Genomic DNA, 272,500 nt, shown 5'->3' on the forward strand with positions numbered 1-272,500 from the left:
GAAACGCCCTCAGGAAGGAAGTGTTGCTTTAAAACATGGCTAGCTAGCTCGCAGCTAACGTCCTGCCGTAGTCGGCAATGTTTTAGCTACTTCTAAATCACTAATCCTAGCCTCCATGGCGGCAAATAAAGTAAGTTTCTTACAAGTATCATCCCTGCAGGACAAGGAATAGCTTAACATGCTTCACTACACACCATAGCTCACGGGCGTCACAATCTAAACACGCCATGGGTGGATCTACACCCGACATCCACCGTAATGATACCAAGTACAGGAACATATCTACTTGATACGATAAAAAATATTGATGTAATCATAGTAGTAACACAATATCTTTTCCTTTTTGAAATTCCCATTTGTTTATAAACTCAGGAAATATGTCCCTGGACACATGAGGACTTTGAATATGATCAATGTATGATCCTCTAACTACTTGGCATCGGATAGACACCCAAATTTGTGGTATCATGCAAAACTAATGTTAAGTATCAAACAACAAAAGAATAAGTTATTATTACATTTTAACAGAAGAGTAGATAGAACATAAACAGACATTAACATTAAATGAACAAGTGGATTAATAATACATTTTTACAATTTGTCCTTCATAATTTTGACAAAATAATAGAATGATAAATGACACAATGTGTTACTGCATATGTCAGCAACTAAATTAGGAGCCCTTTGTTTGTTTACTTACTAATCAAAGACAAGTTGTCTTGTATGTTCACTATTTTATTTAAAGTCAAAATTGCAATAACATCTGTTCAATGTACCATAAGATTTTTTGTTAAAATAAAGCCAATAATGGCATTTTTTTGTGGTCCCCTTTTATTTAAAAAAGTATCGAAATACATTTTGGTGGCAGTACAAAAATATTGGTATCGGGAGAACATTAATCCGAAGATTGCTTCATATGTGATATAATGCAGTGGTTCTCAACCTTTTTTCAGTGATGTACCCCCTGTGATTTTTTTTTTAATTCAAGTACCCCCTAATCAGAGCAAAGCATTTTTGGTTGAAAAAAAGACATAAAGAAGTAAAATACAGCACTATGTCATCAGTTTCTGATTTATTAAATTGTATAACAGTGCAAAATATTGCTAATTTGTAGTGGTCTTTCTTGAACTATTTGGAAAAAAAGATGTAAAAAACACTAAAAACGTGTTAAAAAAATAAACAAGTGATTCAATTATAAATACAGATTTCTACACATACAGTAGAAGTAATCATCAACTTAAAGTGCCCTCTTTGGGGATTGTAATAGAAGTTCATCTGGATTCATGAACTTAATTCTAAATATTTCTTCACAAAAAAAGAAATCTTTAACATCAATATTTATGGAACATGTCCACAAAAAATCTAGCTGTCAACACTGAATATTGCATTGTTGCATTACTTTTCACAGTTTATGAACTTGCATTAATATTTTGTTGAAGTATTATTCAATAAATATATTTATAAAGGGTTTTTGAATTGTTGCTATTTTTAGAATATTTTTTAAAAATCTCACAGACCCCTTGGCATACCTTCAAGTACCCCCAGGGGTACGCGTACCCCCATTTGAAAACCACTGATATAATGGATCCAACTACAATTTTAGTGCACCTTGGTTTGACAAGAGCGTCTCTCAGCATTCTAATTTAATTTCTGTCAAAAAATGTACACTTGATGGACCTATTTAGCCATGTTCTGTAGTCCTGTCTCCTTCTACCCTTTGGATCTGGTTTATGATGTTTACTACAGGAATGCTGTGACATACAAACTATGATTTGTAGCAGATCCAGGCTGTCATCCTTTGCTCACCCTGTCGAAGGTTCCCCCTATACCTCTCATTTCTATGCCCCGCTGGCAGCATAGAAATACAACAGATCTCTCTCTGTCTCTCTCTCTCTCTCAGCATTTGAATAATGTTCTCTTTTTTATCTCCCCTATTCATGGTTTTTGCCCTTTCTTCCCCCTTTGTCCTTATTTTCCCCCTTCCCCCTCCATCTCATTTACCCACTGTCACGACCACGTGGCCCCCCGGCCCCTCAGTGGTCGCATCCATTACACCGACATGTATGAGATGCTGACAAACATGTCACCACCTCTAGGCCTGGGCAAGAAATGCCCCTCCAAGGTGGCTTATAAGGTAGACACAACCTGAGTTGCAGTTGTGTTCTTGCATCTGGGAGGATGTTTTATTTGCAAATGAATTAGCACTTCCTGTCAACTGTACGACTCGGTATTGTTCATTTTGAAACCCTTTAAGTTGTTTTCATTGGCACTGATTTAACGCTACAATAGCCTGATTTGCTTTGCTCCTCAGGAGACAAGATTCCATTTACCGTATTTTCAGAACTATAAGCCGCTGGAAAATAAACATGTTTGCATGTATTAGCTGCACCGGAATACAAGCCACAGATTTATACCGGTACGTGAAATTAGATATATGTGAATTTGAATTATATTTATATAGCGCTTTTCTCTAGAAACTCAATGTGCGTTACACAGTGAAACCCATTATCTAAATCTTTAAACTACATTTTAAACCACTGTGGGTGGCACTGGGAGCAGGTGGGTAAAGTGTCTTGCCCAGTGACCAGGATGGCAGAAGCAGAGATCGAACCCGGAACCCTGAAGTTGCTCTCCCATTCACGCCATGCTGCCCCTGCACTGCAAAAACTGTAATCTAAGTAAGATTAAATACCGTATTTTTCTTACTATAAGTCACAGTTTTTTTCATAGTTTGGCCGGTGCGACATATACTCCGGAGCGACTTATGTGTGAAATTATTAACACATTACCGTAAAATATCAAATAATATTATTTATCTCATTCGCGGAAGAGACAAAGAAAATGTCAGCAATCGTCACACACACGTCAGCAATCGTCACATACACGTCAACCAATGAGAATTCGGCGGGGTAGGGTCATGGCAAAGTGCATTGGGGGTCATGGAATGCTAACTGCTCTATGCTATATCCTACTGCCGTAGCTATTAAAATGGATAATTTCATCGTTGGCGGTAACTTATAAAAACTGAGAAGGCCTCAACAAAAGAGGCACCGAAAGGGAAATCATGTACTGCAGATTACACAATATCAAATAATATTATTTATCTCATTGGCGGAAGAGACAAAGAAAATGTCAGCAATCGTCACATACACGTCAACCAATAAGAATTCGGCGTGGTAGGGTCATGGCAGAAGTGCATTGTGGGACATGGAATGCTAACTGCTATATGCTATATGCTACTGCCATAGCTATTAAAATGGATCATTTCATTGTTGGCGGTAACTTAAAAAAACTGAAAAGGGCTGAACAAAAATTGGACCGAAAAGGAAATCATGTACTGCAGATTACAAGCTGGACGTAGTGAAATATGCAGCAGAAAACGACAAGAAGAAGCGGCGCATACCTTTGGAGTTGGCAGAGTTGTTTAGAACCGACATCGAGGAAGAAGATTTCATCGGATTTATCGATTAGTAGTGACAGATTGTTTGGTAAACGTATAGCATGTTCTATATGTTATAGTTATTTGAATGACTCTTCCCATAATATGTTACGTTAACATACCAGGCACCTTCTCAGTTGGTTATTTATGCATCATATAACATACTCTTATTCAGCCTGTTGTTCACTATTCTTTATTTATTTTAAATTGACTTTCAAATGTCTATTCTTGATGTTGGATTTTATCAAATTCATTTCCCCCCAAAATATGACTTGTACTCCAGTGCGACTTATATATGTTTTTTCCTTCTTTATTATGCATTTTCGATTTTCGGCCGGTGCGACGTTTACTCCGGAGCGATTTATAATCCGAAAAATACGGTACCTCAAATAAGGGTGATATTTGCGTATTTTCTGTCTGATAAGAACATTTTTCTCACTAAGCAGATTTTATGTTAAAGTGTTTTGCTTGTTTTTAAGGGTTTTGGTCTCAGGAAGATATTACAGCTTGTTGCTGAGATTTTATGACCTATATTGAGTAAAACATGATTGAAAATAGAATATCAGTTGATGCAAAGCTGTGTCATTAACACTCACAAGTATAAAACTACTTTTTTGAAGTAATAATTTCTTACTTCAAGCATGAAAAAAATATCATGATGCCGAGCGCATATCATTATGTCAAGATAATGGCACTAGCATTTACTTAGTTTAAGAATATTTTTCAACATATTGAGCAAAAAGGTCTCTTTTTTTCTACCAAGAAAATTGCACTTGGTATTAGTGAGAATATACTTATTTTAAGGTATTTTTGGGTTCATTGAAGTTATTTTACTTCTTTTGGAAAGTCTTGACAAGCCGAATTTTCTTGTTCTATTGGCAGGTAATTTTTGCTTAGTTCAAATAAAATACTGCTCATTTTTGTATTTTTTTCTTGTTTTTGAACACTGACAATTTTGCAGTGTGTGGCTTGAATCTATTCTATTCTATTTACATAAATAGATTATGTAAATTTTTATTTACAAACCTTAATTGTTTCCAAATGGTGCCTGTAACACGGCAGTAAAACGGCTGATGAAACAAAATACAAAAGTCAATAACGTCTTCATTCATCAATAACTGTCAATAGATGGAATTGATATTGAAATGATTTCTGAACTTAGATTTTTAGGAGTGATACTGGATGACAGTCTGACTTGGAAATCTCATATTGCACATGTACGGAAAAAGATGTCCATGGGTATTTTTATATTAAATAAGGTAAAATATGTGTTAGATTATAGGGCAATGTGTATATTGTTTTGTGCACTTATATTGCCACATGTCAGCTACTGTGTGGAAGTGTGGAGGAACACATATAAGAGTAACATAAAGGCATTGTATCAACTACAGAAAAAAGCTATAAGGATTATTCATAAAGTAAGTTATCTAGAACACACTAACATATTATTTATTATTCTGTTTTATTGAAACTACAGGAGCTAGTAAAGTTACATTGCAAACAGTCAGTGTTCAAACACAAGAAGAAAACAAACAAAAATGAGGGGTATTTTATTTGAACTAAGCAAAATTATCTGCCAATACAACAAGAAAATTCGGCTTGTCAAGACTTTCCAAAACAAGTAAAATGAGCTAACCTCAATGAACCCAAAAATAACAAGTGCACTTTTCTTGGTAGAAAAAAAGAATTTGACCTTTTTGCTAAATATGTTGAAAAATATTCTTAAATTAAGTAAGTGCTAGAGCCCTTATCCTGACATAATGATATGTGCTCGGCATCATGATTTTTTTTTCATGCTTGGAGTAAGAAATTATTACTAGTTTTATACTTGCGAGTGTTAATGACACAGCTTTGCAACAGTTGATATTCTAGTTTCAAGCATGTTTTATTCAATATATGTCATAAAATCTCAGCTAAAAGCTGTAATATATTACTGAGATAATTTAGAACCAAAACCCTTGAAACAAGTAAAACACTCTCACAAAAAATATGCTTAGTGAGAAGATATTTGCTTATTTTCTGTCTTATCAGACAGAAAATAAGCAAATATCACCATTATTTGAGATATTTAATCTTACTGAGATTTCAGTTTTTGCATCGTACAGACATTGTGTTATGTTCAAGGCAAAAAGTAAAACATTACCAGCAAATTAAAAAAAAAAAGTTTGTCATAACTTCTGAGAATGAAGCATAGAATAAAAGGTATTTTCAAACGTCAGTATTCGAGGACCAATTTAAAACAAATGTGTGGGGGGGTTAAACTAGGCTTACGGCCATACTACCCTGAGCATGCCCGATCTCGTCAGATCTCGGAAGCTAAGCCTGGTCTGACATGGTTAGTACTTGAATGGGAGACTACCTGGAAATACCAGGTGCTATAAGCTTTAGGAAGAGATAGCACCAAACGGGCTTCACGGATGCAGAGGGGTTAGTGCATCTGCCTCACAATATGAAGGTCCTGAGCAGTCTTGGGTTCAATCCCAGGCTCAGGATTTTTCTGTGTGGAGTTTGCATGTTCTCCCCGTGAATGCGTGGGTTCCCTCTGGGTAATCCGGCTTCCTCCCACTTCCAAAGACATGCACCTGGGGATAGGTTGATTGGCAACACTAAATTGGCCCTAGTGTGTGAATGTGAGTGTGAATGTTGTCTGTCTATCTGTGTTGGCCCTGCGATTAGGTGGCGACTTGTCCAGGGTGTACGCCACCTTCCACCAAAATGCAGCTGAGATAGGCTCCAGCGAACCCAAAAGGAACAAGCGGTAGAAAAGGGATGGATGGATGGATGGATGGATATTCCTTCTCAGGCATTGGTGTTTAAATGTGTGTTTAGTTGCTGAGGGCTAATTTTCTATTGATCAAAGATGCACATCAATGAAGGGGATGAATAAAAAAATTAATGAATGAATGAATTATTTCATTCATCCATTATAAATAAGAAGGGTCAACATCTGTATCAGGATTCTTCCTCCTTGTACTTTGTAAAAATCATTGAGTTTGCACAGTTTCTTAAAGTGAATTATTTCAGTAAGTTTTTTTTATATTTCCTTGCTTAATCCATTAGCGAAGAAAATTCCATAAATTAGCCACTCCTTTGTATAAACCGCAGAGTACAAAGAGCTGGGGGAAAAAAAACGTGGCGGCTTTTAGTCCGGAAAATACGGTACGTATTAGCTGTTAGCAGCTGAGAAAGATTTTCAGTTACGACATGCTGAACCGACGTGCATCTTGTCATCACACTCCTTTTATTTACATATACCTATGTATATGTGCATGTGTCTCCTGCCACAGCCCAGCATTGCATCAGCGTGCCTGAATACATGCGACAGACATATAGCATCTGCATGTTTGTGTGTGTGTGTGAGCAAGCCTGCAAGCATGTTTGTACCAGCAATTCTGCTGAATACACATGAAACAAATACAAATGTAATATCGTGCAAAACACCTTTCATTTCAGCAATTCAACGTCAAATTTGAATCTGGTATAAACTCATTCCATGCAAAATGAGATATGTCACACCTTATTTTTTTTAAAATAATTTTCATGATCATGGCTTACGGTTACTCAAGTCCGAGTCCATGGTTCTCACCCAGAAAAGAGTGGAGTGCCATATCCGGGTTGGGGATGAGACCCTGCCCCAAGTGGAGGAGTTCAAGTCTTGTTCACGAGTGGGGGAAGAGTGGATAGTGAGATCGACAGGCGGATCGGTGCGGCGTCTGCGGTAATGCGGATGCTGTATCGATCCGTAGTGGTGAAGAAAGAGCTGAGCCGGAAGGCAAAGCTCTCAATTTACCAGTCGATCGACATTCCCATCCTCACCTATGGTCATGAGCTTTGGGTTATGACCGAAAGTACGACATCACGGGTAAAAGCGGCCAAAATAGGTTTCCTCCGCCGGGTGGCGGGGCTCTCCCTTAGAGATAGGGTGAGAAGGTCTGCAATCCGGTAGGAGCTCAAAGTAAAAAGCCGCTGCTCCTCCACATCAAGAGGAGCCAGGTTCGGGCATCTGGTCAGGATGCCCCCCGGACGCCTCCCTAGGGAGGTGTTTAGGGCACCTCGTACCGGTAGGAGGCCACGGGGAAGACCCAGGACACGTTGGGAAGAATATGTCTCCCGGCTGGCCTGGGAACGCCTCAGGATTCCCCGGGAAGAGGTGGACGAAGTGGCTGGGGAGAGGAGAGTCTGGGCTTCCCTGCTTAGGCTGCTGCCCCCACGACCCAACTTCGGATAAGCGGAAGAAGATGGATGGATGGAAGGCTTACGGTTTTTGAAAACACAGCACTTTCTGACATTTTCAATTCAAAGTTTGCATAAGCTGTGAGCCATGATCATCAAAATCATATTAAAAGAAGACTTAAAATATCTTAAGTTCCATGTTATGTGCCTAGGTCCTGTGTTAGTTTCACCTTGTAAATCTAATTGTTAGGGGGAAGAAAAAAAATGGAACAATTTCCCTTGTGGATCATTAAAGTTTGTCTAAGTCTAAACAAACTTTGCACGATATGCATTTTTTTCATTAATTCCATCTGTATATGCAAGATTCTACTTACAAAAGCTCAGAGATGCCATGGGAATGTAAACTGTATTACCAGCTGTACACTTAACTACTGCCTGGAGTTGGCAGTTTTCACTTACTGATTGACTTCAGAAAAGATAACTGTAGTAAAAAAAAAAATGTTGCTAAAATGTGAGCTATGTACTCACAATTGTTGATTTGTCATGTCAACATGATAAACATAGTTGAATTTGTCCATCAACAATAAATGCATTCACAACTGGAGGAGAATTAACGGCCTGATTTACTAAAGGTTTGCATGCACTAAAACACGTGCAAATTTAATAGCACTACTAAATGGGTGCAAAGTGGATTGTGCCTCTTAAGTGAGCAGAATAAGGCCTACAATCCATTTTGCGTCTTTGTCTTCATTATTATGCAGAATATATGGGGATCAGCAAAACGTCCATAATACCGGGAGGAGAAAATGCAAATATATCCAACTGCACGTGCAATGTGATTTATCAACATTCATCACTGATCTGGGAGCTCTATTTTGCATTCTATATAGCACGTGTGGAAAAAAAAGGCACTAAATGACCATTGGCATCCTCCATCCTATGTGTTTGTTTCAAGTTATTTGGACAATCATAAATAAAAAATATTGGGCACATCATCTAATCAGCATCATCATTTTCTAATTTCATAACTCCTAGATGACTTAAAAGGCTGAGAAAAGTAATTTAATTGACTGTCCTTTAGAGTTTTTTTCGTTAATGACGTTCGTTTCACATACAATTATTAACATACACCCTCTATGAAAAGCACTTCTTAAAGTATGCCGTAGAAGTTGCCTCCTAGCAGTTCTACTGCACACACGGCACAGGAGCCAAGCGTGCAGTTTTAACAAAGTTTTATTCTGCAAAGATTTTTGTCAAAGTCTTTCTCCAGCAAAACGAGACTTTTCATTCACGTCCGTATCCTCTCTCTCCTCTTGCTCTCGGCCGCCTAGCGTCAGCTGTGTTTCACCATCAGCACATGCCCCGCCCCATCCAATGGTGCACGTCCTCAGTAGCACAGACAGAGGCGGTGACCTTTGCTCCTGCAGGTGCAATGGCCACACCTCCCTCCACATATGCATTTTCTGTGTAGTGGGCACAATAGTGCAGACTCCCTCCCATGCACTTTCATCGGTTAAAATAAAAAAAAGTGTGGTGTAAATGTATACCACAGGTGTCAAACTCAAGGCCCGGGGGTCAGTTCTGGCTCCCCACATCATTTTAGGCAAAAACCTGAAAAAAAGGGTTTCAATAAAGTACCTATTTATTTATATTTTTTTTACTAAATGCATTTTTTCTTTCAATTTTGACAAAAAAAAAAAAGCGTATTTCAAAGTGTAATATTTTTGGATCATGCCAATTACATTATTGCATACTGTATTGCAAAACAATTTTTGTACATTAAAAACAAACAGTTAAATATCTGCGTGTCACCTATATTTTTTATTTTAAAGCAAGTTATGCATAAAAAATCAAATGCATTTGCATTTCAATTAATCATGATTAATCACTGGCTAATACCCACATTATTATGCCATATGTGTTATGTGGCGCAGTGGGAGAGTGGCCGTGCGCAACCCGAGGGTCACTGGTTCAAATCCCACCTAGAACCAACCTTGTCACGTCCGTTGTGTCCTGAGCAAGACACTTCACCCTTGCTCCTGATGGGTGCCGGTTGGCGCCTTGCATGGCAGCTCCCTCCATCAGTGTGTGAATGTGTGTGTGAATGGGTAAATGTGGAAGTAGTGTCAAAGCGCTTTGAGTACCTTGAAGGTAGAAAAGCGCTATACAAGTACAACCCATTTATCATTTATTTATTTATATGACTGTCAGGTTCAAACACTGATGACATCTATTAAACAAGACAAGAAGCAAAGAATTAAACACAGACAGAATTAAATTTGGCTCAAATTGAGGACAGACGCCTGGACAGTACACCCCTGTACAGTGTCTCAGCACCGCTCTGGCGAAAGATTGTACGCTACATCTTTTTATTTGGACTTTCCCCGATTATATGGCAACAGCTGTTTCCAAGGTACGAGGGTCGTGAACAGTTCACAGGAAAGGTTGTAAACGGTTCACAGAAAAGGTCGTAAAACAGTTCAAAGAAGCGGTGCCTGGAAGGGAGTCTGGTCCTGCTTCCTCTTTGGTTTTGTTGTTCTTGGGTCAAGACAATATATTTCTGTTGATTATAATACATGAAAGAAACAGAACACCTTCATGTTGCTTCCCCCCCTACACAGTGGAGTTTTACAAGCCCTCTTCTTGGTAGGTTCAAAGACATGTTTTTGTTTTCTTGCCGGGAAATCAATGTAACACAAAGTTTTTGTGATAACTTAGATACAATTATTCTAATGAGAACTTTAATCATATTTTTTTTTTTCATTTATTAGGTATTATATTTTATTTTTCTACAGTGTGCTTGTATACTGGATGTTTAAAATGTTTTTATGTTTTATATAATTTGTGTTTGCTTGTTTCATTCTGTCTTGAATCACAAATGTCTGCACAACTATTTTACCTCTGGGTACCATTAAAGAAACCTTGACCTTGATCTAGACCTTGCATGCATAATTTAAATTAATTTTTAAAAAGCGGGCCTTTGAAAGCAGCCATTACTGCGATCTGGCCCTCAATTAAAATGAGTTTGACACCCCTTATGTAGATACACCGCCATCCATCCATCCATCCATCCATCATCTTCCGCTTATCCGAGGTCGGGTCGCGGGGGCAACAGCCTAAGCAGGGAAACCAAGACTTCCCTCTCCCCAGCCACTTCGTCTAGCTCTTCCCGGGGGATCCCGAGGCGTTCCCAGGCCAGCCGGGAGACATAGTCTTCCCAACGTGTCCTGGGTCTTCCCCGTGGCCTCCTACCGGTTGGACGTGCCCTAAACACCTCCCTAGGGAGGCGTTCGGGTGGCATCCTGACCAGATGCCCGAACCACCTCATCTGGCTCCTCTCGATGTGGAGGAGCAGCGGCTTTACTTTGAGTTCCTCCCGGATGGCAGAGCTTCTCACCCTATCTCTAAGGGAGAGCCCCGCCACACGGCGGAGGAAACTCATTTCGGCCGCCTGTACCCGTGATCTTATCCTTTCGGTCATGACCCAAAGCTCATGACCATAGGTGAGGATGGGAACGTAGATCGACCGGTAAATTGAGAGATTTGCCTTCCGGCTCAGCTCCTTCTTCACCACAACGGATCGGTACAACGTCCGCATTACTGAAGACGCCGCACCGATCCGCCTGTCGATCTCACGATCCACTCTTCCCTCACTCGTGAACAAGACTCCTAGGTACTTGAACTCCTCCACTTGGGGCAGGGTCTCCTCCCCAACCCGGAGATGGCACTCCACCCTTTTCCGGGCGAGAACCATGGACTCGGACTTGGAGGTGCTGATTCTCATTCCGGTCGCTTCACACTCGGCTGCGAACCGATCCAGCGAGAGCTGAAGATCCCGGTCAGATGAAGCCATCAGGACCACATCATCTGCAAAAAGCAGAGACCTAATCCTGCGGTTACCAAACCGGAACCCCTCAACGCCTTGACTGCGCCTAGAAATTCTGTCCATAAAAGTTATGAACAGAATCGGTGACAAAGGACAGCCTTGGCGGAGTCCAACCCTCACTGGAAATGTGTTCGACTTACTGCCGGCAATGCAAACCAAGCTCTGACACTGATCGTACAGGGAGCGGACCGCCACAATAAGACAGTCCGATACCCCATACTCTCTGAGCACTCCCCACAGGACTTCCCGAGGGACACGGTCGAATGCCTTCTCCAAGTCCACAAAGCACATGTAGACTGGTTGGGCAAACTCCCATGCACCCTCAAGAACCCTGCAGAGAGTATAGAGCTGGTCCACAGTTCCACGACCAGGACGAAAACCACACTGTTCCTCCTGAATCCGAGGTTCGACTATCCGACGTAGCCTCCTCTCCAGTACACCTGAATAAACCTTACCGGGAAGGCTGAGGAGTGTGATCCCACGATAGTTGGAACACACCCTCCGGTCCCCCTTCTTAAAGAGAGGAACCACCACCCCGGTCTGCCAATCCAGAGGTACCGCCCCCTTCTGTAGCCGAGGATCGGACCGCCAAGTGCCCTGCCTTCGGCTGTCGCCCAGCTCACAATGCACCCGACCTCTATGGCCCCTGCTATGGGTGGTGAGCCCATTGGAGGGGTGACCCACGTTGCCTCTTCGGGCTGTGCCCGGCCGGGCCCCATGGGAACAGGCCCGGCCACCAGGCGCTCGCCATCGTGCCCCACCTCCGGGCCTGGCTCCAGAGGGGGGCCCCGGTGACCCGCGTCCGGGCGAGGGAAATCTGGGTCCATGGTTTTTCATCTTCATAAAGGTCTTCGAGCTGCTCTTTGTCTGATCCCTCACCTAGATACACCGCCGTGCTTCTAAAAATGTCCAAAAAAAGTGGTAGATGTCTGCTGCTTGTTTGAAAAAATAGCAAAACTCCAGAGGTAAGAGCATGATAATATAGGAATGTGCAGTAAATGAGAGGTTATTTTAGTCTTTATTTGAAGGGATAATGCACAGAGACATTAAGCTCAAACACAGATGTGTTCTGCACCAGATTATAGCTAAACATCTGCAGTCCCTGGTTACTTAAATTAAAAGTGATACAAAAAATATGCAATAGAATTCTAACAATACAATTATACTATAGCATATAATCCACGTAAGAAAAGTCATAAAAGGCCCTTTCATTGACACATATTATATAATACAACCACACCATATTTACATTATAACACATAGACAATACATGCTCTTGTTCACATCTGTCATCATTTGTAAAAACAACCATGATCTAAACAGACACACCTCACATCTGACAACACTTTGTCATACGTAAATGTAATGCCCATTAAATTGACATAACATAGTGCCCACCTTAGTGACCGTGTGAGCAGCTTTGATTGCTCCAAACCCACTAATTAACTTCAATTGTGAATAAACAGTAATCTGTTAGACTGTTCAAGTTCATTATGAGGCTGTTCCATTTCTTTATCGCTTTATATGAAAAGGCCGGTGGGACATGGGTGAGTGCATGTGCCTCACAATACGAAGGTCCTGAGTAGTCCTGAGTTCAATCCCGGGCTCGGGATCTTTCTGTATGGAGTTTGCATGTTCTCCCCGTGACCGTGTGGGTTCCCTCCGGGTACTCCGGCTTCCTCCCACCGCCAAAGACATGCACCTGGGGATAGGTGGATTGGCAACTCTAAATTGGCCTTAGTGTATGAATGTTGTCTGTCTATCTGTGTTGGCCCTGCGATGAGGTGGTGACTTGTCCAGGGTGTACACCGCCTTCCGCCCGAATCCAGCTGAGATAGGCTCCAGCACCCCCCGCAACCCTAAAAGGGACAAGCGGAAGGAAATGGATGGACGGATGGATGAAAAGGCTGAATGTGCAAAATCAATAAATCAATGTTTATTTATATAGCCCTAAATCACAAGTGTCTCAAAGGGCTGCACAAGCCACAACGACATCCCCGGTTCAGATCCTACTTAAAAACTCACAACCCAGTGGGATGTCAATTTGAATGACTATGAGAAACCTTGAAGAGGACCGCAGATGTGGGTGACCCTCCCGCCCCCCCAGGGAGGACCAAATGCAATGGACGTCAAGTGAGTCAAGCATTACAAGTACATTGTGAAAGTCCAGTCCATAGTGGATCTAACATAATAGTAAAAGAGGTTTTTGATCTGGGTACGCTACACTGCCCCCTGAGGCTTGTGTGTTTCAAGTCGTCACAGCCAATGTAAACTGGACAAAGTGATTGAGTGACGCTGGTGCAATTATTTAGGATTTGAAGGGCAATTTGTATTGATGTTGATGTTAGCAAAATGTAACAATTTATATTATTGGAGAAGTAAACAGTAATGGTGGTGTTGTGGTTTTCGGCCAAGGATTTTGAGTTATTGTGTCGTTCGGGGGATGTAGTACACGCAAAATCCTCATTTAAAAAGGCGGTCCGTGCCACTTTTCAATTGCACATGCAGTGTTAATAGATCACACCATGAATTGATTGACATGGACCCCGACTTAAACAAGTTACCATTTAGTGGTCAATTGTACGAAATATGTACTGAACTGTGCAATCTACGACTAAAAGTTTCAATCAATCAATCACATGCAACACAAATTCACAATTGTATAGATTGCACACTTGTAGCACGTGGTATTTGGATCTTAGTAAATCAGGCCCTACATTCTTATCGGCACTTCTGAGCTTTAAAACAAAGTTTTCTATGTTGCCTGTCTTGCTAATTACAATGACACATGTTTGACAGAGACTAGTCCTGATGAACATGCCTGTGGATGAGGATATGTCCGTGCACTTCACGTCCACCCTCATGGCCCTCATCCGCACCGCCTTGGAGGTCAAGATAGCCGGAGGTTAGACGAACGATCCATAAATTCACACTTGCATCAAGCTGATCAGTCCCTGCTCTGTATAACATATCAAAATGCATTTGCAGAAGAAGAAAATAAATGTGCCATCTGCTACCTGGAATTTGTGTTGCTTTAATTTCCAGGAGGGGAGGATCGCAATCAGATGGACTTGGACCTTCAGAAGGAAATTAGTGTCATCTGGCCTCACCTCTCTCAGAAGATGCTGGACCTGCTGGTTCCCATTAACAAAGGTGACGCTCAGACAAAAACATATGTATTATATAACAGTGACAGTAAAATGTTTTAGTTTTTTTCGTCTCGTGTTCCACCTTTTTTTCTCAGCGAGTGACATGACCATTGGCAAGATCTACGCCGCAATGATGATCATGGACTACTACAAGCAAAGCAAGGCCAAAAAGCTTCGGCAGCAGCTGGAGGAGCAGGTATAGTACAGGCCAAACGTTTGGACACACCTTCTCATGCCTATGCATGTTCTTTATTTTCATGACTATTTACATTGTAGATTGTCACTGAAGGCATCAAAACCATATTCATTTTATTTTTCTATAAATTGTGTAAGCGTCCTGGTGGCCATGGTCTGATGACCTCCTGGTGCAGATGGCTTCTGTGATAGTGCTTACTCACATGTGTCCTCTGTACTCAGCCATGCAATCATTTGTCCATAAAGATAGATTTGGGCGGGTGGCGGTTAAACCATCCGGAAATATTTGATATACATGGTTCTGGGATCGGTATCCTTTACCCTTCAAAGAGACATTTAAGACCCGTGTCACAAAGCGAAGAAGACAATAGGAGACGCTAGTATTCTCTAGAATGACTGCCGGTGTCAAGCGAAATAAAAGCCCAAGTGTGTCGGGGCATGTATTTAGCGCTTTAAGAGGGAAATATATGCCCACCCTATTGTATATAGTGTGTATGGGACGGCTTGCCAAATAATTGCCCCTGTGGATTTGCTGATATTGTTAGCTAAAAGAAAAACAGTACCATACCAAAGTTACTGTGATATATATGGTCTTAGGCTATTAAATATGGAGAAACAGCAGGATGAAACAACTAAGATCAGATGTTTTAATTTTGGTGAGTTAAGCTTTTAAAAATAGAGAACGGTTTCCCTCTCGCTACACACACGTTGGTTTGTCAATGACGCCTCCCTGCCAAAAACTGCCCGGCGCACCTGTGGATTGCACAGGTGCGCGCATGCGTACACCCCCCATGAGCACCTATTTCGACTGGGCACACATTTCGCTTGACACTGGCAGTCACCCAGATAATAAGTATTAATCCGTGCTATGAAGCCATTCGCTTTGTCGCCTTCTACAGCATGTACGCTCTGCTTGTCAGTCCAGCAACATGTTGTGTGTGGCTTCCGCAGCAACACGCACACGACTGCAAGGCATACTGGGTGACACAGAGTACACTAATGGTTGTGATATAAACAATTTTAACACTCTTAGTAATATGCGCCACGCTGTGAAGCCACACCAAACAAGATTGACAAACACATTTCGGGAGAACATCCTCCCAGTAACACAACATAAACGCAACACAACAAATACCCAGAATCCTTTGTATCCATGAAAAACCTGACTATTTTATACACCCCACTAGCAGCAAACCCCTGTTTAATGCCTCGCTGGATGCATTAAACAATGTAACAAGGTTTTCCAAAATAAATCAACTCAAGTTAGGGAAAAAAAATGCCAACATGGCACTGACATATTTATTATTGAAGTCACAAAGTGCATTATTTTTTTTAACATGCCTCAAAACCGCAGCTTGGAATTCGGGACATGCTTTCGCTGAGAGAGAATTAGGAGGTTGAGCTGGGCGGGATTGGGAGGGCGGGGTTGAGGTGGGGGGTGGGAAAGGGGATGGCAGGGTGTGTATATTGTAGCATCCCAAAAGAGTTAGTGCTGCAAGGGGTTCTGCATATTTGTTCTGTTATGTTCATGTTGTGTTGCGGTGCTGATGTTCTCCAGAAATGTGTTTGTCATTCTTGTTTAGTGTGGGTTCAAAGTGTGGCGCATATTTGTAACAGTGTTAAAGTGTGACCTGTATGGCTGTTGACCAAGTATGCCTTGCATTCACTTGTGTGGGTCAAAAGCTGTAGATATTATGTGATTGGGCTGGCACGCAAAGGCAGTGCCTTAAGGTTTATTGGTGCTCTGTACTTCTCGCTACGTCCATGTACACAGTGGCATTTTAAAAAGTCATACATTTTCCTTTTTGGAACCGATACCGATAATTTTGAAACCGATAATTTTCGATATTACATTTTAAAGCATTTATCGACCGATAATATCGGCAGTCCAATATTATTGGACATCTCTAGTACTTAACAAAAAAAAGCTGAAATAACTAAAAACTTGTTTTATATTCTAGTTTCTTCAAAATATCAATCAATCAATGATTATTTATATAGCCCTATATCCCCAGTGCCTCAAAGGGCTGCACAAACCACAACACAAACCACCCTTTGCTATGATTGCTCTGATCTTTATACGAAGTAAAACTTTGGAACAAACCGGACTTACAACACAAGCAATGCCAAACTATTAATCGATTTAAACTGTTATACAAACATCGGGTCTGGTTCTATTATAAAGATGAGGGTCTTTAATTTGACCTGCTGTTGTACTCTGTTTTAACGTGTACTCAATGTTTCCCTACCATCATTGCTATGTTGTCCATTACCATTAATGGTATTTTGTCTATTACCATTGTTGGTATGTTTATTCTTCCTACATGGTAATGCCACCATGATAAAACATTTGTATAATCCTTAAACAAAGTAACAGTGAAACTCAATGTATTAATCACTGAATGGAGAACTGGGGGTGGGATTAAATAGGTTATCTTCTTCCCCACTCCCTTTCAGGCCAAACTGGACCATCATGCTTCACGCTCACATACTGTACATTACCTTTTGCATTATATTAATTTATATTATTACCTGTTGTCCACCTTGTACTTTTTGTTTCATGTCATTGCCTGAAATAAATTAAAAATTAATTACGGCTTTGCACACTCTTGGCATTCTCTCGATGAGCTTCAAGAGGTAGTCAAGAGAAAGGGTTTTCACTTCACAGGTGTCATAGTTTTGATGCCTTCAGTGAGAATATATAGTCGTGAAAATAAAGAAAACACATTGAATGAGAAGGTGTGTCCAAACCTTTGGCCTGTACTCTATATACACATTTTATTCTTCTTTTAACATTTCCATTTCCTTACTGTCATAGTTGGGCATTCAAGCTCATAATATACCATAAGAAAAGATTTGAGCACTAAGAAAAGTGATATAGAAAATGAATTATGGATGCTCTGTACATTAGCTGTAAAGTCATCAGTTTGCTTTTAGACTGATTTTATCTTTTAATTTCCTTTTTCCTCTTCTCCATTTTACTCCACAGAAACATGCTCCCATGTTCCAGCGTATGGACGCCTCCTCTTTGCCGCAGGAGATTATCTGTAATGCCAAATCACTGTCCTTCCTCAGACACAGTGCAGGATCAGCTCTGTAAATATGCTGCCGCCATTTCTTATGCAAATGTACGTGCATCTGATGTTGCTCCGTCCTTCTCCAGCACCAAAGGAGGCTTCGTGGCCCTGAGCCCCATTTCCCCCCAAGAGATGATCTCGCAGCAGCGGCCTTGCTCCAAGGCGGGAGAGGAGGAGAGTGATGATTACTACTCACCGTATCACCCTTATCACTTCCCTTATCATCACCATCACCACCATTTAAACACACTGGTAGTGTACACTTTTTGCTTTAGTAGCGCCACATTTACTATGAATTGATTAACGTGGACCCCGACTTAAACAAGTTGAAAAACTTATTTGGGTGTTACCATTTAGTGGTCAATTGTATGGAATATGAACTGTACTGTACAATCTACTAAATAAAGTTTCAATCAATCAATCAATTAATCAGCACAATATACCGTATTGACCCATATACAGAACCTTTTATTTTCTTGGAAAAAAGTCTGGAAAAAAAAGAATATCCATCCATCCAATTTCTATAGAGCAGGCCTGGGCAATTATTTTGATTCGGGGGGCCAAATTTAGAGAAAACAATGTTTCTCGGGGCCGGTATATCTACTTTTAGGAACACTAATACAAAACCTCACAATAATGTTTGATTGAATGCTAAAAACGTTAGGACAGACCCCCTTAAAAAACGGAATTAAATTCAGTTAAAAATGGTAAATGAGTTATACTTGTATAGCGCTTTTCTACCTTCAAAGTACTCAAAGCGCTTTAACGCTATTTCCACATTTACCCATTCACACACACATTCACACACTGATCGCGGGAGCTGCCATGCAAGGCCCTAACCACGACCCATCAGGAGCACGGGTGAAGTGTCTTTCTGTAGGACACAAAGTACGTGACAATGTTGGTAGAAGGTGGGGATCGAACCAGGAACTCTCAGGTTGCTGGCACGGGCACTCTCCCAACAGCGCCGCGCCGACCCCAAAGATTTAATAATTTTTTTTAATACTGAATGAGACACCCAGAATGTACATGAAAATAAAGAATGTGGGATTTACAATATTAACTATGAACGATAAAACACTGAATATTGACAACATATGAACGTCACACCCCTTCTCCATTGATATATTTTACAATCAAGTGAAACACAACAAAAATGCAACAAACACAGCGAAATATGTACGCGTAGGGTAAAAAAAAAACCCACCTACAATCTTATATATCACAAAGCTTTAGAACTTTGTTGTAAAAATCTCCTTCCGCGTCTGTCCCTGACACCGGCATTTAAGGCAGGCCGTGGAAACACTCTGTGGAAATGCTCCCCACCCACACTGCTTGGAGCCTCGACTGAGCTGCTGTGACTCAGATTACCATAGTAACTAATTCGATTACCACAGTAACTAATTACATTATCATCCATCCATCAATTTCCTACCGCATGTTCCTTTCGGGATCGCGGGGGGAGCTGGAGCCTATCCCAGGTGCATTCGGGCGGAAGGCGGAGTACACCCTGGACAAGTCGCCACCTCATCACAGAGCCAACATAGATAGACAGACAACATTCACACTCACATTCACACACTAGGGCCAATTTTAGTGTTGCCAATCAACCTATCCCCAGGTGCATGTCTTTGGAGGTGGGAGGAAGTCGGAGTACCCGGAGGGAACCCACGCAGAACATGCAAACTCCACACAGAAAGATCCCAAGCCCGGACTTGAACTCAGGACCTTCGTAGTGTGAGACACATGCACTAACACCTGTGCCACCGTCATAGTAACTAATTAGGTTACCATAGTAACTAGTACATCATGCAAAAACGCAGATTCCAACCATCGAAATACTCTGTATAGTTCAAGACTTACTGTAATTTGAAAACATCCCTGCACATCATAATGGCAACTACTGTCACGACGGGGTTTTTTTAGCAGCTTACTGCGGGGTCGTTCTCCCAGGAATGCAGACGGACTACTTTGAACAAGGCATGCAGGTAAAAACATGAGTTATTCCTCACGAAATCAAAGGAGTACAAACCAGAAAGCAAGACGACAGAAAAACGTGCCTGATCGCACTCGAAGCCAAACTAACACTGACCATAGACTATGGACAAGGAAAACTTATTAACTGTGGCATGAACAAACAAAACTTACGTGACAGGTGCATGTAGCAAACACTTAGTACAAACTCGAAACAAGACATGAACCTACGTGACCGTTGCTTACAGCAAACAATGACGCCAGGCCGACTGACCGGCAAAGGCAGGCTTAATAAATGCCTCTGATTAGTGCTCGGGGAGCAGGTGAGCGGGCAAACCCTAATCAGAGACAGGTGAACATAACGAGCAACCATGACAACCCAAACAAACTCAGAGGTGCACAAACAGGAACTAAATGAGTCCAAAACTAACAGAAAACACAAAACATGATCCGGACCACGGATCATGACAGCTACAGTTTACATCTTAAAGATCTAAAAAAATGTTGGGGGGAATGTCCGGCGGGCCAGATTGAAAAGCTTATTGGGCTGCATGAGCTCCCGGGCCATAATTTGCCAAGATCTTGTCATGTTCTGTGGTCTGTATTCTGTTTACTTATGTTCTGTTTTGTTTTTGACTCCATTAGTTCCTGTTTTTGCGCACCCTGGTTTGTTTTAGTTTCCATGACAACTATTAGTTTCACGTGCGTCATTTGTTTGAACTCACCCACCTGTTGTTAATCATGTCACTATTACTTAAGCCTGTAGTTGCCAGGTAGTCGACCTAGCGACATTACTCTAATGACATTATTCATCTCTTGCTCTGCCCATGTTGGATCTCTTGTGTTTGTTCGGTCCATGCCATAGTTCTCATCACCGTAAGTATTTTAGTTTAATGTTCATAGTTCTGCCTTTGTGTTAGTTTTGTTCCCTGCATTAAATTTTGTGCCTCCACTGTGAGCGCACAAAACCACGCAGCAAGTTGCACCAAAGTCCACGTTCCTACAGATCTGGCCTATCATAACATTTAGTTAGAACACATCCTCATGCGTTCCAGGCTGGCTGCTCTGAAAACAAACCCTGCCCACTCTGCTATGTTCCTCGTCCGAGCTGCTGTGACGTAGATTACCTTAATAACTCAAAACATTCAAAAACGCAGATTTCAACCAATGAAATACTTTCTATAGTTAAAGACTTACGGTCATTTAAAAACAGCACTGCACACATACTTGCCAAACTTGAGACCTCCGAATTCGGGAGATGGGGGGTAGGCTATATTGTAGCCCAGTAGAGTTATTGCTGGAAGGGGTTCTGGGTATTTGTTCTGTTGTGTTTTTGTTGTGTTACGGTGCGGATGTTCTCCCGAAATGTGTTTGTCATTCTTGTTTGGTGTGGGTTCACAGTGTGGCGCATATTTGTAAGAGTGTTGAAGTTGTTTATGTGTGACCTGTATGGCTGTTGATCAATTATGCATTGCATTCGCTCAAGTTTTTGCGGTTAAATATGTGGCTGGGCCCACACTCTGTTAGTATAGAGGTAAAGTGGAGGTGACGACAGGTTGTAGGGGCACCTAAAGGCAGTGTTTTTAAGGCACACCCCCAATATGATGTCTGGGTGGAAAACAGGAGAAATTCGGGAGAATGGTTGCGCCGGGAGATTTTCGGGAGGGTCACTGAAATTCGGGGGTCTCCCGGAAAAATCGGGAGGGTTGGCAAGTACGACTGCACATCATAATGGCGGCTACAGTTTTGATGTTAAAGGTCTAAAAAAATTATGTTTAACGTCCGGCGGGTCGGATTGAAAATCTTAATGGGCCGCATGTGGCCAGCGGGCCGTATTCTGCCCAGGTCTGCTCTAAAAAATGTTCACAAAATTGTTTTTTTTTTTTAAAGAGCAATGATTTCCCAAAAGAACAGGATTTCTACTCTAGGGCCCACTTACAGTAAATCAACCATAAGACAAGCTTACATAACCAAAGACAGCATAGCACTTGATGGTATTACTTACAAGATTGTATATTTGTATAGGTGCCTGACGTAGTGGAGTACAACCAAGTGAAGCAGCAGTCTACGCCGGACCCAACAGCCGCCAAATCACCTCAACACATGTCTTCCATCAGAGCGTCCTCTATGCCCAGACTGGCTATGGAACCTCAGGTAAGAAAGATTGATAGTCTTAGGGGGGTCTAGCTTTTGGCTCTTAGGGAGTTTGCATGTTTTGCCCGCACCAGTGTTAATTACTCTAACTCCCCTATTTTCCTCCCTCTGTCCAAAAACATGCAAGTTAGGCTATCTGTAGACTTTAAATTGAACACAACCCAAAACCAGTGAAGTTGGTACGTTGTGTAAATGGTAAATAAAAACACAATACAATGATTTGCAAATCCTTTTCAACCTATATTCAATTGAATAGACTGCAAAGACAATATATTTAACGTTCAAACTGGTAAACTTTGTTATTTTTTGCCAATATTAGCTCATTTGGAATTAGATGCCTGCAACATGTTTCATAAAGGCTGGCACAAGTGGCAAAAAAGACTGAGAAAGTTGAGGAATGCTCATCAAACACTTATTTGGAGCATCCCACAGGTGAACAGGCAAATTGGGAACAGGTGAGTGCCATGATTGGGTATGAAAGCAGCTTCCGTGAAATGTTCAGTCATTCACAAACAAGAATGGGCTAGGGTCACCACTTTGTGAACAAATGTGTGAGCAAATTGTCAAACAGTTTAAGAACAACATTTCTCAACGAGCTATTGCAAGGAATTTTGGGATTTCACCATCTACAGTCCGTAATATCATCAAAAGATTCAGAGAATCTGGAGAAATCACTAAACGTAACATTGAATGCCGGTGACCTTGAATCCCTCAGGTGGTACTGCATCAAAAAGCATCATCGGTGTGTAAAGGATATCACCACATGGGCTCAGGAACACTTCAGAAAAACCACTTTCAGTAACTACAGTTGGTTGCTACATCTGTAAGAGCAAGTTAAAACTCCACTATGCGAAGCAAAAGCCATTTATCAACAACACCCAAAAAAGCCGCCGGTTTTGCCGGTCCAGAGCTCATCTAAGATGAAGTAATGCAAAATGGAAAAGTGTTCTGTGTTTTTGAAAACTGTAGCTGTTGTGTCGTCAGGACCAAAGAGAAAAATAACCATCCGGATTGTTATAGGCGCAAAGTTGAAAAGCCAGCATCTGTGATGGTATGGGGGTCTATTTGTGCCCAAGGCATGGGTAACTTACACATCTGTGAAGGCACCATTAATGCTGAAAGGTACATACAAGTTTTGGAGCAACATATGTTACCATCTAAGCAACGTTTTTTTAATGGACGCCCCTGCTTATTTCAGCAAGACAATGCCAAGCCTCATTCTGCAGGTGTTACAACAACGTGGTTTCGTCGTTAAGGAGTGCAGGTACTCGACGGGCCTGCCTGTAGTCCAGACCTGTCTCCTATTGAAAATATTTGGCGCAATATGCAGCCTAAAATACGACAACGGGGACCCCGGACTGTTAAACAACTTAAGCTGTACATCAAGCAAGAATGGGAAAGAATTCCACCTGAAAAGCTTCAAAAATTGGTCTCCTCAGTTCCCAAACGTTTACTGAGTGTTGTTAAAAGGAAAGGCCATGTAACACAGTGTTAAAAATGCCCCTGTGCCAACTTTTTGCAATGTGTTGCTGCCATTAAATTTTAAGTTAATGATTATTTGCAAAAAAAATAATACGTTCCTCAGTTCGAACAATAAATATCTTGTCTTTGCAGTCTATTCAATTGAATATAAGTTAAATATTGGTATTGGTATTTGTATTGCTCCAGTTGTAGTGTAAAAATGCTCAATGTCAATTCTATATTATTATTTACTTCACTAACTGCTTATTTGCTATCACTTTTACGATCATATTTGTACATATCGTATGTGCTGGTGTTGTTCTATTGTTGTTGTTGTTTTTGTTGTGTTTGCTGTTGTTTTTGTCTCTCTGTCTAATCCCCCTCTTATCCCCACAATTTCCCCCTCTGTCTTCCTTTTTTCTCTTTCTATCCCCTCCTGCTCCGGCCCGGCTGCACCAAATGATAATATAAATACATTTAATAAAGTCAAATTCAGATAAAGCAACAAGAGAAGCATTCTACACTTCTCTTTTGTATAGTAAATCTGAACAGCCGATATGGGCATCTACATCAACTATATGATTTGCCTGAGAAGCTGGACAGGAAAAAAAAAAAAAGAATATAAGTTAAATGATTTGCAAATCATTGTATTCTGATTTTATTTACGATTTACACAACGTGCTAACTTCACTGGTTTTGGGTTTTGTACATTGGTGTAAATGGAAGTGTGAATTGTTTGTCTATATGCGTCTTTATGATTGAATGGTGACCAGTCCAGGGTGCACACCTCTCTTTACCTAAATGATGGTGACTTTTAACCTTTGAGCATTTTTTTGAACAGCCTGGAATGTCAGCAGACAGAAAGCTCATGAAGCGCTCCTTTTCCACTATCGGAGACCAGTGTGTGAACCACCTGTGGCAAGAACAACATTCCCTGGAGAGAGTCAGCCCTGACAGCACGTACATGCTTCATCAGAAGAGTTACAGAGGTTTTTCCATTTTGAGCGCACACCACCCAACAGATATACAGGCGCCCCTCGTTTATTACCGTTAAAAGGGTCCTGACATGACCGCGATAAACAGATTTCATTAGGATTAACGATTAATTAGATATTGTTCGGGAATTAAAAACACTGTTTACAACCTTATAAATACGTGTTTTAACATTATCAGAGTCTTATAAACATGAATTAACACTTATATAGTCACATTTACACTCATTTTACCCAATATTCCAGTTTCTTCAAAATAGCCACAATTTGCTCTGATTTCTGGTTTGCACACTTTTGGCATTCTCTTGATCACTTCACAGGTGTGCTTGAAGCTCATCGAGACAATGCCAAAAGGGTGCAAAGCAGTAATCAGAGCAAAGGTTGGCTATTTTGATGAAACAAGAATATAAAACGTGTTCAGTTATTTCACCTTTTTTTGTTAAGTAGATAACTCCACGTGTTCATTCATAGTTTTGATGCCGTCAGTGGCATTTTGTTCCAGCCCTATCCCAGCTATAAGTCGTCTGCTTTAATCGCATAATTACACAGTATTCTGGACGTCTGTGTTACTGAATCTTTTGCAATTTGTTCAATTAATAATGGAGACGTCAAATAACAATGATGTAGGTGGGAAGCGGTGTATTGCGGCTGCCTTTAGCAACACAAACACAGCCGGTGTTTCCTTGTTTACATTCACGAAGGTGAAGCTTTACTATGGAACAGAGCTGTCAAGCGAACATGGTTCTCTACCAGATGTCAACCGGCAGGTTTCGGTGAGAAATTTGTGGTAATAAGTCGGCTCTTACCGTAGACATGAGCGGAGCTTGCGTCGTTCCTTGTGCACCTGTCAAAGAGGCAGCTGCGACTCTCTTGCCTCCTCCGACCGGCGGCCCCCGAACGTGGGATGCTTCCACCGTGGAGGAGGGGGAAAAAAAGCTCAGCCCGTCCCGACCGGCTGCCTTCGTCTCGCCTCGTCGAGAAACGTGGCTTTCCTCAGAGACACTGGCGGCAACCACACCCGTGGCCACACCCCTCCGACTTTCAGGTACGACTATATAATCTCACTAAAACACTAGTAAACCAATAAGCAGACAAGGGATTTTTCAGAATTATCCTAGTAAATGTGTCTAATAACATCTGAATCGCTCCTACTGCCCTGTTTTTTTGTTTTTTTTTTCTAGTCCTTCACTCTCACTATCCTCATCCACGAATCTTTCATCCTTGCTCAAATTAATGGGTAAATCGTCGCTTTCTCGGTCCGAATTGTTCTCGCTGCTGGTGGCCATGATTGTAAACAATATGAGGATGGGAGGAGCTCCACAACTCGTGATGTCACGCGCACATCATCTGCTACTTCCGGTACAGGCAAGGCTTTTTTATTAGCGACCAAAAGTTGCGAACTTTATCGTCGATGTTCTCTACTAAATCCTTCCAGCAAAAATATGGCAATATCGCGAAATGATCAAGTATGACACATAGAATGGACGTGCTATCCCCGTTTAAATAAAAAACATCTCATTTCAGTAGGCCTTTAAAGTACTGTTATTGCACTGGAGAATAATACAATCTGTTGATCAACTTGACAAGCATTTGCATCACTGAACTTTGCTAAGCAATGTGGTCTACATACAAAACACAAAGACAAAGATATGTTTCAAAGGGCCAATTTATTTCAGGCCAAAACAAATTGACGAAACTACTTTAAATAGCTGCAACATAACATACATAAGTAACAAACAGCATAATAACAACATAGCTGTAAACCTGGCTTCACCTAAGGAAAGCACACATGACATACACAAAGCCTAACCAGGCATGTTTTTCTCTCAAGGAATTTTGAAATAAAATCATGTCTTCAGGAGATCCACACTGCACTGAAGCCCAGAACACTCTTTGCATTTCCCCAGTTTTAGTTTAGAGAAAAGGAAAAATTGCCCTGGCCCACTAGGATGCCTCTTTATGTTTGTGAACTTTATAGTTTATCCATTTAAAGTGATGTGATAATCAAACACTCGAGAAGTCTAGAATGAAAGAGTATATAAGAGAATTGTCAGAGTGTGTGTACCTTAAGTGCTGAATGATGAGCAGAGGAAGAGTTTGGAGTGTCTTTTTAGCTCGCTTTCCACTTTTATGTCCACTGTGTCTAGGTATGTGGAAAATGTTTTCGTGCCATTTGCTGTTTGATGCCGGTATCATGCTAATTAGCTGCCTGAAAGCAGATGACTCCACTGTAGAAATAGCCTGCAATGGCTCTATCAATGTTGTCCTGGCGAGCAGTCCCGCCATTAAAATCCTCAGGTGGAGGTGGAGGTGGAGGTGAGGTGGCATCGGAGTCTGTGTCTCTCGTTACTAGCTTCGTCGAATCATGTTGCTTTTGTAGCTGTTTCAGCAGATTTTAATTGCTGTTCTGGGCAGTAGATAAGATCTTTGATCCAAGACGCAACATTTGACTAAAATGTTCTTTTCTTTTTGCTCAACAAAAGAAAAGTTGTGAGAATATCTCCACGTTAAGAAACACGACTTTGGCTCCGCAATGATGTCTTGTTGTTAGTAAACACAGACACGCCCACTCCACCACACACACACACAAACACACACACACACACCCCCTCTTTTCTTCTCCCGCTTTTGACAAAGGAAGATTCAGAAGGATGACACTGCAGCTTTCCAATAAAACACACTCTGGCCTTCTGTTTTTAGCCAATACTACATAAACAATAATGTAAAATAACGCAGTAAACGGTAACTGAGTCACTAAATATAAAAAATAACGCTTTTGGACTACTAGTTTGTAATGCAATAGTCCCAACACTGCTGATTAGTGCCCGGCAGCAGGTGAGCATCCCGGACACTAATCAGAGGCAGGTGAAAATAATTTGCACCCAACTAAAACAAACCCAGGGGTGCACAAAACAGGAACTAAGGGAGTCCAAAACTCAACAGAACATGACTAAACAAAACATGATCCGAGCCACGGATCATGACAGTAAAACTTAATTTTATTACTTAATTTATGCCAAAAACATTTAGAATATGCTTTAAAAAAGTAAAACAATTAATTGAAATTATTTGAATTTGTGAGGCTACAAGATTTGAAGCGGGATGTAGCAAGGGACGACTGTATACAGCAATCTTCAGTGTTTGACAGCTAAGTTTGCATTTTGTTTTTATGTTTAAACTGCATGATTGGACTTCTCGTCTAGGCCTAAGAACCAATCAAAACAGTCATGAGCGAGGGCGCTCTAAAGAACGTCGCCACCTGCTGTCTCCAGACGTGTCCCGCTGCAACTCTGAAGAGTGCAGCCGAGACCCGTCCTGCGAAAGGAGACGCTCCCTCTCGCCTAAAGAAGGACACCCTCGCTCTTTGCAGAGACAGGTCAGAGCAACACGATGATTGACACTGATTGGTAAATGTGACAGGTTTATGATACAGGTGACATAGCGAATGAGTGCAAAACAGTATATTGCGCTAATTTCGACGAGCTGACTGACGTTGACATAAGTCGTTATGGTTATTTCCGCCTAAGTTTGCCAACGATCTGTTGAAAAAATGGAATTGTATTGAGCTTCCAAAGGCTGCAGTTTGTCCTGTTTTACTGTGTGAATCGAAATAGTTTTGCCAAATTTCAATGGAATAAAAAATGACGGGGCGATTTATATGAAATTTTACGGCCCACATATTCCTCGTTTTTTTTTGTTTTTTTTTGGCAGCAATGAGGCAACACATTGTAAATGTGCCAGTGTGTACATTGGAGAAGCCAGTGGCGGGCCGTGCGTTACAATGGGAGCAACATTGATCACATTGTTATAACAGTGTGGCTTCGTAGTAAAACGGTGTGGGTACTAGACTGGCCTGCTTGTAGTCCAGACCTGTCCCCCATTGAAAATGTGTGACGCATTATGAAGCCTAAAATACCACAACTTAAGTTGTACATCAAGCAAGAATGGGAAAGAATTCTACCTGAAAATAGGTCTCGTAAGTTCCCAAACATTTGCTGAGTGTTGTTAAAAGGAAAGGCCATGTAACACAGTGTTAAAAATGCCCCTGTGCCAATTTTATTGCAACGTGTTGCTGACAATAAATTCCAAGTTCATGATTATTTGTAAAAAAAAAAAAAAATAATAATACATTTGTCAGTTTAAACTTTAAATATCTTGTCTTTGCGGTCTATTCAATTGAATCTAAGTTGAAAAGGATTGGCAAATCATTGTATTTTGTTTTTATTTACGATTTACACAATGTGCCAACTTCACTGGTTTTGGGTTTTGTACTATTAGACATTTTTTAATAATGCCCACATAGTTAAGTGGGCAAGTTGGGTGTTTTTGTATCACATATTTTAAAGTTCTGTGTTGGCTTTTGATTTATTGAACCATAAATGGATAAGGTTGTCCAAATTAAAATCTATTCAATGAGTCTGTGCAAACAACTCTTGTGTAATGCACATGTTCAATATTAATTGCTATGGACTTCACCCTTCAGGGAGCATGTCAAAATTAAATATCTCTTAAGTCATGTTTTAAAAATACATTTGGGACAATCCGCGGGCTGTAGTTTGGGGACCCTTGAGTTAAGAAATTCTACTATACCCTCTGTGAAAACTTTTTTTAATTCAAGTAACTCATAAACAGAGCAAAGCATTTTTGGTTGAAAATAAGAGATAAAGAAGTAAAATACAGCACTATGTCATCAGTTTCTGCTAAATATTGCTCATTTGCAGTGGTCTTTCTTGAACTATTTGGAAAGAACTATATAAAAATAACTAAAAACTTGTTGTACAATAAACAAGTGATTCAATTATAAATAAAGTTTTCTACAACTAGAAGTAATCATCAACTTAAAGTGCCCTCTTTGGGAATTGTAATAGAGAACCATCTGGATTCATGAACTTAATTCTAAACATTTCTTTACAAAAAAAGACATCTTTAACATCAATATTTATGGACCATGTCCACAAAAAATCTACCGTAATTTCCGGACTATAAGGCGCACCTGACTATAAGCCGCACCAGCTAAATTTAGGGGAAAATACAGATTGCTCCATATATAAGCCGCACCCGACTATAAGCCGCAGGCGTTTTGATGTGTAATTACCGTAGTATATAGGGGTTCCTGCTACCACGGAGGGGATTGTCGGGACAGAGATGACTGTTTGGGAACGCAAAGCGTCCCATTTATTAACAATAAATCTTTCAATCATTCAATCAAACTTTCACATCTTTGACATGGCGAACAGCATTAATGCTGAGTACAAATAATACAACGGTGCAAAGTAATACAAAGTGCTCGCCTGTAACACGGCAGTAAAAGTGCAGTCCCGCGGCCGTTTACGTTATCAAAATAACCAGCCTACTACCAGTATATGAAAAGTCAATCAATCAATTAATCAATGTTTATTTGTTTGATTGATTGATTGATGACACAATGATTAAAGTCAGTCTTTAATCATTGTGTCATCGTCTTCCTCCTGCGTACTAAAACCACCAAAATCCTCTTCGTCGGTGTCGGAGAAGAACAGGTCCAAAATGGCGTCGTCAGCCACTCTCTTTCCTTTGTTCTCGCTCTCAAAACCTTCCTCTTCGTCAGTGGAATCAACGGCTCCGGCATCGTCAGCCGTTACGCCGTCCTCTTCATCATCACGACGCGGCAGTCCAGCTTTTCGAAAGCCGTTGATGATCGTGGATGTTTTCACACTTTTCCATGCCGTCAGGATCCACTGGCAGACTTGAGCAAAAGTTGATTTTCGCATGCGACCAGTTTTGGTGAATGACTTCTCACCGTTAGTCATCCATGCATCCCACTGAACTCGTAGTGCCACTTTAAAAGCACGATTCACACTGATGTCCAGTGGCTGCAAATGCTTTGTTGTGCCCCCAGGAATCACAGCTGGAATAGAGTTTGTGCTCTTGATGGCTGCTTTCACAGAATCTGTTATATGGGCCCTCATGCTGTCCAAAACGAGCAGTGCTTTTTTTTTTTGCGAAAAAATCCCCCAGGTCGCTTGCTATAGCACTCATTCAGCCATTCTTTCATAACGCTTTCCATCATCCACCCTTTCTGGTTTACTTTTACGGAGATGTCTTTCGGGAATTATCCATTTGGCATAGTAATCTGTTTAAAAATCACCATTGGTGGAAGCTTTAGTCCAGATGCTGTGCAGCCCAGAACACAAGTGAAATGTGTTCTCTCATGGCCAGTTGTTCTCAGTGTGATGGACGATTCACCTTTTTTGTTAACAGTCCTTGTGAGAGGCAAGTCAAAGGACAGAGGCAGTTCATCCATGTTTGTTATCTCGTCCGGTCCAATGCAGTATTCGTCTATCTTTCTTTGTGTGAATTCGCGGACGTTTGTTATTTTCTCCTTGTGATCGGGAGGGAGTTGCTGACTCAAGAGTCGTCCGTGCCCTAATGGACAGTCCTTTTCGTCTCATAAATCTGAGACACCATGATGGTCCACCTCTAAAATCTTCAATATTACGGTTGTAATTTGGCGGTTGTTTGGGCTTTCAGTCGGATCTGCACGGTGGAAACACCCCGGCCGTCTGCTCTCTGTGTGTTCACCCAGTCCTCAAGAAAGTTTTCAAGTTCCGGCCATCTGCTTTAATTACCTCTGAAGGATTTTCTTTGTCTTTTTGCATTGAATCAGTTTTTCATGCTGCCGTTTCCAACGTCTCATCATTGATTCATTGATGTCAAGGGTATGTGCAGCAGCTCTATTTCCTTCTTTGACAGCCGGATCGATTGCCTTTAACTTAAAAGCAGCATCATATGGAACATTTGGCAGAAATACCGGACAATTCTGCAAACTTCATGGCTGGCTCACATCGCGGTCACTCCCTGATCACGTACGACCGCCAGACACTTCTGGATGTGGACATATCGGGCCATTTTGGACTGATAGACGCGTGCTTGCTAGACGTGCTAACTAGCATGGGAATACTTCGGCGGCTACATCCAGCGGCCTGTGAAGCAGGGGAGTATAGTAGCAGCGGGGGCCGTCTACGGAGCAGACGCCAGCGGTGTGATCGTAAACGCGGATGTCGAGCGGGGCTAAAAACAAAGCAGAAGGCTAATCCCCACAGAACACCACTTCCCTCCATCCTGAAGCCGGATTTAAATGGAAGATGCGAGACTACTGGTCTGGGTAAGGAGTCAGTTAAATTAGAACAAGTTTTTTCTGCTTTGATTGTTTCAGAGTTGGACATGTGTTCTACTGAGGTGGCAAACTATGATGCGTGCAGTTTATCAAAGCAACAAACAAACAATCGGAACATGCGTTCTACTGAGTTGGCAAACTATGATGCGTGCAGTTTATCAAAGCAACAATCAAACAATCGGAAAATTTCCGTCGTATCAATTCCTAGATATGGTCGTAATTATACTAAATGCACTTGGCATAATACACACAACATTATTAATATTGCTACTACGGATAATTTGATAAAAAATTCCCTAAAACAGCCCACTACCTATAATATAGGTTTTTTAAACATAAGATCATTGTCTCCCAAAACGTTGTAAGTTAATGATATCATCAGAGACAACAATCTTAACGTCATCGGTCTCAGCGAAACCTGGCTTAAACCAAACGACTTTTTTGCGCTAAATGAGGCATGTCCTCCTAACTTTACACATGCGCATATTGCCCGTCCTCTTAAAAGGTGTGGGGTTATCGCACTAATATACAACGAAAACTTTAACCTTAGTCCTAACATAAATAATAGATATAAATCATTTGAGGTGCTTACTATGAGGTCTGTCACACCGCTGCCTCTACACCTGGCTGTTATCTACCGTCCCCCAGGGCCCTATTCGGACTTTATCAATGAATTCTCAGAGTTCGTTGCTGATCTAGTGACACACGCCGATAATATAATCATAATGGGGGAGTTTAATATCCATATGAATACCCCATCGGACCCACCGTGCGTAGCGCTCCAGACTGTAATTGATAACTGTGGTCTCACACAAATAATAAATGAACCCACGCATCGCAACGGTAATACGATAGACCTAGTGCACGACTAAACTTGAGGTGCACCATCAAGCATGGAGTGATGGTTTAATAACTTATAAACACATGCTTACCTTAGCCAAAGCTAAATATTACTCAAATCTCATCCACCGTAATAAAAACGATCCTAAATTTTTGTTTAGTACGGTAGCATCGCTAACCTAACAAGGGACGCCTTCCAGTAGCTCCACCCACTCAGCTGATGACTTTATGCAATTCTTTAGTAAGAAATTGAAGTCATTAGAAAGGAGATTAAAGATAATGCGTCCCAGCTACAACTGGGTTCTATTAACACTGATATGATTGTATATACGGCGGATACTGCCCTCCAAAATAGTTTCTCTCATTTTGAGGAAATAACATTAGAGGAATTGTTACAACGTGTAAATGGAATAAAACAAACAACATGTTTACTTGACCCTCTTCCTGGGAAACTGATCAAGGAGCTCTTTGTATTATTAGGTCCATCAGTGATAAATATTATAAACTTATCACTTTCCTCGGGCACTGTTCCCCTAGCATTCAAAAAAGCGGTTATTCATCCTCTTCTTAAAAGACCTAACCTTGATCCTGACCTCATGGTAAACTACCGACCGGTGTCTCACCTTCCATTTATTTCAAAAATCCTCGAAAAAATTGTTGCGGTGCAGTTAAATGAACACTTAGCGTCTAACAATCTATGTGAAACCTTTCAATCCGGTTTCAGGGCAAATCACTCCACGGAGACAGCCCTCGCAAAAATGACTAAGGATCTATTGCTAATGATGGATTCTGATGCGTCATCTATGTTGCTGCTCCTCGATCTTAGCGCTGCTTTCGATACTGTCGATCATAATATTTTATTAGAACGTATCAAAACACGAATTGGTATGTCAGATTTAGCCCTGTCTTGGTTTAACTCTTATCTTACTCATAGGATGCAGTGTGTCTCCCATAACAATGTGACCTCGGACTACGTTAAGGTAACGTGTGGAGTTCACCAGGGTTCTGTCCTTGGCCCTGCACTCTTCAGCATCTACATGCTGCCGCTAGGTGACATCATACGCAAATACGGTGTTAGCTTTCACTGTTATGCTGATGACACCCAACTCTACATGCCCCTAAAGCTGACCAACACACCGGATTGTAGTCAGCTGGAGGCGTTTCTTAATGAAATCAAACAATGGATATCCGCTAACTTTTTGCAACTCAACGCCAAAAAAACGGAAATGCTGATTATCGGTCCTGCTAGACACCGACCTCTATTTAATAATACAACTCTAACATTTGACAACCAAACAATTAAACAAGGCGACACAGTAAAGAATCTGGGTATTATCTTCGACCCAACTCTCTCTTTTGAGGCACACATTAAAAGCGTTACTAAAACGGCCTTCTTTCATCTCCGTAATATCGCTAAAATTCGCTCCATTCTGTCCACTAAAGACGCTGAAATCGTTATCCATGCGTTTGTTACGTCTCGCCTTGACTACTGTAACGTATTATTTTCGGGTCTCCCCATGTCTAGCATTAAAAGATTACAATTGGTACAAAATGCGGCTGCTAGACTTTTGACAAGAACAAGAAAGTTTGATCGCATTACTCCTGTACTGGCTCACCTGCACTGGCTTCCTGTGCACTTAAGATGTGACTTTAAGGTTTTACTACTTACGTATAAAATACTACACCGTCTAGCTCCATCCTATCTTGCCGATTTATTGTACCATATGTCCCGGCAAGAAATCTGCGTTCAAAGGACTCCGGCTTATTAGTGATTCCCAAAGCCCAAAAAAAGTCTGCGGGCTATAGAGCTTTTTCATTTCGGGCTCCAGTACTCTGGAATGCCCTCCCGGTAAAAGTTTGAGATGCCACCACAGTAGAAGCATTTAAGTCTCACCTTAAAACTCATTTGTATACTCTAGCCTTTAAATAGACTCCCTTTTTAGACCAGTTGATCTGCCGTTTCTTTTCTTTTTCTCCTATGTCCCACTCTCCCTTGTGGAGGGGGTCCGGTCCGATCCGGTGGCCATGTACTGCTTGCCTGTGTATCGGCTGGGGACATCTCTGCGCTGCTCATCCGCCTCCGCTTGGGATGGTTTCCTGCTGGCTCCGCTGTGAACGGGACTCTCGCTGCTGTGTTGGATCCGCTTTGGACTGGACTCTCGCGACTGTGTTGGATCCATTATGGATTGAACTTTCACAGTATCATGTTAGACCCGCTCGACATCCATTGCTTTCCTCCTCTCCAAGGTTCTCATAGTCATCATTGTCACCGACGTCCCACTGGGTGTGAGTTTTCCTTGCCATTATGTGGGCCTACCGAGGATGTCGTAGTGGTTCGTGCAGCCCTTTGAGACACTAGTGATTTAGGGCTATATAAGTAAACATTGATTGATTGATTGATATACCCTTTACCGTTTGTTTTCCATTTTGAGGGTGTTTGCATGAACACTTTCTTCGCGCAAACTGTCGCTGACGCTCTCCTACTCTTTGTTTTGCTCTCGTTACCTGGCGCCAGATGTCTGCCTCGGTCTCACGCATCCTCGGTAGTGTGCGGCCCTGGTCACCGAAAGCCGCACCATTGTATAAGCCGCAGGAACCACAACAAGGGAAAAAAGTAGCGGCTTATAGTCCGGAAATTACGGTAGCTGTCAACACTGAATATTGCATTGTTGCATTTATTTTCACAGTTTATGAACTTACATTCATATTTTGTTGAAGTATTATTTAGTAAATATATTTATAAAGGAATTTTGAATTGTTGCTATTTTTAGAATATTTAAAAAAAATCTCACGTACCTCTTGCCATAAATTCAAATACCCCCAGGGGTACGCGTACAACCATTTGAGAACCACTGTCTTATGTCATGTTTTAAAAATAAACTTGGGACAATCCGCAGCCTGTAGTTTGGGGACCAAAACTAGTGGCAACTAGTGGCAATACCACCATAGAACCCGAGTGGAACACGTGCCACAATTTGAAGAACATTGCTTCAAATTGGGTGACCCCTGGGGTGGCCTATCAGATTGTAGGGGCCACCCCTTCGACGCGCCACTGCTGTATGTCGGAACTGCAATGAGAAATCTTTTGTACAGGGGCAAATATTTTAGTGGCTAAGAAAAAATAGTAAATAGAATAGAATAGAAAGTACTTTATTGATCCCTGGGGGAAATTCAACACCACAGTTCGCACACAATAGACAATATTAATAATAAATAATATAATATATCTGATATATTATATGTGTCAGTGGTTCTAAACTTTTTTTAGTGATGTACCCCCTGTGAAAATTTTTTTTTAATTCAAGTACCCCCTAATCAGAGCAAAGCATTTTTGGTTGAAAAAAAGAGATAAAGAAGTAAAATACAGCACTATGTCATCAGTTTCTGATTTATTAAATTGTATAACAGTGCAAAATATTGATCATTTGTAGTGGTCTTTCTTGAACTATTTTGAGAAAAAGATATAAAAATAACAAAAAACTTGTTGAAAAATAAACAAGTGATTCAATTATAAATAAAGATTTCTACACATAGAAGTAATCATCAACTTAAAGTGCCCTCTTTGGGGATTGTAATAGAGATCCATCTGGATTCATCAACTTCATTCTAAACATCTCTTCACAAAAAAGAAATCTTTAACATCAATATTTATGGAACATGTCCACAAAAAATCTAGCCGTCAACACTGAATATTGCAATGTTGGATTTCTTTTAACAGTTTTTGAATTTACATTCATATTTTGTTGAAGTATATTCAGTAAATATATTTAAAAATGATTTTTGAATTGCTGCTATTTATAGAATATTTTTTTTTAAATCTTACGTTCCCCTTGGCATACCTTCAAGTACCCCCAGGGGTAAGCGTACCCCCATTTGAGAATTACTGATATATATAATATATGAATAATATAAATACATTCTACATTGGATTAGATAGTACTTTATTTATTCCGTCAGGAGAGTTCCTTCAGGAAAATTACAATTTTCAGCACATTTAAGTGCAGTCAAGAAGGAACATATGCATTATACGGTCTGATGGCTGTCGGTATGAAGGACCTCCTGTGTCGTTCCGTGTTGCATTTTGGGAGTCTGAGCCTTCCACTGAATGTGCTCATTCCCTCCGCATATGAGTGAATTGTGTTAGTTGACGTGGTAGAATACAGGTCAATACTGCCATCCTTTTATTTTTTAAGCTTGGTTTGCACGAACATTAAGGATTCTACAACCCATCCAAACATACGGAACAGTTTTTCATACAAATGACCCGAGTGTCTTAGATTTATGTTGATCAACCACATATGTCAACGTCATATAGCGACCCAAGTGTGACTTTATCTTATTCCAGTCTAATAATAATATTTTTAGAATGAAAAAAATATATTTCTATTGTCTATTCTATGTGTCCAGTTCAACACCACAAGCAGTCATGCCCATTCAGCTCCGGAGTCCAATACCACTCGTAACCGGCGTCAGCTTCCACAAACCCCCTCCCGCCCCCGTCCTCACATATCTTACTCCCCTTTGGTGTGCCAGGAACAACCCCCCAGCACGCCGGCGCCCCCCTCTGCAGGACCAAGCCCCCACCGGGTCCAGCAAGGCCCCTTGAAGGAGTCGTCCTCGTCCAATCCGAGTCATCCTTCTCCCCACCGTTACATATCTGAGCCATATCTTCCATTCCATGAGAACCTGAGGGGCGGCCAGGCAGGTGAGAAGCAACAGGATACCCTGACATTCGAGACCGCCGTGGCTACGAGTTTGGGTCGGGCCAACGCTATTAGCTCCGCCCCTCAGCTGAGACACTCCTGGCAGGTCCCTAATGGGCATTTCCAGAAGAACTTAGCGCAGGGTTTCCCGGCCAACACTGGTGAATGGGTGAGTGACACAGATGAGGACGACCGCTGCTAAAATTGGAACTGGAATCTGGAAAAAAAAAAACGGATTGGCTGTTATCAGTAAAAGTAGCATCACAAGCAGAACTAAACACCACTGCCATTTATCAGCATTGTTTGCTGTTGTGTATTTGTGCTGTGCCTGGAAGGACTCAACAAATGGATGGATGTGTGCTACATTAAGCCTTTGTTCTGCTTTGTTGTTTACTTGAACAAAACTTGTTAGATGTGAGCTGAAATATTGATAAGGACTTTCTTAAAAGAGTGTTTTTGTGATAAAGTCAAAGGTTATGTATAGTAGATGAGAGGGCCTAGCTTGCAGGTGTCTGATGGCGTCAATATCTTCCACACTAAATTCATCAAAGGATGTCTGAATAGACCTTGCTTTGTGCACTGGGGAACAGAATCAATCCATCAATCAAAGTTTATTCATGTGGCCGTAAATCCCAAGTGTCTCAAAGGGCTGCAGAAGCCACAACTACATCCTCGGCTCAGATCCCACTTCAGAACTGATAACATTTGCTACTGGTAAAATTTGTGCTTGACTAATTACACTATTGACCAGAACATAAGAGTGTATTTTTTTCCGTTGAAAAAAGTCTGATAAAGACATAACCATCTTCCATTCAGAGTCTAGATAATCATTCATTTAAACCAGGGGTCGGCAACCCAAAACTTCGAAAGAGCCATATTGGACCAAAAATACAAAAAAGAAATCGGTCAGGAACTGCAAAAAATTAAAAGCTGTATGTAAGTCTTATAATGAAGGCAACACATGAGGTAACTGTCTATATTAGCTATAAAAGCCTACTATCAAAATGACATAGTGGTTAGAGTGTCTGCCCTGAGATCAGTAGGCTGTGAGTTCAAACCCCGGCTGAGTCATACCAAAGACTAAAAAAATGGGACCCATTACCTCCCTGCTTGGCACTCGGCATCAAGGGTTGGAATTGGGGGTTAAATCACCCAAAATTATTCCCGGGTGCGGCTACTGCTCCTGCCCACTGCTCCCTTCACCTCCCAGGGGGTGAAAAGGGGATGGGTCAAATGCAGAGGACAGATTTCACCACACCTAGTGTGTGTGTGTGACAATCAATGGTACTTTAACTTTACCTTAACTTGACTATGTGTCGCAGGCTAAAGCAAATCTTCGTTGACAGAAATGTTGAAATGTATCATTTATTCTACACATTTTTACAAAATTAGAAACCATTAGTAAATCAGAAGGTGAGATAACTCCCGGAAACTACTGGCTTTTAATGACCAAAGGTATAAGTGTGTGTGTCCAAGTTAAAGGAAACGGCAGGCTATTTTCTTTTAGTAGATTTATTACAATCTTTGGCAAGCTAGGTAACATTTGCTGTGGTCTGGAACAACATGTCACACACACATATCAGGCAAAAAATGATTGTAAATGCAGCCAATATTACATACAGATAATGTGTCATGCGACATGCAAAACTAAATTATATCCAAAGAGGATAAAAGTAAAGGAAATTAAATGATCTCAAATATACCACAAATTAGGCATAATGATGCATTATGTACATACAGCTAGTCTGATTAGCACTCCAACAAGTCAATAACATCAACAAAGCTCACCTTTGTGCATTCCCGCACAGCATGAACATTTTGGTGGACTAAATGAGACAAAGAAGGAGTTGAAGATTTTACATGTAAACAAACAGTCCACACGATGGTGAGTTCAAGAACCGCCGTAATTAGTAGAACAAAACGATGTTCACCAAATACTCTCATCAGTGACGCGTACACACAAACATATTCAACAGTGGGCGTTCTAACAATTGGGAAGTTTTGTGTCACGTTTGTCCTCAAACAAAAAACATACTAAAACAAAAACAAAAAATGTTCCCCATCTTTTTCCATTTTCAATCTTTTTTTTAAAAATGCTCCAGGGAGCCACTAGGGTGTGCGATAAAGAGCCACGGGTTGCTGACCCACGATTTAAACCAACAGATGGCACCAAGTGACCTATTCTCCCATTAGCCAGAGCTTTTCTTCCTGTCACTCAAAAGAGTTTAAAATCTTGGAAAGTTAACAAATAACAGGGAATTAAAATTCAATAACTAAGAAATATGGTAGTAGGGGTGTTCCAATACAAATGTTTCACTTCCAATACTATACTCATATTGGTTTTTTAGTGGATACTGTCTAATACGCTCCTGCTTTGATGACTTTGGGCCTGATTTACTAAGATCCAAATTCCATGCGCTTGAAGTGTAATTCTGATCTTGTCGTCTTTGTCCGAACAGAGGTCTGGTTTTAAATAGACGTCGGAGACACTTTACTGAACCAAAAGTTGCTTTATTACAAGCGAGCGTCATTAAACATGTCTGAAGTACCCGGAGGAACATAGGTAAAAAAAATTAATGATTCCTGAACTGGAGAAGCCAAACCATCCGTTATATATTCCTTCTTTCTCTGTCTGGGTGTGTGTTAAGTCAGGATAGCACAACCTGACCATGTGACTGGAAAACAACACATGTATAACATAACTTGTTGGTTTGATATTTAAGATAAACATGGAATCTCTCCGCCAGGATAGAGCTAGAACTTTTGCATTCCGAAGCCTGGTTGTATTGCTCCTTCTTGTGAGAGAGCTAATTCCAGTCCACATGCCAATGTCCAACTAAGGTGCCTTATCTTATCATGTGCTCAAACTGAAATACCACTGCTTACTCAAACTTGGTGATATGCTTTCTCCAACATGAATATGAACATTCACCATATGTAGAACATAATATGAGTTAATTGATACACTTCACGCTAAAAAGCGTGCGCAAAAAATAAAATAGCATGCGTGGGTGTGTGGTGTGCATACTTGCCAACCTTGAGACCTCCGAATTCGGGAGATTGGGAGTGGGGGGTAGCGGTGGGGCGGGGTTTGGTGGTAGCGGTGGGGGGAATTGAGGTGGGGGGGTGGGGTGTATTTTGTTGTGTCCTGGAAGAGTTAGTACTGCAAGGGGTTCTGGGAAGTTGTTGTGTTGTGTTTATGTTGTGTTACGGTGCGGATGTTCTGCCGAACTGTGTTTGTCATTCTTGTTTGGTGTGGGTTCACAGCGTGGCACATATTTGTAACAGTGTTAAAGTTGTTTATACGGTGACCCTCAGTGTGACCTGTATGGCTGTTGATCAAGTATGCCTTGCATTCACTCGTGTGTGTATAAGTCGCGTACATTATGAGACTTTGCCGGCACGCTGTTTGAATGGAGGAAAAGTTGACGTGACGACAGGTTGTCGAGGACGCGAAAGGGAGGGCCCTTAAGGCACGCCCCCGATATTTTTGTCAGGTTGGAAATCGGGAGAAATTCGGGCGAATGGTTGCCCCGGGAGATTTTCGTGAGGGGCAGTGAAATTCGAGAATCTCCCGGGAAAATTGGGAGGGTTGGCAGGTATGGTGGTGTGTAATCGACTAAGACTGCGTGTGCAACTTAAAATTGGTGCAGATCGCTTTGTTTAAATGAGGATTTTGCATGCATACGAGGTCTTTACCATGGAGGCGATCGTTTTTGGAGCATTAATGTTATCATGTTCCGACGTGTTGAACCGGCAGCACACATGTATAATGCGTAAAAACTTATCTGAATCGCGACCAGTCTTCCTCTCAGGGAATAAAACACATTGGTCAATCCCAAATTATTTTAGACGACATATATGTTGAGCAAGAAGGACCACCAAGACAGAACAGCACTTGGCCAAGTTTTACTGAAGCCATAGGAGACCAGCCCTTACAATGCAACAATAGCATCACCAAGATTAGGTCTAAATTCAAACAGAAAGAGTCAGCTTATGTAGAAGCAAAACAGTTACTCCCGCCCAGAAAGGGAGTATGCTATACTTAAAGCAGGTAGTACGGCGCATTCAAGGTGAAACAAAGAGTTTACCAGCGGACATAAGATAAGGACCCAAAGTGTTCACATGGGAAAATATTAGCTGCTTCAAACATGACTCTGGATTAAGAAAGAACACTTAACTCAGGGGCGGTATAGCTCGGTTGGTAGTGTGGCCGTGCCAGCAACTTGAGGGTTCCAGGTTCGATCCCCACTTCCGCCATCCTAGTCACTGCCCCCGTGTCTTTGGGCAAGACACTTTACCCACCTGCTCGCAGTGCCACCCACACTGGATTAAATGTATTTTAGATATTGGGTTTCACCATGTAAAAGCACTTTTAGTCACTAGAGAAAAGCGCTATATAAATATGATTCACTTCACTTCACACTTAAGAAATATCTCATTCTCACACCATCTAGACAACAGAAACATATGCACACTGCATCACCAGCACATTCGTGTTTCTGGAATGATTCAAGCGCAAGAAAATGCACAATGAAATATGTCTTTCCATGTGGAAATATATATATTAATAATATATTCACAAAAAAAATGTCAGCATACACTAAAAGGCATCAATTGAATATATTTTAATCAGCCCCATACGTCATCCAGCAGCTATAAAGTTATAAAAGGAAATTGCTGAATATTCGATGCATCAAACAATGTTTTCCTGATCGTCCAAATATTGGCACACACATGTCGGATGGAGGGTTTGAAATCTGTCAATCGATCCTGCAGCCGTGTGTGGAGCTGTCAGTTTCACAAATCCTTCTGACACGTGCTAAATAAAACGCAAAATCACGCTCGCAAAATGGTGATATGTGTTACTAGAACACATTGGGATTGCTTAATCAATTATATTTGCATCTTCTCCCAGTATTGTGGGCGTTTTGATGACCAACTAATGTTTGGCATATTAATAAAGACAGAGACGCGAAATGGATTCTGCTCACTTAACAGACCCAATCCACTTTGCACACGTTTAGTAAATCAGCATTGCGTTTGGTATCAGATTTGCACGTGTTTGACACGCAAACTTTTAGTAAACCAGGCCCTTTGTGTATGTAAGTTATATGCAACCATATTGATTTGGTACTTGTTTATATTGACAAATGTCACGTTTTTCAATTATTATTCCATTAAAACTAACGGCTCGCTTGTTTACAGCCATGTTTACCTTTAATAAAAAACTAAAATAATGTACAAGCACAGATAACACTTGAGTTCTTATTGGACAATATTACAAGTGAAAGTCCTGCTTATATCGAATTTTATTTTGGAGATTTCAGATGCAGGCCGATATCGTCCGATGCTTGTTTTTTTGCTGAAATCAAGTCAATATGAGACATCTATAACAGATCCGGACACCCCTACTTTTTTATTGCAAGCCAACAATATGAATATATCTGATACTGAAAACGTAATTAAAATAAAATAAAAATAAAAATTCATTGCCTTTTTTTTTTGTTTGTTTCTTAAAAAAGAGAAGTTGTCTGCTATTCAGCGATGTCTTATATTCAGGTCAATACGTTATTTCTACATTTGTTTTGTCTGAAAAAAACGTTTTCCCATGCAGGACATCAGTTCCTTTTATATTCAGGGTCCATAAGGTAATTGATTTTTTTAAATCCCAAAATTTTGTCAGTAAAGTATACCCAGTGAATTTACAGTTCATTTTGTAAATATAGAGATAGCATGTAAAAAAAGTATCACGCAGAATGTAATTTATTAGCTTCTAATGTTCAGGGAAATTGGGAAAGTCACTGTTGGTCTTCAGTGTGTTCATTTAGGACCATTTTTTGCCAGATGTTGCCATGACAAACCTGTTTACACAAAGTAGAATATGTGCATTATAAAGGCATTATTACATGACTCATTATTACAGGTTTGCTCTGATGTGATATTTTTTTGGGGTGAAGGGGGATTATTTCTTATGAATTCTTAAATCCACATCGGCTACTGCCGTAATGGTAGAAAAGCAGCCTTTCGTTTCATTCTATACATTCCTGTTCTGGAATTCTCTGCATCAGATGTGACTAAAGCCATTTCCTTCCTTCCCAAGGATGTGTTTTTCCTTAAGGACGTGTTTGCTTTCTTCCACCACGTGACCATGAAGATGTGCTTTTTAGAGGACTTAGAATGTGGCATTATGTCTTTAATCCGTCAGTATTTTAATTTCACTTCCCACATGGTGAATATGACGTGCAGTGTGTGTAAGTGACTTTATAAATGTATTCATCTTTTGAATGATGGTGAACATCTCTGTGTCCGACCCATTTCCTTTCCCTCCACATGACTGTATTTTGAAGTAGTGCATACCATGTGTTGTTGGTGTCAAAATAACATGTCTAAAATGTGAAGACATGGTCGACATGCAGGTTAAAGAAAGGATGCTGCAGCCCCACACTGAATGTCCTCAGCTGATAATTGTACATTAATACCACACTGAGCTTAATCCTGGGGCCATGAACACATCAATGTGGGTATTTTTAGAAATCTACAATATATCCATACTTGCCTACCCTCCCGATTTTCCCTGGAGACTCCCGAATTTCAGTGCCCCTCCCAAAAATCTCCCAGGGCAACCATTCTCCCAAATTTCTCCCGATTTCCACCTGGACAACAATATTGGGGGCGTGCCTTAAAGGCACTGCCTTTAGCGTTCTCTACAACCTGCAGCTTTTCCTCCATACGAACAGCGTGCCGGCCCAGTCCCATAATATATACGTCTTTTACACACACATGAGTGAACGCATACATACTTGGTCAACAGCCATACAGGTCACACTGAGGGTGGTCATGTAAACAACTATTTACACTGTTACAAATATGCGCCACACTGTGAACCCACACCAAACAAGAATGACAAACACGTTTCGGGAGAACATCCGCACCGTAACACAACATAAACACAACAAAACAAATTCCCAGACCCCCTTGCAGCACTAACTCTTCCAGGATGCTACAATATACACCCCCGCTACCACCAAACCCCGCCCCCAAACCCGCCCGACTCAACTACGCCCCCATCCCCATCTCCCGAATTCTTAGGTCTCAAGGTTTGGCAAGTATGAATATATCACTGTGATTGTTTTTGCATTTTGTCCACACCATGTGCTTTTTTGCTAAACTAGTCATCTTCCGAAATAAATGTACATGCTCTAAAACAGGGGTGCCCATTACGTCGATCGTGAGCTACCGGTCAATCGCCAATAATTAATTAATAAAATAAACCTACAAATTTGCGATCATCAATCTTCACCAAGACGTCACGTTAGTCACTTGATTGACATTCTCGGCGCTCGAGAGTCTTGTGAGATGACGCTGGCTGCTGCCAGATCATTATTAAGGAAAAAATGACCGACAGGAAGGCGAGAGGCACTTTTTAATTTTAATTCTTGAAAGTCTGCACTGGCTCCCTGTTCATTTTAGAATTGATTTTAAAAGATTGCTGTTTGTTTTTAAAGCTTTACATGGACTGGCACCTCATCATATCTCGGACCTCATCCAAATTTACACTCCTGCGCGCGTTCTGAGGTCCGAGAGTCAGCTCCAGCTCATGGTGCCCAAGACCAGACCTAAAACCAGGAGAGACAGGTGGTCGGCCCTAAGCTCTGTAACACTCTGCCCCTCCATGTTAGAACTGCTCCCACAGTGGAGTGTTTTAAGTCGGATCTTAAGACTCACTTTTATTCTTTGGCTTTTAACACTACGTGAGCTGTGTGGTCCTCTGTTTTTTGTTTTTGTTTTTTTTAATTTTGAATTCTATTTATTGTTTTAATTGGTTTTACCCTTTAAAATTGTTTTTAATCATATTTATTTTTTATTTTTGAAAATATTTTTATTTTGTTTTTATTTTTTATTCAGTCATTGGTGGAGCTAAGGATATTTGAATATTGTTTTTAATATTGTTGCGCAGCACTTTGAAAACATTTATGTTGTTTAAATGTGCTTTACAAATAAAGTGGATTGGATTGATTGATTGATTGATTGATTTAATTTCAATAAACTCTCGCGCCGTACCTGCCGTCAACTGCACAGTTCCTGTCTTCACAGTAAAAGCCCTGTTTTATCCTGCCCTGCCCTTATAAAGTAAGAGTCTCGGAAAGCTGGCATGCACGGAGCGATGGAGTTTGCCGCCAATGTATTTTTTGTAAAGTGTATAAAAACTAGTATGGCAGTTGAACAAATAGGATGCCAAAAACCAACCACTTCATGTGGTATTGGACAGAAAGGAGGACTTTTTTTTTCCTCCATTCAAAAATGTGGAAGTTATCAGCACTACTGTCTGATTCCAATCAATGCAAGTCATCAGAATCAGGTAATACACCAACTTATATTCTTGTCTTCGTGAAAGAAAGGAATCTATATATGTTAAACATGTTTGTATTATCATTAAACCCCATCAACGTATTAACAAAAAACGTCTCCTTCATAAATAAATAAAAATAAATGATATATATGAATGGGGGCAGCATGGTGGAACAGGGGTAAGTACATGTGCCTCACAATACGAAGGTCCTGAGTAGTCCTAAATTCAATCCCGGGCTCGAGATCTTTCTGTGTGGAGTTTGCATGGTCTCCCCATGACTGCGTGGGTTCCCTCTAGGAACTCCGGCTTCCTCCCACCTCCAAAGACATGCACCTGGGGATAGGTTAATTGGCAACACTAAATTGGCCCTAGTGTGTGAGTGCGAATGTTGTCTGGTTATCTGTGTTGGCCCTGCAATGAGGTGGCGACTTGTCCAGGCTGTACCCCACCTTCCGCCCGAATGCAGCTGAGATAGACTCCAGCACCCACCGCGAGCCCACGAGGGACAAGTGGTAGAAAATGGATGGATGTTGTCTGTCTATATGTGTTGGCCCTGCGATGAGGTGGCCACTTGTCCTGGGTGTACACCTCCTTCCGCCCGAATGCAGCTGAGATAGGCTCCAGCACCCACCGCGAGCCCACGAGGGACAAGTCGTGGAAAATGGATGGATATTGTCTGTCTATATGTGTTGGCCCTGCGATGAGGTGGCGACTTGTCCAGGGTATACACCGCCTTCCGCTCAAATGCAGCTGAGATAGGCTCCAATACCCCCCGTGACCCCAAAAGGGACAAGCAGTAGAAAATGGATGGATGGATGTTGACTGTCTGTATGTGTTGGCCCTTTGAAGGTGGCGACTTGTCCAGGGTGTACCCCGCCTTCCGCCTGAATGCAGCTGAGATAGGCTCCAGCACCCTCCCGCGACCCCAAAAGGGACAAGCGGTAGAAAATGGATGGATGTTGTCTGTCTCTATGTGTTGGCCCTGCGATGAGGTGGCGACTTGTCCAGGGTGTACACCACCTTCCGGCCCAATGCAGCTGAGATAGGCTCCAGCACCCCCCCGCGACCCCAAAAGGGACAAGCGGTAGAAAATGGTAGGATGGATGTTGACTGTCCGTATGTGTTGGCCCTGTGATGAGGTGGCAACTTGTCCAGGGTGTACACCACCTTCCGGCCCAATGAGGCTGAGATAGGCTCCAGCACCCCCCCGCGACCCCAAAAGGGACAAGCGGTAGAAAATGGTAGGATGGATGTTGACTGTCCGTATGTGTTGGCCCTGTGATGAGGTGGCGACTTGTCCAGGGTGTACACCACCTTCCGCCCGAATGCAGCTGAGATCGGCTCCAGCACCCTCACGCGACCCCAAAAGGAACAAGCGGTAGAAAATGGATGGATGTTGTCTGTCTCTGTGTTGGCCCTGTGATGAGGTAGCGACTTGTCCAGGGTGTACACCACCTTCCGCCCGAATGCAGCTGAGATAGGCTCCAGCACCCTCATGCGACCCCAAAAGGAACAAGCGGTAAAAAATGGATGGATGTTGTCTGTCTCTGTGTTGGCCCTGTGATGAGGTGGCCACTTGTCCAGGGTGTACACCGCCTTCCGCCCGAATGCAGCTGAGATAGGCTCCAACACCCCCCCACGACTCCAAAAGGGACAAGCGGTAGAAAAATGGATGGATGGATGTTGACTGTCTGTATGTGTTGGCCCTTTGAAGGTGGCGACTTGTCCAGGGTGTACCCCGCCTTCCGCCTGAATGCAGCTGAGATAGGCTCCAGCACCCTCCCGCGACCCCAAAAGGGACAAGCGGTAAAAAATGGATGGATGTTGTCTGTCTCTATGTGTTGGCCCTGCGATGAGGTGGCGACTTGTCCAGGGTGTACACCACCTTCCGGCCCAATGCAGCTGAGATAGGCTCCAGCACCCCCCCGCGACCCCAAAAGGGACAAGCGGTAGGAAATGGTAGGATGGATGTTGACTGTCCGTATGTGTTGGCCCTGTGATGAGGTGGCGACTTGTCCAGGGTGTACACCACCTTCCGCCCGAATGCAGCTGAGATAGGCTCCAGCACCCTCACGCGACCCCAAAAGGAACAAGCGGTAGAAAATGGATGGATGTTGTCTGTCTCTGTGTTGGCCCTGTGATGAGGTGGCGACTTGTCCAGGGTGTACACCCCCTTCCGCCCGAATGCAGCTGAGATAGGCTCCAGCACCCTCACGCGACCCCAAAAGGAACAAGCGGTAGAAAATGGATGGATGTTGTCTGTCTCTGTGTTGGCCCTGTGATGAGGTGGCCACTTGTCCAGGGTGTACACCGCCTTCCGCCCGAATGCAGCTGAGATAGGCTCCAACACCCCCCCACGACTCCAAAAGGGACAAGCGGTAGAAAAATGGATGGATGGATGTTGACTGACTGTATGTGTTGGCCCTGTGATGAGGTGGCGACTTGTCCAGGGTGTACTCCGCCTTCCGCCCGAATGACAGGCTCCAGCACCCCCCGATACCCCCAAAAGGGAAAAGTGGTAGACAATGGATGGATGGACGGATGGATGGATATATGAATGAGGTAGATCCTCTTGACTTGGTCAATTGAAAAGTAGCTCGCCTGCAGAAAAAGTGTGAGCACCCCTGCTCTAAACCTCTTATTTAGATAGAAAAATAAATGTTTTTTACATTTTTTGGAAGTATAATTTCCCAACAAAAGTGTGATTTTATATTTAGAAGTTACAGCGCCACCTGTTGTTTTGGTATGCTTTTGACAGCCTTTTTCCATAATGACTGTCTAATAATCTATTATTTATTTTACCATCTTCCTAAAATAATTTTCTTCAAGTTCCTAATTGGCTCAAATAACATTATAATTAGAGGTTGTACTGTATGTATACCACGTATTGTACTGTATTGTACTGTATGTATACCACGTATTGCTTTGTCATGCCTTCAATAATCTGCAAATGTATTGTTTTTTGGACAAATACTTTCCCCAAAATTTTCCTGAAATTACTTTCTTCAGGCTTCCATGGCTTAAATGGTTTTATAGTTTGATGTTATAATGCCATATATCGCATTTGCATTTGCATATGCATATGTATGTTTCCTTGGATTATTGCAGTTTTATATTATTTTTGGTGTGGCAAGTATTTCCGGAAAAATACCTGCAGACCATGAGGCCATCATCTGTGCCTGGGAACATTCACCAAAGAGTTCCCTCTCAAGCCAGGATTATCCTACATATTCAGAAAAGGTTTTCTCTTGAGTATCTTGTACAAAGTGTACACAATAAATCCATTGCTCTGTTCAGATTTGACTTCAGGCATTAAGCCAAAAAGATGTGTTTACATGAACATTAAAGAAACATGGCGTGTCTTATACTGCTGGTGACTAGTGATTTTCTTTTAATGGGTATATGGTCCCATACACCATCTTAGGCGGTAGAAATACATGGTCAACCACAATGTGACCTCCATTTGTTTTTAATAATGTTTGTATTATAGTTTCAATAATGTCACTTTTTTCCATGCGTGTTTGGTATAATTGGATCCATTTGATTTTTTTTAGCTGTGAGAAGAACCAGATAACATGTTTTATTGGGAATTAAGAGAGAAACTCAACATGGACCAACATTTCTATCCCTTTGGTCAGGGACTGATGTCGGTCTTGAACCCCAAGATGCAGAGATGGCAGGCGTAGTGCAGGAAAACATGACTTTAATGTCAAAAAAACAACTGCTATGGGCACACGCAGGGAAAACAGGAACCAGGAAACAGCCAACAGGAACCAGGATAACAGGTTACAGGAAACAAGCAACAGGAACCAGGGTTACAGGAAACAGGCAACAAGATATAGGGAACAGCCAACAGGAACCAGGATAACAGGTTACAGGAAACAGCCAACAGGAACCAGGATAACAGGTTACAGGAAACAAGCAACAGGATAACAGGAAACAGGCAACAGGAACCAGGGTTACAGGAAACAGGCAACAAGATATAGGGAATAGCCAACAGGAACCAGAATAACATGTTACAGGAAACAGGCAATAAGATACAGGAAACAGCCAACAGTAACCAGGATAATAGATTATAGGAAACAAGCAACAGGAACCAGGATAACAGGTTACAGGAAACAGGCAACAGGATACAGAAACAGCCGACAGGAACCAGGATAACAGGTTACAGGAAACAGGCAACAGGATACAGAAACAGCCAACAGGAACCAGAATAATAGGTTACAGGAAACAAGCAACAGGAACCAGGACAACAGGTTACAGGAAACAGGCAACCAGAATCAGGGTTACAGGAAACAGGCAACAAGATATAGGGAGGAGCCAACAGGAACCAGAATAACAGGTTACAAGGAACAGGGAAGAGCCAACAAGAACCAGGAAGACAGGTTACAGGAAACAGGCAACAGGTTACAGGAAACAAGCAACAGGAACCAGGATAATAGGTTACAGGAAACAAGCAACAGGATAACAGGAAACAGGCAACAGGAACCAGGGTTACAGGAAACAGGCAACAAGATATAGGGAATAGCCAACAGGAACCAGAATAACATGTTACAGGAAACAGGCAATAGGATACAGGAAACAGCCAACAGTAACCAGGATAATAGGTTACAGGAAACAAGCAACAGGAACCAGGATAATAGGTTACAGGAAGCAGGCAACAGGATACAGAAACAGCCAACAGGAACCAGGATAACAGGTTACAGGAAACAGGCAACAGGATACAGAAACAGCCAACAGGAACCAGAATAATAGGTTACAGGAAACAAGCAACAGGAACCAGGACAACAGGTTACAGGAAACAGGCAACCGGAATCAGGGTTACAGGAAACAGGCAACAAGATATAGGGAGGAGCCAACAGGAACCAGAATAACAGGTTACAAGGAACAGGGAAGAGCCAACAAGAACCAGGAAGACAGGTTACAGGAAACAGGCAACAGGTTACAGGAAACAAGCAACAGGAACCAGGATAATAGGTTACAGGAAACAAGCAACAGGATAACAGGAAACAGGCAACAGGAACCAGGGTTACAGGAAACAGGCAACAAGATATAGGGAATAGCCAACAGGAACCAGAATAATATGTTACAGGAAACAGGCAATAGGATACAGGAAACAGCCAACAGTAACCAGGATAATAGGTTACAGGAAACAAGCAACAGGAACCAGGATAATAGGTTACAGGAAACAGGCAACAGGATACAGAAACAGCCAACAGGAACCAGAATAATAGGTTACAGGAAACAAGCAACAGGAACCAGGATAACAGGTTACAGAACAGGGAACAGGAACCAGGATAACAGGTTACAGGAAACAGGATGCAATCATCGAGCTCTGACTGGAGGGCGAGGCAGGAATAAATTGTAGCCTGATTGGCAACTGGAAAATTTGCCCGGAAAAGGGTGGAGGAGACCCTTCCCCAAGTGGAGGAGTTCAAGTACCTCGGAGTCTTGTTCACGAGTGGGGTAAGAGTGGATCGTGAGATCGACAGGCGAATCGGTGCGGCGTCTTCAGTAATGCGGACGCTGTATCAATTCGTTTTGAGTGATACTTTTATTAGTAGATTGCACAGTTCAGTACATATTCCGTACAATTGACCACTAAATGGTAACACCCGAATAAGTTTTTCAACTTGTTTAAGTCGCAGGGCCAACACAGATAGACAGACAACATTCACACACTAGGGCCAGGGTGTACCCTGCCTTCCGCCCGATTGTAGCTGAGATAGGCGCCAGCGCCCCCCGCGACCCCGAAAGGGAATAAGCGGTAGAAAATGGATGGATGGATGGAACTTGTTTAAGTCGGGGTCCACGTTAATTAATTCGTTGTGGTGAAGAAGGAGCTGAGCCGGAAGGCAAAGCTCTCAATTTACCGGTTGATCTACATTCCCATCCTCACCTATGGTCATGAGTTTTGGGTTATGACCGAAAGGACAAGATCAAAAGTAAAAGCGGCCGAAATGAGTTTCCTCCACCGGGTGGCAGGGCTCTCCCTTAGAGATAGGGTGAGAAGCTCTGCCATCCAGGGGGAGCTCAATCTAAAGCCGCTGTTCCTCCACATCGAAAGGAGCCAGATGAGGTGATTCGGGCATCTGGTCAGGATGCCACCCGAACGCCTCCCTAGGGAGGTGTTTAGGGCACTTTCAACTGGTAGGAGGCCATGGGGAAGACCCAGGACAAGTTGGGTAGACTATGTCTCCTGGCTGGCCTGGGAACGCCTCAGGATCCCCGGGTTGAGCTAGACTAAGTGGCTGGGGAGAGGAAAGTCTGGGCTTCCCTGCTTAGGCTGCTGCCCCCGCGACCCGACCTCGGCTAAGTGGAAGAAGATGGATGGCTGGATGGATGAAAGGAAACTGCAACCTGGTGTGCCAGGCTGCCAATCAGGGACAGGCGAGGGAAAAGAGCGCTCAGGGAGACATGCAGGAAATGGAACCAAAATAAGAGCGCTGACAGGAAATAAACAGAGGAAAATCCAAACTGTCAGGAGAAAGCCTGACACCTTCGTCCAATTTAATGGCATCTACATTGATTACATATCATTAAACTATTTTATTAATTTTTTTAGGGCCAATTGAAATTTTTGTGTTTTCTCCTCTATGTGTTTGGACGCCTTCTTGAGGCCCGTTAACTTGCATGAAAAGTCCCTATATTTTGCAGGTGCGTCCGTTATGGCGAAAAATTTTATATTTTTAAAATGAAATGATATTTCAAAATTGGCTCTCCGGTCCCACTTTAAAATTAGCCCCTCCTACGAGTTTCCCTTATTGACACAAAAATCGACATATGTCAGGATGGGACGCACACAAAAGTCTTGGAACCCACACCTGAAAACGAACAGGAAGTCATACTTTAACGAACTCCACTTAGGCACTTTGACCAAATGAGTGGCGGCTAAGATTGCAGATACTATGCATGTTGGCGATGAGGAATTGCAAACACATTTTTCCGACACCACATCGTCAAACTTTGATCTGGCAAAACACGAAATGTAAATAACTCTGGAACACAAGTTCAGATTTTGATCCTTATTCTTAGAAGAGATGTTGATGACGCCCAGAAGTGCTAATTAGGCTCATAGTTCATAGCCACTCGAAAAGGGCGCAGCCTGGCGGCGAAATCTGCCCCACACCATTACCAATAAAACTGTCATCATTGCATTGTTGATGATCGGATCTTCTTCCAAACTGATCGGCTTCAAAGGGGGATTGCACTTTTTTTCATTTTGCCTGTCATTCACAATTATTATGAAAGACATGACGACAAATAAATGATAAATGGGTTGTACTTGTATAGCGCTTTTCTACCTTCAAGGTACTCAAAGCGCTTTGACACTACTTCCACATTTACCCATTCACACACACATCCACACACTGATGGAGGGAGCTGCCATGCAAGGCGCTAAATGTATTTTTTGTCAATGCCTTTTAACTTGTGTATGAATGTAAATAAAAATACACTTACAACAAATCCAACAGGAGGTCCTCTATTCCAGTGGTTCTCAACCTTTTTTCAGTGATGTACCCCCTGTGAAATTTTTTTTAATTCAAGTACCCCCTAATCCGAGCAAAGCATTTTTGGTTGAAAAAAAGAGATAAAGAAGTAAAATACAGCACTATGTCATCAGTTTCTGATTTATTAAATTGTACAACAGTGCAAAATATTGCTCATTTGTAGTGGTCTTTCATGAACTATTTGGAAAAAAAGATATACAAATAACTAAAAACTTGTGAAAACAAGTGATTCAATTAATAATAAAGATTTCTTCACATAGAAGTAATCATCAACTTAAAGTGCCCTCTTTGGGGATTGTAAAAGAGATCCATCTGGATTCATGAACTTAATTCTAGACATTTCTTAAAAAAAAAAAGAAATCTTTAACATCAATATTTATGGAACATGTCCACAAAAAACCTAGCTGTAGACTTAGACTTAGACTTCCTTTTTATTGTCATTCAAATTTGAACTTTACAGTACAAATAACAATGACATTTCGTTGCATTAGCTCTTGGTAGTGCAGGATAAAAAATAACAATAATAATTTTAAAAAAAGCAATAAGGTGCAGATATAAATAAATAGATTACTGCACAGATAAATACATTGCACTTTTCCACATGCGTCCATGTTTATGGATGTATGTTATATTGTCTTTTTTATTCCAGCGAGTTAATCCATTTTGGGGGGAGTTGAGGGGACAATTTAATTATGATGCCTTCAAGAGTCTTACGGCCTGAGGGAAGAAGCTGTTACAGAACCTGGAGGTTCTGTTACGGAGGCTGCGGAACCTCTTCCTTGAGTTCAGCAGTGAAAACAGTCCTTGGTGGGGGTGGGAGGAGTCTTTGCAAATTTTCTGAGCCCTGGTCAGGCAGCGGCTTTTTGCGATCTCCTGGATAGGAGGAAGAGGAGTCCTGATAATCTTTTCCGCCGTCCTCACCACTCTCTGGCTAGACTTCCAGTCTGAGGCATTGCAGGCTCCATTCCAGACAGAGATGCTGTTGGTCAGCAGGCTCTCTATAGTGCCTCTGTAGAATGGGGGGAGGGTGCTTTGCAACACATTCAGTAAACACTGAATATTGCATTGTTGCATTTCTTTTCACAGTTAATGAAATTATATTCATATTTTGTTATTCAATAAATACATCTATAAAGGATTTTTGAATTGTTGCTATTTTTAGAATATTTAAAAAAAAATCTCACGTACCCCTTGGCATACTTTCAAGTACCCCCAGGGGTACGTGTACCCCCTTTTGAAAACCCCTGCTCTATTCTGACCTTAAACCCAATATCAACATTCAAAAGCAATGCTCCATTCACATATTGTTACTTGACTGTTAACCAAGTAGTAGTGATATTGTTATTACAAGCGCTAACGCAGACAAACTATTTAGAGCAGCGCCGTGATCGCAAACGTACGTGCCAGTGTTGACATGATCGACTAGTGAGCTGCGTCCTCACTTGCCCATGGAAGTTTAGTCTATGTTCATGTGAAAGTGTCCTCCTCTTACCTGGATAGTAGAAGGATGAGGACCTTTTCCGACAAGTTGGTCAACTTTGGCATTCAATTTAGAACCGGGATGGCGTGTACAACACAAAAAGACAATTGGTTTTGAAGTGAATTTCTGGTCTTGTTGCCTTCTAGAATAGAATAGAATATAATTTAATAGAATAGAATAGAATAGAATAGAATGGACTTTATTTTCATTATATTGGCATATAACGAGATTTAGGACTCCAATTTAAGGTGCGGTAGTGGGAACAAATATGGGCACAAGAGGTAATAAAGGAAAAACTAAGAATTGAAATAAACAGACTACTATCCAATAAAAAATAATAAGCAATCCTGTACAATATACAAAACACTATAGAAATACAAAATACTGCACAATATACAGAACAAGATGAGAGTACCGAAGTAATAAATAACAATCAGTGCCAGGTGAAGGGTAGTATTGCACAGTAGGGTATTAGGGTAGGATATTGAACATGGGTGAATTATTATTATAAGTTAGAGTTCAAGATGGTGACCGCTCTGGGAAAAGAGCTGTCTCCGAGCCTGTTTGTTCTGGCTCTAATGCACCTGTAGCGCCTGAACCGATGGTAGCAGGTCGAACAGGTGGAAGCCAGTGTGTGTGCATCTGGATCAAAAGAGACATCGAAGACGGTTATCTGAACAGAAAGTTGCTTTATTACAAGCGAGTGTCATTATACAGGACTGCAGTACCCGTAGGAGGTCAAGTAAAAACAATTACCCTCTCTAAACCTGGAGAAGCCGAACCACAGTCTTAACATTTAAAGTAGCAATGATTGTCACACACACACGCACGCACACACACACACACACACACACACACACACACACACACACACACACACACACACATGTGGTGAAATGTGTCCTCTGCATTTGACCCATCCCCTTGTTCACCCCCTGGGAGGTGAGGGGAGCAGTGGGCAGCAGCGGTGCCGCGTCCGGGAATCATTTTTGGGGATTTAACCCCCCAATTCCAACCCTTGATGCTGAGTGCCAAGCAGGGAGGTAATCTGTCCCATTTATATAGTTTTTGGTATGACTCGGCCGGGGTTTGAACTCACAACCTACCAATCTCAGGGCGGACACTCTAACCACTAGGCCACTGAGTCCTGATTGTTATATTGTTACCACAAGCGCAAACGCAGAGATACTATTTATAGCAGCGCAATGTTGACATATATTCCTTCTTCCTGCGTCTGGGTGTGGGTTAATTCAGAAGAACACAACCTGACCATGTAAGGAGATGTTCATGTGAAAGTGTCTTCAAAATAACCGCTCGTGTGTGCATCGGTTGGGGACATCTCTGCGCTGCTGGCCCGTTTATGCTCGGGATGGTCTCCTGCTGGCCCCACCATGGACTGGACTCTCACTATTGTTAGTTCTACTATGGACTGGACTTTCACAATATTATGTTAGACCCACTCGATAGACCCACTCGACGTCCATTGCATCCGCTCTCCCCTGGTGGGGACCACATCTGCGGTCCTCTTATAATCATTCACATTGACATCCCACTGGGTTGTTAGTTTTTCCTTGCCCTTTTGTTCGCTCTGAACCGAGGATGTCGTTGTGGCTTGTGCAGACCTTTGAGACACTTGTGATTTAGGGCTATAAAAATAAACATTGATTGATTGATTGATTGACATGCGCCAATCTTCCTGAAATTTTTGAAGGTTGGGTGGAACGCAACTGCATGACTACTCTGCACCCTCATCGCCTTTTTCTGGTGAAAGTATATAACAATTATGACTTCCTTACCTTTGCTCCGGTCTTCCTGAAATTTTTGATGGTGGGTCAGAGTATTGGGTGAAATGCAACTGCATTACTAAAGTGGCACCATTATCGCCCCCATTGTGGTGAAAAATAATACCAGCCTTACACATGCTCCGATTTTCCCGTAATTTTTGATGGTCGGACTATTGGGTAGGCTGCAACTGCATTACCATTATCAAACCGTGGTAGTGGACAATTATACCATTCATATCGTCCTTACACATGCTCTGAGTTTGCTAAAAGTTTTGATGGTGGGTTGGGGTTTGTGGTGGGACGCAACTGCATGAAAACTACGATGGCATTATCGCCTTCTTGTGGTGGGATACTGTAACTGTCATAAGTGTGCGAATGTGTGTGTGAATGGGCAAATGTGGAAATACTGTCAAAGCTACACTTGCCAACCTTGAGACCTCCGATTTCTGGAGGTGGGGCAAGGGGCGTGGTTAAGAGGGGAGGAGTATATTTACAGCTACAATTCACCAAGTCAAGTATTTTCTGGTGAAAATATATAACAGTCATGACTTCCTTACCTTTGCTCAGGTCTTTCTGAAAATGTTTCTGGTCGGTCTGAGAATTGAGTGAAATGCAACTGCATTATTATAGTGGCACCTAATCAGTGGCCTAGTGCTTAGAGTGTCTACTCTGAGATCGGTAGGTTGTGAGTTAAAACCCCGGCCGAGTCATACCAAAGACTTTAAAAATGGGATCCATTACCTCCCTGCTTGGCACTCAGCATCAAGGGTTGGAATTGAGGGTTAAATCAACGAATATTATTCCTGGGCATGGCCACTACTGCTGCCCACTGTTCCCCTTACCTTCCAGGGGGTGATCAAGGGTGATGGGTCAAATCCAGAGAATAATTTTGCCACAATAGTGTGTGTGTGACAATCATTGGTACTTTTTAACTTTAACTTAATTATCGCCTCCTTGCGCTGAAAAATAATACAAGCCTTACACATGCTCCAATTTTCACGTAATTTTTGATGGTGGGTCGGACTATTGGGTAGGCTGCAACTGGATTACTGCAGTGGCGCCATTATCAACCCGTTGTAGTGGAAAATCATACCAATTTTAATTTCCTTAATATGCTCTGAGTTTTCAAAAAATGTTGATGGTGGGTCGGTGTATTAGGTAGAATGCCATCCATCCATCCATTTTCTACCGCTTATTCCCTTGTGGGGTGGCAGGGGACGCTGGCGCCTATCTCAGCTACAATCGGGCGGAAGGCGTCGTACACCCTGGACAAGTCCCCATGGAATGCAACTGCATTATTAAAGTGGCACCATTATCGCCCCCTTGTGCTGAAAAATAATACCAGCCTTACACATGCTCCAATTTTCACGCAATTTTTGATGGTGGGTCGGACTATTGGGTAGGACTATTGGGTAGGCTGCAACTGGATTACTGCAGTGGCGCCATTATCGACCCGTTGTAGTGGAAAATCATACCATTTATAACTTCCTTAAACATGCTCTGAGTTTTCTAAAAGTTTTGATGGTGGGTCGGGAGTATTGGCTGGAATGCAACTACATCCGATTACCATTTAGTGGTCAATTGTACGGAATATGTACTGTACTGTACAATCTACGAATAAAAGTTTCAATCAATCAATAAATTGATGGTGGGTTGGGGTTTTGGGTGGGACGCAACTGCATGAAAACTGCGATGCCATTATTGCTCCCTTGTGGTGGGATAGTATAACTGTAATAACTTTATCACACATGCTCCAATCTTCCTGAAATTGTTGAGGGTTGGTCAGGGTGTTGGGTAGGACACAACTGCATGACTACTGCTGCACCTTCATCGCCTTTTTCTGGTGAAAATATATAACAGTAATAACTTCCTTACCTTTGCTCCGGTCTTTCTCAAATGTTTGATGGCGGGTCGTATTATTGGGTGGAATGCAACTGCATTGCTATAGTGGCACCGATATCGCCCCCTTGTGGTGAAAAATAATACCAGCCTTACACATGCTCCGATTATCCTGTCATTTCTGATGGTCGGACTATTGGGTAGGCTGCAACTGCATTAGCATGATCGACCCGTGGTAGTGGACAATTATACCATTCATATCGTCCTTACACATGCTCTGAGTTTGCAAAAAGTTTTGATGGTGGGTTGGGGTTTGGGTTGGGACGCAACTGCACGAAAACTGCAATGACAATATCGCCCCCTTGTGGTGGGATACTATAACTGTCATAATTTCATCACACATCTACCAAGCTTCCTAAAATTTTTGATGGTGGGTCGGGGTGTTGGATGGGACACAACTGCATCGCTTGCTTTGCTTCTTGTGCTTAAAAAGTATAACAGTACTAACTTCCTCACACATGCACCAATCTTCCTGAAATTTTTGATGGCGGGTCGAAGTATTTGGAAGGACTTTGCATGCGTCATACTCGTATGAGCGGCGTGGTGCAAGGGGGCCAAAGGCCCCGTAACGCTGCTTGCAGCTTTACTTCTTTTAATTGCTATTGTAGTGAAGTGAAGTAAAGTGAATTATATTTATATAGCGCTTTTTCCTCAAGTGACTCAAAGCGCTTTACATAGTGAAACCCAATATCTAAGTTATATTTAAACCAGTGTGGATGGCACTGGAAGCAGGTGGGTAAAGTGTCTTGCCCACGGACACAACGGCATTGACTAGGGTGGCGGAAGCAAGGATCGAACCTGCAACCCTCAAGTTGCTGGCACAGCTGCTCTACCAACCGAGCTATATGTATATGTATATGTATATGTATATGTATATGTATATGTATATATATGTGTTTAAATGCATATATATATCTATATATATACTCTACCTAATACAAGTTGCGTAAATAACTGCTGACTTGTTTTTTTTGTTGTTGTTGACCTATTTCCTGCTACTGCTAAAGATGACATCAAGTGTTTTTTTCATGACTTGAAAGACCTTACCTCGAGACTTAGGTGTGAACTTTGACCTTCAATGTTTCCATGCAGTGCTCTAATGCCGCCAGAATGTGTCAGCTTTGTGACAAAGTTTGCAATGATGTGTGAAACAGCTCTTAACGTGGAAAGTCTTTAGTCTCCGTGACACACTAAAACAAATGTTACTGTCTTTAGTAGTGCACAACTAATGGATGATGAAAGCACAGGTATTGTTGACTTAAAGTACCTTTAAAATCATATAGAAAATATAAAAGTGTAAATGATGTGAAAACAAAACACCAACGGTTGCTGAGTCATATTTAATAATCAATCATTACAGTTTCTTGTCATTCACAATGAATAAAAAATATATATGTTAAGAAATGTAAAAACCTTATTTAAAGTTATTTTTGAATTAAAAAAAAATAAAAAAATAATACTTGTATATTGTAGCAAATGAGGTCCAATTTAATACAAAATCATAAAGTGATTAAACTAATGATATACGGGGTTTACCCCCCGTATATCATTATTGGTAAATAACAATCATGATAATAAAATAAATTACTTTTTCGGTTTTTACTTCTACTAATTAACAATAATAAAAAAATAGAAGTAAATTGTTGTATAGGCTCCTGTAGTATAATTTAATGTTTGAATCGTAGCTCTACTAAACAATAAACATTAAAATATTTGATATTTTTATTATTGTATATATATATATATATATATATATATATATATATATATATATATGTGTGTATGCATGTATATATATATACATATACATATATATATATATATATATATATATATATATATATATATATATATATATATATATATATGTGTGTGTATATGTATATATATGTATGTATATATATATATATCTATTTACGTATATATATATACATATATATATATAGATATAGATATATACATATATATACGTAAATAGATATATATACATACATACATATGTATACATATATATATATATATATATATATATATATATATATATATATATATATATATATATATATATATATATATGTATATTAGGGGTGTGGGAAAAATCGATTCAAATACGAATCAAATCGTTTATGTTGTGCGATTCAGAATCAATTCAAATTTTTTATATATACATATATATATAGATATAGCTATATACATATATATATGTAAATAGATATATATACATACATACATATGTATACATATATATATATATATATATATATATATATATATATATATATATATATATATATATATATATATATATACATATATAAATATGATCACGTACGACCGCCAGACACTTCTGGATGTGGACATATCGGGCCGTTTTGGACTGATAGACGCGTGCGTGCTAAACGTGCTAACTAGCATGGGAATAATTCGGCGGCTACATCCAGCGGCCCGTGAAGCAGGGGACTCTAGTAGCAGCGGGGGCCGTCTACGGAGCAGACGCCAGCGGTGTGATCGGAAACGCGGATGCCGAGCGGGGCTTAAAACAAAGCAGAAGGGTAATCCCCACAGAACACCACTTCCCTCCATCCTGAAGACGGATTTAAATGGAAAATGCGAGACTACTGGTCTGGGTAAGTAGTCAGTTAAATTAGAACAAGTTTTTTCTGCTTTGAGTGTTTCAGAGTTGGACATATGTTTTACCGAGGTGGCTAACTATGATGCGTGCAGTTTATCAAAGCAACAAACAAACAATCGGAAAATCCCCGTTACTGAGGTGGCTAACCATGATGCGTGCAGTTTATCAAAGCAACAATCAAACAATCGGAAAATTCCTGTCGTATCAATTCCTAGATATGGTCGTAACTATACTAAACGCACTGGGCATAATAAACACAACATTATTAATATTGCTACTACGGATAATTTGATCAAAAACTCCCTAAAACAGCCCACTACCTATAATATAGGTTTTTTAAATATAAGATCATTGTCTCCCAAAACGTTATTAGTTAATGATATTATCAGAGACAACAATCTTAACGTCATCAGTCTCAGAGAAACCTGGCTTAAACCAAACAACTTTTTTGCGCTAAATGAGGCATGTCCTCCTAACTTTACACATGCGCATATTGCCCGTCCGCTTAAAAGGGGTGGGGGGGTCGCACTAATATACAACGAAAACTTTAACCTTAGTCCTAACATAAATAATAAATATAAATCGTTTGAGGCGCTTACTATGAGGTCTGTCACACCGCTGCCTCTACACCTGGTTGTTATCTACCGCCCCCCAGGGCCCTATTCGGACTTTATCAATGAATTCTCAGAGTTCGTTGCTGATTTAGTGACGCACGCCGATAATATAATCTTAATGGGGGACTTTAATATCCATATGAATACCCCATCGGACCCACCGTGCGTAGCGCTCCAGACTGTAATTGATAGCTGTGGTCTCACACAAATAATAAATGAACCCATGCATCGCAACGGTAATACGATAGACCTAGTGCTTGTCAGGGGTATCACCGTTTCCAAAGTTACGATACTCCCGTATACTAAAATATTGTCCGATCATTACCTTATAAAATTCTAGGTTCAGACGCATGTTCGTCAAACTAATAATAATAATAACTGCTATAGCAGCCGCAACATTAATACAGCCACAACGACAACTCCTGCTAACCTACTACCCTCGGTAATGGCACCATTCCCAAAGTATGTGGGCTCTATTGATAACCTCACTAACAACTTTAACGACGCCCTGCGCGAAACCATTGATAACATAGCACCGCTAAAGTTAAAAAAGGCTCCAAAAAAGCGCACCCCGTGGTTTACAGAAGAAACTAGAGCTCAGAAATTATTATGTAGAAAGCTGGAACGCAAATGGCGCACGACTAAACTTGAGGTGCACCATCAAGCATGGAGTGATGGTTTAATAACTTATAAACGCATGCTTACCTTAGCTAAAGCTAAATATGACTCAAATCTCATCCACCGTAATAAAAACGATCCTAAATTTTTGTTTAGTACGGTAGCATCGCTAACCCAACAAGGGGCCCCTTCCAGTAGCTCAACCCACTCAGCTGATGACTTTATGCAATTCTTTAGTAAGAAAATTGAAGTCATTAGAAAGGAGATTAAAGACAATGCGTCCCAGCTACAACGGGGTTCTATTAACACTGATACGATGGTATATACGGCGGATACTGCCCTCCAAAATAGTTTCTCTCGTTTTGAGGAAATAACATTAGAGGAATTGTTACAATGTGTAAATGGAATAAAACAGACAACATGCTTTACTTGACCCTCTCCCTGGGAAACTGATCAAGGAGGTCTTTGTATTATTAGGTCCATCAGTGCTAAATATTATAAACTTATCACTCTCCTCGGGCACTGTTCCCCTAGCATTCAAAAAAGCGGTTATTCATCCTCTTCTTAAAAGATCTAACCTCGATCCTGACCTCATGGTAAACTACCGACCGGTGTCTCACCTTCCCTTTATTTCAAAAATCCTTGAAAAAATTGTTGCGGAGCAGTTAAATGCACACTTAGCGTCTAACAATCTATGTGAAACCTTTCAATCCGGTTTCAGGGCAAATCACTCCACGGAGACAGCCCTCGCAAAAATGACTAATGATCTATTGCTAACGATGGATTCTGATGCGTCATCTATGTTGCTGCTCCTCGATCTAAGCGCTGCTTTCGATACCGTCGATCATAATGTTTTATTAGAACGTATCAAAACACGAATTGGTATGTCAGACTTAGCACTGTCTTGGTTTAACTCTTATCTTACTGATAGGATGCAGTGTGTCTCCCATAACAATGTGACCTCGGACTACGTAAAGGTAACGTGTGGAGTTCCCCAGGGTTCGGTCCTTGGCCCTGCACTCTTCAGCATCTACATGCTGCCCCTAGGTGACATCATACACAAATACGGTGTTAGCTTTCACTGTTATGCTGATGACACCCAACTCTACATGCCCCTAAAGCTGACCAACACGCCGGATTGTAGTCAGCTGGAGGCGTGTCTTAATGAAATTAAACAATGGATGTCCGCTAACTTTTTACAACTCAACGCCAAAAAAACGGAAATGCTGATTATCGGTCCTGCTAGACACCGAACTCTATTTAATAATACAACTCTAACATTTGACAACCAAACAATTAAACAAGGTGACTCTGTAAAGAATCTGGGTTTTATCTTCGACCCAACTCTCTCCTTTGAGGCACACATTAAAAGCGTTACTAAAACGGCCTTCTTTCATCTCCGTAATATCACTATAATTCGCTCCATTCTGTCCACTAAAGACGCTGAGATCATTATCCATGCGTTTGTTACGCCTCATCTCGATTACTGTAACGTATTATTTTCGGATCCCCCCATGTCTAGCATTAAAAGATTACAGTTGGTACAAAATGCGGCTGCTAGACTTTTGACAAGAACAAGAAAGTTTGATCACATTACGCCTATACTGCCTCACCTGCACTGGCTTCCTGTGCACTTAAGATGTGACTTTAAGGTTTTACTACTTACGTATAAAATACTACACGGTCTAGCTCCATCCTATCTTGCCGATTGTATTGTACCATATGTCCCGGCAAGAAATCTGCGTTCAAAGGACTCCGGCTTGTTAGTGATTCCCAAAGCCCAAAAAAAGTCTGCGGGCTATAGAGCGTTTTCCGTTCGGGCTCCAGTACTCTGGAATGCCCTCCCAGTAACAGTTCGAGATGCCACCTCAGTAGAAGCATTTGAGTCTCACCTTAAAACTCATTTGTATAGTCTAGCCTTTAAATAGACTCCCTTTTTAGACCAGTTGATCTGCCGTTTCTTTTCTTTTTCTCCTATGTCCCACTCTCCCTTGTGGAGGGGGTCCGGTCCGATCCGGTGGCCATGTACTGCTTGCCTGTGTATCGGCTGGGGACATCTCTGCGTAGCTGATCCGCCTCCGCTTGGCATGGTTTCCTGCTGGCTCCGCTGTGAACGGGACTCTCGCTGCTGTGTTGGATCCGCTTTGGACTGGACTCTCGCGACTGTGTTGGATCCATTGTGGATTGAACTTTCACAGTATCATGTTAGACCCGCCCGACATCCATTGCTTTCCTCCTCTCTAAGGTTCTCATAGTCATCATTGTCACCGACGTCCCACTGGGTCATTATTGTCACCGACGTCCCACTGGGTCATTATTGTCACCGATGTCCCACTGGGTGTGAGTTTTATTTGCCCTTATGTGGGCCTACCGAGGATGTCGTGGTGGTTTATGGAGCCCTTTGAGACACTAGTGATTTAGGGCTATATAAGTAAACATTGATTGATTGATTGATTGATATATATATATGTATATTAGGGGTGTGGGAAAAATCGATTCAAATACGAATCAAATCGTTTATGTTGTGCGATTCAGAATCAATTCAAATTTTTAAAAAATCGATTTTTATTTTTTTTTATTTCCAAAAAATTGTTTTTTTACTTTTTTAATCAATCCAACAAACCACTACACAGCAATACCCTAACAACGCAATCCAATTCCAAAAGCAAACCTGATCCAGCAACACTCAGAACTGCAATAAACAGAGCAATTGAGAGGAGACACAAACACGACACAGAACAAACCAAAAGTAGTGAAACAAAAATGAACATTATCAACAACAGTATCAATATTAGTTATAATTTCAGCATAGCAGTGGTTAAAAATCCCTCATTGACATTATCATTAGACATTTATAAAAATTTTAAAAAAGTGTCACAGTGGCTTACACTTGCATTGCATCTCATAAGCTTGACAATACACTGTGTCCAATGTTTTCACAAAGATAAAATAAGTCATATTTTTGGTTCATTTTATAGTTAAAACAAATTTACATTATTGCAATCAGTTGATAAAACATTGTCCTTTACAATTATAAAAGCTTTTTTTTTTAAATCTACTACTCTGCTAGCATGTCAGCAGACTGGGGTATATCCTGCTGAAATCTTATGTACTGAATGAATACAGAATTATTTTAAATCAGGAAAAAAAAATCATTTTTGAATCGAGAATCGAATTGAATCGAAAAAATCGATATACAGTATATTATCGAATTTAGATCTTGGGACACCCAAAGATTCACAACCCTAATATATATATATATATATATATATATATATATATATATATATATATATATATATATATACATATATATATATATATATATATATATATATATATATATATATATATATATATATATATATATATATATCAAACACTTATTTGGAACATCCCACAGGTGAACAGGCTAATTGGGAACAGGTGGGTTCCACGAATGGTTATGAAAGCAGCTTCCACTAAATTCTCAGTCATTCACAAATAAGGATGGGTCGAGGGTCACCACTTTGTGAACAAATGCGTGAGCAAATTGTCCAACAGGTAAAGAACAACATTTCTCAACCAAATATTGTAAGGAATTCAGGGATTTCACCATCTACGGTCCGTAATATCATCAAAAGATTCAGAGAATCTGAAGAAATCACTATACGTATGAGGCAAGGCCGAAAACCAACACTGAATGCCTGTGACCTTCGGTCCCTCAGGCGAAATTGCATCAAAAAGCGACATCAGTGTGTAAAGGATATCACCACATGTGCTCATGAACACTTCAGAAAACCACTGTCAGTAAATACAATTTGTCACCACATCTGTAAGTGCAAGTTAAAACTCTACTATGTAAAGCGAAAGACATTCATCAACAACACCCAGAAACACTGAGGTCAAGCTCATCTGAGATAGACTGATGAAAAGTAGAAAAGTGTTCTGTGGTCGTTGTGTCCTCCTGACCAAAGAGGAAAAGAACCAACCGAAATGTTACAGCCGCCAAGTTCAAAAGCCAATATCTGTGATGGTATGGGGGTGTATTAGTGCCCAAGGCATGTGTAACTTACACATCTGTGAAGGCACCATTATTGCTGAAAGGTATTTAGAGGTTTTGGAGGATAATATGTTGCCATCCAATCAAGGTTATCATGGACGCCCCTGCTTATATCAGCAACACAATGCCAAGCCACGTCTTACAACAACGTGGCTTTTTAGTAAAAGAGTGTAGGTCCTAGACTGGCCTGCCTTTAGTCCATACCTGTCTCCTATTAAAAATGTGTGACGCATTCTGAAACCTAAAATACCGCAACGGACACTCTGGACTGTTGAACAACTTAAGCTGCACGTCACGCAAGAATAGGAAATATTTCCACCTGAAAAACTTCAAAAATTGGTCTCCTCAGATCCCAAACGTTTACTGAGTGTTGTAAAAGGAAACGCCATGTAACACAATGGTAAAAATGCCCCTCTGCCAACTTTCTTGCAATGTGTAGTTGCCATAAAATTCTAAGTTAATGATTATTTGCAAAAAAAACAAAAAATAAAGTTTTTCAGTTCGAACATTAAATATATCTTGTCTTTGCAGTCTATTCAATTGAATGTAAGTTAAAAAGGATTTGCAAATCATTGTATTAAGTTTTTATTTATGGTTTACACAACGTGCTAACTTCACCTGGTTTGGGTTTTGTACATATATGGAAACGTAATAAGAATTTTACAGTTTACACAAAAATGTTCAGGGTGACTCTACTTCTAAAAAGTTTTGCATTGGCCACTACATTAGGCACACCTTCACAAACTAGTTGAATGGAATAAAAACATCTATTTTTTTTCTAAGCTAGTTTGACCCTTTTAGAGTTTAGACCAGGGGTTACCAACGCGGTGCCCGTGGGCACCAGGTAGCCCGCTGGCCTGTTCTAAAAATAGCTCAAATAGCAGCTCTTACCATTGAGCTGCCTCTATTTTTTAAATTGTATTTATTTACTAGCAAACTGGTCTCGCTTTGCTCGACATTTTTAAATCTAAGAGAGACAAAACTCAAATAGAATTTGAAAATCCAAGAAAATATTTTAAAGACTTGGTCTTCACTTGTTTGAATAAATTCAATTTATTTTTTTACTTTGCTTCTTATAACTTTCAAAAGACAATTTTAGAGGAAAAAATACAACCTTAAAAATTATTTTAGGATTTTTAAACACATATAGTGTTTTACCTTTTAAATTCCTTCCTCTGCTTTCCTGACAATTTAAATCAATGTTCAAGTAAATTTATTTTTTTATTGTAAAGAATAATAAATACATTTTAATTTAATTCTTCATTATAGCTTCTGTTTTTTCGACGAAGAATATTTGTGAAATCTTTCTTCAAACTTATGATTAAAATTCAAAAAAATTATTCTGGCAAATCTACAAAATCTTTAGAATCAAATTTAATTTAATTTAAGTCTTTTAAATTTCTTTTGAAATTTTTGTTCTGGAAAATGTAAAAGAAATAATGATTTGTCTTTGTTAGAAATATAGCTTGGTCCAATTTGTTATATATTCTAACAAAATGCAGATTGGATTTTAACTTATTTAAAACATGTCATCAAAATTCTAAAATTAATCTTAATCAGGAAAAATTACTAATGATGTTCCATAAATTATTTGTTTTATTTTTTCAAAAAGATTCGAATTAGCTAGTTTTTGTCTTCTTTTTTTTCGGTTGAATTTTGAATTTTAAAGAGTTGAAATTGAAGATGAACTGTTACAAAATGTAATTTTTATTTTTTTCCCTGTTTTCTTTTCTTTTAAACCGTTCAATTAAGTGTTTTTTCACCATTTATTCTCTACAAAAAACCTTCGGTAAAAGGAAAAAAAAATGTACGACGGAATGACAGACAGAAATACCCATTTATATATATATATATATATATATATATATATATATTCACACTGTGTGTGAATGTGAGTGTGAATGTTGTCTGTCTATCTGTGTTGGCCCTGCGATGAGGTGGCGACTTGTCCAGGGTGTACCCCGCCTTCCGCCCGATTGTAGCTGAGATAGGCGCCAGCGCCCCCCGCGACCCCGAAAGGGAATAAGCGGTAGAAAATGGATGGATGGATGGATGGATATATATATATATATATATATTAAAAGTAAATTGAGCAAATTGTCTCTTTCTGGCAATTTTTTTAAGTGTGTATCAAACTGGTAGCCCTTCACATTAATCAGTACCCAAGAAGTAGCTCTTGGTTTCAAAAAGGTTGGTGACCCCTGGCTTAGACCATCAAGCGCCCTCTAGTGTACCGTAGAGCTCACAGTTTCTTTTAAGAGAGAGGCCTCCAAACACCCCTCCACCCCTAAATTTACCGTAAGTTGTATCCATCTTGAGCCGACAGTAAGGCTGCAGCCGTGCACTCTTTGGAACCCCATGCCACATTCCTCACCTGGTTCACAGTCCTCGCCCTCCGACCTTCCTGTCAAAACCAAAGATGAATGAGGGCAGGCTCATGGTGCACTTAAATGGCGAGAAAGGCATTGATGCAATAAAACAAAAATAAAAACTCATGTTAAATTTAATGGCAAGCAAAGCATTGATGCAAAAAAATGAAAAATAAAAGAGTCATTTGCGTGGCTTTGATGAAATAAGGTTAACTACAGATGAAAGTTAAACTCTAAAGCAAATATGACGAAAACGGGTATTATATCACACGGACTTGGAAGTCTGCTTTCTGATGTTTTGTGTGATTTCTCTCAGAGTTTTTCAGAGGTTGTATCAGAAAATATAGTTCCCAATTCTGACTTTATGAAGTCAGACCATTACTGTTGTGTGGGCCTAAGGTCAGAATGGGAATTGGGGCTTGTATGAAGTCCAAACTAATGACAAAAATAAGGCAGAGCTTTGTATCTGTAAAGGTGTAATTTGGTTATTGTCAGGTAATTTTAGCCTTTGTGGAGGTTTGTGATATTATGAATGCCATTGTAGTTTGAATCATGTTATTGTGAGGCACAACCTTCTGTTGCACCTTTAGGGGGTTCATCTTTATTTGGGTCCAGTCCAACAGTGCTGAAGGCTCCAGGAAGGCGGGGGTGTTCCCAAAATTCTGCATTGCATATGTGTGTGCGTGTGTGCGCGTGTAGGTCAGAGCCAGGACTTTCAGACTCCACCAGAGCCAACCTGAGTCTGAAGTGGTCCATGAGGGTGCTTTGATCAGAAGACATGCAGGGGTTGCTGCTGTTGCTGCTCTTCAGCTGTGTAAGTCTTCCTACCACTCATCTAAAACTTGTTAGAATAATGTTGTCGTAAGGTGCACTTCGGTGAACTGTATCATTTGTTTTTGTTATATTGCATCACAATATATTATTGCAACTTGTAAATTTGCTTAAGGACGGCAGACATTGGTATCAGCTGGTCTTCAACACATCACACTTATATATACATCACCGGAGAAATGACACAGAAATTGTTATAAGGATGACATTGTTCGAATAATTTAATTCTTGGTTGTGCTTTAAATGATATCCAATTAAAGCTTTTCTACTAACACATATACATTGTTAAGATGTCAGACAATACAAGTACATAATTGAATATGGTAATACTTATATATATATATATATATATATATAGTTTATTTTTTTTTTAATCTATGTTACTTTAGTATTTTGTGTGGAAGACAACAAAAAAGTTTTCTTAAGTTTTCAAAGTATTGAAATATTTAAACAATCAACATTATTATAATATCAATATCTTTTAAATGTTAACATCACATTGCAGTGGTATGTTTGTTTATATTTTCACTGGTCACTTAATATGGTGCACATGAAATATAATTAGAGAGAAAATATTACAAGTGTTTTGTTTTTTTTTGTTTTTTTTTGGTAAAAAAAAAACAAAAAACTATTTTGACATTTCAGTGGGTGTTCAAAGAAGACAGAGTAAAACTAACTGTCCACTAACTAAAAAACCCTACGAATAAAATAAATAATTATACAAAAATACAAAATTATAAATAAATACAGATATAATGTTATCAAAATTGTCTCAAGTCATAAAACTGAAAAAGAAAGTTAGGAACTTAACACATTTTAGAGAGTGTTCTAAAGTCGTCATATTTTATACCCGTCCGTGTATGAGCTATACTCCATCATGCTGAGCAGCTGCTAAAATTTTGATTACCTATTTGCTAGAGTGATGGCATTTTTGAAACATCTCCAAGCTTGATGCTGAAGTGGATTAACTAAGTTATTTTATGTTTTGCATACGGTGAATGTTTATATTCATCTTAGAGAAAGGAAACCACCAAGTTTAATTAAATAGTGGTATTTCAGGTTGAGCACGTAATAAGATAAGGCCCCTTAGTTTGATATTCGCAGGCGAATCGGATCTTTCTCGAAGGAAAGAGGCCCTAATTTGGACTTTCAAATGCAAAAGCGATAGCTCTATCCTTGAGAAGAGACTACATGTTCAGTTCAATGGCAACATTTAAGTTATGACTTATCCTCTTAGGGCCCAAGCTGTTTGTTGTCATGCTTTTTTTTTTTTCTCTCTTTGCTATTTGGGCTTATTGGACCCTAATTAGAATAAAAACTAAGAATCATTTTTTGATCAAATGTACTTAGTCCATAAGTACACAAACGTATACTTCTTGTTTAGTGACATGCTAATTCTTATTTTTACTCTTTTTTTTCCAAATTCCATTGTATGTTAGACTCTTCTAACACCACCAGATAGCAGTGTAAGTGTCCACATAAGCGGCCACAAGACCCCAATTCAGAAGTGTACACCATTTTGGAAATAAGAGCTAAAAGGTGCTGTCCAGTTATGTGGCCACTAAGCCTTATAACCTACTGAGTGGCCTAGTGGTTAGAGTGTCCGCCCTGAAATCGGTAGGTTGGGAGTTCAGACCCCGGCCGAGTCATACCAAAGACTATATAAAAAATGGGACCCATTACCTCCCTGCTCACTCAGCATCAAGGGTTGGAATTGGGGGCTAAATCACCATAAATGATTCCCGGGCACGGCACCGCTGCTGCCCACTGCTCCCCTTACTTCCCAGGGGGTGATCAAGGGGATGGGTCAAATGCAGAGGACAAATTTCACCAGACCTAGTGTGTGTGTGACAATCATTGGTACTTTAACTTTAACTTTTTTAAGCAGTTGTTTTTCAGGTACTTTCACACAAACTTCTCCTTTTTTGGTCAGGATGCACTCTCCTGACTTACCACACACCCAAAGACAGAAAGGAGGAATATAAAAACTGATGGTTTGGTTTCTCCAAGGTATGAGTGCCTCATTTTGTTGATGTGACCTCCTCCAGGAACTGCAGTCCTGTATAATGACGCTTGCTTGTATTAAAGCAAGTTTTGGTTGAGTAAAACGTCTCAGACGTCTCTTTAGATCCAGCCGCACTGCCGTTTCGCCCTTCTGTCCGGACGAAGATGACAAGACCTGAAATACAAATCAATACATAGTACAAAAACAATAATAAATATATTGTTAAATAAATACATTAAAATGAACATAATATTTGTGGCCTCATTTAAAACACAAATATACATACAAATATAAATTGTGTATCGGATTCCAAATGTTTAGGCCAGTGGGTGTATAATTAAAGTAATATTTCTATAGTCACACAACTCTATATCAAATAAACTATTCTTACATGATTGATTTTACTTGTAATTAATCGATGTATTTGTGTGTTTAGTGGCGCGTTCAGGGGAACATTCAGCCGATGATACATGCGCTGGGAGAGAAGACATCGATTAAACAGTCCTGTCTCCATGGTGACGAAAGATGTTCTGCTGTGACAGGCACACAGGTAGGAAAAATACACCTTTGTGAGGCATAAAACTATCCAAAACCACTGGGAGAAAGACTAAAACAGGTAGTCTACCCCAGGGCAGCTGTGGCTACAAATGTAGCTTACCACCACCAGGTGTGAATGAATGATGGGTTCCCACTTCTCTGTAAGCGCCTTGAGTATCTAATAATAGAAAAGCGTGATATAAAATCTGATCCATTATTATTATTATTTATTTGAACACAATGTAATTGTCTAATTAAAGAAGGCTGGATTGGTTACTGTGAGCTACCTAATCGCAGCTTATTTTAACACCGCCTATAGCACATTCTAAAAAAATATTCATTTGAAAAAATGGGAAACCAAATCTGAACAGCAATTAGTTGTTTTTTGTTGTTTTTGTTATTGTTATTGTTGTTTTTATCTATACATATTGCACCGGTTTTGCAAGTGAAAAAATATCAAAATGGCCCCAGCATCTTTAAATTTTTCAGGCTGTGACCCTCATTTAAAAAAGTCTGGTGACTTCGTAATATTCACTCTGCAAGTGTTTGTTATGGCAGGCCTCTAGTCTGTCCGTGAAGTGTCAAACTGTATTGAAAAAAAATGTAAAAGTTAGTCTTGGACTTTTGGCTGCAAGCCCGTCAGAGGGTTTTTTTCTCTCTTTTCATGAAAATTTCCCCAAGTTTCTCTCTGCAACAGTCAAGTCAATTTAAAAGGTGTCCTATTCTGCAAAAACCTATTGGTACCTGCTGTTGTGTTTTTGGGATCTACATAAATCCCGAAAATTTGAATCGTGGAGGCATTGCGGAGATATATTTATAAACAATCTTGCCTTCTTTTATGCTTCCTCCAAAGGAGCCAAATTTGACCCCGGTGTGACATTTTTTTCTCCGGTGTGACATCAGCCGATTATCCATCTATGGTAGAAGCTTACTTCAAGGGCTTTGCGCGGTCTGCTATTGTAGTTTGACGCTGTAGTCAATATTTCCCTTATTTTTCTCAAACCTCGTGCTCTTGTTGTGGGGCAGACTGGCTCGTTCATGCACATGTATCTGTCTCGTTGCCATTTCTAAAAAAACCAAAACCAGTAAAGTTGGCATGTTGTGTAAATCACAAATAAAAACAGAATACAATGATTTACAACATATATTCAATTGAATAGACTACAAAGACAAGATATTTAATGTTTGAACTGAGAAACTTTTTTTTTGTGCAAAATTTAATGGCTGCAACACATTGCAAAAAAGTTGTCACAGCGGCATTTTTACCACTGTGTTACATGGCCTTTCCTTTGAACACCACTCAGTAAACGTTTGGGAACTGAGGAGACCAGTTTTGGAAGCTTTTCAGGTGGAATTTTTACCCATTCTTACTTGATTTTAAGTTGCTCAACAGTCGGGGGTCTACGTTGTGGTATTTTAGGCTTCAACGAACGGGACAAGCAGTAAAAAATGGATGGTTTAATATTGCGCCAAACATTTTCAATGGGAGATAGGTCTGGATTACCGGCAGGCAAGTCTATTACCCGTACTCTTTTACTATGAAGCCACGCTGTGGTAACATTGAAATAAGCAGGGGCGTCCATGAAAAAGATAGCTTGGATGGCAACATATGTTGCTCCAAAACCCGTATGAACCTCTCAGCATTAATGGTGCCTTCACAGATGTGTAAGTTACCCATGCCTTGGGGACTAATACACCCCCATAACATCACAGATGCTGGCTTTTGAACTTTGCGCCTATAACAATGCGGATGTTTTTTTTCCTCTTCGTCCGGAAGACACGACATCCACAGTTTTCAAAAACAGTTTGAAATGTGGACCACAGAACACTTTCCCACTTTATACTAGTCCATCTTAGATGAGTTCGGGCCCAGCGAAGTCGGCAGTGTTTCTGGGTGTTGTTGATAAATGACTTTCGCTTTGCATAGTAGAGTTTTAACTTGCACTTACTGAGCGACCAACTGTAGTTACTGACTGTGGTTTTTTTCATCTTTCCTGAGCCCATGTGGTGATATCCTTTACACACTGATGTTGCTTTTTGATGCAATACCGCCTGGGGGATCGAAGGTCCGTAATATAATCGCTTATGTGCAGTGATTTTTCCAGATTCTCTGAACCCATCCATCCATCCATCCATCTTCTTTCACTTATCCAAGGTCGGGTTGCAGGGGCAGCAGCCTAAGCAGGGAAGCCCAGACTTCCCTCTCCCCAGCCACTTCGTCCAGCTCTTCCCGGGGGATCCCGAGGCGTTCCCAGGCCAGCCGGAAGACATAGTCTTCCCAGCGTGTCCTGGGTCTTCCCCGTGGCCTCCTACTGGTCAGACGTGCCCCGAGGGAGGTGTTCGGGTGGCATCCTGACCAGATGCCCGAACCACCTCATCTAGCTCCTCTTGATGTGGAGGAGCAGCGGCTTTACTTTGAGCTCCTCCCGGATGGCAGGGCTTCTCACCCTATCTCTAAGAGAGAGCCCCGTCACACGGCGGAGGAAACCAATTTTGGCCGCTTGTACCCGTGATCCTATCATTTCGGTCATGACCCAAAGCTCATGACCATAGGTGAGGATGGGAACATAGATTGACCGGTAAATTGAGAGCTTTGCCTTCCGGCTCAGCTCCTTCTTCACCACAACGGATCGGTACAACGTCCGCATTACTGAAGATGCCGCACCAATCCGCCTGTCGATTTCACGATCCAATCTTCCCCCACTCGTGAACAAGACTCCTATGTACTTGAACTCCTCCACTTGGGGCAGGGTCTCCTCCCCAACCCGGAGATGGCACTCCACCCTTTTCCGGGAGAGACTCGGACTTGGAGGTGCTGATTCTCATTCCGGTCGCTTCACACAAAAGCTGTGAACCGATCCAGCGAGAGCTGAAGATCCCGGCCAGATGAAGCCATCATCTGCAAAAAGCAGAGACCTAATCCCGCGGCCACCAAACCGGAACCCCTCAACGCCTTGACTGCGCCTAGACATTCTGTCCATAAAAGTTATGAACAGAATCGGTGACAAAGGGCAGCCTTGGCGGAGTCCAACCCTCACTGAATTCTCTGAACCTTTTGATGATATTATAGACCTTAGATGGTGAAATCCCTAAAATCCTTACAATAGCTCTTTCAGCGTTCATGAATTGCTCACACATTTGTTCACAAAGTGGTGACCCTCCACCCATCCTTGTTTGTGAATGACTGAGCATTTCATGAAAGCTGCTTTTATACCCAATCCTGGCACCCACGTGTTCCCAATTAGCCTGTTCACCTGTGGGATGTTTCAAAGCAATCAATCAATCAGTCAAAGTTTATTGATATAGCCCTTAATCACACATGTTTCAAAGGGCTGCACAAACCACAACGACATCCTCGGCTCAGATCCCACATCATGGCAAGAAAAAACTCAACCCAATGGTACATGGGAATTTTGAATATGGGTCAGAACTTCAAATGTTATAAGGTAATGATCGGACATTACTTTTGTGTACGGGAGTATCATAACTTTAAAGGTGGTGACACCGCGGACAAACACTAGATCTATCGTATTACCTTTGCGATGTGTGGGTTCATTTATTATTTGTGTAAGACCAAAGCTATCTATTATAGTTTGGACCGCCAGGCACAGTGTTTGACGGGGTATTCATATGGATATTAAAATCTTCCATCAAAATTATATTGTTGGCGTGCGTCACTAGATCAGTGACAAACTCTGAAAATTCACTGATAAAGTCTGAATAGGGTCCAGGGGCTAGTAGATAACGGCCAGATAGAGAAGAAGCAGACAGACCTCATAGTAAGCACCTCAAATGATTCATTATTTATTACTTAGGTTGATTTCTATTCTATACTTAGGTTAGGGGTAAATTTAACGTTTTCATTGTATATTAATGCGACCCTCCCACACCTTTAAGGGGACGGGCAATATGTGCATTCATATAGTTAGGAGGAGAAGCCTCGTTAAGCGGGAAAAAATTGTCTGGTTAGAGCCAGGTTTCGCTGAACCAATGATGTTAAGATTGTTGTCTGTAATGACGTCGTTAACTAATTTTGAGAGACAATGAGACTATGTTTAAAAAGCCCATATTATAGGTAGTGGGCTGTTTTGAGGCAAGTTTGTTGATGTTATCCATGGTAGTGATAATAACGTTTATTTTGTGTAGTGTGCCTTAAATAATTTCGACCATATCTAGAAATTGATATGATGGGAATCCTCAGATTGTTTGCTTGGTGCTGCGATAAATTGAACGCGTCATAATGTGCCACCTCAGTAAAATGCATGTTCACATCTGGCACAGTCACTATAGAAAAAACTTTATGTGAGTTGTGTATTATTCTAGGAAAAATGATATGTGTGTAGGAATTTTCCAGCCTGGCTAGTTCTAATTTAACCCACTCCTCACCCGGACTAACAGACATTGTTATTGCCTGTGACCGGGCTTGCTCTAGTGTAGTTAGTTAAGTGTAATTTAACCAATAATCTGTTTCTAGACAGAATGATGGCGCCTTCTTGGTTAGGGTGAAGGCCGTCCCTCATCAGCAAGGCTGGTTTGCCCCAGAAAGCGGGCCAATTATCAATAAACATTAGTCCCTGTTGTGTAGAAAACCTAGCCGGCCACTTGTTAAGCGAGATTAATCTGCTGTATCTCTCATCATTGCCTCTCGCAGGCAGGAGGCCAGAGACATGTACTCAATGCCTGGATATCTTTCTGGCGAGATTACAAGTCCTAGCTATGTTGCTCTTTGAAATCTCTGACTACTGTCAGATATTTCATCCTATTGTCATTGGAGCCAACGTGTACAACTATATTTACATAGCTAGTGGTATGATTAGTCTGTCGTATGTGTTTTCTAGGCCTGTTGTGAGTAAGCTCCCTAAAATTAGCTTCAATGTCAGGTGCTCTGGCCCCGTCAATACACTTAATTATGGCTGGTTTGCTAAGCTGTATGTTTTGGGTGATGGAGTCCCTTATGACTAAGTTGTGGTGCACGGTAGACTGGGGTGTAGGAATGGCTAAAGGGCTAAATATATTATGCGACTCAACCGGTTCATCGTTGCTTGTAGGCCGCTTAGGGCTGCCACGAGCTGGGCTAGTTAGCTCACTACAGCTAACACTAGATCAACTTTTAATGTTACAAGATTACTCTGCTCTAGTTGGCGGACACGGTCCTCTAGTAGGGCCAACCTATCCGTGAGAATGATGCACGAAGAGCAGGGAGCCATATTCACGTTATTTCTTTCACCGAGATGGGGGTTACTGCTGTCTTCAGAGAAGTGGTCGCAAATTGCGGAGGCAGATTCCTTCAGGCAATCTCCGCCTTCGCCGCGTTAAGCTTCGTTAGCTGAACAGTTAGCTAGCTGAGAGAGGGGCGGTGAGACAGAGAGCAGGTGGTTTGCAAGTTAGATAAGATTATTAAGTATGTTTGGGAAGGAATAAAGAAAGCTGTAAAACAATTAGAAGCACACAGAAGGAAAGATAATACTTAGTTTTTTTTGCAACAGCAAGCAGTCACTCACGGCAAACAGGAAACAGGAAACCGGTACTCGAAAAGTTTGATGAGCATTCCTTTCTTGCCACTTGGGCCAGGTTTTTTGAAACATGTTGCAGGCATCAAATTCCAAATGAGCGAATATTTGCAAAAAAATAAGTTTTCCAGTTCGAATGTTAGGTATATTGTCTTTGCAGTGTATTCGATTGAATATAGGTTAAAAAGGATTTGCAAATCATTGTATTCTGTTTTTATTTACAATTTACACAACATGGCAACTTCACTGGTTTTGTGGTTTGTACATTCTGAGTAACAGCTTGGTTGGAAACAGACTACAAGCTGCCACTATAAAATAACTGTTTCTCAGCCGTCATCCATATGGGCCGCAGTTGTAACACACTTTTCCACCACTTGTGGCAGTAATGACAATATCAAACAAAAACAAGAAGTCTGGAGCAAAAGTCAAAAATAAGTTTTTAAGCGCAAAAAATATGCCTAAAGATGTGACGGCACTGTGTTCAATGGCCGGATTTTTGGTGAGTACATTTATTAATTAATTCATTTAGCATGTAATCTCGGGAACACTTACTCATCATGACAGACGAATATGAACTAGGAAGGTCATGTCACGGAAGCGAGGTTTAGTTCTTTCACTTCGGTGGCGCCACAATCCTTTCTGTTACATAGCACTTTAAAATAAGAGCATATAATACAGGTAAAAGTTGCAATCCCATTACAATGTTCAACGGCAATTGTCCTAATATTGAACATTAAGTATGTGCCCCCACAATTCTATGGGTCGTCTTTACAGCATCATTAGGAGTAAGTGGTTAAGGTTAGTGAGTTGCTGTTTATTACTGATCATGCATTCAATTAAATTATTTTCCATCATACTTATTGTCTTTTGGTTTTTTGATTGTACAGAGAGGGGAATCTCAAATACATTGATCATTTAAATCTGATATGACATTTAAATACTAGCATGTTGCTGGCCATGCGAACATATGTGCTTAATTCCACAATGATTGGGATGTACAAAGGAACACTTTCATGCATCTGGATACTTTTGTGCATTTTCTGAATTTAACGTACGCCACGTTTCAGAGGACAATCAAGTCAAGTCTTTGTACACCTTAACACATATCTAGGACAGTAGATTGCAAGTGGATAGTTGTCAACCAAAACATGTATAATGAAGGATCGAAGACGCCAAAAAAAGAGTGTCCCAATCACGGGACACCTCATTACTCTCAAAAGGTGTAGAGAATTTGGAGATAAATATTTTGAAAACATGCGGCCTACCAGAAACAGTATGAAGTATCTCTACAGTACTGTCTGTCTGGTGGTCATCAAAACTGCAAGGTAGTGATTTACTGTGCGGAATATATGAGTCATTCACACATCCCAGCTCTCCACTCTTGTGCCACATCATGTAAAAAAGGCTTTGCTGCAGAACCTATCACTATATGGTGGGGAAGGAGCATCATCCCCCATATGCAAGCAACTGTGTAGAGATAAGGATGCCTTGTTAATTTCTACCCAAAGAATTGTCATGACACGAAACTTGGAATTTATACAACTTTTGATGATCAAAGCAAGACGTCTTTCGCCAGAACTGTCTTTTTTGGGCCCGTTGCCATCACCAAAAACTATTTTCCATATATTCTTAGAGCCTTTACAGGAGTTTTAACGATGACTGAAGAAAATCAAGCCATTTCGTTGTTGAATCACTTGATGGAGAATTAAGGCTAGGTTATACTAAGGTTATACAGGGTATATCCCACCTAACCTTATCCTTGTCCGCACACACACACACAATGCCATTGTTTAAGACCCCCTCCCCCCGCTGGCGCAACGTGACCTTGTATGCATGTGCGTAAAAGGCGCAAGTCATAGTAACTAGTCTGCTGTGCTTTTTGTGCCCTTCACAATTGTTTGCAGTGTTGCTTTGTGTGCAATGTCTAAATTAAATTAAACATATCTGAACAGTATCCGGTGTTGTGGTATTTCAATTAACTGGAATCCAGTGTGCTGTGGGGCTGTATTGTAATGAATCACACCTGAGCCATCATAAAATAATCAAATCTTTAATGGACATGTGAAAGTAAACAACGTGATAAAGAACATTTTACAACAATCAATCTAGGGATCTAGATATCTGTTCAGGACACTCCTCACTCTTTTTCCTTCACCTTCATTGTCCATCCGTTTTTGTTGACTTTATATCCTCTGGACCTAGACGTTGAGTAATCACTCCACATACATGGCGGACAATAACTGATATAGTCAGCCTTGTCAGTCCAAATGCATTCGCTGTTTTCTGTAGTCTTCCCTCGTCACCCAACTAATACAAAGCACACGTTACCTTTTTTAATCACATCAACGGGAGCCTGTATTCTCCTTGTCTTTCCTTCGACTAATTGAAAAAGTTTTCGGTAAGTACAATCACAGCTGACCTGGACATTCAAAAGTTATCTTGCCATTCCTCTGGCAAAACACACTGGTTGACAAATATACTGTGGTGGAAATGTCAGGGTTTTAACCCGGGGCCTCATCCCGCTCATGGCAGCCAATTTTATTTGGTCGAAAAGTCCGAATCTTAAACAGGACAAATAGAGAGTTTGTCACAACGGTTTTAATTACTCACAATCACATAGTACAAAGTTGGATTGAATCAATATGAAAACAGACAGTGTCTCCGGAGACGAAAAATGGTGCCTCTCATGAAGGAATTAAGTAAAAGAGCACCATGGTTGGTCTTCCCTTCTTATTTATAGGTTCCACGATGACCTAATTTCTATCATAACAACTTATGGAACTGTCCAATGTTCAGATGTCACTTGACCTCTCATTTCATGCCACCCCCCAACTTGGTCAGTGTGACTTGACCTCTTATGTTGTGTCCAGACCAATGTATCTGGGTGAAAGTTACCCAAAACAGGTTAAGGACAGAAATTAGCCACTACAATACCCACCAAGCTGCCGTTCTTTCAGGCCTTATCCAAAACTTAACATTGGCATGTTGCAGTCTGAGATGTGTTGTATCCTAAATAGCTGCAATCACGCGTTTCCTTCTCTTAAGGTATTCATGTGTGATTTCCACAAGTGTCTGTACATGTACAATAAGGAGAAACACGGGCATATTTGGATGACTCGCCTCCATCTTTTTAGTGGTTACCTCTAAGTTACGAAACCGGTTGTTATGAAGCTGGCTGTGTAGCGTTCTTTCTGACTTCACTTCCCGTGTGGGGCATGGTCTTTCTGACGTCACTTCCTCTCCCAACTCCGTTTTTGAACGTCCGCACAGAGCTAATACACAACGCAGTTACCCGTGTAAAAAAATTATCCAAGAATAAACAATGGGTTAATGTTGCTGATACGGGGTGTAGGCTAAATAATTATTTAAGGAGTTTTCCGGCTTAATGTAGACATGGCCTTTTTAAATGTGACATGCTCCCTGGCAATCAAACTGAAATCCCAAACTCCCAGGCAGCTCTCTACCATTCTCACCTCAGAGCCATTACTACACAGATTCCAGCTCTTGATCTCCGTGGGTGATACGGGGTAGACGTCATCCAGGCCTACTAGGCACTTGAACAGCGACATTTGCTCTATTTGTCCAGAAGTCTAGGATGGGTTATTGTGGGTGACTTGTCTCAACAAGGAACATAAATCTATAGTGTGTCGTTTTATCAAGACAAATATTTTGGGCAACAGCTGATCAACATAGCTACCTCTTCCCATTCCAAGACAGCATCCATGTAAGGGAAAACTTAGCTCCCAGGTTCATCACAAGACTGTGTCCAAAAATGGGGACTTTAGAGTTTGGCTTAAATAGACTGATTTCAGTCTTTGAAAACAAAAACACAGATTGAGAAACCTGTATAATTCTATCAAAGAACAAGTCTTTCAAAAAACAACGGAGAAACACGTCACTAATGAGAATTGTCCAACCTTGAAATTTTACCTTTTATTTGTTCAAAGCATTCCTACACGTCACCATCAGTCTCGTCGAAGGATGCTAAAAAAAGGTTTGGAGGCAGATGGCACTTGAACCACTTTTGGCTGTCCAAAATTATTCTTCCACTCACAGAAATTTTAAGACAGAAACAGAAATGGGTTCAGGAGAGTAGGAACATTTTGTGAAAAGATTCCAAGATGATCTGGCATCAGATGAATGAGCTTGAATATTCGGATGACTAATTGCTGATCCAGAGCAGGTGGGAGAGGAGGTCTGATTGAGAGAGGGCAGATAGGCAGACAGCAGAGAGTGGAAACATCAGTCATGACAATTTCTCTCTGTCTGTCTCTGTCTCTATCTTCTATTTCCATATCCTTGCCAGCCATAACCTTGCTTTACCATGGCCTCTTTCCCAGAAAGGTATCTTAACTTGGGAGGCCTTGTTATGTTCCCCTTTTCAGTTGCTGGACTCCCTGTCTCTATTTTTAAAAGGAATATGGAGGGTGTTTTTTTTGGTTTGTATGTTTGTTTGTTTTATAAAACAAACTTTTCTTTGAACAAGTTGTCCATTGTGTTAGTCTCTTATGTGTTGCATACATTTTGATATTAGACAAAAATAACAGTCACCGTAACACCCATGACTATGCGTAGCAGTAACTGGCCAGGAAGAATAAACTGTCTCTCCGTTACAAACTGCACGATGTCATTTTTAAATGTTTCTCTTTGCGACTCCAGGAGGTTGGCATTCCAAACCAAGAGACCATCTCCCAGCCATCATCCGGACCCCTCAACTCTAAAGATGTGAACGCAAAGATCAAACCCACAGAGATAACACCAAGAATGCATTCGGGAAACAAAATTTACCCTTTGACCTTTAAAGAAGAAGCTGCAGTGGGAAACAAAGATAAAAGTTACATCAATGTACCAGAAACTTTACTTTTAGATCCTACGCCTGATACTAAATCTGAGAGGGACCTGTGGACAGAATCCCCCCTTGCATCTTTGGCTGTTAAAAAGGGCACATCACTCTCCGAAAATCTTGAGTCAGCTATTTCTAGTCTGCACTTTCAGCCCACAGCTCAAAGTCTTCCATCAGGATCTCAATCGGCAATTTTAGAGAGCACTGAGATATCACCCTCAGTGGAAAGTCACATTTTTAGAGCAAAAGGAGACAATGTGTACACTGAAAGAAGAACAGAGGAACACGTTGATGTACCAGTTCCAAACATTGGTGTTTCCACTCCAATTCTCAGCAAAGAAGCAAGGAGTAATCTTGAAGCACTGACTGAGAAAGATCACATTAAGAAAGAAGGAGACATATTGGAAACAGAACCAAATCCAACAGTCAAAGGCAAAGATGGTATTGACGATGAGGAGGTAGAAAAAAGACAGATTACAAGCACCGGTTCCAATTACAACACAGATCTGCCCAAGAAATATGATTTGCCATCAGTAGAAAGAACTCCAGAGGAAGCCATCCAATCGTCAATAAATACTCCTGAAAAAGTCAACCAGCATCTTGATCACACACCTTCTGGACGAGTACTAAGGCCAGGGCGCCAGGGTCAAATGGTGAGATTATATTTTGTAATAACTTTATTTTAAAGCTGTATTGTAGTTGGTTTTAATGTAACAACTTTGAATAAAAAAATGTGGGCGTGTATGCTGTGTTAAATGTCTCCCAAGTCGGGCTAATTTTTACTTAAAAATTACTAAAATATAAATAAACAATTTTTGAGTTGAATTTGATTAGAATTAATAAGGTTGGCAATAAGGTCCATGGTTAGCATGGATATCCTTCACCTGGAATCAGCTGGAATGAGAACAGAATGCATCTAAAATATGAGACAAGAACACGGATCTTTCTCTTTTTTTGTGAAGTCTAAATCGTGAAAAAAATAAGCAAATGCTAGTAAGAGGCGGCTAGTAATGTAACGAATAGGATTTCTCTATTCCGCCTATGAAGCAAACCCAAAAAGCTTTAAAAAAAAAAAAGCCAACAATGCTCTATTTATGTCATGTCTGTTGATCATGTTTTTGTTTGGCCATGTGCTGTTTGTTTTTTGGACACTCAGTTCCTGCTTTTTCACTCTTGTTTTGTCACCATAGTAACCATTAGTTTCACCTGTGTCACATTTGGAGTCCGCACCTGTTTTCACTAATCATGTCTATTATTTAAACCGAAAGTCAGCCTGGCGACTTTACCTCTACTTACTTCATGCCATGCTACCTCTGTTAATCACATTGTCCATAGTTTCCCTCCTGCCCATGCCACGTAAGTTGTTTTTTTTTAATGCCACAGTTAGTGTCTTTTGTTTTTTGTCCATAGTTCTGCCTTTGTGCTAGTTTTGTTTTATAACCAAGTTTTGTACTTCCGCCCTTGTGCACGCCTTTTGTTTATTCCTTATATGAGTAAAATCAAATATGTCTTTACCTTCACGCCTTTCCCGCTCCAACTTTCTTTTGCATTTCGTAAAAACAAACCCCAAAGTCTACGTTCTGACAGAACACGACGCAGTTACCCGTGTAACTGACAGAACGTGAAGGTAAAGACATATTTGATTTTACTCATAAAAGAAATAAACAAAAGGCACGCACAAGGGCAAAAGTACAAAATTTGGCTATAAAAACAAAACTAGCACAAAGGCAGAACTATGGACAAAAAAAAAAAGACACTAACTGTGGCATTAATGAACCCAAAAACTTACGTGGCATGGGCAGGAGGGAAGCTTGGCATGGCATGAAATGAGTAGAGGTAAAGTCGCCAGGCCGACTTCCTGGCAATTTTCAGTTTAAATAATAGACATGATTAGTGAAACCAGGAGCCGACTCCAAATGTGACACAGGTGAAACTAATGGTTGCTATGGTGACAAAACAAGAGTGAAAAAGCAGGAACTGAGGGTCCAAAAAACAAACAGCCCATGGCCTAACAAAAACATGATCAGCAGACATGACAATGTACTTGCGGCGGCCAGTAAATACTCCAAGCAATAACGACATTGTTGTAAGAACAAAAAGCCAAGAAATAACGTTTAGCCTTGCCCACAAAGGCATAAGCCGGGGCTATTCAACAGGCGGCCTGAGGGCCAGGAAGACACCATACCAGCCTCCGAGTTTAGTTAAAAAAATTGTGGGACCAGCATTTTGCAGTACAATTCCTAAAAACAAAGAGTGCTCCTGTTTTATTGAGAAACTTGGACCACTGTAAACCTATTAGCAGATCCTTGCATTGACATTTTAACCTCTCTGGCTAACATAGAACATTAGGGTCCAAATTTGTGATTTATATAACTTGAGCATTCTTTAAGACACCTCTTATTGGCAGTTACACATTATTTTTCGTAATGCAATTTATGTAACTAACTAGGTGTTGCCGTATCTTATTTCCTTCAAATGCAGTCAGTACAATAGCCATTTGGGGACGGCGTGGCGCAGTGGAAGAGTGGCCGTGCGCAACCCGAGGGTCCCGGTTCAATCCCCACCTAGTACCAACCTCGTCATGTCCATTGTGTCCTGAGCAAGACACTTCACCCTTGCTCATGTGGGTGTTGGTTAGCGCCTTGCATGGCAGCTCCCTCCATCAGTGTGTGAATGTGTGTGTGAATGGGTAAATGTGGAAGTAGTGTCAAAGCGCTTTGAGTACCTTGAAGGTAGAAAAACGCTATTCAAGTACAACCCATTTATCATTTATCAATGTTCAACTTCTTTAGTTATAGTAGTGGTGTTCCTCAAGGTCACATTTAAGGTCGTCTCTTTTTCATCATTTGGCTTATTCAAATGGTGGCCCGGTGAGATACTTTTATATATGCAGCCGATTTTTAAAAACATATAGCGTTGTTATAGAGAGGATCTGGGCAGCACGGTGGAAAGGGGTTAGTCCGTCTGCCTCACAATACGAAGGTCCTGAGTAGTCCTGGGTTCAATCCCAGGCTCGGAATCTTTCTGTGTGGAGTTTGCACGTACTCTCCGTGACTGTGTGGATTCCCTCCGGGTACTCCGGCTTCCTCCCACTTCCAAAGACATGCACCTGGGGATAGGTTGATTGGCAACACAAAATTGGCCCTAGTGTGTGAATGTGAGTGTGAATGTTTTTCTATCTGTGTTGGCCCTGTGATGAGATGGCGACTTTTCCAGGGTGTACGACGCCTTCCGCGCGATTGTAGCTGAGATAAGCACCAGCGCCCCACGTGACCCCAAAGGGAATAAGCGGTAGGAAAAGGATGGATGGATAGAGAGGATCTTTGACTAACTTTTAACAGAAGGTCCTTAAAAACAGCAGAGCGCTCTTTTAACAAACCAAAAATTAGTGTCTAATGTAAAGGATTCTGGTTCTCCAGAATAAACAAAAAAAAAAAAAAAGGACTGATAGTGAAGGGAGAAGTCTGGCCCCCTGGTCCTGAGCTTTCTGTAAATGTAGTCCACAAAATTTAGTTAAACATTCCTGGCAGCTACTACTGCTGCTGTTCCTCTGCTAAATCGCAAAAACTTTGTTAAAGTTAACAATAGACTATAAATAATGCCTCGCATCTGTATATTAGAAGGTTTTGGCCATAAGTCGAGAAGTTGGTCAACTTGAAATTCAACTAAGATCCGAAGACATCAATAGGAAGACGCCGCAAGATACTTCTTTCATCCAATAATTTTTACCTGAGGAGTCAGGATTATGCTGAATTCATCATATAAACGGGGAGTACAAACCTTGCGCTATAATATCTAGTACAGTCCAAAGGTTTGGACACACCTTCTCATTCAATGCGTTTTCTTTATTTTCATTACTATTTACATTGTGGATTGTCACTGAAGACATCAAAATCTGAATGAACACGTGGAGTTACAGTAGGGTAAAAAAGTATTTAGTCAGCCACTGATTGTGCAAGTTCTCCCACTTAAAATGATGACAGAGGTCTGTCATTTTAATCTAAGGTGCACTTCAACTGTGAGAGACAGAATGTGAAAAAAAATCCAGGAATTCACATTGTAGCAATCTTAAAGAATTTATTTGTAAATTATGGTGGAAAATAAGTATTTGGTCAACCGTTCAAAGCTCTCACTGATGGAAGGAGGTTTTGGCTCAAAATCTCTCGATGCATGGCCCCATTCATTCTTTCCTTAAGACGGATCAATCGTCCTGTCCCCTTAGCAGAAAAACAGCCCCAAAGCATGATGTTTCCACCCCCATGCTTCACAGTAGGTGTGGTGTTCTTGGGATGCAACTCAGTATTCTTCTTCCTCCAAACACGATGAGTTGAGTTTATACCAAAATGGATACATGGATGATACAGCAGAGGATTGGGAGAATGTCATGTGGTCAGATAAAACCAAAATAGAACTTTTTGGTAAAAACTCAACTCGTCGTGTTTGGAGGAAGAAGAATACTGAGTTGCATCCCAAGAACACCACACCTACCATGAAGCATGGGAGTGGAAACATCATGCTTTGGGGCTGTTTTTCTTCTGAGGGGACAGGACGATTGATCCCTGTTAAGGAAAGAATGAATGGGGCCATGTATCGTGAGATTTTGAGCCAAAACCTCCTTCCATCAGTAAGAGCTTTGAATGGTTGACCAAATACTTATTTTCCACCATAATTTACAAATAAATTCTTTAAAATTGCTACAATGTGAATTCCTGGATTTTTTTTCACATTCTGTCTCTCACAGTTGAAGTGTACCTATGATGAAAATTACAGACCTTTTTCATCATTTTAAGTGGGGAGAACTTGCACAATCGGTGGCTGACTAAATACTTTTTGCCCCACTTTATGTACTTAACAAAAAAAGGTGAAATAACAGAAAACCCGTTTTCTATTTTAGTTTAATTCAAAATAGCCACCCTTTGCGCTGATTACTGCTTTGCACACTCCTGGCATTCTCTCGAGCTTCAAGAGGTAGTGACCTGAAATGGTTTTCCCTTCACAGGTGTGCCTTGTCATGGTTGATTAGTGGAATGGATTGCTTTATCAATGGGGTTGGGACCATTAGTTGTGTTATGAATGAGAAGGTTTGTCCAAACTTTTGGCCTGTACTGTATAGATCCATCCTATCAGTCAGCATGCCAGTGAGAGCAGACGTTGTAAGGGACGGTTTGGTTATTTTACTATTTTGTGTTTCTACTTTAGCAGTGGTGCTGCATGACGTTTTTAGTGTTTTACTAAAAATGGATCTGTTTAGCACTCAGCTTCCAAAAATTGTAGCTCATCCTGCTTATATTCATTCCCAAAAATATAAGGTTCTGGAGGTTCATTTGTCCCAAAGTAGTCATTTTTAGCTCTTACAATGTGTGCCACACTTAGTAATTGTTATCAGAAATAGTGACAGTTGCTCTGCGCTCTGAGAGATTACTGTGTTCTTGACTCACACAGGGATTGTGAATGATGGGCTTAATTCGCAAAAAAATGCAGTTCTCCTTTAAAGATACACCTTATTACACAAAGAGTATGAGTAATTTATTGTATCATGAATTAATTGGTATTAATTGTATCATGAATTAATTGGTATTAATTGATTTAAAAGGGAATAAGCGGTAGAAAATGGATGGATGGATATATGGTTTAATAATACTGATGTTATATTTGTTAATTATGTTGTTGATACATTGGATAATTTCACAAAGTGCAATTACAAAATATTTTGAATCCAACTTTCTCCAGGGCTTACAAGGTCCACCAGGTCTAACAGGGCTTCCAGGACCAAAAGGGGACAAAGTAAGTGTTGTTAATAGAACATCGGTTTATATCAGACCTGGGCAAATTAAGGCCTGAGGGCCGCATGTAGCCCGTTAAGCTTTTCAATCAGGCCTACTGGACATTCCCAAATATTTTTTTTAGATCTTTAAGATGGAAACTGTAGCTTCCATTATGATGTGCAGAGATGTTTTCAAATGACTGTAAGTCTTGAACTATACAAAGTATTTCAATGGTTGGAATCTGCCCTTTTACATGATATACTAGTTACTATGGTAATCTAAATCACAGCAGCTCAGATGAGGCACCAAGCAGTGTGGGCGCGGTTTGTTTCCACAGAGTGTTTCCACAGAGTGTTTCCAGAGCGTCCAGCCTGAAAGGCGGATGTCACGGACAGACAGGGACGGAGATTTTTACAACAAAGTTATGCAAGTAAAGTGATATATCAGATTATAGGTGGGGTTTTTTTCCCCTTCGCGAATGCCGTGTTTATTGCATTGTTGTTGCGTTTTGCTTGTTTGTAAATAATGTCGATCGAGATGGGGTGTGAGCTTCATATTTTCTCAATATTCTGTGTTTTATTGTTCATAATTAATATCGTAATTCCCACATTATTGTCATGTACCTTCTGGGTGTCTCACTCAATTGAAAATGTAAATTTCCTTTCCGTTTTTTGAGGCGGTTTGTCATAACCTCTTTAGCTTTCAATCAGACATTATTGTGAGTTTTTGTATTAGTGTTCCTAAAAATAGGACCCAGACACACGCATATTGTACAGCAGATTGACACAGTTTACATATATTGACGTTATTTTGCGGCCCCCACCTTAATGTGAAAGTTTAATGTTAGTGCGGCCCGCAAGTTTTATATGAATGGCGCTTGACAGCGTTGTGTTATTTGGGTCCAAAAGGGCTCTTTCAACGTTCCGGGTTGCCTACCCCTGCGTTACTGGAAAAGCGGCAAATGAGTGAAAGGGAGAGAGACGTTGCCATGGAGACTAGGGTTTTCTTACGTGCCTGGCTGCTGTCACACCGCGACACCTGTCCGCCAGTAATAACAGTCCCCGATAACCTTGACCAATTCAAACCGCTATTTTTTTTTTTTTTTTATTGTTTAATTTGCATTGCCTCACACAATGAACACTACATAGTATATCTCTATATGACAACGGAAAACACTCCGGGAGCCTTCCCTTTTTTTTGCGCTCGCTATCCCGGTACTTTCCCGGCTATTATCTTTCGACCACCGTGTTGCTGTAGGGAGGAAAAGTGGAACGACACACATAAAAACAATATTCTCCGTGCGTCGGCTGAATACAAAATATATTCCACAACCCCAAACATGTCTTTTTCAAAGCCTGCAGTGAAGAGAAGGGTTAGTGATATTCAAGGACAATTCCAGGAAAAGTGTTTTTTAGTACGACTTTAGTAAGCTATGAAGCCGCACCATTTAATGGATTGTCGGCGCATTAAAAATATGAGTATTATTATAAGGACGTGGCACCTATTAGCAGAACTATTACCTAATGCAAAACCAACTTTTTTTACCTTCCAGTACCTGCAAATCTGTATTTGAGACCTGCATAAATACTGAAAATTTGCGCGCATCTGCCATTGTGGTCAGTGGGGACGTCGTAGTCGATAAGCTTCTTCTTTTTTTCTACGTTCTTATGTGGCATTCATTCTCTGCTGTTGTCATTTCTAATATAAAGTAGCGTAAAGTTCTTACCTATATCTGTCATTAAACTAGCTATCAATGCGCTAAAAACTGTCGTGGGTTTACATGATTCACCCAAGGAACTTTAGTTATTAGAGGGTTCCAGTCGGACGTTTTTTCACGAGACACATTTCCGGTGTTGATGTGACATTATTGAGCCACGGATGAGAAGATGCTGCTTTGTTATTGATATAAGTAAAGTCTGAATGTCATTAAAACAGTTAGCTCCATCTTTTGAGATGCATTATTTCTTTGTTGAGCACAGGGGTACCCCGACGTGTCTTATTTGCACAGAGAAAGTTGCGGTGCACAAGGAATACAATTTGAAACGTCATTATACATGCTGAGGGAGTATGCAACATCTTTTTAAGAAATCTTTTCTTGCGGCCTCACCCAGACTCTACGTCTGGGTGAGGCTGGAGTTTGAGACCCCTGATCTAAATAGAAAACCAACTACCCCCTGTGAGTTGGTATGATCTGATGTCATCTATAACAGTGGTTCTCAACATTTTTTCAGTGATGTACCCCCTGTGAACATTTTTTTAATTCAAATACCCCTTAGTCAGAGCAAAGCATTTTTGGTTAAAAAAAAGAAATAAAGAAGTAAAATACAGCACTATGTCATCGGTTTCTGATTTATTAAATTGTATAACAGTGCAAAATATTGCTAATTTTTAGTGGTCTTTTTTTAACTATTTGGAAAAAATATATATAAAAATAACTAAAAGCTTGTTGAAAAATAAACAAGTGATTCAATTATGAATAAAGATTTCTACACATAGAAGTAATCATCAACTTAAAGTGCCCTCTTTGGGGATTGTAATAGAGATCCATCTGGAGTCATGAACTTAATTCTAAACATTTCTTCACAAAAAAATAAATCTTTAACATCAATATTTATGGAACATGTCCACAAAAAAATATAGCTGTCAACACTGAATCGTTGCATTTCTTTTCACAATTTATGAACTTACATTCATATTTTGTTGAAGTATTATTCAATAAATATATTTATAAAGGATTTTTGAATTGTTGCTATTTTAAGAATATTTAAAAAAAATCTCACTTACCCCTTGCCATGCGTACGCGTATCCCCATTTGAGAACCACTAGTCTGTGATGACATCATCAACCTCGCAACACCAGGAAATACCTGGCAACATTTCTAAAGATGAGGTGCCACCACATGTAAGTAACTTGCAACAGTTAAATTAATACATCTATCTGATATAAAATGAAACCAGTGACATGAACATTAATGAAATGGGTGGGAGTGCAGTGGAAGCCAAAATGGAAGCAAATTGAGTGCCATATCATGCCCATGGACGTGGAGTTCTTGATAAAGGCGTAGCGCGATATCACATGGCAGTAATTAGAGATCTGTCTGGGCATTAGCTCGAGCATGCTAACCCTCTGCTCCTTAGAGCAGTGTTTTCAACCTTTTTTTGAGCCAAAGCCCCTTTTTTTGCGTTGAAAAAATCCGGAGGCACACAACCAGCAGACATTAAAAAAACAAACTCAGTTGACAGTAAAAAGTCGTTGTCGCAATTGTTGGATATGACTTTAAACCAGGCCTGGGCAAATGTTTTGACTCAGGGGTCAAATTTAGAGAAAAAAATGTGTCTGGGGGCCGGTATATGTTCCATCCATCCATCCATTTTCTACCGCTTATTCCCTTTCGGGGTCGCGGGGGGTGCTGGCGCCTATCTCAGCTACAATCGGGCGGAAGGCAGGGTATGTTATTTTAGGAAAACTAATTCAAAACCTTACAATAAAGTCTAATTGAATGCTAAAAATGTTATGACAGACTGCTTTAAAAACAGAATGGAATTTAAATGTTTTCTATGAAAGATAAAACCCTGAATATTGAGAACATATGAACGTCACCCCCCCCCCCTCTCAATTAACATATTTTATAATCAAGCCAAATGCAACAAACACAGCGAAATATGAACGCAAAGGGTAAAACATAAACCCACCTGCAATCTGATTAATCACTAAGCTTTATAACTCTTGTAAAAATCTCCTTCCGCGTCTGTCCCTGTCAAAACGCTTCCCACCCACACTGCTTGGTGCCTCGTCTGACCTGCTGTGACGTATATTACCATAGTAACTTGTAGGGTTGTACAGTATACAAGTATTGGTATAGTACCGCAATACTAATGAATCATATTCAGTACCATACCGCCTCTGAAAAGTACTGTTCCGCCACACCATAAGATTTTTGTTAAAAATAAAGACAATAATGCAATTTTTTTCATTTTCATGTTTTCCTTTGAGCGATATTTCTCGCATCTACTTTGTTTTACCAATCAAGAAGATTTGAGTTGTTTTTATCCTTCTTTGTGGAGACATTGTTGATTCGTCATGTTATGTTCGGATGTACATTGTGGACGCAGTCTTTGCTCCACAGTAAGTCTTTGCTGTCGTCCAGCATTCTGTTTTAGTTTACTTAGCAGCCAGTTCAGTTTTAGTTTCATTCTGCATAGCCTTCCCTAAGTTTCAATTACTTTTCTTAGGGGCACTCACCTTTTGTTTACTTTTGTTTTAAAAATTAGGTACCTTTTTACCTACATGCAGCCTCCCGATGTTTCCGACATCTACAAAGCAATTAGCTACCGGCTGCCACCTACTGATATGGAAGAGTATTACACTGTTACTCTGCCGAGCTCTAGACAGCGCCGACACTCAAAACAGCACATCATTTGCAGACTATAATTACTGGTTTCCGAAAAATATTTTTAACCCCCATATAGGTGAAATTACATAATCTCCCACGGCACACGAGACATCAGGCTCTCTTGCAGACGCGCGCACACAACAGGTTTTCCACCCTGCGCAGCGTGAAGATTGTAATTGATTAAATAATTGGGATAACAACATATTGTACACTTCACTTGTATATTATTTTACATCAATGATGTTGAAGTAATGCCTCTACTTACATCCTGAAAACGGCAGTTGTAACTTTGTTGATGTATCTCGCTTGCCAATGTGGCCTTTAGTTCATCTTTATGGTTTAGGAATGTGACGCTCATGAACGTACATGTTTTTGAACATCTAGCTAAGTCAGGCCAGGGCAATTATTTTGACTTGGGGGCCAAATTTAGAGAAAAAAATGTGTCTGGGGGCCAGTATGTCAGATTTTTAATACAAAGCCTCACAATAATGTCTGATTGAATGCGAAAACGTTATGACAGACCACCTGAAAAAATGGAATGGAATTGAAAAAAAATTACTGAATGAGAATGTACTAGAGCTTGAAAATAAAGAATGTGGGATTTACAATATTAACTATGAACGATAAAACACTAAATATTTAAAACATATAAACGTCACATCCCCCTCTCGATCGACATATTTTACATATACAACAAAAATGCAAAAAACACAGCAAAATTTAAACGAGAAGGGTAAAAGAAAACACCTACAATCTGATACAGCTGCTGAATCACTAAACTTTAGAAATTTCTTGTAAATATCTCCTTCCGCGTCTGTCCCTGACACCCGCATTTCAGGCTGACCGCTTTGGAAACACTCTGTGGAAACGCTCCCAACCCACACTGCTTGGTGCCTCATCTGAGCTGCTGTGACTTACATTACCAGAGTAACTAATTAAATTACCATAGTAACTAGTATATCATGTAAAAACGCAAGTTCCAACCATTGAAATACTTTGTGTAGTTCAAGACTTACAGTCGTTTGAAAATATCACTGCACATCAGAATGGCAGCTACAGTTTCCATCTTAATGATCTAAAAAAAATATTTGGTAATGTCAGGCGGGCCAGATTGAAAAGTTTAAGGCCTTAATATACCCAGATCTGAACTTTAAGAACCGATTCCCAGTCTCAATTGTATACTACTGTGCAAATTTTATAATTTTTAATTTTTCAACTTAAAGAGCCATTCAAAAGACTCGATCCTTCGGCGAGCATAAAGTAGCTGTTTTAGATAGCGATGCATAACAATGCGTCACAATTCTAGGACTGGAGACCTACTGGTAGCTAGAGAGCGACGGGTTAGAGAGCCCTGATCTAGATTAAGGAAAAATCTTATCAAGGTCTCCGTAGATGAACCTGCGAAAGGATCATTACCTTTGCCAGAGGGTAGCTGTAAGGAAGGCCTTCTGCCTGAGCAAACTGGTAACTGCTACATACTATCGCAGTTCAGCAGTAGTACGTCCCAAAGGGCTCCATGTCCCCATCTCGGAACATCTTCCTAAAACATCCGCTGTATGCTAGAGGCATTAGGTACTTGACACTTATCGCTCTCGCAAAGATAGGAGGGAGGTTCAATGTCCAGCGTTTGGACTGCAAAGTTGATTGTCAAATCAGCTCCTCTGAAATCAAATCATCAAATATATACATCATACATATCATATACAGTGTACAACTTTTGTATTTGCTCATAACAGGAAACATTTGTCAGAGGCAAAAAATTATGTTTTGTTCCTCTCAGGGCTACCCGGGTGTGATGGGAAGAACTGGACAGACTGGATACATCGGCCCCTTTGGTCCACCTGGGATGCCTGCTATTATTGTATTTAAAACATCTGATGAAGAGTGGGAGGCGTTCAAGGTTTGACTACTGGCCTGTTAGAGCCTGATCTACTAAGATCCCAAGTAACAAGCACTAAATAGAGTGTGCAAACTGTAAAATTGCAGGTTCTATGAGTGACCTACCGTGACTGCGTGCGCAATTGATAACAAGTGCAAAAGCAAAATTATAGCGATGTTCTGCGTAATTTGTAGAGTTGAGCAAAATAAATGTATGAAGGGTGTTTTGTGGAATTGATTGTGTCCTGTGTGTGCGGGAATTAAATGCACCGTACTTACCGTATTTTTCCGACTGTAAGGCGCAATTAAAATCCTTAAATGTTCTCAAACATTGACAGTGCGCCTAATGTACAGCATAATTCTGGTTGTGGTCCATTATATTTGGTACATGGTGTAATAAGTGTGACCAGTAGATGGCAGTCACACATAAGAGATATGCTATTAAACAACACCAAAACTTTATATGCGGCGCTCAAAAATCTGTCAAAATGTTTTTTAGTATGACTTTGCTAAGTTATGAAACCGCACCGTTATGAAACCGCACCGTTTAATGCATTGTCGGCGCATTAAAAATATGAGTATTATTATAAGGACGTGGAACCCATTAGCAGAAATACTACCTTGTGTTTTCTTTCGCAATGCTATGCAAAACCAACTTTTTTTACCATCTGGTACCTGCAAATCTGTATATGGGATCTGCATAAATACTGAAAATTTGCGCACGTCCGCCATTGTAGTCCGTGTGGACACTGTAGTCGATAAGCTTCTTCTTTTTTTCTACGTACTTATGTGGCATTCATCCTCCGCTATTGCCATTTCTAATATAAAGTAGCGTAAAGTTCTTACTTATATCTGTCAGTACACTAGCTATTAAAGCGCTAAAAACTGTCGTGGGTTCACATGATTCACCCAAGGAACTTTAGTTATTAGAGGGTTCCAGTCGGTTGTTTTTTCACGGGACGCATTTGATGTTGCATTATTGAGCCACGGATGAGAAGATGCTACTTCGTTATTGATATAAGTAAAGTCTGAATGTCATTAAAACAGTTAGCTCCATCTTTTGACACTTTTTCCACTCCTGTCGAAGATGAACCACGTAAACAAGACCACCCACATAACAGTGCATCCTGAAGCGACTGTCGGAAAGCGACTTGAAGATGATCTGTAAAACATAATCTATACGACATTTTGAGAAAATAACCACCTTTACATGTTATGTTATGTAGACCACAAGATAGTGTTTTAAATTCAGTAAAATACCATGTGCCCACCTCCAAAGAAATGCAACTGGGGATAGTTTGATTGGCAACACTAAATTGGCCCTGGTGTGTGAATGTGAGTGTGAATGTTGTCTGTCTATCTGTGTTGGCCCTGTGATGAGGTAGCGACTTGTCCAGGGTGTACCCCGCCTTCCACCCGATTGTAGCTGAGATTGGCTCCGGCAACCCCCGCGACTCCGAAGGGAATAAGCGGTAGAAAATGGATGGGTGTATGGATGGATGGATGGATCATAATATGACCCCTTTAATGCGCCTTTTAATAAGCGGTAGAAAATGGATGGGTGTATGGATGGATGGATGGATCATAATATGACCCCTTTAATGCGCCTTTTAATCTGGTGCGCCTTTTGTATGAAAAGAGACCTGATTAGACCCACTCATCGGCAATGCGCCTGCGTGACGTAGCATTCAACATTTGGGACAGCCCTTAAGTCATCCAGCATCTCCACTTGCTTTTCTGGATAGATGATGTCTCTAAAATTTCAGAAAGTCCAAATATGTTGACAAACCGTATTTCCTTGAATAGCCGCTGGGCAAGTAATATGCGCCTGCCTTGATTTACTGCCAGGTAAACCTCGCTCCCCAAATTCATAAGCGCATGCTTACTTTTACCGCTGGGTCAAATTCGTGACGTCACGAGTGACACTTTCCTTGCCATCATTTTCAAAATGGCGGAATACATTTTTTTTTTTGCTTTTACTATGTGTAAACCAGGGGTCTTGTTCCACAGCCATACAGATCACACTAATGGTTGTGATATAAAACAATTTTAACACTCTTACTAATATGCGCCACACTCTGTGAACCCACACCAAACACATTTCTGGAGAACATTGGCTCTGTAACACATTATAAACGCAACATAAGAATTACCCAGAATTCCAATGCATCCATGACTCTTGGCTATATTATACACCCGCTAGCACCATACCCCCCCACCCCCCACCCCCACCCCCACCCGCCCTCCGTGCGTCGGTTTGAGGTGGGCGGGGTTGGGGCGTGTGTATAATATAGCCAAGAGTCATGGATGCATTGGAATGTTACAGAGCCAATATTCTCCAGAAATGTGTTTGGTCTGGGTTCACAGAGTGTGGCACATATTAGTAAGAGTGTTAAAGTTGTTTATATCACAAGCATCAGTGTGAACCGTATGGCTGTTGACCAAGTATGCATTGCAATCTCGTATGAGAAGCATTGAAATGCATGCGTCCTACTGGCACGCAGATAGCATGGTGCAAAGGTGGGCGCAATGACATGTTGTAGAACAGTGGACCCCAACCACCGGGCTGCGGCCGCTGAAGAATTTTAATTATATTTTCTTTATCACACTCAATTTTTGTACAGCATGCCATTGGTAAGCGCAGGGGTGAGAAGAGGTTTTACAATTATTAGCGCCTGCTTACTATTACCGCATGCCTTGAATAAGTGCAGGAGTGAGAAAAGGTTTAGAATTAATTAGCGCCCCGTTGGCTATTTAGGGAAATACGGTATGTAAGAATCTTCTCTCTCTCATTTAGACTTAGACTAAGACGAACTATATTGATCCCCTAGGGAAATTGTTCTACACAGGCGCTCGGTTACAAAAGATGGAAAGGATAATGCACACAAGAGCACCAAAAGAGGGCAAAAACAAAAGGAAGAAAGTAGACTAAAAATGTACCATGGTAGCAATATATGATATAACATATATATAATATTTACATATTATATATACAGTATGTAATACATTCAAATATATTATATTATTATATAATATATACAATATATAACAAATCCCAATTATCATGTCCAATATTATAGTATATGGAACAGCTGCAGCAGCAAAGAAAATAAAAATTGCATGTGATTAAACTAATCACTTCCTTCTCGTCACAATGACCACAGCCATTTGTGCGTAAAACTGTGCCAGTTTTTAAAAAATGCTAAATATCCACGAACAAAAACACCGTCCATTAAGAGTTTCAGCTTTTATTAACCACATTTTGAGCACGATATGCACAATTTGCATCTTGTCCTCCCAGTATTTTGCACATTCTAAGAATATGCATAGAGAATGCATGAAGGCAATCACACTAAATGGATTGTGCTTTGCACTTGCTATTTTGCTAATTTAACTGACGCAATCCTTGCTGCACCCAGTTAATAGATTAACTTTGTGTGCGCTTTCCGGTTTGCACGTTTTACTGTAATACACACAAACCTTTAGTGTGAATGTGACCCGAGCTGGCAGACTAATAAAACACTTATTGCTCTTTTTTTCTTACAGAAGAAGAAATTCTACATCAAGTTAATTTCTTCCTGGCCGGTAGTAAATTTATTTGAAAAAAAAACTTGAACTTTGTTGAAAGTTTACCCACTTGTGTTTACCTGCATATCTTTTGTTTATTTGATTAATATCAGAAGGTAAAGGGGCCTCCAGGATCTCGTGGACCTCCTGGAAACGCAGGACCATCTGTAAGTAGAAATTGTCTAAGAGTATATTAAATATTAATCTGTTTACATTGATGAATAATTATTTGTGTATTGTACTAAATCAACAACAAAGTAACACATCTAATCTATCAAATACTCTATTAAAACAGTATGACAAAGGCCACTTTCTGCCTTGAAATGATATGCCCCAGAACACAGAGGTCTAGACCTCGGGTGTCCAAACTAAGGCCAGCTGGCCAAGTACAGCCCACCGATGTCGTCAGTGCGGCCCAAGAGACATCACAAGTTTAACAAGAAGAACAGCCTGCGGGTAACCTGACTATCGCCAGACCTTTGTAGTTTGCTGAGCTAAACACAAGGCATTGCAAACTCCTTCCATATGGCAAAAAATTATTAACCAATCAGTATCGCCGGTTGGGATTTCATAAAAGTGACGTAGCGCAGAAAGGACTGTTTGATTCAAACAACAATGGTGGCACGGAGCGAGGAGTCGTGTGCTGACATTAATTTTGCTATTTCAACTGTTTTGCGACATCGATTTAATATTAATTATTTAAAAGACGAACTGTGAACGTTTTTGAAGGCATTTATTGGTGGCAAAGATGTTTTGGCTCTTCTTCCGACCGGGTTTGGATTTCCCATCGCCCTTCTCATCATCGTCACGGGTTGATTTCGATGTGAGTGGTTGAAGTAGAACGTCATTCAAGATAACAAGCAAGTGGTTTATCCAATCACATACAATGACTTTTTTGCAAGGCCCCGCCTTCTGAAATACATCTCCTATTAAAAACTCCCAAATCCTTGTGTGGAGCTCAGCGAACGACAAGGATCTGGCGAGAGTCAGTTTAGCCTGCGGAGTGAAGCCAGACAAAATTTACTATACTGCAACTTGCAATCATATGTTATTGAGATGAGTTTGCTGATCATTTGCGTACAAGTTTAAGATTGGTAATTAGCAGAGCATCAATATATATAACCCAATCTAAACAACATTCCCCACTCATGGTGTTAATGAAATAAAACCGACAAATAAAGTCAAAACACGGTCCCACATAATTAACCTCCTGCTCATTGAATTTTGTGGACATTATAAAACACGTTGATGTTATTTCAAATTAAACCTTTATGAATCCATTTTAGTGCATGATGGGTAATATGCAAAACACTCTCTCCACACTTCCCCATGTTTGGTGCATTTATGCTTTTAGTTGCTTGATATTTCTGATTGGTCAGGGAAGTAAACAAGGTAGAGTCGAGGTTTCACACAGTCTTAATATTCAACAATTTATCGTTATACTTCATATTGCATTGTTGCCAGGGTCTGATGTGTGTTGGGTTGAGGGAGTGTTAAAGTTGAAGTAGTTGAAGTTATGTGTTGTTGTTCAGTCTGTTATAACTTGTTCTCATCAATGCAAGCTGAAATGCTATAGTTGTACAAAATATTGTTGTTATGTCACAATCAAAATTGCGGTGTGGCAAAAAAAAAGTGTCATAATGTGTCTAATTCTGTACATGTGTGCGTTCATCCATATAACAGCGTATTGCCGATTACCCACGAAAATATGGCTTTACCACAGTGTGTACTGTAATTGTACATGTTTGTCGAACATCCCTCTTCAATTTGGTATGAAATTAATATACAAACCTAGAGCATTGCCATCGCAGAACATTTGGTAACATTTAAAGAACGTAACATGTAACTTTTGGGAAGCAAAAAGATGTTTGCGGTATACACCAATATGCAACCGAAAAGCTACCCAAATGCACCCTTCAGGTAACATTATTTCCCAACAGGTTAACAGAATCACAACGTTTTGGGAACCAAAATTATTAGCTGGGTTAGGTGTAAAAACATCTGTTTAAACGTGATCACTCTGAGACAGCACACATAATTGTAATAAATGATGTTTAAAAAACTACTGAAGTTAGTGAAGTGATTTCGATATGAAATTTATTTACGTGCATATTCAATTACATTACACATATTTATAAATATACAAGTACACATACTTCAGAGCTGTTTAAATATAAATATTGCATATACATTGTGTGTGTGTGTGTGTGTGTGTGTGTGTGTGTGCGTGTGTGTGTGTGTGCGTGTGTGTGTGTGTATACACACACACACACATATATACATATATACTATATATAATATAAATATTCATATTAAATGTATATAAATATATACACATACATATATATATACACATCAATTTTCTACCACTATGTGTGTGTGTGTATATATATATATATATATATATATATCTATCTATCTATCTATCTATCTATCTATCTATCTATCTATCTATCTATCTATCTATCTATCTATCTATCTATCTATCTATCTATCTATATATATACATATATATATATATATATATATATGTGTGTGTATGTATATGTCTGTGTGTGTGTGTGTGTATATATAAATATATATACATGTATATGTAGGTGTGGGAAAAATCACAGGACTACTTCATCTCTACAGAACTGTTTCATGAGGGGTTCCCTCAATCATCAGGAGATTTTAATGGAAGCATTCACATACAATGGTTTATATAGGGCACAGAGTGGGTGGGTACAGGCAGGCGTAGGGTTTGGTGATTGGCTCATGAGTTACCTAGGAGGTGTTTCCGTCTGTGGCGGCATGTTGAAATGATTTCACTGCGCTTGTTGACGGATGATAGATCTGGATGATATATAATAAACAGTTTCTCTTTTAAGCATAGGTTGCATCTTTTATTACCACTGTTGTAAGGTGTGCTGGATGCAAGGATTTGCCATGTTATTGAATATTCAACATTATTGTCTTTGAGGTTCGAAATGTGCTTGCTGAGTTCTGTAGAATTCCGCAAAGTCTGGTTTCTAAAGGAGGCCTTGTCATTATTCCATTGGGTTTTAAACGCTCCTTCGGTTAATCCTACGTACGTGTGTTAATGTCCTTGCGTGTTACCTTTGCTTGGTAAACGACTGATGTTTGTAAGCACCCTCCGTTGAGAGGGCAATCAGGTTTCTTGCGACAGTTACATTCCTTATTGGTTTCAGAGTCGTTTAGTCTGGGGGTAGGCAGTCCTTTTGCAATTGCTTTGTTGTGGTTTGAAATGATTTGTTGTATGTTATTCATACAGATGTAGCCCAATTTAATGTTGTTCTTGTTGAATATTTTTCTTAGGGTGTTGCCTTTGGGGAAGTGTTTGCTGATCAGAGTGAGGAACTTGTGGCAGATATTGTTTGAGACGTTTTTGCTGAATGGTGGATTGTACCAGATGATGTTGTTTCGTTTTCTGCTCTTTTTTGGTTGGTTTCCTGGCGTGGGTTCATAGGTGAGGGTGAAGTTGTATCCGCTTTCATCAAGTGCTTTCTGGTACGGAGGGGTTGCTTGGTCGAATTCGGCTTTGCTAGATGACAGCATCGATAGCCTTTTATCAATTCCGGTAGGTATTCTTTTCGTGGTGGTGGGTGGGTGGTTGCTGTCATGGTGCACGTATTGGAGTGTTGTGTTGGGTTTCGTGAATGGTTGGTAGCTGTTATTTCTCAGGTTGAAAGTGACGTCGAGGAAGTTGACGGTTTGCTTGTTGGCTTCAATCGTGATCCGTAGGCCGTTCTCTTTGAAGATTTGGCATATGCGCTTCTTGGTATTCTCGCTGCTCCTTGGCGAGGCACGGCACACTGCCAGTCCGTCATCACGGTAAATACCAAGGTTCAGGTTGAGGCTAGCAAGCTGGGAGAGGAGGAAACTCCCAACGAGTTCACACGTTTCTGCTCCATCAAAACTCCCCATAGTAACGTCAAATGTTGAATAGTCTTTTTTTGCCATGGTGTACCGTTGCGGATGAGTATGGAGTTCTTTGCGTGGATGATGATGTTTCTTTCGTTGCCTGTGATTGAGTCGTAGTCCGAGGCGAAGTCTAGTTCTTGGGTCAGTAGGTCTTGCGTGATGGAAGGGTAAAATTCTTCGATCTCGAAGGAGATAAAGTTGTGTTGTTGTTTGTCTTGGATGTTGTTAAACCATTTGATTACTGCTGCTGTATTTCTCCATTGGTTGAGTGGTGTTTTGTCCTTGATTTTTGTGTTGATTCTGTCCAGGATTATTTTGCTGATTTTTCCTATTTCAGATTTAGTTGGGTTTATTAGTCGGCATGTTGGGTTATTTGCGAAGTTGGGTTTGTGGTCCTTCAGTGTGATGAAGGCTTCCTTGTTGGCTGTGGCGTCCACCCTGTCCTCAATATTCAGTTCGGTTGCGATCCGCTTGTTTTCCAGGTGGATGTTCTGTAAAGTGTAGGGTTGTGCTTTTTTGTATGAATTGGTAATGCTTTTCTCCAGTAAAGTGTTATGTTCTGGTATGTCCATTCTGTAGAAGTTTGTGGTTTTATCGGCGGCTATGATGAGGTTGCTTACTTTCTTGATGCGCTCCGTGTCATTTTTCAGCTTGGTGAGAAATGGGTTGCGGGCTGGCTTGAATTTGACTGATTGTATTATCTTGAGCATGTCGTTCTCAAAGTCCTTTAATTCCTTGACTGTGGGTGGGTTCTTGGTAGATTTGAATCCGTAACTTTCCTTTTGCGTTCCTTTTGTTTCAGGGTGGAGGAAAAAGTGTGCTTTCCACCGCATCCTTCTTAGGAAGTGTTCCGCATATATATATATATATATATATATATATATATATATATGTATATATATATATATATATATATATATGTATGTGTGGGAAAAATCACAAGACTACTTCATCTCTACAGAACTGTTTCATGAAGGGTTCCCTCAATCATCAGGAGATTTCAGAGATATATATGTATATATACATACACTTTATACACGCATATTTATATATGTATCATTAATTTATATGATGTATTAATACATAGTTACTTTACATGAAGTCGGCTTTTAGCCCTCGGCCAGAAATTTTTAGCCCAATGCTGCCCTCGAGTCAATAAATTTGGACACCCTTGGTCTAGACCCAAAAGGCTTCCTTTGCAAGGCACTTGGAAGAAATGTTTTCAAAGATATGTGACAGCCAGTATTGGAATAATGTTTCCCAATGAATCAGCTGCAGCTCCACAGTGTGGGTAGCACTTATGTTGCCCTAGCCCAGTTGGGGTAGCTGGGTGTATAATGTAGCCCGGAAGAGTCAGGGATAAATGGGATTCTGGGTATTTGTTCTGTCGTGTTTATGTTGTGTTATACTGCGGATGTTCTCCTGAAATGTGTTTGTCATTCTTGTTTGGTGTGGGTTCACAGTGTGGCGCATATTAGTAAGAGGGCTAAAGTTGTTTAAACGGCCACCCTCAGTGTGTCCTGTATTGCTGTTGAATAAGGATGCCTTGCAGTCTCTTACGTATGTGTGCAATAGCCTTGTCAAACAATTCTTTAGGCTGGCAAGCTATTTGTACAAGCTGTAGAGGGCGCTAGCGGTAGTGTTGTCATTGTACGCCCTTATTATTGTTCATTGGGTGAACACCAGCGTATATTCGAGAGAATAATTACTCTGAAATTCGGGAGTCTCCCGGTAAAATTGGGAGGCTTGGCAGGTGTGACGCTGTCAAGCGGCATTCATATAAAACTTGCGGGCTGCACTAACATTACATTTTCATATTAAGGTGCGGGCCACATGTCTGAGACCCCTGGTTTATACATAGCACAAAGCATAAAAAAAACTCTGTATGCAGTTATATTTAATTATAAATTTCAAATGAGTTATGTGGCTCCCATTGTTTTCTTTACTTTGTGAAACGGGTCAAAATGGCTATTTGAGTGGTAAAGGTTGCCGACCCCTGCCCTAGCCCATAACACTACCACCACAATGCTTCACTGCCGACAAGACACAAATATCTTGCTACTCATCTGCGTTGTCATTCAAACAACATTAATATGCTTAGCTGTTTTCAGTGAATAGTATATCTACAATCTATTTTGCATACTGACTACTGTGTATCCAATAATAAAAAACATTTAAGTGTTGATTAATGTGATTAATCATGTTGTACATTTTTCTCCTAAAGGGGGTGCCCGGGATTATTGGAAAGCAGGGTCGCAAAGGAGATCAAGGAAAAATGGTAGGCCTCTTCTGCATTACCTTACCATTGCATGTTGCTTTTGAGATCTGAAATCAAGGCTATTCAACTAAGTTAAAGTTAAGTTAAAGTACCAATGATTGTCACACACACCCACCAGGTGTGGTGAAATTTGTCCTCTGCATTTGACCCATCCCCTTGATCACCCCCTTGGAAGTCAGGGAAGCAGTGGGCAGCAGTGGTGCCGCGCTCGGGAATCATTTATGGTGATTTAACCCCCAATTCCAACTCTTGATGCTGAGTGCCAAGCAGGGAGGTAATGGGTCCCATTTTTTTATAGTCTTTGGGATGACTCGGCCGGAGTTTGAACGCCCAACCTACCAATCTCAGGGCGGACACTCTAACCACTAGGCCACTGAATAGGTTAACTAAATTGTTCTGGGGGTCACAGTTTCATAACGCTTAAGACCAGGAGCTGGACTCCTCCCTTCACTATGGTGAGAACCAACACCCAGTATGTAGTCAAAATTGAAGCTATTTATTTTATCCAAGTTACAAATTTCAGTTGTGTAAAACGCAAGGGATGCTGCCCTTTAGATGGTTAAAATGCCAATTCAAGGATCTTCCACTGTTCAAAGTTCCTCTAAACAATAGAAGCGCGCTCGTGTTTTTAGAAATTTACTGCAAAAAAAAGTATCTGTGACTGCTGGGCCGAATTTGACACTGGGTCGCCAGTTGAATAGCCTAAGTCCACTAGCAAGTAGTTACTTTGTACATTTGTACACATCACTACCTGATACCTTAAGAGTTCTTGCTAGAAATACAGTTAATAGTAATAATTGGTGCCCTATACCTAGCGCTCTCATTTGATGTGTCCAGGTTTGTGCCCCAGCCAGGAAAACAGGTACTGGGCCAAGTGGGTTACACTTACGCTTGTAGTTTTTGACTAAATCACATTGTTAAACGGTGTTTACTGAAAGATCTTTCTCAGAAATTGAATAAAATAGTCTCAGACTTGTCCTAGTTTTGCGTTAGATTATCTCATTTCTCAAATGAAGTCTAGAGTTATAAGGTCTCAATCAAAACTTAGCTAAACCCTGTCAAGACACAGATTCAATTTAAGAGTTAAGGCAATCTTCAGCCATTTAAAATTAATAAGAAAACACTCCACACGCTAAATTCCTTATTAAGCCAAGTTAAAGACGCCGGCAGGCAACGCGGGCCAAAGATTGGACACCACTGATTTAGAGTATTCTCTTTGGTTGCATTTTTTATAAATATATTTCAACAAACAATAAGGCCAGTTTTTGCATTAGGTGCATAAATAAAGCCAGACTTAAAATAATCTAGTTAAAATTTTCCCACACTCAACTAAAATTTCTGGGATGTCACTTAACGTCATATTTACTAGTTATAGTTTAAGACTATCAGACTAAAGTACAAAACCCAAAAGTTGGCACATTGTGTAAATCTTAAATATAGACAAAATACAAGGATTTGCTATTTCTTTTCAACTTACCGTATTTTTAGGACTATTTGTCGCAGTTTTTTTCATAGTTTGGCCCGGGTTGCAACTTATACTCAGAAACGACTTATGTGTGAAATTATTAACACATTACCGTAAAATATCAAATAATATTATTTAGCTCATTCACGTAAGAGACTAGACGTATAATATTTCATGGGATTTAGCAATTAGGAGTGACAGATTGTTTGGTAAACCTATAGCATGTTCTATATGTTATAGTTATTTGAATGACTCTTACCATAATATGTTACGTTAACATACCAGGCACCTTCTCAGTTAGTTATTTATGCGTTATATAACGTACACTTATTCAGCCTGTTGTTCACTATTTTTTATTTATTTTAAATTGCCTTTCAAATGTTTATCCTTGGTGTTGGGTTTTATCAAATAAATTTCCCCCAAAAATTTGACTTATACTCCAGTGCGACTTATATATGTTTTTTCCCTTCTTTTTTATGCATTTTCAGCAGGTCCGACTTATACTCCGAAAAATACGGTATATTGAATTGAATAGACTGCAAAGACTATTATTAACATTTTGATTGATTGATTGATTGATTGATCGATTGAAGTGTGACATTTTAAAGAATTGAATCCATGTAATGCTTTAAAAAGGCAAATGGATGGCACAAAAAGCCAAAAGGCTTGTTTCCATTGTGGTCCATTAAATATTCATCACTGATACATTGATACATTCAATATTAAGATATACAATCTGTAACATGTATATAAAAAATTATGTTAAAAAATTGATAAATTATGTACATATACACAGTATACATGTCAGGTGATTTGAAAAACCATATATACAAAAAATGTGTGTGTAGGGGGGGGGGTATATACACTATGTACATGACACCATGCACACACATGTTGACTCCAAGAGTGTGCAAAACAGAATGAGAAAATATATATATACACTATTTTTTCAAGATAATTTTTATTGTCAATTCGTTAACATGCACAAGACACATAAGAACTGAAAATTACATTTTCGGCACAGTCCAACTAAGAGCAGACATACGTTACAGGCAGACAAGACGGGACCGCCATTTTTACAGAGCTCCTAAAAAAGCCCGAAGGGGAATTAAGCGGTGGTGAAGATGTTGGGTGGGGGTGGGTGGTGTGTTTGTATATATGCCCATAGTCTTTGGGTGAAGTGAAGTAGTGTTCATAAGCCCAGGGTCGTTCTGCATGCAATGCAAGCAAAGTTCCACTTCCGGGTGTCGTTTAGGAGGGAGAGAGGTCAAAAGTGTCCATCTTTGAGATTCCTCAGGGGATGATTACAGAACAGCCTGTTCTTGTCCTCAAGTCTATTCGGGGGAGTCAAGTCGTAGATAAGGATTTTAGTTTTTTCTCGAGCAGGCATTACAATGGCTTGCCTGTTCTATTCGTCCATGCTGGTTGCTCTCATATCCAATCTTTCCTTTTCAAGCTTCTCCATGATGTGATCCATCTTGCGATTCAGTACAGAAATCGCCCCAGACTGTGATCCCACAGCCCGACCCAATCCGTCCATTGCGACAAACAGCCTTTGGGCTCCTTGAGTAGCTACCATTGTCTTATGAATTTTACGATACACCAGAGCAATGCCCAGCCCAATCAGCAGGTGCCCGCGATCATGGTTCCAAATAGGTAGATGTCTTCCACGTCCTCGATGTAAAGGACTGAGAGGCACATGATTCTCCATTTGTCCCAGGAATCTCTCATGTACCCCGCCGCAATGGTTCCATCAGGACAGCCCGGCTCCCCAGAACCTCTTTTTCTCGTCAAAAAGATTTTGTCAATAGAGTCGAGAGTCCAGCTAATCAATTCAATGTCTGATGTTTAGATTTGGAGGACAGCGCAAAGAAAGAAGCTTCAAAAAAGTTTAGACAAGACAAAAGAGAGCAAGCATGGAAACGACGGGAGGAGAAAAAAATGTGTGACCGCCCTCACCAGAGGCAAGACAGAAAAACAAAACAACAAAAAAACACTATAACCACAAATAAACCTGTTTAATGCTTTGTAAAGTTGCTGGGGATCAATTTTGGTTCAGATCAGGTAGAGGTTGAGCTGAGGCATGATTTTATGGCAGTTTTAAAATTTAGTCGGGAAGTTTTGAATTTTAAAGTCTGTTAGTAGTGCATTTCACTGTGTGGTGGCAAAATAGTAGAATGCATTTTTTCCCATGAGAGTTTTGAATCTGGGGGGACGAGGTCTGAGGACCTCCCTCTCGTGTCGTACCTGTGAGTATCACTTACTCTAGTAAAATAGTTGGACAGGTACTCGGAGACAGTTTCTCTGAGTATTTTGAATACCAGGCACACATTGCAATGTGGTGTACTCTTTCCTCAACTCTAAGACATTCCAAATTGGTAAAGTGGACTTGAGTTAGGTGAGTCCTGTATGGGAGTTTGAGCAGGAGTCTTACCAGCTTGTTTTGGGAAGTTTGCAGTTTTGTTTTCAATGGCTTGGGTACTGGTGAACCATGAGGAGCAGGCATAGTCAAAATGACACTGTATGAGGGCACTGGCAAGGGTCTTAAGTGTATCCCTGTTGATAAACGCAGAAATCCCACCCAATAATCTAGTTTAGTTATTGGTCTTGGTGTTTGCTTTTAATTCAATTTTTTCACCTGAAAGAATGTTGTCCAATATACAACCAGGGTAAATTACCTTGTCTTTGCTGGTGATTATGGTATTACTGCTTTAATCGTAAAGCCTAGGGATTTACCTAGGTTTTGCTTGGACCCAAATAGGATAGACTTTACCCAGGTGTAGTGACAATTTATTGGAAAGCCAGAGACAAGAGATTAGTTAGTTTTGTGCTGAGTGCAATTTCAACATTCAATTTGTCCCTGTCCGAGGCTAGGATCGCAGAATCGTCCGCTAACAGGAACAAATAGATGTTACATGCTAATTTAATGTCCTCAATGTAAATCAAGAATAACAATTGTCCCTCTATGCTCCCCTGTGGGACACCACAGCTCACTTTGAGGGGAGAGGACAGTGATCCGTTCACCACAAACACCTGTTCTCTATCCTCAAGGTATCAAAACCGATTGCCCTCAACTTGTTTGACAGTATTGAGTGGTTAACTGTTTCGATTGCCCTGTGAATGTCAGGCATAACAGTTCCATAGTACTTTCCAGTGTCTCTCTCGCCTGATGTAGTCAGTTAAGTACAGTAGGCATGTATGGGTGGAATGTGGTTTTCTGAATCCTGATTGAAATTCGAATAGGAGCTCGCGATTTGCTATATAATTATCTATTTGCTCATATATTAACCTCTCTATAACCCTTGAGACAGCCCAAAGGATAGAAACAGGGCGCTAGTTGCCGGGGTATAATTTGCTTCCTTTTTTATACAGAGGGGGCTTCACGGTGGCAGAAGGGTTAGTGTGTCTGCCTCACAATAAGAAGGTCCTGAGTAGTCCTAGGTTCAATCCCGAGCTCGGGATCTTTCTGTGTGGAGTTTTCATATCCTCCCTGTGAATCTGTGAGTTCCCTCTGGGTTCTCCGGCTTCCTCCCACTTCCAAAGACATGCACCTGGGGATAGGTTGATTGGCAACACTAAATTGGCCCTAGTGTGTGAATGTGAGTGTGAATGTTGTGTGTCGATCTGTGTTGGCCCTGTGATGAGGGGCGAATTGTCCAGGGTGTACGCCGCCTTCCGCCCGATTGTAGCTGAGATAGGCAACCCCCCCCCCCCATCCCCCCATAACCCCAAAGGGAATAAGCGGTAGAAAATGGATGGATGGATTTATACAGAGGTGATATTCTTGCGAGCTTGAATTCCTGTGGGACATGACACTGATTGACGGACAAGTTAGTGATATGAGCAACCATTAGGGCTATCGTGACAGTTGCGTCTCTGAGAAATCTGGGAATATTATAATTTCCTGTGGCCTGAGTTTCTTTAACACATCATCAGTTTTAACTTTGACAAACTTGAAGTCATCCTTGCGTACCCCTTTGTTTTTATAAAAGTCTTGGATGTGCTGTTCACCATAGAGGCCTGAATGTGAGGGCAATTTGCTTACCAACGTGGAAGTGATGGTTGAGTAAAATCTGTTAAAGCAATTTGCCACTGTTTTTCAGTGATGAGTGAGCCGTTTATTTTCAAATTGAGGTTGGTAGTTATTGTTTTGAGACTGCTGTAGCCCAATTGTTTCAGCGTCTTCCAGAGTTTTTGCGGGTTATTTTTCCATCCATCCATTCATCCATTTTCTACCGCTTATTTCCTTTGGGGTCGTGGGGGGTGCTGTGCCTATCTCAGCTACAATCGGGCGGAAGGCGGGGTACACCCTGGACAAGTCGCCACCTCATCGCAGCGGGTTATTTCTATTTTCCGCTATTTTTTCGTTGAAGTATCTGGATTTGGCCTTCCTGATCATATTTGTTACTTTGTTTCTTAGCTTTTTGTATTCTTTAAGGAGCTGTTCTGTCTTGTTTTTAGTGAACTTAGCGTGTTTGTCATTTCTGAGTTTCATGACTTCTATTATGTCTACATTGATCCAGGGTTCTGTTCTGGATTTTACCCTGGAAGCTTTCATGGATGCTAGCTGGTCAGATACATGCAGGAAGTTTGATTTGAAGCATGCCGTGCTTTTTCAACCGATGAGCAATTTAGTACATTTGACCAGTCCAGTCTTTCCAGGGCTGCTGTTAGAGCTTCACTGGTGTACTTTTTCATCGATCTGAATCTTATTGTGTTGTGACAATCTGATACAGATTTCTGAATTTTTCGTGTGCAGAAAATTATGACATGATCACCTCTTATTCCGCACTCAATTACACCGCTCCTGGAGATCTTGGTCCGGTCTGATGTCAAAATCAAATCAATGACGGTTTGAGAAGCAGGGCACACCCTTGTGAGTTGAGTGATGCGCTGTTTCAGGCTATGTAGCTTACAGTAATTACTTAAGGATTTGTAGATAGGAGGATCTGTTTTCAGGGTGTTGGTGTTCAAATCACCAATCAGTATCACTTCAGAAATGCCTAAATCAGCTGATCCCTCGTTTAGCTGTTAATAAAATGAGTTTTGAGTTGGGGGTCTGCACAGGGTGCCAATTAACAGTTTTTGACAATTTCTATCTGAGTCCTCAATAGAACTATCAAGCCTAGTCTCAGAAAAGGAGATAATTCCCACCTTACTATTTCCAAAGATCAGTCTGAGTTTGTCAATGTTACGGAGAAGAGACTGCTTACATTCATGTGAATTATATGCAGAGAAAATGTTTTCCATGTCTTGTGACAAAGATGTTTCTTTTCCAACGGTTGTGTGGTTCGATGCCGCCGAAGAAGTTATTCCATTATTGTCTTTTGCGCCATTTTTCGTGTCATTGTTGTCCCTGTAGTAGCTTGTCATAGCCGGCGAGGCCACTGTTGTTGTGGGGAGTCTCCATGATGACGGTGTTCATCTGGTTCTTGTTTCGTTAGCCTGTAGCCTGTTGCAAGATGCAGCCGGTGTTCTGGGTGACCCTCGGGGCAGCGCCCTTGGGTTGTTTTATGACGATTTCTACGATGGTGTCTCGGTACCAGGGGTCGTGTCTTTTTTTGATGGTCGTTCTGGTCTCCTCCACTCTGGGTGTTGGGGTGCTCTTATGTTATCCAGTGGGATCCCTTCTCCCACTACTGTGCTAGAATTTTATAGTATTAGCTTTGCTGAGTCATGCCCAGTCCAACAAACCTGGGCGTAGGCACGGATGTATGTCTCCCGAGAGTAGCAGGCAGATTGAGATAACAATTCGAACATCCATTCGACTCGCCATCCGCTTCTTCCTGCTCTCCCTTCGATCCCTCAGGCGGCCCTGTATCAAAAACCGACATCAATCTCTAAAGGATATCTCTACATGGGCTCAGGAACACTTCAGAAAACCACTGTCACTTAATACAGTTTGTCGCTACATCTGTAAGTGCAAGTTAAAACTCTACTATGCAAAGCGAAAGCCATTCATCAACAACACCCAGAAACCCTACCGGCTTCGCTGGGCTCGAGCTCATGTAAGATGGACTGATGCAAAGTGGAAAAGTGTAAATTCACAGACAATATGAAAATAGCCAAAGTCGCACCAACTTATAAAACTGGAGAAAAACACCAGTTTACAAACTACAGACCTGTTTCTCTAATTACCCAATTTTCTAAAATTATTGAAAAACTGTTTAACAACAGATTGGACAAATTCATTAAGTAAGATTAAATGCTAATAGATGTCACGGACTCGTATGGCTGCGTTAGACAGGAGGACAACATACAGTCTTTTAGTGTCCACAAAAAGGCATGAAGTGCAGCACGGAAGCAATAAAACAGCATCCAAGGAGAGCCAGACAATATGTGACATTTACTCCGCAATAATCCTCAAGCCCTGACAAAACGGCGAAGCAGGCATTTATAGAAGCCTGCTGATTGACAACTACTACCAAGTGTGGCCAGGCTGCCAATCAGCGCCAGATGAGGGGAAAGAGCGCTCAGGGAGACACACAGGAAAAGTACCCAAAAATAACAGTGCTACACAGGAAATAAACACAAACTAATAAAGCATTACAAGACGAGATTTTGCAGATCGCCACAATACACAACCAGTACGGATACATTAATCCATCCATCCATCCATTTTATACCGCTTATTCCCTTTCGGGGTCGCGGGGGGCGCTGGCGCCTATCTCAGCTACAATCGGGCGCACAATACGAAGGTCCTGCAGTCCTGGGTTCAACTCCAGGCTGAGGATCTTTCTGTGTGGAGTTTGCATGTTCTCCCCGTGAATGCGTGGGTTCCCTCCGGGTACTCCGGCTTCCTCCCACCTCCAAAGACATGCACCTGGGGATAGGTTGATTGGATACATTAATCGTAATATTGAAATAAATCTCGAAAGTATGGGTGTAATCTTTCTTAGCACCATTTTTAATGATGCTATTTAGCCCCATGTGGCTTTTAGGTTTTTTCTGTTGTTGTTTTAGAATTGACTGTAGTATTCTTGCCTAAATGTTCATAGTACAAACCCAGTTTCCATATGAGTTTGGAAATTATGTTAGATGTAAATATAAACGGAATACAATGATTTGCAAATCCTTTCCAACCCATATTCAATTGAATGCACTACAAATACAAGATATTTGATTGTCAAACTCATAAACTTTATTTTTTATTTTTTTGCAAATAATAATTAACTTAGAATTTCATGGCTGCGACATGTGCCAAAGTAGTTGGAAAAGGGCATGTTCACCACTATGTTACATCACCTTTTCTATTAACAACACTCAATAAACGTTTGGCAACTGAGGAAACTAATTGTTGAAGCTTTGAAAGTGGAATTCTTTCCCATTCTTGATTTATGTAGAGCTTCAGTCGTTCAACAGTCAGGGGTCGTATTTTATGCTTCATAATGCGCCACACATTTTCGATGGTAGACAGGTCTGGACTGCAGGCGGGCGAGGAAAGTACCCGCACTCTTTTTATGAAGCCACGCTGTTGTAACATGTGCTGAATGTGGCTTAGCATTGTCTTGCTGAAATAAGCAAGGGCGTCCATGAAAAAAGATGGCGCTTAGATGGCAGCATATGTTGTTCAAAAACCTGTATGTACCTTTCAGCATTAATGGTGCTTTCACGGATGTGTAAGTTACCCATGCCTTGGGCACTAATGCACTCCTATACCATCACAGATGCTGGCGTTTGAACTTTGCGTCAATAACAGTCTGGATGGTTCGCTTCCCCTTTGGTCCGGATGACACAATGTCGAATATTTCCAAAAACAATTTGAAATGTGGACTCAGACCACAGAACTTTTTTCCACCTTGTATCAGTCCATCTTAGATGATCTCGGGCCCAGAGAAGCCGGCTGCGTTTCTGGATGTTGTTGATAAATGGCTTTCGCTTTGCATAGTAGAGCTTTAACTTGCACTTACAGATGTAGCGACAAACTGTAGTTACTGACAGTGGTTTTCTCAAGTGTTCCTGAGCCCATGTGGTAATATCCTTTAGAGATTGATGTCGGTTTTTGGAACAGTGCCGTCTGAGAGATCGAAGGTCACGGTCATTCAATGTTGGTTTCCGGCCATGCCGCTTACGGGGAGTGATTTCTCCAGATTCTCTGAATATTTTGATGATATTATGGACCGTAGATGTTGAAATCCCTAAATTTCTTGCAATTGCACTTTGAGAAATGTTGTTCTTAAACTGTTTGACTATTTGCTCACGCAGTTGTGGGCAACTGCTCAGTCTTTCTTGTGAAAGACTGAGCATTTTTTAGGAAGCTGCTTTTATACCCTATCATGGCACCTACCTGTTCCCAATTAGCCTGCACACCTGTGGGATGTTCCAAATAAGTGTTTGATGAGCATTCCTCAACTTTATCAGTATTTATTGCCACAATTGCTGGCATCAAATTCAAAAGGTAATGATTATTTGCACAAAAAAAATGTTTATCATTTTGAACATCAAATATGATTTCTTTGTAGCATATTCAACTGAATATTGGTTGAAAATGATTTGCAAATCATTGTATTCCGTTTATATTTACATCTAAAACAATTTCCCAACTCATATGGAAACGGGGTTTGAATGCTAATTAGCTTGGTTTTATATTTCTTAGGTATTTCTGCTTCTATAGATCTGTTAAAACTATTCGATATAATGTATTTTATTATTGTTTTTTTGTTCCAAGCATTTTTTCATTCCTTTTTTCATCCACGGTTGGTTGTTTTTCTTTTGCTTCTTATTTTATTCTTCCCATGAACAATGTTTATCATAAATTGCTAGAACAGTGTCAGATCATTCTTAAAAGAAATCATTACTTCCTCCGTGCATAGTCTTTGACATTTATTTTTGTCAATTTTCTTCTTCCTGTAGTTCCCATCATAGATAGTGAAAACTGGCAGATGGTAGCTGGTGTTGGTTGTCAGCAGTCCACTTGTTGTATTGTTATCAAATACATTAGTAAAGATATTGTCATTAAGCGTAGCACTGTGACTTGGTCTTTTTGTAAATAATACATAATGTTAGCTATAGAAAACATACAAACCCTTTATTTGTTGAATCAAAAATATAGAAAAATTTAATGACCTAGTGCATTTGCAAACAGCTAAAATTATGTGTAAAACCACCTATAACCTGCCACCTAAGAATCTACATCACATCTCAACAAAATATTAGAAATATAACCTTAGAGGAAAATCAAATTTAAAACATTTGTAAGCATGTACAAGACCTTTAGCATATCAGTATGCGGAATTAAATTATGGAATGGATTAAGCGAATGAATCCAACAAAGCACCAATATGATACAGTTCAAGAGACTGTTCAAACTACAAGTGTTCACAAAGTACAAAGAGGAGCAGTTATCATAAATATCTTGAACCCTTTAAAAAAGAGAGAGAATGATTATATATGTATTTGTTTGTTTATTTAATTATGGTATATTTATTAATTTATTATATATTTATTCACTCTTCTGTTACAAACAGAGAACAAAGAAATGGGATAAGACTGCTATCATATGAAAGGGGGTAGGAATAAATAAGATATTCTTCCTACTCCTTTTTGGACATGCTGTAATGAAGCAACTGGAAATTTGTGATGCATTAAATTGGAATTGTATTATATGCATTTTCGAAATAAATTGAAACTAACTGGACTGAACATTTTAGCTGTTTGTATGCGTGTGGAACAAGGATTTGACTTCTAATCGAGAATAGATAAAAATAAAAAATACATAGTTTTAAACAACTCCATTGAAGTATGAGGTATGGCGGAGATATTTAAAAAACAATCTTGCCTTCCTTCATACTTGCTCCAAACGAGCCGTTTGGAATTGGAGAAGCTAGTTTCGTATTTGTTGCTAGTTACGTCAGCGGATATCTCCAGTCACAAAATGGCACATCCTGAAGAGATGTCAGTAAGCGATTTGAAGATAGTCTGCAAAACATAATATATGCAAAATTTTAATCATACAACATACATTTCATGTTAGGTAGGCTGCAAGAAAAAGTTTAAAATGTAAAAAAAAAAATCACAATATGACCCCCTTTTTTATTTTTATTTTTATTTTTTTAATTAATCAATCCAAAAAAACAATACACAACAATACGATAACAATACAAATCTAATTTCAAAACCAAACCCGGCCCAGCAACATTCAGAATAGCAATTGACTGAGCAATTGAGAGGACACAAACATGACACAAAACAATCCAAAAGTCGTCAAACAAGAATGAATAATAACAACAACAGTATCAATTTTAACAAGAATTACAACATAGCAGTGATTAGAAATCCCTCATTGACATTATCATCACAACCATTTATAAAAATTAAAAACATTGAAAAAATTAACAATAGTGATGTGACCCATTTTAATGTTTACAATCCTACTCTGGCTCAGTCACACTGGCAAGCCAATGTTACATAAATGAATGTTAAATGGGTTATACTTGTATAGCGCTTTTCTACCTTCAAGGTACTCCAAAGCGCTTTGACACTATTTCCACATTCACCCATTCACACACACATTCACACACTGATGGCAGGAGCTGCCATGCAAGACCCTAACCACGACCCACGAGGAGCAAGAGTGAAGTGTCTTGCTCTAGGACAGGGGTGCCCACACTTTTTCTGCAGGCGAGCTACTTTTCAATTGACCAACTCGAGGGGGTCTACCTCATTTATATATATCATTTATATTTATTTATTTATGAAAGAGACATTTTTGTAAACAAGTTAATTGTGTTTAATGATAATACAAGCATGTGTAACACATATAGATGTCTTTCTTTCACAAAGACAAGAATATAAGTTGGTGTATTACCTGATTCTGATGACTTGCATTGATTGGAATCAGACAGTAATGATGCCAACGCCCACATTTTCAAATGGAGGAGAAAAAAAGTTGTCCTTTCTGTCCAATACCACATGAAAGTGGTTGGTTTTTGGCATCTAATTCATTCAGCTTCCATACACTTTACAAGAAAAACATTGGCGGCAAATTCCGTAGCTTGCTTGATTGACATTCACGGCACCCGAGGGTCTTGTGAGATGACGCTGGCTGCTGCCAGTTCATTATTATGAAAAAATGACAGAGAGGAAGGCGAGAAACACTTTTTATTTCAACAGACTTTCGCGCCGTCCCTTCCGTCAAAACTCTAAAGGCCGACTGCACATTTCCTATCTTCACAATAAAAGCCCTGCTTCAAGCTGCCTGCGCTAACAAAATAAGAGTCTCGGAAAGATGGCGTGCACAAGTGATGTGCAAGCCAGCTTTCTGAGGGATCGCTTGTGCACGCCAGTTTTCCGAGACTCTGTATTTAGTTAGCGCAGGCAGCATGAAGCAGGGCTTTTATTGTGAAGATAGGAAATGTGCAGTCGGCCTTTAGAGTTTTGACGGAAGGGACGGCGCGAGAGTCTGTTGAAATAAAAATTGTTTCTCGCCTTCCTCTCGGTCATATTTTCATTATAATGATCTTGCAGCAGCCAGCGTCATCTCACAAGACCCTCCGGTACCGTGAATGTCATTTAAGTGACGTCTTGGTGAAAATTGATGATCACTAATTTTTAGGTCTATTTTTTTTAAAAGCCTGGCTGGAGATCGACTGACACACCCCCCGCGGTCGACTGGTAGCTCGCGATCGACGTAATGGGCACCCCTGCTCTAGGACAACACGGACAGGACGAGGTTGGTAGTAGGTGGGGATCGAACCAGGAACCCCTCAGGTTGCTTGCACGGCCACTCTCCCAACCGCGCCACGCCGTACATAAGAACTTAATAGTTGCTGTATGGGTTAATATCTGTATATACAAATCCATCCATCCATCCGTTTTCTGCCGCTTGTCCCTCTCAGGGTCGTGGGGGGTGCTGGAGCCTATCTCAGTTGCATTCGGGCGGAAGGCGGTATACACCCTGGACAAGTCTCCACCTCATCACAGGGTCAACACAGACAGACAACATGCACACTCACATTTACACACTAGGGCGAATTTAGTGTTGCCAATCAACTTATCCCCAGGTGCATGTCTTTGGAGGTGGGAGGAAGCCGGAGTATCTGAAGGGAACCCACGCAGTCACAGGGTGAACATGCAAACTCCACAAAGATCTTTATGTATAAATTGTACAGTACAGTTCCTACCCACTCTTAATTTTCATGAATAGTCACGTAATCAAATAAAGTAATGCAACTCTCTCACTGATGTATCTGAAAATAATTTTTAGTTACGAATAACATTATAATTTTTCTTCACCTACAAAATCTGTGTCACCTGTGCTCGTACCTTAAGGGTGTCCGTGGACCACCAGGCATGCCCGGGCCCCAGGGCCGACCTGGGAATGATGGGACACCGGGGGACTATGGAGAACCAGGACCACCAGGTTTACCTGGAGAACAGGTGAATCCCCGGACACATCATGTGGGATATTTGTTGTCAAAGTTGTCTCTCAATTATAATTTCAACTGTATTATAATGAAAATGTTGTTTTGCGCTAATTTAGTAATTTATTGCGATGCTAACACAATTTCAGTAGTATTGTAACAAACTAAATAAGGTGACCAAAAAGACTACTACCGACAAGGAGTTGGATTTGGTAGCCAAGTCCCCTGGTTTTCCCCCTGGTTTTCATCCCTCACTGAAAAATTGAGGGATGAAAACCCAGACCCAAGACCGTTTTGATAATCACCACAAGCCTGTGGCAGTTTAGGGTTCTTCCGCTTGGTCTTTACAACGCACCTGTCACATTTGAGGGTCTTATGGACAAGGTGCTCACTGGCATTTCTCTCCAGGAGTGTGTTGTGGACCTAGATGACATCTCGGTCCATGATGGTTCATTCGAGGCAGCCTTTGCGTGTCTCAAGTGTGTGCTGGAGAGGGTGAATGCACCAGGCTTGAAACTAAACCTGCAGAAATGCTGCTTTTTGAGACGGGAGATCACGTTCCTGGGACATAGAAATGAAGGAGGCGCTGTGGTACATGAGAAAGTTTGAGCAGTGAAGGAGTGGTCCAGTCCTAGATTGGTGCAGGAGCTGGAGAGTTTCCTTGGCCCTAGGTCATATTGCAGGCGGTTTGGGAAAATATTCTCCTGTGTCGCTGCAAGCCTGTTCAAATTGCTGCTAAAGAGCAAGCTAGGTACTCTGATGGAAGAGTGTCAGACGGCATTCACTTCACTGCAGAGAGCCTTTTCAGAGGCCCCCATCCTCACCCCGCCTAACTCCAGCCTTCCCTTTGTTTTGGAAACCGATGCTAGCAGTATTAGCTCCGAAGCAATGCTGTCACAGGTGACACCTAAAGACGAGAAAGTGATTGCATACCATAGCAGGCTGAACGCCGCTACTGTGTGACACGGCGGGAGCTACTTTCTGTGGTCTCTGCTGTTCACAATTTCAATTATCACCTAGGTGGACTTCATTTCACAGTCAGAGCCATGTTGCTTTGCAGTGGCTAATGTCCTTCAAAGAGCCAGAAGGCCAGCTGATACACTGGATTGAAGAGCTACAGGCATACGACTTCAACTGGCCTACAGGCCATTGGCATAACATGACAATGCTGATGCACTCTCTCGCCGGTCCTGCTATTTGAATAACTGCCAATATTTTGAGAAAAGCGAGACGCTGGAGGGACCCAATCTAGAGGTGTCGTGTGCAATGGTAGATGCGTTGGGGCCACCCGATGGACAGCTAAAGACACCCATCGCTGCAATGGAGTAGCAGCTTAGACCAGAGGACAGTGACATCAGTCCTGTGCATGCATGGGTGGCTGAACAGCGGCGACCACAGCTGAAGGAGATTGCCATACTCTCTTGCGCTACATTGGGCTTCTGGTTAATGTTCGACACCTTGCGCCTGTCATATTGTGTGCTGCAAAGAGACTGGAGAGAACCAGCCACAGGGAGATATGTTGGCAAGAGGTGGTGCCGAAAGCTTTAAGAGAGTACAGGTGGTACACGGAGCCTCTATTGTGGGCATTGTGCAGTTTCATGACAGAAGGGCCCCACAGACAGATTTCATGCTCAGCTTCAACAGTTACCAGCAGACTGTCCGATGGAGATCCACGGACTATTTTACAAAGTGGCCTGAAGCAAACACCCTGCTTGACAAGGAAGATGAAACTACTGCAAACGCGCTGTTGGAAAGAATGTCCAGCAGGTTCGGTGCTTCAAAGATCATCCACAACGATCAAGGCAGGAACTTCGAGTCAAGGCTCTTTGCAACAGTGTCCGGAAAACTTGGCTTTAAGAAGACCCAGAACACACCTTTCTAGCCAAATGTTGAAAATTTGTTTTTGTTAATATAAGGCCTGTGTCAGTATACATTTGACAAGAAAAGTTAAAAAGTACTTTGGACTTTGTGTGCAATTCTTTTGGGCACTACAATATACACGTTACATTTATTTCTGATACGTCCACTTTTTGCCACCTATATAAAGCAAACTGCCTGGATTTCAAAATCTTCCGCATTTCCAACAAGTCAGCAGATAAAACTCCTCTTGCTGTGACTTGTGTGGTTTTCGTTTAAACCATGTTTTCCTGCACTGTAATTGGCAGGCCTTTCAGAAGCTATTTATAAAACATTGTTCAACTAAAAAAATTTAGAAATATTAAAAAATATCAATAAAAGTTACCTTTTCTGCAAAGGTTCAAAAGAATGCAGGGCTGTTAAGATACATGTCAATTAAGTTAAGATATATGTGTCATTTGTAATCTGTTATTCTGGTGTGTCAAAAGTATGTTAAAGTTAAGTTTAAGTCCCATTGATAGCCACACACACATTAGGTGTGGTGAAATTAACCTCTGAATTTGACCCATCCCAATGTTCACCCCCTGGGAGGTGAGGGGAGCAGTGAGCAGCAGCGTTGGCCGCACTCAAGAATCATTTGGTGATTTAACCCCCAATTCCAACCCTTGATGCTGTGTGCCAAGCAGGGAGACAATGGGTCTCATTTTTATAGTCTTTGGTATAAGTCTGTTTGAACTCACAACCTTCCAATTCCAGGGCGGACACTCTAACCACAAGGCCACTGAGCAGGTCTTATTCCCAAATTACATTTTGTTTTAGTGAAAGTAACTACAAAGTAATAAAGTTTAATTCACAGACAGTAATCCACCACATGTATTTGTCGCCATTAGTTAGTTGGCAACATAACTCGATAAAGCTATGGGCTGTTTTTGATTAAACTTTCAGGCATTGTCAGAAATTGGATAAGATTTTAAGATTTTAGGGGTTATCCAGATCATTTCCACTGCGTTACCTTACGTTTTTGCCATGAGGCTTAACTTCTGTGTGTGTATGCTAGCTGCCTTGTGCCCAACCACAGATACAAAAAGAGTAGATGACAAGAGGGCTCACTCTGTTTATTTCATTCCACTCAAACAACAGCAACACAGCTCAAAAGGTTATTGGTTTAATTTTATCAAACTTTGAGGAAATGTCAAACATGAGATAAGGAACAAGTAATTAGATGAACTGCTTTTTTAAAAATGCATCTTGTGCTTGGTTCATTAGGGACCCCAAGGCTACATTGGAGAGAAGGGCAGCAAAGGGGAGCCGGGTGAGTGGGTAAGAATGTTTAGAACCTTCAAAGTTCAAGGAGGCCTTATATCTAACTCTAAATGTATCAGTCTATTTATGTGCTCACTGGTGAGGTAATTGCGAGCAATGATGACCTGGATTAAAGCATTGATTAATGCCTCTTCAGGGTTATGAAGGGGAGCCTGGACAACAAGGCGATAGGGGTCCAAAAGGACACAAGGTTTAAGAGACCATCCTCTGCTAAAGACTAAATGCACTCATCTTTAAAACAAATCATCTTTATTGCTTTACTTTCTCCAGGGGAAGAAAGGTATCCGAGGCTTTGTTGGACATCCAGGGTACATGGTAAGATGTAATGTACTCTGTTTCTCGTACACTGTAAATCATACAACCTTTGCACCACGACATCTCTATGGTATTGTCTTACAGGGAGTACTTGGAGTAAGGGGTCTTCCAGGTTTCCCCGGACCATCAGGACCACGGGTCAGAGCCTAATATTTAGTTAACTAGCCCATGTGTCATATACATACTTTGTGTTTGCTTTGCTTCTGACTTTTTCCAGGGAACAAGTGGAGCACAAAGCTTTGGTGGACCACCAGGCCCACATGTAAGTATGAGGTTGTACTGTTATGTTTTTTAATCAGAGTTTAAGTATGTTACATATTGTGTCCCACAATAATATAACCTACTCAGTTGCCTGGTGGTTAGAGTGTCCGCCCTGAGATCGGTAGGTTGTGAGTTCAAACTCCGGCTGACTCATACCAAAGACTATAAAAAAAATGGGACCCATTGCCTCCCTGCTTGGCACTCAGCATCAAGGGTTGGAATTGTGGGTTAAATCACCATAAATGATTCCCGGGCGCGGCACCACTGCTGCCCACTGCTTCCCTCACTTCCCAGAGGGTGATCAAGGAGATGGGTCAAATGCAGGGGACACATTTCACCACACCTAGTGTGTGTGACAATCATTGGTACTTTAACTTTAACTAATTCAGTATTTTGGAAATTGGCCCAAAAAAGGCAGAATAATTATTAATATTCATAAACATTGATAAGAACCCTACGTTAAGTTTTTAACACTGTCATTTGATTTGAAAGATTATGCCAAATAGATGCAAAAAATATATATTAACCTTCCCTCTGATTAAAATTCAAAGGCCCACTGTATGTGTCAGTAACATCAATTAATGTGATTTCCCAGGGCAAAATAGGTCCAAAAGGAGCAAAAGGTGTCCCAGGAGTGAAAGGACCTCCTGTGAGTAAACACCCAACTCATTTCATTTAGATATCACCAAACACTTGTGTCAAGATCTTGTTTGTCGTCAGGGTCAACAAGGTGAAATTGGACTGAGAGGATCAAATGGACCACAGGTAACAAACCAAAAATATATTTTAAAAGAATGGGAAAATACAAAACATGGTACTCACCTGGAACTAATTGTTTCATTTTAGGGAGAACCCGGTCCCAATGGAACAGTTGGCTTTCCGGGGATACGAGGTCCTCAGGTACAACAAAGCAGCAAACATTTATGTTCAAGAAGCTCATTTGTACTCCACATGCCGTTTAGATACTGTATTTTTTGGACCATAGGGTGCACCAGATTATAACGTGCACTGCCAATGAGCGGGTCTATTCAGGTCTATTTTCATACAAAATTCAGCACGGTGGAACAGGGGTTAGTGCATCTTCCTCACAATACGAAGGTCCTGAGTAATCCTGGGATCATAATTGCCAACCTTGAGACCTCCGAATTCAGGAGACTAGGGGTTTGGTGGTAGCGGGGGGTGTATATTGTCACGTCCCGGAAGAGTTAGTGCTGCAAGGGGTTCTGGGTATTTGTTCTGTTGTGTTTATGTTGTGTTACGGTGCGGATGTTCTCCCGGAATGTGTTTGTCATTCTTGTTTGGTGTGGGTTCACAGTGTGGCGCATTTTTGTAACAGTGTTAAAGTTGTTTCTCCGGCCACCCTCAGTGTGTGTGTGTGTGTGTGTGTGTGTGTGTGTGTGTGTGTGTGTGTGTGTGTGTGTGTGTGTGTGTGTGTGTGCGTGTGCGTGTGTGTGTGTGTGTGTGTGTCAAAGCTGTATATATTTTGAGACTGGGCCAGCACACTGTTTGTATGGAGGAAAAGCAGATGTGACGACAGGTTATAGAGGACGCTTAAATACTTTAAGGCACGCCCCCAATATTATTGTCCGGGTGGAAATCGGGAGAAATTCGGGAGAACGGTTGCCCCGAGAGATTTTCGGGAGGGGCACTGAAATTCGGGAGTCTCCCGGGAATATCGGGAGGGTTGGAAAGTATGTTGTAGATGCACTTTGGACTTTGCCAAAAATTTCCATTAAGTGATACATGTCTTCTGCATGTTTGAAAACATAGTATAACGTCACAGGTTGGAGCATGATGACATGACAGTAAATGAGAGTGTTATAAACCAATGCAACCGAATACCCAGTTTGAGGAGTTGCAGGTACAGCTGCGCCGGTTACAGCCCCCTCAATCGATAAGCTTCACTTGTGAATCTTTAGTTTAATTGAGACAGGTTATCGCGCTGCGCTGAACTAGAAATCAGTTAACAGTTTTTGTCTTTAAAACGACACGAGTGGCAGGGTTGTCCGAGAAATGGTCACATACTTTTTACTTTATTTACGTAACTGGAACGAGAATGGACGTAAATACTTGTACCGGGTGTCGCGCGAGAATAGCAATTAGAAGACAGTTTATCTTTCAAACAACGTGACAGTCATTGCTGCCCGCAAAATAATAACACACAAAATAGATAACACCACCACCCCGGACCGTCTCTGTGCTGTCCGTCAATATCGTAACATCCCAAATGGTGGAACAGACAGGTTCCCAGTTTGTCTTTCTTTATTTTACAAAATGCAACATTCTTGCACAAAGGGCTCAATCTCTGTGACTTGCTCTCTTTTTCTCTCCCCTTTGAAATCCACAACACATTTCACTTCCCATCCTTGTGCCGGAGGTCCCGCACCCCAGTTAAGCCATTGGCTAGAACCCAGAGGTGTCAGTAACACTGACTTGACTCTTGGAAAAGAAATGTATTTGACATTCGACATGTGTTTGCCTTTTTACTTTATTTAACATTGTTGGAGATATATGCTGTGTTTTAGAAAAAAATTAAGTACTGGAAGCATATCATATTTATAGAATGTGCTTTTTTGAAGATAAATGTGCCTATGGCTGTTCTCTTATATCAGGTTATTGTTATTCTCACAGCACTCAACTGATCAGTGGTCTTAGAGCAGGGGTCGGCGACCCAAAATGTTGAAAGAGCCATATTGGACCAAAGATACAAAAACAAATATGTCTGGAGCCGCAAAAAAATAAAAGCCATTTTACATACAAATAGTGTGTCATGAGATATAAATTCAATTAAGAGGACTTAAAGGAAACTAAATTAGCTCAAATATAGCTACAAATGAGGCAGAATGATGCAATATGTACATATAGCTAGCCTAAATAGCATGTTAGCATCGATTAGCTTGCAGTCATGCAGGGACCAAATATGTCTTATTAGCACTCCACACTAGACAATAACATCAACAAATACCACCTTTGTGCATTCACGCACAATGTTAAAAGTTTGGTGGACAAAATGAGACGGAAAAAGAAGTGGCATAAAACACGTCCGAGAAAGTCGGAGAAAGTTGTACATGAAACAAACCACGGTGAGTTCAAGCACCGCCAAAATTAGTAGGACAAAACGGCGCTCGGCAAATACTCGAATCATTAAAGCATGTTTAATACAAACCGTGTGCTTTATAACAATTAGGAAGGTTTGTGTCAGGTTTGTGTCATGTTTGTCCTCCTGCAGAAACAATTTTTTTCCATTTTTCATACATTTTTGAAAAAGCTCCAGAGAGCCACTAGGGCGGCGCTAAAGAGCCGCAGGTTGCCGACCCCTGTCTCAGAAGAAATTATTTGCCAGTTTTGTTAACGATTCTTTTACCAATTCGCACGTTGGACAAACACTGCAGAATTATTCACGAGAAAGGATGATAACAGGGCAACTTCCAATACTTGCAAAAATTGCAAAGTAAATAGTTCATCAAGGTGAGGAAATGATATCAAAAACATTAGCACACATAGCATGTGATAACTTTGAATTAATATTGTGTACAATGATGTCTATTCTAAAGCAAGGGACTCAATCTCGCAGGTCATTTGCGGGCCACAGGACCATTTTTTGTGGCCGTCTAACTTAGTTAGCTAACTCTGGGCAGCTATTAGTTTAACCTCTGGCGGGCCGTGCGTTTCCCACTTAAGGCTTTCAATGATGTTCTACTTAGTCCGACTTCAAAAAACAGCTCTGAAAATACAATAATTTATGTCACCACATGTCCATGGTTTGAAAAATACTATACACACTTAAGCACTACTGGGAATTGAATCACCTCGATTTGTCCCTACAAAATGGGCAATTTTTTTGACGTATTTAAATTAAATTTGAACTAAAATAATTGTTAAAAAACATATTGAATGTGAAAAAATATATTTGAACTCACAATTTGTAAAGCCATTGGTACTGCTCGTAGTTGGTTGATTCGAGTGGAAGTGACGGGCAATTAATTTCACCGCCAGGACAGCTTAACTCGTTTCCGTAGTTGACCGACCTCGTTTCACAAGATTGAGTTTCTCTTTAAATATCCTTCTTTTAATTTCCCTTGCAAATGAATATCTGCCATCGAATCAAGGTTTTGCTCTGCTTCTTTGTTGGGTAAAAAAGTGAGTACCACTGATCTCTCCGCTGGCCGGGTATGGCTCCGGTGCCGCTTTCTGCTTTCGTAAATCACAACTTTTGATTGGATACTTGGGAGTGACTAGTGAGTATCCAATCACAGTCATGTTAAACGTAAGGCTACCTAGGTGGGCTACTGTCAAAAAACTTGTGATCTGATTGGCCATCGCAACTGTCTGTTAACTGATTGTCCTCTGTTCGTTAAACTGCACAGCCGCCACTAATGTTGGTTCAGAAGGCCTCTGGCAGAATTCACACAGGGCTGGTAACAAGCTAACAAAATTCTGATTGGATAAAAGCTGTAACTTAAAACAGCTACTCTGTATCCTATAATGAAATGAAGAGAATATGATGAATAATTTTATATATTTATGAAAAGTAAATTTAAAATAAAATTAACTTTTATTAATTTATGATCATGATTTATGGTAGGCCAGCAGCGAAAGCCTTGATGGCCCTGATGGCCCACCACTGAGTTTAACTAATCTATTTTGGCAATCTTGAATTCAACTAAACACTACAATGACAGTGCAACCACATAAATTGACCACACAACAAACACATTTGGCAACACAAAGAGCGATTTTCTTTTAGCAAGCGGAATTATCTCTGAACTTCTCCTGTGGAACTCAACAGTGTGAAATATACAAAATTGTTAGGTTACGCCCAAGCGGGACCCCAGGAGTGAAGAGGAGATGACAGCTCTGAGTACAAGAAGCTTTGATCCTGAGCTTGGGAGGAGATACAAAAAACAATGATACATACATGAGGGAGTAGCTGTGCCACAAAAAAAAACAGTAAAAAAGTAAATGCAAAACAAAGGTGCCTAGAGAGAGCCAAGGAAGAGACTGAGCATAAAAAGTCATTTTCTAATACTCAATAGAAAGAAGTGGCGAGCCGTACATTTACCACCGAGGCCTTCATTGATGTTCAACTTCAATGATTACCTCTCAAAATACCCTAATTGATGTCCCCACATGACCATTGCTGGAGAAATACTAAACAGAAACACATTTATGCACTACTGGCCATTGAATCATCTCAATAGTGTACAAAATGGGTTATTTTCTGGCGCATTTAAAAATCAATAAACCCGCATCAGCAATTAAAACATGTCTAATGTGGTACTGTCAAAATTAAAATAGCAAAAAACACATTCAAAGTGATAAAATAAAATATTTGAACTCACAATTTGCCAGTGGTACAGCTGATTCGAGTGGAAATGGCGGGCATTTCCCCATTTCATCACCACAATAGCTGAGCTAGCTTCCGGGGTTGGCTGACATTGTCCCACAAGAGGTACCGTATTTCCTTGAATTGCCGCCGGGGCACTAATTAATTTAAAACCTCTTCTCACTCCTACGCTTAAAAAAGGCATGCGGTAAAAGTAAGCATGCGCTAATTATTTTAAAACCTCTTCTCACTCCGGCACTTACCAAAGGCATGCAGTAAAACAATTATTTTGATGTAAGCTTGGAACTTAAATCCTACTGAATAGCTCTTAATCTTCTTCCCTTTGTGCGATTTCCAATTACAGGTATTGAAATCAGCCTCCTTCATTTTGAAAATGATCACAGGGGAAGTGTCACTCGTGACGTCAGGAGTTTGAACAGGCGGTAATACTAAGCATGCGCTAATTATTTTGTCAAGTGAGTTTGACCCGGCAGTTATTCAAGGCAGGCGCACAATATATGCCCTGCTGCAATTCAAGGAAATACGGTAGTTTCTCTTAAAATATCCTTCTTTAAAATGGCCTTGCAATTAAAAATCTGCCGCCTAATCCACATTTTGTTCTCCTGCTCTGCTTGCCTGGTATGGCGACGGCGCAACACTTCCTGCTTCCTGCAAAATTGAAACTTGTGAATGGATATTAACATAAGGCTACTTAGAGAGGCTACTGTCAACAACTTGTGGTCTGATTGGCTATCGCAAATGTCTATCAACTGTATGTGTTCTCAAATTAATCCGCTAACAGTCCCAATGAATATCCAATCACAGGACATGTAAATGTCACGTTCAACGTGAGGCCATCTTGAAGGCCTTACTGACAACAACTTGTGATCGGATTGGCTATCGCAATTGTCTATCACCTGTATGTCCCCGCTCACTTACAGTGCGCGGACGTCCGCATTGTTGATTCTGAAGGCCTCGGGCAGATTATGACAGCATGGCAACATAAGATATCTGAATTTGATTGGATACAAACTCTAAACTAAAAACAACTTGCACTGGAAGGAGCATAAAATACAAAGTAACATGAAGACAATATGAATACTTTGAGATATTAAGGGAAAGTAAAATATAAAATATATTTTTTATTAAGATCATGATTTCTGGTTATGTTAGACCAGCAGAGAAGGCCTTGCTGGCTCTCATGGCCCACCACCAGTCAAAATACACTGTACTAAATTAATTGCATTAATTACCTCCCCCAGGACGTTAGATAATCACTAGGGTTAGTCGGTTGCTTAGTCACTTGCTAAGTTGGTTGGTTACTCGTTTGGTTAGTAGTTGGTTGGTTAGTAGTAACGTAGCTCAAAACTATGTGACAATTTTCGATTTAACTTTTAGAAAATGTCAGAAATTGGATAAGCAACAAGTGATTAGGTCACCGTTTGGATTCAGTTGGGAGATAGCCATATTGTACTGAGCAGCCAGTATGGAATCATGTGTACGGCCACGTTGCAAGTTCCAATCTGATTGTATGGCCAATACCACATTTTTCCTTTTTGCCAAAACTGGTACACGACAATTATGCAACAAGTCAAAGAAGAAGCAGAGCAGGCTAGTGGAGTTAATCTTCTGAAGCAGGGGTTTTGAATATTTTCCAGGCCAAGGACCCCCAAATTCTGCATTTGAATTGGAAGGTCAGCACCACTTTTGCACACCTTATCATCTGTCATCATCGGCGGTCACTCGAACGAGTATGACGATCATCCTGGTAGGGGTGTATCCCCTTATGGTGGATGCCTGTGCGTGACTTAGTTTAACGTGGGGAGACTGGTGCACAGACAGTCACCACACGATCCTTGACAGAATCAGGTCAGGGTCCAGTGGCATGGAGTCCAAGACGACTGGGGACCCTTTTCTGCTGCAGCCTGCTTCCACCATGGCAGCCGTTGTGGTAGTTCTACCATCTTCCGCCATTGAGGTCTTCACCGTATCCCTGGCTCGGGGGCAGTCAGGTACTAGGCCTTTGCCATGGGCCACCTGGGGCAACAGTAATAAAAGGGTTAACCTCCTACTGCCCCAAGACCCAATAGAGGAGCCACTGTTTTAGTAGATCATACGCAACAGGCCCACTCATAGTACACACAATTTTTCAATTTTCACTAATATTTTTGCAAGTGTTTTTTGGATCACAGAGGCATAGTAAAAAAAAAAAAAAGGAACAAATTGAAGCTAAAATGGGTGTAATTTTATTCTCTTTCAAATATGGCATTAATTTTGACTTCCATCTCACACTGCTGCATGGAAGACATTAAGTCGTTGTGTCAGGTGTAGTTGTAGTCGTGAGCAATCTAACTCGAAGCAGTAATCACAGAGCATCAGCCTCACGCACACAAGCTGTGTGGCGTACACAGTCAACTGTCAACGACTTCTTTGTGTCAGATTGATGCTAATATATTGTGGTGTCTCACTCAAGAACCGCCTGACAGGTAAGCACCTCACAGGGGAGGAGCCAGGGCATGGAGGCAGAGTGAAACCTGGAAGACAACGCCCCAGCCTTGGCCGCATCATCGAGGGGCGGTACATCCCACTCTACCTTCTCAATCAGCCTGAAGTGCGACCAGCTGTGCGGCCAGGCGGGGCCCAGCGACAAACCTTTAACTCTGCCTCATTCAGGTCTGGCTCTCCTCTGTGTCAAGGCAGGTGCATCAGGCGGTGAGTTGAGACATCCACTATTTTGGACAACACTGGTGTAATGTTTTACTGATGTTGTGTCTCTATTGTTTTGTAGGCAATCACCTATGACATTTAAAAACGTGTGCTGTGTGAAGAACTGGGAGCCCCGGACGGGAGATATTTATGTTTGACCACTTTAAGTTTGATTCTTCCACATCCTGCCCTTCCTAAAAAGACTTTATATAATAAATACCCTGTTTTTGGCTTGCTGCAAAACCGATCCTGTGTCTTGGTAATAGTCAGGGTACCATGTACGGTGGAGAATGCAGGTACTCTGATTCTCGTCAACCTCAGATAATGTCACACACAGAAGCCCTAAGTGGTTTGTCAAAAAGCCAAGCTGAACTGCAAGGTGCAGTACAAGAGCTAGTAAAAAAAAATGCTAAAGATGTGGCCATTACACTGGCACCCGCTGAGGTGCCAACTAAATTATCCGGAGAGGATGATGTGGAAGCCTACTTGGAGCTGTTCGAGCGCACCGTGACCCGGGAGAAGGGGCCGGTAGAAAAATGGGGATCAATACTGGCACCTTTCCTCACTGGAGAAGCCCAACGTGTGTGCAGCGACATGGCATTGGCGATTGCTCGAGACTTCAGGAGACTAAAGAAAGCCATTTTCGCCAGCCAAGGGTGCAGTCTACCTGCCAGGGCCCAACGATTTCACAACTGGACCTTCCAGCCCACCAAACTGTCACAAACCCAGGTAGCCGCACTCCTCCGCATAACACACAGCTGGCTAACGAGCGAAGGCAAGCCCCCATCCATAAACCGACTGGTGATAGACCGCTGTATCCGAGCCTTGCCGCCCGATTCACGAAAAAATGCCGCACAAGTCCACCAACTGTGGAGCAGTTGGTGGCCTTATTAGAGAACCACCAAGTGAGCATGGAAATGCTGAGAGCCACCCGGATGGAAACGGCCAAAGCCCCCGGGGAAGAAAGGCTAGGCCGCGACCGTCGAAGAGCGCCACCGTCAATGCCACCGTTGGCGCCGTCCTTACCCCGACCTTGGGGTACTGCCCCCGAGAGACCCAGTCGGCCCCCACAGCAGAAATGTTATGTGTGTGGACACCCGGACCACATGTCTTGGGCGTGCCCGGAACACAACCGTGATGTCTCAATGGCCACGGCACCCAGCTCAGATGCAGGCAAACCATGCCTCCACATGGGGAGTGAACTATGACAACATGCCAGCTTTCCGGTAAAGATTGGGGGGACCGATGCACAAGCATTGCTGGACAGTGGGAGCGCTGTGACCCTGGTATACGCTGACTTGGCCGCACCTCTCAGCAAGGACACTGTCCCATTGACGTGTGTACATGGAGATGTCCGCCAGCATCCGGTAAGCCACATACACATTCAGACACCCCGAGGTGATGCACTGGTACCAGCTGGAGTAGTACCAAACCTTCCTGTTTCACTACTCATCGGGTTCGACTGCGTACTTTTATGCCGCCGGAACAATAGACTCAAAAGTATGAGACCGCTTGCAGCCTGCCCCGCGTCTATGCCCTCGTCAGAGTCCCCACGGAGGTGACAGCTCGGCTGAAGAGGAGCGACGGGAGAGCAGGAAGGAGGAGAAGGCAGAAGAGGAAGGGGACCCCTTTGTGGAGTTCCCCGTACTAGAAGAGAGCGTCAACCCACTGCCCATTGGAATGATCAGAACCTCAGCTGGGCCCGACAGCAAGTCGTCGAAATTGACGGACAGAAATGTCACCATATTTTCTGGTTAAAAATGGCCTTCTGTATATAGGGGTGCTAACTAAGGGCGGGGACATAATGGAGCAACTGCTAGTGCCAAAGTCTCATATCTCCCGAGTGCTTTATCTTGCCCATTCTCACCAGCTGGGAGCTCACCTAGGTGTAAAAAAGACGTATGACAGCACAATAACCCGCTTCTATTGGCCCGGTGTGAAACGAGCCATAGAAGACTTTTGCAAGGGCTGTCCCGAATGCCAAAAGAATGCACCTCGACCCACCTATCGAAACACCTTGGTACCGCTCCCCATCATCGGCACCCCGTTCTCACGTCTGCAATGGACATCGTTGGACCACTCCCAAAGTCAGCCAGAGGACATTGCTACATACTCGTAATACTAGACTATGCCAACCGATATCCTGCGGCTGTACCATTACGCACAGCCTCAGCCAAAGCTATCGCACACAAACTGTTTATGATGTTTAGCCGAGTGGGAATTGCAGATGAGATTTTAACGGACCAGGGCACATGTTTCATGTCACAAGTGCTAACCATGCTCTACAAATGGTTAAAAGTAAAACGCATACGAACCTCTGTATATCATTCTCAGACAGATGGCCTGGTGGAACATTTCAAATCTACGTTGAAAAAGATGCTAAAAAAAAGTAGCCGACAAAGACGGGAAAGACTGGGATCACCTCATTCCATATGTCCTCTTTGCCATCAGAGAGGTGCCACAGGCGTACACTGGCTTCTCTCCCTTTGAGCTAGCTTATGGCCGACGTCCCCGAAGCGTGCTGGACATTGCAAAAGAAACCTGGGAGAACCAACCCTCGCCACACTGCAGTGTGATCGACCATATCGCCCAACTACAAGCCCGAGCTCGCAAAATCTGGCCCATGGTAAGGGAACACATGGAAAAAGCCCAAAGAGAAGAGGCAAGAACGTACAACCGAGGTACCACACTCCGAGAGTTCCTAGTGGGGGGAAAAGTGCTGGTATTAGTACCGTCCAGTGAATGCAAGCTCTTGGCCAGATGGCAGGGGCCGTAGTAGATAATTGAGAGGATGGGGCCAGTCAACTACAAGGTAAACCAGCCAGAAAGGTCACCAAATTTACCATGTCAATATTTTGGAAAAAATGGCACGCGGCCGAGCCGCTGCCACCTGCTTCTTTTTTAACTGCACCCTCTTCCCAGACTATTCCCCAGGTACCTATAGGAGAGGACCTCTCCCCGTCACAAAAGCTGGAGGTGAAAGAACTTCTGGGACGGAAACAGGATCACCTCTCGGAACTGCCAGGAAGGACCAAGATGATCTACCATGACATTGAAACCAAACCAGGAAAAGTGATACGACAAAGGCCCTACCGAATTCCAGAAACCAAACGGGCGGCTATAAAAGAGGAGGTAAAGAAAATGTTGGACATTGGAGTAACAGAGGAATCCCATAGTCCATGGTCAAGCCCAATTGTCATTGTCCCTAAAGCAGACGGGTCCCTAAGGTTCTGTAATGACTTTCGTAAATTGAATGCGGTATCACTGCGTGATGCTTATCCCATGCCCAGAGTAGATGAGATGCTAGAGCGACTGCGCCCTGCTCGCTTCGTCAGTACCCTGGACCTGACCAAAGGCTACTGGAAGGTGCCGTTGACGGAAAGGGAAAAACCAAAAACGGCTTTCTCCACACCCGAGGGGCTATTCCAATATACTGTCTTGCCGTTCGGAATTCTTGGGGCCCCGGCAACATTCCAGAGGATGATGGACAGAATACGCAGCCGCCTACCTGGATGACATTGTAATTCGTAGCACCAGCTGGTCTCTCCATCTCCAGCATCTCGACGCAGTCCTAAGAGCCCTCAGACGTGCAGGACTGACTGTCAAAGCCAAGACGTGCCGAGTGGGTCTGACTGAGACGGATTACCTCGGCTACACAATAGGAAGAGGCTGCGTGAAACCCCAGCCCTGCAAAGTGGAGCGCATCAAGGAATGGCTCTGCCTCTTGACGAAAAAGCAAGTTAAATAATTTATTGGCCTGGTATCATATTATCAAAAGTTTATTAAAAATTTCTCTACGATTGCAACACCGCTGTATGAACTGTCAAGGAACAAGCTGCCCCATCATGTCATCTGGATGGCTGAGGCCGAGACCGCCTTCCAGATGTTGAAGAAAGCCCTGTGTGAAGAACCAGTGTTGAAAGCCCCCGACTTCAGTCAACCGTTCATCCTCCACACTGACGCCTCAGGCACAGGCATTGGAGCCGTGCTCCCCCAGCTCGTGGACGGAGAAGAGCACCCAGTGACATTTATTAGTACGAAGCTCCTTGAACCATGAGCGAAATTATGCCACAGTAGAAAAGGAGTGCTTAGCAGTCAAGTGGGCCATACACCACCTCCGCTACTACCTATGGGGTAGGACCTTCACCTTAGTGACAGACCACACCCCCTTGAAGTGGATGTCCACAAATAAGGACCGAAACGCTCGTGTCACACGCTGGTTCCTAGAACTCCAAAATTATAATTTCAAAGTGGAATATCGGCCTGGGAAAGCAATACCACATGCAGACGCCATATCCCGGCTCTACGAAGAGGACAAAAAAGCTCCCGGACCAACCGGCAAGCTTAGGGGGGGGGGATATGTGGTGTCTCACTCAAGGACCGCCTGACAGGTAAGCACCTCACAGGGGAGGAGCCAGGGCATGGAGGCAGAGTGAAACCTGGAAGACAACGCCCCAGCTTTGGCCGCATCATCGAGGGGCGGTACATCTCACTCTACCTGTTCAATCAGCCTGAAGTTCTACCAGCTGTGCGGCCAGGCGGGGCCCAGCGACAAACCTTTAACTCTGCCTCATTCAGGTCTGGCTCTCCTCTGTGTCAAGGCAGGTGCATCAGGCGGTGAGTTGAGACATCCACTATTTTGGACAATACTGGTGTAATGTTTTACTGATGTTGTGTCTCTATTGTTTTATAGGCAATTACCTATGACATTTAAAGACGTATGCTGTGTGAAGAACTGAGAGCCCCGGACGGGAGATATTTATTTTTGATTACTTTAAGTTTGATTCTTCCACACCCTGCCCTTCCTAAAAAGACTTTATATAATAAATACCCTGTTTTTTGCTTGCTGCAAAACCAATCTTGTGTCTTGGTGAGAGTCAGGGTACCACAATATATTTACAGACATTTAAATCTGTGAATAATATAAATACATACAATTATTTAAAAAAATATTGTTTTAAAGTGTCTTAAGCCAAAAATGTTACGACCCCCTTGCAGTACCTTCAATCCACTAACATAGACCACGGTTGAAGACCACGGTTTGACAGCAGGCTTTTCAACTGGTGTCCCATGGGACAAATGATACCGATGTGTATTTCTGGTCTTGTCACCCTCCCCCGAGCAGAAGGGCGACACGGCAGTGCGGCTGGGTCAAAAGAGACATCGGGGACGCTTTGCTGAACAAAAAGTTGTTATACAGGACTGCAGTATATGGAGGAGGTCAAGTCAAAAAATGAGGCACCCCTAACTTGGAGGAGGCGAACCACAGTCTTATTTTCCTTCTTTCTCTGTCTGGGTGTGTGTTAATTCAGGAGAGTACAGGGGACGGCGTGACGAAGTTGGGAGATTGGCCGTGCCGGCAACCTGAGGGTTCCTGGTTCAATCCCCACCTTATACCATCCTAGTCACGTCCGTTGTGTCCTTGGGCAAGACACTTCACCCTTGCTTCTGATGGGCCCTGGTTAGCGCCTTGCATGGCAGCTCCCGCCATCAGTGTGTGAATGGGTGAATTTGTAAATACTGTCAAAGCACTTTGGGCTCCTTAAAAAGGGGTAGAAAAGCGCTATACAAGTAAAACCATTTACCATTTACAACCTGACCATGTAAGGAGATGTTCCTGTGTAAGTGACTGGGAAGGCAACAAATGTATACCATAACTTGTAGGTTAACCTTTAGGATAAAGATGGAGTCTCTCCTCCAGGATAGAGCTATCACTTTTGCATTCCGAAGTCTGAATGTATTGCCTCTTCTCGTGAGAGTTAACTCAGAGTTAACATACAAATGTCCAACTAAGGCTCCTTAATTTATTATGGGCTCAACTATTATTTCCTTAACCTGGTGGTTCGTTTCACCATATGTAGAACATAATATGAGTGAATTAATTCACTTCAATACCAAACTTTGGACAAACCAAATCAGATTGCTAAAAACAAAGATGATCTTTATGCAGTGGGACCTTAGGAACAGCATAGTGCTCCAGTGGTTTAGAGGAACTTGGACCATAACATATTGCTTGTGTTTTAATTTATGGCAAGCCATTTTGTGAAGTAAAACTTTAAAGTTATGACAGATCCTTGCATTAACATTTTAGTGTTGTTGCTCCCAGACACAGATTCAATCTGCAAGGGAAAATAATATATCCTGCTCCTGTTCTCCTTTCCAGTTTCTCATGAACTCCAAAATGTAAAAGTTTTAAACAAGTGTCTATACATTTCTGAAATAACCACCTCTGTAATTATCCCCTGCCGTTAAAACCCCAGCTGTCATTACAAAATCAGCGCGGTACACACAGAATTGTCTTTTTTTTTTCTTTTTCACTTAGGGTAACCCCGGATCTTTCGGACCCCCAGGTCCCAAAGGAGAACCTGTGAGTATAATAAAAAAAACAGCAAAAAAGCAGAACATTTAATTGCTGTCGTCCCCTGTGGGTCACTGTGCCTTCATTAGGGTGGTGCAGGGGATGAAGGAGACATAGGTGAACCTGGACCCATTGGTCTTTATGTAAGTCAACAAGGCGTACAATATATACTTTACATATTAGAGATTGACCGTTTATTGACCGGGCCCTTCATTGGTATCAGTTTCTTTTTATTGTTATTTGTTTTTTCTTTGCAACAAAACTACATGCTGGTGTAGTTGACAACGGAAACATTCTTTCTGCCAAAATTCCCAAATTAGTGTAAATATATGTACAAACATACACATATTATATAAGTAACGAAAATTCAGAAAGATATTGTGTCAGCCAGCTTGAAAAACGATAAGCTATGTGAAGAAGCCCAGAATTGTTTTTATTCAAATGTTTGCAATATTACTGTGATGTAGAGAAATCCCATATTTTTAAAAAAATTTCCCTTGAGATTTCCAATATTTTAATATTGATGCTCCTCTGACCCTAGTATTAAACACATGTAATGAAGGTGTTTGTCATACCCCTGATTAAATTAACCACAACATTAGCATTGCATTAAACATTTAATTATAATTTTTACTGCAAGTGAATATGGGCTCCAAAAATCGTTATTAGCCTAATAATCAGCAAGAAAACATATTGGTCAATCTCTAGTACATACATTATCAAATGTCTCACTACAGATTTTTACTTTGATATTTCAGGGAGCCAATGGGAATCCAGGAATGCATGGACCCTCAGGTGATCCCGTAAGATTATTTAAAGCACTACTGGCTTCAGCTAAAATGCTTTCCTCTACATTACATATCATTTTGAAGTTTTGTTAATTGGCTATTTAACCTCATTTCTAAAGCTATGGTGTGGTTTCTCTTGTACTTGTGTCTAACGCAGGGAGCTAAAGCAAAAAAGGGTGAAAAAGGTGATGCAGGTTTTAAGGGAGACCTGGTAGGTCCTCGTTTAACAATGGAAACTTGACAATGATAAAGATTCGATATCCTTTGTTGATCACATGTTATGTGCAGGGACCCCAGGGGCCTCCTGGTAAGTCAGGCTTGAAGGGACGTCGTGGCCCATCAGGATTCGATGGACTTGAAGGGCCACCAGGACCAGCAGGACTTGCAGGACCTAGTGTGGGTACACGTTGATGAAGAAATCAAGAAAATGAAGATGTAAAGAAAAATTTCCTCCAACATTTCAGGGAATCGATGGAAGCATGGGGGAGCAGGGAAAACGAGGCAAAGATGGACTGAAGGTAGGTGCGACCATGATTTAAGTGGTATGCTTTTGCGTGACCTATGACCTATGTGTCTTTATAGGGAGACCGAGGGCAAACAGGGATTCGAGGATTACCTGGACCTCGAGGAGACAAGGTAAGTAATTTAACTGCAGTATCGAACATTTACTGTTAAAATAAAGTAGGTTTCTTAGTCGGAATTAGTCCTTCTGGGGTTTTTTTTTTTTTCATTCGTTTGACAGTTAGGCAACCCACGCAGATGATATGCTTTAAATAAAAAACACATTCTGTGAAGTGTCATTAGTTCATCATATATTCACATCCTGTTTCACAAAAAAGGGTCGCGAAGGTCGATTGGGATTTTCAGGGATGCCCGGACTTTTTGTGAGTATATGAAAAAGACCTGTGAAGTCTTTAATGTCAAATGTAAACTCTTTTCAGTGACTTTGCTTCTGTTTGCTTTATGCAGGGAGAAATGGGAAAATCTGGTGGATCAGGACCAGTAGGAGATCCCGGTATTAAGGTTCCTATCTGTCTAAGCTTATTGTGTTTTCTCCAGATTTAATTTAAAATATAATGTAGCACTTGTTTTACTTAGTATTTTTACTTACATACACATACAACTTATCTATTGAAACATATTCTAACTTTACTACCGTATTTTCCAGACTATAAGTTCCTCCAGAGTTTAAGCCGCATCAGTCAAAAATGTGTCATGAAGAGCAAAAATCTTACATTGAATCTCAACGGATTGAAAGTCCCGTTTATGAGACAGAGTCAACAACGACTACTTTGGGACAAAAAAATGATCCAGAGCCTTAAGTTTTTTAACCGAACATAAGGACTACGAGCTACAAGTTTTAGAAGCTGAGTGATAAGCAGATCCAGTAAGTAGCACTACTGCTAAGTGCTAAACGAGATAAAGACTATGAACATAATAAAACAATCACTTACTGTACAATGTCTGCTCTCAGTGGGATGCAGACTAATAGGAGGTTTGTATTTTCTTTAGGTAAAGAATTCACGTATTTTCTGGACTATATGGCGCACAGATTATAAGGCGCACTGCTAATGACTCTAGTCAGGTCTATTTTCATACAAAAGGCGCATTTGATTAAAAGGCGCATTAAAGAGGTCATATAATTATTTTTTTTCTAAATATAAAACACTTCATTGTGGTCTACATAACATGTAATGGTGGTTCTTTGGTCAAAATGTTGCATAGATTGTTTTACAGATCATCTTCAAGTCGCTCTCTGACAGTCGCTTGAAGATGCGCCGTTTTGTGGTCGGTCTTATTTACGCGGCTCACCTTCGACAGCGTCTTCTCCCCGTTATCTTTGTTGTAGCTGTGTAGCATTAGCGTGCAAGGATGGGAGTGGAAGAAGTGTCAATAGATGGAGCTAACTGTTTTAATGGCATTCAATCTTTACGTAAAAGGGAACATTATCACCAGAACTATGTAAGCATCAATATATACCTTGATTTTGCAGAAAAATTACTATGTTTTTTTCACCGATTTTCGAACTCTAAAAGGGTGAATTTGGCGATTTAAACGCCTTTCAATTGTTCGCTGTCGGAGCAATGACCTTTCACCCGTGACGTTACAATGGGAAGCAATCCACCATTTTCTCAAACACATTACACACACAAATCAAATCAGCTCCGTTATTTTACGTTTTTTCGACTGTTTTCCGTACCTTGGAGACATCATGCCTCGTCGGTGTGTTGTCGGAGGGTGTAACAACACGATCAGGGACGGATTTAAGTTGACTTACGTGGAGTGTGCTAATCAGACATATCAATGGTCACAGCATGCTAATTGATGCTAACATGCTATTTAGGCTAGCTGTATGTACATATTGCATCGTTGTGCCTCATTTGTAGCTATATTTGCATCCAGCCTTTCCCTCCACCCACATTTAATGCCAAACAAACACATACCAATCGACGGATTCAAGTACACCAGTGGTCAAAAGATTCGAAAGTCCCTCGTTTGTTCTGCACATTTTACCGACGATAGCGATGGCACAGAGATGTGTGGATATCCTGCGACACTCAAAGCAGATGCATTTCCAACGATAAAATCAACAAAATCACAAAAGTGAGTTTTGTTGATGTTATTGACTTATGTGCTAATCAGACATATTTGGTCACAGCATGACTGCCAGCTAATCGATGCTAACATGCTATTTAGGCTAGCTGTATGTAAATTTTTAGCTATATTTGCATCCAGCCTTTCCCTCCACCCACATTTAATGCCAAACAAACACTTACCAATCGACTGATTTAAGTTGGTCCAGTGGTCAAAAGATGCAATCGTTGGTTAGAAGGCGATCACCGAATAGCTTCAATAGCTATTCGCTCCATAGCTTCAGTTTCTTCTTCAATTTCGTTTTCGCTATCTGCCTCCACACTCCAACCATCCGTTTCAATATATGCGTAATCTGTTGAATCGCTTAAACCGGTGAAATCCGAGTCCGAATCCGAGCTAATGTTGCTATATCTTGCTGTTCTATCCGCTATGTTTGTTTGCAGAGGTGTGGACTCGAGTCAGACTCGAGTCATGAATTTGATGACTTTAGACTCGACTTGACAAAATGTAAAAAGACTTGCAACTCGACTTTGACTTTAACATCAATGACTTGGGACTCGACTTAGACTTGAGCCTTTTGACTTGACATGACTTGCAACTTTCCCCAAAACCCAACGATTAAAAAGTTATTCAGGAGGGCTCCGTATCTTCCATTGTGTATGCGTGTTTGTCAGCGTGTGTGCGATGACAGCCTGTGCGCTACCTGTCAGAACAACAGCCAATCAAATTACATCCACGTTATTTTCGTCACACAGCATTCATCCAATCAAATTGCAGGAAAACCAAGCAGAGCTGCTCTCAAACAACAGAAGAATAAGTGAGGAAAATTATGCCATAAAGTGTTTCGCTCGGGTATTAAAACTACGACTTGGTCAACAAAACAGGAAGTGCCGTATGCAAATCATGCGGTTTGAAGATTACAGACGGAGACGCAACAACTTCCAACTTCGTTCGACATTTGAAGGTGCACAAAGAAGGGTACGTTTTGAATGTAAGCTAACGTTTATTGGCTGAGTAACGTAACTTTTATTTGTTGTGTAGTTAAATCAGTGAGGCTGTAAACTCACTGCTAACGTTATAACCATAGACATCTTATAAGTAGACGCAGCATCGAGCGCTACTGCCTGTTGCCGCTGACGTGACGCGCGGCCGCCATCTGGGAGTGGTGATCCGCTCCACTCAGGGCAATTCCTTTGGCAGGAGCAATTAACTGTCAGCACATTTAATTCATATTACCTCACTGAATACCACTGATATTCACGCACTTTTTTGTCATACGTGTAATTATGACAAAGGACACATGTCTTGGCGTGTTCATAATTTGCTTAACAGTAATAGAATATTCTTATATGATATAAGTGACCAGACGTCTGAGATCAAAACTGGGAATATAACCCCAGAGAAGGGGGGAAAAAAACAGTCAGCTATTTTTAAATTAAAGAAACAATATGATTAGGTTATATATACATGCGTATATCCTACATAAACAATGTATGAATACATTAGATATCTATATATCTTACGGACCTATAGACCAGTGGTTCTCAAATGGGGGTACTTCAGGGTATGCCAAGGGGTATATACATGACATATTTTTTAAATATTCTAAAAATAGCAACAATTCAAAATCCTTTATAAATATATTTACTGAATAATACTTCAACAAAATATGAATGTAAGTTCATAAACTGTAAAAAGAAATGCAACAATGCAATATTCAGTGTTGACAGCTAGAATTTTTTGTAGACATGTTCCATAAATATTGATGTTAAAGATTTCTTTTTTGTGAAGAAATGTTTAGAATTAAGTTCATGAATCCAGATGGATCTCTATTACAATCCCCAGAGAGGGCACTTTAAGTTGATTACTTTTATGTGTAGAAATCTTTATTTAAAATTGAATCACTTGTTTATTTTTCAACAAGTTTTTAGTTATTTTTACATCTTTTTTTTTTTTCAAATAGTTCAAGAAAGACCACTACAAATGAGCAATATTTTGCACTGTTATACAATTTAATAAATCAGAAACTGATGACATAGTGCTGTATTTTACTTCTTTATCTCTTTTTTCAACCAAAAATGCTTTGCTCTGATTAATGGGTACTTGAATTCAAAAAATGTTCACAGGGGGTACATCACTTAAAAAAGGTTGACAACCACTGTTATAGACTTATACTCTGTTGCTGCAACAGCAGAGAGTTTATTCTGTCTTGACACTTTGTATTTATATTTTCTATTACATTCTTCCCTTAAATGATCATCTTTACAGTGATTGTTTTGTATGTATTTTTCATGTATGTTGCTTTGGATAAAAGTGTCTGCCAAATACTTAAACATATATAAACACCTGAAATTCTTTATCTCAGCTAAAACCACTAATCTGTTGCACTGGATTCAGAATAAAACCAAATTCTGTCTTACCCAACAAAGTTAGTATTTGAATATTGTTACTTGAAGACTTTTCTGTGGTTACAATAAAATGAAAATGCATCATAATTAGTGGCAGCTGGTGAATTTTGTTTTAGGTGGGTCTGTAAGTTTGTAAACCACATACCTGTAGGGGTCATCCTCCCCCAGAAGATTTCTTTGTGATTTTCACATACAAATATTGTAGTTCTTTGCTCCTGCTTAACTCTGTGGTAATATTATTTTCACAAAATACAACCAATAGTATGTTAATGTTAAATCTTACTTGTGAAAAGTAATCCCCCAATTCCTATTTTCAACAGTCCGCTCATTTGAGCAGGAAAACGCTGAATACCAGCCCAGCATGTTTGTTTTATACCTGTGAACTGTCAGTTTAGGCTGCTTGCCGGCTCCTCATCACCACTTCAAGATGGCGGCCAAATTGCTTGCGTCACAGCAGCCAATTCTGCGTCTACTTATGAGATGTCTATGGTTATAACGTCATTGCAAACACGGCAATCTGTTGCGTCCACTGCAGTTCGCTACCTTATTCATACTTTTTGTCAAGTGATTTTTTTTTGAGCAGGGTTGCATGAGGTACCTACACATAACGTCACGTTAGTGAATGTATCACAAACAGTAACGTAACGTTAGACGGCGGTCAGCAGCACCGCATATTTTAGCCACCTACAAAAAGCCAAACATAGTCAAATAAAGGTCAGTTAAAATGTATACTATACTAAGAATATGTGTACATATTCCATAGAGCCCTGACATCTAAAAAGTACAGCACTGTTCATTGTTATGTTCATGTATTTGTTATGTTTTTTATGTGTACGCACACATAAACACATATATTGTGTGAGGTGAGATCAATGAGATAAGGTAAGAACTGGATAGAAACTGCTGTGGAACTAGTTACAATGCAATATTCCATGGAAATACAATGTTAACACTTTTGTGCAAATAAGTACAGTTGCACTTGTTTTTTTAAATGTGTTTATACTGTAAAGGAATGAGTTAGATGTTTAGAATAACTGGTTAATAGTGCTATTATGAAGTGCAGTGTAAGCACAGTTTTTTTTAATAATAAATACATGCAGCGTTTTAAAAGCATACACAATCTGTGTACATATATTAGTCTGTGGTTAAAAAGACTTGAAATGACTCGAAACTCAAAATGCAGGACTTGGGACTTGACTTGAGACTTCCCAGTATTGACTTTGGACTTGACTCGGGACTTGCCTGTCTTGACTCGGGACTTGACTCGAGACTTGAGGGCAAAGACTTGAGACTTACTTGTGACTTGCAAAACAATGACTTGGTCCCACCTCTGTTTGTTTGCATTGGTGTCACTATGTGACGTCACAGGAAAATGGACGGGTGGATTTACAGATAGCAAAAATCAGGCACTTTTAAAGCCTTTTTTCGGGATATTCCATGATGGGTAAAATTTTGAAAAAAACTTCGAAAAATAAAATATGCCACTGGGAACTGATTTTTATTGGTTTTAACCCTTTTGAAATTGTGATAATGTTCCCCTTTAAATCAGCGACGGAGCAGCATCTCCTCATCCATCTGACCGGAACTCTAATAACTAAAGTTCTTTGGGTGAAATTTGTAAACCCACTTAACTGGTAGTTATTAGCGCTTCCATAGAGAGATATGTTAGCAATTTACACTACTTTATATTAGAAATGGCAACAACAGAGGGTGAATGCCCCATAACAAGAACATAGTGGAAAAGAAGAAGCTTATCGACTACGGAATTGGCACGGACTACGGTGGCGGACATGCGCACATTTTCAGGACTTATGCAGATCTCCAATACATATCAGCAGGTACCAAAAGGTTAGAAAAGTTGTTTTTGCATAATATTGTGAAACAAAATGCCGGATAATATGTATGCTAATGGGTGCCATTTTGGGTCCTTATACACACACACCATAGAAATACTTGTATCTCTGACTACGGTAACCGTATTGGGCTGACAATCCATCAAGCAGTGCGGATTCAAAGTCGTACTAAAACATTTTGACAGATTTTTGAGTGCCGTGTGTAATTTTCTTTATTTTCAACGGAACATTTAAAGTTTTGGTGTTGTTTACTGGCATCATATTGCAGTCTACAACATATTTCTTATGTGTCACTGTCATTTACTGGTTACACTTATCATTACACCATTTACCAAATAAAATTGCTATGAGGTCGGTAAGCACAACCAGAAATATTCTGTATATTAGGCGCACTGTGTTATAAGGCGCACTGTCGATTTTTAAGAAAATGAAAGGATTTTAAGTGCGCCTTATAACCTGAAGAATACGGTAATCAAAATCCTCATGCAGGTTAGAAAAAGACAAAAAAAAAACAGCTAGTTTGGAGGAAGACAAAATTGTTTTATAAATATCCTCACCATGCCTCCATGGTTTGATTACAAATTTGCAGGATTTATGCAGATTAGAATGCATAAGAACAGGTAAGGTAAGAAAAGTTGGTTTTGCATAATAGGTCCCCTTTAAATAAGAGTTGTTTCCTTACGTTGGCCAACTCTATTTGCCCGCGTGTCTCCTTCTGACATATGCCAAGCTAGTACTTTGCAGTGGAAAAGCAGCGTTATGCTTGATTATGCATCAAAGGCTGCGGTGGTATTGACTTTTGCATTACATAACAGTATTCTACATAGATTACATTACATAAATATTTAGTTGCATATTATTAATTTTGTATTTTTAAAATCAATGTAATAAGCAAAGATGATTGTTGGTTAACTTTACCATACAGGGCAGCCCAGCAGTTCCAGGAAAAATTGGACCAAAAGGCTTTAAGGTAAGGTTGATGTGACCATTGATAAGTATTCTGATTTAGAATTAAGAATGCTTTTGATTTTAGGATTCACTTTTGTAACCGTGTAAAGAAGCCCACATGGTTTTTTTTTCTTTATTGACTCTGTAAGTGAATTTGACTTTGAATAGGCCTACAAATGTTTTCTATTTCTGTAGGGTATCCAAGGGCATTCAGGAGAAAGAGGACAAAATGGAATCCGTGGAGCCGCGGTAAGCCCAATCACGCTCATTTTAATTGATCATGTTTTCCATTTTGTATCATACTGCCCATGATTTGAACTTGGAGATTGTTTTTCTATACTGAAACAAATAACACATTGTTTTGGAACAGTGGAGTCACCTGCAATACATGCATTACAGTTAATGTTTTAAGCAAATCAATCAAATCAGTTAGTTTTGAAACTGGTGTCCAACCTTCGTTGGCAATTTATTTCTCAGATTATTTTGGTTAAAGTTACAAGAAATATCTTTTCAATAGGGTCGAACTGGAACAATTGGAATGACTGGGGAAACTGGACTTCCAGGTCCAAAAGTGAGTTTACTCTATAGAAATTAACATTGTAATAAATATCCACATAAAAAGATGTATTGACAACAATCTTCGCTTTAAGGGGAAGGTTCCTTTTTTGGATTTTTTTCTATCTTTATAAGAGACAACAAAACATATGTTTTTCCTTTTTTAATGCTTTCTAATTCTTAAATAAATGAATATAACAGTCTGCTTACAATGGAGTCAATAGCAGGCCCTTTATTCTGCCCATAAAGCCCTTTAAACAATCATTAAAAAACCGCCAACAAGACTCCATTTACATGTTGTCACCTGCATATCAACCAAGTATTACTGATTTTGTTATAATAAGCGCTAATGCAAAAAAACTATTTATAGTAGCGCTGTGATCACAGGAAGCTAACTAACCTGTGCTGCTATAAAACCTTCATCATCCTGGTGAGTACAAGAATGAGGGCATAATCCGAGAAGTTGGTCAACTTTGACCACCAATTTAGATCTGGAGATAGCGAGAAAGACATGTAAAGACGCCTGGTTCCACTACCTTTTTTCTCTGTGAGAATTATATGTCATTCTTCGTCGGGACGGGAGTATGTCAACATCTTAACAGTCAGCATGAGAGTAGACATTGTACAGTAAGTGATGTTTAATTATGTTTGTTGGCATTCATGAAGTCTGCAGTGAGTAGTGAGCCGTAATGTTGAAGGAAACTAAAGGCCTACTGAAACTCACTACTACCCACCACGCAGTCTGATAGTTTATATATCAATGATGAAATATTAACATTGCAACACATGCCAATACGGCCTTTTTAGATTGCTAAATTACAATTTTTAATTTCCTGGGATTTTCGTCTTGAAAACGTCGTGTAATGATGACGTGTACGCAAGACGTCACAGCCATCCATCCATGCACACACACACAGCTAAAAGTCGTCTGCTTTAACGGCATAATTACACAGTATTTTGGAGATCTGTGTTGCTGAATCTTTTGCAATTTGTTCAATTAATATTGGAGAAGTCACAGTAGAAAAAGGGAGTTTGGAAGCTTTAGCCTTTAGCCACACAAACACACGGTGATTCCTTGTTTAAAATTCCTGGAGGTGAAACTTTATTATGGATCACAGCGCGGTCAAGCCAACATGGATCCCTACCAAATGTCAACCAGCAGGTTTCCGTGAGAAAATTGTGGTTAAAAAGTCCGTTCTTACCGGAGAAAAGCTGAGCTTGTGCCGTCTATAGCTGCCGTCGACTCCCCTGAGACACTGCGCGTCAAGACACCCGTGGAGACACCCTTCCGACTATCAGGTACTATTTAATTCACTAAAACACTACCAACACAATAGAAAGATAAGGGATTTCCCTGAATTATCCTAGTAAATATCTCTAAAAACATCGGAATCCATCCCAATGCAATCACGTTTTTCTTTTTTACTTGTTTTTTTTAAATCTTTTTTGTTTTTAAGTCCGTCGTTATCAATATCCACAAACACGAATATTTCATCCTCGCTCAAATTAATGGGGAAATTGTCGTTTTCTCGGTCCGAATAGCACTTTTTGTTGGAGGCTCCTATTAAAAATAATGTAAATATGTGAGGAGCCCCCACACGGGTGACGTCATCGTCTGCGACTTCCGGTAGAGGCAGGGCACTTCTCTTAACACCGAAAGTTGCGAACTTTATCGTGGATGTTTTCTACTAAATCCTTTCAGCAAAAATATGGCAATATTGTGAAATGATCAAGTACGACACATAGAATGGATCTGCTATCCCTGTTTAAATAAGAACATCTCATTTCAGTAGGCCTTTAATGTGCCACTGTATGCTTAAAATGAGCAAAATGCTTAAATATCAAATGTTATTATAAATGTGCCTGTTACTACAGCATGTATATACAACCTAATGGAAATGTTTGGATGTTTTTTAATCGCTTTATAGACAGAATAGAGCAACTCGCAAAGGCTCCATTTTGCTAGCATTTATTTACTATTTAGGGTGCATAAAAACCAAAAATAATGTGTGTGCATGTCTTACATAAGCATTGTGAATGATCAACAAAATTCCAAATAAGTGCAATTTCCATTTTTGGCATTTTAAACACATTCACATTCCATTTCATTATTTTGTTCAGATATTTCATATACAATGGTGCATATTTCAATTGCATAATTACTCCATTTCATTAATAAATTTTTTTAGTGACAGTGCCGAAAAAAGAAAAGTCTTTGTTTAAATGCGAATAGGACATTGAAATAGAACGCACTGAAAAAATAAATGCACCAATGTCACTGAAAAAAAATGGATATGAAGGGAAAACTAAGGACTGATACTGAACAATAAATATCATAATACATCCAAATACCGAAATGCAATTAAAAAATAACAATAATAAGATTATATAGATTTAAAAATAAAATATATGTATTTTAGTGACAACACATCTTTTGGTCTCGATACATCTTTTTTTGTTACCAAGCCAACATTTATTATCTACGCCAAAACTTAATGGCAGTGTTGATGAACCTACTTCACTATACAAAGATTCAAATGGTCTGTTTGACAGGGTTTTTCAGGAAAGACGGGTATAAGTGGCTTCCAGGGACCTGTAGGCAAAAGTGTAAGTCTTTTGAGTCAATAACATTTCAGATAAGTCCTGTCCGGTAAGAAATAATGTGGTGCTTCTTTCCAGGGAGATGCTGGAAGTACAGGAATGAAAGGAACACCTGGAAAGCTGGGGGAAAGAGTGAGAAGCAACACAATACGATATTGCAAGTTGCTTTAATAAATAAAAAACCCATCAAAATACAAATTGTAGTAAATACTGAATTGTATTTTGATCGTATCCATGATAGTAAAAATAACAAAACCAGTGAAGTTGGCACGTTGTGCAAATCGTAAATAAAAACAAAATACAATGATTTGCAAATCCTTTGGAATTTGATGCCTGCAACATGTTTCAAAAAAGCTGGCACAAGTGGCAAAAAAGACTTAGAAAGTTGAGGAATGCTAATCAAACACTTATTTGGAACATCCCACAGGTGAACAGGCTGATTGGGAACAGGGGGGTGCCATGATTGGTTATAAAAGCAGCTTCCATGAAATGCTCAGTCATTCACAAATAAGGATGGGGCGAGGGTCACCACTTTGTGAACAAATGCGTGAGCAAATTGTCGAACAGTTTAAGAACAACATTTCTCAATGAGCTATTGCGAGGAATTTAAGGATTTCACCATCTACGGTCTGTAATATCATTAAAAGGTTCAGAGAATCTGAAGAAATCAATGCATGTAGGCGGCAAGAGGGAAAACCAACATTGAATGCCCATGACCTTCAATCCCTCAGGTGGTACTGCATCAAGAAGCAACATCAGTGTGTAAAGGATGTCACCACATGGGCTCAGGAACATTTCAGAAAACCACTGTCAGTAACTCCAGTTGGTCAATACATCGGTAAGTGCAAGTTAAATTGCAAAGTGAAAGTCATTAATCAACAACGCCTGGAATCGCCGCCAGCTTCGCTGGGCGCGAGCTCATTTAAGATGGACTGATGCAAAGTGGAAAAATGTTCTGTGGTCCGACGAATTCACATTTCAAATTGTTTTTGGAAACTATGGACGTTGTGTCTTCCAGACCAAAGGAAAAGAAACATTATAGGAGAAAAGTTTGAAAGCCAGCATCTGTGATGGTATGAGGGCACTTTTATTAGATTGCACAGTACAGTACATATTCTGTACAATTGACCACTAGATGGTAACACCCGGATAAGTTTTTCAACTTGTTTAAGTTGGGGTCCACGTAAATCAATTCATGGCAAAAGGTACATACTGGTTTTGGAGCAACATCCTGTATGTTGCCATCCAAGCAACATCTGCTTATTTCGGCAAGACAATGCCAAGCCATGTGTTACCGTAGCCGTGTGGCTTTGTAGTAAAAGAGTGCGGGTACTCGACTGGCCTGCCTGTAGTCCAAACTTGTCTCCCATTGAAAATGTGTGGCACATTATAAAGCGTCAATTACGACAACAGAGACCCAGGACTGTTGAACAACTTAAGCTGTACATCAAGCAAAAATGGGAAATAATTCCTCCTGAAAAGCTTCAAAAATTGGTTTCCTCAGTTCCCAAACGTTTACTGAGTGTTGTTAAAAAGAAAGACCATGTAACACGGTGGTAAAAATCCCCTGTGCCAACTTTTTTACACTTTGTTGCTGCCATTAAATTTTAGGCAAATGATTATTTGCAAAAAAAAATCTTTCTCAGTTCAAACATTAAATAACATGTCTTTGCAGTCTTTTTTATTGAATATAATTTGAAAAGGATTTGCAAATCATAGTATTCTGTTTTTATTTACGAATTACACATGGTGCCAACTTCACTGGTTTTGGGTTTTGTAGAAATGTATCGGTTCTTTTTAGGGGACAAAAGGGAAGCAAGGTGCTGGTGGACGATCAGGGATGGAAGGAGACATGGTACAAGAGTTGCTTTATCCAATTATGTATATTGTTGCATGATATTACATTGTTAGTTAAATTTTACTGTTTGTTTCTTGGGAAGGGCAAGAAAGGAGATGAAGGGTCAAGTGGAAAACCAGGTCCCCCAGTAAGTAATTTACATTTTAAAAAGTGTGACGATTTTATAAATTTTTAATACATGTCTGTAAAAAACATGTAAGCCAATGATTGTTTAGGGCTACATAAGTAAAAATTGATTGATTGATTGATTGTTTGATAATTTTTTTGTTGATATCATGTCCCCTTTAGGGCAACATGGGCATGCCTGGACCACGTGGACACATGGGACCTCCTGTAAGACAACTCATTTACACACCATTTTACGCATTTGAGTGTATTGCTGAAATATTGAACCTGCTAAATTGGGCCCTGAGCAGAAAAACTAAAGAATATTCACACTTTTTTATTCATGTGGAATATTCTTAACACTTTTTTAATTTGACATTAATTTAGTCTTATGTATGTTTCAAACCCAAAAAAAATATGAGAAATGCATTTTTTAATAATTAATTTTTTTGTGCATAAATGTGTGAACCGTATTTTTCGGACTATAAGGGGCACTCTCAAAACTCGACAGTGTGCCTTATAACCTGGTGTGCCTAATGTACAGAATAATTTTGGTTGTGCTTACCGACCTCGAAGCTATTTTATTTGGAACTTGGTGAAATAATCAGTTAATGTTAAAGTACCAATGATTGTCACACGCACATGAAGTGTGGCGAAATTATTCTCTGCATTTGACCCATCACACTTGATCACACCCTGGGAGGTGAGGGGAGCAGGGGGCGGGAGCAGGGGGCAGCAGCAGTGGCCGCGCTCGGGAATCATTTTTGGTTATTTAACCCCCAATTCCGACCCTTGATGCTGAGTGTCAAGCAAGGCGGTAATGGGTCCCATTTCTATAGTCTTTGGTATGACTCGGCCGGGGTTTGAACTCATGACCTACCGATCTCGGGGCGGACACTCTTGTGACCAGTAGATGGGAGTCACACATAAGAGATATGTGTAGACTGCAATATGATTCAAGTAAACAACACCAAAATTGTATATGTTCCATTAAAAATATAGAACATTACACACAGCGCTCAAAAATCTATCAAAATGTTTTAGTACGACCTTGGTAAGATATGAAGCCGCACCGCTTGATCGATTGTACTGTGCTTCAATATACAAGTAGTATTATAGTGTGTATATAAGGTAAGACATATTACATGGCGTTTGGTTTCGCAACATTATGCAAAATAAACTTTTCTTACTTACTGGTACTTGCTGATCTGTGTTGGGTATCTGCATGAGTCCTGAAAATGTGTGCGCATCCGCCTTTGTAGTTTGCGCCAACCTCGTAGTCGAAAAGCTTCTTCTTTTTCTCTATCTTCTTTTTATGGGACATTCATCCTCCGCTGTTGCCATTTGAAATATAAAGAAATGTAAACTTCTTACTTATATCTGTAAACTCGCCATGAAAGCGTAGTGTAGTGAGTTTACATTTTTCACTCAAGGAACTTTAATTATTAGAGAGTTCCAGTCGGACGTTTTTTTACGGGACACATTTCCGGCATTGTTGTTGCACTAGTGAGTCAAGAATGAGGAGATGCTGCTCTGTTATTGATTTAAGTCAAGTCTGAATGTCATTAAAAATAGTTTGCGCCATCTTTTGACACTTCTCCCATTCCCGTTCTTGCACGCTACACCACTACAAGAAAGATGACGGGGAGAAGACGCTATAGAAGGTGAGCCACGTAGGTAAGACCGCCCACCAAACGGCACATCCTGAAGCAACTGTCAGAAAGAGGTCTGAAGATGATCTGTAAAACATAATCCATGCAACATTTTGACCAAAGAACCACCATTACATGTTATGTAGACCACAAGGAAGTGTTTTACATTTACAGAAAAATAATAATAATATGACCCTTATATACTTATCAGTCACAGAGTAGGAGGAGGCTAGGAATCCGGTTGCCGTAACATTTCATATTAAATGCCAATTATTTCATTAATTTACATTCGACATGTGCTTCTTCATGCAAAATCGTGAGCCCCCACACACAGCATAATAGGAAGAGCAAAGAAAGAAGAACAATAAGATCCCAAATAACACTGTCTATATAGGGTGTGCAATATATAAAATTGTGTGTACTATTAGTGAACGTGTTGTGGGTGAGCTACTAATAATGCCCACAACCTATAACAACCTACATGTGCGAAAGTGTTACAGACCGGCATATCTAAATGAGAAATTAGCATTTACCGTATTTATTGGACCATAGGGCGCACCAGATTAAAAGACCCCCTGTCGATGAGCAGGTTTAATCAGGTATTTTCTCATACAAAAGGCGCAGCGGATTATAAGGCACGTTAAAGGGGTCATATTATGATTTTCTTCTAAATTTAAAACACTATATTGTGGTCCACATAACATGTGATGGCGGTTCCTTGGTCGAGTGGCTTTCTGAGCATCTCTTCAGGATATGTCATTTTCTAGGCGGTCTTATTTACGAGTCTCACCTTCAACAGCGTCTTCTCCCCGTCATCTTTGTTGTAGCGGTGTAGCGTGCAAGGACGGGAGAGGAATGGTAGAAGTGTCATAAGATGGAACTAACTGTTTTAATGACATTCAGACTTTACTTAAATCAATAACAGCGCAGCATCTTATGAAAATAAATGATACTTTTCTACCTTCAGGGTACTCAAAGCGATTTGACACGATTTCCACATTCACCCATTCACAGGGAGCTGCCATGAAGTGAAGTGAAATGAATTATGGTTATATAGAGCTTTTTCGTCAAGTGACTCGAAGCGCTTTACATAGTGAAACCCAAAATCTAAGTTACATTAAACCAGTGTGGGTGACACTGGGAGCAGGTGGATAAAATGTCTTTCCAAGGACACAACAGTATTGATTATGATGGCGGGAGCGGGGATCGAACCTGCAACCCTCAAGTTGCTGACACGGCCGCTCTACCACCCGAGCTATACCAATGCCCTAAACACAACCCATCAGGAGCAAGTATTAAGTGTCTTGCTCAAGGACACAACGGAGGTTGGTAGAAGGTGGGGATCGAACCAGGAACCCTCAAGTTGCTGGCACGGTCACTCTCCTTGCTGCGCCACTCCCCTCATCTTTTTCATCCATGGCTCAATAATGCAACATCAACACCGGAAATGTGTCCCGTGAAAAAACGACCGACCTGTATCCTCTAATGATTAAAGTTCCGTAGGTGGGTTATGTAAACCCACTACAGTTTTAGCGCTTTGATAGCTAGTCTACTAACATAAATAAGTAAGAATTTTACGCTACTTTATATTAGAAATGGCAACAGCAGAAGATGAATGCCAAATAAGAAGGTAGAGAAAATGAAGAAGCTTATGACTACAGGCGCACATTTTCAGGACTTATGCAGATCCCAAATAAACATCAGCAGGTACCAGAAGGTAAGAAAAGTTGTTTTTTTTGATAATATTGCCAAACAAAAGGCCATTTTGCAGTCCTTATACACGCACCATAATAATACTCGTATGTTTAATGTGCCGACAATCCATCAAGCAGTGCGGCTTCATTGCTTACCGAAGTCGTACTAAAAACATTTTTACAGATTTTTGAGCGCTGTGTGTAATGTTCTATATTCTCAATGGAACATTTAAAGTTTTGGTGTTGTTTACTGCCATTATATTCCAGTCTACACACATCTCTTATTTATGACTGCCATCTCTTGGTCACACTTATTATTACAGCATGTACCAAATAAAATGGCTCTGAGGTCAGTAAGCACAAACAGAATTAAGCCGTGCATTAGGTTCACCGGGTTATAAGGCTTGCAGTCGATATTTGAGAAAATGAAAGGATTTTAAGTGCACCTTAAAGTCCGAAAAATGCGGTAGTAAGTTTTTATAGGGATGTACCATAGGAGACAGGCATTTGCACAGATAGACGCCAAGTGGTGCTTAAGCGCATGTCCTTTTGCCCTGTGTTTTTTTTTCATTCATTACTAGAAGAGAAATTACACATAAATGAATTCCCCCGAACATGTTTTGATATCTGACGAGGCATCGATTTAAGTTCTTGTGAGAATTATTTCCCAAACTCCTTTACGACGCTCACGGGCCTCTGATGCACGCCACCCCTTATCCTCCTTCTCATGTAGTGCTGAGTGCCAGCATCAACAGCTGCAGCCTACAATACGTCTCCTCTGACACGCAGCATCAGACAAACTGATAACACTGTTCGTCCAATCTCTTGACATTGTTTGGTGCAAAATTAACCACAGCATTATCACCGCTGACATTACGTTACTACTGGTCTGACATTTCCTAAAAAATATAGAAAAACAGAAAAACAACTTGACTTTGTTTAGCTGTGTACTGATGTTTGTCAAATGTTTGTACAAACCCCGTTTTCATATGAGTTGGGAAATTGTGTTAGATGTAAATATAAACTGAAAACAATGATTTGCAAATAATTTTCAACTCATATTCAATTGAATGCACTACAAAGACAAGATTTTTGATGTTCAAACTCATATTTTTTTTATTTTTTTTTGCAAATAACAATTAACTTAGAATTTCGTGGCTGCAACACGTGCCAAAGTAGTTGGGAAAGGGCATGTTCACCACTCTGTTACATCACCTTTTCTTTTAACAACACTCAACACTTGGGAACCGAGGAAACTAATTGTTGAAGCTTTGAAAGTGGAATGCTTTCCCATTCTTGTTTAATGTAGAGCAGGTGTGGGCATTACGTCGATCGCGAGCTACCGGTCGATCGCGGAAGGTGTGTCAGTCGATCACAAGCCAGGCATTAAAAAACTAAGCATAAAAATGAGCAATCAATCTTCACCAAGACTTCACTTTCGTCAGTTGTTTGACATTCTCGGCACCCGAGGATCTTGTGAGATGATGCTGGCTGCTGCAAGCTCATTATTAAGAAAAAAATCACTGACAGGACGGACGGAGAGAAACACTTTTTATTTCAACCGACTCTTGGGCCGTACCTGCTGTCAAAACTCTAAAGACCGACTGCACAGCTCCTGTCTTCACCATAAAAGACCTGCTGCATCCTGCCTCTGCTAACAAAATAAGAGTCTCAGAAAGGTAGCGTGCACAAGCTAGCAAGCTACGGCGTTTGATGCCAATGTATTTCTCCCCCGCCCTCACCGACTGCTTCCTCTCCTCGCTCGCCCACACACTCACTGACGTCACTCACCTGCTGTCAACACATTAAAGGGCCACACACACATTTTACTTTTTACCTTTTACTTTCCTACTCAGTGGCCTTATGGTTAGTGTCCACCCTGAGATCGGTAGGTTGTGAGTTCAAACCCCAACCGAGTCGTACCAGGGACTATAAAAATGGGACTCATTCCCTCCCTGCTTGGCACTCAGCATCAAGGGTTGGAATTGGGGGTTAAGTCACCAAAAATGATTCCCGGGCGCTACACCGTTGCTGCCCACTGCTCCCCCTCACCTCCCAGGGGTTGAACAAGGGGATGGGTCAAATGCAGAGGACAATTTTCACCACACCTAGTGTGTGTGTGACAATCATTGGTACTTTAACTTTTTATACTATTAATTTGTACTTTCTGGAAGTTTTGCCTGAAAACAGTTTTGCCAGATAATTTAATTTACAATCAGAAAAATTACCACACACTTGATTAAAACAAATGCTTTGTTGACATGAATATGTTTTTGTGATAATATTATTACTTATTACAGGGCATACCTGGCAACATTGGAAAGTGGGGTGAGATTGGACTCCCAGGTCCTCCAGGTAAAAAGGGGCCACAAGGGCCAGATGGTGCCAGTGGAGTCAGAGGTTATCCTGTAAGTATGTTTTTACATCCAGAATATTACAATTGAACAAACGATTTCGAAAAGTATAACTAAAGTATTTATCAAAAGATGTGTGTTTCACTGCTTGTTGTTTATGTTTCTGCCTGACACAAAAATATACCGAAAATGTATTGAAATGTTCAAGCAATTTTCAATAAAAGTACAGTAACCAACATTTTAACAGCAGATTTACGTACAAAATAAAGTTCCCTGTCCTGTCCGTACAGTATCTGTCCTCCGCCCTCACGTCGTTGGTGATGGACAGCGTCCCAGGTGTGCCTGTTGATGGTGTAGGTCCGTCAAAGCATTCCAGATTACTGGAGAACAAATAGAAAATGATCGATAGCCCACAGACTTTGTTTAGGTTCTGGGAATCACTAATAAGACAGAATAATTTGAACATAGGTTTTCTGGATGCAACGTAATATAATCGGCAAGATAGGATGGCGCTAGTTCGTTAAGTATTGTGATAATTATGGCTTACAACTACTGAACATTTTGAATTGAACATTTCAGAAAATTTGGCGTTTTCAAAAACTGTTAGCCGTGATGTTCAAAATTTTGCCAAAATAAGACTTCACTTATCTCACTTAGCACATGAGTTTATGTCACATATTAGTTTCATTAGGAACGGTTCGCAGCCGAGTGTGAAGCGACTGGGATGAGAATTAGCACCTCTAAGTCCAAGTCCATGGTTCTCGCCCGGAAAAGGGTGGAGTGCCATCTCCGGGTTGGGGAGTAGACCCTGCCCCAAGTGGAGGATTTCTAGTACCTAGGAGTCTTGTTAGCGAGTGAGGGAAGAGTGGATCGTGAGATCAACAGGCGGATCGGTGCGGCGTCTTCAGTAATGCGGACGCTGTATTGATCCATTGTGGTGAAGAAGTAGCTGAACCAAAAGGCAAAGCTCTCAATTTACCGGTCGATCTACATTACCATCTTCACCTACGGTCATGAGTTTTGGGTTATGACCGAAAGGACAAGATCACGGGTACAAGCGGCCGAAATGAGCCTCCTTCACCAGGTGGCTGGGCTCTCCCTTAGAGAAAGGGTGAGAAACTCTGCCATCCGGGAGGAGCTAAAAGTAAAGCCGCTGCTCCTCCACATCGAGAGGAGCCAGATGGGGTGGTTCGGGCATCTGGTCAGGATGCCTCCCGAACGCCTCCCTTGGGAGGTGTTTAGGGCATGGGGGCCACGAGGAAGACACAGGACCCGTTGGGAAGACTATGCCTCCCGGCTGGCCTGGGAACACCTCGGACGAAGAGGCCGGGGAGAGGAAAGTCTGGGCTTCCCTGCTTAGGCTGCTGCCCTTGCGACCTGACCTTGGATAAGCGGACGAAGATGGATGGATGGATGGATTAATTTCACATTTTAAGTTCGATTGCTGACTTGATATAACCTTTACACAATATTAAAACATTTTGAGCTTCACCTACATACTCATAGCCCATATCCAGTTATTATAATTACTACAAAATGTCATTAACTTGGCCTTACTGTTTATTGTTTGATTGTTGGGAAATAGCTTTTAGCAGTCCAATGCAATTGATTATTCAGAATATTTTTTTGTTGTGATAATAAAAAAATATATTTTCTTGTGAAATCTTACATTATTGTTGCGATGTTTGAAAAAAAAACAAAAAAACTTTTCAACATTTTTTAGATAATTTCGTATGGGCTAATATTCTCTTTTATAAAAATGCTTACTCCTTCTTTCCGTGTTTAGGGAAACAATGGACTTCAAGGACCAACTGGCCCACCTGGTGTAAAAGGGGGCAAGGTGACTTTTTCTGCCTAAAGTTGCTTATCATTTGCATAAAATACTCTATATTGATTAATTGTGCTTTTGTTTAATTTCACATACATATAATATTTCTCTAGGGATCCAAAGGGCCTCCAGGAGATGGGGGATCTGCAGGGCTCGATGGTGAGGAGGTAGATAGATTTGTGTTGATTTCAAGCATGTCTATTTTTAATTACTAAGGGCCTAATTTACTAAGATCCAAATACCACACAGTAATCGGCGTGTGCAATCTATAAAATTGTGTGTACTATTAGGGCGTGTTGCGTGTGATTTACTAAGACTGCGTGTGCAACTGAAAAGTGGTGAAGACGGCCTTATTTCAATGAGGATTTTGCATGCAGTATACGAGTGTCAGGCTTGGAATAAGGATGGAGCTCAGATGCAGAAATTAGGTTCTAATAAAGCTTTTATTTTGAAAAACTTTTAAACCTCCAGAGCCAGAATAATATGCATTTAATATTTAAACGAAAAACGTCAGCGGTAAATATTCCAAAAAGGGACAAACCGAAAATCACTCCTACAAAGGAGGAATATACTAACAAAAAGGACGAACTACAATTAGTTTCGTATCTGCTATGAACAATTTAACATAAAGCACTCCAACAGGAGGAAGCACAAAAATGGCTATAAATATTTCTACTCTAATACAGATAAACAAAAATTCACCCAATCTTTGAGGAAGAAAAGGTATGTTGAAAAATAAAAAACTGACCACATTAGTTGGACAAAAGCTAGATCAACAAAGGTCTCTCTAAGGAGGAGAACAAGTGAAATTCTAAATTACAGCATGGGGTCTTTGTTCCAAGGATGTAGACGTGGGAAGAAGCAAGGCATGGATACGAACATGAACATGGACATGGACTTGGACGCTAGATTGACACGAAAGCTCGAGACAATCCAGCACAGAACAAGGGGAGGCATGACCTTAAATGGAACATGAGAGTAATGGGAAACAGGTGGAAACAATCAAGGGTCTGGGATGACGTCAGACTGGTGACATAAGAGGAAGGGCCCGTGATCTGAAACAAGAGGAATTGCTTTTCAGGCATGTAAATCACAAGACAGAAAAACCAAGACAAGACATCCCTCACCGCGGTGTGACAACGAGGGATCACCACTGCTCATTCATGTTATCATGCTCCTACTGTGGTGTTTCGCTATGTTTTGAAACATGTAGGAGATAGCTACCTCTTTTTTGGGGGCATTTTAGAAGAAGTCATGCAGTGTATCTACATTGACACCACTTTCTTTACCGCAAAAGGTGCTTGTGCATGGGAGGGAGACTGCACTTACGGAGTTTTTTTCATATAAGAAATATACAAACCCCGTTTCCATTGGAGTTGGGAAACTGTGTTAGATGTAAATATAAACGTAATACAATGATTTGCAAATAATTTTCAACCCATATTCAGTTGAATATACTACAAAGACAACATATTTGATGTTCAAACTGATAGACATTTTCTTTTTTTGCAAGTAATCATTAACTTTAGAATTTGATGCCAGCAACACGTGACAATGAAGTTGGGAAGGGTGGCAATAAATACTGATAAAGTTGAGGAATGCTCATCAAACACTTATATGGAACATCCCACAGGTGTGCAGGCTAATTGGGAACATGTGGGGGTGCCATGATTGGGTATAAAAACAGCTTCCATGAAATGCTAAGTAATTCAAAAACAAGGATGGGGTGAGGGTCACCACTTTGTAAGCAAATTGTCGAACAGTTTTAGAACAACATTTCTCAACGAGCTGTGGCAAGGAATTTAGGGATTTTATCATCTATGGTCTGTAAAATCATCAAAAGGTTAAGAGAATCTGGAGAAATCACTGCACATAAGCGATGATATTACGGACCTTTGACCCCTCAGGCGGTACTGCATCCAAAACCGACATCAGTGTGTAAAGGATATCACCACATTGGCTCAGGAACACTTCATAAAACCACTGTCAGTAACCACAGTTGGTCGCTACATCTGTAAGTGCAAGTTATAACTCTACCATGCAAAGCCAAACCCATTTATCAACACCCAGAAACGCTGCCGGCTTCGCTGGGCCCGAGCTCATCTGAGATGGACTGATGCAAAGTGGAAAAGTGTTCTGTGGTCTGACGAGTCCACATTTCCAATTATATTTGGAAGCAGAGGATGTGGTGTTCTCCAGAACAAAGAGGAAAATAACCGTTCGGATTGTTATAGGCGCAAAGTTCAAAAGCCACCATCTGTGATGGTATGGGGGTGTATTGGTGCCCAAGGCATGGGTAACTTACACATCTGTGAAGGCACCATTAATGCTGAAAGGTCCATACAGGTTTTGGAACAACATATGTTGTCATCCAAGCAACGTTATCATGGGCACCCCTGCTTATTTCAGCAAAACAATGCAAGGCGACATGTTACAACAGTCTATTCAATTGAATATAAGTTGAAAAGGATTTGCAAATCATTGTATTCTGTTTTTATTTACAATTTAGACAACGTGCCAACTTCACTGGTTTTGGGGTTTGTAAATAAATCGCAAAACATTGCCTGCAAAATGGTGCTGAGTGATGATAAATCACAATGCACAAGCTAAATAAATATAATTGCATCTTCTCCCATATCGTGGGAGCGTTTTGATGATGAGCAAATATTTTGCCAAAAATAATGGAGACAGAGACGCAAAATGGATTGCACGCCTCATTCAGCTCACTTATCAGACACGACCCATTTTCCATAAGTTTAGCTGATCAGTTTTGCTTGTGCTGTCAAGTTTGCACATGTTTTAGTACACCCAAACTTAATAAATTCAGCCCTAAATGTAAGCTTAATAACTTTTCTGTAGCCTCGGCCGACGATACAGTAATACCTACCAGTGAATTTAAAAATTAGATATTGGGTTTCACTATGTAAAGTGCTTTGAGTCACTAGAGAAAAAGCGCTATATAAATATAATTCACTTCACTTCACTTCACCTACTGTATTCTCTGTGAATCCTCATCTGTAGGGTCCAGTCGGACTCAGGGGGGCTGAGGGACCACCCGGACTAAAAGGCATACCAGTGAGTAAATAGTCACTTTTGTGTCTAAATTAAACATAAGCACGCAAACACACCAACCATGCATTTTATTTCAGGGTGATAAAGGCGGCAAAGGACCTCCAGGTCAGAGAGGATCGAAGGGAACTGAAGGTGACCGTGGTGTCAGAGGTCCCCAGGGAGTGAAGGGTGCTCCAGGGAAACAGGTTTGTTTCATACATTTTATTTTGAATACAACAATATCAAAAATGATCTCCATCAAGATTATGTCAAACCAAATAGTACTACAGTATTAAAGAAAAGGAGCTACCCGCGAAGAAAACATGTCATATGTCTTGAAAAGGAGCAAGAAGAAGCTCATGGTATCCCCACTGAAATTCACTGAATGTGCATGACATTCTCCTCTTTACTTACAGGGTGATACTGGTGTACAAGGGGGCAGAGGTGGGCAGGGATCGTCTGGACTCAAAGTTAGCTACTTTCTTTCAATGTTTGATTGAAAATGTAAAATGAGTAATTATTAGAATACATTTAACAGGGTCAACCAGGCCAGAGGGGTCTCCAAGGAATACTTGGACAGTTTGGACAAGCAGGAGAAACTGGAAAACATGGAGCAAAAGGACACAAAGGTCTTATAGGACAAAAAGTTAGTATGTTTATCCTCTTGAGACCCTCCTTCTGAGACCAAGCAATATGTTTTTTCCATCTATAAGTGACAAGTATGTCATGGCCTTTTTTAAAATGCAAAACACTCAAGGATATAAACAGTTGTGCTATGAAGAGGACATCACATGCTCTACAATAATATGTGGTCTGTTAAAGTTGTTCTATTGAAATAGAAGATATGTCTTAAAATGGGTGACATACTGACTAGCATGTTTTTAAGTTTATTGTTTCAGTTTATGTGTTTTGAAAGGTTAAAATTGAGTATTTAATCCAGGCCTGGGCAATTATTTTGACTCGGTTGTGTACACTAGTAAAAAACCTCACAATTATGTCTGATTGAATGCTAAAAACTTTGAAAGACCGCCTGAAAAAACGTAATGGAATTTTAAAATGTTTTACCCCGCCTTCCGCCCGAAAGCAGCTGAGATTGGCTCCAGCACCCTCCGCGACCCCGAACGGAACAAGCGGTAGAAAATGGATGGATGGATGAATGGATGGAATGCACAACAAAGGAAAAGACATATGTGTTCTTGTCACACGTAGGGATTGTGAATAATAGGCAAAATTACCCCCAAAAAGTGCCATTCCCCTGTAACAATCAATCAATCCATGTTTACTTATAAAGCCCTAAATCACTAGTGTCTCAAAGGGCTGCACAAATCACAACACAAACCACTATGACATCCTCGGTAGGCCCACATGACAATGATGACTATGAGAACCTTGGAGAGGACGAAAGCAATGGATGTCGAGCGGGTCTAACATGATACTGTGAAAGTTCAATCCATAATAGATCCAACACAGCCGCGAGAGTCCAGTCCAAAGCGGATCCAACACAGCAGTGACTAGGGATGATGTTCGTTAAGAAATTATCGAGTTCTAGCCCATTATCGAATCCTCGTATCGAACCGATTCCTTATCGAATCCAGATAGGTTGTTGTGTGTGCACTGAGTTCCAAAAGCCATAGATGACTGGGCTGGCACGCTGTTTATATTGTAGCGTCCAGAAGAATTTCACACCACGTCTGACGCTCTTTTTAAACTTTTATTGAGCAACCTATACGAACACAGCTCAACTTACCTCGTTCCTTCCACACGCACGTCTATCCTCACTCCTCATTTCGGCAACAACGCTTCCTCCTTCGCCAATTGCTTTACAGGCGTGCAACGTTCAAAACAATGGGAATTCTTAATATATCACACATTAAAGAACACAATATCAACCTCAGCAGGTTGTTAGACTATGGAGGAAAAGCGGACATAACTGAGGACAGACAGCATGCGGCCGTTATAGGGTGAAGGTTTCAGGTGAGAGAGGATGCTAAAGGCACTGGTGAAGCACACTATGGAGAAGAATGGGACTAGCAGGGTACAGAATCCATACGCACAACGGGGCAAGAGAAGTCGACTTTTACTGTTGTTCTAGCTTGCTATGCTAATGGTCGACAAGACTGACTTTGAAACTAAGGAGAGGGAATCTGGTGTGCTTGATGGAGAACTTGCCCCGCTGTTCATTTCGGACACAGAAGATGAAGACTTTGATGGATTTGATGATGAGGATTGATCAAAAAAATAATGTGAGTACATTGATAAATACTTCAATAAAGTACAACCCAACTCAGCTTTGCTCCTGCTGCCTTTTTAAAACAGCGTCCATGCATGCCAGCGTATGCCCAAAAATACGCTTCGCCTTATTTATGCGTTAAATACAGAAATAGTAAGCGTAACTGACACTACGCCTTTTAATACGGTGCGCCATAGGGTCACGAAAATACGGTATAGTGGCTTCGATAACGGGAGCCGGTTCTCAAAAAGAAATTCGAATCCATGGAATCGTTTTATTTTCTTAATGATCAATCGGGAGAACCGGTTTCAAACATCATGCCTACCTGTAACTGTACAGGCAAAGTTACATTTTAACATTTGTAACTGACAGGTCAGTATAAAATTAGGGGAAACACTGCATCATATCATCCAACTAAAAGTATAAATCATATACAACAGTATATAAATCAACAAAATGATTCCGGAACGGTGCTTCACGGTGGCAGAGGGGTTAGTTCGTCTGTATCACAATACGAAGGTCCTGCAGTTTTGGGTTCAATCCCAGGCTCGGGATCTTTCAGTGTGGAGTTTGCATGTCCTCCCCGTGAATGCGCGGGTTCCCTCCGGGTTCTCCGGCTTCCTCCCAAGACATGCACCTGGGGATAGGTTCATTGGCAACACTAAAATTGGCCTTAGTGCGTGAATGTGAGTGTGAATGTTGTCTGTCTATGTGTGTTGGCCCTGCGATGAGGTGGGGACTTGTCCAGGGTGTACCCCACCTTCCGCCCAGTTGTAGCTGAGATAGGCGCCAGCGCCCCCCGCGATCCCTAAAGGGAATAAGCGGTAGGAAATGGATGGATGGATGGATTCCGGAATGCTGCCACCGCTGCTGCTCACTGCTCCCCTCACCTCCCAGGAGGTGGAACATGGGGATGGGTCAAATGCGGGGAGTAATTTCACCACACTTAGTGTGTGTGACTATCAGTGGTACTTTACTTTACTTTATATAATGTGGAATTAAATGCATGTCCCATTTGGGGCTGTTACTATACTTTGCCTTTTTTAATTACTGGTAACCTTCAGTGGTAACATAAAAACTGTCTCATTAGATCACGGACATCTCACCTGAAACAAATGATGATTTAACTCAAGTTTTGTTTGCCCTATTTTTTTATATATAATGTTCATAATTGTTCCTATGTTGCATTAACCTCTCCAATAATTTCAGGGGCCCCTTGGCCGCATGGGTACCCCTGGACTTATTGGGCCATTCACACCAGTAAGTATCAACACCACTTTGGGTAAAATGGAAAATAGCAATAAGGCTTAATTTGACATTTTTTTATGATTTTTTTTTTTTTAGGGTTTACCAGGCAAAGCAGGTCCTGACGGAAAGTCTGGGAATACTGGCCTAAAGGTGAAAAACGAAATATAGGGAGATGTTATACTCTTTTTAGGACAAGCAATATTTGATTCTTTCTGTGTTTGATTTTTCATGTTAAACAGGGCAATGAAGGAAAGAAAGGTCATTTCGGTCCTCCAGGCATCAAAGGAGACATGGTGAGGTCTCATGAATTGCCCTATGGGAAACATTAATTAGGAAATACTCTTATTGGTTAGTTATTCAAATACAAACCCCAAAACCAGTGAAGTTGGCATGTTGTGTAAATCGTAAATAAAAACAGAATACAATGATTTGGAAAACATTTTCAACATATATTCAATACACTGCGAAGACAAGATACTTAAAGTTCAAACTGGAAAACTTTATTTTTTGCAAATATTAGCTCATTTGGAATTTGATGGTACAAGTGGCAAAGAAGACTGAGAAAGTTGAGGAAGGCTCATCAAAAACTTATTTGAAACACCCCACAGGTGAACAGGCTAATTGGGAACAGGTGAGTGCCATGATTGGGTATAAAAGCAGCTTCAATGAAATGCTCAGTCATTCACAAACAAGGATGGGGCGAGGGTCACCACTTTGTGAACAAATGCGTGAGCAAATTGTTCAGGAACAACATTTCTCAACGAGCTATTGCAAGGAATTTAAGGGTTCAGAGAATCTGGAGAAATCACTGCACGTAAGCAATGATATTAAGGACCTTCGATCCCTCAGGCGGTACTGCATCAAAAAGAGACATCAGTGAGTAAAAGATATCCCCACATGGGCTCAGGAACACTTCATAAAACCACTATAGCTACATCTGTAAGTTAAAACTATGCAAAGCGAAAGCCATTTATTAACAACACCCGATCTCATCTAAGATGGACTGATGCAAAGTAGAAAAGTTTTCTGTGGTCTGACGAGTCCACATTTCAAATTGTTTTTGGAAACTGTGGACGTCGTGTCCTCCGGACCAGAGAGGAAAAGAACCATCCGGATTGTTATAGGCGCAAAGTTCAAAAGCCAGCATCTGTGATGGTATGGGGGTGTATTAGTGCCCAAGGCATGGGTAACTTACACATCTGTGAAGGCACCATTAATGTGAAAGTTACATACAGGTTTTGGAGCAACATATGTTGCCATCAAAGCAACATATTTTTCATGGACGCCCCTGCATATTTCAGCAAAATAAGCCAAGCCACATTTTTCACGTGTTACAACAGCGTGGCTTCGTAGTAAAAGAGTGCGTGTACTAGACTGACCTGCCTGTAGTCCAGACCTGTCTCCCATTGAAAATGTGAGACACATTTTACGTATTATGAAGCGTAAAACACGACAACGGAGACTGTTGAACAACTTAAGCTGTGCATCAAGCAAGAATGGGAAATAATGCCACCTGAAAAGCTTAAACAATTGGTCTCCTCAGTTCCCAAATGTTTACTAAATGTTTTCAAAAGGAAAAGCCATGTACCACAGTCGTAAAAATGCCCCTGTGCCAACTTTTTTGCAATGTGTTGCTGCCATTAAATTGTAAGTTAATGATTATTTGTAAAAAAAAAAGTTTCTCAGTTTGAAAATTTAATATCTTGTCTTTGCAGTCTATTCGAATGAATGTGTGAATAAATGTAAGTTGAAAAGTATTTGCAAATCATTGTATTCATTTTTTATTTACAATTTACACAACGTGCCAATTTCACTGGTTTTGGGTTTTGTACTACCACATTGACACACTGTGCTTTTGGTAAACAAACTTGTGAATTTCCCCAGGGAATAATGGGTGAAAAAGGGGCAAAAGGATATTCTGGAATACAGGGAACAACGGTGAGGGTTTTTTTGTTTTGTTTTTTAATCAATAAATATAAAGTGATCACAAAGTACTTTTTAACTGTGCATTGAGATTTTTACATTTAAAAAGTGGAAATTTTCTGTCAGGGAAAAATGGGACGTCTGGGCTTCATTGGGCCACCTGGTTCCAAAGGTCAACCTGGACCTGGTGGTCCTCCTGGTACGCATGGAAATAAAGGGATTCAAGGAACAACAGTAAGAAAATACTAGTGCCCATCATACATCATACTGCAAAAAAAAATAATAATAATTGTTTAAATAAGGTATATGATAATGTAGATGTTGTCTTTTTAAAGGGATGGTCAGGTCAGCCTGGAAACAAAGGAAACAAAGGAGCCCCTGGTGAAACTGTGAGTTAGAAACTATATAATGCTGTGTGATGAAATTGTATGTACTATGTAATCCTAACCCATTGTTAATAAGGACAAACAGTATAAAAATAAATGGATTAGTCCTACAATGTACATTACTTTAATACAATGTAATGTAATGTGATTTAATATAATGTTTTGCTATACTATGCTATGCTGTGGTATGCAATGTTATATGCTATGCAATTGAGTTAAGGCAAACCTTGGAAAGCAAAGGCTGAGACAACCATTTTGAATGTTCACTTTTTCACACAAAAAGACAAACAGCAATGGGGGAAAAAGGAACCAAAAGAGCACCGCAACATGCAGTATAAAAATAGTGATGTGTATTTCTGGTTTGTCATCCTCGTCCGGACAGAAAGGCGACATGGCAGTGCGGTTGGGTAAAAAGAGACATCAAAGACGCTTTACTGAACCGAAAGTTGCTTTATTACAAGCAAGTGTCATTATACAGGACTGCAGTTCCTGGAGGAGGTCAGGTAAAAAAATGAGTCACTCCTAACTTGGAGGAGCCGAACCACAGTCTCATATTCCTTCTTTCTATGTCTGGGTGTGTGTTAATTCAGGAGAGTACAACCTGACCATGTAGGGAGGTGTTTGTGTGTAAGTGACTGGGAAGACAACAGATATATACCATAACTTAAAAGCATAGAATCTTTCCTCCAGGATAGAGCTATAACTTTTGTATTTCGAAGCCTGGTGTCATTGCTTCTTCTCGTAAGAGAGCTAATTCCAGTCTACATGCGAATGTCCAAATAAGGACCCTTATTTTATTATGGGCTCAAACATTATTTGCTTAAACCTGGTGGTTCGCTTTCTTCAAGTTGAATATAAATATTCACCATATGTAGAACATAATATGAGTTAATTAATTCACTTCAATAGTTGAGAGCGGCGGTTAAAGCACTGGCAAATGAAATAACAATGGGCGCTTAAAGCACTAGAAAATGAAATGACATCAATGAGGGATGTCTACATAAAAGATCGGAACAAGAAAAAAAGTGCAGAATACACAGAGAGAAACAGTGAAGACAAATATACAAAAATAAATAAAAACAATTCACATCATTCTGGTGCTGCTTAGCCACTAAATAGTTACATGGCTAATCACTAAGTTGTGACATCTGCTGCATGTAGCTCCTTGCAGCGTAGTCTGAACCAAAACCAACACAACAGTAGTTTGTTGTATATTTTATGGTCATGTGGTGGGTGATGAGCCGAGGAGACGTCAACACGGAATCGTCGAACAAAAAGATTTATTTGTTTCAGCGAGTCTTGGACTGGAGCTGCAGTCTCCAGGAGAAGCAGTGGGTCGAATCTCTTCTCCGACTCTTTGTGGTTCCAGCCTTGGTGCCGATCAGACTGGCCTGTCTATCTTTCCTTGACATTATTCCTGTGATCAGTTTGAGTCGGGTGACCACCAACCCCTATCCTCTACCGCTATCTGTGGGGCTTTCTGCCTGATGTTGCTAATGTTTTTTAGTATGTCTCCTAAAATCCAACTGCTGCTGTCCTTTAAATTCCCCAATGTCCTTTCTGGAGTGCTTGTGATAGACATGCATGCCTTAATAGAAGAATCCTTTAAAGGATTCTGTGACCAAATACAAACACATGCTAGTTAACAATCATATAAGAAAATTGTACATAGTATAATTCACCTCAAGGTCAAAAGCATCGATATCAAAACTGGATTATAGAACCCAACAGTAAGACAGACCTAATAGTAACTCCATCGCACGCACAATGGGCACCACCTGGCATATTACCTGGCTTGTAGGAGAAGTGAATGAAAGTTTCGACAGAAAATAAGGATCTGCAATAAGAGAGTCAGAAATCCATGACCTTTCCTTAGGACTCTCCATAACTCTCCCAGTCGACTATGTACTACTGGAGTAAACCCCTTCCCTTTTTCCTGAAGTCCAAAACAGTCTTGACCGTGTAGGCAGGGTGACCGTTGACGAGCTTCGGAGGAGGAACGACTGGAATTAAGAGGATGAGTGGAGACTGGTTTAGGACGGTACCAATAAGGGAGGGTGAACCTCAGCAGTGTCACTAGGTGTAAAAAGAAGGGCCCCTAGATGGTTCCTGTGATGAGACTGTGCACAGCATGCGAACAAAAATTTTGTGCACTTTTGCAAGATATTTTTGCTCACAACTTTTTGTGTATTAGTATTTTCTGTATTAGAATTACACAACAAACACTGAATGAGTGAAAGTGAAAGCGTAAGAATACTTTAATCATCTTTTGGGGACGGCGTGTCGAAGTTGGGAGAGTGGCCGTGCCAGCAATCTGAGGGTTACTGGTTCAATTCCCACCTTCTACCATCCTAATCACGTCTGTTGTGTCCTTGGGCAAGACACTTCACACCTGCTCCTGGTGGGTCCTGGTTAGCGCCTTGCATGGCAGCTCCTGCCATCAGTGTGTGAAATACTGTCAAAGCACTTTGGGCTCCTTAAAAAGGGGTAAAAAAGCGCTATACAAGTACAACCATTTACCATTTTATAGGCATGATATGGCCCAAACACATAAGGACAATGTTGTTGCATGGATAAGTTAGCAGGCAACTTGCAAACAGGGGAAACGTTGCACAGATGATAGCAGTGTAAACCGGCTTGCACAGCACTACAGAGTTGAACAGAAAACAGAGGAGGTTCTGGTGGAAAAAAACTTTCCTGGCTGGAAAACAGGGCTGGATGTCCACCCAAAGAGATGTTAGTCTGTGCATAGCCTCTTTGATTCAGAATGATTGCACTTGCAATATTTTTTGCTTACAACTTGTTGTTACTGTATTAGAATTACACGGTAAATACTGAAGAAATCGAAATGATTGAAAAGCAATATTGTTAGTTTTCTGTTATTACTGTAATGATAATTTAAGGCATTTAGACCACAGGATGGAATGGAAGTAAGCTAGGAAAAGTAAGTCTTTGTCAACAACTCCAGTCAGCAACCTCATCCTGTATGGCCAGTGACTTGAAGAAGAGGAACCCTTCAAGTACTCTGGGTCCACACTATGCAAGGATGGCAGTTCTGCAAGGGAAATTAGAACAAGATTTGGCCAGGCCTCATCTGCCATGATAAGACTGAATGTGACCTGGAAGAGCAACTTCAACAGCCTCACTGTACAGGTTCTTGGTCGTTTCGATCCTTCTATAAGGATGTGAGTGCTGGACACTCACTGCTGTCACTGAGTGAAAAATTCAAACGTTTGAACACAAGTGTTTCAGGAGGCCTCTACGCATTTCATACAAAGAGCACAAGACCAATGACTATGTTAGGCAGCAAGTTGACACCCATACTAACAGGCAAGGGCCCCTACTTTTAACAGTCAGGAGCCGCAAGCTTGCCTGGTTTGGCCATATTTCTTGGAACGACTTCTTACCCAGGTCCATCCTCCATGGTGAAGTCGAGGGTAAACTTCACAGAGGCGGACAACACAAGGCCAGCCTAGACAACATCAAAGAGTGGAATGTCGTTTGTGCACGGACATCATATCTTTGGGTGACATCCAGCCCCTCTTTTCCAAGCAAGAAAGTTACTTTCCACCAAAACGTCCACTGTTTTCAGGTCAAATCTGTAGTGCTGCGCTAGTTCGTTTACACTGCTATCATCCGTGTAATGTTTCTCTGTTTGCAAGTTGCATGCTAGCTTAATCATGCAACAACATTGTCCGTATGTGTTTGGGCCATCTCATGCTTACTAAAGATGACAAAGCTTTCTTACACTTACACTTTCAACCATTTAGACCAGGGGTGTCAAACTCATTTTAGCTCAGGGGCCACATGGAGGAAAATCCATTCCCAAGTGAATTGATTAACATGGACCCCGACTTAAACGAGTTGAAAAACTTATTATGGTGTTACCATTTAGTGGTCAATTGTACGGAATATGTACTAAACTGTGCAATCTACTAATAAAAGTTTCAATGAATCAATCAAAGTGGGCCGGACTAGAAAATTAATGACATGATAACTTTAAAACAAAGACAACTTCAGATTTTCTTTCTTTTACTTTGGCCAAAAATAGAACAAGCACATTGTAAAAAAGTACAAATCCCAAATAATGTTCTTGACAAAACATTTCAAGTTAGTTGAAAATTCTGAGGCAAAAAATGGTGCAGTTACAAAACACAATGATAACACAATGACCTTAGACTGTCACGTGTGGGTCGCATTTTACTTCGGGATCGTTCCTCCAGTGCAAACATGGACACTCCGGACAACAACGTAAAGGTAAGATGATTTAATAACAAAAACACTGGTACAAAAACAGACAAAATACACAAAAGAAACGCGTGCCGAACGCACGGAAGCTAATGCTAACACTAGCACAGGTTCGGGAAACAAGAATAGCATACGTGATTGTTGTTTACCGCAAACAAGGGACCAAGACCGTCTGACGGGACAAGGCAGGTTTAAATAAGAAAGTAATTAACAAAAACAGGTGTGCGTCTGGAACCCGCAGCAGGTGAACTTAATACGTTACCATGGTGACCAAACCAACTCACAAGGTGCACAAACAACAGAGGGAGTCCAAACCAACAGAAAATAACTAAACTAAACGTGATCCAGACCACGGATCATGACATAGACTGTCTCAGTATATCTACAAAGCCACCAAATAAATAATAAATAGATAAAATGTCTTCTAATCTAGGTATCAAATCCCTAATTTGTTGTTTCCACATATTAATCCTGTGCTAACTCAACAAACCATACAAATGGCATTAGAAACTATTCAGAGACTTGAGTTACTCTTTGCGTTCACTTTTGTCATTTTTGTCTGAGACATTTTGGGGCAATGATTGCGCCAAATAACGATGTGTTCAAAGCAGGTTTTACATTTCATTTAGGTCGAGGGGGAGGAGCCGTAGCCACGCTTTATTATGTACCTTTTGCTTGGTCTGTTTGCTTGCCTACCAGAATTGCTATTGTGACATCCAGTGGACACATTTTGAAAAACAGTTTTTTTCATTGAAAATCTTCAGCTCATTTTTATACTGCGCAAACTCAACTCGCGGGCCAGATAAAATCTGTTTGCGGGCTGTACGTTTGACACCCATGATTTAGATGTATTCATTGTTATGTAATTCTTATAAAGTGTCAAAGTTGTGGGCGAAAAGATCTTGCAAGTGCAGAAAATCACACGATCCTTTTGTGGTGCTAAGCCCCCTGTGTTCCTCAAACCGAGTGACACGTCTTCAGGTAGCCTAATCAATAGTGGGGTTGACAAAGCCAAGTCTGACCGAGAACTATCGGTATGGTAAAAACATGGAAAATGTTTACAAAAAGAGTTAAGTTGAGTAAAAACACAACAAGCAGGAAAGTGCAGTATCAAAACTCTGCAAAGAAACGGCAAAGGCAAAAAACATTTTTTAATGCACATCCTGCTGCTGCCGAGCGTCTAAACCAGGCCAGTTGCCAAATTGCGAAAGCTGGTGATTATAGCTCTCCCCAGTGACAGATTCCTAAAGAATCTGAACATTTGGAGACACAAAACAAAGTCAAAAGCATTAATGCCAAATTGAGAAAGCTGGTGCTTATAGCTCTCCCCAGTGACGGATTCCTAATGAATCTGAACATTTGGAGACACAAAACAAAGTCAAAAGCATTAATGCTAAATTGCGAAAGCTGGTGCTTATAGCTCTCCCCAGTGACAGATTCCTAAAGAATCTGAACATTTGGAGACACAAAACAAAGTCAAAAGCATTAATGCCAGATTAAGAGTACATACTTTCCCAGGAAGTTGTCTTGTGTTATGTGCTGTACTGCGCAACAGTATGTTTTGTTTTCCTGTGTATTTTATATTATGAGGACTCAGTAATAGGGTGTCTTTTATAGGGACTTGAAGGCCTACGAGGGAAGCCTGGACCTGCAGGGAAACCTGGAATACCAGCAAGTATCCCAATTGACACATATTTAGAATTTTTTTTTAAAAACTATTTTGGCTTGTAGAAATTTTGGGTAATTAGCATCTGTTTCATCTTCAGGGTCTGAATGGTTTGGACGGTTTACATGGAGTTCAGGGTAATGAAGGATATCCAGTAAGAAAAATATGTCATGATAAATGTATCTGTTCTTTTTATATTTTCTTCAACTGAATCTTCTTTTTTCTTGAACCAAAGGGTCAAATTGGGTACACAGGAAGTCCTGGAGCACCGGGGAGGCCCGGCAAAAAGGTTGAATACACTTCGATAGCATGGATGCTTTGAACTTCTTACCATCTATTTTTTTGGTTTGGAGAGCCGTATTAGTATACGATATAATATTTCACTATATAATGTCATAGGGTACCCCTGGACCACCTGGGATCATAGGGAACATTGGAGCACAAGGCTTGAGGGTAAGTTTCACTACAAAACGCAACTATATCACATGTGCATAATAGGCAGAAGAAAATAAAATCATAATAAAAAAGGAATGTGTATAAAATGCGCATAAAACAAAAGCTCATGTTTTCCTGCACATCACTCTGATGACCTTTTTCCTAACCCTTTAAAACAACAATTGACAATATACAGATAAATTTATACAAAAATATAATACATCCTCACATGGTTACAAAAATAAATCCACTGAGCATTTCATTAATTGTAGAAAATGTAAATAAATTATTTAGTTTCCTTACCATTGTTTTTCTTTAAAGCTTTTAAGGCCAATTTAGAGTCACCAATTTTCATTTTCTTAATGAATGTTTAAATGTGTCACATGTTTTAAAAATTATTAAATATTCCTACTACATATTTGTATTATCTGTGAAGGATGCCAACTCGTCTACTCACTCCATTAATGTTTTGAATGTTGATCTGCTTGATCAGAAGTTTGGAAGGTCTGTCCATTAGAAAGTGCATTTGAGCTGTCCATCTTCGCATTATTAAAATGGTGGAGGTACCGTCTTTATATATTTGAACAACTTTATACATTTTCATTATAATACATCACATATTTTACATTGGTTTTTTTTTCTTTACACCATGTCTGAAAAGAAGTAGGAAGAAGCAAATGTGGAGTGTAACAGTTATGATTGATAAATAACAAGCGTACTTTATTTAAATGGACCTATAATTTACAATAAATCCTTACCTTCTTTACCGTGGTCATAGAGGCGACGGGCGGGGTTTGATGTACTTGTTGCCCCACGGCTCAGCGCCTGTACTTTGGAGTTGAACCCGGTGGACGTGAGGGTAGTGAAGTGTGAAGTGAATTACATTTACATAGCGCTTTTCTCTAGGATAGCCGAAGTGGTGATCAAACCTGGAACCCTCAAGTTCCTGGCACGGCTGCTCTACCTACCGAGCTTCGCTGCCCCATAGCTACCCCGGTGGTAGCTTACCTCCACCTATGGGTCGGGGAACTGGTCCTGACTGTTGTTTGTTGTTACGCACCAAAACTTATTTCAGAGTACCCACACTTTTTGGAGTCCCCATAGGGAGAAATGGAAAGGGCTCCCTCAGGGACTTCAACGCTCACCTTGGCAAAAACAGTGAGACCTGGAGAGGCGTCATTGGGAGAAATGGCCAAGTGGATCTGAACCATAGTGTTTTTTGTGATTGGACTTTTGTGCTTGTCACAGATTGTCCATAAGAAACAACATATTCAAACATAGGGGTGATCATATGTGCAATTGGCACCAGGATACCCTAGGCCACAGTTCAATGAGCGACTTTGTGGTTCTATGATCAGATTTGCGGTCTCATATTTTGTACACTGGGGTGAAGAGAGGGGCGGAGCTTTCTACCAATCACCATGTGGTGGTGAGTCGGCTCTAAAGGTGAGGGAGTATGCCGGACAGACCTGGTAGGCCTAAATGCATAATAAGGGTCTGCTGGGAAAGTCTGGCAAAGTCTCCTGTCAGAGAGAGTTTCAATTTCCCTCTGTGGAAGAAATTTGAACATGGTACGAGGGAGGCGCTCGACATTAAATTCGATTGGATCATGTTCTGTGCCTCTATTGTTAAGGCAGCCGATCATAGCTGTGGGCGCAAGATGGTCGGTGCTTGCCAAGGCGGTAATACCAGAACCCTGTGGTGGACACCAATGGTAAGCTAAAGAAGGAATCGTAACGGGTCCTTTATGGCTCATGGCAGCAGATCGGTACCGACTTAAAGGACCTCCTCAATCCGACCTACACGTCTTCCAATAATGAAGCAGTGCCTGGGGACTCTGTTCTGGGGCTGAGGTTTTTTTTTGTGTGTTTTTTTGTCATGAAAAAGGGAGTTTTTTTGGGGTTGGTGCACTAATTGTAAGTGTATCTTGTGTTTTTTATGTTGATTTAATAAAAAATATATAAAAAATTATTCTGCGGGCCGGTACTAATCGACCCGTGGCCCGGTAGTTGGGGACCACTGGTGTAACAGACCGCCTGATTGTGGTGATCTGATCCCTTTATGATCAGCGTCAGATCTTTATCTGCATTACCGGCAGTAAGTCAGACCCGTTTCCAGGGAGGGTTGGACTCCAAAAGGGCTGCCCTCTGTCTACTGGGTGGGGCGCCATCGCTTGGTTGGGGAAGTGATCCTGCTCCAAGTGGAGGAGTATAAGTATCCACGAGTGAGGGAAGAGTGGATTGTGAGATCAATAGACGGATCGGTGCAGCATCTGCAGTGATTCAGACCCTGCATTGGTCCGTCATGGTAAAAAAAAGATCTGAGCTGGAAGGCAAAGCTCTCATTTTACCGGTCTATCTTCGTTCCTATTCTCACCTACGGTCAAGACCTCTGGGTTATCACCAAATGGACGAGATCACGGTGCGAAGCGGCAGAAATATGTTTTCTCCGTCGGGTGGTCTGTCATTTGGGGGGAGCTCAGAGAAAAGGCGCTGCTCCTCCACATCGATAGGTGCTGGATGAAGTGGTTCGGGCATCCAGTCAGAGTGCTCCAAGCCCCGAACACCCCCTTGTGGAGGTGTTTAGGGCACGTCTGACCAGTTGGAGACCACAGGGAAGACTCCGAACACGGTGGAGAGACTATGTCTCCCAGCTGGCCTGGGAACGCCTCGGGATCCCCCCGGAAAGAGCTGGACGAAGCAGCTGTGGAGAGGGAAATTTGTATTTATAATTTCTCCGTCCTGCACTAACAAAATAATTTATCAAATCCATCAACAGCATTATCATATGTACTGTGCATACTATTATATTATTGTTACTCCTGACAGCATGTTTGAGTGACCAGTTGTTGAGAGGCAGAATTACCAGGCTGTAATTGTAACTGACCAAAATTGTAAAAAAGTTTAACATACTTTTTTTTTTTTAACAATTTCATGAAGAACATGTTAATTAACAAAAAATGTAGGTGGTCAGACTAATATACACTACCGTATTTTTCGGGCTATAAGTCGCAGTTTTTTCATAGTTTGGCCGGGGGTGCGACTTATATTCAGGAGCGACTTATGTGTGAAATTATTAACACATTACCGTAAAATATCAAATAATATTATTTAGCTCATTCACGTAAGACACTAGACGTATAAGATTTCCTCTGATTTAGCGATTAGGAGTGACAGATTGTTTGGTAAACGTATACGTAAACGCATGTTCTATATGTTATAGTTATTTGAATGACTCTTACCATAATATAATACGTTAACATACCAGGCACGTTTTCAGTTGGTTATTTATGCGTCGTATAACGTATACTTATTCAGCCTGTTGTTGTGAAGTGAAGTGAATTATATTTATATAGCGCTTTTTCTCTAGTGACTCAAAGCGCTTTACATAGTGAAACCCAATTTCTAAGTTACATTCAAACCAGTGTGGGTGGCACTGGGAGCAGGTGGGTAAAGTGTCTTGCCCAAGGACACAACGGCAGTGACTAAGATGGCAGAAGCGGGAATCGAACCTGCAACCCTCAAGTTGCTGGCACGGCCACTCTACCAACCGAGCTAAACCGCCCCGTTCACCTTTCTTTATTTATTTTAAAATGCCTTTCAAATGTCTATTCTTGGTGTTGGGTTTTATCAAATAAATTTCCCCCAAAAATGCAACTTATATGTTTTTTTACTTCTTAATTGTGCATTTTCGGCAGGTGCGACTTATACTCCGGAGCGACTTATACTCTGAAAAATACGGTACATACTCCAAAATTAGCACAACAAGGATTTCATACCACATCCCAATTGAATTACTGCTATGTGTTAAATATAGAATACATACAAAACAACATCTTTACCATTTGTATAATTCACTTTGCAGTTTGTTTTGATCTTATAGGGTGAAACTGGACCACCAGGAGAGACAAATGGACCTCCTGGACCAATAGGGCCACTGGTATAATACTCTTTAATTGGTATTGTAAAGACAATTTTAACTTTGCATATAATGGCTCTGCTCTTGAATCAGGGTATCCCGGACTGATAGGACAGAAGGGTGATGCAGGAAAAAGTGGTCACAAGGTTCACTTCTCCAGACATGAAGTACAATATGTTAACATGTAAAGGGCTTTCAAGCCTTTCTTCCTCTTTATTCTTGTTGTACAGGGTTTTCCAGGTGAAAGAGGGATGCAAGGGCCAATTGGTCCAACAGGAATAAAGGTGCTCCAAATAATTGCATTACAACAATTAACATTTACAGGGAATAGAATCTTGACCTTGACTGATATGTTATGATTTTAGGGGAATGCTGGCCGTCAGGGTGCAAAAGGTGTAACAGGTCTTACTGGGAAGGAGGTACTTTTAAATTTACCTCGAATGTCTTGTTTCCAAACATGGAGTTAACCAACATTCTGTTGACTTAACAGGGAGATACTGGTCCTCGTGGTCCACCCGGACTAAAAGGCTCCCCTGGACAATCTGTAAGTTTCTCTCAAGATGTTTTCCAGTAGCAGTTTGGAATAAGAGTACCCTTAAATACAATACATGTCGTTTTCAAATGGTAATATATAATGACAATAAATAGGCAAAGCAGTCTAAAATATTAAATGAACATAAACAAGGATCATTAAAACTGCTTTTATTATTAAAAGTGATTCATGTATGCAGTATACAATATGTACATCGATATGTTTAATTACCAAAGCAGTAGAGCTAGTGGAATAATTATTTCATATTCCTCAATACTCTTGCTGATTGTCTTGTGATTAAGGCAGATTATTAACACAATATGTTTAGTTTTCTTATTACCATATTTTCCGGACTATAAGGTGCACTTAAAATCCTTTTTTTTTTCTCATAACTCCACAGCGCGCCTTATAACCCCGTGCGCCAATGTACAGATTAATTCTGGTTATGCTTACTGACCTCAAAGCAACCTTATTTGGTACATGGGGTAATGATAAGTGCGACCAATAGATGGCAGTCACACATAAGAGATACATGTCGACTGCCATATGACTCAAGTAAACAACACCAACATTTTATATGTTCCATTGAAAATATAGAACATTACACACGGTGCTCAACAATCTATCAAAATGTTTTAGTACGACTTTGGTAAGCTATGAAGCCGCACGGCTTGATTTGTTTCAGCATATGAGTTACCGTATTTTTCGGACTGTAAGTCACAGATTTTTTCATAGTTTGGCCGTGGGTGCGACATATACCCCGGAGTGACTTATGTGTGAAATTATTAACACGTTACCTTAAAATATCAAATAATAATATTTATCTCATTCGCGGAAGAGATGAAAAAAACGTCAGCAATCGTCACACACACGTCAACCAATAAGAATTCGGCGGGGGAGGGGATCATGGCAGAAGTACATTGTGGGTCATGGAATGCTGCCGTACTTATTAAAACGGATTATTTCATCATTGGCGGTAATTTATAAAAACTGAAAAGGGTTGAACAAAAATTGGACCGAAAAGGAAATCATGTACTGCAGATTACAAGCTGGACATAGTGAAATATGCAGCAGAAAACGACAAGAAGAAGCGGCGCATACCTTTGGAGTTGGCAGAGTTGTTTAGAAGTGACATCGAGGAAGATGATTTCATCGGATTTATCGATTAGGAGTGACAGATTGTTTGGTAAACGTATAGCATGTTCTATATGTTATAGTTATTTGAATGACTCTTACCATAATATGTTACGTTAACATACCAGGCACGTTCTCAGTTGGTTATTTATGCGTCATATAACATACTCTTATTCAGCCTGTTGTTCACTATTCTTTATTTATTTTAAATTGCCTTTCAAATGTCTATTCTTGGTGTTGGATTTTATAAAATAAATTCCCCCCAAAAATGAGACTTATACTCCAGTGCGATGTATACCGTATTTTTCGGACTAAAAATCGCTCCGGAGTATACGTCGCACCGGCCGAAAATGCACAATAAAGAAGGAAAAAAACATATAAGTTGCACTGGAGTATAAGTCGCATTTTTTGGGGAAATTTATTTGATAATACCCAACACCAAGACTAGACATTTGAAAGGCAATTTAAAATAAATAAAGAATAGTGAACAACAGGCTGAATAGGTGTATGCCATATGACGCACAAATAACCAACTGAGAACGTGCCTGGTATGTTAACGCAACACATTATGGCAAGAGTCATTCAAATAACTATAACATATAGAACATGCTATACGTTTACCAAGCAATCTGTCACTCCAGGGCCCTAAATCCAATGTGTCGCCTCTGGTATGTGCCCTGCTAGTGTCCTTTCTTTCTGCTGCTCGTTTGCTGTTCTCTGCAGCATATTTCACTACGTCCAGCTTGCAATCTGCAGTATATGATTTCCTTATCGGTGCCATTTTAGTTCAGTCCTTCTCAGTTTTTATAAGTTACCGCCAACGATGAAATGATCCATTTTAATAGCTACGACAGTAGCATATAGCAGTTAGCATATCATGACCCACTATGCACTTCTGCCATGACCCGCCCCAGCCGAATTCTTATTGGTTGGCGTGTGGAGTGACGATTGCTGACGTGTGTGTAACGATTGCAGACAATTTCTTCGTCGCTCACACGAATGAGATAAATAACATTGTTTGATATTTTACGGTAATGTGTTAATAATTTCACACATAAGTTGTTCCGGAATATACGTCGCACCAACGGCCAAACTATGAAAAAAACGTTCACTTATAGTCTGAAGAATACTGTATATGTTTTTTTCCTTCTTTGTTATGCATTTTTGGCTCGTGTGACGTATACTCCGGAGCGATTTATAATCCGAAAAATATGGTACTATTGTGTGTGTATAAGGTATGACGTATTATCTGGTGTTTTGTTTCGCAATATTATGCAGAAGCAATTTTTCTTACATTCTGGCACCTGCTGATCTGTATTTGGGAACTGCATAAGTCCTGAAAAATTGCGCGAGTCTGCCTTTGTAGTCAGTGTCTACACTGTAGTCGATAAGATTCTTCTTTTTCTCAATCATCTTGTTATGGGACATTCATTTTCCGCTGTTACCATTTCTAATTTAAAGTAGTGTAAAGTTGTTACTTATATCTGTCAGTAAAGGTTGCCATAAAAGCACTAAAACACACCGGTGTAGTGGGTTTACATTATTCACCCAAGAAACTTTAGTTATTAGAAGGTTCCGGTCAGACGGTTTTTCACGGGAGACAGTTCCTTCCTGCCTTGTTGTTGCGCTAGTGAGCCATGGATGAGAAGATGCTTCTCCGTTTTTGATTTACGTAAAGTCTGAATGTCATTAAAACATATTTTGACACTTCTTCCACTCCCATTCTTACACGCTACACCGCTACACCAAAGATGACGGAGAGAAGATGCCGTCGAAGGTGACTTACGTAAATAAGACCGCCCACAAAACGGCGCATCCTGAAGCGACTGTCAGAAAGCGGCTTGAAGATGATCTGTAAAACATTTTGACCAAAGAACCACCATTACATGTTATGTAGACCACAAGGAAGTGTCTTAAATTTAGGAAGAAAAAAAATATAACTCCTTTAATGCGCCCTATAATCCGGTGCGCCTTACATATAAAAAAGATCAAAAATGGACCATTCATCGGCAGTGCGCGTTATATAATCCGGTGCGCCCTATGGTCCAGAAAATACGGTAATAGCCAAGTTAAAAAGTCTTAAGTGCACCAATATTTTAAAGATCTGTAGTAGCTTTGTCTTAAAAAAATTCTAAAATTATTTCTTTCATGCCTTTTAACAGGGTCAGCTTGGACAGAAGGTATTGGTAACGCTTTCTATGTTTCTCAGCCTTTAGATCAGCTCAAATGTTTAATGCTATTAGAAACTGGTTCACAACCAATCAGTGATGTGTGGTCAGGTGAAGCAAGTGAGGCAGACCCTTCAAACTGTCATTGTGAAAAATAAAGAACTATATCACTATATATATATATATATATATATATATATATATATATATATATATATATATATATATATATATATATATATATATATATATATATATATTCTGCTTGTTGCGACTGTTATAAAGTATGTTCTGTATGAAAATAAAACTAAAAATAACAGAAGTAAATTGTTCTCTTCTTTTTCTTGGTATCCTAATAATGAGCAACCTGTATTAACATTAATCTGATGATCTCACATGACTGTTTGGATTTTGTTCTCTATTTCCCTATGTTTGGTATAATTTTTTGTCCTGGTGCTCTTGTTTTAGTTGTAAAGTATTAAGTTGTTTTGATGCACCTTCACTCTCTGCTTAACTTCCTGCCAACACATCTATTTTCGATTGATTAGTCAAGCCTATTGAGGTTCATCTGTTGCTCCTTGCCAGTCTTGGATTATTGCTTTCATGGTCGTCTGCATGTGTTACTCTGCTGCCGCTACACACTAAAAAATGCTGGGTTATTTTGATAACTCAATTTAAAAGTTGTGAGTGTTGGGTTAAATTTTTTAGTTATTGTTATGAAGCGCAATCCACTTATTGAGTTATAAGAGTATTATTTTAACTCAATTTCTGGGTTTTCAAAACCATCAACCATGTTTGGGTTGTTTTTCAATCAGTAACGCATTTTTGGGTGAATGGCTTTTTTTTTTAATTAAAAAGGTACTTTTTTTCTTGAAAGACATTTTATTATGGATTAATCTCATTAACATTATTTACAATCACACATCTTATGTACACAAAAATATTTGATCATGCTGTATAGAACTACTATGACCATACACAGCAATTCTTGCAAAAAAAAAAATGCCACTCATATCTTGCTTTTGAGTATATTTTAATGGAATAAAAATAATTTTGAGCAGTATTTGGGAAGAAGTAAGACAAACCAGTAGTAAAATGTATAATTTTTAAATAACTATAGGGTCAAGGAGCGCTAAATTGCACAACCCAATAGTTAGCTCAGCTTTTGTGTTAAAAACATTCAACCCAATTGTTGGGTTATGAATCAACCAACATTGAGTTAGCATAACTCAACTTTTGGGTTAGATAAATAAACCCAATAGTTTAGTTGGGAATAACCCAACAATAACTTAATATAACTCAACTTTTTGGTTAAATAATTAAACGCAAAAGTTGAGTTGAAAAAATTAACCCAAAATGTTGAGTTACAATAACTCAAATAAGGGGTTCGTCCTTTTCTGAACCAGCAGTTGGGTTAAAATTGGGTTATTTTTTAACCCAACATTTTTTAGTGTGTATCTGCTTTGCATGAGCCGTTTGTTTCTGCCGTTTTGCTCTCTATTTAAAGATTTAGACTTATTTGACCTGCACACCGGCTTGTGTCTTTGCATTTTGGGGTCATGCTATCAGCCTACATGTGGCACTGTGACAATTGATGTAATAACTATTTTATTTTTAAACTCCAAAGGAGACAACGCCTCACCAATCATGAACCTCACCACACATCACTGTGGCCAATGTGTTCCTGGATATGCCACAGGATATTAATAATGCATGTATAGTTATCCCTGCATTGTGAATTGCTGAATTACAGGGAATGAAAGGTGTCCAAGGCACCAGTGGTCCTAAAGGGGTGAAAGGAAAGAAAGGAAACCCGGTAAGTATGAAACAAACATTTTAAAAGTATATTCGTTTGATGTATTGTGACGTTTTACATAATCTCTTCTTTTTTCTTCAGGGAAAATCAGGTTTACCAGGAAATTACACACCTAAAGAAAGAAAAGGATCAAATGATGGTGATAGACCCAGTGAGACACCTGAATCCTTAACAAGATCTAGCACATCCAAGTCTGAACACAAACTGCTGCAGAACCAACATAGACAACAAAAAGTTAGTATCAGCTTCCTTCTCTTACATGCTTATTTTTATATTTGTTTCATTGGGACTGAATGCAACGGTGCAGCGTTAGTTGCCATGGTCGTGATTACATGTGCATGCAGAGTGACAGTGTGTCATCCTACGATCACATTATGTTGACCCAATAATAAGGCAAGTCTTTTATTCCCAAACAAAAAAAAACACAAAGATGACTACCGTATTTTTTGAACGCCTTATAACCCGGTGACGCCTAATGTACGGCATAATTCTGGTTGTTCTTACTAATCCAGGTGTCTGGATTTAGCCCGGACAGTCCGGATTTGTAATGCCCTGTCCGGCGTCCGTCGCAGCATCAAGCCGGACACGTATTTGTCCTCCTTTTTGTGGCACTAGGCTTGAAGAGCGTAGTTTTTTCATCTTTGCTGGGCTGCAGCGCAATAGCCAATCATAGACCGTCAAAAAATGCCCCCAACGCAGTAACATATCAAATGATTGGCTAAGAGCAGTGTCGGATACAAATCTGCTTATGATTGGTTACAAAAGTAAACAAGGGTCCATGTACTGCTGCGGCATGACATTGCCAGAAAGTTAGCATCATGCCAAAACCCAAGACCTCGTTTAATTCTGAATGGATAAAAGAGCACAAATTTATAACGAAAAGCAGTCGAGACTCATTCCATGGCTTCTGCACATTTGTCAATGTGATGTCGACGTAAGTAGTCAGGGGAAATCTCCAATTGAACGGCATGCGGGTACGGATAAACATAAAAGTAATAAACGTGTGGCTGGTACCTTTTCAATGAGGATGTTTTTCCATGAAGTTTCGTTGCCCCTGGATGACAAGATAATTGCTGCGGAGCTGTGCTAGGTGTACCATGCTGTAAAGCATCACCAGTCCTACAGAAGTTTAGACTTTTTTTTTTTTTTATATATATGTTACATGTTAATTGTTGTTTACATTTAAGTCCACACATGCTTTGTGGCACTCTGCTCTTGAAAAGATTCATCTCGGTGGTCACTTTTTGAACACCACAATGTATTGAATAAATACAAATACTGTTAACAAACACTTGACTTTAATATTTTTTCCTATTCAGTCACACAAACATCATCTTTAAACCACTCAAAATTGTACTATAAATAAGAGTATACCAGAGTCCTATGTACACCATAGTAATTGATTGATATGCCGCACAATGTCCTCCTTTTTGGTGTCATGGAAATGGTCACCCTACTTACTGACCTCAAAGCAATTGTATTTGATACATGGTGTAATAAGTGTGACCATATTATTATTATTGTAAATAATATAAATAATTCAATGTATACACTCTGATGACTGTATTATGCTGATAGTATATATTTATACCATGAATTGATTTACGTGGACCCCGACTTAAACAAGTTGAAAAACGTATTCGGGTGTTACCATTTAGTGGTCAATTGTACAGAATATGTACTGAACTGTGCAATCTACTAGTAAAAGTGTCAATCAATTAAACCAGTAGATGGCAGTCACACATGAGAGATACGTGTAGACTGCAATATGATGGCAGTAAACAACACCAAATCTTTAAAAGTTCCATTGAGACAACGCTCAAAAATCTGTCAAAATGTTTTTAGTACGACCGCTTGATGGATTGTCAGCGCATTAAACATATGAGTATTATTATGGTGTGTGTATAATGACCTCAAAATGGCACCTATTAGCAGACATATTACCTGGTGTTTTGTTTTGCAATACTAGGCAAAACCAACTTTTCTTACCTTCTGGTACCTGCTAGTGTATTTGAAATCTGCATAAGTCCTGAAAATGAGCACGTGTCCGCAATTGTTGTCCGTGACGACGCCGTAGTCATGAGCTTCTTCTTTTTCTCTACCTTCTTATGTGGCATTCATCTTCCACTGTTGCCATTTTTAATATATAAAATAGTGTACTTATATCGTACTTTTATCTGTCAGTAGACTAGCTATCAAAACGCTTAAAACTGTAGTGGGTTTACATAATTCACCCACGAAATGTTAGTTATTGGAGGTCTCCGGTTGGACGGTTTATAACGGGATACATTTCCGGCGTTGATGTTGCACTGGTGGGCCACGGATGAGGAGATGCTGCTCCATTATTGATTTATGTAAAGTCTGAATGTCATTAAAACAGTTAGCTCCATCTTTTGACACTTCTTCCACTCCCGTCCTTGTACGCTACACCGCTACAACAAAGATGACGAGGCGAAGATGTGACCCACCCATAATGTGTCACATTTTTGTGTTGATTTATTTATTTTATTTTGTGGTTTGAATTCGGAGCTTCACAGTGGAAGAGGGGTTAGTGCGTCTGCCTCACAATACGAAAGTTCTGAGTAGTCTAGGGTTCAATCCCAGGCTCGGGATCTTTCTGTGTGGCGTTTGCAGGTTCTCCCCGTGAATGCGTGGGTTCCCTCCGGGTACTCCGGCTTCCTCCAAAGACATGCACCTGGGGATAGATTGATTGGCAATACTAAATGGGCCCTAGTGTGTGAATGTGAGTGTGAATGTTGTATGTATATCTGTGTTGGCCCTGCGATGAGGTGGCGACTTGTCCAGGGTGTACCGCGCCTTCCGCCCGATTGTAGCTGAGATAGGCACCAGCGCCCCCGGCGATCCCAAAGGGAATAAGCGGTAAAAAATGGATGGATGGATAGCATGCTATTTTATTGTGTTTAGACGTGGTGGTGTAAATTAAGCTCTCAGGAATGGTCAATGAACATTTCAAGTACAGTAACTTAAAGCTGCTATTATAAGAAGAAGAAAATGAAGAAAAGTAAAGTGCTTAAATGAATGTTGCTAAAAAGTGCATTAAGTGAAAGGTGAATATTCCTGAGAAAGACAATACAGTGAAATAAGGTCTAATTGGGTACTTTATTGTATGTTTTGGAGTGATGATGTGGATATATAAAAATATATGGGATAGGCATACAGTATTGGTATGGTAATTATAACTCCAGTGATACAGTAAGGGTTTAATGATAGTTTATCAAGTGTCTGGATGAAAATAGAGGTGAAGATAAAGTAAATGACATTGACATGATAATAAAAATTGACAAAAGATAGGAGAAATGAATTGAATTGTGGATTTGTAATTCCTAATCAATTCTGATAAAAGCGACCAGTCTGTGAACAACTGAAACATTCTGTGTGCTTTTTCCTCTTGTTTAACAGGACATTATTATCTGACTGCTTGTCCTGGCTACCTGGACCTGCAACAAAGCCGCTGCTGAAGGTGAGCCACGTAAATAAGACTGCCCACAAAACGGCAACTGTTAGAAAGCTACTTGAAGATGGTCTGTAAAACATAATCTGTGCAACATTTTGACCAAAGAACCACCATTACATGTTATGTAGACCACAAGGTAATGTTTTGAGTTTAGAAAAAATTCATAATATGACCCCAATAATGCGGCCTTTAATCCGGTGCTTCTCTTGTACGAAAATAGACCTGACTCGACCCGTTCATCGGCAGTGCGGCTTTTAATCCGGTGCGCCCTATGATCCGAAAAATACGGTAAATGTCTATCTGGGTCCTAGATGTATCTGCCCAAACCAACAGGTGGCGACTTATCCCTAAGTAAATACCATACTGCACTGTACCAACTTTATTAATGAAGCCCTTTAAAGATAAAGCTGTATTGCTGTCAGTCACTCACACACATTAGTGACCAGTGTCATAGCCATGCAAGGACTTACCTGAGCTGAAGCCATCAAGTTTAGAGGCCTTATCTTCACGTCCGAATGCAATGACTCCAATTCATAGTGGTCAGTCACGGCGGTCTCGCACAAATGTGCATGCGCCCCTTTTTTTCTTCATTTAAAACACTTCTTGTGGTCTACGTAACATGTAATGGTGGTTGTTTGGTCAAAATGTTGCATAGATTATGTTTTACAGTCAAGCCGCTTTCTGACCGTCTCTTCTTTTTGTGGGGCTGGTATTATTCACGTACCTCCACTTCGACTGCGTCTTCTCCCCATCCACTTTGTTGTAGTTTTTAGCGCTTCCATAGTGAGTCTACTGACAGATATAAGTTTAAACTAGGATTGTACAGTATACCGGTATAGTATAGGGTCCCGATCGTCGGGACCCAGGATGGACCGCTCGCCTGTATCGGTTGGGGACATCTTTACGCTGCTGATCCGCCTCCGCTTGAGATGGTGTCCTGTGGACGGGACTCTCGCTGCTGTCTTGGATCCGCTTGAACTGAACTCTCGCGGCTGTGTTGGAGCCACTATGGATTGAACTTTCACAGTATCATGTTAGACCCGCTCGACATCCATTGCTTTCGGTCCCCTAGAGGGGGTTGGTTGCCCACATCTGAGGTCCTCTCCAAGGTTTCTCATAGTCAGCATTGTCACTGGCGTCCCACTGGATGTGAATTCTCCCTGCCCACTGGGTGTGAGTTTTCCTTGCCCTTTTGTGGGTTTTTCCGAGGATGTTGTAGTCGTAATGATTTGTGCAGTCCTTTGAGACATTTGTGATTTGGGGCTATATAAATAAACATTGATTGATTGATTGATATAGTACCGCGATACCAATGAATCATATTTGGTACTATACCGTCTCTAAAAAGTACCAGTCCCGCACCCTCCCGACGAGCATGTTCAGCAGCGCATAATCACAGAGTACTTACAGGCAGACATAGTGTGTAGACAGAAAAGGGAGAATGAACGCATTTCGGCCTAAAAACTAACGATAAAGGTGAAGCTATAAGACTGAAACGCCCTCAAGAGGGGGTGCTTTAAGACATTGCTAGTCCATCCGCAGTCTGCAAGTAAATTAATAATTCACTTTCTATCACTTGTCCTTAATAATTTGGACAAAATAATAGAATGGAAAATGACTCAATATGTTACTGCATATGTCAGCAGCTAAATTAGGAGCCTTTATTTGCTTACTTACTAATAAAAACAGTTGTCTCGCTATTCACTATTTTATTAACTGTTTATATAACCTGCTCAGTGGCCTTGTGGTTAGAGTGTCCGCCCTGATATGGGTAGGTCGTGAGTTCAAACCACGGTTGAGTTATACCAAAGAATGGGACCCATTGCCTCCCTGCTAACTCAGCATCAAGGGTTAGAATTGGGGGTTTGGGGTTAAATCACCAAAATGATTCCCCGGCGCAGCCACCTCTGCTGCTCACTGCTCCCCTCACCTCCCAGGAGATGAACAACGGGATGTGTCAAATGCAGAGGACAAATTTAACCACACCTAGTACAAACCCTGTTTCTATATGAGTTGGGAAATTGTGTTTGATGTAAATATAAATGGAATACAATGATTTGCAAATAATTTTCAACCCATATTCAGTTGAATATGCTACAAAGACAACATACGGTATTTGATGTTCAAACTAATAAACTTTTTTTTTTTGCAAATAATCATAAACTTTACAATTTGATGCTAGTAACACGTGACAAAGAAGTTGGGAAAGGTGGCAATAAATACTGCTCAAGTTAAGGAATAATCAAAGGTTCAGAGAATCTGGAGAAATCACTCTACTTGGCCGGAAACCAACATTGAATGACCGTGACCTTCGATCCCTCAGACGGCACTCTATCAAAAACCGACAACAATCTCAAAAGGATATTACCACATGGGCTCAGGAACACTTTAGAAAACCACTGTAACTAAATACAGTTGGTCACTGCATCTGTAAGTGCAAGTTAAAGCTCTACTATGCAAAGCGGAAGCCATTTATCAACAACATCCAGAAACGCTGCTGATGCAAAGTGGAAAAGTGTTCTGTGGTCTGAGTCCACATTTCAAATAGTTTTTGGAAATATTCGACATCATGTCATCCGGACGAAAGGGGAAGCGAAACATCCAGACTGTTATTGACGCAAAGTTCAAAAGCCAGCATCTGTGATGGTATCGGGGTGCATTAGTGACCAAGACATGGGTAACTTACATATCTGTGAAGGCACCATTAATGCTGAAAGGTACATACAGGTTTTGGAACAACATATACTGCCATCTGAGCGCCGTCTTTTTCATGGACGCCCCTGCTTATTTCAGCAAGACAATGCCAAGCCACATTCAGCATGTGTTACAACAGCGTGGCTTCGTAAAGAAAGAGTGTCTCCCATCGAAAATGTGTGGCGCATTATGAAGCGTAAAATACGACAGCAGAGACCCCGGACTGTTGAACGACTCATTGCCTCCCTGCTAACTCAGCATCAAGGGTTAGAATTGGGGGTTGGGGGTTAAATCACCAAAATTATTCCCCGGCTGCTCACTGCTCCCCTCACCTCCCAGGGGATGAACAACGGGATGTGTCAAATGCAGAGGACAAATTTAACCACACCTAGTACAAACCCCGTTTCCATATGAGTTGGGAAATTGGGTTTGATGTAAATATAAACGGAATACAATGATTTGCAAATTATTTTCAACCTATGTTCAGTTGAATATGCTACAAAGACAACATACGATATTTGATGTTCAAACTAATAAACATTTTTTTTTTGCAAAAAATGTTTTAAAACAAGAATGGGAAATAATTCCACTTTCAAAGCTTCAACAATTAGTTTCCTCAGTTCCCAAATGATTTATTGAGTGTTGTTAAAAGAAAAGGTGATGTAACACAGTGGTGAACATGCCCTTTCCCAACTTTTTTGTCACGTGTTGCTGGCATCAAATCCTAAAGTTAATGATTATTTGTAATAAAAAAAAAAGTTTATGAGTTTGAAAATCAAATATCTTGTCTGTGTAGTGCAGGGGTCGGGAACCTTTTTGGCTGAGAGAGCCATGAAAGCCAAATATTTCAAAATGTATTTCCGTGAGAGCCATAAAATATTTTTTAGCACTGAATACAACTAAATGTGTGCATTTTTAAGTAAGACTAACATTTTTAGAGTATAATAAGTGTCTTATTATTTTTAATAACATTGTTGTGCTAAAGTTAACTAATAATAAATATAATACTTCTTACCATTAATGCAACATTTTGAACAGGTGCGATAGAAAATGGATGGTTGGATTAAAATGCATGAGAATGTTTTATCATTTGAATGTTATTTTTAATACTGTGATTACCAGCGCAATTATTAATTACTTATCGTGTTATGCAATGTCAGCTAAGATTTATCTGAGAGCCAGGTGCAGTCATCAAAAGAGCCACATCTGGCTCTAGAGCCATAGGTTCCCTACCTGTGGTGTAGTGCATTCAATTGAATATGGGTTGAAAAGAATTTGCAAATCATTGTATTGCGTTTATATTTACATCTAACACAATTTCCCAACTCATATGGAAACGGGGTTTGTATGTCTGTGACAATCATTGGTACTTTAACTTTTAACTTATTTGAGAAAAAGATTCCAATAAAAAACATATTTTTAATGTACCGTAAGATTTTTTTTGTAAATAAAAAGACAACAATGCCATTTTTTGTGGTTCCCTTTATTTAGAAAAGTATCAAAATACACACAAAATACTAGTATCGGGACAACCCTACTATGCACTCTTTAATGAGGCTTTGCTATGCCACTGCTGGTACCATTTAACATTTATAAATAATATATTCTTCTGTAGCAGCATCGTCCAGTGAAAACTGAACCTGGAGAATCTCTAGAAGATGAAGCTGATGAAGCTTTCAGTTGGCCTCAAGGAACCAAAGATGACCCTGGCACCACTTGCTATGAGCTGGGACTTATACACCCACATCTGAATGATGGTATGAGGCACCAGTAAGGCTTTTAGCCATGTTGAATGGCTGCTCCTTGGTTCACTTATAACGTAGATGCATTTTATTTCAGGTTACTTCTACATGGACCCCAACCAAGGTTGTCCTTATGATGCTCTGAGAGTGTTTTGTAACTTCACAGCAGGAGGAAGCACCTGCATTGACCCAATGCCATCAGAGGTAAGGTTTAATTGACAACACTTTGAAATGGTAAGGACGGGAATGGCAAAAAGATCAATGTCATTATAAAAAGTTCTGAATACCGTACTATAGGGCGCACCGGATTAAAAGGCGCACTGCCGATGAATGGTCTATTTTTGATCTTTTTTCGTATATAAGACGCACCTGATTATAGGGCGCATTGAAGGAGTGATTCTTTTTTTATTTAATTTTTTTTTTAAATGGAAGTCTCTTCTTGTGGTCTCCATAACATGTGATGGTGGTTCTTTGTCGTACTAAAACATTCTGATAGATTTTTGAGCGGCGTGTGTAATGTTCTATATTGTCAATAGAACATATAACATGTTGGTGTTGTTTACTTGAGTCATATTGCCATCATAGTGCAGTCTACATGTATCTCTTATGTTTGACTGCCATCTACTGGTCACACTTATTACACCATGTACCAAGTAAAATTGCTTCGAGGTAGGTGAGCAAAACCATAATTATTCCGTAAATTAGGCGCACCAAGTTATAAGGCGCACTGTCGAATTTTGAGGGGGAGGGGGGAGGATTTTAAGTGCACCTTACAGTCCGGAAAATACGGTAGTTCGTTTTTTACTTTAATCCGCAATGGTTGAACAAAAAACATCTCCATATATGGGACACATAAGGGTATTTGGCTCACAAGCATGCTTGGAAGCGAGAAATACATATTTTAACAAGCTTCTATCATCATTTTGGTTCATTTATGCTCGTTTGTCTGTTATCCTCATTGGCCACGGATTTCTACACTGCAAAAACTGAAATCTAAATAAGATTAAATATTTCAAATAAGGGTGATATTTGTTTATTTTCTGTCGAAGATAATTCTTCTCACTAAGCAGATTTCATGTTAGTGTTTTACTTGTTTCAAGTGTTTTGGTCCTAAATGATCTCAGTAAGATATTACAGCTTGTTGCTGAGATTTTATGACCTATATTGAGTAAAACACGCTTGAAACTTGAATATCAACTGTTGCAAAGCTGTGTTATCAACCTTCACAAGTATACAACTACTTTTTTAAAGGAATAATTTCTTATTTCAAGGCTGTTAAAAAAAAAAAAAAAATCATTACTGACAGATTTGTGTCTCGTATTAAATCAGATGACAGCCAAATGGACTTTTCTGTTTTATTTTTAATGAAACAATAGAAAATATGTACTCACATGTTAGTACAATTAGCACAGTACCGTAAACTGATAGTTAATATTTGAAAATTTAACATGGGACATTTCAAACAATTTTGAGCGGAAATAATTAATGCACATTCAGATAAATTCCTCAAAATTACAATTAAACAAATTTGGGCTGGGGTCTGGTCTTTATATATGCACACTAATTGACTGAAAGAGCACGCACTTGGCGCGACAATGTCATGTTATCGATGGAAAAATGCATATTTTAGACTGTATGAGTTATTGTATGAGACCCTGGACTAACAAGCGGTTGCCTTATTGCCTTTCCATCAAGAACAATACATTAATTTTTAGTATAAGTTTGCTGGTCCCAAGAAATGTAATGCCAAGCACATATCATAATGTCAAGATAATGGCACTAGCATTTACTTATTTAAGAATATTTTTTTAACATATTGAACAAAAAGGTCTTTTTTTAATTTCTACCAAGAAAAGTGCACTTATCAGTCAGAATAAACTTATTTTAAAAAGGTATTTTTGGGTTCAGAGGTTAGGTAATTTTACTTGTTTTGGAAAGTTTTGACAAGCCAAAATTTCTTGTTCTATCGGCAGATAATTTTGCTTAGTTAAAATAAAATATCCCTAATTTTTGTATTTTTTTTTCTTATTTTTGAACACTGACTTTTTGCATTTTCCCGCTTGTCCTGTTTTATCCCAGATATAAAACATTTTAACAAAGTGTGTCTCATGTACATACTGGCCAGTTGAGATGTCAACTTTGACATCATCAATTGTTTGTCCACATTAGAGTAACAGGTAAGCTGGAGTCTATTCCATCTGATTTGGGGCGAGAGGCATAATAATCCCTAGACTGGCCAACAGGGTCTACAGTGCAAATATAGAAAAAAACTTCACACTCTCCACACTATTGATGAGTTGGTTAACCAATAACATTTATTTTTGGAATGTGTAAGGAAGATGTAGCAAACTCTACACAGATATAACAAAACTTAAAAGGGAACTTCACTATTTGGGGAATTTTGCTTATCGTTCACAATCATTATGAAAGACATGACGGATAGATTTTTAACTCATTCTAAATATTAAATACATTTAATCAGAAGTCCGCTTACAATGGAGTTGTTAGGCCTTGGGAAAAAAAGAGGACTCAGGCACAGAAGGGGGAAGATTGACACAGGCTTTATTTCAGCAGTTTTCCAATAACTCTCTTTTATATGAGTGATTTAAACAAAATGGCTACAAACTATATATGACACACTCGAGTAACAAAAGATAGATAGCATAGGACAGTGGTTCTCAACCTTTTTTCAGTGATGTACTCCTGTGAACATTTTTTTTAATTCAAGTACCCCCTAATCAGAGCAAAGCATTTTTGGTTGAAAAAAAAGAGATTAAGTAAAATACAGCACTATGTCATCAGTTTCTGATTTATTAAATTGTATTACAGTGCAAAATATTGCTCATTTATAGTGGTCTTTCTTGAACTATTTGGAAAAAAAGATATAAAAATAACTAAAAACATGTTGAAAAATAAAAAAGTGATTCAATTATAAATAAAGATTTCTACACATAGAAAAGTAATCAACTTAAAATGCCCTCTTTGGGGATTGTAATAGAGATCCATCTGGATTCATGGACTTAATTCTCAACATTTCTTCACAAAAAAAGAAATCTTTAACATCAATATTTATGTAACATGTCCACAAAAAATCTAGCTGTCAACACTGAATATTGCATTTTTGCATTTATTTTCACAGTTAATGAACTTACATTCATATTTTGTTGAAGCATTATTTACTAAATATATTTATAAAGGAATTTTTGAATTGTTGCTATTTTTAAAAATATCTCACATACCCCTTGGCATACTTTCAAGTACCCCGAGGGGTACACGTACCCCCATTTGAGAACCACTGGCATAGGGCATAAAACACTAAACGAAAAATCACTCCATAGGGAGGAAAAAGGCACAAGCAAACTTCTAAACTGATCTAATAACAAACAACCAACTAACAATCTATGATAAACTACACAAAAGGAAAATCGCTCATGCAGAGGAGGAAACAAGAAGCTATAAACAGAAAGTACGCTATAAAAAGCTAAGAAAACTACAAACTAAAAAGCGTTCCAAGAGGAGGAAAAAAGGAAATTAGCACAAAAAAACTGATCAAAAAACTTTAACAAAGAAATCAAGGAATAAGGCTAAGCAATACTTAACAAGACTGTGGAAGACAGCTGAAGGTACATTACGAGACAATATACTCTGGCAACAAGACAAGGGAAGACGAGGACTATATACACATGAGGGAGGGTGACACAGGTGAGCACAATCAGGCAATCAGGAGAGACATCAGACCAGTGACACAGGAGGAAGGGCAAGTGGCCTGAAACGCAGGAGGATTAGATTTTCTAAATAAGACAGGAAGTTTGCCGGACAACCCCAAAACAGGACTTCCCTCACCACGGTGAGACAGGAGTTTAGGGGCAGTGGTTCTCAAATGGGGGTAAGCGTACCCCTGGGGGTACTTGAAGGTATGCCAAGGGGTACGTGAGATTTTTTTTTTTATATTCTAAAAAAAACAACAATTAAAAAATCCTTTATAAATATATTTATTGAATAATACTTCAACAAAATATGAATGTAAGTTCATAAACTGAAAAGAAATGTAACAATGGAATATTCAGTGTTGACAGCTAGATTTTTTTGTGGACATGTTCCATAAATATTAAAATTAAATATGTCTTTTTTTTTTCTGAAGAAATGTTTAGAATTAAGTCCATGAATCCAGATGGCTCTCTATTAAAATCCCCAAAGAGGGCACTTTAAGTTGATGATTACTTCTATGTGTAGAAATCTTTATTTATAATTGAATCACTTGTTTATTTTTCAAGAAATTCTTTGTTATTTGTATATCTTTTTTTATCCAAATAGTTCAGGAAAGACGACAAATGAGCAATATTTTGCAATGTTATACAATTTAATAAATCAGAAACTGATTATATAGGGCTGTATTTTACTTCGTCATCTCTTTTTTTCAACCAAAAATTCTTTGCCCTGATTAGGGGGTACTTGAATTTAAAAAAAAAATTCACAGGGGGTACATCACTGAAAAAAGATTGAGAACCACTGCTAGAGATCCCCCAAAAAAACTTTCAAATACCTCCAATAGGGTATTCTATACATGATGTAAGTGTATAATAACATTTAATACTAACGTATTTTAATCATTTTGATCATTTTAAGCATACACAGCAGAATAATTTCAAAAACGCATCACAAACCACGTTAAACCCAGATTTCGATCTAACAAAGGTCTTAACTCATTCTCTTTCTATGCCACATCAATGTGGAATGCACTCCCAACAGGTATAAAAGTGAGTGCATCTCTATATTCCTTCAAAACCGCTCTAAAACAACACTTCCAGGCAACTTCAACACTTTACTAATACCCTCCTCCATTCACATCCCATCTCCCCGGATTATAAACAACTCAAATGTACTTCTAATGCATATACTTGTTCTTATGCTATCTGAACTCACTATGTTCTCTGCTGGCTGTACATATCCTACTGTAAGACCTACACTGTTTCAATGTCCACATTTCTCTGTTGATGCAATTGTTGATGACTGAAGTTCTGATATCAACCAAAGCTCCTCATCCCACCCCCCGGATTGTAAATAATGTAAATAATTCAATGTACATACTATGATGATTAACTTGTGTGATGACTGTATTATGTTGATAGTATATATTTGTACCATGAATTGATTAACGTGGACCCCGACTTAAACAAGTTGAAAAACTTATTCGGGTGTTACCATTTAGTGGTCAATTGTACAGAATATGTACTGTACTGTGCAATCTACTAATAAAAGTATCAATCAATCAATCAAAATTGCTTTTTTTTCTTCATCACTGATTACTCACTGCAGACTTTATGAGAGCCGACAAACATAATAAAACATCACCTACCGTGCAAGGTCTGCTGTCATTAGGATGCCAACTGCTCGGATGTTCAGAAATTCCCATCTAAATGAAAAATGTCTCATAATCCTCGTGAAGAAACAGGATGGGGGCACTGTTCGTGTTACAGGTCCGAAACGATTTCTACAACATCAAACAACTGTTGATTCCATACTTTTCCGGGGTTGTAGGTGTGAATGTGAGTGTGAATGGTTGATTGTCTGTGCCCTGCAAGTGGCTAGCAACCAGTGAGCGGTGTACCCCACTGCTCACCCTAGGTCTGCTGAACCGATAGAGGCCAAGCAATTTTGAAAATGAATGCAAATATTTTTAAAACAGTTTGTATCTTTTGATTTTTGTATTGTATCGTAATTGTTATTTTTTTGGGGCTTGATGTGTTTTTGGTGCTTGATGTGTCCCTGACGGCAGACAGGTAACGGTGGTTGGGCATTGAGTACATGAAAGTGGGGCACCGCCATGTAGCATAATGGCCAAGAGTAGAGATGTTCGATAATGACTTTTTTGCCGATATTCCGGTATTGTCCAACACTTAATTACCGATTCCCATATCAACCGATACCGATATATACAGTCGTGGAATTAACACATTATTTTGCCTAATTTTGTTGTGATGGATGGATCGATAGATAGATAGATAGATAGATAGATAGATAGTACTTTTATTGATTCCTTCAGGAGACTTCCTTCAGGAAAATTAAAATGATGTGATACCCTGCTGGTTGCATTAAACAATGTAACAAGGTTTTCCAAAATAAATCAACTCAAGTTATGGAAAAAAATGCCAAAATGGCACTGCCATATTTATTATTGAAGTCACAAAGTGCATAATTTTTTTTAACATGCCTCAAAACAGCACCTTTAAATTTGGAACATGTTCCCCTTGAGAGAGCATGAGGATATTGAGGGGGGGGGGGGGGGGGGGGGGGGGTAGCGGGGGGTGTATATTGTAGTGTCCCGGAAGAGTTAGTGCTGCAAGGGGTTCTGGTATTTGTTCTGTTGTGTTTATGATGTGTCACGGTGCGAATGTTCTCCCGAGATGTGTTTGTCATTCTTGTTTGGTGTGGGTTCACAGTGTGGCGCATATTTGTAACAGTGTTAAAGTTGTTTATACAGCCACCCTCAGTGTGACCTGTATGGCTGTTAACCAAGTATGCCTTGCTTTCACTTGTGTGTGTGTGAAAAGCCGTAGATATTATGTGACTGGGCCGGCACGCAAAGACAGTGCCTTTAAGGTTTATGTGGCGCTCTGTACTTCTCCCTATGACCATGTACACAGCGTCGTTTTTAAAAGTCATACATTTTACTTTTGAAACCGATACCGATCATTTCTGATATTATATTTTAAAGCATTTATCGACTGATATTCTCGGCAGTCCGATATGACCAGACATCTCTAGCCAAGAGTACTAAAACATTTGTCCTGCTTGTAGATAACATGGAGGTGGTATCCAGGAAGGTACAAATCATCAGTTCAATGGTTCAGTCATCAACATGGCAGTGACAAGGTAAGACTGACCTGGATTGATTTCGCAACATAAGCAGTTATCTTTGACTTAATATGAACGTCTCTACTGCTCCATAGTTTAGGTACCCTGGTGTGGATGTTGTCCAGCTGAGGTTTCTACGGTTACACAGCCACACATCTTTTCAGCGTATAATTCTCAGTTATACAGCAAACAGGACTGCGATGGAAGGCACCAACAACCTTATCCACTTTCTGGGAGACTCTCGCCAAGAGATAAATTCACGCCATACCAGAATATCCACAATAAATCATAAGGTAGTGATTATAGCATTACAGCAGACTTGTTGTATCGGTGTCATTGAGCTCTTCCTTGTCTATGTTTCCAGGTGGAGGTAGTAGTGAGGGTTCAGGGCAGTACGGAGCTACATCGAGGTGATATGCAGGTTCTTCCTATAAGAGATTTGGGTATAAACATGTCTGCGCTATGGATGCAGGTGCATGAGGTCCAGGCAGTCGTGGGGCCACTCTGCTTCTTGTGACTAATGCGTGTGGATGAGCGAGTGCTTTTTGCCCATTTGTTTCTTGTAAATGATTAAATATAGCGGGGATGTATGGTGTGTAGTGCAGTGGTTCTCAACCTTTTTTCAGTGATGTACCCCCTGTGAACATTTTTTTTAATTAAAGTACCCCTTAATCAGAGCAAAACATTTTTGGTTGAAAAAAAGAGATAAAGAAGTAAAATACAGCACTATGTCGTCAGTTTCTGATTTATTAAATGTTATAACAGTGCAAAATATTGCTCATTGATAGTGGTCTTTCTTAAACTATTTGGAAAAAAAGATATAAAAATAACTAAAAACTTGTTGAAAAATAAACAAGTGATTCAATTATAAATACAGATTTCTACACACAGAAGTAACCATCGACTTTAAGTGCCCTCTTTGGGGATTGCAATAGAGATCCATCTGGATTCATGAACTTAATTTTAATTCTAAACATTTCTTCACAAAAAAAGAAATCTTTAACATAAATATCTGTGGAACATGTCCACAAAAAAATCGAGCTGTCAACAATGAATATTGCATTGTTGGATTTCTTTTCACAGTTTATGAACTTACATTCATATTTTGTTGAAGTTTTATTCAATAAATGTATTTATGAAGGATTTTTGAATTGCTGCTATTTTAAAAATATTTTAAAAAAATCTCACATACCCCTTGGCATACCTTCAAGTACCCCCAGGGGTACACGTATCCCCATTTGAGAACCACTGGTCTAGACAATGTACATTAGTGCTGAACTTCATTTTGTTTATACAGTATTTATTGAATTAAAATTGTTATAGGTGGATACAGAAGAGTGAGCCTATATTGTGTGAAAAGTTATTTTCATTCAGTTGTGTGTATGTCATTGTTTATATAAATAAAAATAATCGCTTGAAACACCAGAAATATATCAACCCTATATTTTTATTATTTTAACTGAAACTTAAATTTTGGTAGTGTTGCACACTTACTACATCATGAAAATGTTTTACTTCAACCTACTCATTGGCCTAGTGGTTTGAGGGTCCGCCCTGAGATCGGTAGGTTCTGAGTTCAAACCCCGGCCGAGTCATACCAAAGACTATAAAAATGTGACCCATTACCTCCCTAATTGGCACTCAGTATCAAGGGTTGGAATTGGGGGTTGAATCACCAAAAATGATTCCTGGGCATGGCACCGCTGCTGCCCACTGTTACCCTCGCAGGGGGTGAACAAGAGGATGGGTCAAATGCAGAGGAAAAATTTCGCAACACCTGGTGTGTGTGTGACAATCATTGGTACTTTAACTTATTTATTGTTTATAAAGGGCACAATTGAAATTATACGCTACAAAACCCAAAACCAGTGAAGTTGGGACGTTGTGTAAATGGTAAATAAAAACAGAATACAATGTTTTGCAAATCCTTTTCAACCTATGTTTAACTGAATAGACTGCAAAGACAAGATATTTAACGTTCAAACTGGTAAACTTTGTTATTTTTTGCAAATATTAGCTCAATTGGAATTTGATGCCTGCAACATGTTTCAAATAAGCTGGCACAAGTGCCAAAAAAGAAATGAGAAAAATGAGGAATGCTCATCAAACACTTATTTGGATCATTCCACAGGTGAACAGGCTAATTGGGAATCATCTACGGTCCGTAATATCATCAAAAGGTTCAGAGAATCTGGAGAAATCACTCCATGTAAGTGGTAATGCCCGTGACCTTCGGTCCCTCGGGCGGTACTGCATCAAAAACCGACATCAGTGTGTAAAGGATATCACCACATAGGCTTAGGAACACTTCAGAAAACCACTGTCAGTAACTACAGTTTGTCGCTACATCTGTAAGTGCAAGTTAGAACTATACTATGCAAAGCAAAAGCCATTTATCAAAAACACTCAGAAACGCCGCCGGCTTCGCTGGGCCTGAGCTCATCTAAGATGGACTGATGCAAAGTGGAAAAGTGTTCTGTGGTCTGACGAGTCCACATTTCAAATTGTTTTTGGAAACTGTGGACGTCGTGTCCACCGGAACAAAGAGGATAAGAATTATCTGTACTGCTAGAGGCGCAAAGTTCAAAAACCAGCATCTGTGATGGTATGGGTGTGTATTAGTGCCCAAGGCATGGATAACTTACACATCTGGGGCAGTATAGCTTGATTGGTAGAGCGGCCGTGGGAGCAACTTGAGGGTTGCAGGTTTGATCCCCGCTTCCGCCATCCTAGTCACTGCCGTTGTGTCCTTGGGCAAGACACTTTACCCACCTGCTCCCAGTGCCACCCACACTGGTTTGAATGTAAAAATTAGATATTGGGTTTCACTATGTAAAGCGCTTTGAGTCATTAGAGAAAAAGTGCTATATAAATATAATTCACTTCACTTCACATCTGTAAAGGCACCATTAATGCTGAAAGGTACATACAGGTTTTGGAGCTACATATGTTGCAATCCAAGCAATGTCTTTTTCAAGGACGCCCCTGCTTATTTCAGCAAGACAATGCCAAGCCACGTGTTACAACAGCGTGGCTTCATAGTACAAACATTTGTAAAAGAGTGCGGGTACTAGACTGGCTTGCCTGTAGTCCAGACCTGTCTCCCATTGAAAATGTGTGGCATAATATGAAGCTTAAAATACCACAACAGAGACCGCGTACTTAAACTGTACATAATGCAAGAATGGGAAAGAATTCCACTTGAAAAGCTTCAAAAATTGGTCTCCTCAGTTCCCAAACGTTGTTGTTAAAAGGAAAGGTCATGTAACACAGTGATAAAAATGCCCCGTGCCAACTTTTTTGCAATGTGTTGCTGTCATTATATTCAAAGTTAATGATTATTTGCCAAATAAAATTAAGTTTCTCAGTTCGAACGTTAAGTATCTTGTCTTTGCAGTCTATTCAATTGAATATAAGTTGAAAAGGATTTGCAAATCATTGTATTCTGTTTTTATTTATGAATTACACAACGTGCCAACTTCACTGGTTTTGGGTTTTGTAAATTCTTATTTTGGATTATTAGGAATACATTTTCAAACATTTATCTATTATCAGTGCAAAACAACAATAAAGGAAACAAATAGACTACACAATTTTCAAAGAAATATGTTTCTATGACAGGATTCAAAATCCACAATATATAGAATATATATATATATATATATACACACACACATATATATATATATATATATATATATATATATATATACACACACACACAGCCCCCATGCGGCAGATTTGAATACCTCCCTAATTCTGAGGTCTCAAGGTTGGCAAGTATGCTTTGTACTGGTAACTACACTCGTGATATGACAAAAGCAGTGTTTGAAAATGTTTATGATCTCACTCGCCAGTTTAATAACACACAGCAACCATTTTTATTATGTCTATCATACGTATCTCTCTCCTCTGAATTTCAAGAACTTCCTTTTGTTAGAATCTGACCTCTGATTGGCTTTCAAGGGCTGCATTCAAGGGCAAGAAAGCAGCCTGAGAAAGCAAATCAATGAGCTTGTGGACGATTAAAAGGGAACACGCTTCTTCAGTCTAGTGGTTTATAGCCTGGCACAAGCAATTAACTTGCCTTTATTCAATAGTATAACATTAGTTTTGGACATTAAAAAGTGCAGCGACAAAAACTACCTTTTGAAAAAGTGGGGGTGTATTACTGCAAAGGCATGGGTAACTTGCATATCTGTGAAGGCACCATTAATGCTGAAAGGTACATACAGGTTTTGGAGCAACATATGTTGCCATACAAGCAATGTTATCATGGACGCCCCTGCTTATTTCAGCAAGACAATGCCAAGCCACGTGTTACAACAGCGTGACTTCATAGTAAAAGAGTGCAGGTACTAGACTGGCCTGCCTGTAGTCCAGACCTGTCTCCCATTGAAAACATGTGGCACAAAACCTAAACACAACGGAAACCCTTGACTGTTGAACAACTTAAGCTGTACATCAGGCAAGAATGGGAAGGAATTCCAACTGAAAATCTTCAAAAATTGGTCTTTTCAGTTCCCAAACGTTTACTGAGTGTTGTTCAAAGGAAAGGCAGTGGTAAAAATGTCCGTAACATGTCTCGTGCTCCGGGTTCTCAGTGTGCGGGAAGAAACAACCGTTGCAGCGGGATATACACTTTTTAATTATTATTTACAATTTTTGGCAGTCATAAGGTTCTTTTTCAGTCTCCCTTGGTTCTACCCCCTCCTTCGGCTCCTTGCGCTCCTTTTAACATAAGAGAGAGGTGATTAGACAACCTGTTCCAGCTGGGTTGTCCACTCACCCGCAGCTGCTTCGTAGCAGGCTTCTGCACATGCCCTGCCTACAGGGACGCCGCGACAACCCAACCCCCCGCCCCCTCCGTGGAGGGCCGGGAGAGGAAGTTGGCCACCGCCATCCTTGCCCTCGGCCGGGGGACCACCCGGAAGTGGTAAGGGTGCAACGCGAAGTACCACTGGGCGATCCGCGCGTTGGTATCCCTCATGCGGTATCCCTCATGCGGGGCCCCAGCAGGTAATACCAGAGGGCACCAACCGCCCACCGGATGGCAAGGCACTCCCTCTCCACTGTGCTGTACCTCGCCTCCCCGTCCGAGAGTTTTCGGCTGATGTACAATACGGGCCGGTCAACGTCCCCAACCTGCTGGGACAGCACCGCCCCCACCCCCCTGCCCGACGCGTCCGCCTGCAGACAGAAGGGAATAGCAAAGTTAGGCATGTGCAGTACCGGCCCCTCACAGAGAGCTTTCTTTACCTTCACGAACACCTGTTGGCACTGCTCCGTCCACTGGACCAGTTCTGAGGCACCCTTTCGGGTGAGGTCAGTCAGTGGGCTGGTCAGGTCCGTGAACTGGGGAATGAACCGGCGGCAGTAACCCGCCAGTCCCAGAAACTGCCTCACCTCTTTTTTTGTCTTATCCACATGCGGTCGCACCTGACCCCCCGCCCCCAAGTGGTACCCCAAATACTGCACCTCCCTCCGGCCAACTGCGCATTTTGCCGGGTTGACAGTGAGTCCCGCCCGCCTCAGGGACTCAAGCACTGCCCCCACACACCGCATGTGCTCCTCCCAGCTGTCACTATGGATGATGACATCATCCAAGTACGCAGCTGCATATGCCACGTGAGGGCGCAGTACCCGATCCATGAGGCGCTGGAACGTGGCCGGCGCACCGAACAAACCAAACGGAAGTGTCACGAACTGGTACAAACCTTCCGGAGTAGAGAAGGCCGTTTTTTCCCGGGACTCTGGCGATAAGGGAATCTGCCAGTAGCCCTTGGTCAAATCCAGTGTGGTAAAAAATCGAGCAGCGCCCAGCTGATACAGGAGCTCGTCGACCCGAGGCATGGGGTATGCGTCAAAGCGTGAGACCTCATTCAACTTGCGGTAATCCACACAGAAACGCACAAAACCATCCTTCTTTCCTACGAGAACAATGGGACTGCACCACGCACTGTGAGATTCTTCTATTACCCCAAATACCAGCATGGATTTCAATTCCTCCCGAACTATTTTGCGTTTGTGTTCGGGGAGCCTGTATGGCTGAGATCGCACCGTAACACCCGGGCTAGTCTCAATGAAATGCTGGATGAGGTTCGTGCACCCGGGCAGAGAGGAGAACACATCAGAGAAGCGTCGCTGCAGTTTAGCAACATCCGGCCTCTGCGCTAACGTGAGCAGATTATCACAGGGAAGGGAGGAGGGTGGGGCCGAGCGCGGGATCTCGGGCCCGAGCTCCTCCCGTTCCTCCGCTAGCGTCACCATGGAAGCGGGCTCCGCCTTCCTCCATGCTTACAGCAGGTTCAGATGGTAGATTTGTGTGTCCCCACCTCAGTCCGAGCGTCAAACCTCATAATCCACATTCCCCACCTGCCGTGTGACCTCTAAGGGCCCTTGCCACTTGGCGAGTAATTTTGAGCTGGATGTTGGGAGTAGTACAAGTACTTTTTCTCCCGGTGAAAATTTCCGTAGCTGGGTCCCCTTGTTGTACGCGCGCTGTTGTCGTTTCTGGGCACGGAGCAAATTCTCACGTGACAAGTGCCCCACCGTGTGGCGTTTTGCTCGCATAGCCATAACGTATTGCACTTCATTTTTGCTGGGGCTTGGACCCTCCTCCCAACTTTCTTTAATTACGTCCAATATTTTGCGTGGTTTCCTGCTGTATAACAGTTCGAAAGGCGTAAAGCCAGTGGAGGCATGGGGTACCTCCCGCATCGCAAACATTAAGGGATCCAGCCATTTATCCCAATTTGGTTTGTCCTTTTGCGTAAACTTACGAATCCTGGTTTTTAGTGTTTTATTCAGCCGCTCCACCAGCTCATCCGTTTGTGGGAGGTACACGCTGGTGCGGACCGCTTTAATACACAATAATCCGTACAGTTCCTTTATCGTGCGTGACATAAAGGACCTGCCCTCGTCAGTCAGAATCTCTTCCGGGATTCCAACTCGCGAGATGACCTGAAACAGCGCTTGCGCCACACTCTTTGCAGAGATGGAGCGGAGGGGCACTGCTTCGGGGTAGCACGTTGCGTAATCCACTAGGACTAACACAAAGCGAAACCCCCCGTGAGCTCGGGTTAAGTGGTCCGATGAGGTCCATTCCAATTCTGTCGAATGGGACCTACATGAGCGGCAATCGACGCAAAGGGGCCTTCGGGGTGGCCGCTGGGTTCACAGACAGCGCACCAGCGGCGCACGTCTGCCCGGATGCCCGGCCAATAGAACCGGACCATGACCCGATTGAGTGTTTTGTCATACCCTAGATGTCCAGCCATAAGGTTAACATGCGCCGCCTGGAAAACCATTTCCCGGCGGCGTTTCGGCACCAACAACTGGGTGATATCGTCTCCTGTTTGAGTGTCACGGTTCAGTCGGTATAATCGGTCAGTCGGTATAATCGGTCTCTAATAATGGTAAATTTAGGGAATATCCGCGCTGTTCCCGGGCACATCGGCTTACTGGCGATGTAAACTACTTGGTCCCAGCCCGCGCGCAAAGTTTCGTCTCGAGACTGCTCGAGGGGAAAATCCTCCGTGGGACGCCACTGGGGGGCCGGGGTGGCTTCCCGCGAAGCCTCCACCGGTTCCCGCTCGGCAGTGTCAGATGGCCCCGCCTCGCCACTGAGAACTCTCCCCTTTCCTACGGTCCGTGAACACACCCCGACGCATTGTGTCACTAAACTCTTAAATCCTGGCAAATCCGTGCCGAAAAGTATGGGGGCGTAAGGTGCGCACTTACAGCATTCTCTACACTATGCTTTTGCCCATCAAACCAAATTTCCACTGGTACCATCGGGTACTCTTGCACGTCCCCATGAACACACCTAATTTTTACCCGTGTCGCCTGCCTCAAAGCACTCGGGCCCTGTACAAGAGGAGGATCAGAAGACACATTATAACCCCGGTCTGCCCCCCCCCCCCACCACCGATGAGACTCGTGTGGATCGTCGGCGCCTCCTGCGCAGTGTTTGTGTGTGCCGTGCGGGAACCTATGTGTGGATCGTGGTCGTGTCTGTTGGCCGGGATCTTGTCATCTCTGGCGGTTGCCCTTCTATTTGCACGGGCCGTTTGCGCGTCGCCGGTATCGGGCGCTCCGTTCCCTTTCGGGCCGACGACTCCCCTCCTGCCTCGCGGTGGACAGCCAGGTGATCCTCTGCCAGGGTTACCGCCGCTTGTAGATCACGTGGGCGATGGTACCGGATCCACGCGGAGGTCCGATCCGGGATGGCCGCCAGGAATTGTTCAAGCAGAATTAGTTTGAACATGTTGCTGTCGTACCTGGTGGGATGCAGCCATCGTGTGGCCGTGCCGCGCAACTGCTGTCCCAGCGCGAATAGTCTGTCCTCCTCTCCCAGTGGTCCTCCGCCGAGCTGCCCACTCGGTCCAGAATGGCCCTTTTCAGGTCCAGGAATGTCACCCGGGAGGTTGCCGGCAGGCTTAGCGCCGCCCGCTGTGCCTCTCCTGCAAGCAGCGGCAGCAGCCTCATCCCCCACTCTTCTTCCGGCCACTCTCACGCTGCCGCCCTGGCCTCGAAGACATCCAAATATGCCTGCGGGTCTTCAGCCTCCGCCATCCTCTGCATGTTGGTGGTCGGCCCTCTGGTGATGACGTCCCCATCCGGTCCGCCATCGCCTGTAGAATGCGCTCTTGCTGTGCCATCTGCTGACGGACCGCTTCCATCTGCTGGTGGTTGGCATTCCCCACTTCCGTCAGGACTTGTCCCAGCGCTGTCAGAGGGTTAATTTCAGCCATCTTCTTACCCGACATTTGCCGTTGGGTGCCACTGTAACACGTCTCGTGCTCTGGGTTCTCAGTGTGCGGGAAGAAACATCCGTTGCAGCGGGATATACACTTTTTAATTCCATCCATCCATCCATTTTCTACCGCTTATTCCCTATTTGGGGTCGCGGGGGGCGCTGGCGCCTATCTCAGCTACAATCGGGCGGAAGGCGGGGTACACCCTGGACAAGTCGCCACCTCATCGCAGTACACTTTTTAATTATGATTTACTATTTTTGTCAGTCACAAAGTTCTTCTTTTTCCGTCTCCCTTGGTTCGACCCCCTCCTTTGGCTCCTCGCGCTCCTTTTAACATAAGAGACAGGTGATTAGACAACCTGTTTCAGCTGGGTTGTCCACTCACCTGCAGCTGCTTCGTAGCCAGCTTCTGCACATGCCCTGCCCACAGGGACGCCTGGACCACGCCCTCCCACAATGTCCCTGTGACAACTTTTTTGCAATGTGTTTCTGCCATTAAATTCTAAGTTAATGATTATTTGCAAAGTTTTAACATTAAATATCTTGTTGTGGAGAGGGGCGTGTCCTACGCGTCCCCTGCGGGCGGAGCATGTGCGGCAGCCGGTCGTGAAGCAGCAATCAGATGAGCAGATACCTCAGCTGGGACGAGTTATCTAATCACCTGTTTCCTTTATCAGCAGCGTTGGAAACCACGAGCGGGGCTGGCAAATGGAGTGTGGGAGCCAGACGGAGAGAAAAGGAAGATTGCATGTCATTTGAGCGGAAAAGCTGTGAAAAGACTGTGGCCAAAATAAAATTGTAAAAAGAATAAAAAGTGTGTAACCCACTAAACCAAGGTATGGTGTGTACGGCACATAAACGGGGGGGGACAGGACGAGGATCTCCACACTTGTCTTTGCAGTCTATTCAATAGACTATAAATTGAAAAGGATTTTCAAATTATTGGATTCTGTTTTCATTTACAATTTAGACAACTGGTTTGTTTTTTGTAATTAAATTGTATTTTTCCACTATATTTTAGAAAGTAGGAGGGATACATTTTCGGTTGCCAGTCAAGTGGGCCCCACTTTACTGGAGGTTATTATACAATACATTTTTACTCCACATAATTTAGCTATTTTAAATAGGATATCGCAACTGCTCAGCATTAAATGTATCAAACTATTGCAAAAAAGTGTATTTCTGTTTGTATATTCATTGTTTAACAGAGAAAATATTATACAGTATTTTTTTATATTTTTCCAAGATGAAGTGGCTGCTGTTGGCAGAAACTGTGCTCTTGTCATCCTTTTTGTGTTCCTGATGTTTTCCTCTGGTTTTCATGTGGGGTTTTTTGTTGCCTTTTGGTTGGGGACCCTTAGGCCTGTGTGACACGGGATGCCACTTTTCGTGACTTCTGCGGTGCTTTTCTGTGAACTTTTGAATCTGCATACTGGGAGGCTTTTGACCATGAAGACCAGCTGCTGGGTCTCCGCCACCCCGGAGTCTGTTTGGAGAGACTTGAGGACAGGAGATGCGGATGAAGAGACGGGGCTGCGGAGCTGGCGCTGAGTGCCGGGACAGACGAGCTTCACAGTGTCTTGAATGAATGAGCATTGTTGCGCCTGACCAGTATTCCCTCTCAGGGAATTAAAGTCACTAGTAAATCCCAAATTCTTTCAGATGACATATATGCAGAGTAAGAAGGACCGTCAAAACAGAATAGGAATATTATGACGTTTTACTAAAGCTTCAGGAGACCAGCCCACAACAATACATACATACCGGTTTCTCAAATTGGTCTAACATTCAAACAGAAGAGACTACTTCTTGCATACAAAGAAAGTCCCCACCCTGTCCAGAAAGGAATACAGCCTCATTGTTCTAAGACAGAGAAGATATAAGGAAGTACTCCAACTGTAATATTCCCATGTATTAAATCAACTGCAGGATGATTTCTTCAGGCTTTGAGTTGTGTTTTTATTCCAACAGGTCATCTACATACAACTTCTCTACCAATAGCTGTGTTCCATACTGACTTCCTCAATCCAAGCCAGGACCCCTACCAGGCCACTTTGAGCATGTAGTTGCCTAAACAGATGCCTGATTAAAATGCCACTCATCCAACATAGGGTCTTCATTGGCTATGAATATTACATCCTCCTTTTTATGGAAACAAACAAAACAAAATAGTAAAGTGCTGCCTGTACCATGTATGCATAAAATAGCAACATATCAGGTAAGTAAACTGGGAACAAGTATTAAATGGATAAACATTGCACAATAGACAGTTTCTGTGTGAGGTACCTGATTATTGCAAAACGATACTATAAAAGGACTGGAACGTAGTATAGAACTTACACAGATATCGGCCTAACGTGTCTCAATACCAGAATGCATCATTCAACATTTCAGCGCGGTAGTGAACCCATATGCAGTATGCATTGCACTGTAACAGAAGATATCGTATGAACATATCAAGCACATTTGTGAAAAGTCTTGACTGTAAATTCACAACAAATAATCAGAATCACCGATAAATATGACGGTTTCAGCTTACACGTATAAGGTTACATTCGTTTTTTCGGGGTTTTTTTTTCCTTCAGGGCAGCGTTCGGCGTACACCCTTTACAATTCATAGGTCCAAAATGGCTCGAGGCTTTACCTCTCTGCCTGACCTGGTGCGGTGTGAAGCCTCTGCTTCTGAATCAGTTGACAGTTCTGGTGCATGCGAAGCAGGCAAGTCCATTTCTTCGCTTGTGTGTGTGAACAGTGCGTGGTTTTCTTCCGGTGTGTTTTCGTCAGGTGAGTATGAGGTCGGTTCAGGTGGGTGAGAGTGGTGTACCTTGGTGCTTTGGAGGTGTCTCTGGTAACGGCGATACACCTGTCCCTCTGGAGTGCGGATGATGTATGATCGTTCGGTGTTAGCAGGCTGCACGACCACTGCTGGCTTCCAGTGCCCCTGTTCCTGGAGTCTGATGGGCTCTCCACTGTGTAGTGGTGGTAGTGGCCTGCTTGACCTGTCGAAGTATCTCTTTTGGTGTTGTTGTCTCTGTACTCGCGTTGCATGTGCCTCTTGGTGACTGACGATCTCTGGTTGCAACTGCTGGTTGGTGATTGGCAGGACAGAGCGTAGCCTGTGGCTCATCAGCAACTGTGCTGGTGATTTGAAATTGTCGAGTGGTGTGTTTCGATATTCTAAAAGACTGATGTACGGGTCTCGTCCATCAGTTTTGTTCTTGTCCATGAGAGCTTTGGCGGTCTGTACTGATTTCTCTGAGAGGCCATTAGTCTGTGGGAAAAATGGGCTCGATGTGACGTGCCCGAACTCCCATGACTTTGTGAAGGACTCAAACTCCTTGGACGTATACTGGGGGCCGTTATCTGAGACCAAGGTCTCTGGGATGCCGTGTCTGGCGAAACTTGCCTTGAGCTTGTGAATGACTGCGGTTGACGTGGTACTGGTGAGTTTGCCTAGTTCAAAGAAATGACTGTAATAGTCGACAGTTTCCAGGTAGTCCTGGTTGTTCCACATGAAGAGATCCGTTCCAACTACTTGCCAGGGCCGGTCCGGGATCCGGTGTGGTATCATGGTTTCTTTGGCATTTGCTGGGCATCGTTCTTGGCAGACAGAGCATTGCTCCACAATGACCTCTATGTCTTTGTTCATCCCTGGCCAGAACATGATGTCCCTGGCTCTATGTTTGCATTTCTCCATTCCCATATGTCCAGCATGGATTTTTGACAGCATCTCCTCTCTAAGGCTGGAATGACGATTTTCTCTCCCTTGAAAATAATTCCATTCGTTTTTGAAAGCTCGTCTCGGTGGTTCCAGAACGCAGACACACTCTGGGAACATTGTTTTCTTTTCTCCGGCCATCCGTCCAGTATCACCTGGCTCAGCTGCCTAAACTATGTGTCATTCTCTGTAGCTGCTGCAATCTCTTTCAGTTTAGGGTCACTCACCGGCAAGCTGTGGTACACACTGTGCACCTGCCAGTCCAGTCCTTCACTAAGGTTGTTGTTGCCGTGGGAGATTAGGGATTTTCTGGAGAGTGTGTCGGCGAGCGGGATGTCCTTCCCAGGACGGTGTTTGATTGTGAAGCTATACTTTTGGAGCCGGAGTATCATACGTAGTAGCCTCGGAGGGGCTGCAGCAAGGGGCTTCTTCAGAATCGACTCGAGTGGTTTGTGGTCCGATTCCACCAGGACGTGGCGTCCGTAGGCATATTGGTGGAAACGTTTGAAGCCGAAGAGTATAGCGTACATTTCCTTCTCGATTTGCGCATAGTTGATCTCACTGTCTGTAAGGGATTTGGACGCATAGCTGATGGTTCTGCCCTCTTGGAGCAGCACGGCTCCGATCCCGTACTTCGAAGCATCCACTTGTAGACTGAGAGGTTTCTACGGATCAAAATAGGCCAAGACTGGGCCCGGTTCTGTGGTGAGCACGTCTTCCATCTTCTGGAAAGCTGCGTCCTGTTGTTTTTTCCACAGGAACTCGCTGGATTGCTTCAGCTGCTGTCGCATGGGCGCGTTCACCTCGGAGAGGCAGGGGGAAAACTTGGCCAGGTAGTTGCCTATGCCTAGCACAGTCTCTAGCTCTGCCCGGTTCTTTGGCGGCTCCATGTTCTTGATGGCGGATACTTTCTCTGAATCTGCCTTGAGACCGTCTGCTGAGAGCCGGTCCCCGAAGTAACTTACTTCAGTGACTCCGACGGTGCTCTTTTCCGAGTTGAGCCGGACTCCTCTCTCCCGTGACCTTTGCAGCATAGTACGGAGCCTTCTGTCACGCTCCTCTCTGGTCGCTCCGTAAATTAGGATGTCGTCAACGACTGGAGTACGCCGTCAAGGCCCTCATAAGTTTCGTCTATTTTCCGCTGAAATTCGTCCTGTGCTGAGATGAGTCCAAATGGTAACCGCAGGAATCGGTAACGCCCGAACGGGGTGCAGAACGTTGTGAGTTTGGATGATTCCTCTGACAGTTTGATGGCCCAATATCCTTTGCGGGCGTCCATTACACTGAAGTAGCGCGCTGCGGCTAGCTCAGACGGGATGTCCTCCAGTGTTGGTAGTGGGTAGTGCGGGCGCATATTGGCCTTGTTCAAGTCTCTAGGGTCCAGGCATACTCTGAGCTTGCCCGTCCGTGGTTTTTCGACAACCACTAGCCGATTTACCCACTCTGTTGGTTCAGTTATCTTGGCGATGATGTGTGTGTTTTCCATTTCTCGTAGCTCTACCTTCAGTTGGCAGCGTAGCTTGTATGGAAGCTTTCTTGGATGGGCCACCACGGGTATTGCGTTCGGGTTCAGGTGGATTTTGCATTCCCCGGGAAATAATCCGATCCCTTTGAACACGTCACTAAACTCCTCCATCACTGTCTTTTTCTCAAGCGGCGGCGGCGCAGTGACTGACAGCACTAACTTGATGAGATCCATGTCCAGGCATGCTTGTAGACCTAGCACAGGGGGCGCTTGCGTTTCTACAATGTAAAAGTCCAACATCATGCAGGATGCTTTATAATTGCAATTTATTGTGCATGTGCCTTTTACTTTTAGCTGTTCTCCCCCGTAGCCTGTCAGTCTGCGTGTGGTGGGTTGAAGCTTAGACTCCTGGGCCCCAGTATCTAGCTTAAACCTCAGCTCTGTTCCCTTCTTGCCCATTTCAATACATGCAAAAGCCTGCTCTTCTTCTGCAACACGCTCTCTCCGCACTGCATCTACAAAGAATTCGTCTGTATCTGACTCAGGGCTTTGCCTAACTTCATGTACTGTCATCCTGGTGTACTGGCTAGATTTATAAACGGCACTAAAATGATTTAGTTTTGAGCACTTAGAACACTGTCTTCCTTTAGCTGGGCAGTCGTCTAAGTTCCTATGCCATTTATTACCACAGTAGCCACAGTTCCTTGTCTGTTTTGCGCCTCTGTCACTCACTCGCATATTTTCTGTTTTCTCTGCATCACCGTTTGATGCGCGCCAGTGTACTGCATGTACTAGCTGATGTTCACGCGGGCTACTGTTGACTCCGCTGAGAGCCTTAGTCTGCGTCTGGGTTAGCTCATGTGATCTAGCTATATCTATGGCTCTGTCTAGCGTTAACTCGGATCCAACGTTTAAGAGTTTTTTTCTCACTTTAGCTGAATGTATCCCAAACACAACCCGGTCTTTGACCATCTCATCCCTGTTCGCATAATCACAATTCTTTGCTAGCAGCTTCAATCCGGTCAAGAATTGCTCAAATGATTCACTTGGTCCCTGCACTCTTTCCTGGAACCTATACCTAGCAATTATTTTGTTATTTTTGGGTGTTACATATGCTTCAAAACGGTCGTAGTACCCTGTCAGTACATTTACTTCCTCCGTAGTCAGGACCCATGTATTAAAAAGGTCTCGCCCTTTCTCTCCTACCCACAGTAGGATAGCTGCATCTTTCCGCTTCACCTTTGCTTTGTAGTGGGCCGGAAAACATCAGTCCAACATGCTGCTTGAACTTTCTCCATTCTCCCGGTAAATCGAGAGAGTCCTAATCCATGCGGGGCGACGGCACTCCTGTCGGTTCCATGTTAGTGTCGGTTCTGCTCCTCTATTCCAACACCATGTAATATTCCCATGTATTGAATAAACTGCAGGACGATTTCTTCAGGCTTTGAGTTGTGTTTTTATTCCAACAGGTCATCTACATCCAACTTCTCTACCGATAGCTGTGTTCCATACTGACTTCCTCAATCCAAGCCAGGACCCTTACCGGGCCACCTTGAGCATGAAGTTGCCTAAACAGATGCCTGATTAAAATGCCACTCATCCAACATAGGGTCTTCATTGGCTATGAATATTACACCAATTCCTACATTTTAAGGCAATGGTTCCCAAACTTTTGCAGGCTGGCGCCCCCTTGGCTCCCCAGTGAATTCCTAGCGGAGTCGGATCAGCATCGTAGAGATGTCCCCAACCGATACACAGGCGAGCGGTCCATCCTGGGTTTCGACGAGCGGTCCACCCTGTGTGTCGACTCTGGACAGCCGGTCCAATGTCATTGGACCGGACCCCCGCCACAAGGGAGGGGGGGACAGAGGAGAAAAAGAAAAGAAACGGCAGATCAACTGGTCTAAAAAGGAGGTCTATTTAAAGGCTAGAGTATACAAATGAGTTTTAAGGTGAGACTTAAATGCTTCTACTGAGGTAGCATCTCGAACTGTTACCGGGAGGGCATTCCAGAGTACTGGAGCCCGAACGGAAAATGCTCTATAGCCCGCAGACTTTTTTTGGGCTTTAGGAATCACTAATAAGCCGGAGTCTTTTGAACGCAGATTTCTTGCCGGGACATATGGTACAATACAATCGGTAAGATAAGATGGAGCTAGACCGTGTAGTATTTTATACGTAAGTAGTAAAACCTTAAAGTCACATCTCAAGTGCACAGGAAGCCAGTGCAGGTGAGCCACTATAGGCGTAATATGATCAAACTTTCTTGTTCTTGTCTAGCAGCCGCATTTTGTACCAACTGTAATTGTTCAATGCTAGACATGGGGAGACCCGAAAATAATACGTTACAGTAATCGAGACGAGACGTAACAAACGCATGGATAATGATCCCAGCGTCTTTAGTGGACAGAATGGAGCGAATTTTAGCAATACTACGGAGATGAAAGAAGGCCGTTTTAGTAACGCTTTTAATGTGTGACTCAAAGGAGAGAGTTGGGTCGAAGATAATACCCAGATTTTTTACCGAGTCACCTTGTTTAATTATTTGTTTGTCAAATGTTACAGTTTTATTATTAAATAGAGGTCGGTGTCTAGCAAGACCGATAATCAGCATTTCTGTTTTTTTGGCGTTAAGTTGAAAAAAATTAGCGGACATCCATTGTTTAATTTCATTAAGACACACCTCCAGCTGACTACAACTCTTAAACATATATGCCTTCTCCACAATGTGTATCGGACACCTCGGTCTCCTTAGACGCATCCTCGCTCATCCATGCGGACTGGACACTGAGAGATAGTTGGCGGCCGAGGGTGGCTCTCTTTGATTGCTTTGTTGGGTATGCTCTTGTCTCTGGCCATGCTCCCCCAAACCCCAGCAGATGATGGTGTGGAACACCGCAGAGGCCACCACAGTATATATGTTTTTTGTTGCTGTTGTTATTTTTACTTTTGTAGCTGTATGTAGAAATGGCTGGTTGCATCAGCTCTGCTCTTTTAATGTCTTTAATGTCCTTTGTGTTCTTTGATGTTTGATGTTTCCCTCTTACAGACATGTGTGCTATGGCTATGGTTTTTTTTTTCTTGGCCTGAGTCTAATTTAAAACAGTTGTATGCACGCACAACACTTAAAACATGGGTGTCAAACTCTGGCCCGGGGTGTAATTTCATTTGGCCCTTGAGGCAATACCAAATTAACATTATAGCTGGCCCGCCGTTATTACACAGCAGCGGTGCCGCTGTAACACCGCAATTTCTCACACTTGCCAATCCTCCCAAAGTTCAGTGTCCCTCCTGAAAATCTCCCGGGGCAAGCATTCTCCCGAATTCCACCCGGACAACAATATAGAGGGCGTGCCTTAAAGGCACTGCCTTTAGCATTCTCTACAACCTGTTGTCACGTCCGCATTTCCTCCATACAAACAGCGTGCAGGCCCACTCGCATAATATATGCGGCTATTACACACACATAAGTGAATGCAAGGCATACTTGGTCAACAGCAAAACAGGTCACATTGAGGGTGGCTGTATAAACAACTTTAACACTGTTACAAATATGCGCCACACTGTGAACTCACACCAAACAAGAATCACAAACACATTTTGGGAAAACATCTGCACTGTAACATGACATAAACACAACAGAACAAATACCCAGAACCCCTTGCAGCACTAACTCTTTCGGAACGCTACAATATGTTTTGATATTTACCTCAGAAGGCTGCAAATAGAAAAGAGGCATTAAATGTGTATTACAATTTTATTTGATGTGCCATTGATATTTTTTAATCATTATTATTATTATTTGAAACTCGATTTTGCATGTCACTATAAAGTTATATAAGCCTTGCTTGTTCAATGTTCAATGCAATACTTGTTTGGGTCCCTATTTAAAGGTTAATTTGTTCAACCTTGGCCCGCGGCTTTGTTCAGTTTTAAATTTTGGCCCACTCTGTATTTGAGTTTGACACCCCTGCTTTAGCATATCAGTATGTGGAATTAAATTATGGAATGGATTAAGTAAAGAAGTTAAACATTGTACTGATATGATCCAGTTTAAGAGGCTGTTCAAATTAATAGTGCTTACAAAGTACAAAGAAGAAGAATTATGAGAAACACTTTCAACCTTATTGAAAATAAGATATTCTTCATCTCAGTATGTTAATTATTACTGAATTAATTAAGTACATATTACAAAACTGTTGTGTTATTCATTCACGGATATCATTTTGCTATTTTGATATTTTGCTGTAAAGAAGGTCAGTGAATGAATGTATATATTTGTGGGCGCTCTGACGTGGGAAAGGGGTAGGATTAAATAAGCTTTGTTTCTTCCTACTCCTTTTCGGACATGATGTATTGTGTATTGTGAAATGATTGAATTGCCTGATGTATAATGTTGTAGGTATGTCATGTCCGAAATAAACTAAGTAAAGAAAGAAAATAAAGTCTGGACCCCCTCTCCAGGGACTAAAGGCTTAGACTGAATTTTTTTTTTTTTATTCTCACCCCCCCCCCCTCCAGTGTTTACCTGTTCCTCACCTTTTTTGTAAGGGGCACCAGAAGTTGGCAGACCCGTTCTGTCCTGTCCACACTTGCCAACCCTCCCGAATTTTCCGGGAAACTCCCGAATTTCAGTGCCTCACCCGAAAATCTCCCAGGACAACCATTTTCACAAATTTCTCCCAATTTCCAGCCGGACAACAATATTGCGGATCTGAGTGAGGACAGCCTGTCGTCACGTCTGCTTTTCCTCCATATAAACAGCGTGCCGGCCCAATCACATTATAACATCTATGGCTTTTGGAGAGCGCACAACTGCACTCCCAACAAGAAGGAGACGAAGAGACAGTCACGGCAACGACAAGAAAGAAGGAGACGAAGAGACAGTCACGGAGACGACAAGAAAGAAGGAGAAGTACGCTTGCAAATTCCAAAATGATTGGAAACAAGAATTTCAGTTCATCCAGGACAGCTCAAAGTGGAAGGGGTATGCTGCCTGCAAATTTTAAAGATCAGACTTCTCCATTGAACACGGTGGCAATACAACAATGAGTGGAGGAGTGTTATGTGTGTGTTTATGTGTAAATAAATGAACACTGAAATTCAAGTATTTCTTATATATATATATATATATATATATATATATATATATATATATATATATATATATATATATATATATATATATATATATATATATATATACATATGTATATGTATATATATATATATATGTATATACATATATATACTGCGATGAGGTGGCGACTATATATAGATATAAATATAGGGGTGGCACAGGGGTTAGTGCATCTGCTTCACAAAACGAAGGTCCTGAGTAGGGCTGGGTTCAATCCCGGGCTCGGGATCTTTCTGTGTGGAGTTTGCATGTCCTCCCCGTGACTGCGTGGGTTAAATAAATAAATAAATGGGTTGTACTTGTATAGCGCTTTTCTACCTTCAAGGTACTCAAAGCGCTTTGACACTACTTCCACATTTACCCATTCACACACACATTCACACACTGATGGAGGGAGCTGCCATGCAAGGCGGCAACCAGCACCCATCAGGAGCAAGGGTGAAGTGTCTCCGGGTACTCCGACTTCCTCCCACCTCCAAAAATATTCACCTGGGGATAGGTTTATTGGCAACACTAAATTGGCCCTAGTGTGTGAATGTAAGTGTGAATGTTGTCTGTCTATCTGTGTTGGCCCTGCGATGAGGTGGCGACTTGTCCAGGGTGTACCCCGCCTTCCGCCCGATTGTAGCTGAGATAGGCGCCAGTGCCCCCCGCGACCCCGAAAGGGAATAAGCGGTAGAAAATGGATGGATGGATGGATGGATGGATGGATGGAAATTGGCCCTAGTGTGTGGACGTGAGTGTGAATGTTGTCTGTCTATCTGTGTTGGCCCTGCGATGAGGTGGCGACTTCCGCCCGAGTGCAGCTGAGATAGGCTCCAGCAAAACCAAAAAAGGGACAAGCGGTAGAAATGGATGGATTATATATATACACATATATATATATATATGTATATATATATATATATATATATATATATATATATATATATATATCCATCCATCAATTTTCTACCGCTTATTCCCTTTTGGGGTCGCAGGGGGCGCTGGCGCCTATCTCAGCTACAATCGGGCGGAAGGCGGGGTACACCCTGGACAAGTCGCCACCTCATCGCAGTATATATATGTATATACATATATATATATATATATATATATACATATACATATGTATATATATATATATATATATATATATATATATATGTATATATATATAAAGAAATACTTGAATTTTAGTGAATTCTAGCTATAAATATACTCCTCCCCCCTTAACCCCGCCCCAAGTACTCCCCCAGCCCCGCCCTCCTCGACCCTGATTAAAGTACCTACTTTTGATTCTGATGCTGATAAACAGGGGTCCCCAACCAACGGACCACGTCCAAAATCCGGCCAGCGGGAAATCCCAAGTTAAAAAAAATATAAACAATTATTTTTGATTATTTTTTATAATCTGTCCTTTCCAATTCATTTTCTACTGCTTGTTACTCTAGCTGCTCAGGCAAATCATATTGTCTAAAAATGCATTTTTTCATCGATGGAGTGCGCACTTGATGTCATGCTTTCAGTCAATTAAATGAATTAGTGCGCGAGAAATATTTATGCATGTATGTGTATATTTGTGAATATATATATATATATATATATATATATACATATATATATATATATATATATATATATATATATATATATATATATATATATATATATATATATATATATATATATATATATATATATATATATATATATATATATTCACAATATATATATATATATACATATATATATATATATATATATATATATATATATATATATATATATATATATATATATATATATATATATATATATATATATATATATATATATATATATATATATTTATATAGCCCGGCCCCCTGCCAAATTATTTTAACCCAATGCGGCCCCCGAGTCAATAAGTTTGGGGACCACGGCTGATAAACAATAAAACTCCTGTTTTCTGATTACGTCAAAAGGTGGAGTGACTTTTCAGCCAATCAGCGTGGGCGTTGCCTGTCAGCCAATCAGCGCAGGGCTGACTTCTCATCGTCATCATCATCATCTGCTCACTGTTGACTCAATGGAAGTTTAAGGCAGCTGCTCTTTTTTTTTTTTTTGGGTGATTAGTGGAAGACGTCAAGTTGCGCGTACTGACTGACTGTCGGCGTAGAAGTGGGCGTGAACACGGCGGGTAGGACTGCTTTTACTCCCCAGATATTTAAAAGTTATTTTTTCATTTATTTGTCGTTCAACCGTCACAAGTTGGCTATCTTATACACGGTAATCAAAAATGGCTGACAGTGATTGAAAGAGTTGTGGTGAAATGGATATTAAACGCCTAATTTAGTGGAATTCCGAACAATTCAGAATCACGTGAGACTGATTCACTTGTCATACTGGGCTCGTCTATGTGTCTTGTTCATTGCTGTCCATGGAGTTGTGAGATAAACTATGCCAAATGTATATTTTTGTTTGCTTTGTAGGATGGAAAGTGGGGGCGACATTGGCCGTCGCCGGAACCTTGCGGCAGTGTCCACAGTCTCTGACCCGGATTGCCCTCTGAATGGCGGATGCAGTCTTGGGAACCACGGCCACCAGCCCATTGGAGGTAGTCACGTCACCAGTAATGGAAACAGCCCAAAAAATTACGTATTAACATTTGTGGGGCCTTTTATTAGAGGTTTGTTAGTTTTTTTTCTCTTGAAAACGCAGAACACCCTTTTTTATGAGGAAGTATTAGCGCTGACATAGTGTTGACAATCCAATCCAAGCCACTTTATTTATATAGCACATTTAAACAACAATAACGTTTCCAAAGTGCTGCACAGTCATGTTAAAAACAATATTAACAGATTAACAATGATGTCAATCAGGAGGACCTGGGTCAATTACAAATAACCTTCCAACAAGTGTTGAATTTTAGCTTCTTGACAGTGGCGTCTGAAAATCTAAAAAAAAAATATCCATCCATTTCCTACCGCTTATTCAATTTGGAGTTGCGGGGGGCCCATCTCAGCTACAATCGGGCGGATGGCAGGGTACACCCTGGACAAGTCGCCACCTCATCGCAGGGCCAACACTAATAGACAGGCAACATACACGCTCACATTCACACACTAGGGCCGATTTAATTTTGCCAATCAACCTATCCTCAGGTGCATGTCTTTGGAAGTGGGAGGAAGCCGGAGTACCCGGAGGGAACCCATACAGTCACGGGGAGAACATGCAAACTCCACACAGAAAGATCCCAAGCTCAGGACTGACTACTCAGGACCTTCGCATTGTGAGGCAGACACACTAACCCCTCTTCCACCGTGCTGCCCTAAAAAATATATTGTCTTGAAAATGTTAAAGTATGTGACATATTTAACAGGAAAATGCATACATGTTTAAAAAAAATGTAAACAAGAAGGCAGCACGGTGTAAGAGGGGTTAGTGCGTCTGCCTTACAATATGAAGGTCCTGGGTTCGATCCTGCACTCGGGATCTTTATGTGTGGAGTTTGCATGTTCTCCCCGTGACTGCGTGGGTTTCCTCCAGGCACTCCGGCTCCTTCCCGCCTCCAAAGACATGCACCTGGGGATAGGTTGATTGGCAACACTAAATTGGCCTTAGTGTGTGAATGTGAGTGTGAATGTTGTCTGTCTATCTGTGTTGGCCCTGCGATGAGAGGGCGACTTGTCCAGGGTGTACCCTGCCTTCCGCCCGAATGCAGCTGCGATAGGCTCCAGCGACCCCCGAAGGGATAAGCGGTAGAAAATGAATGAATGGATGGATAATCTACTGTATATTTCGGACCATAGAGGGCGCACCTGGTGCCCTGCCGATGAGCGGGTCTCGTCAGGTCTATTTTCATGCAAAAGATGCGCCGAATTATAAGGCGCGTGAAAGGGGTCATATTTTTTTTTTTTTTTCTAAATTTAAAACACTTCCTTGTGGTCTACATAACATGTAATGGTGGTTCTTTTGTCAAAATATTGCATAGATTATGTTTTACAGATCATCTTCAATTTGCCTTCTGACCGTCGCTTCAGGATGCACCGTTTTGGAACAGACGCGATCAAAAGTTTACATACACTTGTAAAGAACATAATGTCATGGCTGTGTTGAGTTTCCAATCATTTCTACAACTCTTATTTTTTTGTGATAGAGTGATTGGAGCACATACTTGTTGGTCACAAAAAAACATTCATGAAGTTTGGTTGTACATACAGCAATGTTAATATTTTGTTTCATGTCCTTTGGCAAGTTTCACTACAATAAGGCGCTTTTGGTAGCCATCCACAACCTTCTGGCAAGCTTCTGGTTGAATTTTTGACTACTCTTGTTGAAATTGGTGCAGTTCAGCTAAATTTGTTGGTTTTCGGACATGGACTTGTTTCTTCAGCATTGTCCACACATTTAGGTCAGGACTTTGGGAAGGCCGTTCTAAAACCTTAGCCTGATTTAGCCATTCCTTTACCACTTTTGACGTATGCTTGGGGTCATTGTCCTGTTGGAACAACCAACTGCGCCCAAGACCCAACATCCGGGCTGATGATTTTAGGTTGTCCTGAAGAATTTGGAGGTATTCCTCCTTTTTAGTTGTCCCATTTACTATCTGTAAAGCACCAATTCCATGGGAGAAAAAACAGGCCCAGAGCATAATACTACCACCACCATGCTTGACGGTAGGGATGGTGTTCCGGGGATTAAAAGCCTCACCTTTTCTCCTCCAAACATTATTGCTGGGTAATGTGGCCAAACAGCTCGATTTTTGTTTCATCTGACCACAGGACTTCCCTCAGAAGGTCTTAATGTTGTCCATGTGATGTCTTGGGCGCAGTTGGGTGTTCCAACAGGACAATGACCTCAAACACACGTCAAAAGTGGTAAAGGAATGGCTAAATCAGGCTCAAATTAAGGTTTTAGAATGGACTTCCCAAAGTCCTGACTTAAACCCCATTGAGAACATATGGACAATGCTGAAGAAACAAGTCCATGTCAGAAAACCAACAAATTTAGCTGAACTGCACCAATTTTTGTCAAGAGGAATGGTCAAAAATTCAACCAGAAGCTTGCCAGAAGCTTGTGGCTGGCAACCAAAAGCGCCTTATTGCAGTGAAACCTGCCAAGGGACATGTAACCAAATATTAACATTGCTGTATATATACTTTTGACCCAGCAGATTTGGTCACATTTTCAGTAGACTCATATTGAATTAATAAAAGAACCAAACTTCATGAATGTTTTTTGTTTATGTGCTCCAATCACTCAATCACATAAAATAAGAGTTGTAGAAGTTTTTGGAAACTCAAGACAGCCATGACATTAGGTCCTTCACAAGTGGATGTAAACTTTTGACCATGACTGACTGACTGTATATGTATGTATGTATGTAGAGACACTGCACAATGTGTATATGGATCTACTGTATATTTGAAGGTGTTATATTTACATACAGTTTGTACAGAAGATGGATATTTATCCTTGTCTTTTTAGGGAAACTTGAAGTGGAGCAGGTGATCAGCAAGAAGCTTCAACTGAAAAGGAAATCAGAGGTTTGTAAATAATATTTTTTTGTATTTAAGTAGAAGCTGATTTGCGGCTTAGGAACATTTTAAAAAGTGTTAGTCACGTTTCTGCAACCTGAAGTCACGGTATTATCTTTAGAGAGCAGTTTAATTATTTGTATGAACAAGAAAACATCTGCAAAAGAAACATACATTTTACACTTATTTTGTTACAACAAACCATGCATTTTGCTTCCTGTACTGAAGTTTCTGCATGTGTTGTCTCACAATTGAAAACACAATAGAAATGAAACTGGAAAAATTTCCCAAGGGAGGGGGAAGATCATGTTGTGCTTCACAATGACACAGTACATTTTCAGATTTGTGTTTACCTCAACGAACCACAGCTCTCAAATGCCAGCAGCACTCATGCAGCCTTAAACCACGACAAAAGATAATGGTTACACACCTTATCAATCATTTTAAAGTTACATGCTGGAATGTAGGTGAGACATGATTATTTTGGAATTGACTTGTGTTGCCAGGTATTTTGGGCAATAATGGCAGTGATTTGAGTCATTTAAAATTAATTGTCCTATACATTTATACTGCTTACTGTACAACTATACACTCACTACTCTAAGGTGTACTCATGTCCAATTTATATGCTATTGTCCCTATATTTCTGTCTTTCTTTTTGATTTATTTAACTAATTAATTAAAAGATCATCCTCTTGCTATTATTTTTCCTCAGCACCTGAAGAAGGACTTCTTACGTGAAGTCAACAACCATGTCAGTGACTTCATTGACAGTCTTATTGAGGAATCTGCGAGCGTGGAGCCTGCGCCCCTGCCGGCTGTCTTCTCACCCCCTCTGTCTGACAAGGAGAGAAGCAGGCTCGGGTATACAGCTGAGAGGATTCACTCACTCTACACTTCCTAACATACACCAATACCAGACAAATAGGTGTCCTCCATAAAAAAAAATTCACACATTTTGATTGACACTTTGTATGTGTTGTTGACAGTGGTATAGAACAACACTGCCATACTGAGAGATGTTTCTCACATTTGAGTCATCTTTTTTTTTTTAGCTATGACTATCAAAAGTTTTCATCAGTATTTTCTTGCATTGAGCTAAGTAGATTGTGTAGGTTTACCTAAAGAAGAAGTAAATAAAATCCCCTCTTTTTTTACACAGAAGCCTCTTTCTTAAAACAAACACTGAAAAGGCATTTCAGGTTTCCTTACCCTGTCTTGCAGGCATTTCAGACCTCCTCATGGCCATGGCAAGCAGTTTGTTAGCCGCAGGTCCCTCCTGGAGTAAGAGGACACTAAGATGTAAACAAAACAATCAAGTATGCAGTTTTCAGTAACTTGTCTATTTTCTTTTTTTTTTTTTTTTTCCCATAGTGAGTTGTTTGAGGTGAACCACATCCAGACTATCTACCACATGTTTATTGCCCTGCTCATTCTCTTTATCCTCAGTACACTAGTGGTTGATTTCATTGATGAAGGCAGGTAAAATAATATAAGACTGGTTTAAATGTTCACATCCATTATGTATTTATTACTGTAAATGTATATTCTAAACTATATGCCCAATCTCTTCAGACTGGTGCTGGATTTTGATTTGCTAGTCTACGCGTTTGGACAGTTCCCTCTGGTGGTGTGCACGTGGATCTGTATGTTCCTATCTGTTTTAGTGGTTCCCTACACACTGTTCCACCTGTGGGCACACAGCCAGGCTAGCTCTTCCAGTCATCACAGGCTGTACAGTTGTGCCTACGGATCCATGTTCCTTCTTTACCAAGCTTTGGCCCTTGGTTTTCTGCCCACATACATGGCAGTTGTGAACAGTTTGCCTCCAGCCTCATGCTTCATCATTATCATGGAGCAGGTATATTCTGTATCTGATGTATCGGTTCTTTCATAAGGTAAACCAAATAATCTGATGATAGCTGTTATGTGCACATTCCAGGTGAGACTCATGATGAAGGCCCACTCCTACATTAGAGAGAATGTACCAAGGGTCTTGACCTGGACTAAAGACAAAACCAGTAAGTCCTCTAAGACATGTTATAAATGTCTTTTTAACCAACGAATTCAGGAAAGTAATTATTTATCAGAATTATTATTATTGTGGTCTGTGTGGCATAGAACTACAATGCACCATACTGAGGTCAGGGGTTTTTCCAATGTAAAATAATAATGGAACCTCTAAGATCAAACATTTTCTTCCTACCTAAGCCTGATTTTTTCGAATTTCAGATCAAATTTTGTCATAAATGTTTAAAATGGAAATGAACACTTAAGTTTAGCGTCAAACTTGCGACCATAAAATCCTTGTTTTCTTAAATGAAATTGTCTTTCTAGTTTAAACCATTTGCCCACTCATCTCAACTTTAATCACAATGACAAGCAATTACTTACATTTGTACCTGACGGTTACAATCATAACTGATGTTGATATTCTATAATTACAAAATTAGTGATGAAGCATTTGTACCAGCTCACTTCTAAATGTGCAATTCAACCGAATTGAAGTGTTCAGTGGGTCTATATTGTGTTCTTTTTGCCTTCTTATACAACGTTTATTTCTAATGTTGTTATAGTGTTTGACAGAATATATACACTCCTGCTAGGGCTGGGGGGAAATGGCCTTTCATTAATATCTCGATATTTTTAGGCCATTTCACGATACACAATATATATCTCGATATTTTGCCTTAGCCTTGAATTAATACTTGATGCATTTAATCACAGCAGTGTGATGATTCTATGTGTCTCCATTAAAACATTATTGTTTATACTGAATTAATATATGCAAATTTTAAACTTTCATGCAGAGAGGGAAACCACAACTAAGTCAATTGACCAAAACTGTATTTATTAAACAGTTATTAAGCAGTGGCACAAACATTCATGTCATTTCAAAACAGAAAGTGCAAGATTGTCAGAGAAATTTTAAAACAAAGCTATTAGTGCACTTTTGTTCATAATGTCACAAAGATGACATATCAAAACAACACCAAATTAAAGTGTACTTTTTGTACAGAACGCCACTACAATAGTTTAAAACAAATAAAGTGCACTTTTGTGCATGATGTCACACAAGATATTTTAATAACTCAAATAAAAATGAGCTGCATAATAGAAAATCGAATAGTGTATGTCATTTGCTATGCTGTAGGTTCCTGCGGACGTTGTCTCTTTCTGTTTTTGACTATTTTTGTGTTGATCTGGAAATGGTTGCCTGGGCATTTTGTTGGTGTGGCACCTAATGGAGATGTTGACATGCGGAGTTTCAACCACTTTTCATTCTCTAGCAGGTGACTTTTCAAGTCATACTACAAATTACCAGTGGTACTTCTTTTTGTAGCAACGCTTTTGCCGCATACCTGTTCGACATCTTGCCGCTTGAAGCCAAACCACCCTGTGCTGTTTTTCTTGGGAATTAATTCTTCCTTCATTCGTTACCAGATTCGCACCTTCTTTCTCTCGTATTACCATTCACACCGCACCGCTAGCATCATAGCTAATGTTACCATGCTGCGACCTCTCTCCTCCGCGAGAGCGTGTGACCTTGCATGCGCGACAGTATGTGACGTATGTAAGAAGGTGCGCTTTTTTATGTCTCAGTGAGAAGGAGACACAAGAACGAGTGAAAAGAGCCTGGCGTGTAAAAGCAACTCAAATCTATTCTATCTAGTCAATTCTATTCCAACTGCCTGAGAACGCATACTCCAATATCACGATATAGTCATTTTCTATATCGTACAGAGACAACCCCGTGATATATCGAGTATATTCGATATATCGCCCAGCCCTAACTCCTGCACTCAGAAAAAAATAATGGCACAGCCATTACAGTTTAACAAATATACCACATGGTGGCGCTGTTTAAATAAACACCCCAGAGCCGTGAAACACCTGTAAGTCAGATTGGCTTGACTTTGGCTTTTGTGTGTTTAGCAGAATCATAAGTGAATTTGATACACACCTTTGGGAGACATGGTCAACCTCAAGCAAAACGTCTTTGCATGGACTTAGAAACTAATACCCCAAAGAGCGTTGAACATTTGTCGAAAGCATATAACATTTTGAAGATATCTTTCTATGCAGGGCGATACAAATGTTGTTTACTTAATGAAGTAATTGAAACAGTGAGGAGTGTGTACAAATTTGGTTCTATTTGTTGTTGTCTACAGGCTCAGGCCCAGTGGTCCCTAAAGTTTCTCAGTATCTCTACTTTTTGTTTGCACCCACGCTTATCTACAGTGATAAATACCCAAGGTAAACACAACATCAGCACTTACAGCAGTATGATGATTATTATTAATAAAAAGAAAGCTTCTAAACTGACATATGTTCTTCCACACAGAAACCCAATGATAAGATGGGGCTATGTGGCCTCAAATTTACTGCAGGTGTATTTTTGGATTAGTTCTGAGTCAATTTGAATCAAACTGCCTGCTTGTTTAACTCACCAGACCTACTGGGTTCCCTCCTTTATAGGTGCTCGGTTGTCTGTTTTATGCATACTACGTGTTTGTGCGGCTCTGTATCCCCCAGTTCCGCAGCATCAGTCTTCAGTTTTTTGACCTGAGGACCATGGTGCTATGTGTCTTTAACTCCATCTTGCCTGGTAGGATCAGACACACACTCATTTTCAGCTTTTGTTCGTACTCAGTCAGCTTTATTTAATGCACAGAATACAGATTAATATGTTTCTGTGTTGTTAAATTTTGTAGGCGTGCTGGTTCTTTTCTTGGGGTTCTTTGCTTTCCTCCACTGTTGGCTAAATGCATTTGCAGAAATGCTTCGTTTTGCTGACAGGATGTTTTATAAGGTGCCAAACTTTTTGCTCACCTTCTTAAATTTGTTTTACTGTGCATGTGTGCGTATGTGCGTGCTGTCAAACTCACTTATTTGATTTTGCATCATAGGATTGGTGGAATTCAACATCTTTTGCTAACTACTACCGTACTTGGAATGTGGTCGTCCATGACTGGCTGTTTCACTACGTGTATCGGGACTTTTTGTGGGTGAGTCTGTCAGTGAATATGCACTTCAAAAATATTTTTGTTCCTTTTGTTTTATACAAAATGTTTTAAAGTGGACAGTGCAACCTTTTAAAGTAGTGGTTGTCAACTGGTGTAGCTTGAGGACCAACTATCACTGCTAAATGGGAAGTGGTGATCCAAATCACAGAAACTTGTCAACTCAAATGTTTTATGTAAATAAAACTTCAAATTAGGGCTGGGTGATATGCCCTTTCATTAATATCTCGAAATTTTTAAGGCCATATCGTGATACACGATATATATCGCGATATTTTGCTTTAGCATGGAATTAACACCTGATGCATATAATAACAGCAGTATGATGATTCTATGTGTCTACAAGTCTCTGTGAGAAGGAGAGACAAGACAGAGGGAGAAACGCATGCAGCTTAAAGCAACTGCGTGAGAACGTGTACTCGAATATCGCGATGTATAAAGTACTATCTAATCTAATCTAATGTAGTCATTTTCAATATCGCACAGAGACACACCTGCGATATATCAAATATATCGATATGTCGCCCGGCCCTTCCTCAAATGAATTTGAGATAGTACCAAATAACAATGTGCCACCATAAAACATGTTTAACTAGAAAAACACTTAAGAATCACAGACCTCCGACAGGCCCAATCTCCCACAATGAAGCACTTAGCAAAGTTTGCGACCGTCTGCGCTGCCGAGCCGAGTGCAATGAGTGTGCGACTTGCCTCGCCACAATGGCTGCAGCAAGCAGTGGAGAGTGACACGCTTCTCTACAGTGGCGTACCACTGAGCACAATATGGCTGCTCTGCAGGGCACAACTTGGGGACGGCATTCCAGATTACCCGCAAAATCTAATCACTTGTTCCTTATCCGGTATTACACTTTTTCTAAAAATGTTATCAAAATCCGCTAATAGCTTTTTGAGCTATGTTGCTTACTAACTAAAAGACAACTTTGCGAATACAATTCTTGTTGGAGGTAAAAAACATTTTAGGAACAATTACCGTATTTTCCGGACCATAGGGCGCACTGGATTATAAAGTGCACTGCCGATGAATGGTCTATTTTCGATCTTTTTTCATATACTGTATAAAGCGCATTATAGGGCCCATTAAAGGAGTCATATTTTATTTCTTTTTTTTTTCTAAATTGAAAACACTTCCCTGTGGTCTACATAACATGTAATGGTGGTTATTTGGTCAAAATGTTGCATAGATTATGTTTTACAGATCATCTTCAAGCCGCTTACTGTCAGTCGCTTCAGGATGCGCCGTTTTGTGGGCGGTCTTATTTACGTGGCTCACCTTCGGCAGCGTATTTTCTCTGTCATCTTTGTTGTAGCGGTGTAGCGTACAAGGAGCGCAGTGAAAGAAGTGTCAAAAGATGAAACTAACTGTTTTAATGACATTCAAACTTTACTTAAATCAATAACGGAGCAGCATCTTCTCATCCGTGGCTCACTAGTGCAACAACGCTGGAAATGTGTCCCGTGAAAAATAGTTTGACCGGAACTCTCTAATAACTAAAGTTCCGTGGGTGAATTACGTAAACTCACTACACTGGTAGTTTTTAGCGCCTCCATAGCAAGATATAAGTTAAAACTTTACGCTACTTTATATTACAAATGGCAACAGCAGAGGGTGAAAAAAAAGAAGCTGATCGATTACGTCATCGTCAAGGAATACGCAACAGAATATCCGCACATCACCTTGCCAGTGGCGACTCACGAGAGAGGAGCACTTGCTCAATAACAAAAGTTAGGAGGGAAAAAAATAATGATATAACCAAATGTCCCTATGTGATAATATTGCATATTTAAACCGAATGAGCAACATCAGCAAGGACAAACAAGCAAGTATGCCGTGATAGCATTGGCAACAAAAAAAGACAACAAACCACCCGACCCAGTTTTTCCAATTGGGGAAAAAAACTGCACTTCAAGATGTTCAATATTTATTGAAGTGTAATTTTTGTTAACAACAATTTAGTCCGTTTTATTTTGATGTTTGTTTTTTTTACCTGATTAGGATCATTACGTTATTGACCTTCCAATTACAATGGTAAAAAATACTACAGGAATGAAAAATATATTTATTGTTTGGAAATTGTCTCTCGGATTGTTATTCAATAAATCAATCAATCAAGCTTTATAGCAGACTCCATCGTCCAAGTAGACATACAATCACATACAGTACATAAAACAAAGACAATACAGTATTAAAGGCATTATCACATAATATTAAAACAGTGCTTGAGCATATTCAGTAAAAGGCATCGAAGAAATAAAATCAGCAATAAAACAAATATGTATATACTTTAAAAATGCGTCTGCACATTCTATAAAAAGCACAGATACCAGTGTTTCCACATGAAGGATTGAAACGTAACAGAACTACACCTAGGATTGGTTATCCGTATATTAAGATCATTCTCAGACCCCTGCAAACTTAAACATCAGTTTTCTCAGGGTTGCGTGAAAAGTGTTTTTCCATAAACCACAAAAAAGGTTGCTGGCACTAATAGCCCTGGGCTATCTGTGCAGGATTCTGAGACAGTCATTATATTATTATAATGATCAATGATTCGTGCTTAATTTGGCCAAATTTAATTGAAACTTTCAACTTTTCAAGATTATCATTGTCAAATGCTTGAATTTTTGTCTATGAAGACAATTGTATGCTGTATATAATAACGGTCTGCTGTAAGACATGGGCATTAAATCTGTATAAAGATGCAGTAAAACTAATGAAATTAGATTTGCTGATGCCTGCAGAAACCCTGTGAACATGAATAACTAAAATTTCACTTCAGACGTTATTTGAAATCAAGTGTTAATTAGAACATTTCTGAAATTACACACGGCAGTCAAAAATCTATCAAAATGTTTTAGTACGACTTTGGTAAGCTATGAAGCTGCACCGCTTGAAGGATTGTTGGCGCATTAAACATACCAGTACTATTATGGTGTGCGTATAAGGTAAGCCATATAATCTGGCGTTTTGTTTCGCAATATTAAGCAAAAGCAACTTTTCTTACCTTCTGGTACCAGGTAAGCTGTATTTGGGATCTGCATAAATCCTGAAAAATTACGCATGTCCTCGCCGACGCCGTAGTCGATAAGCTTCTTCGTTTTCTCTATCTTATGTGACATTCGTCCTCCACTGTTGCTATTTCTAATTCAAAGTAGTGTATAGTAATTACTTATATCTGTCAGTAAACACGCCATGAAAGTGCTAAAACATACCGGTGTAGTGAGTTTACATTATTCACCCAAGGAACTTTAGTTATTAGAGAGTTCTGGTCAGATGGTTTTTCACAGGACACATTTCCGGCGTTGTTGGTTCCGGATGAGAAGATGCTGCTACGTTATTGATTTAAGTAAAGTCTGAATGTCATTATAGCAGTTAGCTCCATCTTTTGACACTTCTTCCACTCCTGTCCTTGCACGCTACACCGCTACAGCAAAGATGATGGTGAGCAGACGCTGTCGAAGGTGAGCCACGTAAATAAGACCGCCCACAAAACGGAAGCGACTGTCAGAAAGCGACTTGTAGATGATAATGACTCCTTAATGTGCCTTATACTGTAATCCGGTGCGCCTAATATATGAAAACAGATCAGAAATAGACCATTCATCGGCAGTGACCCTTATAATCGGTGCGCCCTATGGTCTGGAAAATACGGTACAGTATTTGAAATGCTGTTATTGTTATGCTCTGAACTGAGGTCCTGTAAGGTACAATGACTTTTGTGGCTTAATTTTGCCAGAATTTTTGTCTAAATTTGGATTTACTGACTGCTATCCGTAAGTACTGATGTGTGAGGATTATTTTGATGAAGATGAAATTACAAAGCGATGCAAAGTTGTAGTTTTACATGTTTTTATTATTCCTTCTAGATATCCCAGAAGCGCTTCAGACCAGCAGCCATGCTGTTTGTGTTTACAGTGTCTGCCATCGTCCACGAGTACATCCTAGCAATCTGCTTTGGCTTCTTCTACCCAGTCCTTTTTTGTTTGTTTATGTGCTTTGGGAGTAAGATGCCAACACACATTCTAGTTTCCAATTGTGTTACAAAATACATTCATTTGTTTTTCTCCTCACCTTCTCACAGTGATGTTTAACTTCATCCTCCATGACCAAAGAAAAGGTCCCATTTGGAACATAATCATGTGGACATCGCTCTTCTTAGGCCAGGGAGTTATCATCTGTTTATACTCTCAGGAGTGGTATGCCCACTACTACTGTCCCCTAAAGGAGGTATGACCAGAAGTGTCAACTATTTGTTTATTTTTTCTGATTTTCTTAAAATGCAAATTCTTAAGGTTTTTTTTTTTTGTAGCCCTCCTTCATTGAGTTACTACAACCTCGGTCATGGAGCTGCAAGAGGAGTTCGATACCCAAGTAACAAGCTGTGACCGGGATTATGACACAATGTTATCGTGTTAACCGGCTTTTCTGTTTCTGCCCTGTCTGTTTATTTTATTTGTCTTTGTTCTGCACATCCCTCTGATGCCTTATTTATGTCTGTCTTTAACCTGGAACTGCAGCATTATCTGACCTTATTTTATGTTTGCTCAATATTTTGTAGATGACTTTGACCTGATTCACTTTGAGGTTGCACCTTGTGCCAACATTGTGAGTCAGCTGAATACATTCATTGTGCACACACTTTTTACACATGCAATAATAGTTAATAGTTAACAAAACCAGTATCCTTCTCATAACCATGTTGGTCTGTGGAATCTTCATCTGATGCTATGCACTTTGTAAAACAATTTAACAATTGTTTATCGCAGTTTCTGTTTATCAGTCAAGATGAACTTACTCACTTTTTTTTATTGAGGATCATAATTAGATGTTTATTCTTTGTATGCTAATGTAGACTTATTATTACATTGATGCTCATTTCCCTGAAAAAAAATTACGTTTCATATATAATGCGCACATTTCTCAAAGACCTAGTCATTGCCAATTTTTATGTTTTATGTCTACCATCTGTGAATAACGAGATGTAACATTCAAAGTAAAATGAATCAATGCAAAACCTTGTGACCATTACTTGAACATAAGGTGGCAGTGTTTTTTAAAATTTGACTCAACTGGAGAGCTTGTTCATTGGTGCTTGCACACTTACTATTCGTTCATATACACCAGGGTCGGCAACCTTTACCACTCAAAGAGCCATTTTGACCCGTTTCACAAAATAAAGAAAACAATTGGAGCCACAAAACTCTTTTACAATTTTAAATGAAATAACACTGCATACAGAGTTTTTTTTACTTTGTGTTATGTATAAACCAGTGATCTCAGACACGCGGACCGCACTTTAATATGAAAATTTAATTATAGTGGGGCCCGCAAGTTTTTTATGAATGGTGCATGACAGCATCACACTTGCCAACCATCGCAAATATTCAGAGACTACCGAATGTCAAATCAACCGTTCTCGCATATGTTTGCAGAAATTCCCACGATTAACAATAATTAGGGCAACCTATGAAGGTGCTGCTTTTGACGCCCTCTATAACACGTCAGCTTGCCACCCCAGTCACATGTCGTGCGAGGCTTCTGCTGACACACGCAAATGATTGCAAGGCATTCTTGTTCAACAGACATACAGGTTACACTGAGAGTTGTGATATAAACAACATTACTCTTACTAATATGCGCCACACTGTGTTTTGTGAGAACATCGGCACTGTAACACAACATAAACACAAAAGAACAAATACCCAGAATCCCATGCATCCAACTCTTCCGGGCTCATTATACACCCCGCTAGCACCAAATCCCCCCACCCCCTCCGTGCGTCGGGTGAGGTGGGCGAGGTTGGAGGGGGCGGGGTCTGGTGCTAATGTAGCCCGGAAGAGCAGGGATGCATGGAATTCTGGGTATTTGTTATTTTGTGTTTATGTTGTGTTACAGTGCCGATGTTCTCCCGAAATGTGTTTGTCATTCTTGTTTGGTGTGGGTTCACAGTGTGGCGCATATTAGTAAGAGTGTTAAAGTTGTTATTACAACCCTCAGTGTAACCTGCATGGTTGTTGAGTAAGTATGCGTTGCAGTCGCTTTCGTGTGTCAATGGAGGCTGAACATAAAATGACCAGTCGACACACAGATCGCGTGATGTCGAAGCGGGCGCGACGACATGTTGTAGAGTAGTGATGGGATCGGCAGTTCTTTTGACTGTACTGAATCACAAGAATCAGTTCCTTAAATTGTGTCTTTCAGAAAATTTGTTCACCGAAAGCCCTCCCCCCCTCCACAAAAAAAAATAGTGTGGGGGGGGGCGTGCGTAGTACAGTACAGTGCAGACATTCGTGGGAGAAGCAGCATGTAGGGGGAACGCTAGTCCCTACACAGCCCTGTGCATGCAGTACACCAGGCAGTGAGTGACTGACACAGCGCCACAGTCAGCACAGTTCAGTACGTGAACCTGAATCAGCAGTTCTGTGTGCAGGTCGGCGAATCATGAGTCAGTCAGTAACAGCTTCCCCAGCGGCAGTTATTATTATTATTAAGGTTTATTTGAAATAGGGACAGATACAAAAAAAACATAGACATCTGAAACAGTTATCCAATGTATGCATCATAGTGTTTGTAGCCAAAGCTAATTTACAACACTTGTCCCCACATCAACAACAACAACACAGATCCAACATCATTAAAACAGGAAAATAAAAATAATAAAGCAAAAATTAGTCTAAAATAATGATAATAGAAATAATACAGACAAAGTGCAAACTAGATAAAAGCCAATAATAATAATAGCACAAAGTGTAGACTAGATCAAAAACAATTAGTAAAAACTAAACATGGGAACACGATTGCCGCTAAACTAGCCATAATTTTGTTTGTTTTTTGAAAGTGACAAGTGTAGATATTTCAAAGTGTCAGGTAAAGAGTTCCATAGTTTTGGTCCTTTTATTGAAAAGGCAGTCTGGGCAACAAAAGATGTTCTGGGGAATGGAACGCAACAGTTGCCTTTTGACATTGCTCTGGTGGTAGATCTGGTACCACTTTGCAGTCTTGTAATTGCCTTGCCAAGCAATTGGGGAGCAGAGTTATCCAATCATTTAAAAAAACAGTTTGACTGTATGGAACAAAATAAAACTGGTAAAACTTAAAATATTGTATTTGGTTAAAATTTGGCAATGATGATATCGTATAGTCTTCTGGTCTAGGACTTTCAAGGGGCGGTTATAAAGACACTCAATGGTCTTGACTGATGACTGTGTGCCTGGGACCATGTAGTTAAGCCATAAGATATGTGTGAAAGAATCATTGAATTCATAAACGTAAAAGCACAGCAGTTTCTTATAATTTTAAAACAGCCTAGGTTGGCCTTCAGGGTTTTACACATTTTCTTAATGTGACTTTTAAAATTCGGCTGATAGTCTATGATTATGCCAAAATATTTGACTTCAGGTACTTATTCAATGACCTCACCATTAATTTTAATATTCAGGTTTGTTTGAGGTTGCTTTTTTATGGAGAAGCAGACAGAGTTAGTCTTTTTAGTGTTCAGGGTTAAACAGGATGATGCCAGCTAAGATGCTATTTTGTCTAATTTAGCATTTAGTTTTTCAGCAACTAGAGTACAGGTCTTACCAGATGTATATACGACTGTCATCCGCATACATCTGTAAATCTATATCTGTGCATACATCTGGTAGGTCATTGATGTACAGACTGAATAGTATCGGTCCCAAGACACTACCCTGAGCTATCCCTGTTTCAATTTTGTGGAAGGAAGATCTCACATTAATGGTGACACATTGTTCACGGCCCTTAAGATATAACTCAAACCAGGACAATGACTGTTTGGATAAGTTGAATTTAGTTCGTTTTGAAATTAAAATGTCATGATTGACTGTATCAAATGCTTTTTTTAAGTCTAAAAATACTGCACCGACTACCTGTCCTTTGTCAAGGGAATGTTAGATCTTTTCATTTAAAAAGCAAGTGGCAGATTCTGTAGAATGGTTACGTATGAATCCGAATTGCAAGGGATTCAAATAGTGTTATGTCTCAAAGTGGTCTGAAGATCTCGGTGTGTGTCAGTCCGCGAACGACACAAGCCTTCAGCACCCAACTGAACGAGAGCCTCAATGTGACGTACTCCTCCGCGACACAGCCAGTTCTCTGCGTCTGTAGGTTCGCGAGTCCTGATTCTGAATGAGTGAGTGAGTGCAGCGCGAACCTGAATCACGTCCTCAGCGACAACCAATCAGTTCTTGTAGGTTCGTGAAGCGAACCTGAATCACTCAGCTACAGTTCTGTGGGCCAGAGGGCGACAGACGTGAATCGCTCTCTGCCCTGACAAACTCCCCTTGACGTTCGCAAACAGACATTCCAGCTGTAGTAGAGATTCTGGTACTTTTAAAAACACTATGTGCACGTTTCCGGCCTGTCCAATAAACTAAGTGTGACTAAATGTCTTGGTTGTTAAATATGTTTTATTGCACTGAAATGAAAATAAGAAATAAATAAAAGTGGGAAATAATTTTAAAAAGTAAATAAATAGGCCTTGTTTGATAAGTGCAAAAACAAATATTAAATTAAGAAACCCTTAACAAATGCCAACATAAAAACTAAATGTTCTGTAGCAAAGAAAATGTAAACTTAAATATGCAAACAAAAAGAAAATAAATACCTTCAAAATAAAACAAATAAGAGCCAGAAATGCCAACATAAAAACTAAATGTTCTGTAGCCTATGTTTAAAAATACAACAAAGAAAATGTCAACTTAAATGTGCAAACAAAATGAAAATAAATAGGCTACCTTAACTAAAACAAAACAAATATTAAACCAAGTGCCAGAAATGCCAACATTAAAACTAAAATGTCTGTAGCTTACATTTAAAAATGTAAAAATTGAAATAACTTAAATATGCAATAAAAAAGAAAATAAATAGCTTTAATAATATAAAAATCAAGAAACTAAACACACACACACCAAAAGTGTCAAACAAAGGAAAGATTGTCCTTGCACATTATGTTCTCTTTCAAGGTATTTTCGTCCAAAGATCTTGCTCCTACTCCAGATTGGCATTTAAAAATACAATCTGGCTGATTTTGGATGAGCTGAGCTGATTTCGTCTCTCTGATATTATCTGCCCCATCTTGCTGAAAATCCTCTCTGATGGGACAGACGTGGCCACAATACGGAGTCTTCTCTTCATGATTTCAGACAGTCTTGGATAGACCACACCTCTACTTTGCCACCATGTGAGGGGGTTTGAAGATCTCGGTACAAGCGGCTCCTGCACAAAAGCACGGACGTCCAGTACTGCATCTGCCACTGGATTTGGGCTGACTGGAACTTGGTGGTTGTGCTGCTGCTCCCTCTTCTTCACCCTGCTGGTTGGGGAGGTTCACCTTTGCAGCAGCATTGCTGAGATGCTGATAGGCCCTATCTGCATCCTCATCTCTGTCGAAGGCCTTCTTTTTTAACCTGGGGTCCAGTGTTGCTGCTTCAGATAGCAAAACATGTGCCTCAATTTTGTGGAACCTGTGAGCCATCTGGGTACAAATGGTGTCCAACCATGACTTTTACAGGATCCATCAGGTTCACACTCCTTTGTATGTTTGCGGCTATTCTCTGTAAGATCCTCTGCGAGAGCGTTGTCCTTCACTGAGTGATTCATGTTGTTAATCCGCGGTGAACGAATCGTTCGCTCAGTCCCTCCCCCGCCTCCATGATGAGTAGTTGGCTGCGTCGTTCGCCGACGTCGAGGGTTCAGTGAGTCACAGAATGCACCATCCATCCATCCATCCATCATCTTCCGCTTATCCGAGGTCGGGTCGCGGGGGCAACAGCCTAAGCAGGGAAACCCAGACTTCCCTCTCCCCAGCCACTTCGTCTAGCTCTTCCCGGGGGATCCCGAGGCGTTCCCAGGCCAGCCGGGAGACATAGTCTTCCCAACGTGTCCTGGGTCTTCCCCGTGGCCTCCTACCGGTTGGACGTGCCCTAAACACCTCCCTAGGGAGGCGTTCGGGTGGCATCCTGACCAGATGCCCGAACCACCTCATCTGGCTCCTCTCGATGTGAAGGAGCAGCGGCTTTACTTTGAGTCCCTCCCGGATGGCAGAGCTTCTCACCCTATCTCTAAGGGAGAGCCCCGCCACACAGCGGAGGAAACTCATTTCGGCCGCTTGTACCCGTGATCTTATCCTTTCGGTCATGACCCAAAGCTCATGACCATAGGTGAGGATGGGAACGTAGATCGACCGGTAAATTGAGAGCTTTGCCTTCCGGCTCAGCTCCTTCTTCACCACAACGGATCGATACAACGTCCGCATTACTGAAGACGCCGCACCGATCCGCCTGTCGATCTCACGATCCACTCTTCCCTCACTCGTGAACAAGATTCCTAGGTACTTGAACTCCTCCACTTGGGGAAGGGTCTCCTCCCCAACCCGGAGAACCATGGACTCGGACTTGGAGGTGCTGATTCTCATTCCGGTCGCTTCACACTCGGCTGCGAACCGATCCAGCGAGAGCTGAAGATCCCGGTCAGAGGAAGCCATCAGGACCACATCATCTGCAAAAAGCAGAGACCTAATCCTGCGGTTACCAAACCGGAACCCCTCAACGCCTTGACTGCGCCTAGAAATTCTGTCCATAAAAGTTATGAACAGAATCGGTGACAAAGGACAGCCTTGGCGGAGTCCAACCCTCACTGGAAATGTGTTCGACTTACTGCCGGCAATGCGGACCAAGCTCTGGCACTGATCGTACAGGGAACGTACCGCCACAATAAGACAGTCCGATACCCCATACTCTCTGAGCACTCCCCACAGGACTTCCCGAGGGACACGGTCGAATGCCTTCTCCAAGTCCACAAAGCACATGTAGACTGGTTGGGCAAACTCCCATGCACCCTCAAGAACCCTGCCGAGAGTATAGAGTTGGTCCACAGTTCCACGACCAGGACGAAAACCACACTGTTCCTCCTGAATCCGAGGTTCGACTATCCGACATAGCCTCCTCTCCAGTACACCGGAATAAACCTTACCGGGAAGGCTGAGGAGTGTGATCCCACGATAGTTGGAACACACCCTCCGGTCCCCCTTCTTAAAGAGAGGAACCACCACCCCGGTCTGCCAATCCAGAGGTACCGCCCCCCATGTCCACGCGATGCTGCAAAGTCTTGTCAACCAAGACAGCCCCACAGCATCCAGAGCCTTAAGGAACTCCGGGCGGATCTCGTCCACCCCTGGGGCCTGCCACCGAGGAGCTTTTTAACTACCTCAGCGACCTCAGCCCCAGAAATAGGAGAGTCCACCACAGATTCCCCAGGCACTGCTTCCTCATAGGAAGACGTGTTGGTGGGATTGAGGAGGTCTTCGAAGTATTCCTTCCACCTATCCACAACATCCGCAGTTGAGGTCAGCAGAACACCATCCGCACCATACACGGTGTTGACAGTGCACTGCTTCCCCTTCCTGAGGCGGCGGACGGTTGTCCAGAATCGCTTCGAAGCCGTCCGGAAGTCGTTTTCCATGGCTTCTCCGAACTCCTCCCATGTCCGAGTTTTCTCCTCCGCGACCGCTGAAGCTGCACACCGCTTGGCCTGTCGGTACCTGTCCACTGCCTCCGGAGTCCTATGAGCCAAAAGGACCCGATAGGACTCCTTCTTCAGCTTGACGGCATCCCTCACCGCTGGTGTCCACCAAGGGGTTTTAGGATTGCCGCCCCGACAGGCACCAACTACCTTGCGGCCACAGCTCCGATCTGCCGCCTCGACAATAGAGGTGCGGAACATGGTCCACTCGGACTCAATGTCCAGCACCTCCCTCGTGACATGTTCAAAGTTCTTCCGGAGGTGGGAATTGAAACTTTGTCTGACAGGAGACTCTGCCAGACGTTCCCAGCAGACCCTCACAAAGCGTTTGGGCCTCCCAGGTCTGTCCGGCATCCTCCCCCACCATCGCAGCCAACCCACCACCAGGTGGTGATCGGTAGAAAGCTCCGCCCCTCTCTTCACCCGAGTGTCCAAAACATGAGGCCGCAAATCCGATGACACAACTACAAAGTCGATCATGGAACTGCGGCCTAGGGTGTCCTGGTGCCAAGTGCACATATGGACACCCTTATGTTTGAACATGGTGTTTGTTATGGACAAACTGTGACGAGCACAAAAGTCCAATAACAAAACACCACTCGGGTTCAGATCCGGGCGGCCATTCTTTCCAATCACGCCTCTCCAGATTTCACTGTCGTTGCCAACGTGAGCGTTGAAGTCTCCCAATAGGACAAGGGAATCACCCGGGGGAGCACTTTCCAGTACTCCCTCGAGTGTTCCCAAAAAGGGTGGGTACTCTGAACTGCTGTTTGGTGCATAAGCACAAACAACAGTCAGGACCCGTCCCCCCACCCGAAGGCGGAGGGAGGCCACCCTTTCGTCCACCGGGTTGAACTCCAACGTACAGGCTTTGAGCCGGGGGGAAACAAGAATTGCCACCCCAGCCCGTCGCCTCTCACTGCCGGCAACGCCAGAGTGGAAGAGGGTCCAATCCCTCTCGAGAGAAGTGGTTCCAGAGCCCTTGCTGTGCGTCGAAGTGAGTCCGACTATATCCAGCCGGAATTTCTCGACTTTGCGCACTAGCTCAGGCTCTTTCCCCCCCAGTGACGTGACGTTCCACGTCCCAAGAGCTAGCTTCTGTAGCCGAGGATCGGACCGCCAAGTGCCCTGCCTTCGGCTGTCGCCCAGCTCACAATGCACCCGACCTCTATGGCCCCTGCTATGGGTGGTGAGCCCATTGGAGGGGTGACCCACGTTGCCTCTTCGGGCTGTGCCCGGCCGGGCCCCATGGGAACAGGCCCGGCCACCAGGCGCTCGCCATCGTGCCCCACCTCCGGGCCTGGCTCCAGAGGGGGGCCCCGGCATTCTGAGAGAGGCACTAAAATCCGGAAGCCTCACGGAATAGTCTTTTGGGGGGGCGGGGTTTAGCAGCTGAGCCGCATCCGAGTCATCAAAGAGCAGGTAGTGGGTATTATCAATGATTAAAAAGCCATCAGATACAAAGTTTTGATTAGTGTTTACGTTTGCAGTTCAGCGCCAAGCTGTACTTGATATTGCTCTTGATTTTCCACCCAGAAATCTAATCTTTATTTTGCAAAACAATTATTTCCACGGGCTTCACGGTGGCAGAAGGTTTAGTGCGTCTGAATAGAATAGACTAGAATGGAATAGAATGGACTTTATTGTCATCATATTTGCATATAACGAGATTAAAGACTCCAACTTAAGGTGCGGTAGTGGGAACAAATATGGGGTGAAATAAATAACACAAGAGATAATAAAGGAAAAAAAACAACAATTGAAATAAACAGACTACTATCCAATAAAAATAATAAGCAATCTTGTACAATATACAAAACACTATAGAAATACAAAATACTGTACAATATACAGAACAAGACAAGAGTACCGAAGTAATAAATAACAATCAGTGTCGGACGTATTGCACTCGAAGGGTAGTATTGCACAGTAGGGTATTAGGGCATGATATTGTATGGGGGTAAATTATTATTATTATTTATAAGTTAGAGTTCAACATGGTGACAGCTTTGGGAAAGAAGCTGTCTCTGAGCCTGTTTGTTCTGGTTCACAATACGAAGGTCCTGCAGTCCTGGGTTCAACCCCAGGCACGGGATCTTTCTGTGTGGAGTTTGCATGTCCTCCCCGTGAATGCGTGGGTTCCCTCCAGGTACTCCGGCTTCCTCCCACCTCCAAAGACATGCACCTGGGGATAGGTTGATTGGCAACACTAAATGGGCCCTAGTGTGTGAATGTGAGTGTGAATGTTGTCTGTCTATCTGTGTTGGCCCTGCGATGAGGTGGCCACTTGTCAGGGGTGTACCTCGCCTTCCGCCTGATTGTAGCTGAGATAGGCGCCAGCGCCCCCCGCGACCCCAAAAGGGAATAAGCGGTAGAAAATGGATGGATAAAAATTATTTCCACATGCAGCTGCAGTCAATGTGCAACAAATTATTTTGAAGTGTAAAATGAAAATACATTTTTTTTGCTATTTGTTGGTTGTTCTACTCATATTTAAAGTTTGTGTTAACTTGAAACCTTAAGAATTTTTATCCATCCAAATTTTTAAAGGTAATTTGTATGGATCGTTCTAAAAACTGTGGTACGTACTGTACGTGCATGAACTAAACTTAATCCAGATAGTTTCTGAAATAAAAATTACATCTTAGAAAGTACCCATATCAGGGTTTCTCAAACTGTGGCACGTTGGCTCCAAAGTCAAGGCCCACTGGCCATATCAGGCCCGTGAATAAATTATCTATGGCTCTCGGGATGATATTTGTTTAATTTTAAAACCGGCCCGCAGGCCACAGCCGCCTGCTGCTGTTTTGTACGCACCAATACTCCATCAGCGTTGGCGCTAAGAATTTTCAAAATGGGGTCCTAGGGACCCCATCAAGTCATAAAAATGGGGTCCCACAGTGAATTTCTGGTGTCCCACTTTTTTGTAACCGTTTGAAAAACAAATGATAAATGTATGCATTATCCTGTTATATCTGACATTCTATATTGTGTTGTGGAAAAAGGTTGTTATAAACGTTACTTAATTCATTTAAAAAAATATAAATAATACAAAAGAAAACACATTTTTCTGCATATGTAAATTTACACTCTGACCACAAGGCCACTGAGCAGGTCTAGTGGTACTTGGACTTTTATGTTAAATTTTATTTAATTCATTATTTAAGTACAGCGTTTTATGTTCGTACTATCAAACACAGTGTTACTGTTCAAACTGTGTGTATGTTAAATATACTTGTTAAACAAAACTTCTGCCTTGTTACAAATAAATACTAAGGCCTAGTACGCTACTGTGTTTTATTCATGCATTTGTTTTGTCTCGTCTCGATTACTGTAACATATTATTTTTCAAGCATTAAAATACTACAAAATGCGGCTGCTAGACTTTTGACAAGAACAAGAAAGTTTGATCGTATTACGCCTTTATTGGCGCACCTGCACTGGCTTCCTGTGCTCTTAAGATGCGACTTTAAGGTCTTACTCATTACGTATAAAATACTAAAGGGTCTAGTACCATCCTATCTTGCTGATTGTATTGTACCATATTTTTCGGCAAGAAATCTGCGTTCAAAGAACACCAGTTTATTAGTGATTCCCAGAGCCCCAAAAAAAAGTCTGCGGGCTATAGAGCGTTTTCTTTTTGGTCTCCAGTATTCTGGAATGCCCTCCCGGTAACAGTTATAGATTTTACCTCAGAAGCATTGAAGTACCATCTTAAAACTCATTTGTTTACTCTAGCCTTTAAATAGACCCCCGTTTTTAGACCAGTTGATCTGCTGTCTCTTTTCTGCTCTGGCCCCTTAACCTGCGTGGACAGATGACGCGCTAGCTGTCCAAAGTCGGGACCCAAAGTGGACCATTCACCTGTGCATCAGTGATGGACCCAATGGCTCCACTATGGACTGGACTATCACACTATTAACTAGATCCAATCGACGTCCATTGCACCGGTCGCGGTCCCCTCCAAGGTTTCTTATTGTAGCCCTTTGGCTTGAGTTTTTTCTTGCCCTGATGTGGGATCTGAGGCGAGGATGTCATTGTGGCTCGTGCAGCCCTTTGAGACACTCTTGATTTAGGGCAATATAAATCTACTTTGATTGATTGATTTTAATGTTGGTCATTATGGGGGCACTTGGTGCCAACTGGAGGGATGGATGGACCGATATAATACATTAAATATTTGAAGTTTTTTCATTTTACTAGATGATTCTTGCAACGCAAACAGATGGTGTTTGTAAGAAGTAGTAATGACATTTAGATGGTTTTAGATTTTCACACACATTAAAGTGTTGTCTGTCTATCTGTGTTGGCCCTGCGATGAGGTGGCGACTTGTCCAGGGTGTAATGCCTTTCGCCCGATTGTAGCTGAGATAGGCGCCAGCGCCCCCCGCGACCCCAAAAGGGAATAAGCGGTAGAAAATGGATGGATGGATGACCATCTTTTTATGGTGGGAGCCTTGCGGGGGAGACTCAACCAACGCCTGCCGCCTTCTGCTACACATCCTCTGTACTGTACTTCCTTTCTTCATGGATCTAAACTTTACTGCTGCCGGTATTTTTTTTTTCTATATTTTTATTGTAATATTTTCGGTATACCCCGCCTTCCGTCCGAATGCAGTTGAGATAGGCTCCAGCATCGCCCGCGACCCCACAGAAGGGACAAGCGGTAAAAAATAGATGGATTTTCAGTATGTGTGAGTTCAATTTTTGGTCAAACTAAGACAAAGAAAACAATCTGAAGTTTTCTTTATTTTTTTTGTTTTAATGCCATGATTTTAATAGTCCGGTCTTCGTGTGAACAGATTTTCCTCCATGAGCTAAAATGAGTGTGACACCCTGATCTCGTGGTACTTTGACTCTTTTGCGCAATTATTATTTAAGTACAGTGTTTTGTGTTCCTACTATCAAACACAGTGTTATTGTTCACACTGTGTGTAATGTTACAGTGGCCAAAAATATTAAATATAATTGTTGAATAAAACGTTTGCCTTGTTACTAATGAATACTACGGCCTACTATGCTACTGTGTTTATGATGGTACTTGAAGTGACAACTGAAGGGATGGATGACCTACACTATATTGCCAGAGGTATTTGGCCTCTCATCCAAATGATCAGAATCAGGTGTGCTAATCACTTGGCAGGGCCACAGGTGTATAAAGCCAAGCACTTAGGCATGGACACTGTTTCTACAAACATTTGTGAAATAATTGGCCGCTCTCAGGATCTCAGATATTTCCAGTATGGAACCGTCATCGGATGCCACCTGTGCAACAAATCCAGTCGCGAATTTTCCTCGCTTCAAAATATTCCAAAGTCTACTGTCGGATTTATTATAAAATGGAAGAGTTGGGAACAACAGCAACTCAGCCACCAAGTGGTAGGCCACGTGAACTGACAGAGAGGGGTCAGCGGATGCTGAAGCGCATAGTGCAAATACTTTCTGCACAGTCAGTTGCTTCAGAGCTCCAAACTTCATATTACCTTCCAATTAACCCACATACAGTACGAAGAGAGCTTCATGGAGTGGGTTTTCATGGCCGATCCGCTGCATCCAAGCCATACATCACCAAGTCCAATGCAAAGCGCCGGATGAAGTGGTGTAAAGCACGTCGCCACTGGACTCTAGAGCAATGGAGACGCGTTCTCTGGAGTGATGAATTACGCTTTTCCATCTGGCAATCTTATGGATGAGTCTGGATTTGGAGGTTGCCAGGAGAACGGTACATTTCGAACTGCATTGTGCCGAGTGTGAAATTTGGTGGAGGAAGAATTATGGTGTGGAGTTGTTTTTCAGCAGTTGGGCTTGGCCCATTAGTTCCAGTGAAAGGAACTTTGAATGCTCCAGGATACTAAAACATTTTGGATAATTCCATACTCCCAACCTTGTGGGAACGGTTTGGAGCAGGCTCTGCCTTTTCCAACATGACTATGCACCAGTGCACAAAGCAAGGTCCATAAAGACGTGGATGACAGAGTCTGAGGTGGATGAACTTGACTGGCCTGCACAGAGTCCTGACCTGAACCCAATAGAACAGCGTTTTTCAACCTTTTTTGAGCCAAGGCAAATTTTTAGCGTTGAAAAAATCTGGAGGCACACAACCAGCAGAAATCATTGAAAAGCAAAAGTCAGTTGGCAGTAAAAAGTCGTTGTTGCAATTGTTGGATATGAATTCAAACCATAACCAACCATGCATCACTGTAGCTCTTGTCTCATCACACCATGACTTAGAGTTTTTTGCAGTTTTCCTTGGTGTAGTGTGTTAGTTCTTGTCTTGCGCTCCTATTTCGGTGGCCATTTTTTCTTTTTTTTCTTGTAGCAGTTTCATGTCTTCCTTTAAGCAATATTTCCCGTATGTACTTTGTTTTAGCAATCAAGAATATTTCAGTTGTTTTTATCTTTCTTTGTGGAGACATTGTTGATTGTCATGTCATGTTCGGATATTGTGGACGCCGTCTTTGCTGTCGTTCAGCATTCTGTTTTTGATTACTTTGCAGCCAGTTCAGTCTTAGTTTCCTTCCGCATAGGCTTCCCTTAGCTTCAATGCCTTTTCTTAGGGGCACTCACCTTTTGATTATTTTTGGTTTAAGCATTAGACAGTTTTTTACCTGTACACTACTTCCTGCTGTTTCCGACATCTACAAAGCAATTAGCTGGCGGCTGCCACCTACTGATATGGAAGAGTATTACACGCTTACTCTGACGAGCTCTACACAGCACCGACACTCAACAACAACACATCATTTGCAGACTATAAATACTGGTTTGCAAAAAATATTTTTAACCCAAATAGGTGAAATTAGATCATCTCCCACGGCACACCAGACTGTATCTCAAGGCACACTGGTGTGCCGCGGCACAGTGGTTGAAAAACACTGCGATAGAACACTTTTGGGATGAATTAGAACGGAGACTGAGAGCCAGATGAATGGTCGAAAATTCCCATAAACACACTCTGCAACCTTGTGGACAGCCGTCCCAGAGGAGTTAAAGCTTTAATAGCTGCAAAAGGTGGACTGACATCATATTGAACCCTATGGGTTAGGAATGGGATGGCACTTCAAGTTCCTATGCGAGTCAAGGCAGGTGGCCAAATACTTTTGGTAATATAGTGTACATGTGTTTTTTGTCATTTTACAAGATGATTTTTGCAATGCAAACAGGTGGTGCTTGTAAGAGGTAGCAGTGACATTGAGACGGTTTTAGATTTTAGCACACATTAAAGGCCTACTGAAACCTACTACTACCTACCACGCAGTCTGATAGTTTATATATCAATGATGAAATATTAACATTGCAACACATGCCAATACGGCCGGTTTATTTTACTAAATTACAAATTTAAATTTCCCGCGGAGTTTCCTGTTGAAAACGTCGCAGAATGATGACGCGTGTTTGTGACATTATTGGTTGGAGGGAACATTTTAGCCCAGCACCACACACAGCTAAAAGTCGTCTCGTTTCATCGCATAATTACACAGTATTCTGGACATCTATGTTGCTGAATCTTTTGCAATTTGTTCAATTATTAATGGAGAAGTCAAAGTAGAACGGTGGAGGTGGGAAGTTTTTACCCTTTAGCCACACAAACACACAGTGTTTCCTTGTTTAAAAGTCCCAGAGGTGAAGCTTTACTATGGATCAGAGCGGTCAAGCGAACATAGATCCCGACTACATGTCGACCAGAAGTATTCGGGGACAAAATTGTGGAATTAAGTCTCTTACCGGAGATCAACGGAGCTTCTGTCGTGCTGCAGCTGCCGTGACTTCCCTCAGAGACTCTGGCGTCAACACACCCTTCCGACTATCAGGTACTATTTAACTCACTAAAACACTAGCAACACAATAGAAAGATAAGGGATTTCCTAGAATTATCCTACTAAATGTGTCTAAAAACATCTGAATCGCTCCCAATGCCATCACCTTTTTTTTTTCCTAATACGTCACTCTTATTATCCTCATTCGGGAATCTTTCATCCTCGCTGAAATCAATGGGGGAATTGTCGCTTTCTCGGTCCGAACAGCTCTTGCTGCTGGAGGCTCACATTATAATCAATGTGAGGATGTGAGGAGCCTTACAACCAGTGACGTCACGCGCACATCGCCTGCTACTTCCGGTAAAGGCAAGGCTTTTTTGTTAGCGACCAAAAGTTGGGAACTTTATCATCGATGTTCTCTACTAAATCATTTCAGCAAAAATATGGCAATATCGCGAAATGATCCAAGTATGACACATAGAATGGACCTGCTATCCCCGTTTGAATAAGAAAATCTAATTTCAGTAGGCCTTTAAAGTAAATTGACCATCTTTTATTGTGAGAGCCTTGCAGGGGAGACTCAACCAACCCCTGCCGCCTTCCGCAACACATCCTCTGTACTGCGGTAAAGATGGCGGCGTCAGAGGGGGCGCGCAGCAGCCGGACAACGGCGACAGCTTTTTGAAAATGCTGCACATTTTCGCGACTCTCGCTCGTTAATTTTCGGGCTCGACAACCACCCATATCCCCCCACGGAGCGAACGGAGCGGCTGTCAAGCTGCCCGGGTTGTCATTTTAACTCCAGACTGGTGGATTTATGAGACTAGTTAGTTGGCTAACCCAGTTAGCTAGCAGGGGAGAGTCCGCCGAGCAGAAGACCGCGAAGGCGGGGGGAAGAAGAGGAACGCGGTTCGCTACTCTGGCGTCTCCGGCTCATGGGAATGTGAGCCAGCGGTCCGCGGGAGGGTGTGCTCGCTTCGTCCTGAACGTCCTTACCAACTCCGAACTACCGGGATGGGACAGCAGGTAGGCCGCGTCGGTGAGGGCGCATCGACCGGACTTCAGCCGCCACAGCCCCACGCGTCCCAACCGCACCAAGTGAAGGGGAGCCGGGGGAGCGTCGCTGGGAGGAGACCCCGGGAAGCCGGCAGTAACATCGGTACACCGCCAGGCAGGACTGGGGCGATCAACGTCCCTGATCCGTCGATTAATATATTCACCAAGCACTCAGGTAAGATGATCAATAATGCAATGTTATCTTATTTGTTGCCGCTTATTAGCATGGGCTAGTTAGCGGAAATAGCCTCATCAACCAACACTAGCCTGCACTGGCACTCACTTTTCTGTTCTTTTGTTCCCGCAATAAATGTTGCTTACACTTAATCTGTCGTATAAACTGCATTTTTACCACTGTGTTACATGGCCTTTCCTTTTAACAGCACTCAGTAAACGTTTGGGAACAGAGGAGACCAATTTTTCAAGCTTTTCAGGTGGAATTCTTACCCATTCTTGCTTGATGTACAGCTTAAGTTGTTCAACAGCCCGGGGTCTCATGAGCCCATGTGGTGATATCCTTTACACTGTCGGTTTTTGATGCAGCACCGCGTGAGGGATTGAAGGTCCATATTATCATTGCTTGATGTACAGCTTAAGTTGTTCAACAGTCCGGGGTCTCCGTTGTGGTATTTTAGGCTTCACAGTGGACTACAGGCAGGCCAGTCTAGTACCCGCACCCTTTTACTACGAAGCCACGCTGTTGTAACACGTACAGAATGTGGCATGGCATTGTCTTGCTGAAATAAGCAGGGGTGTCCATAAAAAAGACCTTGCTTGGATGGCAACATATGTTGCCCCAAAACCTGTATGTACCATTCAGCAGTAATGGTGCCTTCACAGATGTGTAAGTTACCTATGCCTTGGGCACTAATACACCCCCATACCATCCGAGATGCATGCCCTTTTGAACCATGCGCCTATAGCAATCCAGATGGTTCTTTTCCTCTTTGATCCGAAGGACACAACGTCCACAGTTTCCAAAAACATTTTGAAATGTGGACTGGTCAGACCACAGACCATGTTTACGTCACTTTTTACACAGGTTTACATCAGTCCATCTTAGACGAGCTTGGGCCCAGCGAAGCCCGCGGAATTTCTGGGTGTTGTTGATAAATGGCTTTCTCTTTGCATAGTTGAGTTTTAACTTGCACTTACAGATGTAGCGATGAACTGTACTTACTGACAGTGGTTTTCTGAAATGTTCCTGAGCCCATGTGGTGATATCCTTTACACACCGTCGGTTTTTAAGGCAGTACCGCGTGAGGGATGGATGGTGCATAATATCATTGCTTGATGTACAGCTCAACTGTTCAACAGTCCAAAGCCTCCTTTGTGGTATTTTAGGCTTCATAATGCGCTACACATTTTCAATGGGAGACAGGTCTGGACTAGTCGGGCCAGTCTAGTAACCGCACTTTTTTACTATGAAGCCACGCTTGTTACACGTGCAACAAGTGTCTTGCTGAAATAAGCAGGGGCGTCCATAATAACGTTGCTTGGATGGCAACATAAATTGCTCCAAAACCTGTATGTACCTTTCAGCATTAATGGGGCCTTCACAGGTGTGTAAGTTACACATGCCTTGGGCACTAATACACCCCCATACCATCACAGATGCTGGCTTTTGAACTTTGTGCATATAACAATCCGGATGGTTCTTTTTCTCCTGAGAGATCGAAGGTCCGTAATATCATCGCTTACGTGCAGTGATTTCTCCAGATTCTCTGAACCTTTTGACGATATTACAGACCGTAGAGGTTGAAATCTCTAAATTCCTTGTAATAGCTCGTTGAGAAATGTTGCTAAATTATTCGACAATGTGCTCACAAAGTGGTGACCCTCGCCCCATCTTTGTTAGTGAATGACTGAGCATTTCATGGAAGCTGCTTATATACCCAATCATGGCACCCACCTGTTCACCTGTGGGATGTTCCAAATAAGTGTTTGATGAGCATTCCTCAACTTTCTCAGTCTTTTTTGCCACTCGTGCCAGCTTTTTTGAAACATGTTGCAGGCATCAACAAATGAGCTAATTGCAAAAAAACAAAGTTTTCCAGTCTGAATGATAAGTATCTTGTCTTTGCAGTCTATTTAGTTGACTATAGGTTGAAAATAATTTGCAAATCATTGTATTCTGTTTTTATTTACAGTTTACACAACGTGCCAACTTCACTGGTTTTGGGTTTTGTAAAAACATGAATAGTTCTTTTTGTTCCCATTATAAATGTTGGTTACGCTTAATATGTTCTAAAAACTGATTTATCTCACGCATGTGTTACATGTTGCCGCAAGGCAATGTTATAAAAGAGTGGTCCCCAACCACCGGTCCGTGACGCATTTAATACCAGAATGCACATATACATTAAATCATTTCTAACACGGGCAGCACGGTGCGAGAGGGGTTACTGCATCTGCCTCACAATACGAAGGTCCTGAGTAGTCCTGGGTTCAATCCCGGGCTCGGGATCTTTCTGTGTGGAGTTTGCATGTTCTCCCCGTGACTGCGTGGGTTCCCTCCGGGTACTCCGGCTTCCTCCCACCTCCAAAGACATGTACCTGGGGTTAGGTTAATTAGCAACACTAAAATGGCCCTAGTGTGTGAATGTGAGTGTGAATGTTGTCTATTTGTGTTGGCCCTGCGATGAGGTGGCGACTTGTCCAGGGTGTACAACGCCATCCGCCCAGATGCAGCTGAGATAGGCTCCCGCGACCCCAAAAAGAGACAAGCGGTAGAAAATGGATGGATGGATGGAATTTCTAACAGTGTTTTTCAACCTTTTTTGAGCCAAAGCATATTGTCTTCATTGAAAAAATCCCGAGGCACAACAGTAGCAGAAAACATTAAAAAAATAAACTCAGCAGCCGATATTGACAGTTAAAGGTCATTCTCGCAATTGTTGGATATAAATTGAAACCATAACCAAGCATGCATCACTATAGCTCATCTCAAAGTAGGTGTAATGTCATGACCTGTCACATCACGCCACGACTTATTTTGAGTTTTTGGGTGTTTTCCTGTGTGTAGTGTTTTAGGTCTTGTCTTGCGCTCCTATTATGTTGTTGATTGTCATGTCATGTACGGATGTACTTTGTGGACGCCGTCTGCTGCTCCACACGCTGTTGTCCAGCATTATGTTTTTGTTTACTTTGTAGCCCGTTCAGTTTTAATTTCATTTTGCATAGCCTTCCCTATGCTTTAATGCCTTTTCTTAGCGGCACTTAACTTTTGTTTATTTTTGGTTTAAGGGTTAGATTCTTTTTTACCTGCACAATGCCTCCTGCTGTCGTCTGCGTATTGTGATCACGACAAACCATGTTCCCGACTTCTACAAAGCATTTAGCTACCTGCTGTCACCTACTGATATGGAAGAGTATTAGGTGGTTAATCTGCCGCGCTCTACACAGAACAGACACTCAACAATGGCACATTATTTGCGGATTATAATTACTGGTTTGGAAAAAATATTTTTAACCCAATTAGGTGGGCTTCACGGTGGAAGAGGGGTTAGTGCGTCTGCCTCACAATACGAAGGTCCTGCAGTCTTGGGTTCAATCCCAGGCTCGGGATCTTTCTGTGTGGAGTTTGCATGTTCTCCCCGTGAATGCGTGGGTTCCCTCCGGGTATTCCGGCTTCCTCCCACTTCCACAGACATGCACCTGGGGATATGTTGATTGGCAACAATAAATTGGCCCTAGTGTGTGAATGAGTGTGAATGCAGTCTGTCTATCTGTGTTGGCCCTCCGATGAGGTGGCGACTTGTCCAGGGTGTACCCCGCCTTACGCCAGATTGTAGCTGAGATTGGCGCCAGCGCCCCCTGCGACCCCAAAAGGGAATAAGCGGTAAAAAATGGATGGATGGATGGATACATAATCTCCCACGGCATACCAGAAAATATCTCACGGTACACTAGTTTGCCGCGGCACAGTGGTTGAAAAACACTGTTGTAATAGACCGCATTTTCTCCTACTGAACTATCACCAGTCCCACCAGACACATCAAGAAGCTTGTTCATAGATGTGTTATAAAACTCCTGATAGGAAGTTGCCATTTGTTATATTTGTTACTTTGTTGCATGGGACAATGCGCATTAATAAACATATAAAATGTAAAGATGCTAAATCGTAGCCATAAGCTAGGTCACATCTGCAGTCCGTGGCAGGTTGATGACCTAAGATCAGGGCAGATCAGGAACAAAGTGACCATAGGAGTTAAAGTGCATAAGGCAGATGGACAAGTGCTAAATTGTTTCATATAATTGTGCTGAAGGAAGTAAATACACATTCCTTTGGGCTAGTAATTTAAAGTGGTGGTATTATTGCACATAGTCCTATTACGTGAGTAGTTAGCAATAACAGATGTTTTCACGCATGGAAAATTGGACCAAAAAAAGCTAACATTAGTGTATCTATGTATAAAGAATATTGCACAAAATATGAATACATAACTTTTAGAATGGGAATATAAATCCACAGAAATCTGTTGGAACTAGGGCTGGGCGATATGCCCTTTTATTAATATTTCAATATTTTTAAGCCATATCACGATACACAATATATATCTCGATATTTTTCCTTAGCCTTGAATGAACACTTGATACATATAATCACAGCAGTGTGATGATTCTATGTGTCTATATTAAAACATTCTTGTTCATACTGCATTAATATATGCTCATTTTAAACCTTCATGCTGAGAGGGAAACCATAATTAAGTCAATTTACCACAACTGCATTTATTAAACTGTTATTAAGCAGTGGCACAAAGATTCATGTCATTTCAAAACAGAAAGTACAAGATTGTCCGAGACATTTTAAAACAAGCTATTAGTGCACCTTTGTGCATGATGTCACTAAGATGATATATGAAAACAACACTAAATTAAAGTGCACTTTTTGTACAGAACTCCACTACAATAGTTTAAAACAAATAAAGTGCACTTTTGTGTATGATGTCACACAAGATATTTCAATAACTGTCAAATAAAAATGAGCTGCATAACAGGAAATCAAATAGTGTATGTCCTTAGCTATGTGGTAGGTTACTACGGACATATTAAATTCATTTGTTGACAATTTTTTTTTAAATGATCTGGAAATGGTTGCTTTGGCATTTTGTGGGTATGGCACCGAACGGAGATGTTGACTTGCAGTTTTAAGCACTCTTAATTCTCTAGTGGGGGACTTTTCAAATGATGCTACAAATTAGCAGTGGGTTCTACTTTTTGTAACAACGCTTTTGCCGCATACTTTTTCGACATATTCCCGCTTTAAGCCAAACCATCGCCAGATGATGGACCCTGTGCTGTTTTTCGTAGGAATTTATTCTTCCTTCATTTGTCACTAGATTGCCACCTTCTTTCTATCGTATTACCACTCACACCACTCCGCCAGCATCACAGCTAATGTTACCCATGCTCCTACCTCTCATGCGAGGGCATAGGAGGCAACAGTATGTGACGTATGTAAGAAGGTGCGCTTGTCTGTGAGACGGAGAGACAGGAAAGAGTGAGAAGAGCATGTAGTGTAATGCCCGCAGCTAAAAGCAACTGCATGAGAACGTATACTCGAATATCACGATATTATCACACAGAGACAAACCCGCGATATATCGAGTATATCGATCTATCGCCCAGCCCTAATTGGAACTAATGGCAAGTATGTCTAGCTTTATTATATATCCAAGCTCTTGTCATGGAATTTGATGCATCACCTATATCCCATCAGATACTAAAACTAAAAAAAAGCTTACTACGAGCAAAAATGAGGGAAAAAAAAACAGTCTATGGTAAATTAGTGGGGCTCCCACTAACTCAACATTACGGTGAGTTTTTTCATGTATTAATTTTTCATGCACTTATTTGCTATATTTATCTGCCACACGTGAAAGACCAGTCCGTGAAAATAAGGCCTCCATTAAATCTGGCCCCTGGTGCAAAAAAGGTTGAGGACCCCTGCTATAAAGGATGCCCAACTTTCATCGCCTGCAGGCACGAGCTCCCCGCATCTGATTGTCGCTTTAGTAAACAATGATCCCCGCCTCGGGAAGTTTAGGAGCAATTCCAGTCCATTAACTCACCATAGTTACAATTGTGAGTGGTTTTGTCATGCTCACTTGCATCCTGTCCGATCAGACTACTGTTACAGCACACACAGCAAGCTCCATGATCCACTGGGGAGATCTTTTGTGAATAATTTAGGTCACCTTCTGTCATTGCACGGGTACGGGTCATGCTGGCTGGATTATGTTTCGATATCTTGATGTGTTTCTTGTCGTCTTTTGTGGAAGATTAGTCGCATCGCTGCTTTTATTTCATTTCATTTGAGATACCAGTCAGACTGGCTGATGCATCACAACATGTCATAGCATGTAAACATTCTGTCTATAGGGGGTGGGACCATAATTAAGTTAGATTAGAGTGTTTCCCACAAAAATGCTCTGTTTTTCTGGCGGTGGAGTAATTATGTAATGGTTGAGTTTGCGTAATTGGCCGTGACACATTTGCAAACCAGTTAATACAAAACCCAAAACCAGTGAAGTTGGCATGTGTAAATCGTAGGGGTGTAACGGTACAAAAAAATTTCGGTTCGGTACGTACCTCGGTTTAGAGGTCACGGCTCGGTTCATTTTCGTTACAGTAAGAAAACAACAAAATATACATTTTTTGGTTATTTATTTACCAAATTTGTAAACAATGGCAATACATACATATCCATTGCTAAGGTTAATGTGGTCAACATATATAAAATAAAAAATAAATAAAATAAGGCTCAGAATGGTTCCTTAACAAAACCTTTCCACATATAAAGTGCTTTTTTTTTTGATTGATTGAAACTTTTATTAGTAGATTGCACAGTACAGTACATATTCCGTACAATTGACCACTGAATGCAAACACCCCAAGAAGTTTTTCAACTTGTTTAAGTCGGGGTCCACATTAATTAACCCCCCCCCCCCTTGCCGGCCTAACTTGGCAGTAAGAGGATATATGGGCTGATTGTTCTTCCACCATAGAAGTGGGTCAAAATCTATTTTTTAATGCAATACAGCGACCCCAAATGGGACAAGCGGTAGAAAATGGATGGATGGACAGTCTTAAATCTGCTGCTATAAAAACATTTGTTATTGCTTCAGCCCTGCCTGACTCACAGAGGAGAGGCTGCTTGAATGCGGTGGTGACGCGTCAAAGGAGTTAGCATATTTGACGTGTTGGCAGAAGCATACCCTACTGCTGCTGAACAATGTCGGCAAACCTCTGTCCTCCATTGTTGTATCGCACCGCGCAGCCAAAGTGTTCCCAAATGGGAGATGTTAACGAGGCAGGAGGGTCTTCCAGCTCTGGGTTTTACATGTTGTCCTAGCCCGGTCGCTGCTAGCCTGCCGTGTGTTGTGCCTTGCTCTGAAGTGTTTACACAACGTGCGGTGCGCTACCTTATACGTCCGTGTGGAAACTCGTTCAGTACACCTCCGAACCAAACCGAAATGAAACCCCCGTACCGAAACGGTTCAATACAAATACACATACTGTTACACCCCTAGTAAATTGTAACTAAAACAGAATATAATGATTTGCAAATCCTTTTCAACTTATATTCAATTAAATAGATTGCAAAGACAATATATTGAATGTTTGAAATGAGGGACTTACATTTTTTTTTTTTTTTTGCAAATAATCACTTGGAATTTGATGTTAGCAACACATTGCAAACAAGTTGGCACAGGGGCATTTTTACCAAGTGTTACATGGCCTTCCCTTTTCACAACACTAAGGGATAACCTTATTGTTGTGTGTGGACCTTATTCGTGTCCACACACAACAATGCCACCGTTTAAGACCCCACCCCCTCTGTCCGTTGGTGCAACGCGAACTAATATGCATGCGTGAAAAATGCGCACGTCATAGTCACGTCCAGTGTTGCTTTGTAGTTCTTAAATGTAACTTATCTGAACAATATCCAGTGTTGCGGTACTTCAATTAACTGGAATCCAGTGTGCTCCAGGGCCCTATTGTAGTGAATCACACCTGAGCCATCATAAATTAATCAAATCTTTGAGACACGTAAACAATGTGATAAATAACATTTTACAACAATTAGTCTCGGGATCTATATATCTGGTCAGGACACTCCTCACTCTTTTGCCTTTACCTTCATTTTCCATTCGTTTTTGGTGACTTTATATACTCTCGACCTAGACGTTGAGTCTGCGACATACATGGCGGACAATAACTGATACAGTCTGCTTTGCCGGTCCAAAATCATTTGCTGTTTTCCGTAGTTAGTCTTCCCTCGACGACCAAGTAATACAAAGCACAGGCCACCTTTTTTGTCACATCCACAGGAGCCCACGTTTTTGTTGACTGTACTTTGACAAATGGACAAAGTTTTTCGCTAAATAGCTTGCCATCTGAGAAGTGTTGTATCTGAAAAATCGGAAGGAGAAACACGGACATGTCTGAATGACTCTCCTACATATTTCCAGTGGTTAGCTCCGAGTTACGAAACCGCTTTATTTTAGAAGGTGGCTGTGGTGTGTCCTTTCTGAAGTCACTTCCTGTGCGGAGATTCAAGAAATAGACTGCGCACTTACCCGTGTAAAAATTTGTCCGAGGCGGGGGACCTTAAACGCTAGTTTAGCGTAGCTGAAACGGGGCATAGGATAAATTATTATTTGTTTAAGGGGTTAAACGACTTAGTGTAGATATAGCTTCAGTAAACCTTAGGGAACTGAGTAAACCAATGTACAGCTTGAGTTGTTCACCAGTTTTTGGTCTCCGTTGTATTTTTTTAAGCTTTATATTGCACCACACATTTTCAATGGGAGACACGTCTGGACCACAGGCACACCAGCCTAGTACTCACACTCTTTTACTATTAAGTCACGCTGTTGTAACACGTGCAGAATGTGGGTTGTCATTGTCTTACTGAAATAAGCAGGGGGCGTCCATGATAACGTTTGGATGGCAACATATGTTGCTCCAAAACCTGTATGTACCTTTCAGCATTAATGGTGCCTTCACAGATGTGTAAGTTACCCATGCCTTGGTCACTAATACACCCCCATACCATCACAGATGCTGGCTTTAAAACTTTGCGCCTAGAACAATCCAGATGGTTCTTTTCCTCCTGACGAATCAAAGGTCCATAATATCATTGCTTATGTGCAGTGATTTCTCCAGATTCTCCGGAACTTTTGCTGATGTTACGGACAGTAGATGGTGAAATGTCTAAATTCCTTGCAATATCTGGTTGAGAAATGTTGTTCTTAAACTATTCGACACTTTGCTCACGCATTTGTTCACAAAGTGGTGACCCTCGCCCCATCCTTGTTTGTGAATTACTGAGCATTTCATGGAAGCTGCTTTTATACCCAATCATGGCACCCACCTGTTCACAATTAGCCTGTTCACCTATGGGATGTTCCAAATAAGTGTTTGATGAGCATTCCTCAACTGTTTCAGTCTTTTTTTGTCACTTGGGCCAGCTTTTTTGAAAAATGTTGCAGGCATCAAATTCCAAATGAGCTAATATTTGCAAAAAATAACAAAGTTTTCCAGTTCGAACGTTAAGTATCTTGTCTTTGCAGTCTATTCAGTTGAATATAGGTTGAAAAGGATTTGCAAGTCGTATTCTGTTTTTTATTTACAATTTACACAACATGCCAACTTCACTGGATTTGGGTTTTGTAAAAACATGAATAGCAAAACACGTTAGCTAGAGCAGTGATTCTAAATTTTTTTTTACCAAGTACCAGCTCAGAATAAGCTTGACTCCATAATGACCAACATCAGAATGCAGTAACGTAGTAGGCCTAAGTGTTAATTAAAAAACAAAGCAAATGTGTAACAACTATATATAATATTCTTCGCCACTGTCACATGACACATAGTTTGAACAGTAACATTGTGTTTGAATATAGGAAAATAAAACACCTTTTTTAATGTTTAAAAAAAAAAATCATATTAACGGATTGGGTCTTATGTTATGTTATGTTCCACATGTTGTGGTTTCCCATGGCCTTGAAGACATCAATGTTAAGTGCAGCTTTCTCTACCAATGTTCTTCCTCATATACGTGTTCTGCAGGTTGATTGGACAAGCGGTATATAATGGAGGCATGAAAAAAAATTTTGTTCCCACATATTAGCCTCACCGGATTGTAAGCCGCAGGTGAGATATGTTGTGAAATTAGGTATTAACACAGAAGTATTTTGTAAATGTTTATATCTTAAATGTTTTCAAACAGTGCCTGCCTTCTAAAATTTAGTGAGTGTGTCTTTATATCCTGGTGCGCGCTATAGCCCGTAAAATACGGTATGTCGCTGATGGCATGTCTTAATTAGGGCTGGGTGATATTGGCTTTCATTAATATCTCTGTATTTTATACCATATTGTAGGGCTGGGCGATATATCAATGTATACGATGTATCGCGGGTTTGTCTCTGTGCGATATAGAAAATGACTATATCGTAATATTCGAGTATATGTTCTCACGCAGGACTTTTAGCTGCGGGCGTACACTTCAGGCTCTCCTCGCTCTTTCCTGTCTCTCCTCGCAGACAAGCAGGCGCACATTCTTACATACGTCAAAAACTGTCACGTCACACGTCACATACACGCCCTCGCAGGGCAGAGAGATAGCGCCGTGGCTAACGTTAGCTGCTAACGTAGCCGTATGAGAGAAAGATGGTGCGGATCTGGTAACAAATGAAGGAAGACTTAATTCCCAATAAAAACAGCAGGGTTTCCATCGTCTGGCGGTGGTTAGGCTTCAAGTGGGAATATGTCAAACAGACAACCGTAATTTGTCAAGTGTGGGAGTGGGGAAATCGTTGCTATAAAAAGTAGCATTACTGCTAATATGTAGCATCATTTGTAAAGTCACTCGCTAGAGAATGAAGAGAATTTCATAACCTTAGTAACATACCACATAGTGAAGGACAAATACTATTTGATTTCCTATTATACAGCTCATTTTTATTTGACACTTAAAATGTCTCTGACAATCTTGCAATTTATGTTTTGGAAATGACTTGAATGTTTGTGCCATTGCTTAATAACTTTAATAAATACACTTTTGGTCAATTGACTTAATTGTGATTTCCCTCTCCGCATGAAAGTTTAAAAGTAGCATATATTAATGCAGTATGAAGAAGAATGTTTTAATGTAGACACTGTAGAATCATCATACTGCTGTGATTATATTCATCAAGTGTTAATTTAAGGCCAAGGCAAAATATCGTAATATATATATCGTATATCGCGATATGGCCTAAAAATATCGCAATATTAAAAAAAGGCAATATCGCCCAGCCCTAATTCACACACACATTCACACACTGACGGCGGGAGCTTGCCATGCAAGGCGCTCACCAGGACCCATCAGGAGCAAGGGTGAAGTGTCTTGCCCAAGGACACAACGGATGTGACTAGGATGGTAGAAGGTGGGGATTGAACCAGTAACCCTCAGATTGCTGGCACAGCCACTCTACCAACTTCGCCACGCCGTTTGTAGAGTGTGCAGAATGATGATTCTATGTGTCTACATTACAACATTCTTGTTCATACTGCATTAATATGTGCTCATTTTAAACTTTCATACAGAGAGGGAAATCACAACTAAGTCATTTTAGCAAAACTGTATTTATTAAAGTTATTAAGCAGTAGTGCAATCATTCATGTCATTTCAAAACAGAAAGTGCAAGATTGTCAGAGACATTTTAAAACAAGCTATGAGTGCACTTTGGTGCATGATGTCAATAAGATTACATTAAAATAACACTAAATTAAAATGCACTCGCCACTACAATAGTTTAAAACAAATTAAGTGCACTTTTGTGCATGATGTCACACAAGATATTTCAATAAGTGTTAAATAAAAATGAGCTGCATAATAGGAAATCAAAAAGCAGTGCTGCTACTTTTTGTAGCTACGCTTTTGCTTCATAATTTTTCAACATATTCCCGCTTGAAGCCAAACCACCGCTAGACGTTGCACCCAGTGCTTAGTCTCTTGGGAATTAATTCTTCTTACTTTATTTGTTACCAGATTGGCACCTTCTCTCTCTCGTATTACCACTCGCAACGCACCGTTAGCATCACAGCTAATGTTACGCATGTAGCTACCTCTCTGCTCACGGAGGGCGTGTGACGCTACGCGCATGATGTATGTAAGAAGGTGCGCTTGTTTATGTCTCTCTGTGTGAAGGAGAGACGAGAAAGAGTGGGAAACGCATGCAGTGTAATGCCCGCAGCTAAAAGCAACTGCGTGAGAACATATACTTGAATATCACGATTTTTTATTTTTTTTTCCCCAAGATGGCGGCGCGCACGGACGCAGCGGCTTACGGTTCCCCATTTCAGTGCTCTTTCCTCCTCCTTTTCTTCTTGTTTTTTTTCCTTTTGTGCACCACCTGTACTGCAAACACCCGGTACACCCGCCAGTCACTCTTGGATATGGGGAACTCGCACCAAATATCTGTTTCGAGCGACTTTCACCACAAGCACAACATCCCAGACGACATAGCGAGAGCACCGGGCTCTCCATGGTTTGTTATTGGGTCTGGGAGACGGCGCAGACGAAGGAGGTAGAGGAAGCTGAAGCGTGGCCGCAGGTCCGGCGTCTTGCTCAGGCTTAAAGGCCTACTGAAACCCACTACTACCCACCACACAGTCTGATAGTTTTTCTTGTTAATAAAGAGGGTGCGTGATGCGCATAATGGAGGTATTTAATTGGGCTTCAAAACTAACAATAAACATGGTAGTGAAAGTGTATGTGCTTTGAAACGTCATGCCTGGCCAAATGTGGCGATATAGTATTGCATTCATTTTCTACCACTTGTCCCTTTTTGGGGTCGCGGGGGGTGCTTGAGCCTATCTCAGCTGCATTCGGGCTGAAGGCGGTTTACACCCTGGACAAGTCGCCACCTCATCGCAGGGCCAACACAGATAGACAGACAACATCCACACCCACATTCACACACTCGGGCCAATTTAGTGTTGCCAATCAAGCGATCCCCAGGTGCGTGTCTTTGGAGGTGGGAGGAAGCCGCAGTACCCGGAGGGAACCCACGCAGTCACCGGGAGAACATGCAAACAAACTTAGATAAACATGCAAACTCCATACAGAAAGATCCCGAGCCCGGGATTGAACCCAGGACTACTCAGGACCTTCGTATTGTGAGGCAGACCCACTAACCCCTCTGCCCGACTCTTAAAATCCATCCATCCATCCATCCATCATCTTCCGCTTATCCGAGGTCGGGTCGCGGGGGCAGCAGCCTAAGCAGGGAAGCCCAGACTTCCCTATCTCCAGCCACTTCGTCTAGCTCTTCCCGGGGGATCCCGAGGCGTTCCCAGGCCAGCCGGGAGACATAGTCTTCCCAACGTGTCCTGGGTCTTCCCCGTGGCCTCCTACCGGTTGGACGTGCCCTAAACACCTCCTTAGGGAGGCGTTCGGGTGGCATCCTGACCAGATGCCCGAACCACCTCATCTGGCTCCTCTCGATGTGGAGGAGCAGCGGCTTTACGTTGAGCTCCTCCCGGATGGCAGAGCTTCTCACCCTATCTCTAAGGGAGAGCCCCGCCACCCGGCGGAGGAAACTCATTTCGGCCGCTTGTACCCGTGATCTTATCCTTTCGGTCATGACCCAAAGCTCATGACCATAGGTGAGGATGGGAACGTAGATCGACCGGTAAATTGAGAGCTTTGCCTTCCGGCTCAGCTCCTTCTTCACCACAACGGATCGATACAACGTCCGCATTACTGAAGACGCCGCACCGATCCGCCTGTCGATCTCACGATCCACTCTTCCCCCACTCGTGAACAAGACTCCTAGGTACTTGAACTCCTCCACTTGGGGCAGGGTATCCTCCCCAACCCGGAGATGGCACTCCACCCTTTTCCGGGCGAGAACCATGGACTCGGACTTGGAGGTGCTGATTCTCATTCCGGTCGCTTCACACTCGGCTGCGAACCGATCCAGTGAGAGCTGAAGATCCCGGCCAAATGAAGCCATCAGGACTACATCATCTGCAAAAAGCAGAGACCTAATCCCGTGGCCACCAAACCGGAACCCCTCAACGCCTTGGCTGTGCCTAGAAATTCTGTCCATAAAAGTTATGAACAGAATGGGTGACAAAAGACAGCCTTGGCGGAGTCCAACCCTCACTGGAAACGTGTCCGACTTACTGCCAGCAATGCGGACCAAGCTCTGACACTGATCATACAGGGAGCGGACTGCCACAATAAGACATTCCGATACCCCATACTCTCTGAGCACTCCCCACAGGACTTCCCGAGGGACACGGTCGAATGCCTTCTCCAAGTCTACAAAGCACATGTAGACTGGTTGGGCAAACTCCCATGCACCCTCAAGAACCCTGCCGAGAGTATAGAGCTGGTCCACAGTTCCACGACCAGGACGAAAACCACACTGTTCCTCCTGAATCCGAGGTTCGACTATCCGGCGAAGCCTCCTCTCCAGTACACCTGAATAAACCTTACCGGGAAGGCTGAGGAGTGTGATCCCACGATAGTTGGAACACACCCTCCGGTCCCCCTTCTTAAAGAGAGGGACCACCACCCCGGTCTGCCAATCCAGAGGTACCGCCCCCGATGTCCACGCGATGCTGCAGAGTCTTGTCAACCAAGACAGCCCCACAGCATCCAGAGCCTTAAGGAACTCCGGGCGGGTCTCATCCACCCCCGGGGCCTTGCCGCCGAGGAGCTTTTTAACTACCTCAGCGACCTCAGCCCCAGAAATAGGAGAGTCCACTACAGATTCCCCAGGCACCGCTTCCTCAAAGAAAGACGTGTTGGTGGGATTGAGGAGGTCTTCGAAGTATTCCCTCCACCGATCTACAACATCCGCAGTCGAAGTCAGCAGAACACCATCTGCACCATACACGGTGTTGATAGTGCACTGCTTCCCCTTCCTGAGGCGCCGTATGGTGGTCCAGAATCGCTTCGAAGCCGTCCGGAAGTCGTTTTCCATGGCTTCCCCAAACTCTTCCCATGTCCGAGTTTTTGCCTCCGCGACCGCTAAAGCTGCACACCGCTTGGCCCGTCGGTACCCGTCCACTGCCTCCGGAGTCCTATGAGCCAAAAGAACCCGATAGGACTCCTTCTTCAGCTTGACGGCATCCCTCACTGCTGGTGTCCACCAACGGGTTCTGGGATTACCGCCACGACAGGCACCAACAACCTTGCGGCCACAGCTCCAATCAGCCGCCTCGACAATAGAGGTTCGAAACATGGTCCACTTGGACTCAATGTCCCGCACCTCCCTCGTGACATGTTCAAAGTTCTCCCGGAGGTGTGAATTGAAACTCTCTCTGACAGGAGACTCTGCCAGACGTTCCCTGCAGACCCTCACAATGCGCTTGGGCCTGCCAGGTCTGTCCGGCATCCTCCCCCACCATCGCAGCCAACTCACCACCAGGTGGTGATCTGTAGAAAGCTCCGCCCCTCTCTTCACCCGAGTGTCCAAAACATAAGGCCGCAAATCCGATGACACAACTACAAAGTCGATCATGGAACTGCGGCCTAGGGTGTCCTGGTGCCAAGTGCACATATGGACACCCTTATGTTTGAACATGGTGTTTGTTATGGACAATCCGTGACGAGCACAAAAGTCCAATAACAAAACACCACTCGGGTTTAGATCCGGGCGACCATTCTTCCCAATCACGCCTCTCCAGGTTTCACTGTCGTTGCCAACATGAGCGTTGAAGTCTCCCAGTAGGACAAGGGAATCACCCGGAGGAGCACTTTCCAGTACTCCCTCGAGTGTACCCAAAAAGGGTGGGTACTCTGAACTGCTGTTTGGTGCGTAAGCACAAACAACAGTCAGGACCCGTCCCCCCACCCGAAGGCGAAGGGAAGCTACCCTCTCGTCCACTGGGTTGAACTCAAACGTGCAGGCTTTGAGCCGGGGGGCAACGAGAATTGCCACCCCAGCCCGTCGCCTCTCACTGCCGGCAACGCCAGAGTGGAAGAGGGTCCAGTCCCTCTCGAGAGAACTGGTTCCAGAGCCCTTGCTGTGCGTCGAGGTGAGTCCGACTATATCCAGCCGAAACTTCTCTACCTCGCGCACTAGCTCAGGCTCCTTCCCCCCCACTGAGGTGACGTTCCACGTCCCAAGAGCTAGCTTCTGTAGCCGAGGATCGGACCGCCAATCGGACTCTTAAAATGTGACTTAAAAATAAAATTAATATTGTATTCACATTATTTTCACACTTATAACCACATAAAAATGACAAAGGAAACTGGAAATTGTGATGTTAATGTTGTAATTGTATGCATGGTTGAAATAAACTCAGACTCAGTAAAGTTTTCTATTCTATTCTAACCTATTTCTAGATTATGGCAAGATAGATGTATCAGTAATAAGTAAAGGTATTAAAGTATTGATTTACATTTTGGTTACCCTATTAGACACATACTATTAAAAACTCCCCTGCTAATCATTTTATCATCAAGCTCTACGGCCCAACCTCCCTCAGACTTTCCCTTGAGCTGTTTAGTGTATCAGAGGTACAATTTTTTTTTTTTTTGCATGCAGTGGGACTTTTCATAACTGAATTTATTTTAAAAATCAGCTATCGTTCACCCCAATTCACTTGATTGTGGAATTAGAAGGGGATGTTTAAAATGTTTTAACGCAACACACTGGATAAGGATGCCGACATTCATCATCAATGACACTAAGCTGATTTACATCAAGGGTAAAATTGGATTAGGCTTAAATCCACTTTTCCTATGACTGTGTGCTTAAAGTCTCAACAACCGTAGAAAGTCACACAGTGGCCACATATCATACATTCAGGTTAGGGATGCATGATGTTGGAAATTTGAACCGATAACAATAATTTCCAGACCATTGCTACAATTGATTTTTTGGTATGTATTAGAGATGTACCGATGTGTTTTATTTCAAAGCCGATACCGATTACCAGTAGTCAAGGAAACGATAACTGATATTTGGTCAAAGTGAGTAAAGAATAAACTGTCAGTAAACAGCTGGACTCTGCCTTGAATTGTTTAAATAAAACAAAAAATAATAACATAACGTCCGACCATGTTTTTTGTGACACTAATGTTGTGGTTAATTTAGCACCAACTAACACTTTTATTACATGTGTTGCAGCAGAAAGGTTCCAGGTTCGATTTCCAGGCTTGGGGTTTTTCTGTGTGGAGATTGCATGTGCTTCCTGTGAATACAATGGTTGAGTTGAGTTGAGTTTGTGTTTATTTCGATCATGCATGTAGGGCTGGGCAATATGGCCTTTTATTAATATCTCGATATTTTTAGTCCCTGTCACGATAGACGATATATACGGTATCTTGACATTTTGCCTAAGCCTTGAATTAACACTTGATGCAGTATGATTAAAAACCCCATTTCCATATGAGTTGGAAAATTGTGTTAGATGTAAATATAAACGGAATACAATGATTTGCAAATCCTTTTCAGCCCATATTCAATTGAATGCTCTACAAATACAAGATATTTGATGTTCAAACTCATAAACTTTATTTTAATTTTTTTTTGTAACTCATAATTAACTTAAAATTTAATGGCTGCAACACGTGCCAAAGTAGTTGGGAAAGGACATGGTAGCCACTGTGTTACATCACCTTTTCTTTTAACAACACTCAATAAACGTTTGGGAACTGAGGAAACTAAACATTGAAGCTTTGAAAATGGAATTCTTTACCATTTTTGTTTTATGTAGAGCTTCAGTCGTACTTTACGCTTCATAATGCGCCACACATTTTCGATGGGAGACAGGTCTGGACTGCAGGCGGGCCAGGAAATTACCCGCAGTCTTTTTTTACAAAGCCACGCTGTTGTAACACGTGCTGAATGTGGCTTGGCATTGTCTCGCTGAAATAAGCAGGGGCGTCCATGGAAAAGACGGCGCTTGGATGGCAGCATATGTTGTTCCAAAACCTGTATGTAGCTTTCAGCATTAATGGTGCTTTCACAGATGTGTAAGTTACCCATGCCTTGGGCACTAATGCACCCCCATACCATCACAGATGCTGGTTTTTGAACTTTGCATCGATAACAGTCTGGATGGTTCCCCTTTTGGTCCGGATTACACAATGTCGAATATTTCCCAAAATAATTCGAAATGTGGACTCGTCAGACCACAGAACACTTTTCCACTTTGCATCAGTCAATCTTAGATGATCTTTGGCCGAGAGAAGCCGGCGGCGTTTCTGGATGTTGTTCATAAATAGCTTTTGCTTTGCAAAGTAGAGCTTTAACTTGCACTTACAGATGTAGCGACAAACTGTATTTAGTGACAGTGGTTTTTGGAAGTGTTCCTGAGCCCATGTGGTGATTGAGATTGATGTCGGTTTTTGATACAGTGCCGTCTGAGAGATCGAAGGTCACGGTCATTCAATGTTGGTTTCCGGCCATGCCGTTTACGTGGAGTGATTTCTCCAGATTCTCTGAACCTTTTGACGATATTATGGACTGTAGATGTTGAAATCCCAAAATGTTGTTCTTAAACTGTTTGACTATTTGCTCACGCAGTTGTGGACAAAGGGGTGTACCTCGCCCCATCCTTTCTTGTGAAAGACTGAGCATTTTTTGGTAAGCTGTTTTTATGCCCAATCATTGCACCCATCTGTTCCCAACTAGCCTGCACACATGTGGGATGTTCCAAATAAGTGTTTGATGAGCATTCCTCAACTTTATCAGTATTTATCGCCACCTTTCCCAACTTCTTTGGCACGTGTTGCTGGAATCAAATTCTAAAAGTTAATCATTATTTTAAAAAAAAGGTTCATCAGTTTGAACATCAAATATGTTGTCTTTGTAGCATATTCAATTGAATATGGGTTGAAAATGATTTGCAAATCATTGTATTCCGTTTATATTTACACATAACACAATTTCCCAACTCATGAAAACCCGGTTTGTAATTCTGTGTGTACGTTAAAACATTCTTGTTCACACTGCATTAATATATGCTCATTTTAAACTTTCATGCATAGAGGGAATTCACAACTAAGTCACTTTACCAAAACTGTATTTCTTAAACAGTTATGAAGCAGTGACACAAACATTAATGTCATTTCCAAAACAGAAAGTGCAATATTGTCAGAGACATTTTAAAACAAGCTATAAGTGCACTTTTGTGCATGTCACTAAGATGAATTATCAAAACAACACTAAATCAAGTGTACTTTTTATACAGAACACCACGACAATAGTTTAAAACAAATAAAGTGCACTTTTGTGCATGATGTCATACATAATAACTGTCAAATAAAATTGAGTTGCAAAATAGGAAATCAAATAGTGTATATCCTTCGCTATGTGGTAGGTTCCTCCGGACATTATCTCTTTTTGTTGTAGACTATTTTTTTCATACGGTGTTGATCTGGAAATAGTTGCCCCGGTATTTTGTTGGTGTGGCACCGGACGGAGATGTTGACATGCGGAGTTTCAAGCACTCTTCATTCTCTAGCGGGTGACTTTTCAAATTATGCTGCACAGTAGCAGTGATGCTACTTTGTGTAGCAACTCTTTTGTCGCATATATGTTCAACATTTTCCCTGCTTGAAGCCAAACCACCGGCAGACGATGGATCCTGTGCTGCTTTTCTCGGGAATTAATTCTTCCTCCATTTGTTACCAGATTCGCACCTTATCTCTCTCATATTACCACCCGCACCGCACCGTTAGCATCACAGCTAACCTTACCATGTCTCTACCTGTCTGCTCCGCGGTAGCGTGTGACGTTGCTCACGTGACGTATGTAAGAAGGTGCGCTTGTTTTATGTCTCTGTGAGAAGGAGAGACAAGAAATAGTGGGAAACGCATGCTGTTTAATGCCCGCAGCTAAAAGCAACTGCGTGAGAATGTATGCTCGAATATCACGATATAGTTATTTTTTATATCGCACAGAGACAGACCCGCGATATATTGAGTATATCGATATATCGCCCAATCCTACATGCAAGCATACAACATGATAAATCACAATTTCCAGTTTCTCTATTCAACATGTTCGAATAGGAGTAGGAATAAGCAGAGTTTATTTAATCCTACCCCTTTTCCTTTACATAGCAGTTGCTAAAACTTTTGTTCACTTCCTGGTCTCAATTTATTCACAATATACTCCATAACTAATAACATTAAAATAAATAATAATTAGTGAAGTAAGTTGTATTTCATATGGTGAGATAAACAGGATTATCTTGAAAATGAATGGATGGAATAAATAATTTCAGAATTTTTACCATGGTTCTTCTTTGCACTTTGTAAACACTTTAAGTTTGAAGACTTTCTTGGAGTGATTCATATATATTAGTACATTGTTTGATTCCTTAGGTTAATCCATTCCATTTAATTCCACATACTGATATACTGAAGGTCTTAAGTATTGTACATGCGTACAAATGTTTTGAATGAAATTTTTTTGTAAGATCATACTTCTCCTCTTTTGTTGAGAAGAATTGTTGTATATTCTTGGGTAGCAGATTGTAGTTTGCTTCGTGCATAATTTTAGCTGTTTGAAAATTCGCTATGTCGTGGAATTTCAGTATTTTCGATTAAATTTATAAAGGGTTTGAATGTTCTCTATATACAACCTTATGTATTATTCTAATTTATATTTTTTGTAACACGGTTAATGAATGAAGTGTACTTTTGTAGTTATTTCCCCATATTTCTGCACAATAACTCAGATATGGTCACACTAGCAAGCAGTAGAGAATATGAAGTGATTTTGGATCTAAAACTTGTTTTGCCTTATTCGTTATTGATGTGTTTCTTGCCACTTTATTTTGTATATTTTTTACATGAGATTTCCGCTTTATTTTATCATCAATCATTATACTTAGAAATTTGGTTTAATTTACCCTTTAATTTGGTTTCATTTACTCAACAAAAAAATAACTCGCCATCTACTCAATTTTATAATTTTTTATAGCAGTTTATGGATTTAATACATTGTAAGGTTTCCTCTTGAGGAACCTTAAATATTGCAAACATTTAAATGAACAATTTTTCGGGTGGGCGTGCGTATGTGTGTTCGCGCATACATAACATTCTATTTTTTTTTTTTTTTTTTTTTTAAAGACCACGTGCTTTGTGGACTTCGAAAAGGCATTTGACTGTGTCCTGTAGGAGTGCTCATAGATTGGTCTGATTGTAGAGGTCCGCTCCTGTGTGATCAGTGTCAGAACTTGGTCCGAATTGCCGGCAGTAAGTCAGACCCGTTTTTAGTTAGGGTTGGACTCCGCCAGGGTTGCCCTTTGCAGGTTCATAAAGGGGGTTGTGAAGTACAATAAGAAGGTATTTGGGCTTTAAAACTAACGATAAAGGTAAAGCTTTTAACAAGAGAGGTGCCGTGCTGCAAGGTCTGCTTCAAAACATGCCTCCCCAAACGTGGCGATTAGTTTTACCACCTTTGCTTTAAACTTAGGTAAACATTTAAAAAATAAGTGTTTAGATCTGCACTCTTCAGTGACAGGTACTTAAGTAGTTGTTGCCCCTTTCCTGCTGTCCAATGCAGACCGTAGTCGAGGAGCACAGGGGAGATGTTTTCGTCGGGGGTAACACCCTTCTCTTTACCCGGAAATGGGTCTGCTAATTTGTCAATGACAGTTGTCAGCTTTTAGCATACATACCTTGATCAAACATGGTGCTCTGCCTACACGCACGCACACACAGAGAAGTCCCTTTGGTGCCCTCACAAACGGTCAGAAATCACCAAAATCCTTAACTTTAACGATCATATTGCTACAATAATAAACATTTTATGAAGTTAAATTCAGTAACAGCACATTAACATCAACAAAGGTCCTTTGGAAAAGGAACACCTCACAAGAGGAGAAAAAAGAGCAGACAGGGGGAAAAGTATTGGACAAGGGGTGTGTGTGTGTGTGTGTGTGTGTGTGTGTGTGTGTGTGTGGGGGGGGGTGTGTGTGTGTGTGTGTGTGTGTGTGTGTGTGTGTGTGTGTGTGCGCGCGCGCTTTGAAGCCGTCCCGCTGAAGGAGACGTAGTCTTCTCCTCCAATGTGAAATAAGGCTCAATTCGAATACCCCTCCACCGCCCTTGCTTTTGCCCTCCCTCCTTGGTTTTGCGCATTCACGTCAATCAAGAGGCGTTCGATTTATCCGTCAGGTATGGGTGAAGGGCGAAGTACCTCCCTCGAAGCGAAGTGAGCTGGCAGACATCTCTAAACTATCGAGTGCGAGTAGAAAGATAGCCGACCAGAAACCCAGAGAAGCGTACAAAATGTAAGTAATAAGCATAATTAATGATTTTCATTTAATCAGACTTCAAACTACTGCATAGAAATATTGACTTCAAATGCAAATACACAGTGAAACAATTTTTACATACCACAAGCTAATCCGCCAGCACATATTTCACCAAAAATGGTGTCTTTGAAATGGTCTTCTTTTTAATAAAGACAGGTGAAAATAAAAAAAAAGTCGAACATTCAAATTGTGCAACAAATATCCTGCTTCTTAAAAAGACAAAAAATGTTATTGCCCACATGACTCACAGTATGCATAATTTCTGCTACTGCTAAATATTTTTTTAAATTTAATAGCATGTAGTTTTTAATAGCATTTAAAACCCAGGCGAAACTTTCAATTATTCAAGTAAAACCTTGTACAATAATTTTTAATAAGTCTTAAAAAAAATTAAAAATGACAATTCAAATGTACAATAAGATACTTAAAACTCACTGTGGCGTATACCGTATTTTCCAGGGCATAGGGCGAACCCAATTATAAGGCGCACTGCCGATGAGCGGGTCTAGTCAGGTCTTATTTCATATAAATTGTGCACCGAATTAAAGGGCGAATTAAAGGGGTCATTTTATTATATTTTTTTTCTAAATTGAAAACATCAGCGAAGCTGCTGAGAAAGCCTCAAGGTGGTTGTGGATCAAGAGGGGAGACGGATGGAGTAGCACGCTGCTTGGACAGCCCCGGTTGGGTCGCCTAGGCGAAGGTGTCTAGAGATCAAAAACCCGAAACACCCAATGAACCTCGGTTCTTTACTGAAGATGTGTCCAAGCTGCACCGCAAAGTGTTTCTCAAATCTAATGATATTTTTTTTCTAAATTGAAAACACTGCTTGTGGTCTACATAACATGTAATGTTGTTTTTTTGGTCAAAATGTTGCATAGATTATGTTTTACAGACCATCTTCAAGCCGCTTATTGACAGTCACTTCAGGATTCGCCGTTATGTGGGGGATTTTATCTACGTGGTTCACCTTCAGGAGCATCTTCTCCCCGTCATCTTTGTTGTAGCGGTGTAGCGTGCAAGTACGGGAGTGGAAGACGTTTCAAAAGATGGAGCTAACTGTTGTAATAACATTCAGACTGTACTTAAATCAATAACGGAGCAGCATCTCATCATACGTGGCTCACTATAGCAATATCAACGCCGGAAATGTGTCCCGTGAAAAATCGTTCGACCGGAACTCTCAAATAACTAAAGTTCCTTGGGTGAATAATGTAAACTCACTATACCGGAATGTTTTAGCGCTTTCATAGCGAGTTTACTGACAGATATAAGTAAGAACTTTACACTACTTCATATTAGAAATAGCAACCGCGGAAGAAGATCGAGAAAAAGAAGAAGCTTATCGACTACGTAGTCAGTATGGACTACAATGGCGGACACGCGCAAATTGTCAGGACTTATGCTGATCCCAAATACAGATCAGCAGGTACCAGAAGCTGAGAAAAGTTGCTTTTGCATAATATTGCAAAACAAAATGCTAGATAATATCCTATGTCTTACCTTATACACACACCATAATAATACGCGTATGTTGAAGCATAGTACAATCAAGTGGTGCGACTTCATAGCTCACCAAAGTCGTACTAAAACATTTTGATAGATTTTTGAGCGCCATGTGTAATGTTCTATATTTTCAATGGAACATATAACATTTTGGTGTTGATTATTTAAATCATATTGCAGTCTACACGTATATCTTATGTGTGAACGCCATCTACTGGTCAAACTTATCATTTCACCATGTACCAAAAAAATTTACATCAAGGTTGGTAAGCACAACCAGAATTATTCCGTACATTAGGCGTTCCGGTTATAAGGCGCACTGTCGAGTTTTGAGAAAATGAAAGGATTTTAAGTGCGCCTTATAGTCCGAAAAATAGGGTACCTTATGAAATAAATAATGCAAAGTTGACCATAACTTAAGTAATAGCTTAATAAATGATAGCATCCCCTCAATCCATCTATTTTCTACCGCTTGTCCCTTTTGGGGTCACCGTGGGTGCTGGAGCCTATGTATTTGAAAATATATAATAAACCACTGTACCAGCCCTCTTAAGGCATTCACAAATCAATGTTATTTTTTCACTCTATTATAAATTGTTGTCACGTTTTGTCAGAAAGATTTCAGCCGTCTCAGCTGCCAGACTTTTCCTTTTTACATCTGTAATAATCAGGGTTGCCTACTCTCACGCAATCAGCGTGAGGGTCACTCAAATGACCTCTGGCTGAATTCCAGGAAATGACAGTCTCTTCTTGTCAAAGCAGATCCTCCATTAGGAGAAATTGTCAGTAAGATATTTGCACATGTCAGCGAGGGAGGATGGAGAGGAAGCTAAGAGTGTATGTCTGCAGGATGTAGACTTCCCATGTCATGGCTCCCATCTAATGCACTTTCAAGTCCATCTGCAATTTCGGCATAGTCCAACCAATTAAAAATTACAAATGACTTTAATACAGAGATAGTGCACTTTTGTTCATAAACTGTTGCTTGAAGTATAGTTTGGGCTCACAACAATTAGCGAATGTCATGTATACACGATTAAATACAGTAGGATAGAATAGACGTTTATTTATTCCGCAATGGGAAATAATGTGGTTGCAGTGCAATTTTTTTTCCATACAGTAGCAAAAGTCAAATGTAATGGAAAAACTAAAAATTAGTAATACGTAGGGGTGTAACGGTACACAAAAATGTTGGTTCAGTACGTACTTCGGTTTAGCGGTCATGGTTCGGTTCATTTTCGGTACAGTAAGAAAACAACAAAATATACATTTTTTGGGTTATTTATTTACCAAATTTGCAAAATCTACCACCAAAAATATTTTTCTTAGTGGAATATTTGATGTGAAGTAATGGGAAGCTTGGATAGGTCAATAATTCATAATAACATAGTTTTGATTCAATATTATAGAATAGAATAGAATGTACTTTATTGATCCTTGGGGGAAATTCAGCACCACAGTTCGCTCACAATAGACAATAATAATAATAAATAATCTATATAATATATTATGTATATAATATATAAATATATTTTACTTTGTACTACATACTTTACATATGTTTGTTTTGAGCAATGACAGTTTGAAAGAATAAAAAAACAGCTTTGTTTTATTAGTCAACATTGCAACTTTTTCTAAATTACATTTATTTAACCTTAAAGCTTTTTTATTTCACTTTTGTTATGTTTTTGTTCATTTTAATAGTATTTTTTGAATGTGCCGTGGGCCTATAAAACATTAGCTGTGGGCTGCAAATGGCCTCCGGGGCACACTTTAGACACAAAAATTAAATCTGATATATCAATGGATAAAAAGCAGACGCATGCGCTCTCTCTGTCTGTCCCCCTCCCTCATGAATGCTGCTGCGCGCGCAATTTGTTTTGTTTTTAACCTTCTTAACACTGAACGTACAGTGAAAATACACGTAACCATAACTCGAGGTGCCGGACATTTGGGG

The 272,500-nt window shown here is 41.1% G+C and overlaps 5 protein-coding genes and 1 pseudogene across 8 annotated transcripts in view; all 6 read left to right on the plus strand.

Moving 5' to 3' along the window:
• LOC133543280 (voltage-dependent R-type calcium channel subunit alpha-1E) overlaps nt 1-40,277 on the plus strand; it is a 257,650-nt gene extending 217,373 nt beyond the window's left edge. Inside the window, exons 38-47 of the mRNA XM_061887764.1 lie at nt 2,038-2,134; nt 14,298-14,403; nt 14,544-14,651; nt 14,743-14,843; nt 17,832-17,938; nt 18,006-18,171; nt 21,919-22,047; nt 24,350-24,497; nt 27,704-27,876; nt 36,904-40,277. Coding sequence (XP_061743748.1) covers nt 2,038-2,134; nt 14,298-14,403; nt 14,544-14,651; nt 14,743-14,843; nt 17,832-17,938; nt 18,006-18,171; nt 21,919-22,047; nt 24,350-24,497; nt 27,704-27,876; nt 36,904-37,401 — 1,633 coding nt within the window. The 3' untranslated portion in view covers nt 37,402-40,277. The remainder of the gene's footprint in view (nt 1-2,037; nt 2,135-14,297; nt 14,404-14,543; nt 14,652-14,742; nt 14,844-17,831; nt 17,939-18,005; nt 18,172-21,918; nt 22,048-24,349; nt 24,498-27,703; nt 27,877-36,903) is intronic.
• On the plus strand, nt 5,705-5,823 carry LOC133543987 (5S ribosomal RNA; annotated as a pseudogene).
• Nucleotides 40,278-77,105: 36,828 nt separating the features above from the next.
• Nucleotides 77,106-176,466, plus strand: si:dkey-21p1.3 (collagen alpha-1(I) chain). Its single transcript, XM_061887784.1, has 51 exons — nt 77,106-77,195; nt 82,044-82,880; nt 87,958-88,011; nt 94,166-94,285; nt 97,810-97,848; nt 97,944-97,997; nt 103,979-104,032; nt 117,768-117,875; nt 120,983-121,036; nt 121,176-121,229; nt 121,310-121,354; nt 121,439-121,492; nt 121,572-121,616; nt 122,211-122,264; nt 122,336-122,380; nt 122,462-122,515; nt 135,970-136,014; nt 136,095-136,148; nt 136,764-136,808; nt 136,951-137,004; nt 137,082-137,189; nt 137,258-137,311; nt 137,376-137,429; nt 137,633-137,677; nt 137,763-137,816; nt 144,575-144,619; nt 144,793-144,846; nt 145,115-145,168; nt 147,706-147,759; nt 147,832-147,885; nt 149,555-149,608; nt 149,694-149,738; nt 149,900-149,944; nt 155,363-155,470; nt 157,203-157,256; nt 157,358-157,411; nt 160,266-160,319; nt 160,394-160,501; nt 160,712-160,765; nt 160,834-160,941; nt 163,735-163,785; nt 163,870-163,923; nt 164,013-164,066; nt 165,658-165,711; nt 165,823-165,930; nt 166,032-166,085; nt 171,948-172,001; nt 172,097-172,150; nt 172,232-172,285; nt 172,396-172,449; nt 176,314-176,466. The coding sequence occupies exons 1-51, from the start codon at nt 77,106-77,108 to the stop codon at nt 176,374-176,376; spliced, it is 3,873 nt and encodes a 1,290-aa protein (XP_061743768.1). The 3' UTR covers nt 176,377-176,466.
• Nucleotides 176,454-198,188, plus strand: LOC133543597 (collagen alpha-2(XI) chain-like). The gene is made up of 12 exons (XM_061888257.1): nt 176,454-176,495; nt 176,580-176,633; nt 176,715-176,768; nt 176,840-176,893; nt 180,178-180,195; nt 181,937-181,999; nt 182,081-182,233; nt 189,784-189,925; nt 190,008-190,114; nt 196,709-196,783; nt 196,861-197,058; nt 197,130-198,188. The coding sequence occupies exons 2-12, from the start codon at nt 176,601-176,603 to the stop codon at nt 197,280-197,282; spliced, it is 1,050 nt and encodes a 349-aa protein (XP_061744241.1). The 5' UTR covers nt 176,454-176,495; nt 176,580-176,600; the 3' UTR covers nt 197,283-198,188.
• Nucleotides 198,189-217,862: 19,674 nt separating this feature from the next.
• soat1 (sterol O-acyltransferase 1) lies at nt 217,863-231,407 on the plus strand. 2 transcript variants are annotated; one of them, XM_061888272.1, is made up of 16 exons: nt 217,863-218,010; nt 218,303-218,427; nt 221,301-221,359; nt 222,066-222,214; nt 222,575-222,634; nt 222,725-222,832; nt 222,926-223,211; nt 223,293-223,371; nt 225,523-225,607; nt 225,696-225,741; nt 225,830-225,959; nt 226,066-226,163; nt 226,261-226,359; nt 230,260-230,395; nt 230,475-230,620; nt 230,703-231,407. In XM_061888272.1, the coding sequence occupies exons 2-16, from the start codon at nt 218,304-218,306 to the stop codon at nt 230,766-230,768; spliced, it is 1,671 nt and encodes a 556-aa protein (XP_061744256.1). In that variant the 5' UTR covers nt 217,863-218,010; nt 218,303; the 3' UTR covers nt 230,769-231,407. The 2 variants fall into 2 exon arrangements, with proteins under 2 accessions (XP_061744256.1, XP_061744257.1); XM_061888273.1 differs by having other exon boundaries at nt 217,969-218,099.
• A 14,896-nt stretch (nt 231,408-246,303) lies between these two features.
• The window catches only part of abl2 (c-abl oncogene 2, non-receptor tyrosine kinase), an 89,958-nt gene continuing 63,761 nt past the window's right edge, over nt 246,304-272,500 (plus strand). For all 3 annotated transcript variants that reach the window (XM_061888209.1, XM_061888204.1, XM_061888205.1), the window contains exon 1: nt 246,304-246,922. In XM_061888209.1, the coding sequence (XP_061744193.1) occupies nt 246,706-246,922 (217 nt within the window). In that variant the 5' untranslated portion in view covers nt 246,304-246,705. The remainder of the gene's footprint in view (nt 246,923-272,500) is intronic.

The sequence above is a fragment of the Nerophis ophidion genome, linkage group LG26, assembly GCF_033978795.1.
Source record: "Nerophis ophidion isolate RoL-2023_Sa linkage group LG26, RoL_Noph_v1.0, whole genome shotgun sequence".
Classification (NCBI taxonomy): Eukaryota; Metazoa; Chordata; class Actinopteri; order Syngnathiformes; family Syngnathidae; genus Nerophis; species Nerophis ophidion.

Excerpts from the sequence above, each read along its gene's own strand:
- si:dkey-21p1.3 (XM_061887784.1), top strand. The coding sequence starts at position 77,106 with ATGGGGGTTACTGCTGTCTTCAGAGAAGTGGTCGCAAATTGCGGAGGC. Across the intron at positions 137,678-137,762 it reads CAGGGATGCCCGGACTTTTT|GGAGAAATGGGAAAATCTGG; the intron begins GTGAGTATATGA and ends TGCTTTATGCAG. Across the intron at positions 149,609-149,693 it reads CAGGGATGGAAGGAGACATG|GGCAAGAAAGGAGATGAAGG; the intron begins GTACAAGAGTTG and ends TTTCTTGGGAAG.
- LOC133543597 (XM_061888257.1), top strand. The coding sequence starts at position 176,601 with ATGCAAGGGCCAATTGGTCCAACAGGAATAAAG. Across the intron at positions 176,634-176,714 it reads TTGGTCCAACAGGAATAAAG|GGGAATGCTGGCCGTCAGGG; the intron begins GTGCTCCAAATA and ends TTATGATTTTAG. Across the intron at positions 196,784-196,860 it reads ATCAACATGGCAGTGACAAG|TTTAGGTACCCTGGTGTGGA; the intron begins GTAAGACTGACC and ends ACTGCTCCATAG.
- soat1 (XM_061888272.1), top strand. The coding sequence starts at position 218,304 with ATGGAAAGTGGGGGCGACATTGGCCGTCGCCGGAACCTTGCGGCAGTG. Across the intron at positions 222,635-222,724 it reads AGCCGCAGGTCCCTCCTGGA|TGAGTTGTTTGAGGTGAACC; the intron begins GTAAGAGGACAC and ends TTTTTCCCATAG. Across the intron at positions 223,212-223,292 it reads TCATCATTATCATGGAGCAG|GTGAGACTCATGATGAAGGC; the intron begins GTATATTCTGTA and ends TGCACATTCCAG.